A 274,608-nucleotide genomic window follows, 5' to 3' on the forward strand; every position below is an offset into this window, starting at 1 on the left:
CCCAACTGAATAAATTAATTTTTGCACATTGGTAAACAGTTTGGTTTGATAGGACTGTAAATTAAACGTCAAAATACAGAACTTATTTAGTACCCTTATAAAAACTATAACTGCTCTACATTTCTACATTAATGTACAGTGTTCTTGATTTTTTTCAGGTTGAATGATATTTCAAATTGGTTGGTGCAATTTTCTGCATTGTGTTTTCCTATAACAATATCTTTCAAAAAATGTTCTCAGTCTGATTTTGTTTAAAAGTAATGTGGTGTGATTTTTTTTTTTATTTATCCAGTTTTTCAATTGAAATAACATTGCAGACAAAAGACAGTGATACACACAAATTATATTAAATATTTTACTTTATTTATATCTGTTAGGCTCACATATATCTCTTTTTTAAAACTTTATTTCTACAGAAAGAATTCATAGTTCTGTCATGCACAATTCCCATTTGGCTCATACGGGAAGCAAGTACGTGGGATCTAGGCACTTTTTAAAAAAAAGCAATGGTCGACATTTCATTTTTTAGAAACAAATTGACAGACATTAAGGTCAAAAACACTCTTAACGTTACTTAGTAGATTTCGTTTTTATACGTTTTACATGAAAAAAATGGTTAGAAATAGTTGGTCTTTAACCACCAAAATTCTGGAACTAGTTTAAAAGCTATTCTAACTCAAGCCCTAGGGTATGAGGGACTGGAGTATTAATCACTGATTTGATACAAAATACCTTTCACCAACCTAGCCTTCTTCTCAGAAAATCTTACAATTACAAGTGACGTTTGTTTTTCTACTACCAATACAAAACTACATGTTATACACCTAAATTTTAAGTTACAATATTATTTGTGTAACTAATACTGCGGTGGCGTATTACACTTTACTAAAAAGTGTTAACTATAGAAAAGTTCCAGTTCCATTGTTTTTTAACCTAATATTTTCAATCAGCTTGATTTTGTACCAGTAGTTTTCAACAAAGATACCCAAGATGAGTATATGTGTAACCTTCAAGGCTGCACAAAGATTGGCAGCTCTGTTCAGAATGTACTACCACTTTCGTGTTTATGCCTGTTTTTCATACAGCATGAAAAATAAATACGTTCACACTTTTTCATAAATAAAGAGAGAAATTTAAAGAGATGATGTTGAAAAAGGTAAAGGTTCTTCAGAATGCAGTTCAACTGATAAAATATATTTGCTTTCAAATTATAGATGCCTGGGGAAGTTACATGACACTACTGAGAGAAAAAAAGAACACAGTTTATTTATTAAAAGTTGTAGTCCAGTGCTTAATTTGAGCCGGAGCTTTCCGGTGCTGAGCACCGGCACTTAATTGGTTTCCGGTGCTCGGCACCGGCACCTAATTGTCAACACCACACTTAGGGCAGTCTGCCACAAGGTGGCGCTGCTCATGTAATTTAGAGATGAGCAGTATAATAGTTGTTTAGGGAAACCATATGCATTAAAAAAATTACTTATACCTGCTTCCCCAGCCATTCCTTTAACTTTGGGGACCTGGAATAATCTGAACTGTCGCATTTAAATGCGAGAGAGATGGTTAGTAGTAGTTTTGGCAGAGATGACAGGGGGGATGGGTGGTGCAAGCTGCAGTGGCCTCCTGGTCAGAGCCCTAGCAATTAATATTTTACAAATTAAGCACTGTTGTAGTCCAATCAGATCAGATGAGCAATTGTGTTTTATATTGTACAATTGTCAGCAGTCGTCTGAGCAGAGTTCAGTTGTAGGATCTCAGATAGTCTGGACCTGTGTACACCCAATGATCTTCCCAGTTTCATTTCTGTGAAAGATTGTTGTTTAGTCAGATTGGTGGGCATTGAGCGGAAGCCCAAGTGAGGGGAACATTTATGCAGGTAGTTGGGGCATTTGCCCCAGTAAGGGTTATGAATGGTGCAAAAACTTTACATGTAATCCTACCATCTACTAGTAGCCAATGGAGTGTTTTAAGGGTGGGTTTATTGTGGTCCCTCTTACTAAGGTTAAAGCAAATTCAAGCTCCTGATTGTGAACTCTTTGGAGCCTGTTTTTCAAAGCAGTTGGAGTAATAATACAGCAGTCAATGCAAGCATTGGCAAGGTTTCTTGTCATCTTCCTTCGGTGATTGGTTGTGGAGAAATTGGAGAGTTTTTAGCTGCATGTTTATCTACTTTATCACTATGCCCACTTAGGGAGCACCAGTGAGTTTGGCATTCAAAAGAATATCCAGAGCCCTACATTTGCAGTGTAATAAACCATTTTATGGAAGTGGAATGAAGGGACAACATTAATGAAAAAATTTGGTACGTCGTGCATACTACATTAGAATCTATATTTTTTTTTGATAGGCAAGCAGTGTAGTAAGGAAGTCCATCATTTAGGTTGGGCCGTTCGTCTTAGGACGGACAAATTGACAAGCGCATTTAGCATTACTCCAATCTGAGCTGTGTTGCATAGTCGGGTGGAGAACACACAGGCTCCAAGCCCCTGTCTGAGTGGCAAACCAAGCCTCTCAGGCCAATCCCAGCCCTTCTCTCATACTGGGTAATAGCATTCCCAGCATCAGAGCAGCGTCGGCATTGGCATCAGGGAGCCGGCGCAGTGTGCACCCGTCGAGGATCAGGAGAGGAGCAAGTCGGCAGATGCAGCTTTAGGTAAGTGGTAATTTTTATTGTTTTAATGTTTTTGGCTGTGTTTGTCCTTTTGTATTCTCACCCTACCACGTTGCATTGGGAGCAACCGCCACTTACCATATCTCAGCTTTTAACGGGGGCCCAAAAGCTTTTACCAAGGCCAAAGTGTCTAGAAAAATTGCCTTTTATGTGCTTTGACACAGGATCCTGCAACTGCTTTTATGCTACACACGCTTAACAGGCATACACTGAATACACTACCGGAGGCAGTCAGGTAAGTTTTGTGGATTTAAAACGATAGGAACTATAGTTTGGTGAGCCCCTGGTAAAGCAATGGCTGCCCTATTACCAGATCCTCGTCTGCTTGATCAAGTGGTCGTGTGGCACACTGGCTCCCAGATGTAGGACTTCAACCTGCCAATTCATGAGGTTGAAGCGTCTTCCTTTTTTGGCACATGCTTTGCATTTGTCAATCACCTAATTTGCTTCTAAGCCATTATTCATACTGCAGTGTTTATAGGAAACTTTTGTAATCCTTTTCTTTAATTTGGCACAATAAAATTTCACTTTCTCTGAATTTGAAAAATGCCTAATTTAATTTGGCACTAATGTACGCTAGTGTGGCTCAAATACCTCAGCAGGCCTATTTTCCTCTTTAACAGGCAAAGGCAAAGGAAAATGTGTATGAAATATACAGAACAAAGCCAACTAACAGATTTTTTTGACTGCGAAAGAGTGAGTCTCTTACCCAAGAGGTAAGTAAAGTAAGCATCAAGGCATGCATTATCACACATCTCAACAGTAGAATGACTGCCTATTCCGCCTTTATAAGGAGGATGCCGGCCACATTTAAAATATCTATGGCATTGTTGTATCATCGGGGCTTTTTACCCTAAAATGTAGTGATGCAAAACATTGAACTATAACCAATATTCAAATGGAGACAGTAAACAGAATCATTAATAATCAAATGATAACATTGCCTCCACAACATCAACCAAGATATACCTCCTAGTTGGTTCAGAATTCAATGTTGGGTATTGTCAAAGATGGATCAGTAAAGGAGTACATGATTTTGTGCTCCATCATTCATTAATTATTCATTTAGCATGCATTTAGCACACACTACATCTAAAATGTTTCTTGGTGTTCTGAGCCTTGCTAAGATTACACACAGTGTTCATATTATTTTCAACACCGCGCATGAAGATAATCAAAAGCAAGCTGAGATGTTGTATGCCTCACTCAACCTATTTGCATCTCTGCTACACTTTGAAACTAAATTTGGTTTTCTGATGCTGTGTGTGATGATGAATGGTCTCTAGAATTTTGGAACCATAGACTATCAAACAAGCAGGCCTGGCCTAGAAGATGCATCTTACCTGGCCTGAAAAGTATGCATGGAATATAAACCAAGAAAAGAAGGGAGGGGAGTTGGCTGAATAAATCTCGCGCATTAATGTGACAATGCTCAGATCCTTGCTGGTCCGTCTGTGCCATTCACAGGGAAACAGGGATTTTAATGACTTGACAAAAACTTTGAAACACTAATTTGAAAAAGCATTGCATATTTCTTAGAATAACTTTAAAATGTCAATTATTTCAGTGTTTTTTTCCCCAAACCAACAAAAATGATACTGGCCTGCTATAGGGAGACACTCTGAGAAGAACTTTGTTTGGAATCATAGAACGCATAAGGATGCTGAGATCCCTGCATATATATCTATCCGCAGTATCCAGTTCCAAGAGCGACCCCCATGTCTGAATTGTTATGGTGATAAATGTCGTAAAGTCAGAATGATTCCACAAGTAGCCATTGTTCCTTCGACAGTCCTCAGTAAAGGATCTAGTCAACTTGACAGATGTCTCCACTTTCCAAAGACATATCCTCTAAACAAATGAGCGGGCTGTAATTAGAAAGCTGGTGGGGGAACGTGGTGATTAAATTAACCAATGATAACCCACAACCAACTCAGTAAAGTTGAAAATTGGGGGGGGGGGGGGTCATGAACTAGCCATACATTCGTTAAGAAAGGGAAAACTGAGTTAGGATGATGCAATACTGTTATACTGAACTATAAATATAGATTAGAGTACCATTATGCAATCCGTATATGTACTTTAAGCACGGTCTGGCTTTTTGGTGCTCAGTTTAACCTTCTAGTTGGCTAGCAGGAAAATGAGGGTGCTTTTAAGACTGGACAGCATGGTACATACTCAACCCACCCATGCTTGAGTGCTGCTGTGAAGAAGTAGCAAGGTTCCACCTTCCTTGGAAAAATAATGGGACCAGAGACTGTGATGGGCCCTAACATTTGGCAATATGTCACCACGTTCTCTGTAGAGGCAACTGTAAAATCACTGGTACAGCGAAAGCCAATGGCGCTCATGCTTTCATTCACAGATCCTCAAAAGTACTCCTCAAAAATTACAAATGCGATGTTAATTCCCATGACATGGTTTCTCAAAATGTTCTGATGAAATGTGATTAATTTCTCTTCAGATTATAGAAATCCTACCATTTTAACAGTCTCCACTGAGCATATTTAACGAAAATTTACAGCAAAGAAATTCTCCACTGATACAAGTCCTTCGTTCACATGTGAATATTGTATCAACATTTGCAATCTCCAATCAGTAATTAGTAAGCAGCAAAAACAATGAACAAGTGCTCCGCCCTTTACCACTGCACTACATTTAGAAAACGGTAGCTTTGTGTGATCTGCTAGTCACGATGGCGGGATGCGATGTACATTCTCAACATCGAATGTCATGGCTCAGAAGCAAGAGTTTGGGTAAGTAAATGAATAAAAGCGTAGAATTTTTTATATGTCTGCCAAACACACTGGATACCCTTTGCATAGACGTGAAGTACCGCAGACTCACTTGTGCCCATCTTAAGTAACAAAAGTACCAGTAACGCTTCCTTTTCACTGATGGTGCATAAACGACTAACTACAGGCACCCACCAAATAAAGAACTAATTACAGTAGTAATAATTCCGACTTCACATGACTATTTTATGAATGAACGCGCAATGCAGCCACACCTGTCAGAGCCATTTCCGAAAAACAATCCTGCAAATGCGTACCGATGCAAAAAAACTATTTGGAGAAGAGCAGAAAACATGGCAGCTAACATTGACATTCAAGTATTTCGTGATACACTGACTATACTATCAACATACAACATAGAGCTTACTGCTATTGTTAAAATCGACCAACACAAATCAAAAGTGTAAAACGCGATCCATTATCCTTAGAGATAAAATCCAAATGTGGACAAAGTTCGTCAAAGAGTTGAATCCGTTTCTGCTACTACGGATTTAACTTAGATAGCTATCATTCCTGCAAATTAATGTTCAAATAGTTCAGAGACAGGCTTGTCCCGTCAGCATTGTCTGTGTTTCCAAGTAATATACATTTCCTCCACCGCTAGGTTTCCTTTTCGTCATCTGTTCTCCAAGTGAATGTCAACTGGTGTAGATGATACACTGGTCGGATGACTTCCCACGCTGTTTTTCCCTGTTGCACTTGGCGTTTTTCGGCTTTTGGTGGTTGTGTTTTGGGATCCAAATTCACGTTCCGTCCTCAAATTTCTGTTTAGAAGATACAATTACATTATTACTGTATGATTTGGGCATTTTTCCAGAATTTGAACATTCACTTTCTCTGCACAGACTGTAGAATTCTATTCTTTGACCTTAGCAAGGATATATAGCCAAGAACATACATCCTCACAGGGAATTAGACTATTCTGAGGAAAGGCAACTCCTATAGAACTACTGTTGAAAAATCCTTGTTTGAGTAGACACCATGAGAATTCCTATACAATATTACCATGAAGGACTCCTAACCACTCTACATTTTGGTTGCGTTGCGTGCAGTTATAGAATACTAGTAAGAATGATCCCTAACCGCTCTGTAGTTTGGTGTGTTGCCCTACTAGTTGGAGCTACAAGGACAGAACAGCTTGGAAAAAATACAGGTTCAAGTACAAAATTCAGAGCAGCAAGTATGAGTTAACTAAAAGAGGAAATTGGATTCGGAGTACGTTATGAACATCTGTAACTTCATATTTGACAGGGTGTAGACAAATTATGGATAGCACTGATCTGTATCAGGAACATGGCATTGGTGCAATCCATTGGGGGGGGGGGGTGCATCAACCACACAGGTGGCATGGACTCATTGCTACAGAGCAGTACACATAGACAACTGATTAGGAACATTGGCATTCCATTGAGGTCACCCATAAAAGATTTTTTCAAACATGGCATTCATCTTTTTACCTAGAGGTAGCCTTTCAGAGTCCCCAATCTTTTAGAGTTGTTGCCAAATGCCACCTGCTACACAACACACTTTTGTGATCACCCATAGGCTATTTTCATGTGGCAGGAGAGCTTGGGTAAAATAAAATAATTTGAAATAGTACACACTCAAACAGTTGGCTAGCATGCACTGTTTCTCTTAATAATAAGAACCCTAAAATTGTTAACAGGCATTGTGCCTTAAGAACATAACACATCTTTAACAATTGGCCAGGATGGAAATGAAAGGGAAAGGAGGTGTAGAAATATCTGCAAATAATCTAAGTGACAGTAGAAGAGCAAAAAGGCAATGACTACGAAGGATCTCCCCCAGTTGAATAAAAAACACGTTTCTACCCCAGAGTGAAAAATACAAGAAACACTGAACGTCCATCAACTCACCAAATGCTCAATGAATTAGGATTTTCTATACTTTTTTAAAGATAAGTAACAGTATATTCAAACTAAGCTATCATCTATTTTATGCTACTGTAACACACATTTAAGTCAATAGATGTTGAAAAATCCAATGGTAACCATAGAGTTTGATCTGGACAATGATCTTGACAACCAGTCTAGGAATACCACATCTACAACAATGTTGAAGCTGCATGTCTTTACCAATTTCTGGCATTCGTTAGAGGATTAAGGAAACAGCTCTTGGTAAAGTTTCAAGTTTATAATTCCTGCTAATTTATTAATGAATAAATGGCATTCTAAAAAGACAGTGTTACGTTTCTTATACAATTATTTTTAGCATAATTGAGTGTGGTGAAAATATATAGGAAATAAAAGACTCTGAAGTAGAATTGGTGTGTGGGCAAAATTAAACATGTCTTAGTAGTGGCAATGCATTGTTTGTTATTATCAGGACTGTTCGGGGGGACACCCTTTATTAACAAGAGAGGATGCATAAGAAAAGAGATTTCTTTATCTTAGAGTGACCCGTAAAGTAACACAGGTACACCGGATACTGTGACATTCAGAACATACCTCTGCTATAGGACACTACCCATGCAAACTAGAATTAATGGAGATGGCAGCTGCAGTATTTGCTTCGCTTTGCCTGGTATTAACTTGGGTTTAGTTTACTTTAGCAATTTATAGAGCGCGCAAATACCCTGGGGTGTCTCGGCGCTGCGGACTAGGTAGAGGTTGGGCCAGAGTTTCCTAAATGACTACTTCCGTGGATGTGTTAAAGGAGCCTACCTGAAAGCTATGCCAGAATCACAAATCAACATTTAAATTGAGAGATAAGTTGGGGGAATTTAGAACTGCATCAGTTACAAGTATATCTTTCAAACACTGCCTAATTGTGGATATAAAGTCATTGGTCTGCTCGAATTCCACCTCTTATCTTTGTCTCATGAACAGAGCACACTAGGGAACTCCCAGGACACTCAGACGATGTACCCAAGTTTAAGATACAAAATGAACTGTCAGTAGGCGGACAGATAACATGACTTATTATATGATGAGCCTTGTACCCGTCAAAGTATGTGCTTTCCATAAAAGACCTGACTGGCTTTGCCGCTTACTGTTTCTGACCTGTGTTTTACATCTCTTTGCTGTGCCTCTACTCACACCCATTTCAACTGCATGCAACTTATCAGCAATTGTGCACTGTTATCAGTAGGGTTTGTAGTACCACCACTCAACCAGTGTTTGCCTGCTATTATCATGCTTAGCAGTTTTTCAAGTTCATAATTTGTTCCCGCCTTCTAAGATTTCTTGTTATGCCTATATCACAAATATGTCCCATGATTCCTTTACATGTTGACTTCTGAAAACAGTAGAGGCTTGAATGGCCCTCTACACCTGCCCAGAAAACATTGCATGTGTAAGGTGGTGCTTGAACTGTCAAGATGCTTGTTGGGGTTTTATATTCCCCTTTGCATATGGACTAACTGAACCTCATTAGAAATCTGTAGCGTGCACAAGGACAGGCTTCCTCATCATCTTCCTTTGTTAAAGCTCTTCTCTCTAGATACCTCCTGTCCACGGGAAGTGGTCACGAGTGGTATTGCACAGCAAGTTATTTACTGGTATAGTACAGCACTATTATATGAAACATCACAAGGAATGTGTGTTGAATATACATGCTGCATCTTGTTTAATTGTAGTCTTTGCACCAGCAACCAATGTGCAGACACCTTTTCAAGGTGGCCCACAAATATATTAACAGTACTAAATGCATAAAAGATAGTTTTTTAAATACCCTGAACCAAGCTAATTGGCAGATTCAGAATCGGGGTAGTCATATCCCCCTAGGGCATTTTACCTACCAAAGAGTGAATTCCATTTTGTTACATACAATGTATAACACTGTATATGTTTAAATTTAAACTGTATTCTAATTATTTCAACTACGGCAACTGAATAAGTCCATGGATTAATCATTACATTATTCTATAGTTCTGTTCAGAGCATTTGACCATATATTTCCAATAAAGCCAAACTTATTCATTTAACGTTCTCAGTCGCTGGATAATAAACGCATCTGTTTGTACCTACCTTTGTTTTAAGCAGGTAATGCTAGTTTTATGTTTTGGTATTATCGGAAAGAACATTTATTTATTCATTTGCACATCTGATCAAGAGTAGTCTTTATAGTTAAGATCGATTAATTGTTCAGAAAGAGTTGAATCTTTTAGTTATAGACTCTTTTCTTGGCTTGTTGGACTGTTTTAACAAAATGCCCCCTGGTGTGTATGCTTTGTTGATCTTGAGAAACGATTGCCCTTACTGAATATTACACCGACATATCTCAATCAAATTATTCAGTGATGGCTACCTCTTGGTTTAGAAGATTCTGAAGTTATGTCAGCTTCATCACACAATGTAGAAAGTCAAACACCCAAAAAAGCCTGCAAGTCTTGTATTTTTGTAGAGATTGTTGTTGGCCAAATAATTTGTGAAACCAGTGGCATTAACATGAGATTTTATAGGAACTATAGAAGCAAGAAAGTTGAAGTTGATGTGAGCTTTAGCAAATTTACTTTTCTGCATCTGCCTGGATTCTCAGATACAAACACTATGCCATTGGATACCTTTCATTAGGGTACCTGGAAATTAGATACCAATGTGTTACAGTACTTTATATTTAAAGAATGGACAAATCTCTTCTTTGGTGATATTAAAAATATCCTACAAGCAGTTAAGTAGTAAAAATCATCTGAAGAAGAGTCATGTGGAATCTCGAAAGCTCACGATACTAAATTTTCTGCTAATCCAATAAAAGGTATCAATAACAGGAGTATTTGAATTTTTAGTGTGAACTACCACTTCATGTGAATTTTTAGTGTGAACTACCACTTCATACAACCCATCTTCGGATTCTAAGGTGAGAGCCTTGCAATGTAAACTATCTTGGAAACATCTTCTAATCAGCTGTACATCACACATCCTTGTTTTTTAAACAGCTGATTGCTTTGAAATTGGCTGATGGGGTCTACCACAGCTTCAAAATATGAACAAGGAAAATTGGTATGTCTTTTGATTAACAACAGAATGTTTACAATGAAACTGTCTTGAGATCATCATAATGTTTTACACTGCTACTTGCAATCAAATCTCGGTGAGTATCGGCACATCTGTTTTCTGGTTGTGCCTAGATTATTATATGTCAGAGATAGATATGGACTATGTTTAGGAGATATTTACAGGGATATTTTTGTTCTCAAACATCAAAGTGGAAGGTGTTGGAAGAAGTAAATGGTTATTGATGTACAGGTGGGGAGATTAAAGTTTAGGGAAGTTACCATAGTAGAAATAAGGACCTATATGTGTGTTAGTTGCAGCTGTAGGCTGTTGTGTATGCATACAGACTGCCTTTTACAGGCTATGCTGCCAGTACTGGAATCAACAGAGAATGCTCAACAAGTTGCTAAGCAACCGTACGCAGTCTCTGTGCCTCTACAATCTTCAAGTTAGAAGGACTCTGCTGTTGCACAGATGTGACAGTGCTTTCTTTGTCCAGTGTAATTCCTTGCCTTACATGGATCTCACCAGGAGTACAACTAAAGGAAAATCGCCTCAGTGCAGGGCCATATCTTATTATACTAACCACAGTCACCTTATTTAACAAAGCTCCTATTTCAATGCACCTAAATGCATTTTGGTGCATTGAGTAGTGGCGTCTGGTATTTAAAGGAGGTAGGGGGGCAGGTGGGAATGAAGAAAAAAAATAATAAACACTTACCCATCTGCTGTCTGCCGCCTCCTCCTCCTCTCCCACTTTGCCCGCTTCCAGGGCAGGAAGCACCCGGCTCCCAGCCTCCGATAGCCAATCACAACGCTGCAATGCAGCGTAGTGATTGGTCTGAGTACCATGGATCAGCACTCAGCCAGAGAATGGGAGGCTGGGCATGTTCTCCATGCAGGCTGTAATGCAGCCTGCATAGAGAACATACAAAGTGCACATGATGGTTTGACTGGCCCGAGATAGCTGGCAAAAGCGTCCTGCACACTTGGAGGGGGCAAACCACTGTGAGCAGAGCTGCCCTGCCCCTACCCAGCTGAGCAACGGGAAAAATAAAATGATAATAACAATGAGTTATTATTATTTTATTCAGTAGGGCGACGCTCCTCCGCCTTAGCGAAGGAGCCGCCACTGGCATTGAGATAGTATCTGGCTGCACAAAGTTAACTCCTTCCTCTAAGGTTTAGCTATCTCTTAAGTAGCCTTTCCTAATTTAGGTCATAATAACAACAGAATAATGTAAGCAATAGTTAACTGGTGGTGAAGAGGCATCATATCAAAAGAAATAAAGGTAACTATACCACAGCTGATGGTGCAGCAATATTAAGCTGCCTCCAATAGGTCTTGGGTTTATCTTGCTGAAGGCACAAAAAACAGAACTTTCTTCATTCTCAAATGGCCTTCTCTACTTCGGTAGGATTCTCTGCAGCCGCCATTGTTAGTATACACAGTACAGCTGAATAAACGTGCACTCCCAGACAGGATTGACATTGCAATCTAAGAACTTTTTCACTGGGCCTACCAGCAGCCATGCTCAGCAACTTACACTGTATCATGACTCAAATGGCGCACACCAATATGAACCAAGCAAACATTACCTGTTGTACATTTTCAATGCGACCAGGACCAGTGTGAAAATGATTATCACTCCAACAACAATAGCCGCTACTATCGCTCCCGAGCCTGAGAAAACAGAGCAGTTTGGAAAAAGTACATTACAAATGAGATGGTTACAAATATCACATCCTGGATTAAATAAACAGCGGCAAGAAGATTAGTTGAAGAAACAATTAACATTGCGTGGGTCTTTAATAGACTGGACAGACTGTAAAATACATATGCAATGAAAAAGCCTACAAGATGGTCATACCTAGTGTGGTTTGCTACTGAGATGCTTGCCGAATGGGAAATGCGACTTTCTTAAAATTTTTACTCTTAACTCATTTAAGTTCGAATATCGGTCTTCTGGTGCAGTCAAAGTTTAAGTCAATTTGAGTTTGAACCAGTTGCCCCAATTTACCTCAATATTGTCGGCTGTCAGAACCTTTCACATGCTTAGAAAAGGAAAACAAAATCAGTGAAGACTGCAAAAAATGCGACTAGGGACTCTGTGAACATGTGCTCACCTAACACCTCCTGGGGTCACTCGGGACATCTGCTCACAAAGCAGCTCATGGGGACACTGGCCACATGGGCTCACCCAGCAGCTCAGGGGGTCTTGAGGACTTGCACTCACCTACCAGCTGAAAGGTGCCAAAGTACTTCAAGCATGTGCACTGATTACACAAGGCAATGGAGGGATTTCTCACCATAGATCTCAGAGGCAAATGAAAATATTACTGGTCAAAACGACAGGAAAGAAATGTCTAGCATGCGCGGTGCAAGCATTACAGCTCAATATAAAGGGGATTCAACTGTAAAACCATTAACCTTCCAGTAACTCAGGAGTTTGAAAGAGACTTTGTACTTCATATCAGAGGGTCTCACACAAAAGCACAACGCTGGCAGAGGCTCAAAAAGGTTCATATCACTAAATCAGGAGAGGCATTACATTAAAGCATTAAGGGGTATAAATACAATTGACTGATGCTGAAAGCAAACCAATATCCTCAGGAGGGAACATGTGACTGGATCTGTTATAGTAGCTTGTGGGAACATAAACAAAGATGACAAATACTTGCGTCAGTGATGGTGAAGTACAGGGAAGAACCAATACATTTCAGTAGGGTTTGGGTTGTGCAAGAAAATGGGGTTCTGTTGCATTACCCCCACCACACTTTTTGCATAGCATCTGGTGACTGAAAGTTACTGGTTTCCTTCTAACCAGGTCCCCAGCACCCATGTTCTTTCCCTAAAACTAGACCTTGTTTGGCACCACTTCAGCCACCCCTGTAAGTCCATAGTAAATGGTACCCCTGGTACCTATGGCATTGGTACTGAAGAGGGTACTCTAGGGCTGCAGCATCAGTAGTGCCACCCTATGGACCCCTCACCCAGGCCATGCAAACTGCATGCCTGGTTAAAGAGAAAAACGCCAAAATTGACATGGCACACTACCCTGTGTTTAGCATTTTTCGAATACATAATCGCGTTAATGCTGACACCAGGAAGTTGTGTCTCATTTTAGACAGACGAACGATATACGCTCACGCTACACGGCAGACCTCGGGACCTGCTGCTTGTATATCTTGGTAAGCAGTATTCACGTTGTATTTTTTTGGCGGAATAATTTCGTTCATATTGTGACGCTATGTCCTGTGCATATAGCTTCTAACCAAGCGCTCACGTTTGGCAGGTGATACGGAGCATCCTGATTTCTTGAAGGGGCTCTCAGCCAGTTCTGAAACGTCCTGAATCCCATTCGTACGGTCGCATATACATATAGTTCGTCTAATTTCAAGGTGAGCCATGTTCAAAGGTTCTTGTCTATAGTGTTGGCAATTTACAGAGTCAAGACAGTAAGTGTCGTGAGAGTCAGGTATCCTATTTATTTGTTCAATCACCGTGGTGAGGGGAGCACGATGCATTCACATACCATACTAGTGTTTAACACCCTATCTGATCCCAGGTGTGCATCCTTTGAAATTGGTCTCCTTTTCTTCTTACAGAATACCCCTGACGAAGGGACCCAGCGTCCCGAAATGCATTGGGTGTCGCAATAATTTCGTTTTGTACAGAGAAAATGCAATTCTGATAATCTTGGCTTGTTAATGGAAACAATTGAAAAGCATTAAATTGTATAGATTTTCAAATGTATATTATGTTTATATCTCATTGGAAATTGTTCTGATTAAAAATTGAATTGAATGTATGAACGTCTATCTGCTGTGCAGGTTGCAGTCCTAGTCGCCTATCAGGGTCTAGGCCACCTAGTTGGTTTCTATAACATATGCTTCGCAGGCATATTTGCAACACAGCACGCGCACCGTAACACACCGATTCAGGTTTTACAATAGTGTGCGCTCCTCACCTACATTGTTACACTACCCTGTGTGCCATGCCAAACAGCACTGCCTCAGGTATAGGTAGGTCACCCCTCTAGCAGGCCTTACAAGCCCGTAGGCAGGCTGCGGTATATCTTAGGTGTGGGCATATCTGCATGAGCAGCAATGTCCCTACAGTATACAAGTCTATTTTTATATATTGTAAGTGCCAGGGAGCCATAGAAAAGACATGGACTAGGAACTCGACAACTCGAGTCCCCCAGCACCATGATGGCTTACCTGTACCCAGGAGGGTTTAGTATCAAACAACTCCTTTTAATAAACCCCCACTGATGCCATTGTTGGATTTATTAAACCATGTACTCAGAGGGCACCTTAGGGGTGTCCCCTGAAAACTTACCAATGCTGCTGTGGTCACTGACCAGTGGTTCTCGTCAGTCTGCCACAACCAGACATGTTTCTGGACCAGTGAGGTGAGAGCAGCTGATGGCAGCCCCCGGTTTAGACCCCCACTTTGGGCGGGAAAACCAGCGGGAAAATCTAGGAAGAATAGGAGGTGTGCCCCCTCTGCCATCTCCACTGCTAAGGTGCAGGAGGCTAGGTGAATCATTTTTAATGCCCACCATCTTGATGATGGTGGGACTCCTCCAATCAGGGCTAGGACTATGCCCCCCCCTCCCACAGGAGGGTGGCATAATTGAGGGTGTAGGCACCCCAGGTAAGGTGCCATTGGCCCTACCTGTTACTCCCTTAAAACACCCCTAAATCTAGTATTTAGGTGGCCCCCCAGACCCTGAAACCTGTTCTTCCCCCGATGGGGGCCAAGAACCCCTATTGTTGCCACAAGTAGGTCCTCCACAGTGGCATTGCTCAGGCTCGGAGGCCCCACTCCCTTTCTCAACCACTCTGCAAAGGGGCCTTCTGACACACTAATGGTTGGGGGATGAAGTCCCCTTGGATGCTGAGTATCGTTGGGGGCCAAAAACCTCTATTGTTGCCACAAGACCCCCACAGAAGGATTGCTGAGATCTCATCGGAAGCCCTGTCCCTTTTCTCAACCACTCTGCAAAGCTGCCTCCTGGAGCACTACTGGTTGGGGGATGAAGTCTAGGGGTGAGCACGCTGGTAAACTCTGCTCCGCCAGCGGTTGGTGGAGTTTTTGATGAAATCCATGTTCAAAGCAGAGTGTGGAGTGGCAAAACTCCACAAACTCCACCGGAGGAGCGCAGTTTACCATTCAAACCCTACAAGAGACTCACACACCCACTCACAGACCCACTCAGACACTCATATATCCATTTACAACCCCACTCATACTCTATCACACCCTTTTACAAACCTACTCATGCACCTCACTCACACACTCAGTGTGAAAGGTTAGTGGTTACAGTTAGTAAATATCATTAAAAAAAAACCTTACAAACTCACTGAAAAAACCCAAAGGTTACAGGGACGTTATAGTTAGAGAATAGAATTTAAAAAACATAGAAATTCACTGACAAAAATAAAGGTTACAGGGATGTTATAGTTAAGCTCAGATTTCACTCATACCAAACCAGTGAAATTCAGCAGTTGTAGTTACCTGAGCAAACTATAACTTACACCCGCAATGCATCACTGATGACATCATCCACAGACCCACTCACAACCCATACAACCTCTCATATGCCCCCCACACAACCACCCACATACCCATTAACAGACCCCTACAAGTACTTATACATCCACTCACTTATCCAGAGAATCTCACACACCCACTCACAGAATCTGATCATGCAACCACACACCTACCCAAATAACCACTCACACAGCCACACTAACCCATACAGCATCTGACACACATTTATTCACATTTACAGCCACTCACACACCCCCTTGCTCATCCATAGAGCCTCTCAGAGCCACTCACCCATACAACCACTCACATGCCCAAACCACCACTTACATGCCCATTCACACATCCATAAAACCACTCACACAGCCACTCACTCACCCATACATCCAATTCCACAGACACTCACTCTTCCATACAGCCACTCACAAACTACCTCACTTAACCAAACACTCAAACTGCCACTCACTCACCCACACAACCACTGACACCCACTCATCCACCCATACAGCCACTCACTCAGCCACTCACTCACCCATACAGCCACTCACACAACCACTAAGTCACCCACAGAGCTACTCAGACACCCACTCACCTGTGCAGTCACTCAGACACCCACTCACATACGGATACACACAGCAACTCAGATAAACTATGTCAAAAAAGGAATCAATCATTAGTAGTATACTAATTTAACTTTTGTGGTATCTTCGTATATACGTTTAACACAAAAACATTAAGAAAACGCTCTCAATCACTGGATGATGTAACCAGTGACGTAATTCGAGAAGTCATCCATGATGTCATGAGTGATGTCACTGACCATGTCATGAGTGATGTAATGTGTGAGGTCATTCCGGGGGGGAAATATGTTGTAGCTAGCTTAGGTAACTAAAACTGTTGAATTTCACTGGTTTTGTATGAGTGAAATCTGAGCCAAACTAGAAAGTCCCTGTAACCTTTGTTTTTTTCAGTGAATTTCAAAGGATATATATTCACTGAAAAAAACATAGGTTTCAGGGGCATTCTAGTTAGCTGAACATTTCCCTCGTACAAAACCCTAGAAATTCCCCCGTTATAGTTAGTTCAGCTAACTATAACTCGCGCCCCCGCAATGCACTGCTGATAACGTCACATATTACATCACTCAGTGACATCACTGATGACATCTCAAATGACATCAATGATGACATCACTGATGACGTCATCCAGTGAGTGTGTGTTTCTGTCAAGTTTAAATATGTTTAATATATATAGGGAAAGGCCTATAGAAGAATGAGTGGGTGTATAAGTGTGTGAATGGAGGATTTAGTAGGTGCGTGACTGACTCTATAAGTGAGTCATTAAACGTATCTCACTGCAGACTAGTGACTAAACTGTGTGAATGTCTGTATCTGTCTGTCTATTGGTGTATAAGTGGCTGCATGGTTTTGTGAATAGCTATATGAGTGTCTATATGGGTTATTGATTGGTTGTCTGAGTATCTGTATGGGTGCCTGAGTGTTTGTGTGGGTGTGGTGTGTGTGACTGTGCATAGATGTGTGAGTGGGTGATTCTATGGGTGCATGGTTTTAAGAGTGCATCTGTGATGGACTGTATGGTTGGGTGAGTATGTATGGGTGTGTTAGTGAGTGAATGTATATCTCAGTGGTACATGTTTAACTACATATGTGAAAGGCTATATGTGAGAGTGTGTGATAGTGAGAGTGGCTGTATGGATGAGTGTGTGCTTGTATCAGTAATTGTATAAGAGCGCAAGAATGTGGTAGTATTTTTATGAGTAAGTGAACTTGTGTGTGTATAACTGTATAGGTGAGTAAATGGGAGTGTGATTAATTATTTGCATGACTGACTAGGTGTGTGAGTACCTCTATGGATGATTGGCGGTGTGTGAGTGTCTATATAGGTGTATAAATGCATATGATAGTCCTGTACTGAGTGACTAAGTATGAGTGACTGTACAGGTGAGTGAGTGGATGTGTGTGTAGACCTTAGAGTCAGTAAGTGGGTATGTAGTTATTGGTATTGGAGTATCTATGGTTTTGAGAATGGCCGTGGGTGGGTGTATCAAAGGTTATATTTGGGTGTGAGAAGATGCACTAATTTATCACATGGATGATGTCATCAGTGATGTCATCAGTGATGTCATTTGAGATGTCATGAGTGATGTCACTGACCATGTCATGAGTGATGTAATATGTGATGTCATCAGCAGTGCATTGCGGGGGCGCGAGTTATAGTTAGCTGAACTAACTATAACAGGGGAATTTCTAGGGTTTTGTACGAGAGAAATGTCCAGCTAACTATAACGCCCCTAAAACCTATGGGTTTTTCAGTGAATTTCTAAGGTTTTTTAAATGCCAATTCCTAACTATAACATGCATGAAACCTATGGTTTTTTCAGTGAATTTCAAAGGTTTTTTAAATGCTAATTCCTATCTATAACTTATCTCTAAAGCTTTGATGTTTAATGATTTTCATTGGATTTCTAAATTTTTCTATTTCAGTGTGTCAATTCCTTTAATTATGTTTTTTTTTAAATACTTTTTTATCACCATTTTTTTAACTTATATTTTCAATTAATTCTTTTAAAAATTAAAAAATATTATTTGTTTTTAATGTTTTTTTTTTTTAAATTGTAATTTTTTTTAAAAATATTTTTTTATATTCTTAAAAATATTTTTTAAAGTATATTTTCAATCCTTTATATTTTTTCCCCATTTTTGGGGGTTTCGCGCACCCTATGCGCACCGTTCTTGATCCCTACGCGAAAGCATCCGCATACGGTATGCGTTGGGTTTTTCAGTTTTTTTTCCTTGGGTTCGCGCACCCAACACGTTAAGAACCGTGCACCCAACGCGAGAGAAACCGTGCACCCAACGCGATAGGATGCACGTTAGGATGCACGACTCCTAATAAATAGCCCCTATCACTAATTTTTATTATGCCCGGGGACCCCATCCCCCGGGGTTTATTAAAAAACGTTGGGGACCATGGGGGGAGCCCCAACGCCCCCACGGTCCCAGCTGGCTCCCCGCGACCTTCGGAAGCCGGCATTGCTTTTCCACATGGGGAGCTGCTAACATGCAGCTCCCTGTGTGGAAAAGCAGTATTGTTTAGATTTTGAAAGAGGGAGCAGGTTTCCCTGCTCTCTCTTTCAAAATCCAAATGAAGTTTGCTATGGGAGGGCGGGAGACTCCCGCCCTCTCATAGCAAACAGGGTCCTGGGGGTGGTCACCCCAGGACACTGTAGGAGCCGGCCCTGGGGGGTGGCAGTCCCCAGGGCCTTCAAGGGCTCCAGGAGGGGGGCCACGCAGCCGCCCTCCCCCATTCATTTTTAAAGATTTTGCCCTCGGGATTTGGCCCCCCCAGGGGCTAATTATTAACGAAGCGCGGAAGCCCGCACTTCGTTTTTTTGGTTTTTTTTCGGCCGGATCCGCGCACCCTGCGCGCATTTCACCGTTTAAAAAAAAAATAAAAAGGAAAAGGGGGCCCCAGGGGGTCCTTCTGGGACCCCCTAAGCAACACTAGAGGGTCAGAGTATTTCTACCCTGCCCCCTTTACATCTTTCACACACTTATTTCCCTTACTTAATCAACCTCGCTTCTCCGAGGCACAAAATGGCTGCCAACAGTTCCTGGTTTCGAATGTAGACAGACACTTGACAGCCAATTAGCATTCAGCGCGTGATCGGGAGGGTGCGCGCTCGGTTTGCAGAGGGTGCGCTTAGGGTGCGCATAGGGTGTGCGGATCCTCCGAGGCCATAGATTATTTATCTTTTTCCTCTAATTTTCTCAGGAACTACTGAACGGATTTACACCATTTATGCAAAAGGCTTGAGTCTGAACTGAGGACTACCTCTTTGTCAAATTTGGTGTAATTCCGTTCAACAGTTCGGGCTGTATCTGCGTCAACAGGTCCGATGGGAAATTGCATGGGGAAAACGCGTTTTGGGACCCCCCTTTTTCTCGGCCCCTGCTTGACGAATCACCACAAAACTTTCAGGATAGGAGCGGACCGGAGCTGGCCAAACGTTTGGAGAATTTCGCGAAGATTCGTCAACCGGCGCCAGACTTATTGGAAATAGAATGTTGCGGATTTCCTATGGAAAATAGGTCCTAACTATAACTACCTACTGGCGACCGCCAGTAGGTAATTATATATATATATATATATATATATATATATATATATATATATATATATATATATATATATATATATATATATACACACACACACATACACACACACACACACACACGCTAATTAATCTTATTGAATGTGTTAATTTTTTTAGATTAATTAAAAAACTATAAAGTCATTTAATTTAAATTGCATTAAAAGGTCTAAGGTGTTCCATAGGCATGATAACTGAAATGCAATGTTTTCTGTTACTTGAAGAAATTGCATTCTTCTAACCTCAAGGATAGCTAAATGAATACAACAAGATAGATATTCAGGTGCAATTCCAAGAAAAACATACATTCATGCATTGATTTTAGGATTAGGATGAAAAATCCCTAGGTATACAGACATTGTCAATGCGTCACATTTAAAGTGGCTTGCTTGTGGTACTTTGTACATTGAGAATGTCCCACCACAACTGAACTCCTTAAAAAAACACAAACAAATAAAAAAAAACATCTTTAAGGTTGTTTGGGATCCCTTGACATTATGGTTCTTCTGCAGCACTGTTTCTCCTTGGAGCTGTAGGAGAAAGTCCCCAGAACAATCAACAGCATTCAATCACTAATGGCTATATGAGGGTGTTGAAACAGTGTAAGTGATATGTGACCGACCCCCAGCCCACTATCTGTGCCCTTCTAACATTTGACTGTGAAGGTGAAAACGTCAGGATTGTGCCATGGCAGGGGCCCTCGTGCAGCCCCTAGGTGGAAGGCGTGTTTGTTAGGGTGACAGAGATGGAGGGATTTAAGCAACCTTTCCACAAAGTCAACGTTCTTTTTGGAAGGGTCAGAGGATGGATGTGGTGGGGGCGATTTAAGGATAACCTTACAGGCCAAAAAAGAGCAGAAGACTGTCCATGTAAAAACCAAACATTTGCTACTAATACAAAGTATTTCTACAAATATCAACTTAGCTGCTCTGGGTAGTAGTGTAACCCAGAACCGAAGTTTGTGGGCTGAAGGATGCAGTATCAGGAACAGATTAAATCTGGATAAATGTAACTGGTCTCATCATATGTAATCTTGAGCCTCTCCAAGCACCTTTTCAAATCTACAACCTAACCCGAGTTCCCAAGACCGCCAGGGATGACAGCAAAGAACTTTTTTCAGTAAGAGCACCCTGGTGCCCTAAGGGCTGCTCCTTTCTCCTAAGTAACCTCAATGTCCTCTGTTCTGACGTCAGCACAGCAGTGGCCTTCAGCAAGACATCTGGCAGGCTGTGTTCCGTGCACAGAGCTCTAATGGTTGCCGACACCTGGGGTTGGAGTTGAGTGATTGCAGGAAGTGGGCGGAGCCTCTCACACTGTAGCAGTCCATTCAAAATGGCTGCTCACCACAACCCACTTCAAGAGGTGTGAACTCTTCTATTTTACAGCCATGGATGGTAACTCTATGCCAGAACCCAACTACCATGACAGAGAAAACAAACATGCGGGTACCAAACTATGCACAGATACCAAAGGTTTGCCAGTCTGAAGCAATTCCACATGTGCCCCCTGCAGGAGCGTGCCAATATCAAGCCCACTTAAAGCAAACAGCTGAAGATCTGCAGGGGTTCTTCATTGCTAAAGCACATGTCTGATCCATTATCAACAAAGATGGCAGCAGAAGATGAAAAACTGAAGAACGCAATACTTCAAGGCCGAAGACCAGCATTTCTGAGAGCGACCACAGAAAGCACATTCCATGTAGGCAAGGTATGGTCAGTCCTGGATTTGAAACGACATGGATAGGCATGTTGGCATACCACTGGGTTAGACATCCAATGGAGATTCCAGAAGGTGCTCTGCAGTTATGGAGCCATGCCCTCAGAGGTCTTTTTGTGATAGGAAAGATCAAAACATCTCACCTCAGAGTTTTCAAAAGTGAAAATCACCATAATCGAAGAAGGTGATTTTAAGCTAACCAATGAAAATACATGCGCCTGTACTGAACTGGGCGTAAATGTATAGCTGCTCATCATCATCAAAAATACTTTATTCGGCCCGCAACAGACCATAAAAGTCACAGCAAAGATAAAATATCGTGATCAAAGTTGTTACAAAGGAGATAGCATAACATCTTTTAGTCAAGAGGACATTCTCACACCCAAGAACACACTTGCGCAAAGATGCATTGGGTACAGCTTTGCATTAACTGCCCATGTCTACCCTTATATTGACAAACCGGGCTACAAAAACAAATCCAGAATCTAAGGTTTAAAACGGGGGGGGGGGGGGGAGGGGGGCAGGGGATATGCCTAACCTCTCTCAATTATCTCTCTGATGTAAAAATGATTCTGTTTAAAGTGCAAACAGGGCTAAGATGCATACGGCCAGATAGCATTTTGTGATTCCTTCTATGCGAATCACAAGGATTCGCAATTATGGAATTGTAAAATGCAATGAATGAAGGTGTATAGTACACCTTTTGCAATTCCTACGGGGTCGCAAATGACCTACCTCCTAAATATTAAGGAGGTAGGTCGCAATTTGCAACCCCCTAGGAATCGCAAAAATCACGGGGAAGGTGGCCTGCTGAGATCAGCAGACCAAATATGTCAGTGGCTGCTTTTAAATAATGCAATCTTTTTTTTGTAAAGCAGCCCGTTTTCCTTAAAGGAAAACGAGATGCTTTCCAAAAATAAAAATGAAAAGTTTTCTTTTCATTTTTTTAAGAGCAGTCAGTGGTCCGTGAGACCACTGCCTGCTCTTAAAAATGGTATTACAACCATTCACAAAGGGGAAGAGGTCCCTTGGGGGCCCCTTCCCATTTGCAAATGGGTTACCACCTACTTGAAATAGGTGGTAAAATGTGAATGTTTCGCGACCGCAATTGCGGTCACAAAACATTTTTACATACCGCTGCGATTCGGTATTAGGAAGGGACACCCTGAGCACGCCCCTTCCTAATACCAAATCGCAAACCCATTTTGCAGTTCAGTAAACTGTTACCGAATTGCAAAATGGGTTAGCTACATCGGAAAAGCAATTTGCCCGTTTGCGAACGCAAAAAGCCTTGATACATCTGGCCCATAGTTTACAGGTTACTCATCAGAATCACAGGAAATTGTGAAGAATATATCTAGTCTTTCCCTGCTGGCTCTCATAAAAGTGAAAATCATGCTAAAAGTGTATATATATATATTTTTTAAAGGAATTTTACAGTAAAATCATATCCAATCAAGCTAACGCTTTGGGCCCTATTACCATGGCGGGTGGATCGCCACCGCCGGGCCGGCGGTGGCGATCCGCCTGCCAAATGTCCCTAGTTCTCCTGCTGCCATATTAGTATGGCGGGGGCACTGTGGCAGATGGGAAAACAGTCCGCCGATTTTCCGCTGGTCGACTTGTCGACCGGGCGGAAAAGAGACATAATATGGTGGCGGTGTCTGCAAGACACCGCCATCCATATTATGATGCATGCGGTTATTGGCCTTTCCATGGCGGCGTTGCCGCCAAGGAAAGGCATGCGGTGTTTGATATTGGGGGCCTGTTGCTGGCCCCCAGGGTGTTGGCGGGTGCACATGGGGGGTACCATAAAATGCACTACATGGCAGGCACCACATGGTGCCTGCCATGTAGTGCATTGCAATGATGTGCGCACTCCTTTTACACTGCGGGCCGTGCTGAACCCAGCCGATCCACCCGCAATGTAAAAGGCCCAGGATGTGCGCACCAGTGTGGCGGGCGCATCATAATTTGCATTGCGGGACCGCCGCAACATTGGCGGTCGGTCCCATGCTGCGTTGCAGTGGCAGGCGGACTTTGTCCGCCTGCCATCGTAATGGACCCCTTTGTATTCTCTCCTTTAAGGGGTAGAAGTGTCAGAGAATCTTTGGCCATTTGCAGGACACAACACATACTTTTTCCTTAACTTCAAGGCTTGTGTAATGAAATTCAGGACAGAACATATTAGGGGGAACTCGAGATGCTGTAGAAAAAACATTCCCTCCTGGTGGTTCACAAAAAATCTTCTTGTGAGTAACCATTATCGGACGGCAGTATACAAGGTGCAAAATAACGCGAAATGTTTGGTTGACTGGTGTGACCTCCCATCACATGGGCAACATGGTAATGAAAGAAACCAGGTGCCTGTGACTGTGAAGGCCACTAAATGATGATTATTGTTTAACCTCAGTAAGGTAAAGAAAATATATGCTCCAGTGTCTTTGCCTAGGTTAAATAAGGCTCCATACCTTGAACGGTGGAAAGTGGCACCTGAGCTTGAACCTTTACTGAGTCGAGCACTTTTGTAAACCTGGCCTCCTCTTTCTTTACAGAATACTTTTCCTTGACCTGGACAATAGAATATGAATTGATCTTTTCCAGCAGATCAAAAAGGTTACTCATTCCCAGATTGAAAATAATATTTTCAACATATTTTAGCCAAGGAATATCTTAAGAGTTCCTTTGCACAAGACAGTCCTCCACTAATTTTTGAGTAAAACCCAGCCCTGGAGTTAACCAAATCTTGATCCAAATCTACCTTATCCTCCGGAAAGTTCATCCCTAGTACAATATGAGTTATAAACCTTGGGGTGAATTTTGGAACCCCTAGCATCCTTTTTTTAAATATGTGTTCTCCGCCACCTGTAAAGCTTTTGCTGATGTGTGCCCCTTAACACCTGCGCCGTATGTGCTAGTATTGGGACTTTCTTTTATAGAGTTCAAACATTTCTTTTGAGGGTTTTTGGCCTAACTTCTTAGCAACCTGAGGATTGCTTCACATAGGGCCTCCTTCATGTGAGATCTCTGGGCAATTAATCTATCCCAGAGCATATTGTAATTGAAAAGGATGCCTAAGTAGCTCAGTTTCTTTATCTTTAGGATTGGAGCATTCCCCCCCCCCCCAAAAAAATGGTAGCTTTTTTTTTGTGCCACAAGTCAACACATAGGATTTTGAAAGATTCACCTTAAGCTTCAGCCCCTGCATAAAATATTAAAACCATCTAAAAGCAATTGTAACCCATTTGCTGTACGAGCTATTAAAACTGTGTCTTCCACGTACAAAAGCACAGGGACTAGGCAGTAACCCATTTTCGGGAAATTGTGTGTGCAACAGAATAAAAAGGAGTCCAATGCATTAATATAAGCTAAACAAAAGGAAGGGGGCCAATAAACAGCCTTGCCTAACGCCTCAGATAACTTGAATGGGAGAGGTAAGGTCTCCACTTTGAGATTAAAGTACCCTCATATGGAGGTCTCTGCGAAGGGATTTTAAAATATACAATAGTGGGGGTTGGTAAATCCCTGCCTGCTCCAAGCTATCCCAGAGTATGTATCTGTCTACTAACTCGAGGGCACAGGAGAGGTTCATTAACGCCACCTATATGACCACTCTCCTGGTTTGACATATTTACCCAAGATCAGAGACAAATCAAGGGATTGCTCGGTGGTACACAGTCCTCAACGGAACCCATATTGTGTTCCTTCCACTCTTCCAATTTTACTAAAATAACCCTTCCAAATATTTTAACTTAAGCGTTGAGTAACGAGAGGGGGCGGTAGTTAGATAGATGCGCTCTATCTCCTTTCTTGTATATAGGAACTGTTATCGATTCCCTCCAAGACTCTATAGGTTCCTCCTTAACTATAGCTCTAAAGGCATCAGTAAGCAAAGGGGCCCAGAACTCCAGATTGGCTTTAAAGAGCTCCGCTGGGATCCAATCGGGACCCGTTACTTTTCCTGTTGCAGAATCCACAGTAGCATTATGGAAGTCCCCTACCATGATGCAATTACCAAATTCTAGAAGGCCTATGGGTAAAACAGGTGAGTCTACCAACACCGGGGCCTTGGTATTACCGCATACTGGGTTAAAAATGTGTGAGGCATGATTGACGCAATTCTCTTCCAAAATACGGCAATCTCTATCTGCAGATGTTTTATTGGAAAAGAAAGGTCTATTAACAATTTCCAAAAACGCCTATAGCTTCTCATTTATGAGAGCCTTAAAAGATACTTCACAAATTACACCTGCACGGTTTTCTGGAGATATTGTACTAGTTCATCCACTCATTCCAAAAAAGAAGACTATCATGAACCCTGGGCGTAGTCTGCGTAGTAGCGCTATGCGTAGCTACGCGAAGTGCACTTCACACTACACGAGCTACACGTAGCTACGCGAACTGCGTAGTGCACTGTGCAAAATGCTGTTCGCCCAGATTGCACAGTGCCGGATGCATGTCCGCACTGTGCAATTATTGCAAACCGCATCTTGCACAGTGCAAGCGGTCGTTTTCTGCCGCTCGAGTAGATTTGTACTCGAGCGGCAGCTTTCTCAATGCGGACTGGTAGTTTCTCATCGCGAGCAGTCGCGAGCATATGCGACCACTCGCAATGAGAAACTTGACCTCCCCGCGTTGAGAATCTCGCTGGGAGGTTTATTTTCCACGCTCACGATCGGCAACTTGATGTTGCTAATTGCGAACGAGGAAAAAGTCTCGCCGGGATGTTATTTTGCTCGCTCGCGGTCGCCAACTTGACGTTGAGGACCGCGAACAAGCAAAAAATACCCTCTACGCTATGCGTTTTTGCACTGTACTATGTGCAATTTGCGTAGCACGTAGTTGCGTAAACTACGCAAACTACGTGAGCGTAGCATAGTCCTACGTCCAGGGTTATCTATCATATGAACAAATATGCCAAATTCCAGTACCAAAAACTCAGCGGTCATACTGATAAAGTACCAGCTACTTCATGACTGTGCTGCTGACAGCGCCACCCACAAATCATAGTGTCATGATCTAATATCCACCAGCTTGGAAAATTAATGACAAATTGCACTGTGTTCACAACTGATAAAGCACCCATGAGAAACTAACTTACTTCCTAATATGGACGCTATTTGGAGCATGTGTTCTAAATCACCCTTTAGATAATCGCCAATGACACTGTAAAAATGAACTCATGGAATTTAATTGGAAATCATTTGCATGTTACAGTTGACACATTTGTGGATTAGATGTTCACACGCAGTCATTATGCAATATTTTCCAAATATCTGTAGAACACCGGTAAACCTCTCTCAGCGGTATAAGTGAGTATCTCGGACCTTGATGTACCAAGTCTCATTGAGGAGTTGGTTAATAATACTAGTTATTTGACCTCATCTAGCTTATGACCAGAGCCATAGACAAGTGCACTTAAGGAGGGAGAAGGCTAATAAATTGCACTAATTACAAGGTAAGAAATAGACTATGCTCTGGAAATACGCTGTGGAAATATTTTGTCATTTTATCACAGAGTTATGAACAGTATAATTCTTTTGAACCAATTCTTGAATGTCCCTCCGGTCAGGTTATATTCATTTTTTTAAAATGTTTTTATTCGTTTTTTACTTATACAACAAAAGATTTCACAGTGGAGTACTAAATACGAAGCAGTGTATATTAGTGTTTCACACACTGGAGTACAGTGTATAGAATAGATATTCGATAGCAATGCATACTCGTATGGCGGAGGATGATCCCACTCCAAATAATTAGAACTAGGCCAGAACACTTTGTTTGCCACATAATCCAATATAGTTATTAACAATTGCCCATCTGCTAGTAGCATTGTTATAAGTTTGTCAGATACATGAGTCAGCCACTTCTAGATACTTTTGATTGGTATTCAGCCAAGAAGTAGGGAGCGAGAGCCTGTCTGGGGGGGGGGGGGGGAGAGGGGGGAGTAGTTTAGGAGAGTGTCCCTATGGGAATCATGGTACAAAGCATGATGGAGGTATTCAGCCGTCTACCTACATGGGGGCAATAAGGATTTCCATCCAAAGATGTGTGATGGATATCCTGTGGACCCACCTCAGTCGAGCACTTTTGTAAACCTGGCCTCCTCTTTCTTTACAGAATACTTTTCCTTGACCTGGACAATAGAATATGAATTGATCTTTTCCAGCAGATCAAAAAGGTTACTCATTCCCAGATTGAAAATAATATTTTCAACATATTTTAGCCAAGGAATATCTTAAGAGTTCCTTTGCACAAGACAGTCCTCCACTAATTTTTGAGTAAAACCCAGCCCTGGAGTTAACCAAATCTTGATCCAAATCTACCTTATCCTCCGGAAAGTTCATCCCTAGTACAATATGAGTTATAAACCTTGGGGTGAATTTTGGAACCCCTAGCATCCTTTTTTTAAATATGTGTTCTCCGCCACCTGTAAAGCTTTTGCTGATGTGTGCCCCTTAACACCTGCGCCGTATGTGCTAGTATTGGGACTTTCTTTTATAGAGTTCAAACATTTCTTTTGAGGGTTTTTGGCCTAACTTCTTAGCAACCTGAGGATTGCTTCACATAGGGCCTCCTTCATGTGAGATCTCTGGGCAATTAATCTATCCCAGAGCATATTGTAATTGAAAAGGATGCCTAAGTAGCTCAGTTTCTTTATCTTTAGGATTGGAGCATTCCCCCCCCAAAAAAAAATGGTAGCTTTTTTTTTTGTGCCACAAGTCAACACATAGGATTTTGAAAGATTCACCTTAAGCTTCAGCCCCTGCATAAAATATTAAAACCATCTAAAAGCAATTGTAACCCATTTGCTGTACGAGCTATTAAAACTGTGTCTTCCACGTACAAAAGCACAGGGACTAGGCAGTAACCCATTTTCGGGAAATTGTGTGTGCAACAGAATAAAAAGGAGTCCAATGCATTAATATAAGCTAAACAAAAGGAAGGGGGCCAATAAACAGCCTTGCCTAACGCCTCAGATAACTTGAATGGGAGAGGTAAGGTCTCCACTTTGAGATTAAAGTACCCTCATATGGAGGTCTCTGCGAAGGGATTTTAAAATATACAATAGTGGGGGTTGGTAAATCCCTGCCTGCTCCAAGCTATCCCAGAGTATGTATCTGTCTACTAACTCGAGGGCACAGGAGAGGTTCATTAACGCCACCTATATGACCACTCTCCTGGTTTGACATATTTACCCAAGATCAGAGACAAATCAAGGGATTGCTCGGTGGTACACAGTCCTCAACGGAACCCATATTGTGTTCCTTCCACTCTTCCAATTTTACTAAAATAACCCTTCCAAATATTTTAACTTAAGCGTTGAGTAACGAGAGGGGGCGGTAGTTAGATAGATGCGCTCTATCTCCTTTCTTGTATATAGGAACTGTTATCGATTCCCTCCAAGACTCTATAGGTTCCTCCTTAACTATAGCTCTAAAGGCATCAGTAAGCAAAGGGGCCCAGAACTCCAGATTGGCTTTAAAGAGCTCTGCTGGGACCCAATCGGGACCCGTTACTTTTCCTGTTGCAGAATCCACAGTAGCATTATGGAAGTCCCCTACCATGATGCAATTACCAAATTCTAGAAGGCCTATGGGTAAAACAGGTGAGTCTACCAACACCGGGGCCTTGGTATTACCGCATACTGGGTTAAAAATGTGTGAGGCATGATTGACGCAATCCTCTTCCAAAATACGGCAATCTCTATCTGCAGATGTTTTATTGGAAAAGAAAGGTCTATTAACAATTTCCAAAAACGCCTATAGCTTCTCATTTATGAGAGCCTTAAAAGATACTTCACAAATTACACCTGCACGGTTTTCTGGAGATATTGTACTAGTTCATCCACTCATTCCAAAAAAGAAGACTATCATGAACCCTGGGCGTAGTCTGCGTAGTAGCGCTATGCGTAGCTACGCAAAGTGCACTTCACACTACACGAGCTACACGTAGCTATGCGAACTGCGTAGTGCACTGTGCAAAATGATGTTCGCCCAGATTGCACAGTGCCGGATGCATGTCTGCACTGTGCAATCATTGCAAACCGCATCTTGCACAGTGCAAGCGGTCGTTTTCTGCCGCTCGAGTAGATTTGTACTCGAGCGGCAGCTTTCTCAACGCGGACTGGTAGTTTCTCATCGCGAGCAGTCGCGAGCATATGTGACCACTCGCAATGAGAAACTTGACCTCCCCGCGTTGAGAATCTCGCTGGGAGGTTTATTTTCCACGCTCACGATCGGCAACTTGATATTGCTAATTGCGAACGAGGAAAAAGTCTCGCCGGGATGTTATTTTGCTCGCTCGCGGTCGCCAACTTGACGTTGAGGACCGCGAACAAGCAAAAAATACCCGCTGCGCTGTGCGTTTTTGCACTGTGCTACGTGCAATTTGCGTAGCACGTAGTTGCGTAAACTACGCAAACTACGTGAGCGTAGCATAGTCCTACGTCCAGGGTTATCTATCATATGAACAAATATGCCAAATTCCAGTACCAAAAACTCAGCGGTCATACCGATAAAGTACCAGCTACTTCATGACTGTGCTGCTGACAGCGCCGCCCACAAATCATAGTGTCATGATCTAATATCCACCAGCTTGGAAAATTAATGACAAATTGCACTGTGTTCACAACTGATAAAGCACCCATGAGAAACTAACTTACTTCCTAATATGGACGCTATTTGGAGCATGTGTTCTAAATCACCCTTTAGATAATCGCCAATGACACTGTAAAAATGAACTCATGGAATTTAATTGGAAATCATTTGCATGTTACAGTTGACACATTTGTGGATTAGATGTTCACACGCAGTCATTATGCAATATTTTCCAAGTATCTGTAGAACACCGGTAAACCTCTCTCAGCGGTATAAGTGAGTATCTCGGACCTTGATGTACCATGTCTCATTGAGGAGTTGGTTAATAATACTAGTTATTTGACCTCATCTAGCTTATGACCAGAGCCACAAACAAGTGCACTTAAGGAGGGAGAAGGCTAATAAATTGCACTAATTACAAGGTAAGAAATAGACTATGCTCTTGAAATACGCTGTGGAAATATTTTGTCATTTTATCACAGAGTTATGAACAGTATAATTCTTTTGAACCGATTCTTGAATATCCCTCCGGTCAGGTTATATTCATTTTTAAAAATGTTTGTATTAGTTTTTTACTTAAACAAAAGATTTCACAGTGGAGTACTAGATACGAAGCAGTGTATATTAGTGTTTCACACACTGGAGTACAGTGTATAGACTAGATATTCGATAGCAATGCATACTCGTATGGCGGAGGATGATCCCACTCCAAATAATTAGAACTAGGCCAGAACACTTTGTTTGCCACATAATCCAATATAGTTATTAACAATTGCCCATCCGCTAGCAGCATTGTTATAAGTTTGTCAGATACAAGAGTCAGCCATTCCTATATACTTTTGATTGGTATTCAGCCAAGAAGTATGGAGCGAGAGCCTGTCTTGGGGGGGTAGTTTAGGAGAGTGTCCCTATGGGAATCATGGTACAAAGCATGATGGAGGTATTCAGCCGTCTACCTACATGGGGGCAATAAGGATTTCCATCCAAAGATGTGTGATGGATATCCTGTGGACCCACCTCAGTACTTCAGCTTGTAAGGTGGCCCCCTCAACCATAGTCCAGTTCTCCACCTCATGATTCCTCCTATGTCGGGTGGTAGACTGCCAATGTCATGCTATGTTCCTACTGGTAATGACCTGGGCCAAATCCTTTGCCCACTTTTTTGCTCCTCTGCAGTGTGTAAATGCCTAGACAGACTGTAAATCTCTAGAGTTTGCAGGCCACCTATGTTCAATGTGTGCTCCATATTTCCTACCACCTTGTTCCAGAATCTCACCACTATAGGACAACTCCATACCATGTGGATAAAGTTTGTGTCTATCTGGGCGCAGTGTCTACAGCGCATGGCGTCCGATTGCATTATGATGTTTAACCGATATGGAGTGAGCTAGGTACAGTGAAAGAAGTTGAATTGTGTGTATTTTCAGAGCGTGTTCCGTGGCACCCTGCGGACTCTCTCCATGGCCTGCTCAGAGTGCTTTCCTCCGGACAGTCTGCCCAGATTAGTTTCCACATCAGGTCTGTAGTGCAGGTCAGTTGTACGTTACCATGGACAAGGTAGTTGCCAAAAAGAGGAAGGGGTAATGATCTAAAGAGTCTATGCCACCTAAGACAGGAGTTAAAATTATAGTGCCAATGGACTAACCTATAGGTGGATTGTAGCTCTAGAATCCAAACTGCAATCAATATCAGCAACATTCAATGTTAGATTCCAATTGAATTATAATGAATACAGAAGTCCATGAAACATCAAGTTCTGATGTAATAATTTACGAATCTTGTGGTGCTTTAATAATCTCCAAGTCTGATTACAATACTTGGGAAGAAGTGAAAAATAATGACTAGCCAACACATGTTTCTTCCCATGTGGCACGTAGGCCTGGGGCTGTTTCAAGGTGTTTTATATATTTTCATAGAACCTAGAAACACAAAAATGAGATAAAATAATATGACATATAGAAAAAATGCATGAACATTAATAACAATTTACATAGTAGGGAGATATTCAAGATTAAGTGCACCCACAGGGTAATATGAATTACGCTTACTATTACTGAATTTTTCGTAATACAAGACAAACATATAGACAAACAAATACATAGAAACAGACAAAAATAATAATCTGAGCAAATTATCACATCAGAATGTGATGACTCGTGGGCTAATTCATTCTAATTCAATTGGAATCTTAACATTGGAATTATTGAACAACCATGGACAAGGTAGCTGGATACATCAACAAGGCAAGTCTGCATCCTCTGCAGAAAGTCAGCAGAGTCTGCAACAGGTCATGGGTTGTCGGCTCCGCTGTACCCGCCTTCTAAAGATGGCTCATTACCACAGTAGTGTGAGGTATGTCAGGGTCCGATTATATTAATGGATTTTTAAATACTGACTTGGACCAAAAATGTATTAGTTACTATTTTATTGTCAACATATTAAACATAAGTATGACATGGTGATATCCCTATAATATTGAAAACTTTATTTAAAAGGAAAATAAAAAATGCTTTTAGCACATGAATGTGTTATCACCGTCACCCGCATCACCTCTATTCTCCGATTCAGTCAATGATCTGTTGAGAGCTCCAGTTCATGGTGTGTACTGGCATTTCCATAGTGCCTCTTGAGAAGCCCGCAAGTCTCATTTATGGGACTGGTGGCAGAAACTACCATGTCAATTCTCTAACAGACAAGGTTTTTTTTTTTTTATAAAGAAAAGTCTAAAGCAAGATCCAAAGCTTTATTTGGTTAGGTATAAAAACAAGATTGTGTTACCTTTGTTTACCAACACAACAGGTTGCACTAGGTCAATACCATTTACTTCACTCCTGCGCTAGTCACACATCAGACTTGGAATACAATACCAAATATAGACCATTCTTTTGATAATAGCTAATATGGGCAATCGAATCTCGCAGTAACCCTTTTGAATATTTACAAATGTCAAATGCATTAAGTTACCTACCATTGAACAAAATATCCCTGACAACTGACATAATAGAAAAATGATTTGCTCAAATAAAGCAGCTCAAAAGGGATAGATGAATGGTGCAGATATTCTATCAGTAAATTGTCCCCCATCCTTAGACAGAATTTCTCAAAAATAAAAAAGGCACTAGGATCAATGTTGTGTAAAATGTGGTCTGTGGTATGACACATTTGTGCTTCCTACATTAGAGAAGCAAACTAGCATTGGATGCAACTCTACACCAGCTGTATGCCTTACTTTAGACCTGTTCTACTACATAAATTCAATATTTCGGTCTTTAATAAATGCCCTAATTTATTCAATGAAAACATGGCTGATTATCCCCATATAGTATGGGGCTGTTAGTATTGGTAAGTATATTGGTAGGAAATATCTTCATATATTGTTAGATGTCTGGGAAGAACTCTAGCACCACAGCATACGATTAGCCTTTTGGTCTACACATGGCATAATTGAGGCCTACATGTATTCTGATGCAAATTAATGTTTATATATCAATGTTGCGTGCTTCCTCTATTATTACTTACCACTGGAAATTGGTAAACTCTTTTCAGCTTTTGGAATAGTGAAATAAAATGAGTAGGATGGGTAATCATGAGTAGTTATACGCATTAAAAATGGAGCGGCAAAATTATTTAACAAGATATGGTCTAGACGGACTGTTTTTCTAATGGAAGCTAAATGGAAGACATTGCACAAGCGTCTTAGGAGCCCGGCACTGTGAGCGCTCAATACCACTGCTGCAAACTCTTGATTACAGCTGATTTTTCTCCACCCCCATCCCCAAGCTACACTCCCAGTCTGTTTACCACGCCCTGCAGGTTCTTCTTCCTTTTGTCCGTTTGGCTCTCCTTCTCTCCCTCCACGGCCTTTCTGTCTCTTGCACGGAGTTGGAGTCAGATGATGAAAAGTAAATCCCTGTCTCCAAAACTGAGTGCTTCTGTCCACCACACTGCTCCAGTAGGTGTAACACAGCCTTGAGTCCTCATACTACATTGGATCAACAGTTACCCAAGTGTGCACTCTCAATAATCTGTATTCTGATGCATTTCGTATTTTTGGGATCATCTTAACTTTTCAAAAACAAATATTCCTTGAACTAGATATTGAAGCACCACAGGGTTTACACAGATGCTTGAGAGCCTCCTTACTTTGATACAGAATTTGTTCTCTGGAGAGTGTTGTCACAGGCCCTGTTGTGAAGGTTGCATTCACTGACTGAGTCGAAGCTGCCATGTTGATGGTGATCTAGAACAAAGAAAGAAGAAATAGGATGAAACTTTTGTTGCATTTGGAGTTAACATACACCTACTTCTACTCTTTGCGAGCAAGAGAGGACCTATTGTTTTTTTAGTAGAATCAGTATTAAACATTCTTCGAAACAAACTGCATCATTTACAAAGCCATGATGACCAGCACCACCCCTTTTCTTGCAAATAAGCTCCCCATCTCTGGTGGTTCTTTGCAATCCAACAGCCAGTGCATCACCACACCGCAGACTAAGATGCGCAAAAAAACAAGACAGCGGGCCTTTTCCATCTATGACATCATTGTATTCATCAACACTGCCCCAATTTAATAAAGAGTTGAAGATGCACCGCTTTATCACAATGCATTAACTATACACAACCCAGCTACCTCTCCTATCCCTGGTCTGTATGCTCGTCTTTGTCCCTGTACAGGTATCTACTGCCTTTTTGGCTAGGTGTACACAATACAAATAAATGCACCCGTACATACATATTGACAAAAAACTGATGCAGACCTGCTTCTTGAAATTAAAGATTGAGGTCCTGAAGGGGCACTCACTACATTGTAGACCTACATTTGTGTAGCCTTCAACCAGACTTCTTTTTTGACATAGAAAGACTGGCAGCTACTTCAGGCACAGTAGAAGAGGGTTCTATTAGGTTGCCTACACAAATCAGACAGTTTTTTTTTGTATTTCTTTGTGCAACGCTTCACTGCATGATTGAATGACTAGAAAGTATATAGCCCTAGAGAAGGCGTCCTGGCGATACCCAAAAATCAAAGCTATATTACCTAGAAAAATCTGATTTTCATGATTAGGATGATTTTTAAAAGCTTTAATAAATGTGACACTTTAAATGTGATATTTAACTGACATATTGGTCGAGTTTTAAAGTACCAGAATTGTAAATTATAATGTGTGTTTCATTTTATGACAATGTGGGTTTTAAAAACAAAAAGCATTTGTGTTATTGTATTTTTTAATAAACTATAATCTGAATAAACCTATTTATGAGTGACAAAAAATGCTTCACCGAAGTTAGATTTCATTTTAATGCATACATCCAAGGCTCAATACATCATTTGACAGAGTGGTTTAACTGGATTATTTTTTCTAGTTTTCTTATGCCCATCCGCAGTATTTGTTATGACCAACCACTGAATTCTCATTGTCATCTTGAGATCTTGTATGAGTTTCTAAAGCTGCAATATAGCCTGGTGGCCTTCACTCCTGGAATTTTAATTATTAACTGGTGAAAATAGGACTTTAACAACCAACCTTATTACACCACACAAGGGTCATTCGTAGCAACTATGTTTTTCAGTCTGTACATCGTTCCGCAATGCTTTGTTTGGTGTAGATGCACCTCAGCTACACCCAGGTGTATGCTCCGGCTGCGACAAAAAGCATCTAAGAACCACTTCGAATAATTGAAACCTGGATAGCTAGTCACTTCCTTAGGTCAAATTCACAGAAAACTAAACTCCTGTAGTCTACAAGACACTGCCAATTGGGTGAGTAATAGGCACTTTCATATCAACTATAACTCCACAGGCTTCTTCTAACATGCACATGACTGTGCCACAGCTATGACCGCTTTTCAGAGGCACCCTTCTGTTATGGATTCTATACATTTATCCATAGACCAACCCTTTTCTGTGGACAATGTCTGCCATCATTCTCTGGTGCACTTACAGCTCGCTAAGTCAAAGGTTGGCCATGCCAACAATTGGCATCATAGCTGGAGCTACATTTCTCAGGCAGAGCAGATTCCAAAATAGAAAGCAAATTCTTGTAAAAAAAAAAAAATCTCATTTAGTTAAGCACACTCATGCTGAGCTAAAGGCAAGAGGGGGAACCGAGCTGGAGGCATTCCTTCAGTTGTTTGGAATGCAACATTTACTGTAGCGTGTTGCGGAGACATGTTGAGAAGCACGTACACCACTCTCTTGAAAAAACCTACAAATGTTTCAAACTGCTTTCTCTAATAAAATTTGATACCACTTAGCTTCATTGTTTTACGGTGCAAAATTCAAAGCCAGGTGTTTTAAGTACTTAAGACCTATTTATGGATTTTCCATAGCACAGGTACCTTGTGTGGCTGGATAACCAACTAAACGTAGCGATAGAGATGCAACTGTCATGATTCTAAAACACCTTCAATTTATTTTGAAAACCATGGAAAAACAAGTGACCCTTTAACAAATACACCAGAATATTTGAACTTCAATAACTGAAAGCACTTTAGATTATCACTGTGTCTCGATTTCAAAGGAAGAGAATAATCTTTGACAAGGGTAAAAAAAGGCCTATTAGGTTTTTGCCTCAATGACTAATAATGTAATCGCAAATATGCATTTTCTTGTTATTCAAACATATACAGGTTTGTCGGTATATTTCGCTACCTGAAAGAATGCTAGTGCCACCTGACCGATAACATGACCAATGGACATATGCGTACTAGAATGTTCTTTCCAGCCTCTAGCTCTCCTCCAGCTGATCAGAAACGAAATATCCACGATCCGAATATATTTTTTTTAAGTGCTGCCAATAAACTCTACAGTATTGTTATGACAAAGTGAAATTATATGACATTTATGTGGAGCAGGCCATAATCGCAATTATTCATTGGCAGATAACTGTAGAGCTTCAACTAAAGTGATTGCCCTCTTTTGAATTATGTTAGAAGCATGAATGGGTACAGAACATTCATTTATAGAATGAGCATTTAATTCTTTGGCAATGGCTTGAAACTACATTGTAATGAACTTAATAGAAAGTAATCCGCCTGCTGTCTTATCACACCGGTGCAGGGACCGACCATGTGAAATTTGAAATCTGGATGCCCCAGTTCAAGATGGCGACCTCACTCAGCCATTCTCATGTAGACTTAGTGATATTAATACAGTGTATCTGAATTGGGTGCAGCAACCTTGAAGGCAACTACAAATACCCCCCCCCCCAATATAAAATCCTTTATAACTGAAACATTTCTATAAGGGATACGTATCTTAGTTTCCTTCCAAGCGATGACTAGACAGAAATTTGACTGCATTCCCCCTGGTGCTCTACTTAATTCACTTTTTCATAGTAGTGTCAAAATAGTTGATTAGCATTTTATTTTGTGTAGCTTGATCATTATTTAATATCATTTCATTAGCACTGCCAATAGCGGCTTACTTTGTGTGCATCTATGCACTGACCTTCATGAAATTCAGACTGGAAGTAAACACTTATTGCTTCAGAGAACACTGCTTCCCTACATCACAAGACCCCTTAACCCCTGAATGATCTGCTTCATTGCAAACCATCAAGAACTCATACTGAAGAAACATACATTTCAATTTAACTATGTGACCTTTTCATTTTTGAAGTTGCTGATGTGTGTCAAACAGTCCCAACTAATAGTAAACATAAAATAAACATCATACTAAAACTTTTTTTCAGTGCTCACCGAAAACCGATATAGGGATACATCCAGTATGGCTACTGGGAGTGCTCTTACTGTGCAGACATTAGTAGGTTTCCAATCCTTTCAAAGCATAGGCACCATTACTTCTCAGTAGACAATCGGGCACTGTCTGCATCTTTTTCACTTTCAGATTAAAGTTCTGGCTATATGCAATGCTCTAGTCCTTTCAACTTGGAAGGCCAGACTAGGACATACCACCTTAGTTCAAATCCTTTACTGCATCAAATTTTAAAACTCAAAGCTCTCCAGTCTGCCTTCTGAAAGAATTCTTTTTCAAGGTCTCTCCCTCACAAAGCGTTGTATGTTGAATCTGAAGTGGGGCTTTCTGTATGAGATGAAAAGACAGCCCTGGGTAGAAGCCATTTGGCTATTCTGAGTCTCAGATGCCATGGGACCTAGTAATGTAGCACCCAGGGGTGGGGAATAGCATGATCTTGTTTTGCTTACTATATTTTCAGCACCCTAAAATCCCACCTCTGGGTTTATTTTGGCATCTCCCAACGTTGCTTTCAGATTTCTCACATCCCAATGATTCATCCCATTCTACCAGGGCACCTTCCCCCTCACTTTTGGCCACCTCTTACCACAAAGCATACTTCATCCACAAGAAGTTTCTCAAAATAGTTGCCACCCAGGTCTCCCCCTCTTGCAATGGAACTTTGAATGGAATACTGTGGAAGACCAAACAGAATTCCTGAAAACTCAGTGCACTCGCTGTAGAGACCTCTGCACAACATTAAGGTCCCAAGTTCAAAGTCCAGGAGGGTAGTGTCAGGCTTTCAATCTGAGAATAATAAAAGGAGTGCGGTGGAGTTGGGTGAGAATACGTTATTATAGACAACTCTGTTGAAGCTAGCACACTAACTCAATGGGATTTCTCTGGTGCGGTGCTTCCCTGTATAACACATTCTGGAGTGGAATTTTTGTAAATCTTTCTATTGAGTTTTGATTGATTGATTGATTGATGTGGAACTTTTATAGCGCAGCTATCGCCCTACGGGCATCTTGGCGCTTTTGACTGAAAGACAACATCAAATGGTGACAGAGAGTCAAGAAAAGAATCTGCCAAAATTAGGCTGTAGGATATAGCCAGGTCTTAGGTCCCTTGCGAAATTCAAGAAGGGAGTTACACTGTCGCAAGTTCACGGGGAGCTTGTTCCACAAGCCTGATGCTACTATGCTGAAAGATCTTCCGCCTACCCTAGTACGCTTGAATCTCGGAATCACCAAGAGACCGGCTGAGGAGGAGCGAAGTTGCCTGTTTGGTAGATAGCGAGCAAACTTGTCCTGAAGAGGGGCTGGGCCAAGTCCATGTATTGCTTTAAAAGTTATGCATAAGGACTTAAAAACGACCCTTTCCCTCACGGGAAGCCAGTGTAAGTCCTTTAGTGCTCTGGCCGACGAAGATCGGCGACGCCGATCAAGCACTAGCTTGGCTGCGGCTGACTGAATCCTCAGCAAACCTTGAAAGATATACTGCGGAGCCCCCAGATAGAGGGAGTTGCAGTAATCGAGTCTGCTTAATACCGTGCTGCGTACCACCGTAGCACGCGACTCCCTGGGGAGCAGAGGAAGAATGCTCCGAAGTACCCGCAGCAAGGCAAAGCAGACATTAGCAGTCTTACTAGCCTGGGACACCATCTGAAGGTCGTCATCGATGATCACCCCAAGGTTGCGAACCTTCCTAACTGGTGTGAGGGGTCCTTCCTCCGGTGTGAGACAGAAATCGGGAGGTAGATATTTGGGAATCCTAAATGGCGAACAGAAGACCACCTCAGTTTTACCGCTATTAAACTGAAGAGAGTTCCTTCTGAGCCAGTTCGTAGTCTGGTTCATGCACTGATGGAAGCGATCCATGGATAGTGCATCATCCCCCTCTAAAGAGAAGGCCAGTTACGTATCGTCAGCGTAGTTCACCACGCTGACTCCAAAAGATTTAATTAACGGGAACAGGGGCCGCAGGTAGATGTTAAAAAGGATGGGACTAATAGCGGACCCCTGCGGCACCCCGTACGCAACTGGAGACCTGCTGGAGGAAAACGGTGGCAGAGTAACAACCTGCTGTCTGTCTTCTAGATAGGAGTGAAACCATTGCAGTGCTCTACCCTTTACGCCTAGCTGCCTCAGCCTCTCTAGCAGGACTGGATGGCTCACCGTATCGAATGCTGCCGACATGTCAAGAAGCACCAAGATCATGGCATTCCCGCTGTCGGCACGCATTCGAAGGTGGTCCAGCATGGTAGTTAGTGCTGTTTCGGTTCCGTGGCCAGGACGGAAACCAAACTGGTCTCTATCTAGCAAAGAATTCTCCTCCAGAAATTGAGACAGAGTCTTACTTACAGACTTTTCCAGTATTTTCACTGGATAAGGCAGGAGAGAAATGGGCTTGAAGTTAGCTGGCACCAGAGGGTCCAGGTTCGGCTTTTTTATCAATGGGGTTACTACTGCAAGTTTCCAGCAGACGGGAACAAATCCGGCCAGCAAGGATTGGTTGCAGATCATCCTTAACCAGGGGAAGGTGTTACGTCCATACAGCTTCCACATTTTATGAGGAAGAGGATCTAAGGGAGAACTAGACGACACACTTTCAGTCAGGATGTCAAAGACTTCCTGAGAAAGAGATTGAAAACTGTCTAGGACAGCAGTTGGTTCTTGATCTCCGTCAACCAGGCTGGTTACTTCCTCCGGACTGTTCTGGGTATTGTTCTGCAGATTGTTCACAATGTTAGAAATCTTCTCCTGAAAAAAGGAGGCGATTTCGCTACACAGAGTTTGTGAAGGGGTGACTATTATTCGTGCAGTCTGGGTTGGAGAGGTCCCTGACGATCTTAAAGAGGGCCTTGGACCCGTTAGAAGCCTGTGTAATAGAGTTGGCGTAAAAGTCTGCCTTAGATCTCAGAATGAGAGTTTTATATTGCAATTGTACTAGTCTCAGATCTTTTTTATCTTCTTCAGAGTAATTTCTTCTCCATTTCCTCTCTGCTTGTCTGCGAGAGAGTCTAAGATGATGTAATTTCTCATTGTACCAGGGCGCTGATCTTTTCCTTGCCCTCTTTAAAGATTTTATAGGGACACAATGGTCTAGGAGCTTAGTGATGTGTTCCGTGAAGGACCTATAGTTATCCTCCATGGACTTATCGGAGTAGAAGAGATTAACATCAAAGGATGAAGTTATAGAATCAACCCTTGCCAATTTGGCCCATTCTCTGTCCATCCTGTGGAGGTACCGCTGGCTAGACAGATTCCTATGACAGGGCAGCATCATACTTAGGAGGACAAGAAAATGATCAGTCCAGTTCAAGGGCAATATGTTAGAGACTTTTGTTGTGGCTGGATTGGCAAAGACCAAATCCAGCATACGTCCCTTCTGATGGGTAGGGCTGGACACCAATTGACAGAGGTTCAAGGTGGAGCACGTATACAGGAGGTCTCTCAGCTGACTACGATGGCCTCCGTCTTCACTAAGATTAAAATCCCCAAGAATGACCATGTTGGTATGGGTAAGTTTTAAATTAGTGATGGTTTCAGCGAGAAGATGAAATTGTGTGGACGCGCCCGGTGGTCTGTAGCAGAGCATCCCCGTGAGTAGGTTTCCGCTAGGGGCCTGAAGTGAAAAGCCCAGGATTTCAATGCCCCCAACCTCGTCGATCTGACATGGTCTAAAGTCCAAAGTATCCTTAAAGATCAGACCCACTCCTCCCCCTCTGCCCGAGCTGCGAAGCTTGTGAAGGATTTTATATCCGCTGGGACATGCCTCACTCAGGCCAACGACAGACTCCGTGGTAGCCCAGGTTTCTGTTACGAATAGAGCATCCAGTTCCATATCTTCCAATAAACTGAACACTTCAGTAGAGTGCTTGACAAGCGAGCGGCTGTTAATTAGACCACAGGAGAGGCCAGCACTAGCTGACTTATGACCTTTTGATGGATTTAGATATAAAAGTTGTGCTCTGCTGTATGTCACTCTTTCTGACTGGCAGGTAGCATTGCTGGCGCTGGAAGCGTCCGGGACGCGGACGGGCGCAGACGGGCTTGCCTCTGGCGCGCCTCGGGCGCGCCATCGGCGCACCCGCTGCACGTGCGCTGCGCGCTTGCATCGGGTGGGTTTAAATAGGTTCTCCACAGAATTCCCAGCTGCTAGAGCGCCTCACAAAATGGCGACGAATAATGGCACAGTGGAGAAAAAGCACACCAAGATGGCGGCAATGAAAGAAGCAGAGGACTGTCACGCAAAAATAGCGTGTGCAAGTTGATTTTAAAGTGCGGGTAAGTGAAATGCCATAGAACAACAGATATTACGATGCACTTACAGAGTTTAAAAACACAATTTTAGACACGAGTAAAAAGAGTAAAAAACAGCACCACACGGCGCCCTGACTAAACTATGTTTAAAACAACAGTCGCTCGTTCTACCACTCGATAAGAGCCTCAGTCAATTTGAAAAGAACATACATCACAAGCAGTGTATCATAAACATGAGCCCCCAAGGGGTATTGCAGAAATAGGACAATTACGTAATTAATGCAAGATCCAGGCAAAGGGCACATTCACAGCCCTCAAGCTTTATTTGGTGTCCTACCATTCGGGGCTTCACCCCCCCCCCCACCTCCCACCCCTGGCTTCAGAATTCCCCAGGGTGTCTTATATGATCTCCATGGAGACCAACTATTTTCCCTTTTTCGGGGGCATCCCTGGCCTTGGTAAATGGTTCTTTCAGCGGACGTCTGTAGTGGATTTGATCACTCAATGGCAACAAGTAGTTCAAGATCCATTGCTTGGTGGGGAGTTGATTAACTACCTCTCACCGCCTGATTTAGGTGACAAGTTTGCATTGGTCGTCTCCTGTGAACATAAAGAGCTCTCCACCATGCCCATCTCTGCAGGTGTCCATTCTCAACAAGGAAAAATATTTTTAGAATCATCACGATAAAGGGACTTTAATTTGTTTTCTTACACATCGTCACAAACATCGATTCACCAAAATGCCAGGATAGCAGAAGTGACATCACAAACACCCTTTGACAAGTTCTAAGGGCTTGTTGTGGAAAATACATGAGAAGCAGAGGCCTCAGAGCTCAAATTCTTTTTTATCCCTTTAAACCGGGAGATCAGGGCTAGTAAATGCAGGCAAGTCAGCGGCAACAGCTACCCCTACCTACTTCTAATTGCATTTGTTTTTTCAGCGCCCACTTTTCATGGTATGCGTTCTAATGGTCAGCGGTGAAAGTGGGCATGTATCCACATCCCAACATCATGCTTAGGAAGGTATGGTAGACTTTTCATACGATGTTAAGGCTTAGGTCAGGTCTAGACTTTAATTTGGAGGACCTCAGTGGCATCATAGTGCACAACCTAGAATTTTACGGAAAGATTGACGCAATATTGCACGACTATCCTTTGTCTATTAATGCTTCTAATCATACCAATTGGATTTCTTATATATATATATTTTTTTTAAAGCAGATTTTGCCTTTTGGCCTCTTTCCTTCCCATTGTAATCACCAGTTTAATCTTCTATTTTGTAGTGCCTATTGTACAATCATTTTTCTTTTGACCATCTCATTATAGGAGTTTGGCTTGCGTAATTATATTTTCTACCCAAAAAGAATTTGAGATGTTTGTCTCAGATATGGGATTAGACGCATAACAAAGGAGAATGGGAATGGAGGATGCATGTTTATTTCACTGGCGATGGTTCTGCTAATTTACAGAAATAACTAATATAGTTTTCATAAGCACTCAAAGAGATAACAACTTGAGAGATACAAAAGAAACTGACATTTCATACACAGGAACCAACATATTGTAAAACTGCAAATTAATTTACAGGCAGTGAAAATAAAAATAAGTAAAGATTGTGTGGAAAGCCTAATTAGTGGTGAAAAATTGAATTGAGAATGTGTAACCAAACATTCAGCTTAAAAATCTAGAATAAAGGGATTTTTTTTTTTTATTACGAACGAAGTGGCCAGGCCTACAGGAAAAGAATTCCATACTCTAAAAGTTAAAGGGAGAACTTCATCCATTTCTGTAGCGAACAAGAGAGGTGCCTGTGTCAGAGAGGAGAGAGAGGAGAGAGGGTGAATGGAGCCCATGAGAAGGAGCGAGAATGGAAGAGAAAAGTCAAAGAAGAAATAAGAGCTCCAAATTAAAAAATAACTTAGAAAACAGGACCCTACCGAATTTCATAACCTCCCAAAAATGTATTTTGGAGAACAGGTTTAATTTACTATTTTAGGTCCTTGTATTTTCGGAGCCAAGTGCCTGGCTGTGGGATGAGGGGTGTTATAAAATGTTTGACGGGAGCTCATTCTGTTTAGCGGTCTGTCTATACCTTTGTGGGCTGGCTCTTTTCCCTAAGTTTATGTCGTCGAACTCTGACAAGATAGGTGAATGAGGAAAAGGGACTGGAGGGAGAGCACAGCAGAGAAAGTGGGGTGCGTGAGAAGAGGAAGGTGCTGTTGCAGAGACCGCCATAAGGTAATGATGTGATCTGTTCATGAGGTGGAAAGCAGCAGCAGGAAACATACTTATCTCAAGACCTGGCTCTTCGACTGAAGCTCCACGCCCCGACGGATCAGCAGCCCCTCCCCCCTCCCCCCAGCACCTTGAGACCCTCATGGGTGAGTAGCCGCACTTTACAAACCCCTTATTGTTCGATTGATTGACTTATGACCAAGGCAAATTATTTAGAATGCGTTTGTGTGAAAATTGTGCGGTCTGCAAAGAGCACACGGATAGCTTGCTACCCATGGTCCAACCCTTACCATAATCAAGTCGTTAGTGTACCTACCAAAAGTTGCTCTTTTACAAATATGGGTGCCAGAAAATGCTGTATTTGGACATTAGTAATTGCCTTACATCTGATGAGCAGGTAAAATAGTATTCTAAGGTGGTGTAGGAAGCTGTCTCTGTATATACTATACCAGAGTAAAGTATAGTGTTCACAGAGTCCAGTGGAACCCCAAAAAGGCTTATGGAGTTAAAGTAGATAATGCCTTACTCTCTATTTATAGTAGTGTGGGCAAGCAGTAAGGCTTTATCAGAGGGCTGTGTTAAGCATTTATTGTACACACTCAGGCAAGAAATGATTTCACACACTCAAAGATTGAATTTTGACCAATTTGTTTTGTATAAAAATATTATTTGGTTGTATTTTAGTTCTAGAACCCAGCAGGACCGGATACAGGTAAGTGTAATAATACTTTGCCAGAATAATGCAGTTGAATACAGTTGGTTACAGGTAGGTCAAATGTTCAGAAACAGTTGAAATTAGTATACAGTTACTTTATAATTACTTTGCGAGTATTTGAGTAAAGAAAGTAATCTGAAAAGTAATATAACAGTGTGGTGTGCCTAGAAACCACACTGGACCATTTACTAGATAAAGGTAAGTAATGCAATTTGTTATTGAAACACACTTGTTTGATTTTTCATATAATTTCCAACTCCACGTTTAGAACTTTTTTTTCACAGAAAAGCAGTCAATGCAATCCTATGGGAGAAAATGAAGTTATCGGTTTAAACGCAAGTACTTGGTTTTGGGAGTTGGGGTTAGAACAAGGGTTCCCCCAGGATCGAGGATGCACTCAAAGAGCACCCTCAGCTGCACTAGGGCGGCCTGGTGCAGAGTGCTGATGCCCAATGTTATCCAATGGGGGATAAGAGGCCTCCGGTTGGTGGCTACTCACAGGCACGCCATGTGGGAGAAAAGCTCCTAGGGTTAAGCTAAAGGGCAAAGGGGGGTTCAAGTTAGCACACAAGGTACACCCACAGCGGTACTGGGGCAGCAGGGTGCAGGGTGCTGTTTTGGCATCAAGTGCCCTGTTGGTTTCAATGGGGATTCTCCGGGTACAACAAACACTGCAGGCTCAGGCACAAAGACTTTCTGGAGGCGACCACCGGTTGGAGAGGTAATTTGGGATACTAGGGGTTGCCTGAAGACCATCAGATGGGCCACTCAAGGCTGTAGGACGTCGGGTACAAGGGTGTCTTTTGGCAACGGGTTTCCTTACCAGCTCCTGGTCGGGGGGGGGTCCTCCAGATAGAGGCTGCAGGAGTCATCTGGAGGCTTGAGGTAGGTCAGGGGTCACTAGATCCCAGGTAAGGATCACCAGGGAGACCTCCTTTTGGTGTTTGGCCAGTCGAACTAGGGTCGTGGGTGTCGGGGCAGAAATGTGGATCCGGCTGGAACCAGAGTCTGTTGGTTAGCAAATCCGGTGCTCATGGGAGACAGAGTCTTAGTAGGGAAGGCAGGGCAGGTCCTCCAGGTTCAGGGTGGCTGCTGGATACGCTGGGATTTCGTTGGATCAGGTTGAGTTTGGGATAGGCCGGTAGGACTCGGGTCAAGTCAATTGGTGTCCTCCTCTTCGTCCTTCAGCACGGCTCTTAGGTCCTTCTTCTCTTCTTCTTGCTTGCCTACAGAGGCAAGGTTCGGAGTTGCCCCTAAATACTAAATATAGGGGCGTTTCAGGTAGGTACAGGTTGAGACCAATGGGTCCCTTCCTTGGGGTGGATATACCACTTATTATGCCACCTCCCAATGGGAGGGGGTCATGAGCCTCACTCTGGTTGGCTGGGTCCCCCCATCCTCAAGATTGCAGGGACTGAGAGTTGTGTTTCGCCTCGCCCACCTGAGTGGTGGAGTTTGCAAAGGTGAGCACACCTCTCCTCCTATCTTGGTTTTCCCGAGGATTCTCCCACCCAAAGGGGAGTCAGAACCGGTGGGGCCAGTTGTTGGGAGCAGCAAATGGCTAGGTCAGCTCACAAAGGCAGCAAGCCTTTGAATCTCCCCTTTCATGGACCCTGCCCATCCTGGGGGAGGAGGCTTGGCACCTCATCCCAGAATGTGCATTGTTTCAGGAACCAGAGAGCGGCAGGCTCTCGACCCAGGGTCCAGAATCATGTCTGGTGGTGGCAGCTGGCGAGCAGCCACTCGGCCATGTCCTTAAAGTTAGGTTGTTTTTCAGGGGGCATGTCTAAGATGCCCTCTGAGTGCATTTTGCATTAAATCTCACACTGGCAGTAGTGTGGGTTTAATGTGCTGAGAAGTTTTATATCAAACTTTCCAGATTTCAGTAAAGCTATTATGGTGCTGTGTAGTTCATATTGACAAACTCCCAGACCATATATTCTTTATGACTTTACTGCACTTACAATGTCTAAGAATGGACTTAGACACTGTATGGGGTACAGGGCTCAAGCACCTGTAGCCTCACCAGTGGTATAGTGCACCCAGCTAGAGGGGTTGCTTACTTATGCCATAGGTAGTGGATCGTAGGCATGGCACACAGGGATGTGTGCTAGGTCATTCTTCACTTTGCTCTGCACCAAAACACACAGCCTACATTGGCAGTGTGTGTGTTTTGAGGTACAGGGCCTCTAAGGGTGGCACAATGTGTGCTGCAGTCCTTAGAGGCCTTCCCTGGTCACTGTGCCCTTGGTACCCAAGGTACCTTTTACAAGGGACTTGCATTTGGCCAGAGAGTTGCCAATTGGGTGTGCAACAGTATAGTTTTAGAGAAAGAACATAGGCCCTGAGTACCTGGTTGGAAGCAACCGCGGGCACACTTAGTCAAAGAGTATCAAGATCAGACAAAACGTGGGGGGGGGGGCAAAAATGCAAAAAAAAGGGGCACTTTACTACAGGTAGCCCTTCATCAACTAATAAATAGGACGATTTTAGGCCTGTCCACGTTATTTGACGCCCCTTTACCGTGCTTTTTGGTCCCCCCTACAGGCAGTAATTTGACTCTGTAGATCGTTGGTGCATAGTGCAGAGGTAAACGCTGAAAACAGATGACCATGATAAACTATTAGAAACTGAAAGTAACATTATAAACACAGGCACTGGACAGATGACGCACACAACTCTAGCGTCAGGAACAGCCAGGCCACCTTTTGCAGCTTCCCGCCTATGACGTATAGTGTAGATATACTCGGCAGTGGCGTAGCTAGGGGGGGGGGGGCGGTGGGGGTGGTCCGCCCCAGGCGGCACTATTTTGGGGCGGACAAAGGCATTCCGATAAGGCTTTGCTTGCTTTCGTGGATTTTCAGGGACGGGCAGAGAAGGAATAGGACTCGGGCAATGTCCTCTTCTTTTTTGTGCTGGCAGCTGTCCCCACCATTCCCTCTCATTCTGTCTTGCTCCTCACTTACTGAAAACCGTAAATTAAAGAAACAGTTCACAGCCTCTTTCCTTCTTTCATTTAGTTGCTTCCCTGTGAAATGGATCCAAAAAAGAAAAACACTCATGCGGGAAATGCCCTTTTTCTGACATTTTTCTATTCCAAAGTGCAGCGGGATGGAGAGAAATATATGGTTTTAAATATGAAAAATACATACATAACTAAATAAAGCAAGACAGAGTGGTTGCAAAGTGGCCAGATTGGTTATATTCACATCCAAACATATCAGCCTCACTTTACAGACTTTGCAGTGAAGCGTTACTTTTGTTTTCTCGTCTTTCTTTGAACAGCATTGTTGTCCCCAGGTGGGGAAGTGCATCATTTCTGGAGGTACTCCAATACCTGGTTGATGGATGGATTGGAGAACAAAATGTGTACCATGGCTATGTTTACGGATGTAGTCTTTTTAAACCATACTGCTTACGTTTATTAAGGATATAAGCAATGGACATTGAAACGGTTCCCTTCAGGGCCCTGTAGTCATGTCCTTAACTTTTCAAGTAAAACCACTCGCTGATTACTGAATAGCGAGTGAGAGATCGTTAAGGTAACCGTGTTGTTTCTGCTTACATTTCACATGCTTTACTTAATCTTGCATTCCCTATGAGTGTTTGCTTTTACTTTTTTTTTTTTTTTTTTAGGCAGCCACATTCAAGTGTTTATAGCGGGTACAATTAGGTTGTAGCTGAAGGCAGGGCAGTATGGTGTTCAGTGGGGGAAAGGATGTGGCACTATGGCCAGAGCTGTCGAATTTGGAACTGGGGAACTGGGTTCAGCCTTCATGACCAGTCCACCAGATCACTCTACTGAGGGAGCATATTCCCATGCTAGACCTTACAAGGCCCCACTAGACCTTAGAAGGCTTGATGTCTTAGCACAAGCAGGTGTACCCTAGTGGTGTCAATTGTGAGTTACCCTTGAAGGCCTGTCCACCACAATCCATACTGGAGTTAATCTCCAGTCTTGTGGGCAGGCCTACGAAGCAGCACACCCTAGAGCAACAGTGATCCAGTCACTGTGACTCTGTCACTGAGGTCACATGAACCTTGAGCAGGTTAGGGCGGTGCAAACGATGTGACCGCACTGGGTACCTATTTCGGGTGGGTGCGTAGTGTTTGCAAGTATATTATGGCCTCCAGCAATTTTCAGAAACAATAAAAATGTAATGATAACTTCGGTGATTAATGTTCTTCCTAGAGAGAGATCCAAGTTTTGTCTAGTGGAAGGATTGACTCCTGGAAAGGTAGCACAGAGGGTTAATGTGCCTGCTACAAAGAACATGTACCATGCAGATCACAAAGTGCACTGCTTTAATGGGGGGACCATGATGAATGGTCATTTAATGTCCGCTGTAGATGATGGATTCCTGAACAGTGTCATGTATGTGCATGTTTGCATTGTGCTGAGGGGATTACCAGGTAATTGTTCACGCAGCTCTCTGATGGATGTCACATGCGGTTTTTCTGAGTCCCCAGATAGATCATGCAGTCTGTGTGTTCTCTTTTGTACTGCCAGTCACCGGTGTATTCAACTGTGTAGCCTTGGACCGTGTCATGTATGTGCATGTAACTTGCATGATCGAGGTAACTATTAGTGGCGATACTACGTGTCTCTCGGTCCTCTATCAAGTGCTTGCCGTCCTTTTTCCCCAGCAAACCCCCCTCCCAGGGGCGGCAATCTGAGGGATAGCCACAAGCTCTAGCTACGCCTCTGATACTCGGCAGTGTACAGAGGGGAGAACGGTGCAGCTCCCAGGCCCTGTGGTAGCAGACCAGAGTTGGCTTTACTCTATCCACACCCCTCGCGATAATCGTTGTTCCATTGCATCACTACTCACACTAAAGTGCGCACAAACACATTTACTTCCACTTGCACGTGCCTATCATTGCTAAACTCCACCTCTATTTAAAATGATCTAGGTGCAGCACCAAACAGACACTTTCTTTAAGCGGATGTCGTCTGCGCCTAGCGGCATATTGACACGTGGTGTTTATCCAGAAGGTTCTGTATGTACGTGGCAATCAGGAGAGATGTGCGTACAGGAGTTGCAAAGGGATATTACCCATCTAATAGCTCCATGGCAATGGGTTTCTCTGTTTGAGTAAACAATCAAAGAGAAGAGCCATTCCCTCCGGTCCTACTTAAAGCATCAACGATTTGCAAGCTTAAAGTGTTGGATAGATAGTTTTTAAATTGTCAAGTTGAAATATATTAATTCTTGCGAGAAAACAACATCATATCGTCCCAGAGATTTGTGAAAACAAAAACAAACAAGCATTGGCATAGCCAATAGGTCGCGCCTTTGGGACCTTATAAGTGTTTAGCCATGCAACAGTTGCATAACTAAATACTTATAAGGTCCCAAAAGCGAGACCTATTGGCTATGCAAAGCGGCCGTGCGGCTGCGAAAGTGAAAGTGATCGCGATCAAACATCAAAGCGGACGTGCGGCCGCGAAAGTGAAAGTAATCGCGGTAAAGCACGGCGCGCGCGCCGGCGCACATGCACTGTAGCTCTAGGCTGGCCTGGTAGCACTTTTTGGAGCCCTCTCAATAAGTCTCGCCAGACCAGCGCATGCGCTGGGTCAGGCGAGACCTAAAAACAAGGAAATATGGTATAGAAGCATTTAAATAATTGAAGAACTGCCGGTTGTGTTAAGTTGCTCTCTTGTGAGTTAATCATCTAAAACCTAACGTCAAAAGCTTGAACGGCAGTGGGTTGACTCCACCTTTCCACCTTTTATCCTCCAAAGGTTGTTAAAAATAGGATCAAGGCATGGCAATGATAATACTGGCTATCAGTGCCTAGGAACAATTTGGTTTATAGACTGAGCAGCACAGACGTTTGCTATTAATATTATTGTTCTATCCAAAAGAAATGTAACAAGAATACATTAAAGAGGAAATCCCCAACAACAGTGATTAATGAATTCCTTGCTTTCATTAACTAGGGCTGTATCATTTTAGATTTGGCTTGGCAGAGCAGTTGTCCGCAAGAACAAGTATTACCAGTTCTTTAAAAGTCACATTGAGTAGATGTTCGCTCAGCCAAGAGGAGCATATCTATAAACTCTCTCACTCCATGCTATTGGGAGTCTAGTGTATCTTTCCACCTTCTATGGAGTGATGAACTGCAAAGAATAAGGAACTATTTTACACTTCGAAAATAATCGGACTCATCACTCGTTCAATTATTGATCTCATAGATGCATGGTATAGTGAAAGCTGGTATTGTTGTGGTGTTTTTTTTCACTGCCGCTGGCTTTTTAAATGTTTTAGTTAGGACTGAAAACACAAGACCGATCTATTGATTTTACCAACGCTTGGTCCTTCTTCTACCTCAAAACCAAGAATGTACAACAGAGAAGAATTACAGCTAGCGCACTTAACTGAGTTTAAAAGCAAACCCCCATTATATGTTTCTCTAGGTGGTGCTTTGTCGTCACTGAGCAATTTGTGCATGTCACTTCACCAAAATGCCAGGTGTAGCGGAAGTGACATCACATACCCCTTGCCCTTCACTTTCACTTACAAATGCACATACTTATATATATACACGCATTCACACAAACACACAGACATAGACATAGACACACTCACACCCACACTGCTTACACATGCACACACAGTTACACACTGTTACATAAACACTCAAAAGTGCAAGCACGCACCCAACATACATACATTTAAAAGCAATTGGTATACTTACTTCAACTGCCAGTCATATTCCAGCTATTTGTGCTCCGTTTTTTATTAAACAAAAAGCGAATAATGTAATATTCAGTATTAGTATATCACAAGATTGACAAAACACGAGAGGAGTGAAGCCCCCGCCGACGTCCATAAGGACGAGCTGCTTCTGTTCCTGGCACTTATTTTGCCACTGCTGCCGCGAGGGGTCGCAAAGGCAGTGCAGGGGTCACAAATGACGCCCATGATGATGTGATGTTTAACGACAACACCCAGTGGATAAAAGAGGCTAGCACTACACCGAGTTAGCAATGGTAGGAACATGGCAGAGTATTACTCGAATAATGGCTCTTTGATGTGCTTTTTAGAACCATATTAATGTGATGAAACCAGGGTTTGGGGGGGAGGGGGAGGTTCGTGTTCTCTTAACAGCCCCACGCGTGCTCAGTGTGGGGCCATCTATGGGTCTTGTAACATAAAGGACTGCTCTGCCCCCAGGCCATGCAGTTAGAAGACTGTCATTCTGTTTGAATTGTTTCACAATCTTCTTAAATCCACCTTCACGCTTGGGCCCATTAATTCACTTTAAGTGCTACCATGTGTAGGCTCAAAAGGGACCGTTTTATCTAAAGTCATGCCTGCATATTTGTACAGACCAGCACACAAATCTCTGAGAAAGCATTGTTTTGTTATAGTTCGAAATTGTTACCTTGTTTTTTCCAGTATAAGTGTACAGCCTGTGCATCTAATCTATGTTCGAGCCAACAGCATGTCCTCTTATTTTATTTGTTTATGCTATCCTCCAGGGGCACACTCTAATAAACAAGCACAGATGGAATTAGACGCACAGTTGCTAACATCCCAGCACGTTGGAAAGGATCACACGAGCACATGGGGTTTCAGTGGTTATAGGAATCTCAGCCAGTTTGGGGTAGTTCTGTTTTCCTGCTAGAACCCTTCCTCAGTTGGTTACTCTCACAGTTCAGCCCGCCCTATAGCTTCCCCCCAAGATGTTCTTCAATTAACCCTTCAGTTGACTTCTTTGTTGATCGGGCAGACTCGGGGGGGGGGGGGGGGGGGGGGGGGGTGGTATTGCTTTTTGGCTGACTTGACTTCTGCTATTGACACTCTTGATTAGCGATGCGCTAGTGAATTACTACAGTAAACTACCGTTTTCCCAATAATTGACCTTATTATCAGATTACTGATCATAGTTTTGTATATTTGTATTTTGTGGATTTCTTTTCGTATGTATATGGTTTTTAAAGCATTTTACCGTCACTCCAAAATGATTCGGTAATCTAAGTAGAACATTAGTCGGTGGAAGGGTCTGTTGCCAGCTCGTGTTATCTTTATAAATCTCATTACATGTTTGAGCGCATCAAACCAGGTGTGCCACTTTTTAAAATGGAAGCTGCAGTTTGTTCCTACCAATAGTGCCTGGTGCTTGGGGGATTTATTTTGCTTGGGGGGAGGGGGTGGAAGCATTCTATTATCCTGCCTGATCCTGCATGTCATCTTTAGCAGGGGTTTTCAGGCACCTCTCAAAAAACACATTATCCCAGAGGGCAGAGTCTCGTATTAAAGAAAAATGTAAAGTTTGAGTGGCATCGACAATTATTGTAAGGAGGGCTATGCCAAGGAAGTACATATTTGCCCAAATGTACATCGATGTAGGTAAAATCCCCATTTCTCCTTTTGGTAGTCAGTTCTGCAGCAAAAAACACAACTGGGCTAAAACTCAGATTCTATAGACTTGCATGGTGCAGTATTCTTGTGTGACAGCCTGCATTCGGGGGGAGGGGGGAGACTATCAAAAGTGCTGCAGGTGTATTGTCATCGGAGCCCGGGGGGCCATGACAATTATAGTGGTTTGTCACTTGCATTTGGGGCCAGGGCAATTCCTGGCATCCAATTCCTGCATGTCACCAACATTTTTTTCAGAAATCTTGTACAGGAGCACAGCTGCTGTCACCATGGTTAAAAGTAAAAAGACAAAAAACCTATGGCTGTGATGCAGCCTGAGCCGACCGTGGTATATCACTTTTTTTTTCATGGGAGGGGGTGGGGAGGCCGGGTGCAAGCAATGACGAGAGAGAGATGCGGGCGGGAGAGGTATTAAACTTAACTGACATTTAGTCGAGGAAACTTCACGAGGGGGTAGCAAAACGACAACAGTGGGAGGGGACAGCAAGATAATGGACAGCTTGAGGGGGCAGCAAGACAACAGACAGCAGGAGGGGTTAGCAAGATGATGGACAGCAGGACAAGGGCAGAGGGGGATGGGCCAAGAAATGGCACAAACCAGGGTAAACGGACTTAAAACCTCTGCATTATTTTGGAGTGCTACACCTAAAGTAAACAAGCATTTGCAATGGAATAGGTCTCGCATTTATACGAGTTTGAGCTATTGGCATTGTAAATGACAGTGCCTTTTATTTAAGTTTAAAAAAAAAAAACTTAAATAAAAAGCATTGTCATGTACAATGCCAATAGCTCAAACTCGTATAAATGCGAGACCTATTGCATTGCAAAAGCTTGTGTTCATTGAAACCGCAGCCTGAAAAGTGCAATTAATTTCCGCCACCCCCCATTTTCCTTGGTCACAAGATAGTTCCTGACGCCAGAAAGTCTGGGGGTCATACGGGCAGCAAATTGAGGAACAAGGCGGCACTAATTCCTTACAAGATCCCAACTGCATAGCCCCCTTCTCCCCCTGCTCTCTGTCGAAGTTTTCAAAATCCTACAGTATTTGGGGGCGGGGCGTGGGGAGCGCTTCGCTGGGCTGTGAAACTATGTGAAAGACTGCAGACCTGCACCGAGGCTGCAGGAATGTGCACTTTTACAGGATATATGTGTGTGGATTATTTTTGTACTTTCGGGTGGGTGGGGGCCACAGAATGCAGGGCTGCAGTGCAAATAATTTCCTAAAAACGTGCAATATACAAATTCAGACTGGGAAACGAAGTGCTCGAAGTTCTGTGGTTCGTATGAGTGTGAATTCTGTGTGTTTAAAATCGCAGATTAGGGTTCTAACAGGTAAAGTATTGCCTCGCTGGTGTGAGTTCGTTATAGGCAGCGGGAACATGTGTAGGGTTCCACCCTGGTTTCATGCGTCTGGTAAAGGACCTCTCTGAATGTTGCTCACTTGTAAGGTCTTACATCCCTGTGCATCTACTTGGGTGGTGGTGGCAACGAAAGGCTGGCTGCTTGTTACTGCCTGCGGCATGCTGTGATGCTGCTATGCGGTTCGCCTACGGGACAAGGGGCTTCACAGGTGACTACAAGTTGCGGATCAGGTAATTAGAGGGATTTTAGCTTTTTAAAGGCAGCAAGATAAGCGGTCATATGTAGGTAGTCAGTGGAATAAAGGGTGCCCCCATTCATTTACCAGTTGCTTTAGATGAAAATTCGGAAGAGAGTAGTGCGCGGGGGGGGGGGGGGGGGGAGGTGTTTTCTGTAAAACTTGTAAAAGAGAGGGGGTGGCAAGGTGTTTTCTGTCCCCAACCTCCACTTGTAACAAGCTGTCGCCATTGTGAAACAAGCAGGAAGTGGGAGGCAAATGGTGAGCACTTTCGCGGCGGCTTTGGTGTTCTCAGTGGCCGCGCGGCTCACTGAGAACATCAAAGCGGCCGCGAAATGAGCTTTTGTAAACGGGGGATTTGAAAGTGCAAACTAGTGCTTTCAGGCTGCCAAATGGTGCGCGCGACCGGCACACATGCACTGTATTTGGAGGCCTGAAAAGCACTAGTTTGCACTTCCAGATCCCCCTTTTACAAAAGCTCTCGCGAGAGCAGCGCTAAAGCGCTGGCTCAGGCGAGACCTAAAAAGCAAACAAAAAAAGGTACCTCTAAAATGGGCAGTGGAAGGACACTCGACAAGGAAGTGATATGTGGTCCATGCTCCAGGAAAAGCACAAACCAGGAGGAGAAAATTAAACTGGCAAGCAGTGACCAAGGAGAAGCAAAGATATGAGTGAAGATGAAGCCAACCAATGGTAATTAATGTGAGCTTTTACCCTTTTAAAGTTTTTCGGTTAACAACAGATGATGCAATCGACAATGCATGGGCTGTCACAGGCGAGACTTAAAAGGGAAAATTAGTTGAAGTAGCTAGTGCTGGAGCCAAGTCCCCAAAACCTACAAAGGATTTCCTAAACTTGAATTTGATTTTGTAACCAGAAAAACACATGGATCCCCCAAATATGAAAACTGTTTGGTCTATTCGAATAGATGACTGAACTTCTTGACATTCACATTCAGTAGGGACAGTCAAATTATCCATGAGGCAGCAGACCTGAGAGTGAAAGTAAGTTTTATAGCATCTCATATCAAGTCACCAAGTCAATCTGTCACACACCCAAAATAAATTGTTCATAAACATTGTAATCATGCACTAAGCCAGATGGTATGCACCCTCAATATTGACATAGATACTATCAAAGTCTTAACAATATGTATATAAGAGGAAGGAACATAAGCTGTGCAGCCACAGAAATATTCGACGGACACGGTCATCTTACACGTGTACTTCTGATGCAGAAGACAAGATAGCTTGATCACAGAATCCTGCTCCCAGAATGCTCCTCTTATCACTTGTTGCCACTTAACTTGACCCCTGTGTATACCGTCAAATACTTTCCAATGTTCTGAATTTGTCGATAAAATGCAACACCATTCCGGTGCTTCTTAGAGCTTCATAAATAATATAAATTGGTTATATAAATCATACAATTCAGAACAATACACATTTGTGGAGTACTTGAAGCAAATATTACATTACCAACTTTTGTGAAGCAAAACAGCGTTCTAATGCGACACTGCAAATCCTCAGAAGATAAACATTTATGGAGTCTCATACAGCGTTTTATAAAGATCAAATAGGGCTTAGCATCTTGTGGAGTGCTAAGAATGGGTTTTTGGAATGGTAGACACTGAACAAATATGTTTCTTTAAACTTTAAGTCCGCTCTTACTGTTAGGGTCTTAGAGTTGTCTGCATTCTTTCCCTGTATCCCGTCATGCGTTGGCATAATGTAATTTTCTACACCTCTGCGCTCAAGACGTGTGTGAGCAATCATGTTTTTCCCTTTTAATTGTGGAATATTTTCTTATATTTCAATTTACAGAAAATAACCAACAGGCATATGATCCACGATTACATTACTTTGCCGGACGTTTTTGTAATCTTTGGCTAGCTTATTTAAAAAATGTTACATATATTGAATTTGCTGATAAGTTTATTTAAAATGACTAGTTAATGGGGTTGAGTAAAGAACGGTCCAAAATGGAATTTACATTATAAAATATAATACGAATTATAATTACAAAATGTTGTCACTTAACTACTTCTATTATCTAAGAAGAGCACATTTGTTATCCATGTACCTTGAGATTTGACCTTCCTCACTTCCCTAAATGTGGTATTTTGCCAACTTAATGCCTGCTTTGAGGTCAAATTTTTTCGTGAGATCTACTGGGTCCTTCTTATTGCCTATTTGAGGCCCTTAGCCAGCAATTATCACAGTCCATCACAACATGAAAATTATAAGAATAAATTGATGTTGTGCCCTAATTCTCTGGAACCAGTCAATTGCGTCACAGATGATCAGCACATTATCCATTAGTAAGTACTAAGATCTGATGTACAGGGTTTTGCTTTAATTTTGATTTCCTTATTTTTTTCTCTGACGATTTGCTGCCTTCCTGGTCAAAACGCAAACTCTCCACCGTGCAGTGCACTCTACAGCATCAACATCCTTTACGCCCACATGTTTCCTTTATTAGTTTTTTCAGACTCGCAATTTACTCTGGTGACATCTAGATTCTGGTCAGGAGGGACAGAAATTCAAACATCTTTCACAAGATTTTGCACCACAGTAACAAAACTGAATGTACACCAATTACCGGAAACTTACTGAAGATGAAACTGAGGGTATTAGACAAACGCAAACCTACAGCACTGACCAGCAATCATTAATGAAAACTCCGCACCCTCCACCTTAGTTTTAGACTTTGCCATCTACCAGAATGCAAACCTCTATTTGGTTTCCTTGATTACCTCTTGTTATGTTATGCTATGCTAGCTGCATTTGATTATAGCGCAAAGCGAATCATCCCTGTAGGAATATCTTGGCACTAGGCTGGATAAAGACAAGCAACAACAACTGAGCTAAACTAATCAACAAGAATGGCCATGTTTTTAAAAGCTTTTGGAACAGTGCAAATTCCAAGCATTATCGAATATGCAGAGGCAGTTTATTCCAGTGAAAGGGAGCGAGATAAGAGAAGGATCTCCTGCCATATCTGACAGTGAAATTCATAGAATTTGCAAAAAACTTTGTCTTTAGATCTTAGCAGGCTGGTAGGGTTAAGCTGTCTGAACCCGTTTTGCAGGTAAGATGGAGGATTCCTATTCAATGACTTATGTGTAAGACAACATAACTTAACAAGCATTGACATAGCCAATAGGTCTCGCCTTTGGGACCTTATAAGTGTTTAGCCATGCAACAGTTGATGTTGTTGCACCAAGGATATTGTGCTGCATAACTAAATACTTCTAAGGTCCCAAAAGCGGACCTATTGGCTATGCCAATGCTTGTTATATTTAGTAGAGCGCAGCGGTCACCATAATAGGGTTTCTTGGCACGGGTGTCAGCTTTTTAACATTTTACGAAATGAAATCAGGTTATCTAGACTAAGAGAGGACAGAAAATGGCAGAATATTCCAGTGCCTGGCTGCATGTCAGTCATGAGGTGGGCCTTTGGTAAATTAAATGTAAACCTGATTTATGGCATTAAAATTGTGGATTGCATTATAACCCACCTAGGAGGCACCTTGACTAACCACTGGGTAGTCTAAGCTGAAATTACAAGCTGTTGACTGAATATCACGATGAGGACTAGAGAGGTATGACTGACGTAAGGATGTCTGGGGTGCCATAGCTAGAAAGCAAGTTTACAAACCGTCACAAAGCTCACCCCTGTGTTGTCTAATTTTAACTGTTCATGTCATGCAGAATGCCTCAAGGAAGGTCTTGTCGTCTTCACTGCCTCCAGCTCCTAATTCCCTGCATATGTACCGGCAGGTCCCAACCCCCAGCTCGTCGCCATGGAAATGAACACAGTAACCACCAGATGACATGGAGTTGTACTAATGACATGTGATTGATAAATTAGCAGTCCGTAAATGTAAGCAGAACCCCTAAGGTAGAATCATAGGTAGCTGTTTAAATCCGCCTCTGGGGTTCTAATGTCTCAGGAAGTCGCTGAACGTCGTGAATCAATCAGGATGAAGATTAATAACGTCTTATTAACTTTAAAAACAGCACAGAAGAAATGAAATAGTCGTGAGGTCCTTGGGACAGAGACGGCGAGAATAAGGGACAATGGCAGCTTAGCTACAAGGATTTCGGGTAGAAGCACAGAAAAATACAGTTGCGCTTACAGGACAGAAAGAATTGGAAAACGTGAAAAGTTCCACTGCACTCCTGAATTAGGCTCCCTGACCTCCTAAATCGCCCCATGTACGTCCATGATTAATACATCTTAAACAGCTGAAACACAAAGGAGAGGGTATATCGCCTTACAGCATATGAAGTATCGCCTACTTATATATCCACAATTGGTTACCTTATCAAGTAGCTAACTTAAAAATCTCACAACACTAGACAGCTATGGGGGCGAATACATTTATCACCATGCTACTGCTGTTACAGAAAACGGGGTCATAGTTTTGTAATATTTCTGTGGCTAGCAGGTACAATGGAAGGAAGGTGGGCGTGCAACTTGCTCTGATATGCTCAGCTGAATGAATATTCCCCTCAATGTATTCAGATTACTAGCATTTTAACATGGGCTGTGATGTGGATAAAATGCGTTTTGAGGTGCATTTATTCGGTCTCCAGGATAGCCGCCAACACACCTCGCTTAAAAACAAGTATTGACAAGGTCAATCGATCTGGTATTGGTTGTAAGCCGCTTTACTTTGTCAATGCTTGTTTTTTCACGCAGTCCAATTGAAAGACTGATCTTTCACTTGGAGTGCACGACAACACAAGCATTGACATTCACTTACAGTGAAGGTAGCCAATAGCATTTTCCTTTAACCCCTAGTGCTGCACGTTATAAAATGAAAATACATAGCCAACAGATTTTAATTCCCAACGTTACGTAGGACCATAGAATGTCCTCCGTGCTTTTGGTGTAGATTTAAGAGGTTTAAGAAATGTAACATTATTTGTGAGTAGGGCAAATGTGCGTTTTATTACGGGCGTGCGAATACGTGTTTATTTTACGATTTGCTATGATGTATGACTAAGGCTGGGGATCTTCCCAAACTAGTATACACGTACATCCCAAGCTCGGAAAATAGTTTTTGAAAGTTTTGTAAGATTGAGCCTCATAATGGGTTTGGTTGCAGCACAGCCCTGCTGTAGTAAATACACAAGCAGGTAAAGCAGCTCAGACAGGAATGCTAAAAAGACCACCCCTTCATCACACTATTCTAACTCTGCATGACCAAGCAAGGAAGACGCGTCAACCCGGGGCTTTTTATCCCCTCACGAATAATGCATTTCACATATCACAGCTACCTTCACCATAGGTGACTGTATTTTGGTCTTTCACTTTGCCTAAAAAAAAAAAAAGAGGACTGACAACGCAGAGAGGCTGACCGCAAAGCCAGATGGGCTGACTTTGCCAATGCTTGTTTTTAAGGTGAGGTGCGCGAGCTGATGTCTTGGAGTTTTAAGTCCACATGACGGCCACAGCCAATGTTAAACTACCAGTACTTAGCATCGCATTTTTAAGGGATAATATGCCATGGGGCCAAGTTCTACTGCACGCAGCACAATTCAAGGACGAGACAGTCCAACAGCTTCTCCCCACTAAAGTATAGTTCCAAATATTTGGTAGGCTCTATCCATTTAGATTAAACCAACAATTCAAATAGCGAAATAAGGCGAAACATGAATGAGTCAAATACAGTACCTTAATATTTCCTCTTTTATTATATAAATATCAGTGTATCCTTTACTGTAAGAATATAAAATGTTTTAAGAGGATCTTTTTTGTACAAATTCACAAACAAGTATAATTCGCCTGTAGGGATTTGATGTGGGGAAACTTTCAATGGTTTGTGCCGTTACGGTTTACGAACACAAGTGGTGCGCACGCAGCAGCGCTCCAAGTGAAAGTAATCAGAAAGCTGGCAGCTGTGCACGTTCACGCGCGCGTGAACTCAAGCATTAGGCCAGCAAAAGACGGTGGGAAGCACTTTTAAAATCCCACTTACAAAAGATCGAGCAACAGCGCATGCGCTGCTGTAGGCTCGACTTAAAAAGGAGCCTTTTCCTAGTAGGTAGCCAGTGCAAGGAGTTCAGGACTGGAGCAAAAGAGGATCTGGATGGAAGATAGCAAACTAGTCTGGCTGCCGTATTCTGCACCGCTTGTAGTTTGGGCAGCAAAGTCTTGTTTGCAGCCACCAATAAGGCATTAAAGTAGTCCAAACAACTTGTGATCAAGGCTTGCACAAGATACATACTTTTATGGATAGTTTCCTAAACCTTCAAGGTGGGTCCCATATTAGCATAATATTGCATGTGACGACACCTCTTTCTACTGTAGGACTGACTACATTAAATTCATATCACGAGTTTTTGCATCGCGATTCACGGGTGTTGATCCCAACACCACATTCAAATCTTGACATTAGTAAATTAACATTAAAACAGACTGCGTTCAAATCACAGATAGCTCACACTCCATGAATCCTAAAGTAGAGTTTTTCTTCACGGAAAGAGGTGCAACATTATTGACGATTAATTTGAGACTATTAAATTGAGATTGCTTGCCACATAATGTGGTCGACCTTGTAACATACGTTGGTCCGGCACTGTCGCATAATTCCAGTAGCCATGTGCGGTTGCAGTAAGCGAAACGCAGGGGGACATGAAATATTCAATTTCTAAAACATTAGAAAACAGCGACAGATACGGAAACTGAAATGTGAATGTTTACATGATAGCTTTCTGGCTTAACACTTTTTTTGCTTTGATGTTGAGGGTTTCCACCAATTTCTAACAAAACTCGAAAATGGACAACTTTCCATCAGAAATTATATTAAAAGTTTCTTTTTTCGTCTTACTCGTTTTATCTCTTGAAGGTGGAAATAAAGTTGGTAACAAAAGGGGAACAGTATGTGAATATTACAATTTTGTTTGAAATAAATTTTGGTTTTGGCACTATTTATGTATGAGAGCAGATTTGAATGTTTTGTCAAATGTAAAAATCAGATAAAAAGTCACTTCGTAAAAAGTCAGGTGAGCTCGCCCTTGGTCACTTCTACTCTTGAAAGAAATAAAGGTTGCACACAACATTTTAAGAGGATTACTATCAGGAGAAAACTGGTGATGCTCGTGTATGTTCGCTTTTTGGTGTTCGAAATATTTTTTTTTGAGTACTCGCCTGTAGACAGCTTCTGTTTCTGTTTTCAGCGGTCTATTTCGAAGACCTGTTGGGTGAAAACTAATACTTGGAGGGGGCTGTAGGTCAGTCCATCGCTTACCATTGGTGAGATTTCTTGGTGCATCTGAGAGCAATTTACTCACAAGCTGGCAGGGCGCATAATTGAAGTAATAATTCACTGGAAGAGCCGGAAGCCTTGCGAAGGCCGCACTAGGGGGCTTGTGGCAACATTTTAGATCAAAAACTGCAGGGTTGAAAGAAGAGTCGGCAATAGTTCAATGCAATGTCCTTTTTTCTGCAGCCCTAAAATGCAAAGATATGCCTAAATCTTGTAGGCACGGATATATCAAATGTAATTAAATCATCGCAGGTTCAAGTAATCAATGCCGGTTGTCATGGAAATTGTCAACCAAAAGTCGATTTTGGAAGGGTCTATATCGATCAGTATAGCGGACTGCTGGTTAAATTAGAATGTAACTTTTTTTTATTAAAAACTTTCAGGGTGTGCATGTTATAAGCCCTATGTAAAGGTAACATTTTTGCATTTTCCTCTTGTAGACAAGAATTAAGCAACTTGCCGAAAATAAAGGGCTACCTGTACAAAGAGTTTTTGGTATTGTAAAGCCTGTACTGCACAAATTGGCTGACTTTGAGATAAAAAAAACTCCAATTCACATTATAACTAATGTGAGATTGCGAGTCGCGCGAATATCCTTATAACCCTCTGACTCGCAAATTCAACATTCTGACTGCTTGCAAGCTGCATAAAGGACTGCATCATTGGTTTGCTGCTGTACATAAGGTTGCCTCATTATCAGCGGTTACTGATGTCAGAGAGCACTTTAATCACGGGTCCACTCTTAGTTAGAAGTGCCTCCCTGACTCCAGGTGAAGGCCCGCTCTCCATCGAACCGGGTTTTTGGAGAGCCCGGGTTGTCCTTTGATGAAGCATGACACCTGGTGGTGTGCGAGGACAACCTGTAATATTTTTATGTATGTCCAATACTTCTATTGAGTAGTATTCTGAGGGATGCATTCTTACTATTATTTCAGGTAGCTCTATTTGTGTGCATATGTTGTGTTGAGAGGCCAGCTTACCTATTAGACCCTATAGCCTCTAATTCCCTACTCTGGGTACAATCCAGGGGTGTGTGTTTTCGAGAGCAATAGCCACCCATTTGCAAAGTCCCATGTGAATGGCAGCTGTGGGAATCAGAGGGAGCACACATCAGTCCTCGAGCTGCTGCATGCTTCCCATTACGTCTGCTTCAGAATGTGTCAGAATTGTGTTGTTATTGTTGCTGCTGTGACTTTACAGACATGGATTGTAATAACAGCACCTTGCATCTGGAGACATGGAGGTCTGCAGTACCTTGTGGGCCTCTCACTCTACACTCACAGGCTTTTGAAAGGATTTGCAAAGGAAATCCATCCTCATTAATATTAATGGCGCTGGATTTCTCTGAATCTTAGTGAATGGCCTCTTTGTACTGTGCCAGACTGAGACATCCAGCACAGAGCAAGGAACAGACCACTTGCATTGCAGATACTATGCAAACACAATATTTAAGATGCAACCGGCTATTCGTATACCTAGCTCAGGTCCGATAAAGCCAGAGAATTTGGATAAAGCGCTTGAGCACCATACAGTGGCTGCTACTTGCTGATGTAGGCCATCAAGAAAGGCCACTGGCTGTGGCATGTAGATTGGTTGAAAGCAGGTTTGAGGGGTGTGTACTGTCAGAAAGTAAGTTTAGACTGCTGGTGGTGTCTAAAAACTACAAATTGCCCACAAAATTACTTTTTTTCTCAGTGAATGGGTAGCACTCTAGCGAACAAAATACAATTTTGTCTAGAGCGTTAAAAATCCTAAATCCATCCCTGAAAGTATAACCCTCCTTAGGTGGCTGGATAGGTCACCTAGCATTCTGCAGAGGACTTTTGTTGATAAGTTCCTTTGGGAGACAGAATTGATGCTGCTTTGATTATTTATTTGTTATGGTCTCAGAAAACCCAGTTCTTTCTTGGTGGGGTATCCTACCTTTCCCACAAGGTCTGGATCGATGTCAGATTGGCAGAATATACGCATAGGATGCGTTTACATACAATTAGCTAAACGAGAATGCCCAGTGTTTATCCTGATTCTCAGCTATGAATCCAACCATTGTAAACGCACCATTGGACACCTCTATGACAAGCCATTCCAAAGACCTCGACGCAGAGATGAGCAGTTTCCCTTACTAGCCACTGCAACAACAATGGGTTGCCCCCATGGACAAGCAAGATGGTGCATCTGTGATCTCACAACAGGGACATCCCCTTTTAACCTAGCCTACGCCAAGCCTCGGTGACATAGACTTTTGGTTTTGTCTAGTCTACCCTGCACCATGCTGTCTTTCCCTATCTGAGGTCAGGTTCAGAGTTTATTTCCCCTTCACGGGGTGGAATTTAGGGCCATAAGGATAGGGGCAGTTAGTACCAATAGTTCCTCCATGTTCTAAAAGTTCCCGTTTATTACATAAATAAATACACTTATGTCTTGAAATCAGTTGGCAGCACAGACTCTCATTGGACTAGGACCCTTGCTGGCTGAACTATATTGAAGGGGAGTCACTTTTTCCTCTACCCTTTTTTGGTGACCCATTATCAGGGAAATTCACACAGTAGGATTACCCCAAAACTCACAAATAAAGAGCTCCTCCCCATTAAGGAATGGAGTGTGGCTCTTCTCGTGGCATTATGTAGCATCAAGAGCAACCAGAAGGACAGGGGAGTTAATCACTACAAGAACACAATTTGTTATTTCTATTTTTCAGTGGATAAAAATGTAGGAAGTTATGTTATTTGAGGATTTGGGCAGCCAACTCAACAGAATGTAGAAATCTGCCCTTACTTGCTACCTACAAGCTTGGAGTCTGAATTACTGGTCCAGTACTGGTCCGACAATAGTTTCCCAGCTCATAATCAACGTAAAATTCTCATTACGCTACACAGTGACCAAGAAACATTTAATAATGTCTGTGAAAGAAAGGATTGAAGTCTAGGACACATACAACGAAGCATTCAAATTAAAGTTTGACTTCTCCCTTACATGTTGCAGACACATTTTGTTAAATATTAAGATGGTGACAAACGGGCTAGTGACGAAGAGGCGGGAACTCCTTTATTCTGTGTTGTATGGACCATTTGCTAAAACACTGGTTCCTTTTTTTGAGGTTTTGCTGGGTTTGTTCAGCGGTCTATGATGCATGCATTTAGAGTCTGCTTTATAAGATGTTTCTCAAGAAGAGATTAGGTAATTTTAGTTGTGGAGACTCATCTTTAGAATATACATCCTATATTTACTCCACCTTCTATCCATCGGTCCATTCTTTCGTATTTTTTTAATATACATTTATATTCAGGAATTCTAAAAGGTCCAGCACTGTTAATCAAAGTTGTTTGCACTTTCCAGTCACATTTAAAACACGAGCAATTATGAATGCAGTGAAAGTTTCAGTAACAAAATTCTAAGGCCTAACATAGTAGAAGGTAATTGAATAAAAATAACATTAAAGTGAAGTGCTTCAATTCAAAGTTTAACAGCAGCCAAGGACTTGCAAAATGTGAGTTCAGAAATAAAACTAGTCTGAATTAGCAGCTCTCTCAGGTTAGCAGAGCGTTAACAAATTAAAGGGAAACATGAGTTTTTTGGTTTGACAAACTTTGATAGAGCTATTCGAAAGTAGTATGACAGTGCATAGCAGTAACAGGGAATCTGACAGAAAAGAAAGACTCAAAGGTTAAGGGGGTGGGAGAATGGGCAAGGGGCATGGGTGGCTTTCAAAACAAGCATTTGCAATGCAATAGGTCTCTCATTTACGCGAGTTTGAGCTTTTGGCATTGTAAATGGAAATGTTTTTTATTTACGTGTTGTTTTTAAAACAGATAAATAAAAGGCAGTGCCATTTACAATGGCAATAGCTTAAATTCTCGCAAATGCGAGACTTATTGCATTACAAATGCGTTCAGCGCCCGTGCTATAAAGATTTTTTTTGAATCATTAGGAGAGAGCATGTCCTCCCTGCAAAAGCAGGCAGGACAAAGCCATTTGAGAAAATCGTGCTCGGAGGATGTAATTAAAACCTACAGAGTAACAATACACGTAACAGGGGGTGTGTCCTCATGGGAGGTTACAAAATAAGACAAGGCGGTACTAAGGATGGACTAAAAACCTATCGACCAATGAAAAGCCACAGTTTACAGTGGACATTAACACAAGCCAATGAGAAATATGGTCGTGGATTGGGCAGAGCTGCCTTCAACTCCATACATGAACACAGCGTGCCTCGCAGCGCAGCGTATGCACTGCTCAGGCTCGACCTACAAAATGGATCCAGGGGTAATTCACATGCACAGAGAGATTTCAAAGTGTTTGGGACAGTGAACAAGCAGTGAGTAGAAATTCGGACAACAGAGCACAACACAAACGAAGTTCCAACTGACCAGCAATAGTCAGTAAAGCATTGAATTTAAAAAAAGAGCAGTAACTAAAACTGTCAGTATAGCAAGAGCTTGATTATAGGTGAATCAGTGTTCCCAAATGTTGACACACAGTTGTGGCAAGTAAACAGCCGACACGTGTTTCGTCGATAAACGACTTTCTCAAGGCTTGGTTCAAAATCAGTATATGGAAGAATCAACGCAAGCACCCTTATGTTCTTCCAATACGTAGTTCAAAAAAGTGCAGTAAAAACAATCCCAAATCCGTGAATCGTAATGAACTTGTATGTTCACTAGTTGAGTTGAGTAAGCTAAAGGAACCAGTTATGGCGGACAGGTAGAAGCCAAGATAAAACGCTTCTAAAAGAGTATCGATCTTCAGTTGAGGTCCTAAGAGCGAAGTTCGCTGTTTTCTTTGAGACCACTGCCATCATCTGTATATTACATGCAGTGAGTGTTGGCGGTGTTGAGAGGATCATGCTGGTTTATGTTTTAAAACCAATAATGTCTGCATACATTTCCATCAGGGTTCGTTTTAGTTTAACATGTTCCATTAAATACATGGGACATATTAAATGGTGGGGTTAATATCTATCCATATTACTAGATAAAACAGATTATTTTATTTGATTGCAATTTCATGATCTACATCCTCATATGCTTGAGAGGTCTTTCAATACTCTTCAGGGCCGAAATACAGAGACGGTAAGTAGAATTGTGTCAAAGTGGTCAAATTAGAGAGAGAAGTTGGCTATTTTACTTCTATCAGTAGATTCAAAGACAGCTTTGAACACCATAACAAATGATTAATTATTCATGAACATAAAATACTTTTTCTGATCATCAGCGGGCATAACAGAACAATAGTGGTGCATGGGAACAAGGCCTGTAAAAATGGATGAAAGGATATTTCTCACTATTGTTCAGGTCCAGTTTTAGTAGAATGATTGGATCTGCAGAGCAGAGAAAGTTTTCCCACATTCAAAACTGTGGCCGTTTTACTCATCTGAATTGTATCTACCCCACTATACTGGCTCAAAACACACATTCGAGCGTACTGTAGGTGGTATTTTCTTGAATGTTGTGAGCAATGATCATGTGAGTAAGGGTACAAGTGCAAGTCCATTGAAACTGGGACACGTGCTTTAGGACAAACAAAACAGTACTCCGTCTAGTTGAGTGGTTCTTAACTGTTGGCTTCTGTGGGCCACCAATGAATCACTACTAGAAGTCGGGGGCCCATGCCCAAACAATTTGAACCTCAAACAATATACAGAAACAAGTAGCCATCAAACCAGTACACAAATTTTGAAATATTTTAGTTAGTTCACCCACCCCAAATAATCGAAATTTGAATGGGAAGGTTGAAGCTTTTCAAAAATTACTTTATTTCTAAGACATGAAGTGATACGTTAGACTCTAGCAAGTAACTGTCTTTTTTGCTCCTAATGTATATCCTCTTTTTCTCAGTGCATGCAGGGCTTCCGTGGAGACCACAAATCGTCCAAACTAGATTCTGTTTGCGGCAATTTACTTCTGTTGCTCCCAAAAATCAAGATAAGGTTTCCGACTTACTTTTTAGCGTCCAGTTTCAAATGACTTCCTATTTACAGAGCTTTTTAAAATGTTCAATTTTTCTTTTTTGGGTGTCTCTGTATGTACGTACGTATATATATATATATATATTCACTGAAAAAACCATAGGTTTCACACATGTTATAGTTAGCGGAAATTTTACTGATAAAAAACCAATGAAATTGCCCCGTTATAGTTAGTGCTGGCAACTATAACTCACGCGACCGCAATCCTCTGCTGATGCTAATACTGTATTTAGACACTTATTTGCCCATGTCTTCTTCCATACATTTTTAGCTATACATATATTACAAATATTTTTTTTTCATAAAGACACATATGTCATCAGCAGAAGATTGCGGTCGCGTGAGTTATAGTTGCCAGCACCAACTATAACGGGGCAATTTCATTGGTTTTTTATCAGTAAAATTTCCGCTAACTATAACGTGTGAAACCTATGGTTTTTTCAGTGAATTTGCAAGGTTTTTTAAATGCTAATTCCTAACTATAACGTGTGTGAAACCTATGGTTTTTTCAGTGAATTTGTACGTTTTTTTAAATGCTAAGTGACTTTACGCCATTCGTGGCGTGCGCGCCCACTTAACGCAGTTCGTTCCGTGCGCGCACGGTGCGCTTCGCGCACCGTGCGCGCACAGTGAGCACGCGGTGCGCTTCGCGCACCGCGCACCCACTTTACGCAGTTAGTGCCGTGCCCACGTTACGCTAGATGGGCCATGTACGCACGATGCGCTTCGCGCACCGTGCGCACATGGAGGACATATTATGCGCTTCCTTGTGATAGGTAATCTGTTGAAATTTTTTGGGAAATTTCTGTGCTCTGATAAGCCATGCACAAATGGTGGCCTTCGGCCACCATTTACACAAGGTGTGGAGAAAGTGTGGATAGTGTTTTTTTTATTTTTATTTTTTTACCGTACGCTTACGGTAAGCATACGGTAAGCGTACCCCGCGAAATTGCCGAAAAAAAAATAATGCCGTTTTTGCTCTTGGGGGATGTTTGGGGACTCCCTCAACATGACTATGTGAGAGGGAGTTGTCAAAACATCCCCATAACATGTTTTTGGCCATCATGTTTGATACATAACACTCAGTGCGGTAGACAAAATGGCGGACGCCGCTTCCTGGTTTCTGCCGATTCGAATGTTTACTAAGATCTAAGAGCCAATCAGAATCGCGCTCGCGCACGCCACCGTACGCTTACCGTAAGCGTACGGTAAGCGTACCGTAAGCGGGCTCAGATATATATATTGATTTAAAGGCTATTTTCTCAGAATCTACTGAACAGATTTACACCAAACCTACAAAAGGCACTTCCTTGACCTAGGGACTACCTCTCTGCCAAATTTCTAGTAATTCTGTTCAGCCGTTCGGGCTGTAGCTCGTTCTAAAGGTCCTATGGAAAAATGCATGGGAAAAACGCGTTTTGGGACCCCCCTTTTATCTCAGCCCCCGCTTGACGAATCCCCCCGAGACTTTCAGGGTAGGAGCGGAGCGTAGCGCCCCACCTATTTTGAGAAATTCGCGAGGATTCGTCGACCGGCGCCAAAGTTATTCAAAATAGAATGTTGAGGTTTTCCTATGGAAACGTGGTCCTAACTATAACTACCTACTGGCGACCGCCAGTAGGTAATATACACACACATATATATACACACACACACACTTTAATATGCGAATCTGTTAATATTATTTAATTTTAGAAGCATTCACAAACACCCTGCGTAGGTGTCACAGATCCCCACGGGTGCACACATGCACACATTGCAAGTTAACAACCAGTGGTCTAGAGGGTTAACCGTTTTGCTCAGTAATGTACATGCAAAGCATTATATTAGAATAAATGAAAGTGACTATGTAGGAAAACATAATATGTTAAATAAAAACTGATATACAGGTAATCACAGTATATTTTCATTAGTAAAAATCAAACTATAGACAAACATTGCACATTGCGGGTAATTAAGTTGGATATGCATCTGTCACTGTGCAACCACCAAAATAACACTGCCCACTGCTAAGTACAAGTTTCAAGCCTCAGCAGACACAAATTAAACTTATAAGAAAAAAATTGATGGTTTAAATGGAAAAGAACTTGAAAAGTAAATATTTTTTTGCAGCAAGCGGGTGGCTATGTTTGCTCAAGTTCAATTAAAACTCCACTTTAAATGCTGTTCCTGCATTTCAGGAGAGTTTGGCTTCCTGATCATACTCCGTTTTTTTCATTTTCACCTAATATGCCAACGTCGGAGGTTATTTCAAGTCACACTGAGCAGACGTATTGGCCAAAGAAAAGAAGAGTGTTGGGCCTACAAATGGGCTTCCCAGGACCAGGCTCGATGAAACAAGGCACACCATTGGATTTAAGATTATCTCTGTATCTCTAAAGATGCTACTGGAGGGAGAAGTCCCAAGAGGCATCACCGCAGACTTGTTTCTCGACAATCTAGGACCTTCTTTCATGCCCAAAAGCACAACAAGTTAAAAAGCAGCCTAGCCGAGGAAACTTATTGTAACCCGATCGGTCTAAGTAATATCAAGATTTCTGAACTTCAGTCTGGAAGATTTAAGAATGTTACTTTTTTTGCATTTTAAAAGTAAAAAATAGCAGAGAGATCTGATGAATTATACATATTAACAGAACACTGTAGCTACATCTGTGAAACATACCCAATATTTAAGATATTATTAGACTGGACACATTGGGGTTTCTCAAGAGTCTGCCCCTCTGCAGAGGTTGTCCAACAAAGGCCCAGGAGGGTTTGATATATGCAAGAGGTGAGATAAGTATACATTCACTGAATTTAAATGAACAAGACTATCATGAGAAAAAAGAGAAATATAGAAAGTTATAGTTTCAGACAAAATAGGAACCGTGCGTTGGTGAAACTCACTACAAAAACCCTTAGAAATGTATAAAAAATTCTTACAAAGGTTTGCCACGCAATAAAATAAGGAAGCATATCCATTACCCTCGGCTGCATTTTTAATGAAAAATGTCTCTTCTGTCATAGAAACAGCAAACTTCGTATCTGGTTAGGGCCAAACAAAAAGAGCAGTAGCACATAATTTTTAAATATTTTTAAAAATTGGTTCCCAATGATGAGGCTCGTTGGAAAGGCATATACTTTTTAAATGAACTGTCAGAGGAAATTAATAAAAGGCTTATGATATACAACATACCCATTATAACATTTTAAATTTGTCTGAATGAGCATCAATGGATTTAAGATTCATAATGTACTACGATTCTGGATTTCTAGCCGAATCCTGAATTTGGGAACTATTTTGTGAATTATTTCCTTTACTACTGAGGTCTGAATGCACAATAGGTTCTTTATGTACCCATCTTTTAAAGTGTCATGGATCACCAATCTGCTGGGTTTTTTTATTTCTGAATTTGCATATCTTCATAAAATGAAAGACTTCCCAGTTGGAAATGCCTTAGATTAGATGCTTTGAGACTGGAGACCGAAGTTCTAATTTAGCGTTTGTATTTCAGTAAAAAAAAAGATATTGCAGTTCTTGAGAATCAACTGGTCTTGCTTTGCTTCAAAATGTAAATAAGGAAAATGCAAAGACATGATATTTGTACACCTTTTAAAAACACTTAGTCTAATGTTGTTCTCCAATCAACTGCAGAATGTTTTCAACTGGCTTGGCAGTTCGGATTGTACTGTTCCCATAAAGAACAGGGTCAAGACTGATTTGCATAGGTCTGGGTCCAAACGGGGGTGGCTTAGTAATTAAAAGTATGATGGATTAAACCCAGTGAATGTTTGCATTGTTAAGCATTCTGTCCATCAATTGTTCCTTTTGCATTTGTCGCCCTAAGTGGGAAGGTATTGCTCAGACGTGGGTGCCGTGCTCACTGTGCCACTGGATTCAAGGGAGCCGGGGTGATGCACCAAAACCGGTCCCAGGATGCTTGTTTCCGCTCCAGGGCGGACCTGGCTTGGCAGTTCAAGCTGGATTGTTCGCATAAGGAACAGGAACAAGACTGATTTACATATGGCTGGGTCGAAACTAGGGTGGCGTGTTTGGTGACCAAAAGAACAATGGATTAAACCCAGATCTTTGTGGCTGGGGGTGAATGTTTGCATTGTTCAGCATTCCATCCATCATTTGCTCCTTTTGCACAAAAATATCAAAGTCAAAATGTCGAGTACCTCAATATTGTTAAGGTTAGAACATACCAGCGGTGGCTCTTCCTCAAGAGTGGAGGAGTATTGCCCTCGCAGCAGGCAAACACAAAGACCCCCCCACAGACGGACGCTCCCCTCCACCGCTCTGCTGACCTACCTGCCTCCGCTGCCTGACGCCTGTTTGCCGCATCCTTCACTTACCTGCCTCCGCTGCCTGACGCCTGACTGCCGCCGCCGCATTTTTTTAATTATTTAATTTTTTCTCCTCACTTACCTGACGCCGCTGCCTGCCTCCTGCTCCCAGGTAACGCCTGCTGCCTCCTGGCCGCTCCCCACGCCGCTGCCTGTACTCCTCTCACTAGCTGACCCCCGCTGCTCACCTGGTCACTCCTGTGTCCGCCGCTTCCTGCCGTTTTCCCGCCGCCGCTGCCCCAGGCGCACCCTCCCAGTCCCGCCTCCACCTACAGTCCCGCCCCCCCTCCCTGCCCATTGGCCACCCCGCTCCCGCCTCCCGCTGACCCTCCCTCCCGGCTCCTTATTTAAGGGGACCCTGCGGGCTGGTCAGTGCGACCCCTGTGCCCCCCACAGACGGACGCTCCCCTCCACCGCTCTGCTGACCTACCTGCCTCCGCTGCCTGACGCCTGTTTGCCGCATCCTTCACTTACCTGCCTCCGCTGCCTGACGCCTGACTGCCGCCGCCGCATTTTTTTAAATTATTTATTTTTTTCTCCTCACTTACCTGACGCCGCTGCCTGCCTCCTGCTCCCAGGTAACGCCTGCTGCCTCCTGGCCGCTCCCCACGCCTCTGCCTGTACTCCTCTCGCTAGCTGACCCCCGCTGCTCACCTGGTCACTCCTGGTGTCCGCCGCTTCCCGCCGTTTTCCCGCCGCCACTGCCCCAGGCGCACCCTCCCAGTCCCGCCTCCACCTACAGTCCCGCCCCCCCTCCCTGCCCATTGGCCACCCCGCTCCCGCCTCCCGCTGACCCTCCCTCCCGGCTCCTTATTTATGACGCCCCTTCAGCGACCGCACAGCGGACGCGCGCAGCGGGAGCGCCAAAGGTGCGCCAAAGGTAAGCCCGTCTGCGCCTGTCCGCGCCTGGACCGCGCCCAGCGCCAGACCCCCTGGTCCCCGCGCCCGCCAGCCCCCCCCACAGGATCTACGACTTCGCTACGCTCATCGCACTCAAAACCGCCCGAGCCCCCGGATGCTACCGAGCGTCCCCGCGACGCACCCATGGACCCTTCGCCTGCCGATCCTGCAACTTCTCTTGCCTCCAAACAAGCACCACGCCCACCAAGACGGACAACAGCAACCACCTCAAGTGCATCCTGCTCAACACCCGCTCCGTCCACAGACACGCCGTGGAACTCTGGAACCTCCTCGACACCACATCTCCAGACGTCGCCTTCTTCACGGAAACCTGGATGAACGACTCTTCAGCCCCCGACATCGCCATAGCCATCCCGGACGGCTACAAGATCATCAGGAAGGATCGCGTCAACTAGACCGGAGGAGGCATCGCCATCGTACACAAGAGCACCATTCGCATCTCGACTGACTCCATCGACGTATTCAACGCCGCCGAATACCTGCACTTCCAGATCCACACCGACCCCAAGACTACCCTCAGAGGCACCCTTGTCTACAGACCCCCGGGACCACGCACACAATTCTGCGAAGACATCGCCGACTTCATCAGCCCTCACGCCCTCCCCTCCGCCGACTACATCCTCCTCTGGGACCTCAACTTCCACCTGGAGAACAACAATGACCGCAACACCACCGCCCTGCTGGATAACCTCGCCAACCTCGGACTTCAGCAACTGGTCAACACCCCCACCCACTTCGCCGGCCACACGCTCGACCCACTCTTCTCGTCCAGCAAGCACGTCACCTTCAGCCACTCCACCGGACTTCACTGGACCGACCACAGCTGCGTCCATTTCAGCTTCAGAAAGAACACGGTCCACCATCACCCGAAGCAGGCTCCCCACAGAAACTGGAGCAAGATCACCGCCGACCAGCTCGCCACCTCCCTCAGCCAGAGCCCACCTGTCAGGACCACGGACCCTAACACAGCTGCCCTCGACCTCACGCAGTGGCTGACCTCCTGTGCCGACGACCTCGCCCCACTGAAGAACCCCCTCACCAGGCCCAGAAGCAAGAAGGCCCCCTGGTTCACCGACGAACTTAAGGACTCCAAGAAGGCCTGCCGCACCCTCGAGAAGGCCTGGCTCCTCAACAAGACCGCCAACAACAGAACAGCACTCAAACTCGCCACTCGCAGACATCACCATCTCATCCGCACCACCAAGAAGAAATCTCTGCGGGAACGACTGGACAAGAACGCCCATGACAGCAAGGAGCTCTTCAACATCGTCAAGGAGTTCTCCAACCCCAGCACCGGCAACAACGACATCACTCCCTCACAGGACCTCTGCGACTCCCTCGCCTCGTACTTCCACCGCAAGATCGCCGACATCCACAACAGCTTCGACATTTCACCCCCGCACCCATCGGTCGTACCTTCGCACCCCGCCGCCACCCTCCAGACATGGACCGAGGTGACCCCCGAAGACACGTCACGCATGATGAACACCATCCACTCCGGATCTCCGACCGACCCGTGCCCCCATCATGTCTTCAACAAGGCAGCCTCTACCATCGCACCCCACCTCCGAGACATCATCAACACCTCCTTCAACACAGCAACCTTCCCGGAGAGCTGGAAGCACGCCGAACTCAGCGCTCTGCTGAAGAAACCAACAGCGGACCCGACCGACCTCAAGAACTTCCGCCCCATCTCGCTCCTTCCTTTCCCCGCCAAAGTCGTCGAGAAGGTCGTCAACAAGCAACTGGCAGCCTTCCTCGAGACGAACGGATCCCTCGACCCATCACAGTCCGGATTCAGAGCCAACCACAGCACCGAGACCGCCCTCATCGCAGCCACCGACGACATCCGAGCCCTGCTCGACAACGGCGAAACAGCGGCACTCATCCTCCTAGACCTCTCCGCAGCATTTGACACTGTCTGCCACCGCACACTAGTCCAACGCCTCAACGACACCGGCATCCAAGGGAAGGCTCTGGAATGGATCATCTCATACCTCTCCGGCAGAACACAGAGAGTACGCCTCCCTCCGTTCCGCTCCGAGGCCACCGAAGTCATCTGCGGCGTCCCGCAAGGATCGTCGCTCAGCCCCACTCTCTTCAACATCTACATGAAACCCCTCGCTGCCATCGCACGCCAACACAACCTCAACATCATTTCCTTCGCCGATGACACCCAGCTAATTCTCTCCCTCTCCAGAGACCCCGACACCGCCAAAGCCAGCCTGCACGAAGGGATGACAGACGTCGCTGAATGGATGAACATCAGCCGCCTGAAACTGAACACGGACAAGACAGAAGTCCTCATCCTGGGACCATCACCCTCCGCATGGGACGACTCCTGGTGGCCCCCGGCACTAGGCACCGCACCTGAACCGACGGACCACGCACGCAACTTGGGCATCATACTGGACTCCTCCCTATCGATGACCAGACAAGTCAACGCCGTCTCCTCAGCTTGCTTCCACAACCTCCGCATGCTCCGAAAGATCTTCCGATGGATCCCGACCGAGACCAGGAAGTCGGTCACCCACGCTCTTGTCACCAGCAGACTAGACTACGGAAACACCCTCTACGCCGGTACTACAGCCAAGCTTCAGAAAAGACTTCAGCGTATCCAGAACGCCTCCGCCCGACTCATCCTGGACGTCCCTCGACGCAGCCACATCTCGTGCCACCTGAGAGACCTGCACTGGCTCCCTGTCAACAAGAGGATCACGTTCAGACTCCTCACCCACGCACACAAGTCCCTCCATGACCTAGGCCCAGGGTACCTCAACAGCCGCCTCACCTTCTACACGCCCACCCGCCGGCTACGTTCCGCTAACCTCGCCCTCGCCGTCGTCCCTCGCATCCAGAGAGCCACCGCTGGAGGAAGGTCATTCTCCTACCTGGCAGCTAAGACTTGGAACTCCCTACCCGTCCACCTGCGGATGACCCAGGACCACCTGGCCTTCAGGAAACAGCTCAAGACCTGGCTGTTCGAGCAGTAGCAGACCCCATTCCCCAAGCGCCTTGAGACCCTTACGGGTGAGTAGTGCGCGATATAAGTTCCATGATTGATTGATTGATTGATTGAAAGAAAATGGCATAATGATGCCATTTTATTTTGCCACCAGCTCACACTGTGTACAGCACGAGCATGAGGCAGGGGGTGGGGCAGAAGCCTGCCCCTGCAGTATTATTGCTTCCCCTTTCTGCGCGTATGTCGGGTTGGCCAGCCGGCTGGCTACCTACAGCCAAGCCCGGCATGCGGAATGTAGACCTAGAAATCCCCTGGCTGTTAAACAGCCAGGTGATTGCTGGCACAAGCCCTCAGCCTCAAAATGAGTGCTTCCTGCAACTAATCCTGGAGCTGCTCTCACGCTGATGAGAGCAGCTCCATGAATGGTTGGATTCATGTTCCACTGAGCAGGAAGAAAGTCCTTCCATTCCTGCTCGTGGAACGCCAGGGAGAAGGGCAGCGTTTATGGTGAGTTTGGCGCCATCGCATCTTACCATAATTTTTTAAAGGGTAGCCGCCACAGGAATATTCAGGTAAATGTTGACTTACTATACTTAATTCCACATATATGTACTTTGATTATATAGCTCCAAGGTAGTAGATGTGGAGTTACAAATAGTATATCTAAATCTACCTACATAATCTTAACATCATAATATATTATGGTAGTTGATTTTTAATTTGTGATATTTTTGTAGCACAAGATTGTTTCTTGATATTTTGACTTGAAGTGACTTTGCATCTCAGGGACATAGGCTGGAGAATGCACTTCTTGTAAACAGATCACACTGACACAGACCACCTTTCCATCAGAATACTCCGACATATATTGTCTAAAAACTCAATGAACTTGTTATATGGGCATGTCAATTATTAGGTTATATGTTCGACAGGGCGATAGTACTGCCTTGGTGGTAGCGCTGCCTTTTAGTACTGCAGGGTAAATATATGTGGCATTCATAGTGTGCAAACCTAGCTAAAAGGCAGTGGAGTGTTGTTCAGAGTCAAAAGCAAGCACACAGCCAACGGGTGATAATAGAGGAAGCTCGGTTCTGGGAGAAAAAGGGCAAGGTTACTGAACTGTGAGTTATGTTCCTGAAAGAGGTGAGCCTTCAATTGATTCCAAAATTGTGGTAGCGTTGGGACAGCCTTCATGGACACAGGGAACAGTCCTAGATCCTGAGTACATAGATGGAAAAGGATGTAGAAGACCAGAGGTAGACAAGATTAGTGGCATACTTTACCACCAAACTGAGCATTTCAGATGCAGTGCTATGTGGAAGTTCCACCTCATTTTGTCAAAATCAGCAGCCATGTAGGGGGGGATAGGAGTCGCCAGTGGTTAGATAATAGCACCATGGCCTGTCTCTCCTAGTATAATTGGTGTCTCACCTCCAGCCAGGTGGTACTACACCCTGGAAGCATGATAACTATAGCAAAACTGTAGTACTGACCCCTCCAATGATGTGGTCCGTGCCGCCAAGTGAAAACAGGGCTACCTGATTCAGGAAGCACAGTGTAAATGCATTCAATTATTCATTCATTTCAGAATGGTGCAAGGCTTATGAATATTTTTGGTGGAATAATTTCTTTCCCCAATGGCTCCTGGGCTGGCCAGACTGGTTAGGCCTCCCCCCCCCTGCCCCCAAAACGTCAATAAAAAGTCTGGGGGTAGGGATGAACTCAACTATTGATTAAGATCCAAGCCACCAAACTTTTGGCCCATTGCTTTGGAATTCTTTGAATGTTGTGAACATTACTTCATCTGCTCCCCATGACATACAGGAGACTAGTAGCCCAGGCACTGATCCTCTATCACCTGGACTACAGCAACTCTCTCTATCTGGGAGTGCCCAAAGCAGTCATCAGCAAACTACGTCATGCACAATGCAACTGCACGTACCTCGCTACAAATACTGAGACATACCTCAGTGAGGAAAGGTCTCATGGCCCTTAACTGGTTACCTGTTGCCTAGAGAATCAAATTCAAGGCGCTGTGTATTGCTTACAGAGAGCTTCGAGGTCAGGCACCCCCCATCTCCCGTCAGCTCAAAGCCCTTTACACCATGAAGGGGGCCTTTCGGTCCTCAAATGCTCACAGGGCCATTGTTTCTTTCATACGAAGAACTAGAAGTGGATGAAGGCCATTGGGTTACATTGCCACCACCTTATGGAAATTCCTGCCTCTGGCCCTGCAGTCCGCAAGCAATGAACTTGTATTCCGGGAAAAAACTCAAAAAACATGGTTATTCGACAACTAAATCCTACACAGCGAACTCCTCATGTAGTGTCGCCTCATCCAGCACTGGGATGCCAACGGGTCGCCATGCACTTTCATAAATCTACCTAGTATAGTATTAAAGTAAACACAAGATTTAAATTATTTAGAACAAATACTTGCAGCTTTTTTAGAAATACCATGCTACGTCAGGTACTTGGAGAAGGCACTACATCCACAACATATATGCTAGACAGACTTTAAAGTATAAATATGTATGTATTTATGTAACAAGCTTTACTACAAAGCAAGAGACTACTGTAGCAAGAAAGGAGGGGAGTACAGATAGGATCAAATTTGGCGCTCGGTCCATCAGATGTGTCACTTTTTAATTACATCGGACATTAGAAATTGAATTACGCTTTATCACAGATAGTAGGTGCGGTTATAACCCATCCCATTGGTACTTATTTTATCACTTTCAGAAGCATGGAAATATGGATCATCCATGCCAAGATTGGAACTGGTGAGATGCAGGTTACAAAGCCATCATGACAGCGAGACCTAAATTCACAGAGTTGTAATACCTTATTACAGAATGCAAGCAGGATGTAATGCAACTTCCTAGAAGCAGGAGGCTTACAACTTTTACAAGGTGTTCAGAGTTGGCTGGGTGAATAGTACCCCAGTGTCGAGCATTTGCTTATGTAAATGCTGGAGGAAGTGGGATAAATTCTGGAGCAGACACGAGTTACGTCAAAGGCAACACTGATAGATCATACGGAACCAAAACTGAGTTCACTTACGAACAGGGGAACATCCACATTCAGCCAATTCCTTTTGAGAGCGCCGTGCTCAGATCCGGAGTGATCATCAGTGCCGGATTAAACCCTGTGGAGGCCCCAAGGCAGCCTAAATTGAGGTGTACCCCTCGCAAATTATCTCCTAATATCCAATGCACCAGATTGTTTTTTTTACAAACTGACAGCTGCCAGAAGATAATCCTTTTAAGAGACAAACTGTAATGTGAATCTGATGTCTCTGGTTTATGTACTTTAAGTTGTTAATGGGTAAATTATATTAATGCAGTGTTTTCTCTTTAAAGTCTTTAATGTAAAGTTTTCGTTTCTTAGAGTTGATTAATTTTTTCCTATCTTTTGGAAACAATATTTAAGAAAGTTTGATTGTAATTTTCTTACAAGATCAAATCAATATTATTTTGATACGTTGACGCGGGGCCCCTAAAAGGAGTGGGGCCCATAAACCGGTGCCTACTTTGCCTATTTGGAAATCCGGAACTGGTGATCGTACCTACATGTCCCAGAGGCATGAGCTGTGAACTGGTTAAAAGCAGTCACTGGTCTAATAAATTCCATTCGAAGGGTGAAAATATTCCATGTAGGAGCATCTGTGGAACATTGGTTGATTACCCTTTTTGGCATAGGAGGTCAGGAGATTCATATATTGGTACTGGTAATTTATTAAACACAGTATTCCATTATTTGGCTCTATCTATATCTGGAGCGTCTGACATCGGGACCCAGGTCCATCACATATTTGGCTATCTACAGGACATAAATTCAGCTGAAGTAAAGCTAAATAGGAGTCATCGGTATAATTAGATTTAGCCTGGAAATATGCTAAGACTCCTGCTTTTCTGAACCAACATTGAACACCCCTGTGTAAAATAAACAAAATAGTTTTGTCTTGTGGATTTGCACTGTGAGTTCTAGTTGCTCCACCTAATTAAGTGTTTCATTATCAGGATAAGCGTTCGAGATGCCAGGTTCAGATTGTAAATGCTCTCAACATGCCATCTTATGAGTTGCTGCCTATTCTTTCAAGGAAGACAGCAATAAAGACAATGTAATTATTTAATTTTACAAGACTTCATATACCAACTTCAGAATGCATGTGGCACTTTGTGGTCTGGGGATTGTCAGGCATCATTGAGGGCAATATACCTAATATACAATATACCCATTTATTCATTTAGCATTTTGCATTTTTATAAAAGGCATCTCAGCCAATGAGTTGTCCGCGCGCTGCGCATCAAAATGACATAGAGAAGCATGGAAACATATCACGAAGACCCATCATGACACTTTAGTGAACAAATGAACATGAAACTCATTTAAAGATTGAACACCAGTATCTGAGGTACTGGGGGCGGGATAGAACTAGGGATGGGCGGAACTCATGTTGCTGCAGAGATACGTAAAAAATCAGCAAGATTCCGCTAAGTTCAGCCAACGGGCAGAAAATATTCATGTAGGGGTGCAATTTAGCACAAGTCGCGCATTAAAAATCATCCCGAACGGCACCATGCGGTGCGCACAAGCACATGACCATTTGAGTTGATTTTTCTGCTTTTCTACTCAAGCGGCAACCAAATCTACTCGAGAAGCAGCATCTGGCCGCAAGTACCCATTTTAGAAAATGGGGCTAGAAGACAACAAATCTCACTCGCATTTCTGGAGCCGCGCTGGAAAAAATCCCGCCACGCAGTGATCAGCAGAATTTGGCCAGAACTCCAGGTTATAAGAGTAATGTGGAGTCGTCAAATTCTATGAACGGAATGAACCATTCTGCCCAACCCTAGATAGAACTCAGAGAATAATATGCAAAGAACCGACTGTGCGCAGCAAGGGGATAAAAAGAGGTGAGAAGTTTGTTATCAGAGGAAAGATACAAAATGCGAGGCGGGAGGAAGGTCAGTGGAGAGGGGGAAGACCAGGAATAATTGACAAGGGGAGCAAGAGGAAGCCTTGACAAAGGTGAGGCAGGGTGAGAAACTTTGGTAATTGGGGGAAATCTGCTTTGTTTGCCCATCTGTATTTGGAAAAGAGGATTACTCATCTCTATACTTCAATTCAAGGTCCTTCAAGCCTGTAACAACAACTTTGCAAAAGCAGATGATGAACAATCCAGAGGTCCCATCACTGTACAGGCCAGGACCAGCTCAAGTGCAGGATCAAGCTTATGGAACTGGAGGGGGTTAGTGATGAAGTACAGGCAGGTCACAGGAGGATGCTCCAGGCACCTCGAGAAGTTAAGAAGGTTTAGCAAAGATGTGGTGAGTGGTGGGGACATAGCTAAGAGATGGGGTTAGTAAATTTGAGAAGAAGCTGTGCATGCATGGCTTGCTGCAACAACAGTCTGTATGCAATATTTACAACTGGTGTGAACTACCGGGTCAAGGTATGCGTTAAAAAGTCTACAGCAGGAAACCTTTAAGTAACCCTGAGACATAAGTTGGGAATTCTTTGAAAGCCAAACCCCACACTCCCCCAAATGACAGAAATTTACTCCAAATGTAGGAGTAAATCTACTGGAGTAAATGTTGGACTTTAGCAACCCCTACTGTAGGAATCGACCCACATGGCCACTATCCTGTGATGCAAAAAAAAGGCAGATCATGCTAAGGGTAGTAGAGAGTAGAGAGAAATACTGCGAGAGAGAGAGAGAGAGTAGGTGTGTGTGCAAGGCAGGAAGAAGGAAAGAAGACAGAGGGCGAGACACGGGGAGAAAAGGAAGAGGGAAACTCTTCCCAGCTGTGGCCTCGGTGGCTGCACACACACCCAGCAGCGGGCCCTGGCTCGCCACCAGACTAAATATTCGAAGCGTACAGTGGGGCAGTTGTTTGGCGTTCGGTGAAATGGCGCGTTCAAATCCCGTTTCAGATGGATGGGCGAGAGTGGCACGTGTGTAGACAAACTCAAGTCTCATTAAACAAACTTCACCTCGGATCCCGCAAGTTAAAGCCCCGTGTCCGCGGCGTTCAAACACATGGAGGCTCCGACGTTTGCTGAGCACTTCCTGCACTCTGACCATTCCACCGGCCGGATACCTTTGTTGTTTATGCAACGAGCAATCTTGAAACTATTTCAGATTCAAAGAAATCTTACGGCGTGCTTGCATAATGAATCTGTGAACAGGCACCTGGGGGAGAGGGGAGGAACGGGGAGGAACCTGTGGCAAGGGACTAGGGCAGTGACATACATACATACATACATACATACAGAAAGACATACAACCTGTTCCTCATAAATTTAAGTTGCGAACTAGAAAGTTTTAATTTGAAACACATACGGGTTGATTAAGCAAACAATGCAAACATTTTGGTTCGATAGTCTACAGCATCTATGGAAAAAGCCATTTGAAAAACAAATAGTTTGAAAGGGTCACAAGTTTAAAATCAAAGTAGATTATTTTTCGTAAATAACACGCTTTGTTAAGCAAAATCACAGTTAGGAGGAGATAAAACAATCCACTCTCTACAATTTCACAATAAACCATATCAATTAAATTGCCCATAAACCTCAGTATTGGAGGCAATGCTATGTTGGAAACCTTCTGTTCCAGCCGAAAAAAACTTTAAAGAATCCCAATTCCCGAGGTGGCTCCATCTCAAAGAAGCAAGCAGGGAGGCAAAGTCACTGAACACACAATATCACAACTCTGCAGGCAGCCAACACCCCATTCATCCATGCTTGCTTCTCCTAGTAGGCAAAACCTTATCGTCCTAAATACGTCAGCCAGGCCACCACCACAATCATGAACCCCCAGTACAATCAAATCGAGGCAGCAACATGTGACATCACTAATTTAATCAACTTGGTCAGGACATGTTTAACTGAGTTGGTGTAAACATGATTTTTCCCATCTCAAAATCATCCTTCAGTTTCAATGGGTGATCCAGTGTCACCATCACCTGAATGTCAGTCTGCTCAGTTGTTATCCTCATAAGCATCCCAATTTCCTTTCAGGTCTCAGGGCAGGAAACAACAGCAAAAGGTACCGCCCCGCCCAATCTAAACCCAGTTCTTCTTAATCTCATTCCACAAGTCATGGACCCCAATTCGGCCATTATTGTATCTCTGCCTCAGATTAGGACACTCTTAAAAAGAGAGTAAACTCATCTAAGATCCAGGCAAGATCCCTCTGCTGTCTGGTCGCACACAGGCAACCATATCCCCAACGTCGTTCAAGAGCTCCTCTGGAGGGATAGAAATTGGGATAGTCATGATGTACAAGTAGTTGTTTTCCTTGAATTATCGAGTCTACTACCTCACTTCTATCCTCCGTGCGCCGCACAGTTCCTAAAATCACTAGTCTCAGCCCAGGTTGTGTTGCTGCTCCAGTACACAGTCTGCGACCCAGTGGATGTCAATGCCTGCTTCACAGCTTGGACTCTGCCAGTCAATTTCTTCATAGCCGACTCAATGGCCTCTACCGAGGTTCTGCAATCTCCTCTGCCCCGGGGACTTCAGGGAAGAGATCACTCACTGACACTTTTCGGTCTCCTCTGGCCTCACAGCATCAAAAACAGCCCTGGTACAGCAGCAGTGTTGTAGAATGTGATCGTTGCCCCACTTCTACTGCCTTGTGGAGCGCCAACTCCATCCGCGAGCCCTTGATGCATCCCCTCAAGCCTCAGTTCACTGCGCTGAAAAATGGATGAAGGAGCGGAGTGAGCTAGTTTGTTTCTACCCCGTCACTCCACAACCACACTGCACATGGTAGGGCCATGTCTCCTTAGATAATCAGCCCAGGGAATGTCCTGCTAATCACTGCCTCAGCCATAGCGCGTGAAAACGTGGAGCCAAACGTGGGAGCTCCATGGATCTGTGGCCATCTTGGAGGCTGTACGCCCCCCTTCCTCAAATTTAAATTAACAAAGATTACAGTACTTTCCTTATTTTTCGGTTTATCAAGCATCAAAATGTTTAAAATCCATTTATCAAAAGTTTGAAAACGGTTCATACAACTGCTTCCTATTACAGCCTCATTGTGGCCAGAACTTTAACTTTGCTGTTCCCATTCTTATTACTTTGAGAAAAGCAGGTTTACAGATATTACTCCAATCCTAGCCAGTTTGGGCCCTATTGCCAAGTACGCTGTATGAATCATAACAACCTGTTTTTTTTTACCAACTGGTTTTTTTTTTCAATAAAATCTTCAAGCTACATTTTCAACCTATGTGCTACCACACTTCCCCAGACAGCAAATCACTACTCAAACTCAATACGACAAATCAAAAAAGACACCTAAAACTGTAAATAATTTGCCTCTGGTGGTAATTATTTGACTACATATAGAAATAACTTTGCTGATTCAATATTATATTTATGATGGGCAAAGATCTTCAAAAGGCACTGTTACGCTTGCAAACTCCTTCAGCCTCTGAAAGACGCTTTCAAGGAGGGCTCGGCCTGGGAACCTAAGATTACTAATAGAAGTGGATCCTAGAGAAGATGAGCAATAGGGAGGAGCAAAGAGGAAGCTGTACGGATGCTGGCGGGACGTGAAGCTCCTCCCCCTCTTTGCGCACCTGCTTCCTTTTCTCACCTTCTTGGTGTGCCTATAGCATGACTCAGGGGCCAACTTGGATTTTTTTCATTGGAGTCAGATCAGTATATGTACATTTTCTGGAGGGTCTCTTTTATGGGTCTATTAGGGAAGATCAAGGTAGTTGTTCAGGGATTGGAAAGGGAGGAGTTAAGTCACAGAACCGTGTTTAAGGTATGAGAACATCACAGAAGTTTAATGCAGCGTGGATTCTGGTGGACTAGACAGGAGGACCACAACCAGGCTAGGCAGAAGAGACCAAAGGCCAAAGAAGATTCAGAATGGATGAGTAAGTGGATAACTCTACTCAAATTCTCAATAAGAACACAACCCTGAATCAAGAGTTAAACACCCATAGCGGAAACATGTTTGCTGGGCTTTACCTCTTGATTTAGAAATATGATAGACTAATTTAGTCCTAATGTATAGTTACACTGGTACCCTGAGCAGTTGAACTTTGGTAATGACAACCAGTTTTTCCAAACTCACTGCATCATCAATGAGGTATAACTGCGTTACACATAGTGGCTTTACTGCTAACCTTAAAATGCACCCAAAGAGTGTGGGGAGGAATGGAGTGAGGGAAAGGAGTAAGATATGCACCTGACATATTTATGGTTTCATTGGAAATCTGAATGAGTCTCTGTGCCGGAGGGCGCAATCGAGAAGTTTTTTGCATTAAAATGGAAAACATATTTTTTGGAGGTGCCCTCCTTTTATCCAACAAACATCCCACTCTGTGCAGCAACACTATAGTCTGCTATGTTAAAATCAGGTCAGACACAGCCTCTTTCACAATAAGCATTTCTGTGATTTACTGGGAGATGCAACTGAGCACAAACAGGAAGGTGCCCTGCCAGCCATGGCTGTGTAGATGGAACATCACCAGAAGTTTATATACTTCTAGAAGCAGACTGTTTGTGTAGCAGAGTTGTTTAAAGAGTAGTCACAGTTTCTCAAAATGTGGCTATTGATTAAGGTGTTGATGAGCATTTTTTTCAGAAAATAACTAGTGTGGTCTAGTGTTGTTTTTGGCCAGTAATGGACTAGAGGCAAAACTGTATACTGACATCAAGCAATTCATCAGCTTTTTGCAGACCTCAGTAAGACGTGCACTCTGGCTGCTCAACCTTAAAACGCATGAAAGTGGACTTCTGTTTTTTGACTATGCGCGCGGACGGAACTATGACTGGTACAGTCAGTGCTTGATTTGTAAAAAATTAAGTACCGTGGCACTTCTCAGAGGCCACTGCAGTCTGCACCATCCATACCCTGACAGCACTGCCAATGGCAGTACCAACATAAAACCTAACCATCACGCTCCTACAAGTGGCTATACCGGCACTAGCCTTCCCCGCTGGATATGTAATATGCAGCCTGAATAGAACAGAGGGGAGAGGGGGGTATTGCAATTATTCATAAAGCAGTTCACACTTGCAGCCTTATCCCCCAAGACACACCGGACTGTGAGAGTGCGCTCTTTAAAATCACTCTGAGTGCAAATTTCACTTTCTCTGGGCTACTTATCTACCACCCACCTGGTCCATCTAAAACTTTTAGAGAAGCTCCTGGCGAACACTATTTCTGTACTAGCACTCCAGACAGCCAATTTTAATGTTATAGGTGACCTGAACCTACATCTAGAGTTGCTGGAGTTCCCGGACATTTTTTGCTTTCTCGGGGATATGGCAGCCTGCCAACTAACTCAATTGGTCCCAGGCTCTACCCACATTGCTGGGCATCTCTTCGACCCGATTTTTTCAAACCTCCAGTCACTGGAAGTTCAAGCACTCCTCCCTATGATCTGGACAGATCACTTTCTCATTTCAATGTGAATATCGCTAGCCGGTCCAGCACCCCTCACTGAAACACCCCTGGCATAAACTTGACCAGGTGGCTTTCTTCACGGCCTTGAGCACACAACCGCTAGGCAAATCCTTAAATATGGAAGAGGCTGATGTGCTCTTTCAAGGGTGGGTAACCCGAGCTTTGAAAATCTGTATCCCATTCAAGCTCACACACTCTAAAGGTGCTCGGGCTAACGCTTGGTTCAATGAGGCTCTGACTCTAGACAGGAAGAACTGCAAGGTTCTGGAAAGAGCCTGGAGGCGTTCCTATGATCCTCAGGCTAAATTGCAGTATAGATCTGCTATTAAGGCATATCATAAACTGGTGTGTAAAACTAGGGCAGATCACTATTCTAACCTGATTACTACTAGTAACAATCGCAGTAAAACCATATTCTCTCTTCTGAAGGACTTGGTCACATCTCCCTCGGCCTCAGGCAGCACTATATCATCTAGCCTATAATATGAAGGGTTGGCGAATTTCTTTTTGGAGAAGGTGGAATGCATTTATCATAAGTTCCACCTAGGCGTAACCCCCAATGTTATGGGGAGGAATGAGTCCGCAATCCCTAAGATCTTCTCTCTCACTTCACTTCCTCCTATTTCTCCTAAAGATATGGAAGCACTGGTTGTCAAAATAAAATCAGGATCTCCAGATGACCCTTTAAGACCTAACGCTTTTTGAAAATTTCAACAGTGCTTCCTGCCTGAGTGCTTGGAGCTGATTAATCTATCCCTTGCCTCGGCGGTGGTTCCAAAAGCATGGAAGCACGCCAAAGTGGTCCCTCTACTGAAGAAGCAAACACTGGACGTATCCAAGTCGGAAAACTTTCGTCCAATCTCGTTACTTCTGTTCCTATCCAAAATCTTGGAAGCTCATGTGAACTCGACTCTAACACATTACTTGGAAGCTAATTCAATACTAGACATATCCCAGAATGGGTTCCGACCCAGATACAGTACTGAGTCTGCTTTGCTTTCGGACTGCCACGGATGCAGGCAGAACTTCAGTATTGGTTCTGGTGGATCTGAATGCGGCCTTTGACACGGTCTCCCATGAAATCCTGCTTCTTTGCCTGGAGGAGATCGTGGTCAATAACAAAGCCTTGTCTTGGTTCTCGTCCTTTTTGGCCGATCGAACTTTCCAAGTAATCACTCCCTTTTTGCCTCCCAGGTTCACCCACTTCGGTGTGGGGTTCCGCAGGGGCCGGCATTGAGCCCCACGCTATTTAATGTTTATATGAGCCCATTGGCGCGGATGGCCAAAGCGCGGGGCATCTCCCTGGTGTCATATGCAGATGACACCCAATTGGTGATTACCTTCGTAAACAATCCTAGCCAGGATAGGGCGAAATTCAAAGAAGATTTATTGGCCATCTAAGATTCTGCTGGTAGGCAAAGATTCCCATCTCTGGGATAATGAATGGTGGCCTCCTGCCCTTGGAGCCTACTCTGCCCCTAAACCGGAGGTAAAGAAGCTGGGAATTATGTTGGATAAGGATCTTAATTTTGAGGTGCATTCTAAATCAGTGGCTGGGAAATGTTTCAGGCTTCTACGTGGCCTTAAGCCAATACTTGGTCTGTTTGACCCTCAAACGTGTCAGCTGATCATCCAAGCCTCCATCCTGGCCAGACTGGACTATTGTAACGCGCTTCTTCTGGGTTCCAATAAGTCTGTGATTAACCGATTGCAGCGGGTCCGGAATGCTGCAGCCCGTGCCATCTTTGCCCTGCCCAAACACTGTCATGTTTCCAACCTCCTCTATCGTCTGCACTGGCTGCCCCTTGAACAACGAGTTTGCTTCAAAGCGCTTTGTAACACGCATAAGATTTTGCCAGGCATCGGCCCAGGAATCCTGAGCGACCTATGCGCCCATTACGTACCTTCACGAGCGCTGCACTCAGCGGATCTGCTCCTTGCAAGAATTCCACAAATACGAAGGACCAGATCAGGTGGTCGATCTTTTAAGCGGCTGGCCCCCGCTTTATGGAACTCCCTTCCTCTACACTTCCGCAGCAATTCTGATCACCAGGCCTTTAGAAGGCTGGTAAAGACCTGGCTTCTCTCACTGCTAATCTTCTGCTTGTCCCCTTACTCTGTGTCTTGCTTCAGCGCAGGGATGCCTCATTGCTGGTGCAGCCATGCGCTCTACAAGTATTCTAATCCAATCTAATCTACAAGTGGGACAAAACAGAGCAGCTGTTTAAAAGCTGCACCATGTTTCTCTGTGCAGGGAGCAACCCGTCTGCAATTTCAAAAGGGATTAGAAAGCCCCTGGCATGCGGGTGTAGTGAGTGATTGCACCCACCTGTAGGTGGTTGTCTGGAGGTCAATGGGACCCACCCCTTTCATCCCTTGAGAGGGCTGCCATCAAGGGGTGCATGGTCAGTGCACCATCTTTTTGTGGCACACTTTCAGTGTACGTCACAAGGGCAAGTTTGCCTCCATCTACACTTTGGTAATACGGCCTAGGCGCAGAGGCAAAGTGATTCCCTCATGAGCATGGGGCCACGCCCCATGCAAATGAGGTAATTCCCTCTCTCGATAGCGCTGGTGCTACATGTGTGCCAGCGCTATCTATATTACCGGGCATTTATCTATATTACAAGCATCTGCGGCCCCTTCTAGAATACCAAAGTGGCCCGGGGGCCCGCAAAGTAGGTGCAAATGCCTGTTGCAACCCTGTGGCACTTTCTGAAATATGGGCCCTGATGAATACACAAGGACTTGTGAATGGTAAGAGATACAACACCAGATTTCACCAAAAAAGAAAAACTTATGAGAACATGAATTCATATATGTAATTTACATTAAGGATTTCTTGTATACTAGGAGAATGCATTTCCACGTATGGGTCTTAACACATGCTGATATGTTTTATTAATCAATTACGATTTTATTTACGCCCCTGCTCAAAGCACACTTAAGCCTTAGCATTTTTGCACTCTTACATGTATTAAAAAAAAGTTTCCATTTTGTTAACTTGTGTTGTACAGTGCACATTTTCACTAAGCCATTCTAGTAAGCGTACCCTTGTTCTGATGTTGGCACACTGAAGAGAGGATTTCAGAAAGCGGTAGCCAGCTTTTTGCTTCTGCATCTTCCTCTCAAGGAATCTCACATTCTTCCCCTGGGAAGTCCCAGGCACCTGCTTTTAGGTGCCTTGTACGTTTTTGTTCATCACAAGGTCCTTCTTCCATTCGCTTTCATTAAGAACAAGCATTTACAATGCAATGGTCTCGGCATTGGTAAAGTTAGAGCTATTGGCATTGCTCATGACATTATTTTTGTTTATGTTTTTGTTTTTAAAACATTTAAAGAAACGGCATTGTCATGAGCAAAGCCAATAGCTCTAACTTTAACAATGCCGAGACCGTTGCATTGTAAATGCTTGTTTATTAATGTTTATGTTTTCACTGCTTTAAAAAATAAATTTTATAAAAGCAACCTCACCGAATCGGCGCATTTCACTGAAGAAAAAACGTTTATTGGATTGTTCTATTCATGCATCAAGTGATGTAATAAATTCAACCAACTTGGGAACAATAACAGAGTTCAAAATGACTGTTAAGTACCTCCATAAAGAAACTCTTGTGCATTTAACTATTCACACCCCCGAGGGGAAGGGATGTATCGACGAAGCACGAACAAAAGCCCTGATTGCTGCCTATTGCAATGTTATTGTGATTTGCAAATTAATGTTCTTTTCTATGTTTGTTGTAGGGGAAACAATCAATACTTAGCCATTTGGAACTAAGACAGGAGATCAACAAGAATTTTTATAGTGTATTTATTTTACCATATATATAGCAGCCCTGGACCACAACAGTGTTACTGTGAATACGCTGAATATTTTAAAAGAGATTAGGATACACGTGCTAGGAAGTAGGAGAAAAACAAAACATAGCAGAATACAGTTAAGAGTAGTACACAAACGCCACCTCAAAATGTCAAATAGGCTATCGTGTGGCCAGAGTCGGGTACTTCTAGTGTCATAGAACCTTCACTAGAATCTATAGGGCAAGAAATAGTTACAAACTAGAGACCCTATCAGTTGTGCTTTCAATCAGCCATTTTTCCTTGCACTGGTGGATTGGCCTATGGGCTCCCTTGTTTCACTGATAGCTTCCTAGGCGCCTCGGTTATAGGAATGATGTAGAATCCTCTCATGTGATTATGTTCTCATAAACACATCACTCATCAGAGGCAGAAATGTTAATTCTAAGTGAAGGTGGGGGGGTGGTCTGCCTGGCTGGCTCGAAGATGGCAGCAGTCTGAGCGTGCTCCGGCAGCCGCCCACATTATCCTCTCAAAATTCGCACCACCGAGACAACATAGGTGGTAATCGTAGCCGTCAGTGACGACTGGTTGTCTGCTGCATCCCTGGTGAATGTTTGAGCCGGAGCCGTGCACGCTGTGCGGAGGTCTGCCTTCCGCTGAAATTGGGCCTGTAGCCGCCACTCACACCGGTTGGCGCTGCTGCGTCCCTCCATCCGCGAGATCGGTGGATGACAGGGCGGCTGCGGGGAGTGGCACATCCACGCTTCAGCGACAGAAGGTGTGGATGGCGGCAAGGTGTCCCGAGCACTCAGGCGGCTTTGGGCACGGAGCGGAGGTGAGGCCAGGCGCCTGCACGGGAGTCCCCGCCCACCTTGACCCGCTCTGGTTGGGACACCGCCATTGCTACCTATATGAGGTGAGGCTGTGCTGAGGATCGCGCAGTGTGCGCTGCGAATGTACGTGGCCATCAGAGGGCCCTGGGAGCCATTACGACCTGTTGGGGGTGCCTGAGAATATCGGCAGAGCGGGTGTCTTTCACTGGCATCTGCGGAGGGCCCAAGGGGGAATCTACATACGAGGGGGCAGTGAGAAGCAGTGCGAGAGGTGTAGCGGTAGGAGACATCCTGCTAACAAACACACCACCGCCTTTCTCCGAGGCAGAGCAGAAATGCCTCGGAGAAACGCAGCGTCCTTTTCGGATTCGGGGGCGTGTTTGTCTTTTCTCTCCTCCAGCCATTGGCTGGAGGAGAGAATGAGACTTCTTGAAAAAAACACGCCCCCGATCCGAAAAGGACGGGGCCTGATCGGAATGACTGACCTCTTCTCCAATGGCTGGCCAGCATTCAAGCCCCTCTTCTCCAAGTCATTAAATCTCTCGACTCCCGGTTCTGCCTTCGGCAGACCGGATGGTCCCGAGACCTAAAAAGTATATAAATGTAGCACTAAAACGTAAGGAGTTTAGCATTACATGTTCCTACTGATCTGAGGTGATCTCTAATCCATTGATTTGGCAATTATCTCGCTTATTTTGAATGCTTGCTTACTATTTTTGCATTGACCACATTAGACTTCTATGCACTATCTTTAGTTGTCTGTTTTCGTTTTACACTTCGAATTTTTGAACATCTACTGTTTTTGATATGGACCAAGTTTAGTTAATCAAAACGCTGTAAAGCTTAGCTCACATAAAAGCACATTAAGCTTTTGGTGAATGCAAGCTCTCATCGATATACACATGAAGATTCTTTACTGTTGGCTTAAGACATGTTAAGTTGATTGCACAGTGCACAAATCTGCCACGAGGGTATCCGGACACTTGACCAGGGGTGTAGAGGTGTGGCCCCCCTGCATGATTCGCAGAGCCAGGTCTTCAACTTGCAAAATTCAAGTAGCGAGGAGGAGGTTCTAATGTGTTGTGGGGGTTGTTCCATATTTTGGGTCATAAGTAATCGAATGAGCGACCTCCTTTTCTTAATTTGTGAATGCAGGGGATTTGTACAAAGGAGTGGGAGGCTGAGCATAGGTTTCTCGATGGATTGTGAAAGTGTTTGCGGCTGTTGAGGTAAGCAGGTCCAATATTATGTCGGGTTTTGTAGGAGTGTGTGAAGAGTTTGAATTGGCTGGGTTCTCGAATTGGGAGCCAGTGGAGTTCCTGGAGTTGAGGTGAGATGTGGGTGCGGTGAAGGAGGTTGAGTGAGAGTCTTGCGTGGCATTCAGGACACGATCAGCACAAGGAGTGTGTGTTGAAAACTTGATGGCCATTTTGACTAAAGCTCAGGGCTTAAAGGGTTATTCTGGGAACTAAATAGTGATCCTTTAATTTCTCCTGCTTCTTCATAAACTGAAAAATAAGATCTTACAAGCGAGTGAGAGCTGTATTCTGTTCTGAACTAGTTAGTTGCAAGTTACAAACTTAAAACAGATCCAAAAAATAATTGTGTAAACTCAGACATAATGCAAAAGGCCAAGAATTCCCAAGCCCAAACCATGTATCAGAGAGATTATTCAGATTCTTAGACAAATCTTATGTTTGATCGAAACGTGGTTCGTCCAGCCTTTGTTTGAATGGTCTACAGTTGACTTGTTTTCTATCAAAGAAATAGCTGTGGTAACTGTGAGAAGAAGGTTTATAAACTAGAGCTGGTGTTTCTAACATAGGTCCAGAAGGCTCACATTCATCCCAGGAACCGGTAGGAAGCTGGCTCTGTAAATACTATACCAAAGTGAGGTATAGTGTGCACAGTGTCCAGTGGATCCCCAAAGGTAGGCAGAGGTAAAGTTAGATAGCACCTCACTCTCTATTTGTGATAGTGTGGTAGAGCAGTAAGGCAGTATCAGAGGACAGTGTTAATCATTTATTGTACACACTCAGTCAGCAAAAGAATTCACACACTCAAAGGCTGAACTTCAGATCAATTGTTTTTGTATAAAAATATTCTTTTAGTTATTTTATTTTCTATAACCAAGCAAGCCTGGCACTGGTAAGCAATAAATACTTTACAGTAGTAATGCAATTGAAATACAGTTTGAATGATAATTGTATATGCACTTTGGTTTGATTTACAGTATGGATGCAGAGAAATGCAATACTTAGTAAAGGCAGTACATAGACTTGAATAGGCTTGTCCGTAAAATAGCAGGTAAGTGACTTTTATGATTACTAGGCTTATACATTATAGCTAGATACTACTCTGGGACATTTCCTGAAAACAGGAAAGTAAAATCGTTTTTGTTAGATTATGCAATTTTTTTTTTTTTTTTTTAAACCGTTTATTACAAAATTAAAAAAATATACAAAGATGGGCCTACAACCTTCAGGCCGGCCGCTAGCAAGCAAGAGGAGCATGTGATACAAACAATAGCGCGCATGCCGCGGCAAAGGGAAATGCACAGGAGTTAGAAGCGGTGGTAGCCACACCATCCGGGCCCACATAACGGTTTCATTTTAATATAAATAACAACAAAAGAACAAATCCACAAGGCAACCCACAATCGGAAACAGCAGCATGTGCTCCCCTAGCGGGGGGGACCCTACCAATCCATAGGAGTAGCAAGGGGGGGAAAAAGGTCAAGACTGGGATTAGGTGGACTCAGTGTCCGGGACCGGGGAGATAAACTGGCTAAGGGGATGGGGCCGGTGACGGATCGGGCAATAACGGCGGGGTACAGATTCCCCCGCGGTAGGCGTTCCAGGGGCCCCATACGTTCACCCATGTCCCAGGCTTACCTCTCGCAACATACACCACCTTTTCCCGAAACATGCACCAATCCATGTTATCCTTCCATGCCGAGACAGTCGGCGACCTCTGGGAACCCCACAGTTGAGCAATGTCGCGTTTGGCCACCATATATCCCAGAGTCACCCACCGCGTCTGCGGCACCGAGTAGTCGGTTGGCTCCAACACATTCAACAGGCATCTCCTCGCTTCGGGCAGCAGCGACACGCGTAACCACCCGCAGGACCTCATGCACACCACGCCAGAATCGCTCCACCTCCGGGCATTCCCACAAAATATGGAGAAAGGTCCCCAAAGAACCACACCCACGCTTACACAACCCGTCCACAGCATATCCCATACGCAGTAGCCTTGGCCCCGTAACATGGACCCTATGGAGTATCTTGAGCTGGACGAAGCGAAGGCGGGCCGGTATGGCCACCTCTTTCGGGGAGGCCACCGCCGATACCCAGTCCTCGTCATCCAGCTCCAATCCATCGGCCACCCATGCCTCACGAAGGTTAGTCAGCAGTCCCGAGCGGTCATTGATAAGTTTGTTATAGATTAATGAAATCGTGCTGTCCGGTACATGTTCATCTAGCACTCTATCCTCCAGAGGGGAATACTCCGGGATGGAGGCAACGTCCGGGAATACGGAGCATAGCGCATGACGGATCTGCATATACCGAAAGTACTCCCTGTCCTGCAACTGGAATTCTGTCCGTAGCATCTCGAACGTTTTGAATCCCCCCCTCGTCCAGAGATCACCCACCCTGCTGATGCCTATCATGTCCCACTTTTCAAAGCCCTTCGAGGTCCACAGGGAGCCCAACTGCTCAGATGCGTATAGTGGCGACGCCCGGGTCAAACGACCTTTCCACCCCATCGCCACATTAGCCGCGTGCCACACTCGTACCATGACACGCGTGGGGCCCGTCAGACGTGCGTCAAGCGAGCTGGAGTAAAGCGCTCGGTTATAATCACCACCCGGCAGTAACATCTTATCCATTTCAAAGGCCGGGTTTAGAGCGGGCCCGTACAGGCCGTGATTAATCGCAGCCAGCTGGGAGGCCCAATAATACCGTTTGATATCCGGGAGGGCGATCCCCCCCGTCATACCACGGGAGCGTCAGCTTCGCCAGGGCGATACGCGGTCTACCTTCCCAGAACAGTCGGCGCTGCAAACTCTCCACCTCGCGAAAGTAGCGCGCCGGGACGACGTCCATTGTGTTCTGCAAAGCGTACAGGAAACGCGGCAGCGACATCATCTTAAACAATGCCGCCCGGCCGAGCGGCGAGAGCGGCAAGCGCCTCCAACGCGCAACATCCTCCTTCAGGCGCTGGAGGGGGGGAAGCAAGTTCTGACTATATCGGGCCTCCGCGTCCAGGGTAATGAAGACACCCAGGTACCGGAATCCCCGCGGGGCGATCTGGATAGGACAGCCCCGCGGAAGGATAGGGTCCTCCCCAGAGAGAACATAGACGCACGATTTAGCCCAGTTGATGACAAGGCCGGAGTTAAGACCAAATGAATGCAATACATCAACCAGCACTATCAGTGATTTACGTGGGGAAGCCAGGTACAGGAGAATATCGTCAGCGTATAGAGATACTCGGTCCTCATACTCGGGGGTCCAGCGGAGACCACGAATAGAAGGTTCCCACCGCAGCCACTCCGCCAGGGGCTCCAAGGCGAGCGCGAAAAGGAGCAGCGATAACGGGCAGCCCTGCCGCGTGCCCCTGCCCAGCTCGAACGAAGCCGACACTCTACCGTTCACCACGACCTGCGCCAGCGGGCCAGAGTACAACAATTTTACCCAACTGATGAATCCTGGGCCAAACCCAAACTTCGCGAGCGTCGCCCAAATATAAGGCCATTCAAGCGTGTCAAACGCCATAGTGGCGTCCAAGGACGCCAAAATGGCCGGCTCTCGTATGAACGGGACACGTGCGAGCACCCCATGCAAACGCCGCAGGTTAAGCGCTGTATTGCGATGAGGGATGAAGCCGGACTGATCCTGGTGAATCAAGTCACACACTACGCCGACCAGCCGATTGGCCAACACCTTGGCGAGGATTTTGGGCTCTGCATTCAATAACGAAATAGGCCGATAGGATGTGACCCGGTCCCGTGGCCTCCCCTCCTTATGGATAACCACGATAGTAGCTAGACGCTGGTCTAGCGGGAGGGAACCCGCCGAGTGGGCCGCGAGGAACATAGCACGGAGATGCGGTGCCAGCGTATCCGGTCGCAGTTTATACAACTCGATGGGAAGACCATTAGGGCCCATGGCCTTGCCGGAAGCGTCCGAACGTATGGTGAGGGCAATATCTTCGGAAGTTGGAGCAGCGTCCAACGACACTCTGTCCTCCTCCGAAAGGGAAGGCAGCGCGATATCCCTGAGCAGGGCGTGGGAATCCTCTTCAGAGCGGGAGGACACCGGGGAATACACCCCACGGAAATAGTCTGCAAAGCAGGAGACAATTTCTTCTGGTTCAGTGACACACACACCATTCTGTTTCTCAATCGACGGGACAACTCGACTCGCTCTCTCCTTTTTGTCCAGCCATGCAATCAATTTACCAGCCTTATCACCCACATCATACAGTCTCCCCTGTTGCTCTCTACTGAGGCCCCTGGCCGCCTCCGTGACGAGGGCCTTATAAGCCGCTTGCTTGAGTCGGAGAACATGTAATTTGTCATCCGTCACCCCACATTCTAGATCACCCTCCAACTCGGTTATCTCAGCTTCAACACGAGTCACCTCCTCCCGCTCGCGCCTCCGGGAATGGGAAATAAGGGACAAGGCCTCTCCCCTGAGTACAGTCTTGAACGCCTCCCACAATGAGATTGCCGATGACACAGACCCCACATTCTCGTCAAAGTAGCGCTTAAGGGATTTAACCAGCTCTGCGCGAATGGTGGGGTCACGCAGGTACCAGGGATTAATCGGGACCACCCTACCCTCTCCCCTCGGAAGAATATCAAAGTGCAACAAGAGTGGGGAGTGGTCCGAAATACCCCGTGCCAAATGGCGCACCTCCCCTATCCTCCCAACGTGCGCCGCCGGAACCAGGACATAATCTAGCCGTGAGAGACTACCATGAGCCCCTGAATGGAAGGTGTACTGCAGCTGCGTGGGATGTTTCAAGCGCCAACAATCCACCAGCCCCAAGGTATCCAAGAGGCCAGACAACCATGCCTGGGCACGGGGGAGATCCCTAGGGGGGTGACGATCCACAGTTCCGGAAACCACAGCATTAAAATCCCCCCCCACCACTAGAATCCCCTCCGGAAGGCCAAGGAGGAGGCGCCCCAGATCCGCAAAGGTGGTCGTCTGCAGCCCCGGCGGGACATAAACAGACACGAAAACGACCACTCTGCCCTCCATTCTACCCACCAAAACCGTGTAGCGTCCCCTGTCGTCATGGTGCACCTCATCAATCTCCAACGGGAGCGAGTTCTTAACCATAATGCCCACACCCCTTGAACCAGACGTGAAGCCCGAATGGGCCACAAGGCGGTAGCCCCGTCGATTCATGGCACAAAAGGAGTTGCCAATGAGGTGTGTCTCCTGCAGAAAAACTATATCGGGCGAAATTCGCTTCAAGAACTGCAGGACCACACCTCGTTTTATCCTGTCCCCCAATCCATTAACATTCCAGGACAACAGACTCAGTCCCCTACCCCCCATTATAAACAGAAGCCATCACTCGTCCCCCAGAGAGCACTTTAGAAATGATACAACGATGCTTTTGCCTTGTGGTAGAAACGAACAACACCCCACCCCAACCCACCCACCCCAACAAAACTCCCCCCTCCCTGCACCCCTGCATGAGCCCAGACAGCCCCCCCAACTTGCAGTGTGCCTGTCGCCCCTATATAGTGAAACTAGCTAGACCCCCTAGAGGAGGAAAGAGTACCCCTTCTAGACCCCACACAACCTCCAAGGGAGGGGAAAGAACAAAGACAGAAGCTTGGTCGAAAGTGGCATCATAGTCGTCCAGAGTGAGGCCCAATATCAACCCCTCAGTCCCGATCCAGTGGGCCGTCTCCTCCCGCCGCCCCCCCCCACCATCTCGAGCACTACCCCCAGACAGAGTGTCCAGCCAGTCCCCGGCCGCTTCGGGACGATCAAAAAAGTGCGTGCGACCATCCACCTCTACCCGCAGCTTGACCGGGAAGAGCATGGCGTATTTTAAGTTCATGTCCCGGAGCCGGCGCTTAACACCCAGGAAACTCAGTCTCTGTTTCTGGACCGCTTGAGTGAAATCGGGATAAAAGTTCACCTCCATATTTTCCAGCTTAATCGGCCCTTGCAGTCTGGAGGCTTGCAAGATCGCATCCCTGTCCCGAAAGTTAAAAATCCGGGCAATGAGAGGCCGCGGAGGGGCTCCGACCTTCGGCCTTCCCCCGGGAACTCTGTGGGCCCTCTCCACGGCAAAGAATTTACTCAGTCCCCGAGGCTGGAGATGGGTAGCGATCAGGTCCTCTACAAAAAGATCCGCCGCCGCTTCCTCCCGTCCCTCGGGTACTCCGATGATGCGGATGTTATTCCTCCGGGCCCGACTCTCGGAATCTTCCAGGCGCCGATCCATAAGCGCACTCGCCTGACGAAGTCGGTGCACCTCCGTTTGGAGGGCCGCCACCTCAGTCGTGAGGCCCGACGCGGTGTGGGCCAAAGAATCGACCCGGTCGTTGGTCTTGGAGAGATCAGCCCTCACCAGGTTGACATCAACTAGGACCGCGTCGATTTTATGGGCTAAGGTGTCAAACCGCTGGCCCACCGAGGCCTTCATCTCAGCAATGGCGCCCATGACGTCTTGCAGAGTCAACTCTGTGGGCAAATCCGGGGCATCCGGGGGGCACTCAGAGGACTTGTGCGGTCCACCGGGAGATCCTTTCGGGAGGGTGTAGCGGTCCATGATGTTGGCCTGATGTGCGGCGCCACGCCGGGTCGACTTGGCCTTCAACCGATCGCCATCTTGTTTCGTGGCCATCGTCGCGGGTCTCACACCCTCACCAGCCACGCAGTAAAAGGCTAGCAATCAAGGCCACGGGCTCCGGGGGGTCACCCCAGGACGGCGGAGCGGGCCACAGCAGGCAGGCAGGCTGGGTCACCCAGCGAGGCCACCCCAACACAAAGAGCGCCGCGATCCCACTTGCAAAGACGGCAAGGGGGCGCGAAAGTGAAAGTGAAAGTGCGGGGTACGCGACTCGCCAGGCCCAGCCCGCCGTTGTTGTTCACTTTGCCACCGGGTCGCCCCCAAACGCGAGTCCGGGGTCAGGAGCGAAGGAGGCCGCAAACTTCAATCGGTGCTCACTCCGGCACCCGAGGTCCGATTCGAAAACGGGAAGCGGGTACCACCTCGGCTCAGGCTCGCCGACACAGTCCCCTCAACGGATGCAGGATGAAGACAGGATAAACGTAGGAGGTCGCGGAGGTCCTCGGGAGCCTCGCACCTACGCGGCCATCTTGGTTGCGCGCTAGGCTCCTTCTCCGATTATGCAATTTTAAAGAATTTCTTTAGTTTCTCAAACTCCACAGAACTTTTCACAGAAAAACAGTCAATGTTATCCTATGGAGGAAGATAGTGTTATCGGTTTTGAGGTAAGTATTTGGTAGTGGGAATTGAGGTTCTGGGGGTAGACTCAGGGGTCCCCCAGGGTCAAGGATGCACTCTAGTTACACCCTCAGCGGCACTAGGGCGGCCAGGTGCAGAGTGCTGAGGCCCAATGTTATCCCATGGGGATAGGGGGCCTCCGGTTGGGGGCTGCTGGCAAGTAGGCCACTTGGTTGTGGGAGCAAAGCTCCTGGACTGTAGCTCAGGGCAAAGGGGAAACAAAGTAGCACCAAAGGTGCACCCTCAGTGGCACTAGGGTGTCCGGGTGCAGGGTGCTGTTTCGACGTCGGGCACCCTGTTGTTTTCAATTTGGAACCTCTGGTTTGCAAAGGCACTGCAGGCTTGGGGATGAAGGTCTCGTGGGTGCGACCACCACATCGATAGGTAAGTTGGGAAGTTAGGGGTTGGTTGGGCACCGTTGGTTTGGGCACCCAAGGCTGTGGGGCATCGGGTGCAGGGGTGCCTTTAGGGGTCGGATCTTCTTACCCGCTGCTGGTTGCGGTTGGGTGGACCTTCCGGATTTAGGCTACAGGCATCAGCTTGAGGCGGGTCAGGATCGCCGGGGTGATTTCCTCGTGGTGTTTGCCCATTCGAGCTCGGGCTGTGGACGGTAAGTGCAGAGGGGGCGGATTCGCGGTGTCCGGCTGGAGCCAGAGGATGCAGATTAACAATTCCGGGGTTCACAGGAGACAAAGTCTTTGGGGTTGAAGGCAGGCAGGTCCTTCGGGGTTTTTGAGGTTGCTGGCTGATGGACACATCAGGATTTCACAGGAGCAGGTTTGAGGTGGAGACAGGCTGGTAGGGCTGGGGCCAAGTCAGTGGGCATCTTCCTCTTGTTAGCTGCTGTACAGGTGTTCGGTCCTTCTTTTTCTTCTCCTTGTAGTTCCTTCTTGTCTGAGGAAGAAAGGTTCAGGGGTGCCCCTAAATACTAGATTTGGGGGCATTACAGGTAGGTAAATGGCAGGGACCAATGGGTCCCTTCCCTGGGGTGGGTACACCCCCTATTATGCCACCCTCCAGTGGGAGGGGGGCGTGAGCCTGTCCCCGGTTGGCTGAGTCCCCCCATATGCAAGATGGCTGGGACTGGGAGTTGTGCTTCCCCTCGCCTCCCCCACCTGAGGGGTGGAGTTGGCAGAGGTGGGCACACCTCTTTTCCTCACTTATTTTTCACGCCGGTTCTCCCTCCCAAAGTGGGGGTCAGAACCAGTGGGGACCAGTTGCTGAAAGCAGCAAGGGGCCTGGGGAAGCTCACAAAGGCGGCAAGCCTTTGAAGCTTCCCCTTCGTGAACTCTGCCCATCCTGGGGGAGGAGGCTTGGCACCTCGTCCCAGGATGTGCATTGTTTCAGGCCCCAGAGAGCAGCAGGCTCTCGGCCCAGGGGTCCAGAAACATGTTTGTTGGTGGCAACTGAAAGCAGTCACTCAGCCTGGACACTAGTGGTAGGTTAGTTTTCAAGGGGCATCTCTAAGATGCCCTCTGTGGGCATTTTTCATTAAATCCCACACTGGCATCAATGTGGGTTTAATGTGCTGAGAAGTCTGATACCAAACTTCTCAGTTTTCAGTGTAGCCATTATGGTGCTGTGGAGTTCGTAATGACAAGCTCCCAGCACCATATACTCTTAATGGCAGCACTGCACTTACAATGTCTAAGAATGGACTTAGACACTGTAGGGGTACAGGGCTCATGCACCAGTACCCTCACCAACGGCATTAGGCACCCAGCTAGAGGGGTGACTGATCTATGCCAGGGCAATGGATTGTAGGCATGGCACACAGGGATGTGTGCCATGTCGACTCTTCACTTTGTTCTGCACCAAAACACGCAGCCTGCAAATGCAGTGTGTGTGTATGTAAAGGTACAGGGCCTCTAAGGGTGGCACAATAAGTGCTGCAGCCATTAGAGGTCGTCCCTGGTCACAGTGCCCTGGGTACCTGTGGGACCATTTACCAGGGGCTGACCTGTGGCCAGAGATGCCAATTGGGTTAGTTTTGGGGGAAAAACACAGTCCCTGGGAACCCGATTGGCATGGGCCCAGGGCACATCAAGTGAAAGTGCATCGGTAGTCAGGCAAAAAGTGGGGGGGTTACTGCAATAGAAACCCACTTTCCTACAGGACCGCCACATAACACATTTACATTCAAAGAACCTAAAGAGAATGTGTTTACATAGTTAGTGGAAATCCTGGAAAGTTGGCATGGTTCTAGTCCTGCTTATGGTAGATACTGCTACATAAGATGATGAAAGCAGATAAGGTCCTATCTCTGCTACTGGAGAGGCTGGGCACCAACTGTAAAAAGATCTGTCTGCAGAACTTCTTGGGTCTTTGGAAGGATATCATTTATCCAATCAAGATAGTAATGTAACAAAGTGATAATAGGGCACTAAAATGAAGAAAAAAAACATGTAATTTAAGAGTATCAACCAGAGAGAAGGCTGCAACCTTGACTGGGGTGAATGATTTTAAGAGGTGTTTGACTATCACTGCACATGTCAAACTTTCGTCTGAATGTAGAGAAGACTTACACCAAACTCCACATTGCCTGAATTCTGTCTTCTATTCTTAACTTTCCTCTTGACTGGAAGGAAGCAGGGTTTGCCATTTGATCATCTAGCAGGCTCCTCTTCTGTCAATAGTCGTCCAAATGTTTTGGTTCACAGTCTCCTGGTTACTCATGGTGAGTAAAGTCTTTATATTGTGAAATTTTAATCTTTTAGTTGAGGATGTAGATTTTAATTATGGTCAAGATCGTGTCCATTTACTAGGCTTTTTACTGAAACAATGGTAGTACTCTTATTTTTCTGTTCTTTCTCATCACAGTACTTACTACAGGAGGGGGAGACACTGTGATGAATACATTAAACAGTCTAAAACATTTTTTTTACCCCTCCCCTTGACAAAAGGCATACATTTATGATTATTCTTTGGAAATCCAGATTGTCTACTTCACTAACTCAGATCTGCACTAAAAGCTGCTCTGCGTGCCTCATTACCTTAACTGCAAAAGATTCTGCTCTGAAAGCGGCTCTGCATCTTACTGAGTTACCTCTATTCTTGGCATGGTTTATGTGAAGGACAGAGGCTTGAAGTGGGGTTCAGGTTCATTGATGCATGTGGAGGCAGTCTCTTTGGGTTTGTCATCTCTGAGGTCTGGAGAAATGAAAGGCTGCCTGAGTGGCACTACTTGGGTGGTGAGATTCAGTGCAAACAAAGTCTAAGTGCTGGGTTTGAAGTTGTTGGAGTGGTTTCTGTCCCTGAGGATCTGATCAAGAGGACATCCAACTAGCCTTTGGAGTCATTCTGGTGGTCCTGGGCTCAAGATGCAGGTCCAGTCCTTCCCGCTCAGGCAGAAAGGCAGCAGTCCTTCTCGCAGCAGAGCAGCAAAGCAGTCATTCTGAGTCTTCTATAGTCTTCCACGGGTCCAAAGATGTACTGAAGAGTTGGGTTTGAGAATCCATTATTTATCCTTGGTTCCAGCTTTGAAGTAAGAGAAGTCTCTAGAGGGTTACACCCCCAGAGGTTTCTTGCCCTGCTGCCCTGGCCCTAGCTTGTCTGGGGGCACAAAAGACTAGTGTCATACCCTTTGTGTCATACCCTTTGTGAGTGTGCTAAGACAGAGTCTTTGTGATGTGAAAGTTGGTTAAATGATAGCTGTCCCCTATCAAGCCAAAGATGTCCCATCCCGCCAACACCTATTCCCCTTATTTTTCACTGTCTGGAAGTAATACACAAAGACCAACTGCTAGCTACACCTAGCCATGTGACCCAGGATACAGGCTGCAGGTACCAAATGGTTAGGATAAACATTCTGCAACTCCATCCCCAACCTCATCGACCTCCTAGCAATCTACTCTCACCACTATGTCCTACTCAGTAACCTAAACTTCCACATAGGTGACCTCAACGACGCCAACTCCATCACCTGGAAAACCTGAACAACATTGGCCTCACTCAATTGGTCACTGAACCCACATACAAAGCCGGACACACACTTGACCCCATTTTAAGCTACAGAGACAGAATCGAATTCAGCCACACCACAGAACTCCCCTGGACTGACCACACCATTATCCACTTCACCATCACCATCACTGATGCCCAGCACATCCTCACCAGGCATCAGGTTTCCTCCACCACAGTTGGATCAAGGTCACAAACTCGGTAGTCACAGGCCCTGACCACCTCCCAACCAGAGGCCTCAACAGACCTTGACCAGGCCATCCAGAACTTTGCACCTGGATCACCAACAGCGCCGACCGAGTCACCCCACTGAAACCTATAAAATCCAATAAGGCCTTTAAACATGCCAGCTGGTACACTCCGGAGAACTCAGGACACCGAGCGCAACTGCCACCAACTGGAGAAACGATTGCGTGCCACCAAGAACCCAGCTCACAAAGGAGCCCATATCAACTATCACCGGCACATTAAAGAAGCCAGGAAAGCGCCCTTCACCACCGCCTCGACTCAGCGGCCAACCACACAAAGGAAATCTTCTTAAGAGTCAAAGAATTCTCCAACCTGATAGCCATAGAGAACATCCATCCCTCCCAAGAACTCTGTAACACCCTCTCAGACTAGTTCCACAGCACGATCACCAACATCCATACAATTTCATCTTCCAACCCGCCACCCTCAATCTCAATGAACTCAACCAACCAGCGGACATCAGCCAAAACAATACCACCTGGTCTCCGCTCACCGCCCTGACCACCTCAGCCATAATGTCTTCCACTCACTCCATGGCACCCACCAACCCCTGCCCCTAGCACCTCCACAACCTAGCAATAAACCCAATCAGCACACCACTCACCAGCATCCTCAACATCTCCATCCCTATAGCAACCTTCCCAGGCAGATGGAAACGTGCAAACGTCAGACCCTTCCTAAAGAAAGCGTCCGCCAACCCTAGCAATCTAAAATTTAGGGTCTGCATTCCCTGCTTCCCTATCCAGCCAAAGTACCTATGAAATCCATCTGCTCACCAATTCCTGGAACAAAACCACCTACTGGACACATCACAATCAGGATTCCGTGCCAACCACAGCACTGAGACTGTGCTGATTGCCGCCACAGACTGCATCAGAACACTCCTCGACCATGGATTAACTGTGGCACTCATCATCCTCGACCTCTCTGCGGTATTACATAGATTGGTGAGTTTCCCAATTACTAATGATTGGTCAAAAACATTAGGTGCCTGCCCATGTGACACTATATCAACAATCCACATTACATGTTACCCTATTTTGTCATTTGTATTTGTACCCAAGAAAAAGATTTTTTAAAACCAGTTTTAAAAACGATGGGGCTGAGACAATGTTGTATAGCGTTTTTAGCGATGCAAATTTTAGATGATGAACTGACTATTTTAGCCGTTGTCTCTTTCTTGCAAAATGTTAGGACCTTTAGAAAAACTTTATGAAAATAGCTGATGTATGATTATTTTTAATTATTATGAAATGATTTCCTTGTAAAAATTTGTTTTTAGAATGAATGTTTAGCTTAGTGCTTTTATGATTTAGAAACTAAATGGAATAAAGCTATTTTTGATTTGATACAGTCTCCCACTCTTCAACTTAGACATACACCAAGACACCCAGAAGTGGATCGCCTCTTTCCCTACAAGACGTACACAGAGCATCTGACTGCCTCACTTCACCTCAGCACCCAAAGACATACCACAAGGATCATCCCTCAGCCCCACCCTGTTAAACATATGAATGAACACCCTCGCAGACGTCGTCAGATTCCATGGACTCAACAATCTCCTACGTAGACATCTCATTCACTGAGGACCCCTCCAACGCCAAATCCAACTTCTGCGATGCCATGAACAAGGTAGCCAAATGGATGAGAGACAACTGCCTCCCACTCAATTACCAAGTACTGATCTTTGGGAAGAACACCTCCACATGGGGCCACAGCTGGTGGCCTGCAGAACTCGAACCTACACCCACACCGTCAGACCATGCACGCAACCTTGGCATCATCCTCAACAGCTAACTGATCATGAAATGACAAGTCAATGCAGTCACCTCCTCCTGCTTCCACACACTTCTCATGCTCAGCAGAATCTTCAAATTGATCCCAACCAACACCAGAAAGCTGGTCACTCTGGCCCTAGTCACCAGCTGCCTCGACTAAGGCAATGCCCTCTATGCCGGCATCTCCAACCAGCTCCTCAGAAGACTACAGACCTTAAGAACGCTGCAGCCAGACACATCCTGGACCTTCCCAAATGAACGAACAACACCCCCCACCCGAGAGATCTCCAATGGCTGCCCATCCAGAAGAGATGTTAGTTCAAGATCCTCATGCACACCTATAGAGCCCTGCATGACCTAGGACCTGCCTACATCAACCATCAACTGCATATCCACAACTCCTCTTGACACCTGCGCTCCTCTTCACTTACCATTGCACACATACCCCATCTGTCGCAGCGGTAGCCTCTTCTTCTCCTCCATCGCTGCCAAGACCCGGAATGACCTTACCCTCTAACTCCGTACAGCCCCCTCGCTGGCAGACTTCAGACAGAGACTAAAGACCTGGCTCTTCAAAGGAGAATCAGCACCCAGATACCCCTAGGTGTAACAGTGTTGTGCTTTACAAATGCCGTTTGATTTACTAACAAAATGCCAACTTTCTAAAAGTGTAAACCAAACAAAGGCTCTAGCTGCATGATTTGTGATGATTCCGAAAAACGAACCAATAATTTGATTCTCATTAGCCTTTGTGTTTTATTCACATGCTCGTCATCGTTCATTGCAACTTTTAAAACACTTAAGCATGTCATCAACGAGCCACCTTTTGCATTTTAAACATACACACAGAATTGATATAACCATATAACATATTGTATAATAGCAAGTTTACAGAAAGAAAAAAGACATCGAACAACAATAAAGTTGAGTACGCAAACTAAATCACTACATAAATAAGAAGACCCTTTTGACCAACCATTTGTTAAAAAACATCATAACTCGATGGAGATTACAAATAACTCATTTAGAAAGTCCTCTCCTGCTGATGTACACTCTTGGAAGCCGCTCGTTGTAACTATGTTGTTTAGTGTAATGGGCAATCTGCAAGTGTTTCCACTGCCTAGTTGCTTTCTTGAGGATTTATTTCCCAAGAGGCTATGCCAAAGCATCCTGTAGCCCCTTGACAATATTGTGGTTCTCCTCAGGACAAAGACTGGGTGAGTTCTTGGTTTGTTTGTTGCTCACTGCATCGCTGTTTTTGTTCAAGACCATTTCATTGCGCCCATACGGCTATTTTTTTTATTTTTCATATTTGCATTTGTAGCCTATTTAAAGGAAAGAGCACAAGCATTTTAGCACTGGTTAGCTGTGGTAAATTGCACAGAGTCCTAAAGCCAACAAAACGAATTCAGCAAAAACAGTGGATGAAGACAAAATGCTTGGGTGAAGACCACCCTAAGGTTGACACATCTAATACTATGTAATTGTTTTGCTCCGAAAGCATGCCCTTCATTGAGATGCCTATGCGGTTGGTCCCTGGGCTTGTTTAGACATTGTCTCTGAGGTTGGATGGCAAATTGCCAGCTGTTGTACCCTTGTGTCCCTGCAGTTGTTCATTTGGACTCTGAGCCCCTATTCACCTATTGGTAACATAGCCTGGTGTGAGTGGATGTTTTCAGGATCTCAGCATATGGGCCAACAATCAAGGATTTCTTTATCCACAGATTTGATAGTTCATCAGATATTCACAAAGCTGGCAAGATGGCCCAGTGGGTTTATACTCACTTTTGACTTTGGTTGTCATTGGCAGGTCATGAGTTTTAATCGGAGTAGGGTCAATCTAGCCCTTCTCCTTCTGAGACCAATTAAGTACCATAGAATTGGGTAATAAAAACACCTCTTTGATAATGCTTAGCAAAAGTAGTAGTACAGCATAAAGAGCTGCATAGAACAAGTAAATAACATGTATGTTATACCCAGGTGCAGTTGGTGTATAACACACATGATGGTCATAAACTGGGCATGACATGTGGGTTATTTCAAAGGACTACTGGTCAAATGCTTTTCACATCTGGGTAAATCCTCATTATGCAAAGACTGAGAAGGGGACAAAGTGGTAATGCCATGATTACAAAGCAGGATTATTCAACACACGGAATCCTCGTTTTCCTCATCACTGCCCCAGGTTTGCTGCCTGCCTCCTCCCTCGTGTGTGATAGGTCTATGACAGTGACTGTAGTGCTTCCTTAGTATTGCTTGTTACAAACAGAATTTCCGTGGGAACTGTCAGACATTTATATCCAGATGGCATGCAGAATGGGCTTAAAAGTCTTTAAATGTGATTGGCTAGCATGCTGCCTGTTTTCTGGACCCGACTTATCCTTGTAATGCAAAGAAACATCGAGGAAGTGTAGGATTACCATTGAAGATCGAGTCAGTCTTCAATTGTTCTCCTAAATATGAGTCATTGCTGGAAGAAACATGTCAGCGGAAACACACCTGCTACTGGTTTGGTCAGATAAGACTTGTTAGTATTGTGAGCAAGTGAAGATAAGACAAGTATGCTGTCTCCATTCTTCTTAATCTTTCAGGCTCATAAGATACAGGGAACCACAGCATTCTTTTCAAAAGACTGGGAGTGGGCAGGAGATGCCAACACTGCCTTGAGAAGGATGCCCTCCTTCCTCGTTGACTGCAGTCACCAGGCACCGATTGGCTGTATAGTTTCATTGACATGCAAAGTGACGTGCGGTACGCCATGAAGGTTGGTAGTTTAATCACCAGTGCTAAACGTCTGCATTCTTCCATTGACAGAAGAGCTGGAGAGCCACAGGCTCCTACTGGAAATGTATGCAGATGACACCCAGATCCTCATCCAATGGGAGAATGACTCAGGAAGTAGGCAAGCAAATATTACCAAATGGCTGAAACACACACACTCCTAGATGGATGAAAACTCTGCTTGAAAGTAAGTAACCCTGAAATCCTAACAGTAGTAAGGATCACACCTCATTATACTTGTCTTAGGCACCTTAAACAAAACTCTGAGGAAGAAAGGACATAGACCCCTATGATGTTGATGATGACCTCTCCTTTGCTTCCCCAGACAAATGTGGTAGACAAAGGTATCAACTGCCAGCAAGCCGTACTGTGGACATCACACCACTCCTTCAATTCAAATGCACCCTGGGTAGAGTAATGGGGCCTTGGTAATTCTATAACATAAGGTGCACTGTCCTTTCCAAAGAAGTTGCAGACCACAGAGAGTTAAAAACGTACATTGAATTGGTATGCACTAATCTCAAGGGTACTGGGGCAAAAACCCAGAATATTTACAAACATTGCTCCGAAACCTTACCACAGCTAGAAAACTTGAACCAGCCATCTACAACAAGATTCAATCTAGAGGATTGAATAGTTAAAAGTGTTTGACAAGAAAAACACAGCATGCACTTGTCTGCATTGCTGAAACAAACTCCCGCATGGTTTGCTTTTACCCCTTCTCCATATGTCTACAAACAATAATCAAGGATGATTTCCTCAAACCTAGAGTCTATAACAGAACTGCATTGAAAAGGCGGGCTGCCTAATGCCTCACTCTCTTGAATGACAGCGGTTTTAACGATGACGCAAACAACGAAGGGCTGAGGGGGTGTTTCTTAGTTCCTCTAACTAAGGCCAACTTTTTTCTTTGTTTTTCAAGTACTAATAACGTAACATCTCCACTAAGCAGCATGTCAACACTGGGCAGAGAAACGGGTACACATTTAGAGTCGATTAGCATTAAGAGCTGCTCAGCAGACATTCTACGTTTTGCAAGTGCCAAATAATATCAGCAAACATCAGGACGCGAGGTCAAGGGACCCAGTCTACAGTGAGCAATGTAATCTGTTTGTGGACAATCTAGGACAGTATAGTATTCTCTCTAGCATCACGCACCAGTCGTTATTTGTACACCAAGAGTCAAAATTGGAAATTGCCTTGCTGCCCACATGCTGGGGATATCTTGTCTTCCCAACCATAAGCCAGATTTTGCAGAAGAATTGATTGGATTTCGATGTTGGGTTGTCATCCTACATATCTGTTTGCATTGCCCATATGGGTAATTCTATGGGGTCCATAGAACTGCAGAAACACGGTCCTTGAGCTTACTCCAAGCCTGTGCCACGGGGGTGATGTCATCTAAACTAAGTCTAACAATCATTCTTTTACAATCGATTCAGCAACAAATCATTAATCGTCCACAGTTTATTACACTTGAAGGATTTAATTACCGATGGCAGTTTTACGTCACGGGATAGATTGCGGAATATTCCTCATTCCAGAGTAGAACTGTTCCAATCTTTTCGGTGCTGAAACGGGAAGTGTTCAAAACTCAGTAGCATTGGGGGAGTTGGGAGTCAGATTTAGCTCTTGATCAGATCTGCTCTTTTCCCTCTCATGCTTTAGGCAGGAGTGTGCACCATTCCACCAGGCTGACTATGCAAAAAGTTTCTAACGCAAAAGTCCTGAAAATCAGGCATGGACTGTGCTGCATGGACCAGTGCTCAAACCCATACCCTGAGGGGTTAGGCCTGCAAATGTATGAAGAGCGGTTGTGATAGAGCTGTGCTGGGGAGAGGGGGACAATACTGTGCAGGGGCAAGGCTGCAGACATGCCTTCTTCCTGAAGCTGATAGGGTGCTATTGCCATAGATTCAGCGAATAGCCAACACCTGGGTCAAGTACGCAATGCCTGCTGAGCACAGGTGCATAAGGCTCACAACACGTTATGTCATCTGTGCCAAAGAGCATGGTTGAAGGCCATGTGCCTAACATATTGAGGGTACGGCTGAAGGCCATGTGCCTAACATATTGAGGGTACGGCTGAAGGCTATGTGCCTAACAGATTGAGGGTACGGCTGAAGGCCATGTGCCTAACAGATTGAGGGTACGGCTGAAGGCCATGCTCTCCACACTGTGGGGTCATGAGCAGTGTGCTGGAGAAGCAGTGCTCCACAGTCCCCGCATCAGAAGCATTCAGCTGTCTTCTGTGGTTCTTCACCATAGCCATAGCATACTTTCAACACAAGATGTTTCAGGAAATGTCATTTTTTAGGTCTCGCCTGACCCAGCGCATGCGCTGGTCTGGCGAGACTTATTGAGAGTGCTCCAAAAAGTGCTACCAGGCCAGCCTAGAGCTACAGTGCATGTGCGCGGCGCGCGCGCCGCGCTTGACCGCGATTACTTTCACTTTCACGGCCGCTTGGCATAGCCAATAGGTCTCTCTTTTGGGACCTTATAATTATTTAGTTATGCAACTGTTGCATGGCTAAACACTTATAAGATCCCAAAGGCGAGACCTAATGGCTATGCCGATGCTTGTTATAACATATGTTACTATGCCGTCTTAAGCAAGGATATTGTCAAGACTTGTCGGTAAATAATACAAACACATGCGTCAAACAGAGATTTAACCTTTGACCCTGAAGATCGATATTAAAACATGTTGAGTGTAGAGAGACTCATGGTGTCCAGTCTTGAGTACAGTAACCTCTTCCTTACAGGGCTACCGACCTTCAACTAGCCATACACAAGTACAGGGACTGGGGTATGGGAGATTACCTAAATTTTAATTTCTGTTACAATCTCCAAAAACTATGCTATTGTCAGCTTCACAATCAGTGTTGTCAGACACATGATGCCACCAATGTCATTTTCATTGAGGCTTTTAAGTGATTCTATTTTATTGTACTTAATTTCTTCGCGGTTTCTAGATTCACAGCAGTTTTAATTATGCAAATAAACACACAAAGCTTGAAACGTACTATTCAAAATCTAGTCTTGGCATACTAGAGGTCAGCAACCCGAAAGGCATCTTATGATAACATTGATATTTTGACGGTCAATAATTTTTAATTTTTTTATTAGAGTTTTAAGTTATCAGTCTAGGTGTTCATATGCAATCAGGTTAAGAGAAATCAACATCCTGAAATGTCAGATAAGCAATAAAAAAAAGGTCGACCAGCAATTAAAAGTTATACTTATTCTGGACCCTTCACATGATACTCGGCACACTTTAAAGCAGGCAAGCAACGTTTAAAAGTCACTTAGAGCAACAGAGTATGATTATTTGACATAGAAGTGCATGACTTTAGTAGGCAAACAGATCCTGCATCTGGCAGGGCCCCAGCAGCGGGCTTCAGACTGTAAGGGACCTGCACAGTCTCAAGCCTGAGACTTTTGAGCGACAGCTGTGGTCCTACAGTCCAGGCATCATTCAAAATGGCTTAGCATTTATGAAGGTTCATTTTCAGCTATCAATCAGATTTGTTGAGGATATCGAATACATAAATCGACAGTGAAAGGAGGTTATCCTTTGAAGGCAATGCCAATCGGTATCTAGTAGACTTTTTCTGCAATTTCTTGAGAGATGCTAAGAATGAACTATAAACTCGACTCCTCAATATATGTACCTATATATGTGTATTGCTTTGTATAAACGTGTAGAATACCTATGTTTAAAAAAAGTATTATATATAGATATTGATTAGCTCTGCTTAACAAATGTATATATTCATGGACGGACTGGGACCCAAAACTGGCCCTAGCAAAGTGCTTGGCCAGCCCCCCAGGGGTATGGGGGTGCGGCTGAGCTGTTTCCCAGGGCCGGGTTCTCCCAATTTCGTTACAGTGGCCGATATTGCAGCTATGCTCCAAAAACGGCCCTGTAACAAAATCGGCACCCAGGGGTCCAAAACCGGCCCCCAACCCTGATGGCCCACCGGGGAAATGCCCGGTGCCTGATATGGCCAGTCCGACCCTGTACATATTACCGTTAGTTATATTATTCTATGTTTTTAACATGTATATAAGCGACTGCATAAATAACTAAGGGCCAGATGTATGTAGATAGAATTTTGCGATTCCCTAATTGCGAATCACACGGATTCGCAATTAGAAATTCGCAAAATGCAATGTATGAAGGTGTATAGTACACATTTAGCGATTTCTAGGGGGTTGCAAATTACCTACCTCATGAATATTATTGAGGTAGGTCGCAATTTACGACCCCCCCCCCTAGGAATCTCAAAAATCACGGGGATGGTGGCCTGTTGAGGTCAGCAAACTACCATGTCCGTTATTGCTTTTCAATAACGTAATTTTTCTTTTTTTTGTAAAGCAGCCTGTTTTCCTTAAAGGAAAACAAGATGCTTTTACCAAACGAAAAATCAAAAGTTTTCTTTTCATTTTTTTGTAAGAGCAGGCAGTTGTCCATGGGACCACTGCCTGCTCTTAAAAATGGTTTTACAAACATTCACAAAGGGTAAGAGGTCTCTTGGCGACCCCTTCTCATTTGCAAATGGGTTACCACCAACTTGAAGTAGGTGGTAAAATGCGAATGTTTTGCAACCGCAATTGCGGTCACAAAACATTCCTACATACCGATGTGATTCGGTATTGGGAAGGGACGCCCTAAACACGCCCCTTCCTAAAACCGAATCACAAACCCATTTTGCGATTCGGTAACAGGTTACCGAATCTCAAAATTAGGTTTGCTGCATCGGAAAAGCAATATTTGCGTTTGCAAACTCACAGATTCTGCGAACGCAAAAATGCTTGATACATTTGCCCCTAAATCTTTTTATCATACCTATATATCTACAATTGCTTCACAATTGATCTACAAAACAAATATATATGTATATAAAAATAAATAAAACTAATTTTAAGTACAACACTTGAAAGCCAGAATTTGATTCATCTTTAATCTACATATACTACCCTCCTTTATTCATCTATTTACTTTCCATGTACTTTTGGATCTATATATTTATTACTTTTACTTATTTATTACTGTTCTTCTAACTCAGCATATCCAATGCACTACCCTATTTCACCCTATACCGCTCTTAATATATCCTCCAACTCAACTCTCTGACTCATCTCAAACCTCCGTCTACTACTCTTTCCAATGCACTAGCCTATTTCTCGCCCTATACCTCTAACAACCTATCCTTGACCTCCAAGCTCTCATTCATCCCAAACCCCCTACCACGACTATTATCACCAAAATAACCCTTTTGAGACTCCTCTACTCCACCCCTACTGGCATCATCTAATACCTCTTTTTACTATTCCGATCCCACAAAACAAGCCTTTCTAAAAACCTCCCTCTGACTCATCGCCCTCCACCTCCTTTTCACTCATCCCAAGCCTCCTCCTACGGCTCTGAGCTCCAATAAAAATAAATACTAAATCCTTCCCCTCTATTCCTGCACTATCCTTTTCAATCCAAATAACAGACTAACACGCCCACCACTCAAATTAATGACATATTTCACTATACTAATTCACCATGAATCCTTTATGGGCTCCGGAGTAGCGTGCTTCTCGCCAAAAACGCACTTCAACACCTCATCAGGGGTAGCAAGCGCTATACAAATGCAAATCTTTTTACCTCTTCTACCCTTTTGCTATCCTTCTCAATCGAAATAACTGACTAACATATCCACCACTCAAAATGCTTTCATATTTCACTATACTAATTTACCACTAACACTGTATGGGTTCCAGAGTAGCATGCTACTAGCCGTAAACAAAACCACTTCAACCCCCATCAGGGGTAGCAAGCGATATATAAATACAAACCCTTTTCCCCTTCTCTTTCTCTCTCCACTATTCTTCTCAATCCAAATAATTGACTAACATAAATACTTTCATATTTTCACTATACTAATTCAGCACTAATCCTTTCTGGGTCCCAAAGTAGGGTGCCACTCGACCGAAAAAAGCGCTTTGATGCCTCGTCAGAGGTAGTAAGCGCTATATAGATCAAATTACAATACAATACAATAATGCTGCTCTCTTGGGCGTGGGTGAGGCGTCTTGGTCAGGTGATGAAGTGGATTTTGATACCACCACTGCCTGTAATGTACCTGGTCTGTGTATAAACCTGCCCTTTACCCCCGTCTCTTCCATCATAAATTCAGTATGCTTTATGCTCTAACAGACACATAAGAAAAGATATATGATGTTTATGACTCTTAATTTGACCTTTACGTCTATCACTCTTGACTTTAATCTTTTCGAGGGCTTTAAGAGTAGGATTTTAGATCTACTGAAAGTTCAGTATCAGAGACAGGGGCGCTTTAGATGCTCCGATCAACTGGGTTAAAATAGAGATACACACAAAATGGAAAATCCAGGAAAAAAAGAAGACAAGCATGGCCATTCTATTCAATGCCTGAAACTAATCACTGCACTATATATTCAATGAACAAACACCCAGTTAAAAAGTGTTATAATTCTGGCTCAAAAGTGTAAAAACACTAGGTTCACCCAGTCATGCATCACTGTGCACACAGCACAGATCATAACTAACATTGCCCGCCATCTTTTAGTCTTGCTACACAAGCTTTGTTGTTTTGAGCATGTGGACAACATTAGTGATGGTGTGCTTTCTGCAGACTGTGAACCACAACTAGAGAATTTCTGTGATTTTACACGTTTGAGCCAGAATAGTAAAGAATTATTTAACAGTGTTTTTGCAGTGAATTTCATAATTTTCTTTTTATGATTTACTTAATTTACTTATGATCCTTTGGCAAGAACAAATTAGCACGTATGCTGATTTACTACCTCGCTCTACCCAACCCCGTGATCTCTGGGGCCCGCTTTAGTCATATCTGCTGGCACATCCTCTCACTGCTGATTCCTAAGCCTGTATGCCTGACACATTATCCAGGGATACTTTCGCTATTCTTGTGATGTCTGGAGGGGCAACATGATAATGTATTGTTACATCTGCCATCATACCCTGGGCGTTATAGCCGGTTTTCCTTATTGTCATCAAATGCCTAATATGTGTCCTGTAGATCTGTTGTTGTCTTTGCACTTCATATGCTGTGCTTCTTCATGTGTACTATTCCTTGCAAGATAATAGTGTGATTTGCTGTACCAGATGATGGCATTCTTTGTACTCTTCTGACGGTTGTTTAATAAAGGAAATTAGAAAAAAAAAAAAAATGTAGATCTTGATCCAGAAAGCGTGCTTTTTGTAGTTTGGTGTCAAACCTTTCAGTAGTCTCTGAGCAACTGTTGCTCAAAAACTGCGGAGCAGACAGATCTCATGCTGAGATCCGATTGACTACGATCACATCAGCAAGGATGTGGCGGCAGCCATCTTTGGACTCGAGGCTCAGTCCTGAGTCTTAAAAAAAAAAAGTAACAAAAAAGACATAATGAGGCAGGGTGGGGATACCTCACCCCCAAGTCCTGGTGTGGGCCAGGTCCCTGGGTGGTTGTGGGGGTAGTGGATACCTTTTAGGGGGAGGAGGCGTGTCCCTCCTTCCCAAAGCCTCTAAGAGGCCCAAAGAACCCCATCCTTTGGGCCAACATCTTAAAAAGGGGAAAGGGGATGCACGCCCCCCTCCCAGAGCCTATAAAGGCACCAATGGTCAGCTACTTGGAGGTGCACAGACAGCCAGTGTCAGATCCTGGCTTAGGTGTACCCGAAATCGCATGATTTCTGGGTATGCACCTATGTGCCTTTAGGCACCTCAAATTGTACATATGTGCAATGTGATAAGAAGCAATATAAAAATAAAGCTTACAGAAAGACATCTACTACTGTCAATTATAATTGCTATCCTCACTCGCCTTATATTCAGATTTTTTAATTTCAATTGAACTATAATAGATCTACAAAACTCACGTTTGAAACCCTTCTACTGACATGTCTTTTGCATTTCTTATCAGAAAAAAACAGTCATTTTCAGTAGATTGAAAGATGTATGATAAGTAAAGTGATATTAAACAGTGTCATCTGTAAAATCCAATCTCTGTGACCAATGAAGTAAAGCATAACATCTTTTCTGTGGCATTTCTATTCCTTAGTGATTTATCTGGGAACATCAAATGTAACAAACATTGGCCATGCCGATAGGTTTAGCTTTAAAGGAATGTTGTATGTGAAGCATTATAAGTAAATAGCATTGATATTGATAATGTTTATAAAGACCGTGATTGCCCAAAGGCGTCTTGGCGCTATTGAACATGGCAACAGATATGTGCATGTGTGGAAGTAGAAAGCTTTAGAATAATATTGTTGTAGGTTAAATAGTCATGTGACAGTGGCACTTTAAAGCCAAACGTAAACATCCCTCTACGTTAATGACTGACTCATCCCATCTGTGTTGCTGTCAGAGAAAAACACCATAAATTATCAAGTTACCTAAAACACTTTAATAGCCTTGCAAAGTCTAATGTGTGCTCCTAAAAGTTCAAGCTCAGGCAGCTGGATAAATAAACATAATGACCACAGCCGTGTGTAGGGCAATCACTTTGTTGTAGAAGCACGCAACTATTGCCCAATCGAAACATGTACTCCTGGCTCCCAACATGTGGGCAGAGCCAAAGCCTCTCTCTAGTGATGCTCCATAATAAAAATAATGTTTATGTTTCGGCAGACCATGGGCTGACTTGGTTGTCTGTCTCCACCACTCCTGCTGCCACCATGCCATACAATTTGTGGTTTCCAGGACCACAGTTTTTCCATTTCTAGTACTGGGGCAAATACATTTGGGACAATAAAGTTTACCTGAAAATGGCATTACCCGAGAAGGACACCATGTGGGAAGAGAGCGGGGAGATGAAAGAAAGAAAATGTGGAGTGCCTGGAAGAAGCTAAGCAACTTGCTTCATGTAGCTTATGTGAGTAGTTTAGACTAATTAAACGGAGTCATTTATGAAATGTTCTTGGATCCACTGCCTTCTCAATATCACTATCTCACACCTGCTGCCAAGGCCCACTGCTCCCATGTAACTACACCCACAGCGGCTTGATAAAAGCCGGACCCGCTGATGCGCTCGAGGGATCTGGTATTCACGTTTCTATTGGTTTTTACTTATTCACATCCTCTATTACTTTATACTCCCTTCAAGTAGATATTACTTAACCTACTACTACACAATATGCAGTTTTCCTTGTTCCTTTTGAATATTTTTTTGTCTTACTGCTTTCTCCTTTTCCATAAAGACAGGTTTTAGCAAAGTACTGTACACAATGTAGATAGTCAAATGCCCATGTTCTTTTATTTTGTTTTTATCAAATACAATTATGCAGGAATGGAGGAACCAGATTATGTGGTAGACTGGATGCATATTCTGTGACAATATTTTGTCGCTATTTTTTTATTTTAACATATATTAAATGCTGTCTTGAAAAAGGATGCACCTTGTTCGTACCAGTTTAACAAGGCAATCAGCAGCTGAAAGTTGACTAGTAAACCTTTACAAATTGTCTGGATTGGTGCAGCACAGCGTGTAGCGCTTATGCTTAAAAACCTCTGATGCGTTTGGGCCAAAAAAAAAAAATCCATGTTAAAATCTACAAGTTATTAATCAAATGGTGGATAATGTGGCGAAAGCACAAGATCCATAATTATTCGGAAAATGCCGCAACCGCAGACTCGCATAATACCAGTGGTTCTGGAAATAGGTTAATCGCATACTAAGAATATCGCACACTTTGGACCACAGTGCACTTATGAAAGGAAACCTAGAATGAAAATATATTTAAAAAAAGCGAAAAAGTACACACAAACTAAAACCTTTTTTTCCCCTGAACCAGTAGTCTTGTAAATAAGACTAACGGAACTGGGAAAGAGCAATCTGACTACTTTGAAAAGATGTTCGTCGGTTCCATAACAGATGACATCACAATGCCATTTCTATTCCCACCCCCATTATCTCAGATCTCCAAACGTTGTACAACAATTTTAGTGTAAAAAACAGAATTAGGTGCAAATTCCTAAATTACATAAGATTGTTTTATCAGTAAGGTGGAACAAATTTAGGTCTTGACCCTGAAATTCTCACCGAACTCTTTCAGCACGCTTCTGGTTGCAAATAAGTGCATATGGACTGGAGTCTCACAGTAATCATTGTCATAACAGTACATTATATATTTTCCAGTACAAAGCTTCTCACCGAGCATCTGTGATGACAACCTGGGTGCTTCAAAATAATAATTCACCATATTAAGAAGTTGATCAAGAATAGAACAGCGGGCATTCTTACATGTATTCATCAAGTTGGACCGAATCACTTGTAGTTCCCATTTAAATGCGCTAAGGAAAATTGGTGGCTCCCATCTTAAGAAGTAGAAAAAAAGTATAAAGTCTGTTAGACTTGGCATCTTTTGGCTTGCTTTCATCTGTCTTTTTTGCCTCTGACCTCCTGCTTTTGACTATGTGTTGCATTTCTTTTTTGCTGGTGTTAGGATGCTGGTCACTTTACGACTGCTGACCAGTGCTAAAGTGCAAGTGGATCTATGTCTAAAAGGTAATGGTAATTGGTTTTGCCATCATTGGCATATTTAATTTACTAGTAAGACCCTAGTACAGTGCACTGTGTGTGCCCAGGGCCTGTAAATCAAATGCTGCTAGTGGGCCTGCAGCACTGAGTGAGCCACCCACATGAGTAGCCCTGCAAACATGCCTCAGGCCTTTTGAAAATCTACTGTAAAGGTGACTGCACTTCAAAAGTGTAATGACAGGCTAAACATTTGACAAAGAGGTCAGTAAACTGGATCTACATTTAGGAAATGAAGATTATATCATAATTTACTACTCCAGGTGGCACAGAACAGTGAGGACAATAGGAATTCACAAGTAAAAAATGACCTTGCTATTTACACTTAATGTAGTTATTCTAACCTCCAGGTAAAGAGAGCGTTAATTAAGCAGGGATGGGATGAAGGTTTGGAAACAAGGACAACCAGGTTTCATAACTGTAATTGCAACTACTGCACAATCTCTACCTCTTAGATACAATAATCGCATTTGCAACCGGAGCAATACAAGAGTCAAACTTAGGAATGTGACAACCTGGTATAATCAACATTGAAGGGCCTTCAAATGTACCTTGTGCAAAACAGCAACTAGGTGGAATTGTATGAAAAGCACGACTGACACTGTTAGCTTCACATGTCAACAGTGTTCTAACTGTACACCTATGTTTTCTAACATCCTTTCCTGATGACCTGATCACTGATTCTGCCTGTAAGGACGTGTGTACAGTAAGGTCAGGAAGTACCTTGGAACATCCAACTAAACTTTGTTTGAAAAAAAGATTGGAAAATTAGTTATAAGAATCTTGAATTCAGCTTGTTAAATTATGGCGATGATCTCTCAGGTGTTGTATGAATTGCTTTAGTTTCTGCTGTTGTGCCAACTTGCCTCTTTATTATATGGAGCATGTGCAAAGGTAGATCATAGTCCAGATAAGTTTGGGCTTTATGGGTAGGGTCCTGAAGACAACCAAGTAAAAGCTCCTGCATATTATGCTTGGTTATGAAACCCATACCTTCCTATACTCAGCCTACGCTTCATGTTGTACTGGCTTTTCGATTATCTAGCGAAGCACCAGTTTTCAGAATGGCAGTCTGAAACCAGACCTCGAGTTAGCACTTTCACACTTTCACATGCCTGCTACAAGGAGTAATGCTTGCACAAGTTCCTCTAGACAACTTCATAGTTTGCCACTGATGAACTATGCATGTGGCTAATGTGCCAATGCAAAGCAAATACCCTAGCGGCTGGGGCTGCGTGACCCAACCCTCAAAATGTAATTGTTACTGTTTGAGGCTACAACACACATGATGTACACAGTGTGTGTAAATAGAATTCCCATACCAGCAGGTCAAGGTTTAATTGCTAAACAATATACATGTTCTTGTTTTTATTTGATTTGTTTATTATATGAGTGCACAAGAAATAATTATCAATATCAGAACTAATATCTAAAGAAAGATTTAGAAAGATGGAGAAGGAAAGGGAAAAAAACATTTGCATCCAAAGGAGACCATGCATACAATACATTTAGATGTGCAGTATTGCATATGGTTTACAGAAAGTGTTCCTGACCATTACTGAAATATTCAACATTGACTTTTATCATATAAGACAATCGTTCCAGTGGAGCAAACAAAGCAGTTCCTGCAACCGCCCCATCTCTTCGAGCTGAAAGGTATTATCCCATTATTTTTTTTTAAACACTTTTTTCCAATCATAAGGGCTTTTTGCAATCAACGTTTTTAATGTCAAGTAAATGTCCTTCAGTTGGTATCAATCTACCTTTATCGTAAGGCCCTCCAAAATCAGTCCACACTGGTAAGGGTTTGGTTTATTTTTTCTAAAAGAGGTCCTCCTTTACATTAGTTTCATTAGACCATCAAAATTCCTTTTTTCTGTAAACGCTCTTTATTCATATAGACCCAGTATCCAAATAGTCTTGCATTATTTGCAAATTCCTTTATGTGTGTCCTATTCGAAACTACACAACCTTTCAAGGCTGTATATAATAAGACAATACATAGAAAATAATTACAAAAACACCATTGTGTTCGTGTTTAAAATTATACAATACAATTGCAGGGTCTCCATATGATCTTCTGTCATTCCTTGTTTTGTTAGGGGATAACAAGTGACAAAAAGGCAAGCGTTGATCATTAAATACATCCTTTCACATCTACTAAATAAAAGAAGAATTGTCTTTTAATTATGCTATAGTTTCACCAATTATACTGAAGATCAAGAAAAAAGAGAAGGATGAAAAGAAAAAAAGGAATAAAAACAAAACAGAAAAGATGAAAAAGTAACTGAAAAATAGAGAAAAATGAAAAATTATTGGTTTAATTTGTAATGTTTAGTTAGCACTGTTACTTTTCATATTGACAGAAATTTAAGTAAAATTCCTGTTCAATCCGTTTTAATTTCAATATTCGAATGTAATAGTTATTTTCGGGGACTTTTGATTTGTTGAATCTGTTGGTTTGAAAAAAAAGGTTCACATTTTTATGTTCAATTTCAATACAATCGAGCTCTACCACACATTTATATAGCTGTGATATTATTCAATACTTCGTTCTTGTGTCTCACAGTAACAATTTATTTTATGCTTTTATCGCATAAAATAGTTTGTCTCACCTTTCTCCATCACTCTGATGCACATGATCCCCTTATGTGCAAAAATTAATTTCTCCCATTTTAATTATCACACATTATAGGTTCATAGCTTTCTGATGATGCAGTTTACATGTCCTTCTCTTTTCTAGTTTCTTAGAGACGTTCTAGATTTATTTCGCCAATTGCCCCATTATTGGTATGCACAATTGAGTGCACAATTTATTAGTAGGTCTTATCAGTATCTAGTTCTAAACATAATCAAATAGACCTAACAGTGGAACCATGTAGCTGCCAGCACCTAACCTATTATCACTCCATCAATCTTGTCCCTTCTATACTAGCTGTGATCTGTGTGCACACTGAATGGCACTCACCATCACAGAGCTTGTTCCTTCAGGAACCTAACAATTCAGAACAAAAGCACAGGTGCACCACACAACGGAACTTGATCAATAAGGACAGTTATAAAGTCCATATCCAGAAAAGCGTGTTCTTCAATTTTTTCTTTTTATTCCATTTTCATTTCACGTAGATAAAACACAGAGTCCAGTTCTAATGACTCAACACACAGTACAGCCGACGCGTTTCGTCCTAGTGCAGGACTTCTTCAGGGCACTAGATGATGGTGGAGTCAAACACTTCCATGAGCTGAAAGGTCATAAGATTCCCTGCTAGTGAGCTGTTTCCCATCCGGTATGTTATTATATCAAGAATTAGAGGCGTCTATATAAAGGCCACGACCAAATAATGACTAAAAGGCACGTCCCACAATGGTGATGTCCAACACCGCCAGGTTATGTTGCGATGGTGTTCAAAGCAAATCCTGTAGGAGTTTATCTTCAGTTTATCATGTGAAAGCAAAGTAACTCCGACTCTCTGTTGCTGATATGTTCCCAGCGCTCCCGTTGACCGCAACAGTCTTATTTCGGCTGTTGGTTTCCTGCCTATTTGGTTTGCAACTTAAGAGTTGCTTTGCGATGGGACGTCCCCTCTGCTCGGATGTATTATAGGTCTAGCGGTGGTACTTATTGCACAAGCCTATCCCTCATCAAGTGGTGTTACCTCTCTTACTTCTAGGCTTTCGCGTGATAAACTGAAGATAAACTCCTACAGGATTTGCTTTGAACACCATCGCAACATAACCTGGTGGTGTTGGACATCACCATTGTGGGACGTGCCTTTTAGTCATTATTTGGTCGTGGCCTTTGTATAGACGGCTCTAATTCTTGATATAACAACATACCGGACGGGAAACAGCTCACTAGCAGGGAATCTTATGACCTTTCAGCTCATGGAAGTGTTTGACTCCACCATCATCTAGTGCCCTGAAGTCCTGCACTAGGACGAAACACGTGATCATTTTTTAGCAACCCGACCCCCCATAGACATGATCTCTAACAATTCTTTTGTCCCCCGTTTGCTCGCTGATCATGCTCCCATTTCACTGACAATCTGACTTCCCCTTTCTCCATCCTGGTGCTCCCATTGGGGACTGTGGAATGCGATGCTTCAAGACCCAGACCATAGGTGACGTGATTCAAAAGGTGATCACGTCAAATCTTCCAACTAACGATACTGGAGAGACGTCCCTAGCTTATTTTTGTAAAGTCTTAAAGCTGGTAGTTCGGGGCGAGTTTACCAACATCTCTGCAGATGAGAACCGTCGTCGCAGAGACAAACGGCAAAGTCTTGAGAGAACGGTCACCGAACAAGAAGCAATACATAAAAGGGTGGGGGCCCCAAGAGTGTGGCGGGAGTTAGAGAAAGCACAGCTCCTGCTTAAGCATATTGACTTGGATAGGGCAGAATATGCAATGGTACACCTCAAACATACATTGTATCTAGGAAGCAATCGCTGGTAGCGTATGCCGGCACACCAATCAGTGAAGACTAACCTAACTAGACCCTCCACAGAGACCAGCAATGATCAGGAAATTGCATCACCATTTCAGGCCTTCTACGCTTCTCTCTATGCTACTGCGGATGGCCCCGGTGGAGAATCCTTGGGTTATCTCCATGATATTGCTCTTGCCTCTCTGCCTGATGCAGAGGCTTTGGACCTAGATTAGCCTATTCGCATAGAAGCGGTTATATTGGTCACAGCATGTCTGAAGCCACTAAAGTCCCCTGGGCCAGATGGCTTTAGCTCTCAATTCTATAAGACTTTTTGTCAGGAGTTAGCCCCATTGCTCACTCGGCTATATAATTATTTTCCCAAATCGGGCACCCTTACCAACGCTATACTGGAATCCGTTATTTAGGTAAATCCCATACCCAAAAAGTACTCAGCCCTTTCTGGGTAATATAGACCTATCTCTCTCAAACGCAGACACAAAGTTATGCACTAGTATACTTGCGCATAGTCTTAACCCATTAATGCCAGAACTCAACCCAGACTAATCCGTGTTTATCCCCCTTACCAGTGTTGTGACAGCACCAAACGCCTTCTCCACCTCATGGATAAGATACACCGGTCATGCAGAGAGGCTTTGCTTCTATTGATGCCAAAAAGGCTTTGATCGCGTCCACTGACCTTACCTCTTGGAAACACTGCAGACATTCGGCATTGGTGAAAGCTTTTGCAACTGGGTGCGGAGCATCTACAGCGTCTCCAGTGCCTCGGCGGGGTTAATGTCATATCGCTCCCTCCAGTCTTCATCCAGCTGGGCTTGCACCAGGGCTGGCCCTGGTTCCCACTTCTGTTTGCTCTATAAATGAAGTCCATGGAGTAATTGGCGCAGAGGTTGAGGGACAATCTGGGCATCACAGGGATTCCTTTTAGTGGCAGCAAACATCTGATCAGCTTATATGCTGACAACATCATTTTATCCATCACAGAGCCCCTGGCCTCCCTTCCGGCCCTAGTCACCGAACTTCAGGCCTTTGGGATAGATTCAGGATTAAAAGCATACCTGCAAACGTCCCAGAACCTGAACCTCTGTTACGCCTGCGCAAGAGGTCACTCTACGCTCCCAATTTGTCTTTGAATGGGCAGCCCAAGCCATTCCATATGTAGGCATTTCACTGACCAGGTCTATCCTTAATACATTAGCCACTAACTATGCAACGCTTGCCACTCAAACACACAAGGACCTGTCGACTTGGAGCCGCTTTCGCCTCTCAGGGTTAGGAGGAATCGTGGCAGTTAAGATGACTTTTCTGCCACGCATATTATATCTATTTCAGACTTCAGCCCTGTCCCCACCGCCTAATGCTATCCGCTACCTTCAATTGGACATCAATAAAGGTATCTGGGGCAGGAAGAAACACCACCTTCACAAGTACCTTATGTATCGCTCGAAATGAGATGGAGGTCTGGCGGTACACCAACGACTTCGTTATTACCAGGCCGCTCAACTTCAATGTTTAGTAGAATGGAACCGTCAGTTCTCTGAGAAGCACTGGTCCTGTATTGATCAGTCTGTTGCGAGCACTAATATATGGAAGGAAGTTTGGCTTCCCAGCAACCACAGAGACTAGGACCTCTATTGCTCCCTGGTCACAAGTGCTATACTCAAAGTCTGGGACTCTGCGGTGGTTAGAGCAGGCCTGACCGCCTTCCCTTCTCAGATGATGCCAGTCTTCGCTAATCCTGGTTTTTCTCCTGGATTGAGTGCGGAGCCGGACAGTAGTTAGATGGGGTTGCAAAGAAGTGGCATGCCATTTTTGAAACACACAGGTTTATTTGTTTTGACCAACTCCAATCTTATTACTCCTTCACTGACTCAGACTGTGTATCAATCTTACAACTGCAACATTGGGTAACAGGTTCTGAGATGCAACAGGGTGCAGGTCGACTGATGACCCCCTTTGAGAAGTGGCTGCTTCTTAAGGTGGATGACAGATGTCCAATAATGGAGCTTTATGCCTTATTGGGAGGTGGGAAGCCCCAGATTAAATCCAGGGGCAGCTCTGACGGGAGACCGAATTGGGCAGATCACTCTCTACTAAGGAATGGGAAGGCATTTTATAGGGTACATCACACATTCAGATGACTTGGCCAGTACTGAAACTGCATTTTAAATTACTTCCTACGGTATTCCATTTCTGAAGTCTTATTGAAGTGTAACACTGGGTACTCTAAGGATTGTTGGCGGGGTTGTGGCGGCACGGGGAACCTAGTCCATCTTCTATGGCACCGCCTGAAGCTCACTCAATACTGGAACCAAGTTTTAGATTATATTGATTCTGCATTCAACACTTCCATCCTGAGGTTTCCCACCTATTCCATTCTGGGACTTTCGAACCCCCTGACTGACCCATTGCCACAGGAAGGCAAATGACCTTCACCTTGTGAGCAGCCCCTCGGGTTATACTCTCTCTCTGGGGCACAGGCAGGACTCCTGACCACATTTTGTGGTTTCTCCTGGGGATGGAGAAGCTCTCCTTAGCAACAATCCCAGGTCACACCTCCTACTAAGATATGTGGGCCCCATTTATCCAAATTCTTCCCTCTGAATTCTGGGAGTTAACCTGGCCGGCCTATTTATAGTTACTATGACTGATCCCAGATGCAGCCCCACCCATGGCCTGGACTATCCCTTGCAGTTCTGACACCTGCTGTAAACGCATCCGCCTAGTATTTTGCCCTTATAACTAATCCTTCCACTACTTTACTGAAGGAGAATTAGGAGGGTGGGGGCAGGGGGGTTCTTTACTTCCATGCTTGTTTTTTTTTTTTTCTTAATGCCTGAACCACGCTGCCAGCCTCAGGGTTGTAGACGAAAGCTGTGTCATAATCTACTCTGGTTGTTTTTTATCTGAGCATGGCTAGCACCCTGGGGTTGTAGGTGACATGCTGTGTATTCACTGGAGAAGGCAGTATTAATAAACAGAATTGATCCATAACCATAGTTCTCTATTAGCAGTTAATTTCGGAGATGTCATTTTAGGTAATTTAGATAATGTTTTCTATTAAAATTTTAGACAATGGAAAAGTACATTAAAACAAAATAATACTTAAAAAACGTATCAAAGTCTTTAGGGTTAACTAGATTCTGATATGGCAATCTTCAAAGAAGTGCTAGAAATTGTTCACTCAATTGCAGATCTCGATAATGGGGCAACTGATTAAATAAATACATAAGGTGTCAAACTAAGAAACTACACAAATGGAGAACATTTAAACTGCATCACCGGAACGGTATGAGCCTATAATGTTCATCTGAGATCATTAAAATGGGTGAAAGTAATGTATCCATACATGGGAATCACCTGCATCAGAGTGATGGAGGAAGATGTGATTTAAGTGATATAAACATTAAACATAAGATACAGTGTTACAATGAGACACAATAGAAAGAACTATAGAATAATTTCACAGGGCTGTAAGAATGTGTGGTAAAGCAAGATTATATTAAAACTATACATAGAAATGCCAACATTTGTTTTTAACAAAAAGATTCAACAAATCACAGGTTCATGAAAATAACTGTTACATGCAAGTATTGAAATTTAAACGGATTAAATAGGAATTCTACTCAAACGTTTCTGACAAATTAAAAAAGTAATAACAGTTATTAATAAGCATTAAAAATAAAACGTTTTCTTTTTTATCAATTTCTCTTTTTTTCATTCTTTTTGCTTTTCATCCATCCCTTTTCTCTTTTTCACTTTTCTTTCTTTGGTTTTTGTATTCTTTTTATGTTTTTCTCGCCTTTTCTATCTTTTGTTTTCATTATTATTTTTTGTACTACATTTTTTTTTTACACTTCTGGTTTCTTTTCATTTCATCTCTTGCTCTTATTTTGGGTCTCTTTTTTCATGATCTTCAGGATAATTGCCAATACTATAAAATAACTTAAAAAACGAGTTTTTTGTGGTTTATTATATACACATGAAAGGATTTTGTTATCCCCTGTATAAACAATACAGAGAATGATAGAACGTCATATGGGGACCTTGTTTAAAAAACATATTGTTTAATTTTAACATGAACACGATTAAGTATTTTAATTATTTTTTTTACATATTCTTTGTGTAAATTACAACCTTGAAAGGCTATGTCAGTTTGGGCATTGTTTCTATATGAATAAAACGTGATTAGAAAGAAAAGGAATTTCAGTGGTTTAATGAAACAGATGTAAAAAAGGTCCTCTTTGTAGAAAAATACTTCTATCTTATTCTTGCTTGGAAGCAAAGTTTTTGCAGCTTTAATGGTAAATAAGGCAGTAAAAAGCATTTCTTCGACTCTAATGCAAGATCTGCCAGTGGGAATTTGTATGGGCATTAGGTACCATACATTTTTTTGGAACAATGTATGATACAATGCAGGGGTGTACCTTCAATCAAACTACTCATATCTATCACTTCCTGTGTCTGCCTGTATCTGATTTGTGTTCAACAAGTCAAACAGTCGCTCTCACAACTCTATCAGCAATCAAAAGCCTGAATATGAACGTCAATATTTGAGAGAATGTAAATTATGAATCTCAAATGTGTACAGAATCTGCTGTCTAGACGGAGGGAGACAAATGTAGATAAAATTAACAATCATATGTTGCTGGAAGGTTGATCCCCGGACTTCTCTGTCACGAACATCGACTCGCACTCATCGCAACACAAAATATAAAATTTATATTTTCAGAAGTCTGTCTTCCAAGCTGCTTTTGTGTATGGAGACAGGCAAGATATTTTTGGGATTCATCAGTTAAGCCTTTTGAATGCAACAAAGCCATCTGGTAAATTGCAACCTGGTTCCCAATACAAGAGCTAGCTTCGAATCGCCATGGGTTACATCTGAGACCGCCCCAGAACTTCGAGCTGAAAGGAAGTATCTTGAACTTTAGCTTTCTGGGCCGACATATGGACAGATGCCAAGGTACCTGAAAGCATCATGGGCTCATACATTCACAGTGCGGATCAATTTCTGCTCTTAGAAATCGGGCTGTAGATCGTATTCATTGGTTGAATGATGGCTGGCATAGGATTCTAGAAAATCACCTGCACGCTGGTACATTTTGGCAATCTCTTCTACCACCTCCGTTTTCTCTATTTCCCCCTTTTTAGGTCTCGCCTGACCCAGCGCATGCGCTGGTCTGGCGAGACTTATTGAGAGGGCTCCAAAAAGTGCTACCAGGCCAGCCTAGAGCTACAGTGCATGTGCGCGGGCGCGCGCCGCGCTTGACCGCGATTACTTTCGCTTTCGCGGCCTCACGGCTGCTTGGCATAGCCAATAGGTCTCGCTTTTGGGACCTTATAAGTATTTAGTTATGCAACTGTTGCATGGCTAAACACTTATAAGGTCCCAAAGGCGAGACCTATTGGCTATGCCAATGCTTGTTTAGTCTGGCCATTGAGACAGATTTAGCTACTATTTTGTTTAGGTATACATGCTTATAAGAGCTACAACTTAGAGGATTTTGAAGAAGCACATGAGGTGGGGCAATTGCCCTTCACTCTAAGGGAGGCACTAATTACCTTAATTCCTAAATACGGCAGAGGACCAAAGCTGTTGACATCATATCTCCCAATGTCAATATGTTGGCACTGAAGTGACAGTGCTCTGTAAGGCCTTAGCGAATAGAATAATCACATTATCCGTACAGGCCAGCTAAGTTGTATTCCAGTGGAGGCACTATGCATAATGTTAGAAGACTGAAATGTCATGGTCTCACTAATGGCTGCAAAAATGGATTACACTCTGTGAGTGTTGGATGTGGAAGAGGCCTTTGATGCACTTTCATGGCAGTGTATCTGTTATGAATGAAAAATCTAAGATTTGGGCCTAACTTTCTAAAGTAGGTCAGGTTATTTTATGAAGGCCCCACGAAGAGGGTGGCTGCTGAGAGGTGGGTATTGGATGACTGGACACGACAAGGTTGTCTGTTGTCTCATGTGCTGTTTGCTATTTCTGTGGACCCCTTAGGATGTAAACTGTGTCCAGCCATGACACACTGAAGTATACAAATTGGACTAACCAACCATATTGTGTCGCTTAATGCAGATTACACTGTGGTCTACTTTAAATGTAAAAAAATATTTTTAAACATAAGCATGGTGCCAACTCTCATTACTTAAACTTAACAAAGTTGGTAGGTTTCAGGATTTAAAACTAATTAGAGCAAGTTAAAGCTCTTCCCACTTCAATGGTTTGAAAAGTATAGAAGCTGGTGCTCTCCCATACTCGGGTGTTTAGACACTTACAATATTTGGCAATACAAGTTATGAATGAGGTGGCAGGTCAATTAAACCATAATATGGGGAAAGTACCTGACAAGCCTCATACTCTCTGTAGACTTTTGGATTACAATGACAAATTCGATTGTGGGAAGTATTTCACTAGTGAATATTGGCATTTCTTCTACGATGGCTCTATATGCGGCAAAATTCGATGTATCCTTTGCCAATTAACCTGTTTTGCAACCTTGACAGATTGATGGGTTCATTGGTTTGGGCTGGTACACGTAATCAAGTTAAATTGGAAAGCAAACTCCCTTGTTTATATGGGGGGCTTGGTCTCCCAGGCTGATTCCAATATCATGCGGCAGCACAATTACAACACACAGTGGACTGGTTCGGTACTGCCAATAACTGGGAGAATAATTTATTAGCTGTGACTCACTCACCTGATGCTGTACCGAGGCCTTCATGATGGGAAGCAACATGTCACAAAACATCTCAAACAGGTGGGAAAAGTTAGGGAGAGGGTGATACCCCCATGTGATCCTGATGCTCCCCTTTGGTCAATTAAGCCATTCAGAGACATCAAGAAGAACATGTTAATGGAGAGATGTCTGCAGGGGAGAACAGAACAGTGGGACACTTCAGGGATATCTTAAGGATTTATAGGGCCCTGGACAAAACGTATTCTTGGGGCCCCTGTTCAGAACATCTTTGAATTTATGATTCAATTTCATCTCTTTTGTGCCCTCCTTGGCCAGGCCACTGACAATGTGCAGGTATACAGGTCCAAATTCTAAATGTGTTTATATCTACTATTCAGGGATAGTGATGTGTTTTTCAATATTATAATACAGCAACAGCTCACTAATATTATTGCAAATAACCTTTTACCCCCCCCCAACCTATTCTTCATAAGTGAAGTCATGCCTTGATCTAGAAGACCCTTTCTAAGGATGATGCATGGTGCTTAAAATCATAAGCATTTCTCTGCAGAATGTCTGCTATAGACTCCCATACATCACTCACATTAAGAATAAGTTAAAGGAAAACTGTAATTAAAATAATCTGTTTGAGAATTATTCAAATTCATCAGGGCAAGATTCTCTGAACAACAGAACTGGCTCAATTAGGGGGCTCCTTAAAGGCTGGCGCCCTGGGCAAGGGCACACTTTTCCCATGCCTTAAAACGTCTCTGGGACACTTATTCCTAAACAAATGGTTCCCACATTCAACGAAGTACAAGCAACTTTCAGACTAAGCCCCTGTCAAATTTTACACCATGCACGATTAGCGCAGGTAGTCAAGAGAGATCTGGACTACGTACACTGAAGCACCACTTGAGACAGAAATATTGACAAGTATCATTAACATGGAAGGTATTAGAAACACAATCACTAACCTATACGCAGTGTTGATACAAGACAGGGGTGGGGTCACTGGCATGAGGGAAATTGGTATAAGAATATCCAGAACCCTTGACTGTTTCAAACTGGTTAGAAAACCTGGGAACAAGTCAAATGTTTCTCATCAAATGAGCATTTCACACTAATCTAATTTCATTATCTGCACAAAGCATATTTTACCCTTTAAAAAAGGATGAAAAAAAATAATCTTGCCAGAATTTAGCAGGGCCAAACGCACTCGCACCTGCCGTCAATTGAAATTATAAGGCCGGCGCGAGGGGGAGGGGAGGAATGAAGAAAAAGAATCACTTGCCTGCCGCGTGGCTACCAGCCGCCTCGTTGCTTCCACTACTCGCCTCCTCCGGAAGTGGATAAGCCTGACAGCACCAGCTCCCCACCCAATCCAGATGTTGCTCTCATAGCATGAGATCAGTGCTAGGATTGGTCTGAGCAGCCTTGTTTGCTGCTCAGACAATGCCTGGGAGCCTGTGGCGTTTCTCCAACCTGGCTGTGTAACACAGACGGGTTGGAGAAACATAAGCACACGTCAGTTTGGCCGGTGCACCTATAAGCGCACCCTACTCCTCTCTGCAATGGCCCAGCCCCTCCCACTCCCAAGTAAGCAGCGCAGACAGAAATAAATAAAACGATAATAACAATGTTTTATTATTGTTTTATTTATCATCTGCTGGCAGTAGGGCAATGCTCCTCTGCCATTAAGGAGGAGCCGCCCCTGGTAGAATGTCAGTATGTAATAGGTGCAGAACTCGTGGGCAAACTTCCTTCACATGGTTTGGAGTTCCCCCTGGGTGGTCAATTCCTGGGTAAAGTAGGGGAGAGCTTACAGGCAATAATTGGGGCACTGTCATCAAAATCCATCAAAAGATTGTTGATTAGGGATATTTCCTTACAATATGTAAGCGAGGTTAGCCTCTATGAGTACCATCCTTTCTAAAAGGTGCATGTAGATGCTTGTAAAACTGACAGACCCCCCCCCCCCCCCCCCGCCCCCAACAATAGACTGTTTAGAACCACGCAGGCTATAATACGAATTTAAGTAAACAAACGAAATTTGAAAATATCCACTTATTTATAGGTTTACAAAGAGGTTATGTGAGAAGTGAATAAAACAAACCGCGCTATAGAAGACAAACAAAGGCAAGATTATCTGAATGATAAAGCACACTATTACTGAGAATCAAAGTTTATTATTAAAACAAATACATATTTGAACTTTTGATCAGCAGTCACTATCCAGGAGGCTGTAAAATAGTCATTCACGCATTGCCGTCGGCCATCACAGCATGCGCACGAGACAATGGACAGTGCACATCAGGCAAAGCTCTCCTCTTTGTGAATGATGGCATTTTGCTGGTGCACAAGCAAATATGTCAACATCTGGATGGAGGAAAGAGAGAGATTTTGTAAAATAAAAGAGGAAAGCATTTTTTCCCTATCAACTTCCGTTGAAGAGGAGGGAAAAGATCTAAAATAAAGACATTTTTGGCCTTAAAAATTAGAAGACACTCACTCGACTCGATAGTTGGTATATAAATATGCATCTGCCATAAAAGTAGTGTACTTCGGTGCCAGGGCTTGTTGGGGCAGGGGAGAAAGCAATGCAAGCTTAAAAAAGTGAATTCCTTTTTAGCCACTGCTAGTCCACCCAGTGGTTAATTTGTTTTTGTTTTTTAAAAGTGCTGGGGCTCTCGTTAGGAGGCAGCTTGCACAAGCCCATTTCTCCTGTTAGCACCGCCTAAAACAGAACCAACCACTAACCATAAAAGTGGAGAGAGGATGTAGCGTAATGGCCAGAGCTGCCAACTTAGATGCTGGGGAACTAGGTTCGGCCTCCCAGTAAATGAATGTATCCTTAACTGGTGATCATGAAAAGTGCCGGAGTTTATGACTAAGTGCCCGTGCTGAGCAACGGAAACCACTGGCTCAAATTAAACACTGAGTCCACCCTACCCTTACCCACTGTGTTGGTCTCACCCAGTCTTAACCCTTCAGCTCTGCCTCCTCCCCTCTCTGCCCCGTTCTCAACACCTTGCCACATGCTTAAACAAACTGGAGCAGTTTTGTGGACTCTCTCCTGGTAATTGGCCACTTGCAGTCATGTGGTCCACTGATTGCCCAGTGCCCAGATCAATTTCCTTCACCCAGAAATGACCAGCCATCATAGAATGGTGGCCAGAGCACGAGGTTAGTAACCCTGCAACTGAAGAGGAGGCAGCTTGCTTTCAGAGGTCCCCCTTGCAGTTTAATTTTACTTTGTTGTGTTTCTTTTTACCCTGTTTCAATTGTTTAAATTGTGTGCTGTGTCAGGCAGCACTGCCTGATGTTTAATTTATGCTTTATTGCCTGTCTCAATATGGTGACTTCTGCAATCAGTGCTTAATTTGTGCAGGTGGTTTTTAGTGCTCGTCACCAGCACTTAATTGTCAAAACTGGTACTTATGGCAGTCTGCCACAGGGTGGCACAGTTAGTCTGGTTTAGAGAGCATCTCAAAAACAGCTATTTATTCATTCAAAATAAGTAAAAAATGACTTGATAACTACAGCACATGCCATTCTTATAGCTTTGGGGTCCTGGAATAGTCTGGAATCTCACACTTGTTGATCCTGATGGTTAGTAGTTATGTTGGTACCGTCATTGGCAGAACTGGCTGGGGAAATGGGTAGTGCGAGCTATGGTAGCCCCCTGACGAGGGCCCTGGCACACACTGTTTTACAAATTAAGCACTAACATTTCCACTTCTTTTTGAAGGCTCTGGGAAGCAAACGTAGCCTTGGCAAAAATGGTTTAATCAGCACGCTCCCTTAGCCTCCTGGCACTCTACTTGCATGGTCAGTTCACAGCCCTCATCATCACTTCTTACATCCAATCATCCTTCCTCAGGCAGTATGAACCAGCCTAGTTAAAATGGCGTCCAAAGCATCAGGTTGGTGGCTGCAGGTTTTCTTTGTATAGCAATTTTATTTTAATCCTTTATGTTTTTACCCTCTGAAAGGGAAAATTGTCTCCTGATTTAGGAACAAACACTTGTCAATTATTTTGAAACGGCATTTTTTAACTGTCACTACAGAGCTGGTGCCGGTTTATTCCACCTGTATTTTAGAGGTCATAGAACAAGAATCATCTATTGCTCAGTAAATCCCTTTTCTCGCCCTCTTGTCCAACTGCCTTCTACTGTAGAAGCTAGGTGCACATTTAAAGGTAAGCTTTAAACTTCATTTGACAACAGAAGGGCACGTTTTTGGTGGTGAGTGAAAAGTCAGTTTTTCTATTTGGGTGCATTATTTCCTACAAAACTCTACATTTTGCTTTTCTGATCAAACCAATTGCAGTAAAATAAGAGTAACATTTCACTTGGAACTGCAGGACAACGACCAAATGTAGTTGGGAGATTTCTTGCATATTATGGGTTCTCCACTTTTTGAAAATGTTAAAGGGGTGTTTTTAGTTCTCGCCTGAGACATGTAGTACTGTGGCTTGCGAGACCTTTTGTTTACCTATAGGGGGCTTGGAGTCCACCCATTGCTTATCCTTGGTTCATCATAACTCTCATTCCCTTGCTTCTGTTTGGTCAGTGCATGCCGGCTTCACTTCCTCTTTGTGTGTTGGTCCGTCCCCGGAGCATGGTCCAAATACTGCTTCCTTGCCCAGTGTCCTTCCACTGCTTGCGCTTTGGGAGCTACTTTTTAGGCCGCAGCCTACCAGACAGCACAGATGTCTCGTTTGCTAAAGACATCTTGGGGACTTTTAGAAAGTTGACCTAGGCATGAATTCTGCCCGTTGATTACCACTGGCTTTGAGGTTTGTAACTCACATTTTCTGGATTTCTATTTACTAGCTTTATTTGCTTTAGGCTCTCCAGGTTCAATTTGTCCCTCCTTTTGCCTAAAGCATATTTACTATGTTCTTCCACAGATTCCTTTTTTGTAAACGGCCTTTAAATCTTGTTCTTACTGTGAGAAGTTGGCCTGATATGTAGTGCTCACTATTCTAGTGATCACTGTGTATCATTCCAAACGACCCTTATTGATGATTGGTTGTAAGTCAACCTTATAGACCAGCTATCCTAGTAGCGTGGATACGAGCAGTCTTAGGCTAAACTCTAGAGGGCGTGTTAAGCCAGCTGTTTACCATCACATATACCCCTTGAACACCAAGTGAAAGGGCACCACACAAGTTGTTATGAAAATAAAGGATATTTATTTATAACAAGACTACCCTGACTCTTTATGAGTCAGGGAGCTAAGCACAATACAAAACTCTTAGGAAAATACTTCTGGTTGCACAATTTACACAAATGCCCGAGGGCACGAAACCACTACACTGCAAGTGGAAGGGGTGAAGTTAGAAAGTCTAAAGTTACTGATTCCGGAGTGATCCGATCAGTGGGACTAAACGAAAAAGGAACTGGACACTTGTAAAGCGAACCTGCGATGGAGCACCGAAATGCTCGAGTTACCTAGCCCAGAGGCTGCGGCTGTGGAAGGTTCGGCAAGATGTCGGAAGTCCTCGTTGTAGTCTCAGGAGCCTGAAAGAAGAGTTGCTGGCAGGCGACCAGTGTCGATGTTCAGCGAGATCCAAGCCTGGATCGGTGATGAAGGAAACCTGAAAGCAGAGGGGACTCAGTTCTCAACCGCTAGCCAGCGATCGTGTGGGCACCAGGAGGGTACCGGCTGAAGTCACCTCGACCAGGTGAGTGGATGACGTCGGACTCGGCTGTTCCTCGGACCAGGAGGCGCGGCGGCGACCCGGATGGAGGGCGAGCTGTCCCACGAAGGTGTCTGCTGTCGATGATGCTGGGCCCAGGAATGGGGCAGCGGATCTTGGCAGTGGCAAGCCCACGCGGTGGAGTCAAGATGGCGTCTGGAGTGGACCAGGAGGGTCCGTGGTACTCCTCTGTTGAAGGGGAGCAGGAGCCAGTCTGGAGCAACCAGACTAGTGATGAAGCAATCGTGGTGCGTCTTGAAGAGGGCCACAAGCCGGTCGGCAAGTGGTCGCACAACGCGGTGAACAGCAAGGAGCGGAAGGGCCCCCACGCAGATCTCGTGGATGCTGGGGAGGCAGACTTCGGTGCTGGAGCTGCTCAGGGTTAGGGCTTCTCAACCCTAGGTGCACTCACTCGAGGGTCCCTCGGTGGGCGTGCTAGATAAGCGTCGTGCAGGTTCTGAAGATGGCCGGTCCCGCAGGTCTCGTCACACCTACGACTCTCAGCTGGGCTGATGAGGTAGGTAAAAGGTCAGAGATGGCAGGGACTCGGGTCTCGTCGAGCTGGGCAGTCTTGATCCGTAGGAGAGACTTACAGCAAACCGCAAGCGCTTAGGTGGTGCCTGCTGGTGCGGGGTGGCTACTCCTTAGCCACAAGGGAGAGTCTTCAGAAAAAGTCAAGAGTTTCTTTCGTGGAAAGTAGTTCAAGATTCAGAATTATCCAATTTGGGAAGGGGACTCGCTCCTACCTTTATTCTAAGAAAAGGGGCTGGCCCGTGACTAGGTACTACCTATGGGTGGAGCCAGGAGGGGGGTGGTTACACCCCTATCCTTTGTCCGGCTTCGCCCCAGCTCAGGGGCTGGTGTGCCCCCGAAACTGGTTTGAGCAGGGCTATGCACAGTGAGCACCGGGGTGCCACTGGCAATCACCTTCCTTTCAGCCCTGCCTACCTGGGATACACAAACCCTGTCTGGGATGGTGCTAACACCGCCCTCGACAGGAAACCCTTTGTCCAAGCTCCCCTCGCTGGAAGGTCTCCCAGCAGCAGGAGGTCAGACTTGTGTCTGGTGGCAGCATCCATTTTGTGATGCTGAGGCTTGAGTCAACTTTAACCGGGGTTCAAGGTTACTTCCATGTCGTGCCCCTCTAAAAGGGGGGAATGCTAACCCCGTCGCCAGAACTGGCGAGGGGTTCGTATTCCAATTCGTATGACACCTTACTCGACATGTGTAGGTGATGCGATGCCAAAGTTAGCAAATAACCGCGAGGATTATAATGCATTTAAAAGTAGTTGGCCCGCGTCACCATGGAACGGCTATTAGGACTTGGTTCCGCAAGCAGTCGACGGGCCCAGCTCGCGCCAGAGCACCGTCCCACATGATTCCCTGCACTCCGCCTTCAGGATTGATAAGGCCTGCCATAGGAGTGACTGATAGGAATCCATGTGTCCATTTTAGGGTTAGGTGTAGGAATACTACACCTACAGCAACGGGTGATTACACCACGTTGCCCCAGCTGTCGTGCAGCCAGTTGTGTCAGATTTGGGCGGCCATTCCAGGGGTGGCATAATACATGCTGCAGCCCCTGGTAGGCCCTGGGTACACCGATGCCCTGGATACCTGTGGTATGCTGAGACAGGGACTGACAAGGCGGCCCAGTTCCAATTGGTGGATGCACCTAATGTACATGTGTTTAATTTCGAGAGAGAACAGCTAGGCTGTGGGTCTGATTGGCAGGCCCACAGCCGGGGAAAGTCATAAACCAATGAAGCAAAAGCAAAAAAACGGGGTGATCATAGGATTGCAGACCCTACTCTCCTACACTTACCTTGCCACTTTTGCTGTGCTTCAAAGAAACAAGTCAAATGTCAGGCGCTGTCTTCCGAGGGAGCTAGTTAGCTTTTTCTTTCTTGGACTTATAAGTGAGAGGATTTATGTGACAATCTTGATGGATACTGGGGTAGGAAAGAGTTTCTTTCTAGCACACAACAGCATTTAGAGGAAATGTGTAAATATTTCAGAATATATCAGAATTAGGAAAACTAATGAAGCACATTCTTTGTTATTTCTGAAGTGTGTTGCAAACAAATACTTTTACATGATCAAAACAAATTGTTACACTAAGTGATGCAATTTCCAAACATTTTCGTTTGTGCACTCTACAGTGTATATATATATATATATATATAATATATATATATATATATATATATATATATATATAAAAACTAAAACTGCATGCCTGTGCAAATGTAACAGCCATTTCAGTTGAAAATGTGTTGTCTGTAATGGCAGTACGCTACCATTCCATACATACTCTGCTCTACGCCACTCTGCACCAATGCACTCTACTCTGCACTACTCCACCTCATGCAACTGCACTCTGCACCACAGCACACTATGCCACTTAACTATATGCTTCTCTACTCTACCCTGCACCACTCTACTCTTTACCAATGCACTCCGCACCCCTCCAGTCTAGGCCACGCCAATCTACTCTGCGCAACTCTACTCACTCCATGCCTCTCTGCAACACTGCTCTCTATACCACTGCCCTCTATGCCAATACACTGTACACCAATGCACTCTACTTTGTAACAGTCAACTCTATGCTCCTGTACTGTAAGCCGATTCATTATATACCACTCTAATCTACACTGCACCACTGCACTCTACACCCTTTTAGTCTACTCCAATACACTATGCCACTCTATGCAACTGCACTTTACCATGCATCACTCCACATTACTTCACTCTACTCTAAAACAATCTACTCTACTCCACTCCACTCTGCGCCACTGAACTCCGTCATCCTACTCTTAACCACTGCACTCTGTGCCACTATATGCTACTCTACACCACTGCCCTTTATGCTTTTCGACTCTACTCCATTCTATGCTGCTGCACTCTATGCCACATGACTATGCACCACTCTACTCCACTACACTCTATGCCACTCGAGTCTACTCTGCTTCATTTCCCTCTGCGCCACTCCACTTTACTATGCACTACTACATTCTAGGACGCTGCAATGTGTGCCGCAGAATCCAATGACACTGCACTCTGTCTCTGCACTTTATGCCACTATTCTCTGCATCACTATGCCAATGCACTCTACACCACTCCACTCTATTCTACGCGATACCACACTATACCACTCCAATACACGACACTCTCTGCCCACCACAACACTCTATTCCACTATTCACCATTTCACTCGAAGACATGCCATACAACTTTCCTTTACATCACTAACTTTTAGCCATGCTGAACAGCAGCCACGCTGGTGTACAACATGGCTAAAACGCATTGGCAAAGCCAATACCTCTTGCATAAGTGAGACCTATTGGCTTTGCCAATGCTGGTTTATTTTATTTGCAGTATTTCATAATAGTGCTTGTGTGTGCAGGCTGTCTCCCACCCCTCTTGTCCTGCTCTGCTCTTTCCCCCTCCCCCTTCTCGCACACAAGAAAATGTAGATGTCTGTAAATGAACTGCGCTGACGATCAAATCAATATATTTAATGATGACATTTCCACACATTATCATTGGTTTGCTATATACTTTTATCAGTAAAAATGTATGCCTGTGCAAATGTTATGGTCAGTTCATTTAAAGAGGTGTTGTCTGTAATGGCAGTATGTTACCACAATATGCATACTTCACTTGACCCCACTCCACTGCACTCTACTCTTCACCATTCCACACCACTACACTCTACTCTTCACCATTTCACACCCCTCCACTCCACTCTGCACCTCTCTACTCTACTGCACACTACTCTATGCATATGCAATGTACCCCACACTACTCTACGCGCCACTCCACGATGCAACACTCCACTCTACGATGCAACACTCCACTCTACGATGCAACACTCCACTCTACGATGCAACACTCCACTCTACGATGCAACACTCCACTCTACGATGCAACACTCCACTCTACTGTACCATGGACCACTCAACTCTGAAACAATGTACTGGACACCACTCCACTTGGCGCTACTACATTAATCAGCACTACTGCACTCTACAGCCTACTCTATGCCACAACACTTCATGCCAATGCACTCTGCATCACTCTACGCCAATGCACTGTAGCCACTATACTGCACTCTGAAACAATCTACTGTACGCCAGTGCACTCTAATGCACTCTATTTCACTCTGTACGATTCCATCCATTGTCATTGCAATCAAAGACAATGCACTCTACACCACTTTACCCAAACCAATATAGTCTATGCCACTGCACTCTACGCCAATCTACTCTTCACCACTCCTCTAATTTACTCTGCATGCCATTGCACCCTACACCACTCTAACCACTGAACTCTGCCCCACTATACTCTGCAACATTCTATGCCACTGCATGCTGCGCCACTCAACACAATTGAGCCCTACGTCACTGCACTCAACACAGCTGTATTCTACTCTGCGCCTCTTTGCGCCACTCCACTCTGCGCCACTCCACTCTGCATTCCTCAACTGCACTTTAAGCCCCTACACAATGCCACTACACTCTGCATCACTCCTCACCAATCGGTTTTGCACCACTGCACTCCACACCACTGCACTTTACGCCACTCTACACCTCTGCACTATACCCTGCAGCACTATACTGCACTCTATGCCACTGCACTCTACGCTAATCTAATGTACACCACTGTACTTTACCCCACTTCACTCTAGGCTGCTGTACTCCACTCCATCACACTATGCCACTCCGCTCTATGACACACTACTCTGACACTCTATTCAATTCTACGCCTTTTCACTCTACTCCCTCAATGACACTGAACTCTACTACACACCACTGTGCCACTCCATAACACTCTCCTCTACTTCACTTTATTTTGACATTTCACTCCATGCACTCTCCTTTACCTCACTAATTTTAGCCATGCCGAACAGCAGCTGTGCTGGTGTACAACATGGCTAAAACATATTGACAAAGCCAATAGCTCTTGCATAGACAAGACCTACTGGCTTTGCCAATGCTTGTTAAATACCAGCTATAGCTGATTTTAGCACAGGTGAAAAACGAACATACCACAGAACCCGGCTATTTTTTATCAATTTTTTTTGTAAATATTATTTTACTTTTAGCATAGTTAATGAAAATAAAATACACACCATTTCGCTTCTTGGACACAAACTGTTTACAATGAAATTAGTTAGGACGGAGCATCAGACATGGCGAGCAATGCACACAAGCACCACAATACAACATCAGCTTGCAGAGCCTATAAAGGAATGACTGCACCACACAAAATAGCACCATACTGTTATTTAAGTGCATCGATCGTGGGCAGCGGCTGACTCTTTATGGGACACTAGTAGCGGCTTCTTTATGCAGAGGAGACACATGGATCAGTTTTGCTACCATACATTGTAGATCAGAACTACTTTGTGTAGTCCAGCCCCACTAGCGACCAACTTCGTGATGGAACAGTGCGCCATACAGGAGCAATTGTGCTTCATAGTGGGCCACCAATGGTTTCAAGACAAGTTTCCAACATTGGTGCAGGAGGGTCTGGTCCAAGGCAGGTTTTCGAAGTGACCGTTGACTGTATCATTACATCTAATTCTTTCCTATGTTGAGATCCTGAAAATCTGGCAAGAGTCCCGATCTTCAGAACCTACGTAGCCAGTGCTTAATTTGTGGAAAAAACCCACAGAGGTGCCTGGGCCCTTGTCAGGAGGTTACCTCAGCTCGCAGCACCCATTGCCCCAACCTGCGCTAACAATAACAACGGCTATCTATGACACTTCTACAAGGGTGACAATTTGGACTATTCCAGACAGCCCAAAGCAATAAGAATGGTTTGTATTAGCATCTTTACTGTATAAATATTTTATTACACAACTACTGTTGTGCTCATTTAAAAATTAAACAGACAGCGCCACAACGTGGTCGACTGTCCTAAGTTATCACTCACACAGGTGGTCAAGTGGAAGTTTGTAACACATGAAAAGCAGAACCGGTGTTACCTATCCTATAATGCTTCCAAAACAATATAACTCACACAAAATATAGGATACTGAACTAACTATGAAATAAGTAAAAGTCAAGAGAGCAGTGTATGTGTGTGTAGGTGGGCATAACCTGTTAATGGACTTGGTGAGCACCACACAGGGTAGACATCTATAAGCCTGTATCTTGTTACTTTTTAACTCTATCCAGTGGGAATGTCGAATAAAGTTTATTAGTACCCTCTGAGATAGTTTTAGATTCACAAATTAAATTTTTTCTTTTGAGCACCCTGCCCCTTATTCACCCCGTAGAGGTGTAGACATTCACATGCTAGGTTAAAACACTCCTGCTCCTTCCCTAAGGGGAAGTTGAAGCCCACACTGGGTACCTTGCGGTCCCAGTGCGCTTGGAGGAACCCAATGATGAAGCATGTCACCCTAGGGTGAGTGAGGGTTTACGTCCATTAACAGGTTATACTCACCTACACACACACACTGCTCTCTTGACTTGTTACTTATTTCATAGTTAGTTCAGTATCGTATATTTAGTGTGAGTTACGACTGTTCTAAGTGCCAGGGTTTAGCACTAGAAACCACTGGCTCAAATTAAGCACTGCACATAGCACACCTTTGGTTTAGAACTGGCAGCGTTTTTATCTTTCCAGCATAAGTAATAATGTGCATTCTGCCTGTAAACAAACTATCGGACATTTAAAAAAAAAAAAAAAAAGAAAACTAGAAAAAACTAGACTGAGCTTTTAAATAAATAGGCAATTTGACCCTTCTGTACGCTTCAATATGTGAACTATCAAGTTCAAATAACTTTATTCGATTCGGTCGAATCATAAAAGCTTACAGACATTCATTAGGCAATAAGATAAAAAATATACTTGGGACAATTTTGTACACAAGGGAAGAGGCTCATACCATTCTTGAACACATTTATACAAAATATTAAAAACTTCTAACTAACTGTGAACTATCACACTCACCTGCTGAATCCAACTAACACCCAGTGGCATATCTTGAGGGGAATGTGTTTGGGGTGATACACCACCCTAATAAATGTATTATCCAATATATAGTTGGTTACAGGTGCTTTCAATCTGATATGGTGAGATGACTGTCAGATTTCACATGGGACTTTTACAAACACACTCAGACAAAAATAAAAACAAACACAAATACTTTAGTATCTCTTTTGAAGGTCTTAAAACATGGTTGTTTTACAAAACATTGCGTTTTAAGTACCCCTAACAATCCACACTCGTATCCCTTTCCACTGCCCTTAAGCCACCCTCACACACTACTTCTCATATAATGTATTTTAACATGATATGCCAGCGTGATTGTTGGAAAATCTAAAGCATCAAAGCCCTCTCTAACCCCCAGTCTCACTGACCAAGCAACACTCCTACTAAGGCTTTCTGGTGCCCACTATCTAGTGAAACAGTGACACAAACAAGACGTAAATTGACCAAACAAACGTGTAACTATCGCTATGCAATGGTCTGGGGCCAACAATCATGGAGATTGGTCAGGATGGATTGTGGGGGGGAGTAAATCAATCATTTGCTTTACACCCATGGCACATGGCCAGCCGGTGGGTCATCTAGCGTGGTTCCATAAACCAGGGGCGGACTGGGTACGCAAATCAGCCCTGGCACCTGCGTTCGACCGGTGGAGAGGTGGGGGGGGGGGGCGCAAGGGGCGGTTTGCTTTTGGAAAACACTGTTCTTGCTTTTGTAGCTCTGCTGCAAAACCGGCCCTCAGTATCAAAAACTGCCCCCACCATTCCAAAACCAGTCTACTGCCCCTCCCCCACCCCCTTCCGGCCCACCGGGTAAACACCCGGTACCCGCTACGGCCAGTCCGGCCCTGCCCTTCACGTTGGGGAGGGTCATCAGATGCAGATATTGCAGTGGCTCTTGCAGTGGACATATAAAGTACATAATTGCGTGAGGAGAAATTTTCGTTAAGTGAATTTGACAAAGATGGACTGCCTCAATTTTGGTTCTGAGCACAGTTTTGCTAATTTTAAAAGCAATCTCTCCGGCCCAAATTACAACTAAGGCCAAACACGTGGATGTGATTTCTGCATCCATCTCCCCCCCAGTTCCCCAGATTATTCCTTTTATCTAAGAATCAGTACAAACATCTGTGGCTTATTATCCAAAGAGCATCTAATGCGGGGGGTTAGAGTTGTTGCTTTGTACAGGCTGAATAAATGGAATGCTCCTTGGCTGTCTTTTACGCAATGTGCTAAGAAAAGAGTGGTTGCAGGGTTCGGACATGTCAGAAAGTAGAATCACGTGACCTGATCTTCTGAGCAGTTCATTGGTTGCTGGTTAGAGATGAGGTCAAGTTAAGACGCTGACCAAGGTGCACAGAGACGAGCATGGACATGACGCCCACACCTTTAAGAAAAAAGTGTCTTTGCACATTTAAAAAAATGTCATGTTGCCATGAGTTGTCGGAAAACTTGTTTTTTTGAATATATGAAGTGGGCCACGTGTACCACTGGAAAACAAAGTTTTGTGAGATTCTATGTTCGTTTACTAAGGGAGAGATGCATTTCTACCCGTTACATCAGAATTATAGTGATCTTTTTAGAGCCCATGGCCCCTTGTTAAGGTTTCATGACAGTAGTACAACCGAAACAAAGAGTAACATCCTGTGGTCCGAATTCATTGTTGGGCACTTGATGGATGTCAAGGAATGCTCTGTAACAGTCTTTCAACCTATTGATAGAATTGGGATCTACTTCTAAGAGTATCAATAAAAGTAAAAAAGCCTCAACATATGGACGTTGACGTATACCCAGACATGTAGCAACACATGCAACATACGTGACCTCCATTATTTTAAGTTTTAAATTACTGCTTCAAGATGGTGGATACCAATCTTGAAAAATAAATGCGATAGACCATCCAGGATAAAGAAGCAGCCCGGTAGCAAACTGCAGTCGCTAAGCCAGGGAGGGCCTGGGAGCAATGCAACAACTAGTGGTGCGGGTGAAAAAACATAATACTGTTTGGGGATGCAATGTGTGGTTGCAGGATGCAACGGATGAGTTAGTGGGCTAGGATGGAGGCAGGGAAGCAACACAGAGTATGGGGTAGGGATACAAGAGGAAGCTGTACATGGACCTGAAAGCAAGGGAACGCATGCACTCATGGCGTGCTGAACACAAAAGAATAAAGTAGTTCATGGTGTAAAGCCTGGAAGGATTCAAGTCATCTAAACAAAAGGATGACAAAAAAGCCATGTTCCAGGAGAGAGAAACAAACGCATGAAGAGGCATGAAAGCCAGCGAATAAGATCCAAGCAAACGAAATTGACAAGACAGACAAGCAACAGCTGACACAAAGCAGATCTCCAACAGCAGACAGCTGAAGGGTGCCTGTAGGTGAGACCAGGGTTGGATTGGCCGTAGCGGGCATTGGGCGTTTTCCCGATGGGCCGGAAGGGTGGGTGCCAGTTTTGGAACGGTGGATGTTTTGGTTACAGTGCTGCAATATTGCAATATCGGCCGCCTGTAACAAGAGCAGTGTCAGTGTTTATCATCAGCACCCCCCTTTTTCATCTCCCCCTCCCCCGTCCAATTCCTAGAACAAAAACATTCACAGAGCAAAAAACCTCCTCACCTACTACACAAGATGGCAGCTTTGTTGGACTCCTCCTCAGAGAGGCGAGGGAGTAGCCAAGCAGAGAGTCTGAAGCGGACTTACAAGTAGTGAGCCATCCTCAGGCACCAGTGAGGCTTGAACAGCCGTGAGATGCCCTTTCATACCGTTCTTCATTCGGCTGCTAACACAAGCAGAACTCTGAAGCATAGAAAAGCTTCATGCATCCAGAATGGGATACGTTTTCTTGTCCATCACACACTTTGATTCTCAAGTGAAATCTTTTTTTATATCTCTAAAATCATTGACATCAGAAAAAAGATGAAAATGTTCAGTTTAAAAGAATGCAAGCAAGATTTAGAAAGTATACATACAGACCTACACATAAAAAGGCATCTACAACCATTTTGCTTATCATTAAAACACAAAGTCATATTTTCAGCTAAAGCTACTCTATGTAACCACGTTACTGTGTTTTTAGTAAGCAACCTGTTCCAAATGAAGAAGTACATGTAATCCATTCATTTTAAGATGCTCCGCTATGGCGGTTTTCACGATTTTTTTGGAAAGCAGAATGCCAAAGAGAAAATACATTTTTTTTAAAAGAGAGCGGAGAGAGAGACAGAAGGATGATGGACTGAGAGGAGACACGAAATAGAGAACAGGAGAGATAAAAGAGGGAGAGAGAAGCAGAGAGAGCTAGAAAGAGAGGACACAACTGCATACATCTGACCCACATGCATAAGGAGTGACCAGGGACATATATACAGCATAGAGAGACCAAAGCATCAGCCGAAAAGCTGGCATGCCTCAAGGCAGAGCTCTGCATCATATCTTATCTGCCGGAGTCATAACTAGAAGGTCATTGCACAGGTGATCATATACCATGGACACCTTTTGTTCCTGCCATAAATCATTATAGATGCCACTGTGTTATGCAACAGACTTTCCAAGGTGTGTTTCAAACTAATGTAATATTTCCCCAGTAGTGCCACAAAACGCACACACGCCATGTAGGACGAAGCAAAACAACAGCTGGCTGAGTTAAAAAGCATATCAATCTGATTTTAAGCAGATTGTGACCAGTAGCTGCTGGTGTGCTGGACAAGCAGTGGGGCGGGCGGGGTAGGTGGAGGGCATAGAGGTCGCAGGGGGGAAATAAAAAACGTAAGAAGAAAAAAAAAAAAAACTTACCGGCAGCCCGCCATGCTGTGCTTTTCTGCTCCTCTTCTCTAGGTGGCACAGGCTCCCAGAATGCCCAGCAGCCAAGCCTGCAGCTGCGCTCACGCATGAGAGCAGCTTCAGGATTGGCCCGAGTGCCCTCGATTGGAGCCCCAGGACAGACAGAGTCTGTGCCTGCTCTCTCCAACCCAGCTGAGTTGGAGAGAGCTTTCATTGAGCATGACTGTTTGGCCGGCCTAAGACGGCTGGCCAAACTGTCATGCACAGTGAAGGGAATGCACCTACCTCTCCCCTCAGTGCCTTTCACCCCCAAGGCTCGGCAGGAAAGGAAAAATAAAACAAGTGTTTATTCTCGTTTTATTTTTCCTTACCTGCTGTTTTTGGGGGGGGTGGGGGGGGGGGAGGGGCGACGCTCCTCTGCCATAGCATAGGAGCTGTTCCTGAGTGGGACTCCTGTGGCAATAGTTGTGCTCCTTCCAGTACACGAAGAAGAACTATACCTTTAAGTGGCCCGGTGTCGCGTATGACTCCTTCACTCTGTCCTTTGTTCACAGCTCTGCGCCGAGATATACCTCTGTGTTTGTTATAATAACACTTATTTGCCAAGACTTATGCTGCAATTTAAACTACGAGACCCATAACGCAATGCTTATTTTATCTATCTATCTCTATATATATATATCTATCTATCTATCTATCTATCTATCTATATCTCTATATCTATATCTATATCTATATATATATTCACTGAAAAAACCATAGGTTTCACACACGTTATAGTTAGCTGGACATTTCACTTGTAAAAAACCAATGAAATTCCCCCGTTATAGTTAGTGCAGGCAACTATAACACACGCGACCGCAATCCTCACGTTACGCTAGATGGGCCATGAACGCACGATGCGCTTCGCGCACCGTGCGCACATGGAGGACATATGATGAGCATCGTTGTGACAGGTAAAATATATGTTCTGTTTAGCTCTAATTAGCCATGCACAAAAGGTGCCCTTCGGGCACCTTTTGCACACGGGGTGGGGAGAATGTGGATATTTTTTTTTTTTATTATTATTTCTTACCGTACACGTACGGTAAGCGTAATCGGCGAAATTTTCGAAAAAATTAAAATTGCCTTTTTCCACTTGGGGGATCGTTGGGGACTCTCTCGACATGGCTAGGTGCTTGGGAGCTGTGTAAACAGCCACTTTACATGTTTTTGCACTTGGTTTTTTAACCCCCTGTCAGAGTGCGAGAGAGAAAATGGCGGCCGCCGCTTCCTGGTTTCGACCGATTCGAATGTTTACTAAGATCTAAGGGCCAATCAGAATCGCGCTCGCGCACGCCACCGTACGCGTATGGTAAGCGCACCGTAAGCGCACCGTAAGCTGGCTCAGATATATATATTGATTTAAAGGCTATTTTCTCAGAATCTACTGAACAGATTTACACCAAACCTACAAAAGGCACTTCCTTGACCTGAGGACTACCTCTCTGCCAAATTTCAAGTAATTCTGTTCAGCCGTTCGGGCTGTAGCTGTGTCTAAAGGTCCTATGGAAAAATGCATGGGAAAACGCGTTTTGGGACCCCCCTTTTATCTCAGCCCCCGCTTGACGAATCCCCCCGAGACTTTCAGGGTAGGAGCGGAGCGTAGCGCCCCACCTATTTTGAAATATTCGCGAGGATTCGTCAACCGGCGCCAAAGTTATTCAAAATAGAATGTTGCGGATTTCCTATGGAAACGTGGTCCTAACTATAACTACCTACTGGCGACTGCCAGTAGGTAATATATATATATTCACTGAAAAAACCATAGGTTTCACACACGTTATAGTTAGGAATTAGCATTTAAAAAACCTTGCAAATTCACTGAAAAAACCATAGGTTTCACACATGTTATAGTTAGCGGAAATTTTACTGATAAAAAACCAATGAAATTCCCCCGTTATAGTTAGTGCAGGCAACTATAACTCACGCGACCGCAATCCTCTGCTGATGCTAATACTGTATTTAGACACTTATTTGCCCATGTCTTCTTCCATACATTTTTAGCTATACATATATTACAAATATTTTTTTTTCATAAAGACACATATGTCATCAGCAGAAGATTGCGGTCGCGTGAGTTACAGTTGCCTGCACTAACTATAACGGGGGAATTTCATTGGTTTTTTATCAGTAAAACTGGGCTACGCGCACCGCGTGCCCACGTTACGCTAGATGGGCCATGTACGCACGATGCGCTTCGCGCACCGTGCGCACATGGAGGACATATGATGCACTTCGTTTTGAAAGGTAATATTTTAATTTTTCGTATATGTTATAAGCCATGCACAAATGGTGCCCTTCGGGCACCATTTGCACACGGGGTGGAGAGAGTGTGGATAATTTTTTTTTATTATTTTTTTTTTTAAATATTTTAGTTTAACTCAGCTTTAATAAGCCATGCACAATTGGTGCGCACATGGAGGACATATGATGCACTTCGTTTTGAAAGGTAATATTTTAATTTTTCGTATATGTTATAAGCCATGCACAAATGGTGCCCTTCGGGCACCAATTGCACACGGGGTGGGGAGAGTGTGGATAATTTTTTTTTTTTTATAATTTTTTACCGTACGCGTACAGCCCCTTTACATGTTTTTGTGCTTTATATTTTAAACATCACTCTCAGTGCGAGAGAGAAAATGGCGGCCGCCGCTTCCTGGTTTCGGCCGATTCGAATGTTTACTAAGATCTAAGAGCCAATCAGAATCGCGCTCGCGCACACCACCGTACGCGTACGGTAAGCGTACCGTAAGCGCACCGTAAGCTGGCTCAGATATATATATTGATTTAAAGGCTATTTTCTCAGAATCTACTGAACAGATGTACACCAAACCTACAAAAGGCACTTCCTTGACCTGAGGACTACCTCTCTGCCAAATTTCTAGTAATTCTGTTCAGCCGTTCGGGCTGTAGCCCTGTCTAAAGGTCCTATGGAAAAATGCATGGGAAAAACGCGTTTTGGGACCCCCCTTTTATCTCAGCCCCCGCTTGACAAATCCCCCCGAGACTTTCAGGGTAGGAGCAGAGCGTAGCGCCCCACCTATTTTGAAAAAGTCGCGAGGATTCGTCGACCGGCGCCAAAGTTATTCAAAATAGAATGTTGCGGATTTCCTATGGAAACGTGGTCCTAACTATAACTACCTACTGGCGACCGCCAGTAGGTAATATATATATATATATTTAAAAAATCAGGACTGGTTCGAGGGGACACTTGGCCGCTATACACGAAGGACTAAGTTGTCCAGAGTTCTTGGTCTTCAAAGATTAAATGAGAATCCCGCTCCCTAAGTAGAATTAAAGTAAAATTGGGAGGTTTCATTCATAGATGTGGCCGAGCCAACAAATTAACAGGGCGAGCTGAGCCAGGCCCGAGCCAAGGGTCGGCTTTTACTCCATGAGTCAGCCCTAAATATATATGCAGCACTGAAACCGCTATACTGAGCATTACGGATGACATTCACAACTCCCTTGATTCCAACAGATGCTGCCTACTTGTACTCCTCGACCTCTCAGCTGCTTTTGACACGGTTGATCACAAACTTCTCCTAGATGCCCTACAAAAACGTGTCGGAGCAGATGGCACTGTCCTACAATGGTTCTCCTCATTTCTACATAACCGCTCCCAACTCACAAAAATCAAAAACTCAATGTCTGACACCTCCCCCTCAACTCGAGGTGTCCCTCAAGGCTCAGTCCTCTCCCCCACACTCTTCAACATTAACATGGAACCGCTCACTGCCATTCTAAAACAAGCTAGCATTGCCTACCACCTCTATGCTGATGACACCCAGCTCTACCTCGAGATCTCCTCCCTCAATGACATCCTCCGCCTCAACTCCACCCTTTCAAAAGTAGAAAATTGGCTAACTATTAATCACCTCAAACTCAACCAAGACAAAACCGAAATCCTGGTCTTCTCCAATCACGAACAACCCCCCCAGATCCAAGAATGGATAAACAACCTTGACTCCCTAAACTGTAAACTCACTCCAGCAAACACAGTCAAATCACTAGGAATCTCTCTGGACTCAATCCTCAACATGAGCTCGCACATCAAATCCACAGCAAAAGGCACCCTATACAACCTAAAACTCCTCAACAAAATCACACCTTTCATACCCCCCAATGACCCAAAAACTGCAGTCCAATCCCTAGTTCTGTCCAGACTGGACTATGGCAATGCCACACTAACGGGGACAGCAAAAACACATACAGCCCCCTTGAGAGCCACCCTAAACGCAGCAGCAAGAATGGTCGTAGGTACCAAGAAACACGACCACATCACCCCTGCACTACAGGCCCTAAAATGGCCACACATAAAAGCACGATGCGCCTTCAAAACTGCCTGTCTCACCCATAAAGCCCTGCACACAGGCAAACCGGACTACCTAGCTGCCAAACTCACAAAAGCTGGACAATCAAGAAACCTAAGACGCTCCAACTCGCTCCTCATAATCCCCCCCCCCAAGAGACACAAACAAAAAGCCCTCTCCCGCTCTTTCTCTGGGAATACCCAAAAATCTGGAACTCTCTCCCTGTCCACATCAGGACAAATCTCTCCTTCACGATCTTCAAGAGACAACTAAAAGAACTTCTCCTCAACCGCCATTTGCCAATGACCTAGATCTTCTTGGCCACCAAATCACAAATGATACTCGTTGTACTGTTTTTGTCTTGGTTTAGGTTTTTCTATTCATTTATGTTGTAAAGCGCTCTGATACCCCCGGGTCTTGTAAGCGCTATATAAAACTCAGAAATAAATAAATATGGCATGTAGACCATGCAACAAACGTCATGTTGGAATATGATCTGGTGTATTAAATTTCAAAAAGTGTATTTCTTGAACACCTGCAAGCGTTTTTACATCAGATTATATCTCTGCATTGAGAAATGTTTAATAAAAAGAGAGCTTTTAAACACAAACTAAAACATTCCTGCACCTGCCCTGATGCCAATGCTTTTAGTGAGCTAAGAGGCAAGCAGGTGTCATGTGTACCCAACAAGCGGCCTAGATTTATTATAGATGGAGCAATGTTCTAGGCTATTAAGTCAAACACAAGGGAGGTTTTTGTACAGAGAACATCCTGAACTCACATATTTGAAAGTGCTCTCATATGCTATAAATGAACAAAAAGGAGTTTTTGCCCACGATCACAAGAAGTGGTGAAACAGTGAAGCTGGACTGATCTCAGAATTTCCAATTTGGCACTGTGCAATTCATCCAGTAGACAGGCATCTCTTTCCAACATCACAGTTTAATTAAGGATTGTCCTCAATTCTTGGGAGGATGAGATTAGAACATGGGTGATTGGGAGAGTCAACATTTTATTTTTTGCAATTTTACATAGCACAAACCTGACCCAAGGACATAACAGTGCTTCACAACAGGCTAGGTTACGCACTTGTATGGGGATAGTGAGATCAGGATGCTGAACTGAGGGCAGGACTGAACCTGGTTCCCCATGTTACACATGGTGGCAGCTCTGTAGCCACTAGACTACATTGCCTTCCGTAAAAGCGTGGCTCGTTTTAGGCTTGAGTATCAAAGAGGCCCTCACCTGAGCCTCAACACGGCATCTGACTTGAGCTTTCACTGCTTGCCAACCTCCAGAGCTTCATCTAAGGTTTGGAAAAAAGTAGCCGTAACAGGTGCCCTCTATCAGGGTAAGCTTATGGTAGATGAGTAGTTGGCATTGCCAACCCCTCTGGACTCTGGGCGTTAGTAGAGAAATAGGATATTGTCAAGTTCGAGTGGTAGAACTGCCCTCTTACAAGAAGGGCCAAACTGCAGATATGATATGAACATAGCAGATAGTACGCTATAACTATGGAACAACATCTCAATATCCATCGGGACTCCCTAAACACTGCCTCAATTTAGTAAATAGTTGAAGATCCATCCCTTACATCACAGTGCATTAATAGTTCACAACCCAGCTACTTCTCCCTCACTCTTCATGCTTATTTTTGACTCTGTACAGTGCGCCGGTGCCTTTTGACTAGGTTCGCATTGTAGAAATACTTCATACATGACACAATTGTCACTCAGCAAAATCTTTTAGGCTAACACTTATAAACTAGAATTCCTAACTCTACTGAACCAAATGTAACTTGTGTTTTTTAAACCGTCCCTGCCTAAAGGGAAAGTGAAAAAGAACACACTTGTAAGAACTATTTTATTTAAGGTATAGATTGACAGAGGATTGATGATGTGTAGAGGGAAGATATTTAAAGACAGAAGCAAATCAATCCTGCTTATGCCTTGGAAACCAATGTTTTTGTAGTGTTGAAATGTATCAAGTGATGCTTTTAACTTTGAAAAGAAAGTTAAAATGTGACATTTGCATAAATAGTATAATGCATGAAAATATACAGGGACAACGTTTGAGTCACTTTGTATCAAAGTATAAAACAGACACTTTGGCTACAATAGTTTCAAACAAAAGTCATTAGACTGGGCTTGGGTTGCACTGAAAAGGGAGGCACTATACAGTATCACGAACAAAAAATAATGTACAATTAAGGAAGCAGAATCGATGAGAAAAATTATAGTCACTAACGTTATATTAAATCCCAATAGCAATATTATTGTACAATTTATACACATAATTAACAAACAAATATACTTTATCTCAAAACATTATTTACACTGAAGTGACATTGAAATACTTTATAACTGATACTATTGTTGTGGAGAAGTAGGGAAACCGCTCCAGGGAAGCACTGGCAAAGCCAATTAGTTGCACCCATTGGCTGCAAATGCAGACCAATTGACTTTGCCAATGCTGTGCCGCATCAGCAAAAAAAAAAAAACACAAAAAAAACAACATAAAAAATAACCATAATGTATAACTGTGAATGAGTTACCTTACAAGGGCCTGTATGCCCATAATGCTGATATGGCCCAGTGTGAGGACTTATACACGCCACTACATATACACATAATTTTAGAACGGCTCAGCTGCAATTTTGTTTTCTTTTTATTTACCATTTCCATATGACAAATGCCAATTGTGGGGCGGTGAATACAGATATTATTTGAATGTGTGATTAAGAACATTTTGGGAAAAAAAAGAGTGGTCCAGCAGCAAATTGCAGTGCCAGGGTCTCCAAATAAGTGAATAAAAATAAACTAGGGAGAGGTAAAAAAAACACATCTATTCACTTAAAACAAAAATACAAATGTAGTTCCTTGAATGCAAGCATTGGAAGGACTGAAGTCATCCATCAGAATGCAGTACAGAAGAAAACCTCCAGGCAATAAAAGCAGTCTGTAGGAGAGACCAAATAAAAAAAAAACCACAAGCCACAAACCAAACTGTTCTTCAGGAGCTTATTGTAATTTTGGGGGCATCTTGCTGCCTTCTTTGAATGATCAGTCAGAATTAGTGCAGGACCGGATAATTGATAAAAGGGAGACAAATATGTGAGCTACGTTTAATCCTTGTCCTGGTACTACCAGTTACATGGAGCAATATTCTTCCAGAGGTCGTTCTTGCACCATCAGTTAATGTTTTAAAACCTTGGTTGGATGAGTTCTTGAAGAACGAAGGCACTGAAGGGATTTGTTTTTCAAAAAAATTATAATTACAAATAAAGGAGTTATGAGAATTTCATAATTAGGTAGTGGAACAAATGCCTGCATTCCTTTTTGGGGCAAGAGGAGTAAATCATTCTAGTAAAATTAGCCAAGCAGTTGTCAATTGGAAAAAATAATATAAAGCGTACGATGTTCACCCTACTCCGGTCCAGGCTATTAAGGACATCGTCTCAAGTCCTGAACTTTCCACCAACAAATCCTTCATTTGAGCAGTGTATGTCTAATTAAATCAAATGGAAGCAGAACAAGACTACAACACCCAGAATGCATGAGTGTAGGACACAAATACCCAGGACTGGAAACAATGCTTCTAATGACTTTGTGGAAGGTGGTCACACCTTGAAAGGAACATAAGAAGAACTGACATTGACAAAGCCAAAAGGTCTCACCTATTAGAGCTATTGGTGCTGTCAATTTTCTTTAGCCATGTTGTGCAGCATCGCGGCTGCTGTGCAACATGGCTGAAAGTAATTTTAATGGGTTTTTTTTACGGTGCAGGAAGACACTGGGCGGGTCCTAGTGCTCCAGTGGATTTCAGTGGCTCGGTGGTGTGTACTTAATTTGTTTGTTTTGCACATACGTACTCACAGAACATCTGAGCTATTTTAATCCTACAGTATATTAAACAGCCTTAGTGTAGTACTCCATATCATATCAATTTTCATCTCACCTTTCGTTTTAGAACGATTTGCCTTTATTCGATGCTCAGAAAACAGTAGCTGGTAAAATCCGATGACTGTATGTCAACCTTTGACTCGGCAGTATGCTGTTATATGAATTCTGGCAAACACACTACATCATTGTTTCACTACTGAGAAACTACAGCTATCCTTTTACAATTTAGCTGTTTTATATTTCTTTACTATACTACACTTTACATAGTATTCTTTAGTATATAAATAGCACTGAAAAAACTGTCAGGGTATTCTGCCAAATAATTATATAACTACTTACACAATTTTTAAAGAAGGAAGCACACAGACTTCTGCAAATCAAGAACCACCACAACATTCTGCTTGTACAGCTGGAGGGGAGTGGGAGGGATGGTGCAAGCAATAAAGAAGAAAGGGAATTGGGAGCAATGGGGCGAGCAGCAATGCGGAAGGAGCGGGTGCAAGTAAAATAAAAAGTACATCAGAAAGCGCAACCAGTGGAAGGGCACACATGTGGCAAGGAAAAGAGAGCTTTTTTTCACGTGTGGAGAGTGAGAGAATGAAACTACCAGTTGCGTTCTCCCAATACAACTTGTTTTCACCATGGACAACTGTAGTCTGAGACTGTATTCCCCATCCGGGGGTACAGACTGTTCGAGATGGTCCTACTGTATTGCCGTCAGTTGGAATATCAAAGATATTGACGGAAACGCCTCACTCACATAATAGTGACATGCTTCATCATCGGCGTTACCTCCACACCCAGATAAGGTGGTACTATCTGGGCGGACTCAACCATAGATATACCGGGAGTTCTGATAAGTAGGTCACTGGTTTATGAGGCGAACCAGATTTTTTGGTTAAAAATACCTACAAGTGTACCTCCTCTTGATCCTTTATTCTGAGGCACTTGTGATATAGATAAAAGCCTAATGTTGGGGTTTTTTTTGAACCTTCGTGTGTTCAATTATACCCTCTGTTCGATGCCAACATGTTTCGGCCCTCCCTAAATAGCCCAGTCGGGTCTGGGGCCTTCGTCAGGGCGTGGTGTTTATAAAGCCTACTTATGAGTCCTTATTTGGGCTTCTTACATGTGTTCCATGCACACCAAATGTGAGGCCTAATGCACTCACCTGTATGTCTTTTGTTCGAACTCCAGTAGTTTTTCTATAAGGAGTAAAAAGATCATTTTTAAAAAAACTCGCATTTCTCTTTCATGTATTTCATGTATTTCATGACCATTGTGCAACTCTAGTGCTCATAAAATTTTCAATGCTCTTGAGTGATTTGGTGCCAACTGACTACGTGCTCACTATTCAATTGTATGTGAGACTATTTGTTCGTGATGCATATTTTTATGCCGTCTCCATTACATTTGCAACCTCAGAAAAAACTCTCACCACCTCAAGTGATGTTCTAATCCATAATTGTGGGGTTTATCGAAAAAATACGGAATTCTTCATTAGACTATAGGGGATATATCAATCCGGACATTCAGTGTATAATCAATACCTGCGCTGTTCAGGTGTGTTCACAAGTGACCTATTTGTGGGTGGTCTATACGTGCTCTTATCCATAAGTTTTGGCAGCGTGTTGAGTGCTCATAACTTTATTTGTGTGTAAACCCTAAAACTTCATTAGAAATTTAGCACCCTGCTCGGTGCAGTGCTCACCTACTGGTGGATGCTACTTAAGCATCATGCAGGCTGGAGTGTGTCAAAGGTGGCGTCCTGTAGTCACACACTGTATTAAATAATAAAGGTTTAGTTGTTTTAAACATCATGTCTTATACGATCGTTTGGACGTTTGTCTCCAACTATCAACCTCACATTAGGTTTCATTGTGTATTCTTTTCACCCCCTTGTGTTTGTGCACGCCGGGTGAAGGATAGGGAATTAATGTGGACAGTATTCCCATAGTCCGCTCGCTTCTATTCTCCCCCACTCTCTCGTGGTTGTACCTCTGCTCTTCTGGCTAAGTACCTACTTTCATTGTGGCTAAGTGCATACAATTCGTTTCCCGTATTTCCCAATGGTATCCCTGTATTTACCGTTTTACATACAGCGGAAAATAGTGGGCGTGTGACTCGTATTACCTTTTAAAACATCCCGCACCCATTCGCGTTTTATTTTTGCACTAAACGATTTTAGTTTAAGCATTGTATTCGCCGTCCCTCTGTGATCTACGTTAAAGGATAAGTCTCATGCAGCCGGAATTACCCCACTTACTTCGTCAAGGATCCGCCACCGCCGATCTACCTAGTACACCACTCGCCTGCCGTCGAATGGTAGTGGCACATCCTTGATTCGTTTTTAAACCTTCCTCTTGATTGGTTTGGTTGACACTCATTCCTCTTTAGTGTGTCCTCTATCGTCCCTCGGAGGTTTACACAACTCGCGATAGGTGTGGGATCATGGGTACTGTAGTTTTATGAGCTTTTTCACGATTTTCAAGAAACACCTTTCCTACGATTCCCTCTCTCGCGTGTATACGCGTTTCTGTTCGTGTTCGGAGCCTGAAACGCAGTTGTACGTGCTAAGTGCATTCGTGGTGTTTATGGTTGCTGACCATCTGTTTAAATTTTGTATGTCCCAAAAAGACACATTATACTCCCGCTTGGTGGAAATATACTCAGAGACCGACTGAATCTATATATAATATGTTTAGTCCAGTTCTGTGGATTTTTTGTTTTCTACTGTTTGTAATAGGTCTACGTTTGTATCTCTATTATTTCTTTTCTCACTCTTCGTATTGTGTAGTTGTTCTTCTTGTAATGTATGATGGCCAGCCTGCTCAATGTCCTGCATTACGTTATAAGCATTTCGATGGTACATATCAACACCCAGTTTTTTGCCCATTGGTTTTTAGCCCCTGTCCTCAGTTATTTTGTAATTATTTTGGCCTAACTGAGGGTCGTCCATGGTATTTCTTCATTCAATCCCTGTGTTGTACTAGACATGCGATAGATCCATCGTTGTTCTAGTTTAAATAGTTGTTTTTCAGTGCTGTTGTTAGGTAGCTTCTCGATTACTGTCCATGTAAAGTCATTTTCATTGTGTTTAGTGGTCAGGAAATGACGCATCATTTTTGTTATCGTCTTCCCACATCTGAATGTGCTCCGATGTTCATTAATTCGCACCTTGACTTTTCTTGTCGTCATTCCTACATATTTCTGATTACAGATGCAGGTCATTACATACACCACATTCTTGCTGTTGCAATTGCTGAAAGAGCGTTGCTCCCACGGGGTTTGTAAGCCAACATCGATCGTCTTGCTGGCTTGTGTCAGCCGACACACATTACATGATCCACATGGGAAGTGACCCACCACCTCTGGTAAGTTCCACAATGTGTTTTGTTGTCCTTGTCTTGTTGGTACCTTCGGGCGGGTATGTACGACAGAGTCTTTTATGGATTTGCCTCTTTTAAAAGCAAATAGTGGTTTTTCCAGTTTCAAGCCCCCTGAGTTCAAGGTTTTCCAATGTCGTAGGACGATTTTCTTGATTATGTTTGAGTCTGTTCCAAAAGTGGTGACACACACAATTCTTTTTTGTTCTGGTCTTACTACTGGTTCAAGAAGTCCTTCTCGGTTGTTATTTTTGGCCCTTCTATATGCTTGTTTAACTAGTTTCTCTGGGTATGTTTTGGTCTTTAATTTCTTGGATAGTTCTTTAGCATGGGTTTCGTACTTGGCTTTCTCTGAGCAGTTTCTTCGCAACCTGAGGAACTGCCCTACCGGCAGATTGTCTTTCAATGCCTTCGGGTGGAAACTATCATATCTTAATAGGTTGTTTACATCAGTTGGTTTGTAGAATACTTCAGTTTCCAATGTTCCTTCCTTAGCCCAGATTTTCAGGTCCAGGAATGTGATTGAGTCTCCATTCAACGTCATGGTGAATTTCAGATATTCATCCCTGGTGTTCAACCATGTAAGGAAATTTTTTGCTTCATTCTCGTCTCCTCTCCAGATTATGAAAATATCATCAATGAATCTCTTCCAGACATTCAGATTCATCTGATACGGGTTAGTCTCATTGAAGATGTATGTGGTCTCAAAATCATGGACGTACAGGCAGGCAATGCTTGGGGCACAGGTCATGCCCATGGAAGTTCCGTGGGTTTGGAGAAAGTATTCACCCTCAAATTCGAAATAGTTCTTCGTTAGGGCTAATCTCGCACAATCCACCACGAACTGAATCGGTGTTATAGCCGTCCACACTTCTTGCCTTAGTAATTTCTCAATCATTCTTAAAGAAGCCTCTTGTGGAATGCTGGTATACAGCGCTTCTACATCCAGTGTGATTAGGAAGTCTGTCGTAGGTTGGAAACTTAGAGACTGGAGTTTTCGCAAGATGTCTTGGGTGTCTTTCAGGTAGGATGGCATTTTCTCTACCAGTGGTCTCAAGAAGAAATCAGTAAATTTGGACAGAGGTTCCAGAATGGAACCAATGCCAGAGACTATTGGTCGGCCTGGGGGAGGATTTTTGTTTTTGTGCACCTTTGGGAGTATATAAAAGTAAGGAATTCTGGGATCCACTTCTTTCAAAAAGTTCTCCTCTGTTTTAGTGATCCACCCTTCCTCCCCTGCTTTTGTTACCATCTCACATATTTCTTTTTTCAAGTCTGTGGTCGGATCTCTCAGTAACCTTCGGTAATTCCGGGGTTCGTTCAGCAGTTTTAGGCATTCACCTCTGTAAACTTCGATTGGTAAAATTACCGTTGCTCCCCCCTTGTCCGCAGGTTTTATGATCACATCCGGCATCTTGTCGAATTCTGCAAGGGTTTCCCTTTCCTTCGAAGAGAGGTTGTTAAACACTCTTCTATCCTGATTTTTTAGTTGGTCAATTTCCCGAGTCACTGCTGTTTCAAATGCTAGTAAAGCCGGTGGCATTGTATGATTTGGAGGGGTAAATCTAGATTTTCTTCTCAGGCCCGTGTTTGTCTCCTCTTCTTCTTGTTCAGTAGCCTCTTTGCTGTGTTCAAAAAAGACCGATAGTCGTAGTCTTCTGAAAAATTCAGCCACTTCAATCCTTACGTTGAAAATATTGGTTCTGTTCGTTGGGACAAAACCCAGTCCTTTATTTAAAACCTCCTCTTGGGTTTTCGTGAGTACTCTAGTACTAAGGTACTAGAGTATGTAGAAGCGCTGTATACCAGCATTCCACAAGAGGCTTCTTTAAGAATGATTGAGAAATTACTAAGGCAAGAAGTGTGGACGGCTATAACACCGATTCAGTTCGTGGTGGATTGTGCGAGATTAGCCCTAACGAAGAACTATTTCGAATTTGAGGGTGAATACTTTCTCCAAACCCACGGAACTTCCATGGGCATGACCTGTGCCCCAAGCATTGCCTGCCTGTACGTCCATGATTTTGAGACCACATACATCTTCAATGAGACTAACCCGTATCAGATGAATCTGAATGTCTGGAAGAGATTCATTGATGATATTTTCATAATCTGGAGAGGAGACGAGAATGAAGCAAAAAATTTCCTTACATGGTTGAACACCAGGGATGAATATCTGAAATTCACCATGACGTTGAATGGAGACTCAATCACATTCCTGGACCTGAAAATCTGGGCTAAGGAAGGAACATTGGAAACTGAAGTATTCTACAAACCAACTGATGTAAACAACCTATTAAGATATGATAGTTTCCACCCGAAGGCATTGAAAGACAATCTGCCGGTAGGGCAGTTCCTCAGGTTGCGAAGAAACTGCTCAGAGAAAGCCAAGTACGAAACCCATGCTAAAGAACTATCCAAGAAATTAAAGACCAAAACATACCCAGAGAAACTAGTTAAACAAGCATATAGAAGGGCCAAAAATAACAACCGAGAAGGACTTCTTGAACCAGTAGTAAGACCAGAACAAAAAAGAATTGTGTGTGTCACCACTTTTGGAACAGACTCAAACATAATCAAGAAAATCGTCCTACGACATTGGAAAACCTTGAACTCAGGGGGCTTGAAACTGGAAAAACCACTATTTGCTTTTAAAAGAGGCAAATCCATAAAAGACTCTGTCGTACATACCCGCCCGAAGGTACCAACAAGACAAGGACAACAAAACACATTGTGGAACTTACCAGAGGTGGTGGGTCACTTCCCATGTGGATCATGTAATGTGTGTCGGCTGACACAAGCCAGCAAGACGATCGATGTTGGCTTACAAACCCCGTGGGAGCAACGCTCTTTCAGCAATTGCAACAGCAAGAATGTGGTGTATGTAATGACCTGCATCTGTAATCAGAAATATGTAGGAATGACGACAAGAAAAGTCAAGGTGCGAATTAATGAACATCGGAGCACATTCAGATGTGGGAAGACGATAACAAAAATGATGCGTCATTTCCTGACCACTAAACACAATGAAAATGACTTTACATGGACAGTAATCGAGAAGCTACCTAACAACAGCACTGAAAAACAACTATTTAAACTAGAACAACGATGGATCTATCGCATGTCTAGTACAACACAGGGATTGAATGAAGAAATACCATGGACGACCCTCAGTTAGGCCAAAATAATTACAAAATAACTGAGGACAGGGGCTAAAAACCAATGGGCAAAAAACTGGGTGTTGATATGTACCATCGAAATGCTTATAACGTAATGCAGGACATTGAGCAGGCTGGCCATCATACATTACAAGAAGAACAACTACACAATACGAAGAGTGAGAAAAGAAATAATAGAGATACAAACGTAGACCTATTACAAACAGTAGAAAACAAAAAATCCACAGAACTGGACTAAACATATTATATATAGATTCAGTCGGTCTCTGAGTATATTTCCACCAAGCGGGAGTATAATGTGTCTTTTTGGGACATACAAAATTTAAACAGATGGTCAGCAACCATAAACACCACGAATGCACTTAGCACGTACAACTGCGTTTCAGGCTCCGAACACGAACAGAAACGCGTATACACGCGAGAGAGGGAATCGTAGGAAAGGTGTTTCTTGAAAATCGTGAAAAAGCTCATAAAACTACAGTACCCATGATCCCACACCTATCGCGAGTTGTGTAAACCTCCGAGGGACGATAGAGGACACACTAAAGAGGAATGAGTGTCAACCAAACCAATCAAGAGGAAGGTTTAAAAACGAATCAAGGATGTGCCACTACCATTCGACGGCAGGCGAGTGGTGTACTAGGTAGATCGGCGGTGGCGGATCCTTGACGAAGTAAGTGGGGTAATTCCGGCTGCATGAGACTTATCCTTTAACGTAGATCACAGAGGGACGGCGAATACAATGCTTAAACTAAAATCGTTTAGTGCAAAAATAAAACGCGAATGGGTGCGGGATGTTTTAAAAGGTAATACGAGTCACACGCCCACTATTTTCCGCTGTATGTAAAACGGTAAATACAGGGATACCATTGGGAAATACGGGAAACGAATTGTATGCACTTAGCCACAATGAAAGTAGGTACTTAGCCAGAAGAGCAGAGGTACAACCACGAGAGAGTGGGGGAGAATAGAAGCGAGCGGACTATGGGAATACTGTCCACATTAATTCCCTATCCTTCACCCGGCGTGCACAAACACAAGGGGGTGAAAAGAATACACAATGAAACCTAATGTGAGGTTGATAGTTGGAGACAAACGTCCAAACGATCGTATAAGACATGATGTTTAAAACAACTAAACCTTTATTATTTAATACAGTGTGTGACTACAGGACGCCACCTTTGACACACTCCAGCCTGCATGATGCTTAAGTAGCATCCACCAGTAGGTGAGCACTGCACCGAGCAGGGTGCTAAATTTCTAATGAAGTTTTAGGGTTTACACACAAATAAAGTTATGAGCACTCAACACGCTGCCAAAACTTATGGATAAGAGCACGTATAGACCACCCACAAATAGGTCACTTGTGAACACACCTGAACAGCGCAGGTATTGATTATACACTGAATGTCCGGATTGATATATCCCCTATAGTCTAATGAAGAATTCCGTATTTTTTCGATAAACCCCACAATTATGGATTAGAACATCACTTGAGGTGGTGAGAGTTTTTTCTGAGGTTGCAAATGTAATGGAGACGGCATAAAAATATGCATCACGAACAAATAGTCTCACATACAATTGAATAGTGAGCACGTAGTCAGTTGGCACCAAATCACTCAAGAGCATTGAAAATTTTATGAGCACTAGAGTTGCACAATGGTCATGAAATACATGAAATACATGAAAGAGAAATGCGAGTTTTTTTAAAAATGATCTTTTTACTCCTTATAGAAAAACTACTGGAGTTCGAACAAAAGACATACAGGTGAGTGCATTAGGCCTCACATTTGGTGTGCATGGAACACATGTAAGAAGCCCAAATAAGGACTCATAAGTAGGCTTTATAAACACCACGCCCTGACGAAGGCCCCAGACCCGACTGGGCTATTTAGGGAGGGCCGAAACATGTTGGCATCGAACAGAGGGTATAATTGAACACACGAAGGTTCAAAAAAAACCCCAACATTAGGCTTTTATCTATATCACAAGTGCCTCAGAATAAAGGATCAAGAGGAGGTACACTTGTAGGTATTTTTAACCAAAAAATCTGGTTCGCCTCATAAACCAGTGACCTACTTATCAGAACTCCCGGTATATCTATGGTTGAGTCCGCCCAGATAGTACCACCTTATCTGGGTGTGGAGGTAACGCCGATGATGAAGCATGTCACTATTATGTGAGTGAGGCGTTTCCGTCAATATCTTTGATATTCCAACTGACGGCAATACAGTAGGACCATCTCGAACAGTCTGTACCCCCGGATGGGGAATACAGTCTCAGACTACAGTTGTCCATGGTGAAAACAAGTTGTATTGGGAGAACGCAACTGGTAGTTTCATTCTCTCACTCTCCACACGTGAAAAAGAGTTTAGAGGGGCCTCCACAGCCCTGAGAGCTAATATCACGACCCTTAAAGAAAGGGTAAGGGCCCCCCACAAAAAATTTCTTTGTTAAGGGGAACCCCTGCAGGTAGAACTTAGGCAACCCCCATATAGTGATCAACAAAAGGCTTGGGAATATGGCTGAGGGATTAGCCTACGATGATGATGAAATATCATCCATTCTAGCGCAACCATCATTAATTTCCGACACCACACTGACACAGGTAATCCAAAACAATGGGGATTGGGATTCATTAACTGAATTAAAAAGGACCCAATTAAAAACCCTACTACACGGAGCAATTATGACCGAGTATTTAAGGGGTAACATCGCGCCAAACGGTCTGATTGTAGCAAACTCTCCACGAATCTTTCTCAATGACCCAGAATTTAGACGCTGTTGGGCACTGATCGCTTGGAAATGTACCAGAGATTGGTTGGTTTTAATTATTAAGACAGCGAAGAGACTTTCTGACGCCCTCCTCATAGAAATTAAGACATTGGAAAATGGATTAAAAACTCAGATAACGATCGCACAATTCAAAAAGAAACTGGAAGAGAACAACAAAATTATAAATGAGTATAAAGAATACCTAACCCAAGCTAAAATCACGAAATTCCAAAAGGACCTAAAAAGGTTCCAATTTGAAAAAACCTTCCCATACTCCAAGGAAGATTACAACCCTACAGAGAAAGAAAGATCAGATCTTTCAGATACAGAAAGCACAGGATCGGAAAAATATTCCAGTGACTCATCCTTTGAAGAACGGAAGGGAAAGAATTGGAGAAGAGGAAACAGGTCCAGAAGAAATCGGGGAGTATACCAACAAATGGGACAGTATCAACAGGCGCCCCCATTTGGATGGAATCCATACATGCAGCAACCTTTTCAACCTCCCCAGTTTGGATACAATTGGCAACCGTACCAACAACCTTTTTTAGGGAGAGGCCCCAGGAGAGGCGGAAACAACCGGCGGGGACAAAGGGTACAATGGGAAACAAACCGAGAAGACCCCACACTACAAGAACCCAGGCCCAGCACGAGCAAAGCCCCTCGGGAATATTAAACCTTAGTACTAGAGTACTCACGAAAACCCAAGAGGAGGTTTTAAATAAAGGACTGGGTTTTGTCCCAACGAACAGAACCAATATTTTCAACGTAAGGATTGAAGTGGCTGAATTTTTCAGAAGACTACGACTATCGGTCTTTTTTGAACACAGCAAAGAGGCTACTGAACAAGAAGAAGAGGAGACAAACACGGGCCTGAGAAGAAAATCTAGATTTACCCCTCCAAATCATACAATGCCACCGGCTTTACTAGCATTTGAAACAGCAGTGACTCGGGAAATTGACCAACTAAAAAATCAGGATAGAAGAGTGTTTAACAACCTCTCTTCGAAGGAAAGGGAAACCCTTGCAGAATTCGACAAGATGCCGGATGTGATCATAAAACCTGCGGACAAGGGGGGAGCAACGGTAATTTTACCAATCGAAGTTTACAGAGGTGAATGCCTAAAACTGCTGAACGAACCCCGGAATTACCGAAGGTTACTGAGAGATCCGACCACAGACTTGAAAAAAGAAATATGTGAGATGGTAACAAAAGCAGGGGAGGAAGGGTGGATCACTAAAACAGAGGAGAACTTTTTGAAAGAAGTGGATCCCAGAATTCCTTACTTTTATATACTCCCAAAGGTGCACAAAAACAAAAATCCTCCCCCAGGCCGACCAATAGTCTCTGGCATTGGTTCCATTCTGGAACCTCTGTCCAAATTTACTGATTTCTTCTTGAGACCACTGGTAGAGAAAATGCCATCCTACCTGAAAGACACCCAAGACATCTTGCGAAAACTCCAGTCTCTAAGTTTCCAACCTACGACAGACTTCCTAATCACACTGGATGTAGAAGCGCTGTATACCAGCATTCCACAAGAGGCTTCTTTAAGAATGATTGAGAAATTACTAAGGCAAGAAGTGTGGACGGCTATAACACCGATTCAGTTCGTGGTGGATTGTGCGAGATTAGCCCTAACGAAGAACTATTTCGAATTTGAGGGTGAATACTTTCTCCAAACCCACGGAACTTCCATGGGCATGACCTGTGCCCCAAGCATTGCCTGCCTGTACGTCCATGATTTTGAGACCACATACATCTTCAATGAGACTAACCCGTATCAGATGAATCTGAATGTCTGGAAGAGATTCATTGATGATATTTTCATAATCTGGAGAGGAGACGAGAATGAAGCAAAAAATTTCCTTACATGGTTGAACACCAGGGATGAATATCTGAAATTCACCATGACGTTGAATGGAGACTCAATCACATTCCTGGACCTGAAAATCTGGGCTAAGGAAGGAACATTGGAAACTGAAGTATTCTACAAACCAACTGATGTAAACAACCTATTAAGATATGATAGTTTCCACCCGAAGGCATTGAAAGACAATCTGCCGGTAGGGCAGTTCCTCAGGTTGCGAAGAAACTGCTCAGAGAAAGCCAAGTACGAAACCCATGCTAAAGAACTATCCAAGAAATTAAAGACCAAAACATACCCAGAGAAACTAGTTAAACAAGCATATAGAAGGGCCAAAAATAACAACCGAGAAGGACTTCTTGAACCAGTAGTAAGACCAGAACAAAAAAGAATTGTGTGTGTCACCACTTTTGGAACAGACTCAAACATAATCAAGAAAATCGTCCTACGACATTGGAAAACCTTGAACTCAGGGGGCTTGAAACTGGAAAAACCACTATTTGCTTTTAAAAGAGGCAAATCCATAAAAGACTCTGTCGTACATACCCGCCCGAAGGTACCAACAAGACAAGGACAACAAAACACATTGTGGAACTTACCAGAGGTGGTGGGTCACTTCCCATGTGGATCATGTAATGTGTGTCGGCTGACACAAGCCAGCAAGACGATCGATGTTGGCTTACAAACCCCGTGGGAGCAACGCTCTTTCAGCAATTGCAACAGCAAGAATGTGGTGTATGTAATGACCTGCATCTGTAATCAGAAATATGTAGGAATGACGACAAGAAAAGTCAAGGTGCGAATTAATGAACATCGGAGCACATTCAGATGTGGGAAGACGATAACAAAAATGATGCGTCATTTCCTGACCACTAAACACAATGAAAATGACTTTACATGGACAGTAATCGAGAAGCTACCTAACAACAGCACTGAAAAACAACTATTTAAACTAGAACAACGATGGATCTATCGCATGTCTAGTACAACACAGGGATTGAATGAAGAAATACCATGGACGACCCTCAGTTAGGCCAAAATAATTACAAAATAACTGAGGACAGGGGCTAAAAACCAATGGGCAAAAAACTGGGTGTTGATATGTACCATCGAAATGCTTATAACGTAATGCAGGACATTGAGCAGGCTGGCCATCATACATTACAAGAAGAACAACTACACAATACGAAGAGTGAGAAAAGAAATAATAGAGATACAAACGTAGACCTATTACAAACAGTAGAAAACAAAAAATCCACAGAACTGGACTAAACATATTATATATAGATTCAGTCGGTCTCTGAGTATATTTCCACCAAGCGGGAGTATAATGTGTCTTTTTGGGACATACAAAATTTAAACAGATGGTCAGCAACCATAAACACCACGAATGCACTTAGCACGTACAACTGCGTTTCAGGCTCCGAACACGAACAGAAACGCGTATACACGCGAGAGAGGGAATCGTAGGAAAGGTGTTTCTTGAAAATCGTGAAAAAGCTCATAAAACTACAGTACCCATGATCCCACACCTATCGCGAGTTGTGTAAACCTCCGAGGGACGATAGAGGACACACTAAAGAGGAATGAGTGTCAACCAAACCAATCAAGAGGAAGGTTTAAAAACGAATCAAGGATGTGCCACTACCATTCGACGGCAGGCGAGTGGTGTACTAGGTAGATCGGCGGTGGCGGATCCTTGACGAAGTAAGTGGGGTAATTCCGGCTGCATGAGACTTATCCTTTAACGTAGATCACAGAGGGACGGCGAATACAATGCTTAAACTAAAATCGTTTAGTGCAAAAATAAAACGCGAATGGGTGCGGGATGTTTTAAAAGGTAATACGAGTCACACGCCCACTATTTTCCGCTGTATGTAAAACGGTAAATACAGGGATACCATTGGGAAATACGGGAAACGAATTGTATGCACTTAGCCACAATGAAAGTAGGTACTTAGCCAGAAGAGCAGAGGTACAACCACGAGAGAGTGGGGGAGAATAGAAGCGAGCGGACTATGGGAATACTGTCCACATTAATTCCCTATCCTTCACCCGGCGTGCACAAACACAAGGGGGTGAAAAGAATACACAATGAAACCTAATGTGAGGTTGATAGTTGGAGACAAACGTCCAAACGATCGTATAAGACATGATGTTTAAAACAACTAAACCTTTATTATTTAATACAGTGTGTGACTACAGGACGCCACCTTTGACACACTCCAGCCTGCATGATGCTTAAGTAGCATCCACCAGTAGGTGAGCACTGCACCGAGCAGGGTGCTAAATTTCTAATGAAGTTTTAGGGTTTACACACAAATAAAGTTATGAGCACTCAACACGCTGCCAAAACTTATGGATAAGAGCACGTATAGACCACCCACAAATAGGTCACTTGTGAACACACCTGAACAGCGCAGGTATTGATTATACACTGAATGTCCGGATTGATATATCCCCTATAGTCTAATGAAGAATTCCGTATTTTTTCGATAAACCCCACAATTATGGATTAGAACATCACTTGAGGTGGTGAGAGTTTTTTCTGAGGTTGCAAATGTAATGGAGACGGCATAAAAATATGCATCACGAACAAATAGTCTCACATACAATTGAATAGTGAGCACGTAGTCAGTTGGCACCAAATCACTCAAGAGCATTGAAAATTTTATGAGCACTAGAGTTGCACAATGGTCATGAAATACATGAAATACATGAAAGAGAAATGCGAGTTTTTTTAAAAATGATCTTTTTACTCCTTATAGAAAAACTACTGGAGTTCGAACAAAAGACATACAGGTGAGTGCATTAGGCCTCACATTTGGTGTGCATGGAACACATGTAAGAAGCCCAAATAAGGACTCATAAGTAGGCTTTATAAACACCACGCCCTGACGAAGGCCCCAGACCCGACTGGGCTATTTAGGGAGGGCCGAAACATGTTGGCATCGAACAGAGGGTATAATTGAACACACGAAGGTTCAAAAAAAACCCCAACATTAGGCTTTTATCTATATCACAAGTGCCTCAGAATAAAGGATCAAGAGGAGGTACACTTGTAGGTATTTTTAACCAAAAAATCTGGTTCGCCTCATAAACCAGTGACCTACTTATCAGAACTCCCGGTATATCTATGGTTGAGTCCGCCCAGATAGTACCACCTTATCTGGGTGTGGAGGTAACGCCGATGATGAAGCATGTCACTATTATGTGAGTGAGGCGTTTCCGTCAATATCTTTGATATTCCAACTGACGGCAATACAGTAGGACCATCTCGAACAGTCTGTACCCCCGGATGGGGAATACAGTCTCAGACTACAGTTGTCCATGGTGAAAACAAGGAAAAGAGAGCGACATGCATGCAAAGTGAAGCCGCAAAAACAGACCAAAGAGAAGCAAGAAATGAGAGTGATGGTGAAGCTAACCAATGGGAAACAATAGGTAAGCCCTCTGTAAGTAAACAAAATGTCTTGCAAGAGATGGCACATGAGCTGTCTCAGGAGAGCCCTAAGAAGTATTCAACTAGAAGAACAAATGATTCCACTGGTTGTACTCTAGACCTGCAGCTTAAATGTAAGTAGAATTGACGGATGAAGATTAGCCGGTGGTTTCCTGCGTTCAGCACCGACACTGGCCCTTAATTGCCGGAACCTGCCCTTGTGACAACTGCCACATGGTGGTGCAGTTTGTGCAATTTAAAGATGAGCAGAAAAAGAGTGCTTTGCTAATTCAATACACATTAAAACCACTAATACCTGCCACCTCAGTCATTCTTAAAGCTTTGGCGGCCTCAAACAGTCCGAATTGTCACACTTGTAGCAGTGTGATGGTTCATAGTTGTGCAAGTACAGTGGCATTCTGTGGTGTAAACTGCTGTGGCCTCCTGATGAGCACCAGGCATTTGTTTTAAACAAATTAAGTGCTGAATAAGTGATAGTGATGATATTCCATAATCTGTAACTAGCAGAGTCCATGGAAAAGGGAGGTCAGAACAAACCTAGGATTAAAGGCACAATTTGGCAGTGCCTCTATTCACCAAACATGCAGAAAAGTTGAGTGGTCTCTACTGAGCTAATTTGATCGCCAAAACCTTTGTTGAGCCATGCAGTTGAATTTGGAGGATTTCTAGGAATTCCATAAAATGGTCAAGGGACCGATTTCATGAAATTCTGCTCAATTGTATTAAAGACTGTAATCAAAGACTGCAGTAACTGCAATAGCAACAAAATGTTGAGAAATTGACAAATATTGTTAAATACCTGTGGGAAATAGCCCTTTTTTGCAGGGTTACCCCAGATGTTTTGCCTTCCTCCAACTCCTCTTTTACTGACCTTGTTTATGTTTGCTCTAGGACTCTGAGGACTTTACCACTGCTGACAAGTGCTAAAGTGCATGTGCTTTGCTACTAAACATGTTATAATTGGTGTATACCCGATTGGCATATTTGTTGTATTGGTAAGTCCCTTGCAAAGTGGTATACCATATACCAAGGGCCTGCTCAAATGCTACTAGTGGGCCTGCAGCACTCAGTGTGCCACCCACATAAGTAGCCTTTCAAGCCGGTCTCAGGCCTGCCACTGCAGTGCCGGTGTGTGCAGGTTACTGCCACTTCGACTTTCCTGGTAGTGACAAACAGCCTATTTCGTTTTTTCACTACTGTGAAGCCTACCCCTCTCATAGGCCAGCATTGGGAATTCCTTAATATACTTTAAAGCTGTAATTCCTGACCAGAGAGGAGTAGCCTTTTCATGTTTGATATGTGTGGAATGGTAATGATAAATCCTCCTCACTGGTGAAGTTGGATTTAACATTACTGTTTTAGAAATGCCACTTTTAGAAAGTGGACAATTCTCTGTACGGACTGCTCTTTTTGCATGGCAGCCTTTTCTCCAATACACATCTGGGCTGGGTGACAGCTGCACTGTGTGGCGGTCTAGAGGGAATGCACAAACACAGGAAGGGCTGGGTGTGTAAGAGGCCCCATCTGCACATCTGAATTCTGATAGCCTTCCTGGGAAGGAAGGGGGAGAGGTGGTTCACATTTACATCTGAATAAGCTGTGTCCTGTCATCACATGCACCAAAGCACAGGGTTAGCCTGGCAGACAGGATCCTTGTACACTTCAGAGAGTTCCTTTGAAGTTACATCCACATCAAAGGCACTTTTAGGCTGATTTTAGGGTATCAGAGACCCATTACTGCTGACACTTTTTGGACTTGTAACCAGATATTGCTAGCTCTACATCTGCACATTGCCAGAAGGAGCTACTGTAATGCTAGGAGGGACTGTCACTTTGCTAATTGCTCTGGTGTGTTGGCCAGCTGCTTGTTCAGCTGCAGGAGGGACTGCCACATTGCTACCTGCCTTGCTGTGCAGCCTGCTCCTTGCTACTTCTGCGCTGTGACGGACTCCAGGTGTTCTCCAAGGGCTTGTTGGCTTTGTCCATGTTTTGAAATCTCAGGGCTAACAAACATTTCCCCAATGCACCACTGCTGTAGGAATTCGGTCACTCGCGAGTCCGGCAGGGGTGTCCTTACAGGGAGCTGTTGTCGATCTCTCCCTCACTCTGCAATTTATCAAGATCAGCACATGTTGAGTGCAAAGGCCAGCGTGTGTGGGAAACTTTGAGTTTCATTAGCGTGTGTTGAGAGCTTAACATTTCTCCCAAGATCAATGCGTGCCGAGCACTTTGTGCCGAACCCCAAAATCGAAGCCACAGAGCTGAAGGGAAGCCCTTTCAGCACGGCCCTGTGTTGCAATAGTAACCAGAGCTGTCCTCTAGTGACAACATCAGCCAACCACGTGAACAGAGTCAATGCGGCATTCTGACCTCGTCAACCTGCTGATGCCCTGTGGGAAAATCGCTGCAACTACCACAGACCGACTCACCCGGCCTATTGCCCCACTACCTTCTTGACTGGGGAGCCCTAGTGACTAGGTTCCAACACCTGAGGCCGTCATCCCTGTGGCTTCTACTGAACCATGTGCTGCACAGTAAGCCAATCCCTGTGCTCCCACCGGATGCGGATATCCCTTTAACATGAGCCGCACACTCGCGGCAGAAACTGGTTTAATTCTTCGGTCCTAAAGGCCCCATTGAGATCTTACTACAAGCACCACTTAAACATCACTGTTGTTGGGCACCTATCTACCGGAAGGGTTCCAAAACGTTCCTCCCCCACTTGAACTGGGTTTGTGCTACTTTCCTCTACGTGCCAGCCAGTGTTAAGCAATCGTGAGTGCCAGTGAAGCACTAAACATATTGTATACTTTTAAATGCTCATATTTGATTTGTACATATTGGATATTTGTAATTTTGGTCTCGTTTTTATAAAATCAGTGTGGAGTCTTCTTGTGGTGTTTTCACGGAGTGTGTGTGCACACAAATACTTTACACATTGCCTCTTATGTTTAGCCTGCACCAAGCTACCAGAGGTTGAGCACAGGCTTATTATAAGTGTGTAAACACTTACCCGGACTACAATTGCAGTCACTACTTGAACAGAACGCAATACCTCTACCAACTGGAGACTCAATTTCGAACAACACCTCTTCAGGATAAATACACATTTTGACACAATTTGGAACATCTCTTGAAGTTAGGATGTGTACATTATGGAATGACACATGAATAAATTACATCATTAGACTTACTCTGCCATCTTCTTTATGAGAAGAGTTCACAAATTTGGTTTCGGTTATAATCATTTAGAATAAACAGGTTCTCTGAAACTGTAATATTGCCAGATGACCTCTCTGCTAAGGTTCACAAGTCTTAAAGCGACATTGCCTTTTAGGTAGGGGTGCAAAAAAAAAGTGAACATTTGATAACACCAGGATGTTTTTCTTCCACCTTTGTGCATGAGTTGAAGGGCTATTTGGACACCAATACTCCAGTAGCCTTTATTCTTTTGGATTTTCTCATCCGCCTTTGACACTGTTCACCATTAAATCCTGCTATATGGGCTGCAAGATTTCATACTTGATAACCTTTAGCATGGATGTGTACATCTAGTCCAGATTTATGCAATGTACCACAGGGATCCATTTGATCTCTTCTTTGATGTAATCTTTATATTGCCCCATTAACCTACTCTATTTAAACCCATAGTCTATACGCAGATGACACTCAGATCATTGTGTAGATTACCGGCGATAGACACAGTTCTGCTGCTGAACCTCAAGAGTGCGTCACTAACCTGTTTCACTGGATGAGCCCAAGTCCGTTCAAACTGAATGGAGAGAAAATTGATATTTTGAGCCCCCTCATCCCTTCCTCATTTTGGGAGACACCTTTAAGACCTGATGTATTAGAACCCAAGCCAAACCCGGTTCACTATGTCAGAAACCTCAGTGTTACTGACAGAAATAGGCCTATCAGAGCAAACTTCCATGGTATTGCAGCCCTGTTTTTTTCCAGATTCATTTTTTAAAGTACATCCTAGGTCTGTTGACTTGTTTGCACATATTGAATGCCTTTATATCCTCTAGACTGGATTATTGCAATTCAATATACTTGGACCTTCCTGGAAGACTGATTGAGATTGCAATTAATCCAGAACTATGCCATTAGGATTTTATGTGGGTCAAAGCACGAGATCACAAAGCATTGGCTACCTGTGAAGGAGAGAATCCAGTTTAAATCAATGTGTCTGATTCTCAAGGCAATCCATACCTGAATGTTTTACCATTTTCTTCCAGATAACATCCCCTGCCAGTTATTAAGGTACGAAAACTGCAAACAAATGGCAAAGTATCACAGCAAAATTGTCAAAAGCAGAACTTTCTTAACTTTCTCTGTGGCAGCTGTCAGACTTTGGAACTCTCTGCTTTGTCATTACATTTTGAACCCAATTTCCTTCTAGTTTGAGACAGTAATTTGTCTTCCGTATTGCGACCTGTCTTGATCTGTGCACCGAAATACACTGGTCATTAACTTTGCATACAGTGACATGGTTTTTAATGTGTAGGTCAGGATTATTGATCCACAAAGTAGATTTTTTGCAGCAATATTCTCCTGCAAACTTTTTTTTATAAAAAAAAATTTTGCCCGGTGAAATTAGTTAAAGAGCATGGCGTTTGCAACATGCTAAAGCGTAAAAATTGTGCTATGCACTGGTAAAATTGGGATTTCACACTTTTGGACCTTTTTCAATGCAATTGCCAGACAGATCCTTTGCATTACGGTTAGATACATAACGTGAAGTTTTCTCCAAGTCACCCACAAATCTAATCTCATATTAATCTAGTTTTTTAAGATAGTACATATTTGCCTTTAGACCCAATAATATAAGTGGGCGAGCTTAACACAGTTCTCATGACATGCCTTTTCAGTACTTGGGGGGCCGGTTATGCTTCAAAGTTGATATACCACTTAAGGGAGAACGTAAGGAGAGTACAAATAGGTCACAATTTAATACAAGGTGACAGATTATTCCTAGGATTTGAGATGCTCCACAGACCAAGAGCAAAGAGCAGGAAAACTTGTGGATGAATGCTAGCATGAACTTGTTTCAGGCGACACGCCATACTGCCAGAGGACACTGATTCAATTTCTACAGATTTAGCTCTTGGTTCAGCTAACAGATCAAGAAAGGCTCAAACAAAAATCTCTGAAGCAAGCAAACAGGACATGGCTGCAAGATAGAACCTGAAAGAATAAACAGAGTTTATGAATCTGGAAGACCAAAGACTGCTCTGATGGTAGAATTCAAAAGTCCACAGAACCCAACCAGAAAGGTTGATGGCACGCTACAAAATCTAACGCATGTGGCTGTAACAGAGGTCAAGTGGAAAACCGCTACAATGTTCTATTCTTCAGCCAATGGTATAGAAATAGGATTCTATATGTAAGGATTCTGCCATCTGGGATTAAGGAGAGATGATTGTATTGCTATTAGATAAAGTGACAAGCAGCACATTAACCATAGTAGAATATTTAAAATTCTATTTTGCCTGTACGGTGAGGTCTGTATTGTTTGAACGAAGCATTATTTTTGCGACAAGCTATACTGTGACTGAATCCATAATCTTACATCAGTGACTATTTGATAGGTGCTTCGGTTTACAGATATGCCATTTGGCGCGGTCCTGATGAGACCTGTGGATTAGTTCCATTGTGGGTGGAAATGCCAACATTCCCATGGGGATATCTCATTTACAGTACTTAAAATTTAGATACGTTCATGTTGAAGTTGGGACTAGCTGTGGATACCTCATGTTTTTCAAATGTATATATATATATATATATATATATATATATATATATATATATATCAAACACAAAGGTTGCCCCATTGGAAGGCCTCACTCAAGGGGGTTTCACACTCGTTTGCCGCCGGCAGTGGCACCGCAGCCCGTCATGCTTTCCTCCATCTCGTGCCAAACGCGTTTCGGGCGTACCTCCCGCCCTTGATCACTGGCTGAAACAACAGGAGACAGAGGCTGATTACTTGCACGTAATTTATTTGGAAATTCAGTCCCGCCCAAATAGGCGTCATTGTTAAAAATGTCAAGCCCCAGTGGGCAAACGAGTGTGAAACCCCCTTGAGTGAGGCCTTCAGATGGGGCAACCTTTGTGTTTGATGTAATATGCGGCTAGTCCGGTCGCGGAAGGCCCCGCCGCTTTAAGAGGAGCGGATCTACATTGCCCGTGATTTTGAGCAGTGAATTGAACGAGGGGGGCCTGAGCCGCAGGTATATATTGGTGTCATTGCGGCTCTCACCACGCTGTACTCTGCCCACTGGGGCTTGACATTTTTTAACAATGGGAAATACTGGCAACCACTGGGTAGTTGCACTTTGTCCAACAAGGAACTGCAAAGACCATAATGCTCCCTGATGACGCCTATTTGGGCGGGACTGAATTTCCAAATAAATTACGTGCAAGTAATCAGCCTCTGTCTCCTGTTGTTTCAGCCAGTGATCAAGGGCGGGAGGTACGCCCGAAACGCGTTTGGCACGAGATGGAGTAAAGCATGACGGGCTGCGGTGCCACTGCCGGCGGCAAACGAGTGTGAACCCCCCTTGAGTGAGGCCTTCCAATGGGGCAACCTTTGTGTTTGATGTAATATGCGGCTGGTCCGGTCGCGGAAGGCCCCGCCGCTTTAAGAGGAGCAGATCTACATTGCCCGTGATTTTGAGCAGTGAATTGAACGAGGGGGGCCTGAGCCGCAGGTATATATTGGTGTCATTGCGGCTCTCACCACGCTGTACTCTGCCCACTGGGGCTTGACATTTTTAACAATGGGAAATACTGGCAACCACTGGGTAGTTGCACTTTGTCCAACAAGGAACTGCAAAGACCATAATGCTCCCTGATGACGCCTATTTGGGCGGGACTGAATTTCCAAATAAATTACGTGCAAGTAATCAGCCTCTGTCTCCTGTTGTTTCAGCCAGTGATCAAGGGCGGGAGGTACGCCCGAAACGCGTTTGGCACGAGATGGAGTAAAGCATGACGAGCTGCGGTGCCACTGCCGGCGGCAAACGAGTGTGAAACCCCCTTGAGTGAGGCCTTCCAATGGGGCAACCTTTGTGTTTGATGTAATATGCGGCTAGTCCGGTCGCGGAAGGCCCCGCCGCTTTAAGAGGAGCGGATCTACATTGCCCGTGATTTTGAGGAGTGAATTGAACGAGGGGGGCCTGAGCCGCAGGTATATATTGGGGTCATTGCGGCTCTCACCACGCTGTACTCTGCCCACTGGGGCTTGACATTTTTAACAATGGGAAATACTGGCAACCACTGGGTAGTTGCACTTTGTCCAACAAGGAACTGCAAAGACCATAATGCTCCCTGATGACGCCTATTTGGGCGGGACTGAATTTCCAAATAAAGTACGTGCAAGTAATCAGTCTCTGTCTCCTGTTGTTTCAGCCAGTGATCAAGGGCGGGAGGTACGCCCGAAACGCGTTTGGCACGAGATGGAGTAAAGCATGACGGGCTGCGGTGCCACTGCCGGCGGCAAACGAGTGTGAACCCCCCTTGAGTGAGGCCTTCCAATGGGGCAACCTTTGTGTTTGATGTAATATGCGGCTGGTCCGGTCGCGGAAGGCCCCGCCGCTTTAAGAGGAGCAGATCTACATTGCCCGTGATTTTGAGCAGTGAATTGAACGAGGGGGGCCTGAGCCGCAGGTATATATTGGTGTCATTGCGGCTCTCACCACGCTGTACTCTGCCCACTGGGGCTTGACATTTTTAACAATGGGAAATACTGGCAACCACTGGGTAGTTGCACTTTGTCCAACAAGGAACTGCAAAGACCATAATGCTCCCTGATGACGCCTATTTGGGCGGGACTGAATTTCCAAATAAATTACGTGCAAGTAATCAGCCTCTGTCTCCTGTTGTTTCAGCCAGTGATCAAGGGCGGGAGGTACGCCCGAAACGCGTTTGGCACGAGATGGAGTAAAGCATGACGGGCTGCGGTGCCACTGCCGGCGGCAAACGAGTGTGAAACCCCCTTGAGTGAGGCCTTCCAATGGGGCAACCTTTGTGTTTGATGTAATATGCGGCTGGTCCGGTCGCGGAAGGCCCCACCGCTTTAAGAGGAGCAGATCTACATTGCCCGTGATTTTGAGCAGTGAATTGAACGAGGGGGGCCTGAGCCGCAGGTATATATTGGTGTCATTGCGGCTCTCACCACGCTGTACTCTGCCCACTCGGGCTTGACATTTTTAACAATGGGAAATACTGGCAACCACTGGGTAGTTGCACTTTGTCCAACAAGGAACTGCAAAGACCATAATGCTCCCTGATGACGCCTATTTGGGCGGGACTGAATTTCCAAATAAATTACGTGCAAGTAATCAGCCTCTGTCTCCTGTTGTTTCAGCCAGTGATCAAGGGCGGGAGGTACGCCCGAAACGCGTTTGGCACGAGATGGAGTAAAGCATGACGGGCTGCGGTGCCACTGCCGGCGGCAAACGAGTGTGAAACCCCCTTGAGTGAGGCCTTCCAATGGGGCAACCTTTGTGTTTGATGTAATATGCGGCTAGTCCGGTCGCGGAAGGCCCCGCCGCTTTAAGAGGAGCGGATCTACATTGCCCGTGATTTTGAGCAGTGAATTGAACGAGGGGGGCCTGAGCCGCAGGTATATATTGGTGTCATTGCGGCTCTCACCACGCTGTACTCTGCCCACTGGGGCTTGACATTTTTAACAATGGGAAATACTGGCAACCACTGGGTAGTTGCACTTTGTCCAACAAGGAACTGCAAAGACCATAATGCTCCCTGATGACGCCTATTTGGGCGGGACTGAATTTCCAAATAAATTACGTGCAAGTAATCAGTCTCTGTCTCCTGTTGTTTCAGCCAGTGATCAAGGGCGGGAGGTACGCCCGAAACGCGTTTGGCACGAGATGGAGTAAAGCATGACGGGCTGCGGTGCCACTGCCGGCGGCAAACGAGTGTGAAACCCCCTTGAGTGAGGCCTTCCAATGGGGCAACCTTTGTGTTTGATATATATATTTATTATTATTTATTATTAGATAGTTATAGTTAGGACCGTGTTTCCATAGGAAATCTAAAAATTCTATTTTGAATAACTTTGGCGCCGGTTGACGAATCCTCGCGAAATGTTCAAAACTAATGGGGCGCTCCGTTCAGCTCCTACCCTGAAAGTCTCGGGGTGATTCGTCAAGCGGGGGCCGAGAAAAAAGGGGGTCCCAAAACGCGTTTTCCCCATGCATTTTCCATAGGACCTTTAGTCGCAGCTACAGCCCGAACGGCTGAACAGAATTACTTGAAATTTGGCAGAGAGGTAGCCATAAGGTCAAGGAAGTGCCTTTTGCAGGTCTGGTGTAAATCTGTTCAGTATTTCCGGAGAAAATAGCATTTAAAAGCATATATATATCTATACGTGTGCAGGGTGCGTGCACCGTGCGAGCACCATGCGAGCACCCTAACGTGCGCGAGCGTAATTCTGATTGGTGGTTACATGTTAGTCAACGTTCGAATCGGTCGAAATCAGGAAGTGTCGGCCGCCATTTTGTTTGTTTTCAGTGCGAGAGTGAAAAAGGAAGGTGGCGAACGTGAAAAGGGGGCAGGGTAGAGAGTTCCTGACCCCCTAGCCTTTGTCAGGGGGTCCCTGAAGGACCCCGAAGGCAAATTATTATTTTTTTTTTAAATCGCGGGGGTGCGCGCACCCTGAAAAACCCAGATATTACATCACAGTATTTAGACACTTATTTACCCATGTCTTCTTCCATTAATTTTTAGCTATACATATATTACAAATATTTTTTTTTCAGAAAAACACATATGTCGTCAGTGATGTAATATCTGACATCATCAGCAGAGGATTGCGGTCGCGTGAGTTATAGTTGCCTGCACTAACTATAACGGGGGAATTTCATTGGTTTTTCACGAGTGAAATGTCCTGCTAACTATAACATGTGTGAAACCTATGGTTTTTTCAGTGAATTTGCAAGTTTTTTAAATGCTAATTCCTAACTTTAACGTGTGTGAAACCTATGGTTTTTTCAGTGAATTTCAAAGGTTTTTTTAAATGCAAATTTTTTTTTGTTGAGATTTTTGTTAAAAAATAATATCCAAACTATGTATAAAATAATATATGTACTATATCCTGCATTATGGAATGGTTAATTTAAAAAAGAATTAATGTTTACATACAGATGTACATCACAGTTATCTTCTACAACCCTTGAAACTTTTTTTTTTTATTGATTTTTTTGCCGTGCGCGTACGGTAAGATGACGCTACGCGCTCCGTACGTCATAAGTACGGTGCGCTTACGTGATACGTACGTGACGTACGCGTACACGCATGCGCATTGCGCAGAACCAACGTCGCGGTTACGCGGGTGCGTGTAATGCGCATGTGCGAGTGCGTCCTACGTACGCGCTCCGTAAGCGCTCCGTAAGCGCATGTTTATGTCACGTTTGCGCATGCGTACTTGTTTACGAGCGCGTACCGTAAGCTTACGGAGCGCGCACGGTAGGTCATGTGATACACAAAGAACGCTTTTCATTGGTTGAAACTACTTTCAGTTCCAGAAACTTCCAACACCACACCCATTCCCCTCATTACTGCTTGAGATCCCCTAGGAGAAGGAGCTGAATTGACATTGAGATACAATGGCAGAGCAGCAGTCCTCTTCTGAGAGTGAGCCTAGCAGCACCATCATCAGACAGAGAAGGAGGAAAAGGATTCTTTTGTGTGGGAGTATTTTACTTTTCCAGAGGGGCAGAAAAAGGTCAATGCTCCATTGGTCACTTGCAGACTTTGTGACCGTGTTTTATCTAGAGGAAATCCAAGGAAGAAGTATTCCTTTGGAAATCACTCTATGATGAGACACATTAGGGATAAACATCCCAGGACCTTTGCTCGACATACTGAAGAAAACTCTTCAGTAAGTCACCGGAGCCCAACCTCAGAAGCTCAGCCGAGTACATCATCGGCAGCTCAGCTGAGCCCTTCCTCTGAGGTGGGAGCATCACCTTCTTCAGCTCCTCTGGACATTAACCCTCAATTTCGGAGGGTTTCAATGAGGTGTACAACGTGTTGTGGTCTTATTGTTTTTGGGGAGACCAGTGTTTCCCTTATTAACAATAAGATAGACCAGCACGTTTGTAGACGTTCATAATATTCCCATTCTTTCTTTCCTCTATCCCTGTATTAACACAACGGCTCTTTTAAGAGCCAACCTTACCTCACAATTTGTTTTATTTTTTTTTAATCTTTCCTTTTTGAAAAAAAATGTTTGCCGTGCGTGCACGGTACGCGTAGTCGCGGAATCGTTACGCGAAGTTCGCGGAATTTTTCCGTTTACGCCATGCGCGTACGGTACGCGCATTCCGCGATTTTTTGAAAAAAAATTACAATTAATTTTTGCCCTTGGGGGTCCTTCTGGGACCCCCTGACAAAGGCTAGGGGGTCAGGAACTGTCCACCCTGCCCCCTTTTCACGTTCTCCATCTTTGTTTTTTCACCCCCTCAGACTGCGAGAGACAAAATGGCGGCCGACACTTCCTGGTTTCGACCGATTCGAATGTTTACTAAGATCTAACAACCAATCAGAATCGCACTCGCGCACGGCGGTGTGCGCGTACGGTAAGCTTACGGTACGCGCCTATAGATATATATATTGATTTAAATGCTATTTTCTCAGGAAATACTGAACAGATTTACACGAGACCTTCAAAAGGCACATCCCTGACCTGAGGGCTACCTCTCTGCCAAATTTCAAGTAATTCTGTTCAGCCGTTCGGGCTGTAGCTCGGACTAAAGGTCCTATGGAAAAATGCATGGGGAAAACGTGTTTTGGGACCCCCCCTTTTTCTCAGCCCCCGCTTGACAAATCCCCCCGAGACTTTCAGGGAAGGAGCGGAGCGCCCCACCTATTTTGAGAATTTCGCGAGGATTCGTCAATCGGCGCCAAAGTTATTCCAAATAGAATGTTGCAGATTTCCTATGGAAACACGGTCCTAACTATAACTATCTACTGGCGACCGCCAGTAGAATATATATATATATATATATATATATATATAAATATAAATATGCTCCTTTGCACTGAGCACTTTCTGCAACTAACGCAGCATGCAGTTTTGCAACATTGACGCCACGACACTGTGAAAATAATCCATCAAACTGGCATTGTACTTTGGGCCTAATGTTGCATTTACTGATACACTACTACACCCAAAGTGGATCAGGTATTTATTTATTTGCAGTTTTAGATAGCGCGGACATGGCCCGAAGGCATCAGAGAGCTTTACAATACACAGAATACAGGGTTGCAGCAGGTTACTGCAATAGTAATTAAACTCAGGCGTTTACATCAGTGGATATGAATTAAAGTTACCACAAGAGACAGTTACACCAACTGGGCAGAGGACATACACAGTTTCACAAAATCAGATCAGGGCATATTGGAGAAAGTGCTCAAGTCTGGCCAGGGGTGAATCAACCAAGATGTCTGTCAAATAGGAGGACCTGGAGGTCCTTTTTGAAGGTTGCCAAGGAGGTGGTTAGACGGAGTGATGGAGGCAGAGGTATGAGTAAGGGAGGCAGAACCTTCGACAAACGTTTGACCCACTGGACCATTGTGTATTTGTTTGATAGAATGGACTGGGTTCTAATCTGGGTGTATGGATAAATCCTTGTGTTTGTTGTACAATAAAGATGCAAGCACTATACCCAAGTGGTGTCCTTTGCAATGGGTAACATTGCACCTCACCTCCTTCTTTAACTCTGTTCTACTTCCCTCTGTGCAGTGCACCGCGTGCCCCCGGGGCACGGCCTGCTTCCCGTACATGTGAAAAACAAACAAAACATAGTGTGTTTTGCTCTACATCCTTAATAGCGTATTTCCAGTTCTCTGTGACTCAGAGCAGGGCTGACTGACTGAAAGACATAGATATCTGGGGCTCAAGACTGTACCAACAGGCAGAGGCCGCTGTGGACTCCAATGACCCAAAGACACTTGCATTGTCAAATTAATAGCAGGCCTGAGCTCCTCCCAACATGTTGCTTGCCAAGTTTCTTTGTCCTCATTTAATCAACCTCAGTGCTCTGATTTCAGCCATTGTTCCTCCCGCTTGGAGTTTCTGCTTGAATGCTGCTAGTGTCTTATATAACTACTGCTATCCCCGCCAGCTGCTCCTGGGAGCTTTATGAAGAGATTTCAAAGCTTTCTTTTCTGTCCTCTGTCTTTGTTCTCTCTTCTCCTCTTACACACTTGAAGCCAATTTTATGTCATGCGTTCAACGCTATTTATTACAGTTATCATTGATGTGTTTCAAACAAGAATCAGCCGTGGTGTCCGGTGACACTGGGAGCGCTGCAGAGGCTCAAAATATACACTTCAAGCACATTTAAACCGACTCCATACTCTGCTTTGAGAACTGCAATCAATCTGTTGAATATTAGCTGCAGGGCTTTAAGTGGGCCGGGTCTGTCCGGGACTGAGCACCGGCAGTCATTTTCAGGGGGCCTCGAAACAGATATCTATCGGGCTCAATTTTCGGGCCTCGCAAAGGTAGTCCGTTTTTCTTTCTTTTTTTTAATTGGACTGCAGTGAGAGCATGCACATCGCTTACTACTGAGAAGTAGAGAGGTCATGCCAGGTGAGCCCCGTTGTAGGGGGAAGGGAAATCCTTTAAAGAGAGCCATTTTCTCTCAGGATTTCCCTTCTCTTTTTGCAGCGCAGGAGCAACATCATCGTGGGATGATTAGGAGAGAGACGACCAGGCGCGCAACGCCCATTGCCCCGGGCTGAGACAGCTTTCAGGGCGCACACACAGCCGCACCCGAGTACTTCACAGGTATTTAAAAGACCATTTGCTTGTAAATGAGGCTCTGTTGTTTTTCACCCCTTTTTAGAGCCCTTGCATCCTCACTCTGCCTATTGCTGAAAGAATTAGCCTCCCCCGAAATTTGGCTCTAGTTGGGCCTCTGGAGACGGAGATGACCACAGGCAGCCAACTTCAGCACAACCCTGCTCTGACATTTCACAGTGTCTTGTTTTAGTGCTATGAAAACATACGCTTTGCCTGGCTCACTTAGTTCTCACACCCCCTCTTTAATATGAAGATAGTAGCGTTGAAATTACCTTTATATTCCTATACTGTGCTTCACATGGAAATACAGAAGGGCAGGTTCTCACCACCCCAAATTAGCTGTTTGGTATACTCTCTCAAATGTAAGAACTACAGGTATTAAGTATCTGTCAGTCACAGCCAATTTAAAGCAGTGTTCCTATATAGAAATGGACAAAAGGTGGACAAAAGGTTATGTTTCTGAATTAGCGTCTTACACTGAAAATATGGTTTACATTTCTTTCACTGGAACAACCTTTGTTTAAAACACCACCAGAGAAGGGTGGTGAACTATGGTCCACAAAGAGCAACTGAAAGCTTTCTTGTTCTTTATCAGAAACATCTGCCTGTCAATGCTTATCACCAGCCTTTTCGTCCCCCCATTAAGAGGCTGGGCGGATGAGCATAATACGGGGTGTTAAGGATCGGGGGAGGGTGCACGGAAAGAAGGACGGATAGGTGAATAAAGGGCAAGTGGATGGATGGCCAGATGGATGAATGGATAGCTAGATGGATGTATGGAAGGATGAATGGATGCATGGACCATTACTTAGGATAGGTGGTGGGCTGATAGATGCTTAGGATAGGTTCTGGGACAGATTTATGTATGGATGTATGGGCGTATGGATGGATGGATGGGACAGTGCTTAGGATAGGCGGGTGGGCTGATAGATGCTTAGGATAGGTCCAGGGACACATGTATGGATGGATGGATGACTGGATGGATGAATGAATGTATTTCTGGCTGGATGAATGGGTGGGTGGATGGATGGATGAATGGATGAATGGACCAGTACTTAGGATAGGCGGGTGGGCTGATAGATGCTTAGGATAGGTGCAGGGACAGATGTATGTATGTATGTAGGTAGGAACGTATGGATGGATTGAAAGGTGGTTGGATGGCGAAGTGCTTAGGATGGATGGATGCAGGGCTTTAAGTGGGCCGGGTCTGAGCACCGGCAGTTCTTTTCAGGGGCCCTCGAAAACGGGTCTCTATCGGGCTCTATTTTCGAGCCTCGCAAAGGTAGTTTGTTTTCTTTTTTTTGTTTTATTGGACTGCAGTGAGAGCATGCACATTGATGTGCGCATGCTCATTTTGCTCACTACTGAGAAGTGGAGACGTCATGCTAGGTGAGCCGCGTTGTAGGAGGAAGGCAAATCCTTTAAAGAGAGTGTTTTCCAAAGGTAGGATAATTGGAGGGGATTGTGATCATCATTTCAGTCCAAGAAAAAATGCTGTGCACTAGATCGTTAAAGTGTAACTGGACTGTACATCGTCCAAAAGGCCTTGATGGTAATGTGTGGGTAAGTCACTCTCACAAATGACGCAGAAGGGTCAGATCCCACCCTCGGTACTTGGAGGAGCGTGCGCACACTCCTGCTCCAAGGTTCTGCACTTGTGCTCCTGGATGTCAGTTATGCCTTAGTCTGAGCAAAGGGCAGTGCTTTCAATGGGAAGGTACTGTCCGGCAGGATCGGATTGGTAAGGCGAGCACTCGGGCAATGGGCGAGGGGCCGGTATCCGAGTTCCAGCTGTGGGCCACTTTTTTTGTGCAGCCTGGGGTCGGTTTGGGCTGTGTCTGTGCTGTTTGGATGCCGCCAGCGGCTCAATGGGTGCCTGAGTGGCCTTCCTGGAGGCAGATGGCCTCTGTTATGTCCGTTTTACCAACGGGGTGGAGGTAGTGTCACTTCCTTTCTCTTGCGGGGCCAGCCCATTAATATAAGCTTATCGAGCAGGAGCAGGGGGCCTGAGCAGAAGTGGTCTCACTTGTATTCATGTGTGGTTCACCAGTGTGAACTCATCCATGCATTTAAAAAAATAAAAATCTAAGTGAAGTTACGAAAACATTCCTGTGCCAGGGACCCCCGCCCCCCTTCTTTTCATAAATCTATGCTGAAGTAGTGTTTCGTGGAAAGAAAATCTGCAAATGTGGGCCACTTTTTTTTTTTATCCCAATCCAACCCTGCTGTCCGGTATGGAGTACCTGCAATTCTTAGCAGTGCTGTAGTACATTTAAATGGTAGAGTATCACCACTTCTCGGGAGCAAACAGGCAGTGCTTAATTTGTAATAAAACAAGTGCCGGGCTCTCACCAGGAGGTCACTAGAGCGGACACCACCCATTGTCCCTGCCAGCTCTGCCAAAACAAAACTACTAGCCATCACACTTCTAAAAGTGTGACAAGTCAGACTATACAAGACCCCCAAAGCTGTGAGAATCTCTTGGGCAGCAGGTATTACTCATTTTTAATGTAGAATTATTAATAAACATCATCTGTTTTGCTCATCTCTAAATTAGACACCATGTGTCAGACTGTCATATGTACCGGTGTTGACAATTAAGTGGCGGTACAGAGCACTAGAAACCACAGCTCAAATTAAGCACTGCAAACAGGTACCCTAAATAGTGAGAATCCGAACTTCTAGATTTCCATTTAAAGCACTTATCATAGACGTTCTCTATTTTGCATATACTGGAAGGGTGGAGAAGAATTCTGCCTTAAGTGTTGGGCTTCTCTCCTTCACTTGGTCTCCTTTTGTAAACATTCTATTGAAAGGTTCTCCCTTTAAGGTTTTGAATAGTGGGCGGATGGGGGGGGGGGGTGGAGGAGTTGGGGGCAATGTTTTCTGGAGGGCTCCTCCATCTCACTGACTCTGCCTATCACTGTGCCAGACTTGCCAAGCTAACAATACTTTTCGGAGAAAAGGTGGCTCGGCCATGGTGAGTGGGGCTTCCCCTCCTCTGACTAAACAGCCACAGCTAGCCTCCCTTATCACTAAAGAACGCACCCGACACCATCCCCAGTATCCTGGGGAAGTATTAATTGGGGCCTAGCTAAGTAGATAGTTTGCTACTGAGCTGGATACCCCTTCTGTGCAAGGGGTTCCAGATCACCTGTGATTGTGCCTCTTCACCGTGTGACGAGGCATGAAACCGTGTGTCACATGGTGGCTCTATGTGAGTTGACAGGCATGTCGCAATATCCCATCCAGTGGCTCTCTCAGTTCAGTAGTTTAGCTGAAGAACAACTGAAAAACGAAAGAAGGACAGGCAAAGTGCACCTTATTTGGATTTTAAACAGGGTTAAAATCATTTTTTGATGTGAGCTTGAGCCTGAGCTTAAGGGATGGTTGACCTGCAGGGAGCCCTTGCTTCTAGCTCCCCCCTAGGAATGCTCAGATCATGATGTCTTGCTTTGCTGGTGAAATTGCCAATTGGGCTTGGTCATCAATAGATCCACCGTCCTTTGTCAACACAGTGTAAATGCATGTTTGTGTCACAGAATTTCTATCATACCGTAAACTATGTTTATCAATTGTCACGCGTCAGTTGAATGCACCCCAGTTCAATGTGCTCTAGGTAAAGTGATCAATAACTTCCCCATAGTTGTCAAGTAGAAGTTTTATAACTCAACAATGGTCTAGTCCTCATAACGGTTATGTTAGGTACCTGCTTGCACCACCCAATGTATTCAAAGTTTAGGTAAGAAAGGCGCCTTAGCACCCCATAGGCTGACAAAGCCTAAAGGAAGACATTTTAGCCGCCTTGGACCTACCAAGCACATGCTGTGTCTTAAAGAGAGAAAATCAGGAGTTGTGTGCAAGTCAAACTTTACTTATACAGATTGATCGCAAATAAGTGCATGCTAGTCTCAGGCTCCAATTTGCTTGGAGGCTGACTACATAAAGAAAGTTAATCCTCTTCTTGATCTAGCCGATATTATAATTATTTCCTTGGCAAAAATGTACCAATATGCTAGAATTTGGAAATTTAGATTGTAGCAGAAGGAATAACATTGTTCAAGCCAAAACCTGAATGAAGCTTGAAACAGCGTGGCTCTAAACACGGTTGCTCACTCTAAGCTACAATAACTAAGTGTATCCTCACCGAAATCTGCATTAAATCTTTGAGGAAGGAGATGGGTCTTGTTATAGTTGGCCCTGGGAGGCATCATGTTTTGAAAATACCTCAAATGGAATATTCTGAAGAATTAGAAATAGGTTTCTCGCTGCATGTAAGACTTACAAACAGCATCTGCATAAAGATATGTGGCATGAATGCACATACCTATGGAAAAACATGGGCGCAAAAATGAAAACGATCTGTTAGCCACATGGTGGCTTTTATCATGGTGAACTGTTTATGCAGACAAACCCAACTGTGATAAAAATATGCTTTAAGGGTGACACTGTGAACTCAATAGAATCATAGTTAGTACAATGAGAGTTGGTGCGATCACACCTCACTGTCCACTCAATAAATCAAAATGGAAGTCAATGACTCATAATATACTGCCTACTTATTGAGCGGGTACACAATGGCATTCAATGAACCATACAATGTGGTCCGCAGTCACTAATTGCATATATAACAGGAATCAGTAAACACCACACACACCCACACACACCCACCCACCCACACACACACACGTCTGAAATCACTGAATGGTGCTATCATGAGTCAATGAATCACTGCAGAAGAGTTGTAGTCACAAAAACATGACACAATGAGAGTCATGTAGGTATGACACATGGTCTACTGTCACCAAATGCTGACACAATGGAAGCGGAGGATTAAAATAAATACTGTCTGTAGTCGATTGATGACACATCTGGGAGGTAAAACATTGCATTAAATTGTGTAGAGTCAACTTAAATGACAGCCAAAACTGCACTGAAGTGATGCAATGGGAACGGAATGGAATTGCAGCGGACTGGAGGCGCTCAAGGACTTTTAAATTCTTTTGAAACTCAATGAATTCATACCAAATTCTCGTCATCCACAAAATTGGGAGGCAAACCATGCCCTCAGAGGAACAACACTAAATAAGGTCAATATAATTATCACACGCAGCCTACTCTCAGTGAAGAGAGGCTCATGGCAGACAATCCTGTCTTTACGGATTGACCGGCTCCGAAAGATGATAACTTCTTATATTGTACTCTCACCGATTGGTAGCACACCTGATGAGCAGTCATCTGCTCTGCGGGCTTTTTGTCTATAAAGATTTACAAATTAGAATTGATAACGGTTTTATATTGTCTCTGAATTTAAACAAGCAGAGAATCCAAGTAGATTTCCTTATGTAACAATACATACATTTACTGTCGACTCAGCCATATTACGTTTAGTTTTTCTAATTTACCCTGCTTATAAAAAGCAATACACCTACAACAAAATAAAAAACTATTTTATTGCATACAGAACATTTAGTATCCCAAAAAACTGTCCTATATAGTGTAAATAAATATTTCACTCAATGGTAAGATGACTTTGCCTTTACTGCACCACAAATCGTCTAGGAAACATGGTCTAGCTTAACACTAGTTTTGGATACTTATTGATCTAAATTGCTCTTTATCATTTATTTGTATTTTTGCTCAAAACTGCCAGACACCTTCACACTATTTTACTATGATTATGGGCTTTTGACAGTCATCAGCTTGACCTCCCCTATTCCTTGCTCTTTCATTCCACTTCTCAATTATACCAGATCTAATAAAATGTTTTTGAACAAAGATCAATAAAATGTATGATTCTAAGGTATTATTTATGATGTAGAAGTTTCCATTAGTTATGGGTCTGTCTTACTAAGTTTATTGGTCACATATTATATACTTCATTTACTCTAAAATGAGTACAAGAACATGATTTACTACAGAAATTTAAAATATGTAATTTTAAAGTCAGCAAATATAGTTTGAAAGTGTGCAGTTGTTGATTTGACTAAAATGTGTCATGTGGGGAGTGTAAACTAATGCTAAGATTACTTACCCGTAATTCCCATTACTCTTAGTCCTACTCATCCTCGACCCAGTCATCACAAATGAGGTATTCCAATGACAGGAAATAAAACAGGAAACGCTTTTAGGCTCCACCCACCCTCCTGCCAGGGGCTATAATTACATAGCCAACAGAAAGCACTTCCTGACATACCAAGCAACAAAGGCCCGAATAGGGAGGGTGGGTGGCTCGAGGACGAGCCTGGGTCGAGGACGAGTAGGACTAAGAATAATGGGGATTACTGGTAAGTAATCATAGCATTCCCTCTACGTCCCTCGTCCTCGACCCAGTCATCACTAATGAGATATACCAAAGCAACCACACAACAGGCGTTTGGCACACAACACATAGAACACAGACCAAACACAAAAGCGGAGTGCAGCAAGTGAAAAAACACTTTAATAAACACACAGAATCAGGTGAGGGGAACATGCCCCACAGCACGCAACCCACAACCAAAACTGCTCCGGTCAGACTGAGCACAATTCAGACGATAATGCTTCACAAAAGTAGATTCAGAAGCCCAAGTCCCAGCCCAACAGATCTCATCAAGGCAAACCCCATGAAAAGCAGCCCAGGAAGCAAAAACACCCCTAGTGGAACAGGCCTGAACCCCAGAAGGGCAAGGCAAACCAGAGCCCTGATATGCCAGAGAAATAACAGTCTTGATCCAGCGACCCAGAGTAAGACGGGAATCAGCCTTACCTCGACCAGCCAGACCAAAAGGTCACAAAGAGAGAGTAGGAAGAATGAAACACCGCAGAGCGGGCAACATAAATAGACAACGCACGCTTCACATCAAGAGTGGGCAGCAGGAGAGGAAGGAGAAGGACAGAAAGAAGGAAGGATCAACTCCTGAGAGGAATGAAACTGAGAACGAATCTTCAGAACAAACCCAGGATCCAAAGAAAGGACCATTGCGTCATCCAAGAAATGCAAAAAGGGAGGAGAACAACACAAGGCAGTGAGCTCACCCAACCGCCGAGCAGAAGTAACAGCAACCAGAAAAGCCATCCTTAAAAGAGAGGAACTTAAGTTCAACTGACTCCAACAGCTCAAAGGGAAAGGACTGTAGAGCACCCAGGACCAAGGAAAGATCCCAAGGAGGAACCGAAGAACGAGCAGAAGGAGAGGAGACAGAAAAACTCCGGAACAACTGAGAAACCAACAACCCATCCGAAGACTGGAGCGAAGCCCGATGCCGGAAGGCCCGAACAGCAGCCCACTGACCTCTTAGAGTAGACAAGGCATATCGCTTCTGAAACCCAGCCAGAAAAAACTGAAGAATAGAAGTGATAGGGCAGGTGGTAGGAGACAGACGAAGCCCAGAACACCAGGAGGAGAGGGAAGCCCAATGTTTAGAGTAGGAGGACAAAGTGGACTTCCTACGGGAGGCCTGCATCACTCTGATGAGGTGGTCAGGCAAACCCCGGACCCCAAGAGACAGCCGGTCAACCTCCAGACCATCAGAGTGAGAGGGCGATCTCAGGGGAGACGGGCAGCGAGGCAGAATCTAAGGAGGACCCACTGCCAGACTCAACAACAACGGGAACCAGGACCTCCGAGGCCAGGGAGGCAAGACAGCCACCACCTGGGCACCCACCCGCTGCACCTTCAGCAAGAAGGCCGGAATCAGAGGAAAGGGGGGGGGGGGGGAGGAAGGCGTACAGCAACCAAGGGGCCACTGGAGAGACAATGCCTCAACCCCCAAGCTCCCAACTCCAGAGTCCGGGAATAAAAGAGAGGAAGCAGTGCATTGGTCCTGGAGGCAAACAAGTCCAGTTTGGGAGTTGCGAACCTCCGACAGAGCAGCCGGAAAATCCTGGGGGAGAGACACAGGGTCAGAGATGACGGAAACCTGCGACTCAAGGTATCCGCCACCACATTGTCCACACCCCTGATATGCTGAGCAGCGATGGCCAGAAGATGATGCTCCGCCCAACCAGCAATCGCACAGGCCATCAGATTCAAGGAAGGACTGCGAGTACAGGGTCAGACTGATTTGCATATGGCCATGTCTGTACTGGGGTGGCAGAGTGGGCTAAAGAACGGTGATGGATCAAACCCAGATCTGTTGACTGGGTGTGAGTGTTTGATTGGTTCTGATGCTCCGTCCATCACCACCCCCTTTTGTATCGCTTTGTTCGCCATAAGTTGGCAGGGTATGCTCAGACGTGAGTCCCTTGCTCACTTTGCCACTGGATTCAAGCAAGCCTGGCTGAAGACGGCTGAAATGCCAGAAACCGGTCCTAGGAAGCTTGTTTCCGGTCCAGGGAAGACATGGCTTGGCATTTCAGGCTGGACTGTTCCCATGAGGCACAGGGTCAGACTGATTTGCATATGGCCATGTATGAACTGGGGTGGCAGAGTGGGCTAAAGAACGGTGATGGATTAAACCCAGATCAGTTGACTGGGGGTGAGTGTTTGCAATGTTCAACACTCCGTCCATCATTTCCTTTGGTTTTTGCTTTGTTCGCCATAAGTTGGCAGGGTATGCTCAGACGTGAGTCCCTTGCTCACTTTGCCACTGGATTCAAGCAAGCCTGGCTGAAGATGGCTGAAATGCCAGAAACCGGTCCTAGGAAGCTTGTTTCCGGTCCAGGGAAGACATGGCTTGGCAGTTCGGGCTGGACTGTTCCCATGAGGCACAGGGTCAGACCGATTTGCATATGGCCATGTCTGAACTGGGGTGGCAGAATGGGCTAAAGAACGGTGATGGATTAAACCTAGATCAGTTGACTGGGGGTGAGTGTTTGCAATGTTCAACACTCCGTCCATCATTTCCTTTGGTTTTTGCTCTGCCACAGAAGCAAGAATCACGACTGCTCAATATTCACAGAAAGGGATCAAGGGGGCGCTCATTTTCAGTCCAAGTGGCTAAGAAGCGGAATGTCCCACCATTCTCATTGAGCCTCCAGGAACCTCCTGAACACTCTACGTATCGCAGCAAGGTATCATCAGCCGCTTATGGGATCATCAATTGTTCATAATCCAACTTTAGAGCCAGGACACTCTTTGAGTAATAGCTGCATTTTGTTAATAAACATAACAATAAGAATGGCCCCTTTTTTTGCAACATTGAAATTCTTCCATGATTTGTTCATCAGTTACCAACAACCAAACTTACGGTTAGGGCGCAATAGCGATCTGGTAATGACTGCTAATTACAAGCATACCTACCTGGGTCTTGACACGCTTCACGCCACCAAACAAGCTGATCTTGAATCTGACTTGGAAGCCGCTGTTATAATCAAATATCTACGATTTCGGCTTTCGTATATTCAAATTGCTAAGATTGAGGACTCAGAACAAGCTGCGACCTCACACCGGTTGCTGACTCTGTGGCTACAGATTTGAAACTTTAGAGCATACTATGTGAATTTCCCTGTATTTACGGGACTTGAGAAGGAAATACTTACGACAAACCTTTAATAATAAAGTATGAGCAATTAACACAGCAACGAGCTGCACTATTTGCTAAAAACAAACTCCTTCATCAGCAAACTGGTGAAATTCCTTGATCAATCTTAACATGGCAGGGCTCCTAAATCTCACGGCACACTTTAACTTGATAGTGAGAGCACCTAAATATGTCCAGACTTATGCTTTGACTGTATGGGCTGTTTTGCACTTTCCGAGTTCATGTGTCAAAATGAGATAAAATTATTTTTAATATTGTACCATGATGGATTTTGTAATTGATGGATTTGAATATAATAAGTATTTTACGTATAACAGCTAGTACTCCTTAAAATGCCTACCGACCTTTTTGAAAGTATCCAGGCTCTAAATTAGAAAGCAATGACCCAGTCACAATAAAACTGGAAGCTCTTCCCACCAGCTTACAAAGAGAAGGCAAAGTACCTTTTCCCACTAACACTGTTTAGCATTTATACCAATGGTATGTAGGGATCAGTGGTTCATAACACATCCCAGAGAAAGAAACTTACAAGTCCCTTTCTGCCCTACCTGGAAGAGTCTGTCTTAGAAGCCAGGAAACCATGAGCCCTGCAAGGCCACTAGAAGGCAATAGAGGAGCATTGTGGAGCACATCACTCATTCAAGTTCTACTTACATTCAGGAATTCCAATACATCCCAGTGTAAAGAATGGATATTGCCAACCAGATTGATATGGAGGAAAGACTATGGACCTATAAAACTACCATACAGAACTCTCAGTTAACTTAATAAAATATATTGTTACTTTTCCTCACTAAAGGCTCTTAAAGTGAGTGGTGGTTGGTGGTTGGGTTCACCCTGCATTGTATTGAAAAAAAAAAAAGATGCAGGCCACGATGCGGTGTGGCTGAAGATTATGGTCACTGGAGGTCTGCGAGGTTGGGGCTACTTGGAGGCCGAAGATCTTCTTACAAAGAAGCCAACAAGCCTTGGCAACTGCAAGTTGGACACAGTGCACACGGGTTCGATTTTTGCAACCCCCATGAGGGATAATGGCCTCAAACTTGCTGAGAGGGTAGAGCAGGCCTCGGGAGCTGTGGAAAACCACCACCTGTGTTGCAGAGCCCACAGAGTCTGGAGGAGCTCAGGATCTGCAGACTGGTCAACTTAGTTGCGGTGCCTGCAAATGCAGGGGAGTAACTCCTTCACTCCAAGGGAGATTACTTCAGGTGTCTTTGATGCTTCAAAGGCCTTGGAAGGTTCCTGTATGATGCACAGGCCCAGACGATGCAATGCAGCAGATGGAAGGGAGATGAAGTCAGGCCCAAACAGAGTCCAGCAAAGTCCAGAGTGCCCAGATGTTAGAAGTGCAGTGGTGTCTGATCTGAATCTTATCCCACAAAGAATCTAGGGACCTACAGTCAGGTAAGTCCTTAAGTAGCATAGGGAAAGGGTAGGAAAGATTCAGGGGACCTTCCCAGGGGAGGGTCTGGACAGGGGGGAGGCTACTTCCATGTCCTTTGTCCAGTTTCGCGCCAGAGCAGGGGCGAACGGTTCCCAGAACTGGTTTGCACTGGACTATGCAGAGACACCAAGTGTGCCCCTCATGCAGACTTTGACACTGGCAAGCGCACCCACTTGGTCCCAGTACACTAAATCCTGTCTGGGAGGTGAACACACCTGTCTGGGAGGTGACAGGATGCCTATTGTTCCACCTTCCCCTGCTTGAGCTTGGCTCAGCAGCAGGAGGGCAGAAATGTCTCTGGTCGGTAGCAACCATTTTGTGCTGTCCAGGTCTAGAAGACTGGTACCGGGAACACTGAGAACCTAACGGAGGGTTGTTCCAGTGCTTGGAATCATACCTTCCACACCGTTTACGGTGTGGGAGTATGATTCCGACATCTTTGATAACAAACATGATAGGATTCATTGCAGCCGTTTTCAAGATGGTCATCACGTAATTACGCTGTGCCCCTCTGTACATTATATGGCTACTTAACTGACAACCCGGGAGAATGGACTCCGTAGGCTGCAGGGGTGTGCTGCTCATGCAGGGGCACCCTCTCACTTAGAACCAACCATGCTGCCTTCAGGATTGCAAAGGCCTGCTATAGGGGTGACTTATAGGTTTTAAGTGCAGTGACCCTTAGATATAGTAAACCTATATCTTAAGTAAGTGGTGGAAGCACCAACTTACACAGGCTGCAATGGCACGCCTGTAGATCCACTTTGCATGGTTTCCTATGGGTGGTATAATGCATGCTTCAACCCATGGGAGACCTCTGGGGTACCTATGTCCTGGGTACCTTAGTAGCATATACTGGGGACTGATAAGGGCACCCCAGTATCCAATCTGGAGTGTACCAAAGTACTCAACACAACAGTTTAGGGAGGAAGCAGATAGACTGGGGTCCTGATTAGCAGGATCCCAGTAAGACTAGTCATAATACAGCTTAGCACCAGGCAACAAGTGGGGGTACCCATAGAAGCAGATCCTACTTGCCTACAGACACCACATGGTGTTGCATTGAAGTCATGGTTTCTGATAATGATTGAACGATGGACTAAATCAAAGTTGTCCGCTGCTGAAAGATTGCACAGAGAACATGCCTTTACCAAGCAGCTGCCTTTATCATACATGATTGGCATTCGAAAAAAGTAAAAACATATATATATATATATATTCACTGAAAAAACCATAGGTTTAACACATGTTATAGTTAGCGGAAATTTTACTGATAAAAAACCAATGAAATTGCCCCGTTATAGTTAGTGCTGGCAACTATAACTCACGCGACCGCAATCCTCTGCTGATGCTAATACTGTATTTAGACACTTATTTGCCCATGTCTTCTTCCATACATTTTTAGCTATACATATATTACAAATATTTTTTTTTAAAAAGACACATATGTCATCAGCAGAAGATTGCGGTCGCGTGAGTTATAGTTGCCAGCACTAACTATAACGGGGCAATTTCATTGGTTTTTTATCAGTAAAATTTCCGCTAACTATAACATGTGTGAAACCTATGGTTTTTTCAGTGAATTTGCAAGGTTTTTTAAATGCTAATTCCTAACTATAACGTGTGTGAAACCTATGGTTTTTTCAGTGAATTTGTACGGTTTTTTAAATGCTAAGTTACTTTACGCCATTCGAGGCGTGCGCGCCCACTTAACGCAGTGCGTTCCGTGCACGGTTTTTATCAACTTTAATAAGCCCTGTACATTTGGTGGCCTTCGGCCACCAAAAGCACAGGGGGTGGGGTCAATGTGGATAGTGTTTTTTTTATTTCGATTTTATAATTTCATGTTGCCAAAATATAGTATTTTACTGTTGTAATAAGCCCTGTACATTTGCTGGCCTACGGCCACCAAAAGCACAGGGGGTGGGGTAAGTGTGGATAGTGTTTTTTTTATTTCTATTTTTTACCGTACGCTTACGGTAAGCGTACGGTAAGCGTACTCGGCGAAATTGCCGAAAAAAAAATAAAACCGTTTTTGCTCTTGGGGGATGTTTGGGGACTCCCTCAACATGACTATGTGGGAGGGAGTTGTCAAAACAGCCCCGTAACATGTTTTTGGGCATCATGTTTGATAAATAACACTCAGTGCGAGAGACAAAATGGCGGACGCCGCTTCCTGGTTTCGGCCGATTCGAATGTTTACTAAGATCTAAGAGCCAATCAGAATCGCGCTCGCCACCGTACGCGTACGGTAAGCGTACGGTAAGCGTACCGTAAGCGGGCTCAGATATATATATTGATTTAAAGGCTATTTTCTCAGAATCTACTGAACAGATTTACACCAAACCTACAAAAGGCACTTCCTTGACATAGGGACTACCTCTCTGCCAAATTTCTAGTAATTCTGTTCAGCCGTTCGGGCTGTAGCTCTGTCTAAAGGTCCTATGGAAAAATGCATGGGAAAAACGCGTTTTGGGACCTCCCTTTTATCTCAGCCCCCGCTTGACGAATCCCCCCGAGACTTTCAGGGTAGGAGCGGAGCGTAGCGCCCCACCTATTTTGAGAAATTCGCGAGGATTCATCGACCGGCGCCAAAGTTATTCAAAATAGAATGTTGCGGATTTCCTATGGAAAAGGGGTCCTAACTATAACTACCTACTGGCGACCGCCAGTAGGTTATATATATATATATATATATATATATATATATATATATATATATATATATATATATATATATTAACGCTCCAAATTCTTAACTTGTAAAGAATATAAGCACTCACGGATAGCGTGGCAACAGGTCTTTTATTCCCGGAACAGACGCGTTTCGGCGGTCTGCCTTCCTCGGTGTTATCAACACACCGGGAAGCGCCATATTTTATACATTACATCTCCGCGTGGCATGGTATAATAGACATAGACATAGGACAGCGTAAAGTGTTGGTGGAATCACCAGCGCCATCTTGTAATGTGTCAATATACATAAATACAGTGCAAATCAACAGTATATACATTATATACAAATTCATGCATAGCGTTCCATGTGTTATTCACTGGAAATATACGCCGACATCAAATATAAATCAAACATCAAATTAATGCATCACTGAAAGATGGCTGCCATTCCACCTCTATTCATGATTGAGCCGTGTATCGGCAATGCTCGTGATGATGCCGTGTATCGGCTTACACTGGCTGTCAAGAACTCCATAATTTATTGTATAATACAATTAATCTAGTCTTGACACAAATAGCAAATTGGTAATCAAAGCGGCCACAACAGCAGCAGGTCGCCGCAGCCAGAGGACAAAATCCATCACACTTACATTAGATATCCTGATAAACATATTATTCTAGATAACATATTAATTTCCCAAATGTACTGACAGCTCTTCATTACTGTTAAGACCTGACGGAAATTTTGACTGAAGGTCAATAATGTAACGTGATTCTAACCTCCGCAGTTTCTGCAGGCGGTCGCCGCCTCTGATATTTTCTGGGACAGAATCTAGACTGAAAAACTGTAGAACATTCTTGCTACTTGGATGTTTTTCTTGATAATGTCTCGCTACAGGGTAAGAAGCATCCCCTTTCAATATTGCCCTCCTGTGTTCTAGTATTCTGATTTTCAACGAGTGAATAGTGCTGCCTATGTACAATAGGCCGCATGGGCAAACGAGACAGTAGACAGCATAGGGGGTACTGCAAGTCAAAAACTTTCTAATGGGCTTTTTTAAATTCACATTAGGTATTGTGTAGTTAAGTACTCTATGGCTGTTAGAACACGCCTTACACTTGCCACATGGAAAAAACCCTTGCATATCTTTCAGGGTGCCCTGTTGTAATGTTGGTTTGGTTAAATGACTGCTAACCAATCTATCTTTTAAAGATCTTGCCTTTTTATAGGTAATCATCGGATGATCAGGAATATCATCCCCTATGATGGCATCACTTTTCAAAATATGCCAATTTTTTATTAACATCCTCTTCAAGAAATTAGACTCTGCAGAGTATGTCGTAATCATTCTGAATTTGCCTTCATGAGTATCGACCAAATCTTTCCTTGTAACTGTCTTCTCTTCTAGCAGATGTTGTCTAGGAATACCTCTAACTTTATTGAGTGTTGTCTCCAGTAATGTCTGTCCATATCCTCTGATACGAAATCTATTTACACATTGATTAGCTGCCAATTCAAAATCACAGGTTCTGGAGCTATTGCGTTTTAATCGTAATAGCTCCCCATATGGTATACTCTGTATCAGTTTGGGGGGATGATTACTAGTTGCAAAGAGGATCGAATTCCCCGCTGTGGCCTTACGGTACAAGGATGTTTCTAATTTCCCCTCAGAGATAAATACCTTTAGGTCCAGATAGTCCACTGCCACTGGACTTACTGTACCTGAAAAGTGTAAATTAAGGTTATTGGTGTTAAGATCCTCAATGTATCCTTCCGCTGATTCCATAGTACCCTCCCAAACAATGAACAGGTCATCGATATAACGATACCATGCTTTTACCTGGCCTGTCACTTCTCCTTTTACAAAGGTTCGGGACACTTGCTCCTCCCACCAGCCCACCAACAAGTTGGCGTAGCTGGGGGCGAAACAAGTGCCCATCGCAGTCCCTGAGATTTGTTTATAGTACTGGTCACCAAATAAAAAAAATATTATTTGAAAGGCAAAACCTTGTAAATTCAATCAACATGGAATTATGTTCCGCAAATCTCAATTGTCGTCTATTGAGGAAAAACTGTACAGCTTTAATCCCATCTTCATGTTTTATACATGTGTACAGACTAGTAATGTCCAATACCATTAAAACATACTTGGAGTCCCAGTTTAGACTATTCACTTTCCTCAAAAAGTCTTTCGTGTCTCTCACATAAGATTTTAATTGTGACACGAATGGGAACAAAAAATGGTCGATAAACATGGACATATGTTCTGTTAAACTCCCTTGTGAGGAGACTATGGGTCTACCTGGTGGATTAACATTATCCTTATGAATTTTAGGAATATGATAAAATGTTGCCACCAGTGGAGTAGTTTTTCTCAAAAATAGATACTCATCAGTCCCCAACATGGATTTATCATACCATTTTTTAATTAACAGGTCATAACTCTGGACACTGGTTAGATAGAGTTCACGAGAGGATTTGATGTAATAGTTGAATGAATGTTTACTAAGATCTAAGAGCCAATCAGAATCGCGCTCGCCACCGTACGCGTACGGTAAGCGTACGGTAAGCGTACCGTAAGCGGGCTCAGATATATATATTGATTTAAAGGCTATTTTCTCAGAATCTACTGAACAGATTTACACCAAACCTACAAAAGGCACTTCCTTGACATAGGGACTACCTCTCTGCCAAATTTCTAGTAATTCTGTTCAGCCGTTCGGGCTGTAGCTCTGTCTAAAGGTCCTATGGAAAAATGCATGGGAAAAACGCGTTTTGGGACCCCCCTTTTATCTCAGCCCCCGCTTGACGAATCCCCCCGAGACTTTCAGGGTAGGAGCGGAGCGTAGCGCCCCACCTATTTTGAGAAATTCGCGAGGATTCATCGACCGGCGCCAAAGTTATTCAAAATAGAATGTTGCGGATTTCCTATGGAAAAGGGGTCCTAACTATAACTACCTACTGGCGACCGCCAGTAGGTAAAATATATATATATATATATATATATATATATATATACGGTCGTGAGCAAGGTAGCGTCAAGCTATCGAAACGCATAGATAGGTGTCTCGTCAGAATAAAGGAGACCCGTTTGGAAGAATCCCTTGGTGTGCTGCGTGATTATTTGGAAGAAATAATCGGATAACTGAGATATATATATATATATATATATATATATATACATATATATATATACACACACACACACACACACACACACACACACACATATTTCCACAATTAGCCTCCCCTTTAGCTGGATATCGTTGGCGCTACTGCGGCGATGCGAGCCAGTCAAACGGCAGAGCCACGGCGTACAATTTTTTTCCAACAACTTCCAAGAAGTCTGGCCGCACTCACCAGTAAGGTTCAGCAAAAGATTTTTATTACACAATCCACATAGATCATGTTAACAGAGACCAGGCAACTGGCCTACATGTTTCCGTCTAACCAAGACCTTTGTCATGGGTAAATTACACAGTTTCAAACTTTGATGTTAAATACCAAAACTGCTGACATCACTTCCTGTTACATTGCCCCATGGCATTGTGGTATTTGCAGTGCTTAAATATAAGTATAAAGTGCAAAATGCGGTACGAATTCATAATATGGGAGGTGGTGATTGTATATATAAATAAGTATTCTGAATTTTATAGCAAAAAAACTCCGGTCAAGCATTACTTAAAAATTGTTTTGCAAATTGTAATATAAAATCATTGAAGCAATTTATACATTTCTGAATTGGCCGCCGGGTTTTGTGTGTCGCATACTTGCCTTACTTTTATAATAAATGTGATTGACATTATAGATAATACCTACTCCTAATCAGACATACTTCCGGCTATTACCCTTCTCCTCTTACGATCGGAAAAATACTGTATATTACTGAAATTTTCAAAACCAATTTGCAATAAATAATTTCCCTAATTCCTGCTCAAAAACAACCTTCTTGTTATCATGGTTCATATACCCATCATCTCTTATCCGATGGCTAGTCGGCCTTGTGGAGCTCTTTGTGGCAAGAGCCTTCTAGTTTGCCCCGCTAAGGATTTTTGCTTCCATTTCAGAGACTAAGTCAGAAGGTAAAACTTCCCATCAAGATTAACTTTGTTTCTGTATCCAACCCATGCTCCATCGTGGTCAAGCTCAAATCGTGCATATATCCTGGTTAAATGGAGCCAGATGACCACTGTTGGCGTTACTTTTATTTGATACTTTAAAAATGTATATTCCAGTTGCCCTTATTGGATCTTTGTTGTTTTGGGGTCATTTTATTCATTAAATTATTCTCTATTTTTATAAATTGAGGTGGAATTTTTTTGCTTTGTGTTTTTGACTTAACTCTTTTGGGATTGCTAACAGTTAACATAAATTCCTTAAGTTAAGCCTGCTCTGTGCCAAAGCTAACAAGGGATGAGCTCTCGTTACTGAAACCTTTACTGGGCCTAACTAGAACCGTGAGATTATTACTTGTGGTGAGCTACCCTCCACTCTAACTAATAGTCTACTGTAGGATTCAAAGTGATCATGTATGTAAAGAAAGTGACACAGTAAAGCACTAGCATTCACTTGAAATGGAGCAAGAGAGCTCTTGCTGTTCAGTCCAAGCTCAAACAATAAATCCTAGCAGAAAAATGTAAACCAGAACGATTCTGGAGGACGTGAAGTTAAATTGTAGCACGCAAGGCATGGAGCAAGACAATGAAAATTAAAAATGTTTGTAAAGCAGGTGTGTATTGTTTGCATATCTAGTGTCACTTTCTCGAAGACAACTGCTCACATTTGTATATGAAACAGAGTCACAGATTCATATCCATTAGGCACTTAAGGTCATTTCTTTTTTTCCCCCAATCGTAGCAAATTTCTAAAGAACGATTAGCAGAATTGCACTATTTGTGAAGTGTTTAGCTTTGGGACAAAGTCCTCAATTGTGCAACGTATTTTTTGTGTTCATATTTGACTACAAAATGGCTCACCAGAGATAGGCGTCACAGAAAACAGTATCTTTTCCTTCACAAAGCCATTCTGCATGGAGAAGCGCCACGAAATGTAAACTTGCTGAAAACAGTTTTGCATTCTTTCCAACCTGGAATTACTTTGCAGATAGCACAAATCATGCACAGCAGGTCGAGTCTGGCTTGGTGTGAAAACTTGAAAAGAAAGCACGCACATAGTATTTGAAATGATGATCTACAAATCAAGGTAGATCTTGATACTTTTAAAATACCCTTTTTATTGGAAGAGAGGGAGACCTCCAGCGGCAAAATGCTATTTTGCCTGGACTGACAAAAACCTTGGATTATCCAGAAGCTGAACTTGTCTTTTGCTACTGCTAGCTCTACCCCCTTTTTTTTAGCAGACGCAGCAACACTAGCCTGTTTCTTTCTCTGCATTTTTCACTACACACCCTTCACGATTGGACAAAATAGGAACACTGTGTCAACCCTGTGTTCCGTGTGTGTCAAAAGCTATGTAAAGTCACTTCCTTTATGTTTAGAGCTGTATTATTTCAGAGAGGAGGTTGGCCAACATATATGATAGTCAAGAACTTGATTTTCAAATGAGAGTAAACATTTATTTTTTATTTTTCCCCGGTCCCATAGATTAAATAAACAGGGAATTATTGGGTTTAAATTGGCTCTTCCTTGCAATAATTACACCTTCAATTTATATTGTGTCCCTCACACTAATTTGTCACTTTTCTTTCAGGGTCTGGCCCTAATGTTCGTTTGTGATCACCGGTCCCCACCCTGGCGGCCCACCGGGGAAACGCTCGGTGCCCGCTACTGCCAGTCCGGCCCTGGTTGCAGCCTTCGATTGAATCACCACTGCCTGTGTACACATATTCGAGAACATTCTGTAACTTCTGTCCATAAAGAAACGGACAAGCACCCAACCTACATCCGCTTCAGGATTTATAAAAAAAAAAAAAAAACTCTTAAGTAATTTTCTGTATGCTTCCAAACATTCCCTGATTGGATTACCCTGGACACTTTATCTGGGTGGGCGAGAGGGGGAGTCTGGAAAACTTTCTCCAATCAGGAAATTTTCCTGCAAAATTTCTTTTACAGAAAAAGTATTCTGCAAAAAAAAAAAAAAATGCAGGTACTTTCCCAAATAAGCAAATTTGAGTTAAGTACCTAAACTTAATAGAAATATAAAAGATGTGTACTTTGTGAAACTTCGCTATAGAGCTACAATTCTGCAATCCCTTAATTGCAACAAAGTTTTTATTACTATTTTATAACCGGTGTACAACACTGTGACAGACAGAAGTTATACCTTCACATCTGATAACAGAATTATGCCAAATTAATATTTACTGATACTGGTCTCTTTTGTTCAGTCGTACCGGTGACCCTTCCTCTTGAACACATTACCTTTGAAGAGGTTTACCGCCCTCCCTTCCACAGCCTATCAAACCAGGACACGTAACCAGATACGTTCCTTCACTGTCCAAGGCAGTGAATGGAGACATTGTTCACTGAAGGTGTTACAAGACGGTTTACATTCCCAGGCGGATCCCAGGAGACCGCCTCATTTCAGTGACCTGATCTCCTGGAGAAGGCCCCGCTCTCCATCTGAGTGATAATATAAGCCTCGTATTGAAACTAGTTCGAGGCTCATCTCACTTTTAAATGTGTTCTGGGGTGTGATGTGTCGCTGTGCAGGCCCAGGACACACAACCTGATATCCAGATCACTACAGTACAACGCAGTGAATGAGGCATTGTGGGTCCGGAGGAAAAACCCACATTCCCGGCCTGGTCCCGGGAGACAGGGCCGTTTCCTCGCACAGTTTCTCGGCGTTTTTAAAGGCTATAGAATAACACAGGTAGATGTTAATAGGGCCTCCTGGCAGAACAGCCTGTCGGTTCTTGGTATAAATGCTGTGTTTGAAGTCTTCAACGCTCGAGTTTGGAGAAAATAACCAGAAATTTGAAGCGTAAATAAAAACGAATGTCCGATTCAAATAGATACAGCACTTACCTACTCTTGTAGTGTAAATGGCTTACTCTTAAATTCCAAGAGTAAGCCAGGAGTACCAGAAGTGAGTCACACCTACTCACACCAAACTATTTGCGACTCAGGCCCAACGTGTCTCTCTTCCAGATTAACCTTGACAATGTTCTGTACATTTGCATGTGGATTACATATTTTACCCCAAAAAAACAAGCATTAGCAAAGCCAATAGAGCTGGTGTCGGCCACCAGCTTTATGACAATTCATATTTGGTTATGGTTTTTGCAAAACTTTTTTCATTGGGAACCTGCCAGGGGTGTAGTTTGGGGGCCATTGGGGGTTTGAGATGTTACACTCCCCAATAATTATATTATTTAATAAATAGTCCAGTACATGAGGAGGTTTCTGTCTGGGATTTTGAAATACTCACTCATAAAAAAAACACACACACTTGCGTCTCTGTTTTGAAGGTCTTAAAACATGGTCATTTTACATAATACTATGTTTTAAGTATTCCTCACAATCCACACTCTTTTTTCTTTCAACTGGCCTTAAGCCAAACTCACGCGCTGCTTCCCATATCATGATTACCATATAATGATTATCCAGGAGGATTGTCGAAAAATCTGAAGCTTACACCCCTCCAGACTTACAAACCAAGCTACACCCCTGGCTGGGCCCTTGTCAATCTAAACAAAAACATTGGCTAAAGGCAAAAATTTAGTTTGTCTCAAAAATGTACGCCCAGGCAATGAAGGGAACTACATTGTGTGTTGATGTTATCCTTGTGAAGGAACAGCAAGCCGTAACTCACAGTGAAGTCAGCCAATGGCTGAAGTGGGCTGACACATTGTCCTTTGATGCATGCTGGAGTGGGGGAAAGACAAAACTGAAAATAGACTAATGGATGAAGTCTGGTTGAATACTCCTACAGTTAACTAATTTATACACATAATTTTAGTCAAATCAAAAGGTCTGGGCTAACGCAGACTTTAAAAAGTCAGCCTGTCATTGGCTGCCAGCCTTAGGAAGAAAGTAAAGACCGAGAGAAAAGAGGGCGAGAAAGAGGAGAGAGAAACAAAGAAAGAAGAAGGCGAGAAAGAAAGGAGGAAGGCAAGAAAAAGATGAAGGCAGGAAAGAAGGAAGTTACGAGGGAAGAAAGAGAAAGTAAGGAATGAAAGAGGAACAAAAAGAAAGAAGCAAAGAAATAAGACAAAGAATGAAGGAAAGAATGAATGACAGACAGGCAGGGTTGCAAAGATAGACAGCCTCTTGAGCTTATATTCAAAGTTCATGTGAGCTGCTGGTATGGTGTGAAAAAGCAGCAGTCGGGTAAACAAAGGTCTTTAAAAGGGAATTAACAACAGCAGGAGAGAGGAACTGATAAACGGGTTCCCTGTGCTCTCATCTGCTAGAAAGCATCCTGCTATCACATCTGGCTCTACAAACAAAGGCAATACTAAAGTAATAATGAAGTAAAAACTAAAACACTGGCACTGAAGGGCACTACCTTGTGTGCAGATGTTCTCCGTGTGCAAAGGCTAAATGCAGTCACTCAGAGTGAAGCTAACCAGTGGCTGGAGTAGCCTGACCCATTGCCCATGCGGTCTGCTGTAGCGGGAGGAAGCAAAATGTGAATGGCACAAGAGCAGACCAATGGATGAAGAAAGGTGAGTGAAAGCCCATTTATAGAAGTATACCATACATATAATTTTAGTAACATCAAAAGATCTTGGCTAACACCAGACCTAAAGATTCAGCATATATTGCAAATTAACTGTGGTCCATGAAAAAACTTGCCCCCACATGCCCAAAGTATGGGCTTTAGCCAAAGGAGGGGCAAGGGGGGGGGGGGTCATTGCATTTGTGGATTTAAGCACCAATTGAGGGCGACCCCTGCTGGACTGCATGGACAGGATTTCTATTCCTCCAGCAATATGTCAACTTAATACTGCAGCGCTACGGGGAAGGGTGCCTTAATGCAGGGCGTGATGAAGAGAGTCAGTTTAACCAATCATTTTGGGTAAGGACACTGTGCATATGGAGAATAAATTAAAACAGACTCATTTCACTGCTGAGAATAAACATGGTCAGGTGCGTCAAAATCCAGCCTAGCCATGGTTTGGGCATTAATAAGGTCATGCTACAGCTGGTAACGTAAAGGTTATATGTACACCTAGTAATGGTTTTTGATCCGAAAGTGTTGAGGGGTAGAAGATGGGGGTACTGTGCGAGTTGAAATGTCTGGTTACCTAAAATCGAAATATTGCATGACCTGTATTAGCCTAGAGCAGGGGTCTCCAACCTTTTCTGTAATAAGGGCTACTTGTGTTCAATAAAAATCCCCTGAGCAACTAACATTATAAGAGATGAAGTAGTAACCACATCATACAAGATTACATCAGTGACCACCGTATGTATGATTACTAGCAATGACCACCTTCGTGCATCAGGCATGGCTGCCAGCGGTAAAGTAAATAAGCATTGGCATAGCCAATAGGTCTCGCCTTTGGGACCTTATAAGTGTTTAGCCATGCAACAGTTGCATAAGTAAATACTTATAAGGTTCCAAAGGCGAGACCTATTGGCTATGCCAAGTGGCCGTGCAGCCGCGAAAGTGATTGCGATCACGATCAAACATCAAAGCGGCCGAAAGTGAAAGTAATCGCGGTAAAGCGCGGCGCGCGCGCACATGCACTGTAGCTCTAGGCTGGCCTGGTAGCACTTTTTGGAGCCCTCTCAATAAGTCTCGCCAGACCAGCGCATGCGCTGGGTCAGGTGAGACCTAAAAAAAAGGCTTTGTCAATATGGGATGCCTCTACATGGGGAACAGACATAGATGCAATGCTCCTACCCGGGATATTTATTACTCAAATATCAGCTTTAAATGTATTTCGGAAATTCACTTGTTTTTCTCCAAACATCAGATTACTTCTGAAAATACAGATATGTCAGTTTAAAACACATACTTTTCAATTTTGGTGTATGTATATTAATACAGCCAAGCAAAACCTTCACATTTAGTTTACTGGCCTGCACATAGGAGAGCTACTTACAGGTAACTCGCGAGCTACTCGTTGGAGAAGCCTGGTCTAGAGTAAAAACGATGGGTGCTAATCGGAATCCATCTTTCACACAGTAAGTAAATAAACACCAAATATTGCAGTTATTAGTTAACTCCCCTATATGTTGCCGCCATTAATTCATGAAAGAGTAAGCACAATCCTGAAATGAACAGTCTGTGATGTGCACATTGACTCACTGGCCTAACAAACAAAGTCCTACCACAGGTCACTAGTGTTGTGCAAACTACACTGGCTAACAATTCATGAGTGCAATGTGTTTAGGGTGGATGAGAAAATGACTTCCGGCCAAAAGCACCTGCCCGAGAACTGCCACAGCGAGTAAAGGCCTCCGAGTATTGCTAAATTCAGAGAGCTCACCGACTGGGATGGATGGCCCTGGGAGGGAGGCGTGGCCAGAGATGCATACATTCTGACCACCTAAATATGACCTCACCTACGAGGGGCATCAGACAGTCCTGAGAAGTGTTGAAAAGGCCCTATTTCCAGGGGGAGCAGCAACAAATCTTTTTGCTCAAGGGACGAAAAATGTTGCTATTAACCTTGACGAGTACAACATTTCGAAACATGAACTTAAGAAAGTTAGAATCAAACCTATGGCATTTCAGGAAGAAATGTAAAATATATTCTTATGATAAGTTACATAAGTTCTATAAAACGGGTTTCCGTGCCACAGACCACAAGAGCATACGATTGCATAAGAACTTTCTGTGAGAGACAGGAAGTGCTGATTACAACAGTAAGACAATATTATGAAAGGAAATAAAATCTAGCAAACAGTCAATGGTATCAGAAGGCCTCCCATAGCACGAAGATAGTGCATCGTGTTTGTCCCACGCAACAAAGTCTTGTTTGCCGTACACTATAAAGTGTCTGGTCCGAAGCATCCAACTAAACTCGAGTCCATGCATAGCGGACAAATGAACCCACATCTTTTATGAGACCAACATTTTAGCCAAGGTCAACTTGTCGTTTTATTTTCCCCACTGTCGGTGGCCATACAAGTTCACTTGTCATAACAATACTGCTAGTTAAAAAAAAAGCAAGAGTAAGCTGAAGGGGTTATGGGGCTCCTTTGCCGCTCAAACATTAGCAATGTTGAGAGGTAAGAGTCCTGCAGAGCTGGGCTTTGGGGTTTGGCATGTTCTCTATGCAGAGCCTCTTTGCAGATGTCTTGCAAGTTGGCCTTGTTTCCCATTGTGCTCACTTGAGCGCCCCACACGTAGAATTGTAGCTCGGTAGCTATCCAAAAGAGGAGTGTTGTTAATCGAGAAATTGAAAGACTTAAGGAAAGCTATAGTTGTCTGATGTCACTCAGAACTCAGTGGTGAATATCGTTTTCATTGTGATAAGCACCCACCCCGTATAAATGCCCTCAACACACCCCAAGCATCAGTTGTAGAGATGACGAGTCGGGTCGAAGGAGAAGCGGGTGATGGCGGGGAAATGTTGCAAAAAAAATGCACTTCCAACTCTGTCTAAGGTTTAAAATATAAAACAAGTTCCATGCCTCCTGTGACCCTCCCCCACTCGTGTGATACTTTGCTTGTCCCATATTTCCAAGCGCCGCGATCCCACTATTCCAGAGTAATCTGCTGTCTCCGTTCTATCCGGTCCTGGCCGGGGGAGGCGGGGCGATGGCTAGCACATTAATGAGGTAATGCTAAAACTAACCTAAAAGCTGGTCAATAACACAAATTTGTTCTTATCTTTCGCGTGCAGCCCCGCCTGTACCTTATGCTGAAACCCATATATTGGCCAATAACTAGTACCGGTGACTATGTTAGTTATGCAGATTTGCCGAGCGCACTGTCACCCGGGACTAAGGGTATCCTGGCACTGAGCACGTGTGAGTCTAGGCACACCTAGGGCCTAGTAGGACTAACCCTATCCCTCTGGTCAATACATCTATGTTAAATTTCTTTACTGGAATTTATAGGCGGATCACGGAGAAAAACGCAGCTATTGCTGTAATCATTTTGCCACTTTTACGTCATCGGGTTTGTATTGATTTTATTCTGTTGCCGGAATACTACTCTTACAGCATTGTGTGCAGCTTTGTGAAAAAACACACACGTCCATTTCAGAAGCGTATGGTCCAGTGAGAGGCCATTTGGCTCACAGCGCCTTCACGGACGGTTAACTTTCATGAGGTGCAGCCGATTATTGCTGCGTGCTGCGGAGGGGGGGGGGGGGGGGGGAGGAGAGCGGGTCACAGTCCAGTAATCAAAGGCCACGGGGGGGGGGGGGGGGGCTGAGCACAGACTGTACCATTCTAAGTATGTGTAGCTGTAATGGGGTTGCATTTACTGGAAGTAGAGGCCTGTAGAACTTGAAGGCGCGCTCTCCCGTGAAAAGAAATACTTATATAAAGTAGTGCACACACTGAGCTAACTCTACCAAAAGAATGTAGGCTGTGATAAGGCGTGGTTGGCCTTCCAAGGTTGAGCTGCTGAGTGGACCCATCTAGATTGTGACGTTCGGCGTTCTGGTTGCCTTAGCGCCTCTGCAGTGCATGCATTCACCTACCCAGCTATCTTTCCCACTGGACCAGGGAGTTCCCAGCAAAATTTACATTTACATCGAAGTGTAACTCGTTAACATAGTCAACGGTTATCGGCTCGTCTCGGGACTTTTTTTTTTATAAACACAGTGAGTAAGACGAGCAGACAAGGCCCCTTCACAGAAGATTTTCTGTAAATTGATGCGAATTGCTCCCATAGTTCCAACAGGGCTCGTAGGTAAGGCAGCAGCCTTAGAACGCAACCTAGTGGGGCGGAATTACTGAAATGGGTCCGGATGAGGACTTTTCCCCCTCAGAGTGCAGGGAACGTTCTAGCAAGCAAAATAATAGTTATCTGGATCACTCTAACTCCTTGCACCAGTCCAGGAAAAGCAACTCCCAAACATCTTGGGTAAAAAAAAAATGTACGTCTCGAGCCCACACTGATCTTGAGAAAGGGTGGTTCCAAGTTTTTGTTTTGATAAAAATCTACTTTTGGAGACCTAACGCATCAGAAATCTAAAAAGATCTTAAGGTGGCATATGGCTTCATAAGGTAGCGTACCACTCCCAGCATCGGAATGCTAAGCAGGTCTTTCAACACCTAAAGAGGTCCAGGCTCTTCCTTATATGTGTGATGCAAGGAACAATGGAAACGGACATGCCCGGGCCTCAGACAAGGGTTCCTCATAGCTCTCACGTGGCCTTGTCACTCATGACACCTTCCACCAGTCTTGGCTTTTTTTGCTGTATTTGCGGTTAGCAAACTAGGGCCCGTAGTTTCACATTTAACATTGCAAGTAGGTTCTAAAAATATCTCTTACATGCTGCTGGCTAAAATGTTAGACACATGAGCCACTTATCTAAGTATCATGTACAAAAACGTACGTGTGCTTTAAAGGTTATTATAAAACTCTGTATATTCACCTTGGTGACTGGACATATAACTTCAGTTATGTAGACAAACTTTTACTAATTAGAAATAATGGCTAATTTAGTCATGGTTCAGTTATCCTGGCTAGGCCTCAGCTGGCTTGCACCGACAGCTAATTGAACAACATTTTCTCTCCCCATCTCGCTCTCTGCCATCTTGTGCGTTTTTCCATTTCACTAAAATCATTGAAAAGAAGTCTCAACAGGGGGGTCTGCAATGTAACTTTTCAGGGTTTCCTGCTGATGGTTTGCTGGATATCATTTATTAGCTGGAAACCCCAGTGTGTTATCGCATTACATAAAATTGTCAATTCTTTTCCTTAATTTTCAGCTCATTAAGCTTTACTCGACAATAAGTTATAAAAGCAAATAAAATCTAACAATACAACAATAAATATCAAGATATAAATCATTTATAATCATGTATGAGAGCCGAAGCATCGCAGCATACAAGAATAACATTTCTTACACATAAAAACAGCAGGTTTAGTCCTCTCCAAGGATGAAAAATAAAAATTATGGGTGCATACACGAGTTAGGGAAACCCACAAGAGGGGTGCTAGATGACATCTTGTAAAAAACACATCCATATAAAAATGTTGAAATGACAGAACCAATTGCCAATATTCATGATTGCACGCACTAGCAATATAGAAATAACACATGATCTTTCACTTAAAGTTACAAAAGAATAGCATAGAGAAACAATTAGGCCTTTTGCTGAAAGGCTCTCACAATAGAAAAGTAGCTCTTGTCAAGAGGTAACTATCATGGCGAAGAGCAAAGGACCAACGGCCCATTAACACCTCTCCAAACATGAACTAGCATCTTTTGCACAAACGCATTTGGAGAGCCAGATCCAGGCTGCCTGGAGATACCTGGCGACTGCATATACCACCAGCCTCGAGGTGTCAGTTCTTAGAATCCTAGCACCCACAAGTTAGCTCTTAGCACCCAAAGTCCTACACAGAGGCAACAGCCATCTTTCCTGTGTGAAACATACACTGGGCAGGAGAATAAGAAATGGGGTATATCCTCAAGGGGGCCCTTGCATGCCAGGCATTCACTACCCTTATATTTCACATTTGCCCACTTCTCACAAAAGGCAATAATAGGTAAGAACTGATATCTTAATTGCAGAAACAGGTTCCTGGCTAAGGGTTAAGTAATCTTGTCAATCATACCCTCGTAGCTAGGGCTGAACTTGAACTCCAAGAAGTCAAGGCCCAAGGTACCTCTACTGCTACCAATAGCTTCTCCGTACACGCCCGCCAATAGCACGATTTAATTACCATATTGGTACCTGGGGTGAGATTCTCTGGTGCTACCCAAAAACTTTCCAGACCTAGCTTCCTAAACACAGACCTGATATGCTTGGACCAAGGTATAGACTGAATAGAAGGTTGGGCTAATAGATCTTAAAGGCAAATTCTATAGTGTTGTATGGCAGTTAAGGTCCAACTTCTAGGCCAGTGGAGTAGGGGTCTAAGCTCAGCTTTCCAAGCAACTTTCTTGAGTGCCAAATCAAAATACAATGGGATCAGGGTGCAAATAGCTGCCTAATGAAATTGTGCTCTGCATGCGATAAAATGTTACCCTTAACATGGCCCCATATCTCTGCTCTATATAGTGCTGCCCCTGGAGCCTTTATAATATGGATCTGAATCTCTGGGGCAACTTTTTGGGAAAAAGTTTTGTTAAAGAGCATTAACAAATCAACACTAGTGGGGCATTAACGGGCAATCAGTTTTATGAACCTATCTAGGCTAGGTGTAAGCCTCAGCCCCAAATAATGAAAATGGAGTACCGGCTTGATTAGATCCATATTCATAGCTAGTTTACATTTCCTTAATTAGTTATGCATAATCTAACTAATGAGATGCAGTAGGTAGTGGGGGTCTCACAAAGTATCTCATTTACTAGAATAAGGATTGGTCTACAAGCTTCCAACCTTGTGTTTCAACTCTGTTATGCCATAACAATGAAATGTGTGTGGCTTCTGTGCTCTTAAACTTTAAAACAACTATTGCATTTTGGAGATGTGCCAGTCCTTAGGGATTTTCTTAGATGGCAGACTCTGCACTCGTCTGTTTATGTCCTTAATTCTTAATCCTTTAGCTTATTTCTATGTCAGTCTATCCATTTGCTTTATAATGGGTTCGGGCTTTCTTCAGACACATTAGTTTAGCCCTCTCGCAGAATAGAACTATTTTGATTAAAGGAATTAACTAACTAATTACTTTTTGTTTTCTATAATGACCATAATTTTTAATAAAACCATGAAATGTAACCTGGAACCCTAGCTAGTTGTGTTCAGTAGCCTTACAGTAAGTTTTACAAGGACTTACGAAGACTCAGGCAGTCCTGATCTTTCGCATCGACCCTCTATATTAGCCAATGAGAGCACCAACAGACCCAAGGCAGAGGCTAGGTCTGTGTCAGTGGCCATCTTCTGCAGGAGCACAGTTGGATGAAAATCGCCTGCCTTTTTAGCTCCGAGATTTGACTTTTAGCAAAAAAACACAAGCCTCATATTTCTGTTTTGGGGTTAACATAAATACCAATGTTGAATTTTTGGAAAATATATTTGCTGTCATCCAAAAATTGCTGTCAAGGGAAAACTGCTACCTTTTTTTAAGGTTCGGCCTGGAGATAGCGTCATGCTGTCTGAAAAAACAAAACAAAAGCAAAACACAAAAGGGAAATAAAAATGCAATAAAAATACCTACAAAAATAAGCTTCCATTCTTTCTTCGTTCACTGATTTGTTTGAGTGCCGTTCTCATTTTGCATTCGACCACAGCAGCTTACAGCATAGGGCAATAGGTAGGGCCACTTCTGTCACGTACTGTGAATAACAACATGTTCCCTCATCACATGTACAGCCACTAGAAAAAAAATAGTGCATCTCGATGCCAGGGCTTGAGAGCCTGCGCACTCTTGCACTTGTCATTTTTTTGCAGATTTCTTATGTTTGCAAAAAAAAAAAAAAGGAAAAGAAACAACCTATTTGAGACCCGGCTTATTGGGTGTGCCAATGCTAGTTTCGACAGGGCTACCTTCTGCCTCAACTATGAACAAAACAGGTCTGAAAGACAAAATCATAATGAGTATTAGAACAATGACATAAGGTTCCATTCAAGTCTAGGTAGTGGCAGAAGGAGAGTAAAGGATGGTTATCGGCATCCTTCTTCAACATTAGTCTGTCTTTGTTTTCTACCCATTTAATTTAGTACATTGTATATTCAGCAGGGGAAAGAAAAGGAGTACAAAGGGGGGAAACTATTTGAATAACAGGACTTGCTCCTTTGCAATATTCTGGACCCCTAGCAGGTCAGCACATCGCTAATCTGGGTCTTCCATTAACCAAATCAGTGTATGCCAAGAGTTGTAGCCTTAAGTCCAATTCACAAACATGTTTGCTCTTGCAAATTTAGCTTACATGCCCAAATAGCCTATTTTTGCTCTTATGGTCGTAAAAGGATTTATAAGCACACAGACTTTTTCTGAGTAAATCTAGTCCCACTGGCAGTGGGCATACCAGGGATGGGATTACCTAAACAATTGTGCACACATACACACACACAAACCAGTGGCATAACGAAACTTGGAGGGACTCCCCTGCACAGTACATTGAGGACCCCCCCAAACGCTCCGGACCCAGTCAGGAGCTTTGAGACCAGGGGCCTGCTGCCAGTGTACAGTGTCGGAGGGCTCCACCCTCCCCCACACCGTGGGGGCTATTGTTATGCCACTGGCACAAACACGTTTCCGATTTACTCCCACTTTGGAAGGGGTTATGTTCTGTTATGCTAAAAGCATTTATTAAGCGCGCATACACCAACGGTTTCATGGCGCTCAGGTAACGGTCGAGGCAGTGGCAGGGAGATCGCTTAGTTGTCATATGCTTGAGTGAACAACTAGGTCTTCAGCTGTTGTCTAAACTGATCTAGAGAGGTCAAAAGATCTTATCTCGACTGGGAGGGAGTTCCAGAATTGAGGGGCCAAAACTGCAAACCTTAGACCGCCATACTTCTTACGTTTAGACGGGGGAATTGCCAACAGGTTCAAGTGGGAGGATCTAAGGTCTCGAGAAGGAGTGCAGCGATGAAGTCTAGCTGAAATGAAAGCCGGAATATTGCCATGAAGTGCTTTAAAAATGGTACAACCGATCTTAAACGCACAGCGCTTGATCACTGGAAGCCAGTGAAGGCTTTTCATAAGTGGACTAACATGATGCCACTTTGGTTGGTGAAAAATCAGCCTAGCAGCTTGGTTCTGAAACAATTGGAGGCGTCTCAATTGGTACGCGGGGATGCCAACATACAGTGAGTTGGCATAATCCAGGCGGGAGATTACCAAGGCTAAAGTGACCAGAATCATGGCTTCCCTACTCAGGAATCTGCTGATCTTCTTTATTCTCTGAAAGAAACCAGCAGAGACAACTGAACTGATCTGGGCATTCATGGACAAATCATTACTGATGATAATCTCCAAGCTTTTGGAGGAAGCAGCTGGCACAGGGGGATTGCCCAGTTGGGGGGGGCAAAAGTTGGAGTGCCATGGATTTGCTGACCCACCCGTAAGAATCAGATCAGTTTTGTCAGGATTCAGCTTCAATTGAGAGATTTATTACTACCAAGGGCAGAAGCAAACCCTTTTCCGGGGTATGGAAAGAATCACCCACCCCCAACATTGCTGGGGATATGCTGGAGTTAGTTTCTCCACAGTGAAAAAAAATCTCCTGTGAAGAAGAAGAAAAAAAAGAAAATGCTTGCTTGCCCCTTCCCTCTTAGTGTTTCCAGCCACTAATCAACAAGTTTTTCATCTTGCAAACTTTGGCTCATCTGTTGTAGTGTTGTTAGAAACATGTTCATGTATGCTTTTATTATTAAGCCCAACAATTGTGGTGGTTGAAGTGCATAAAGCAAAGTATGGGAACTGTGAGCCTGAGTACAGTGTCTGCGGGGTCATCGAGTGTGGTGGGCGATGTCAGCAATGTGGGTAAAAACAGCCAAATATTCTCAATCATGTTGGCCTTTTCATCTACATATGACTGCATATAAAATATAATGCACACACCTTAATTGAACAATAAATGCCACTTAAATTAATCTGTGGTTAATGCATTTTTTTCTGGTAAGAAAGCTTGGTTTGTTAATGTGCTCACTTCAGATGTCTGTGAGTGATACCAGGCAGTCACAGAATTGAACCCTAGTTGGTGCACTGGGGAAACAGTGCCTTGTATTTATTGTGCTAAGAGGTCTAAGCCTGTGGCAGAAAGCACTGTGAATATGTGTCAGTTTCCGAAAATAGATTACACACAGAATAAGGTTGTACACTGTATAAACAAGCTGTCACGAGATATGCAAAAATATATATTTTAAATGTTTACAGTCCTTTCAAAAAAGTTATGTTTTAGTAAGAAAATGATTGTACCTAGTGTAAACTTCTTTTTTAGGTTTCCATTGAAAGGACAGATTCATTTCATTAAAGCCTTTACTGGCACCCACGCAGCCTTTAGATTTGCTGATTAACCAATTGCACACATTTACATTTCATTCATGTATCATGCACCCTGGAGACAAAGGTTTGTTCCTTCTTCCGCTGCCTCTCACGTCACAATAAAGGAGACCCTTATCTCCTTCCAGCCTGCATGAACTGGTGTTTTTATTAAAAAAAAAAAAAAAAAAAAAAAAAAAGTGGGAACTGCTCTGACCAAATAAATAAAGATTGGGAACCTCTGAGCAATTCACGATGTTACGTTTTATCTTTCAATAAATGTGCTTTAAAATGGATGTTTACAGAGTCTACTGGTATTACAGAAGCGCATGAAGTTTTTTTTCTGCATTTACAGAAACGACATGGATAAGAAATGCTGGTGCACTGCGTGTGTTTTTTTCTTTTACACAATGACTAACAATTGCGCGTTGCACTTCCCCCTTCATTGCACAACGAGCGTTCATGCTCGTCATTGCACTAGAACTTATGCACGAAGATTTCGCGGTTCCGCGCGCTCATTTCCTCTCAGACGCGTGTCGTACAGAGACATATGGAAGCTACCCAAGTGACCGGAGCTTCAGAAGAGCCAGAGACATGTACACGACATGCCACCGGCTTTAGACCCCAGCGCTACCGCCCGTCGTGCCGTCAAGAGATTACTCGAAGGTCAGTCCCACATATGATCACAGGCGGGTGAAGTCAAGGCCAGTGTGGAGGGGAGAAAGAGTCATTCGCCTATCTGATCCGGACACCAGCCTTTGAGACTGTAAAACACTCAGAGCACCGGATGTGAAGGACACGCACTGGTGGACATGTTTAACGTTCCCTGGCCTGACATCATGGAAGATTCTGGAAGAGATGGGAGAGCATCCGCGCCAAAGCATGAGGTGTCCAGAAGGGAGGCTCAGTGAACTGACCGCTAGTTGCTGACAGTACCGGTATCCTGGATGTCAAGAGTTTAAACCCCACCAAGGCAGATACAGCCGCCCATTCTTCGTAGATGTGTAAATTAAAAACCATGACTTGGGTAATAGTAACATTTATTTACAGGGCACGGAAATAGCAGCAATGTAACAGATTGAGCTGTATAAAAAAAAGTTGTTAGAAACATCTGCCTGTGAAGTCTAGAAGAATCCATGGAAGGGTCCGCGTGAGCACGGGTGCTCAGAGCACGTGCATGTCTCTTCTGTGGATCCAGGGACGTCACAGCAGCCAGCTGTGTTACAGGTCCGCTGCCAGCCTCTTCCTAGTCACTCAAAATGGGGTTTTCTGTTAAGGCTATTTATGAGCTCTGGACATTGCAACCTCAGAGCAGTTTAGGGTTTAGTGGATGCTGAAAGGTAAATTTACTATTCTCACTCCGTACCAGATTATTTAGAGAAGGTGCATTTTACCCCCAAAATAATCCAGGGGACCCATTTACCATTCTAATTCCAGTCCAGAAATATTTTGAAAAAGTTAAAAATTCCCGAAGTGTTTTTTTTTTTTTTTTTTTTTTAAAGAGGATTGCATTGTAGGGAAGCACTCCTCTGAAGGTGCCACTTGTTGCAAAAATCTAGGAACATAGCTGTGGAAGTAGGGCTCCATCGAGCCAGCACACGATCAAATTGTGCTATCCTGAGCAAATGAATTCACCTCCATGTGTCTCGGTTCCATTACATATCAAGATTTGAAACACAGATGAAAAAAACAAGCTCTTTTGTTAGCTAATCACCTATAAGAAATTTGGGAATTTGCATTAAAGTATTTTCCTGCCCGTAACAGAAGGTATCTGACCTATTGAAACTTCCACATCAAACACCAAGAACATCGCACAGGCACATCAAACACACATATGTAAAGCACAGCTAAAAGATGCCATAAAGCTGCATCACCACGTTGAATACCATTTATACCAGCCAGGAAGGTCACCCACCTAAGAGATGCTGAAGCAGCAGTAAAGACCTGCCGATGCACTGTTCAGACATCATCATACACCCACAATTCATTGGCAGACACTGCCAGCCAGTGGTTAATTCGTACAAACAAAAAAAATAAGTAGTAGTGCCGGGGCTCTCGTCAGGTAGCAGCTTCGACCAGCCCATTTCTCCTGTTAGCGCTGCCTAACACAGAACCACCAAACTCTACGTGTGGGGAAGGGATGTGGCATAATGCCCATTGCTACCGACTTCGGAGCCAGTGTACCAGGTTCGAGTCTGGGCATCAGCTTAACATCCTGTGAATCTGGGCGAATAACATACTCTCCATGTGCCCAGCAAAAATTAAAGTGTCCTTAACTGGTACTCAAGCGCCGGTGTGGATGATTAAGTGCCGGTGTTGAGCACCAGAAACCACAGGCTAAAATTAAGTACTGCTGCCAACCGACCTAGAGAGAGAGAGAGAGAGAGAGACTAGAACACATAATCACAGAACTACTCCGGTGTGCCATGGAAAACTCAGCAAGACCATCACGAAGCCGGCCAATACCAAAAGAAGGACGCACGCTATACAAATGACACTACCATAACAAACACACTAACATCCATTTTGGGTTTGCCAATGTGTTACAGAAAGTATTCCAAGTTACTTTGGATACTGAGTGTATGTATGATAAAAAGGCACTGTCTGAGCCATCAAGTTCATAATTAAGAGATTTCAACTACAGACTTGGAGTCTTCTTTCAGCAGCTCACCAGTCACATTTACTCTACTTTGTGAACAGATCATTTTAGTTTGGCATGGACATAAACAACAACTTTGATGGTGCAGGAAGAAAAGAAAGAGTAGACTTTCTCCACACAGAACTAAGGGCTGAGAATGTACACCAATATCTGCTCCCTTGTGGGAACTGCACTCCTTCAAGGTTGGAACCTGGGAGAGATATTTGGTAGTAAAAAATAAGTAAATAGCTCAGTGGGTTCAGTCCTTGATGCTGAGATTTGTATGCAACTGGTAGTTAACAGGGGGAAGGAATGAAATGCTTACACAGGTCAGCTCTGGGAACTGAATCACCCCGGTCTGGCTTTAGTGGCAGGTTTGACTCAAAGTAGCACAGAGGGTTCATTGATACGCCTGCCGAAAAGAACGTGTACAGTGCAGATCATGGTATTGTATTTTAAGTCAATAGCTCAGTGGGTTAATACTTGTCTCTAAGAGATTGTTTTGCTGTTTGCAGTTCATAAGTTAAAATCCTAATATATCAGAGTGAGCTATGAACTGTCATCAAAGAGCTGCATGTAAATTGCAAGGTATAGGTTAGAATGGTATGTTTTTCCTCAGCGTTTCATTATCCTAATGTTGCTAAAAAGGGTTTGTTTGGATAGAAATACATTATTATTAGTAAAGCCAACTCCAACCACTGTGGTACGTCTTAAATCCTGAGTTTGTGCTTCTCCTGTCTAACCACGTTTAAAATGTACCGCCTGCTTGCATGAATGACATGCGACTCCTGCACCTTGTAGCCCTCACGGTCTTACCTTTCGTTTCCTATTCACCGATTTACACACTTGTATGATTGTCAAAGTGCTCTGACACCTTACACTGGCATGAGTAGCGCTTTCAAATAAATGAAATACATGTGAGAGAAGGGCTAGGGAGAGATGAGGGGCACGGTTGGAGGGTGGTGGTGAGAGAATCTGCGAAGGAAGTCAGTCATTGGGGGCACCAAAAACGATTGTGGCACCATCAGCACTAAAGCTTTCCCTGGAATCACCTCAACCCTTTCTGATCTGGAGGAGTGATTGCAGGAACCATTCAGAATAGGTTTTAGGTAGACATCCTTGTGAAGGAAGGTGCTCAATATCTGTTTAGTCCAGAGCTCTCCCCACCCCAATCAGAAACAGCTCAGTAATCATTCTCCAGAGGGGGGTATTTGGGGTGCAAGCTATTTGGGTAAAGTTAAGCAAGCCCTTCCATTTACTAGGGGTGTACAAATGTGGGTTTGTCTTGTGCAAACTTCTGGTAATTTCACAGAATACAACAATTCCTTTACTTGGCCGGGACAGCTTTATGCACAGGATATGTCGAAATAAGAAGCTTTACACCCCTTTCAGGTTGTTGAAATCAAACAAACAAACAAACAAACAAACAAAACAACAAAAAAAACACATCGGCAACATTCCTCCAGTTCCAAATTCAAATGAATGGTGCATCTATTTTCAGCACCAACTACTACTCATAGTGAAATATTGTGCATCTGCAAAGAAAAAAACTGCATCAGGGCTGAAAAGCAAGAAGAGCCGTGAGCTACAGACAAGGCAATTAAAGGGTTCCGCGCAACAGTTCACTCACATAAGAAAAACTTAGCACACTTCTGAAAGGAACGACAATACAAAATTGCACTGTTTTACAGCAACACTTCTGAACTCCTCAAGAAAATACCGCACATCAACTTGGAAGGGTTCAATACTGAGCTGTATATAGGATAGGGTCATAAAAAGTTGTTTTTGGCTTCTGTCCCTAAACAACACTGCTTGCAAGTCATCATATTATGTAATGATGAACACTTGTAACTTAGGGTTGGCATTCAACCCCAAAGCATTGTTTGCGGAAGACACCACAATGACAGTGCGCTGTGGGCAGGATGCTCAGATTGACACATGCGTGTAAAATGAGACAATTGCGGAAATACAATTGTTTCCACCAACTGACATGACAGGACTACAACTCCCAGAATGCACTAGATTGATTAATCAAAAGCCCAGGGTCGAACACCGTGTCCCCAGTGGTGCAGAGTGGTACACTAATGCGAGGCTCTTCATTTTTTGCTTCAATCTATGCCATTTCTTACCTTTCTCCCACCGTCCCATGAACTGTGCTGCATCTTTAACCAACCGCATCTTTTTAGCTAAACATAACAAATTGCTTCTGGGACTTATAGTCCCTCCTCTAGAAAAAGCCTTAAAATGCCTAGCATGCAAAGTGCATTGGCTAAAAGCTAGACATAACTAAACGTTTCATAAATTACAGATGACACCGAATGGCTAGCAATGTGCATTTTTTGCCAGCTTCCTATCTAAAGTATCACTCGCTTCAGTTCAGTTGCTGACTGATCATTTTTGGATGTCAGACTTCCTGCCCTGCTATTATGGGCTCAGACTAGAACCATCAAGGGCCCCAGGTCTCAGAGTACGTCATCATTTGAGGTTGTATTTGCATTCTGTCACATGTAATCCACTTTATCCTACACAAATACCAGGTCTACAAGTGCCAGAATACAAAGAGAAAAATAACTGAGTTGGATAAAATATTAATGCGCGCGGTCAGTCACCTGCAAGCTCCGATTTGGACAGAGTAGAACCCATTTGTAAGTGGTCAGCTGGGATATACAGCCCGGTTGGAGTATGTGGCATTTGTTCACCCATCCCACGGTGACGCGCGACTTTTTTTCTTACCTGAGCTTCACCTGTACCGTGGACTTTCTGCTTTTAACTTTTCTCCGTCGGTGCTTCACGCAAAAGCGTTCCTTGGCGCGGCATTACTTCGACCCTTCATGCGACGGTATGAGCTTCCCCATTCTCGCTCTCAGTCCGCCTCTGAAAAGACTCCCAGGGTCGAGAAGCAGTACTGCGGGACGTCCCTGCGCGCTCCCCGCTCTCTTCCCTCACAAGGCTCGCCTGTTCTCCATGGCCAGGCTGCTGCTGATGCGTGAGCCTGTTTTTCAGGCTCGGCCACTCCCTCGCGGCCAGGTGAACCGGGCTGGCAGCAGTTTCTGCCGCTGCAGCGGGACCTCCCCTTCTGGGCAGAGCTGGGCTGGCCTGCCTCCCCGTGCCCAGCGAGGGGAGGGAGGAACTACGGGCGGGGGTGGAAAGGCCGGTGCTGTTTAATTCCTTAACAACCCCCCCACCCATACCTTCGGATTTCTTCTAGTCGCAACAGACCCCAAACATGTGACTACTTGTGAATGTGTGTGACAGAAGACGTGGAGGGTGTACCGAGCTGGTGACAGCCCATGTCACCGGCGCACCTCCGGCCATGTCTGTTATATTTTTCACCAACGTGAAGCATGCTGGGACTTGTAGGTTTTTATTCAGAATGAGCAAAGCTAAGTACTAGAAGCTAGTGCACTATCAATTGCACAGGGTCGTTTGGCCACACAGGAATATGGGCACAAGAGGCCGCTATGAGCCCCTCCTGTAGAAACAGGAGAAGCACAGGAACATAAGCACACATCCGCCAGGGTTATCCATTCATCCAATCCTGTTTGTTTTAGCTACCAATACTTTTCATTCTGGGACTTGTCCTTCCGTTTTTAACACTAGTTATAGTCTCAAAAATCTATCATGCCAAGCATAGTTGATTTAAAACCCTGGACCGACTGAAGATGTCATGATTTATCCTTCCAGCCTCAGTAATCTGTGTAATCAGTTTGTAATTTCACATTTTCTGGGATTCAAAAAACCGAAGATCTAGCTTCTTTTTAAGTCTAGTATGCCATGAGTTACACAAAACCGAATATGCATGGTACAGTTAAAAGACCTGCTCTCTGCAGGGCTCTCAGGTTACCCTAACCCATGTGTAACTCATTCAGTCCAGGTGTTTTTCTTTGCGTTCATGGACTGGTTGTCCTGTTTCTAACATTATTAATCCAGGACTGTTAGTGCTCGAATGTAAAGCAAAAACATGAGCTGACTGATGTACTCATGGATGGGCCTGGAAAACGTGAACGTTCTGCTTCTGCATCCCCACACTGTGTGATCTTGGGCATAACCACTGCATACTCCTGTGCCTGAAGTCATTAGACGATGTCATGCTAGAGAGGATACAGTGCCAATCTCTGGGTTTCCAGTTTACAACCAAGTGCGTCTTGTAATTTGCCCAATTGGTCCAGTCATGCGCAGCTGCAGGATTCGAGACCGTGGAAGGCCATGAAGCGGCCTCGGTGGGCTATGAAGATGGGTGGGGGTTCCTAGCATCTCTCTGGTATCTAAGAGCTGGGTCTGAGCATGCAGCATGGTCTTGTAGGGGATGAGCTTCATACTCTACCTGCTGCCCAGGTTCTAGCTTTACTCTGCATCTCTGGAGGTTTGTACCTATGTGCTTTATCTCTTCTGCTCTCTCCGGCTCATCCTCCTTTCTCTCTCTCCCTCACAAGCCAGCTCGCCACTTCACCCTGCTCTCCTGTCCACTTCACCCTCTGCTTCCTCCCACCTCATCCTTTTCTCTCTCTCCACCTCACCCTCCTTTTTGGCTGCCTTACCCTCCTTATCTCTGCCTCATCCTCCTCTCTCCCTCAACCCCCCTCTCCCTCTCCACCTCACTCTTTGATTTCCACGTCACCTTCCTCTGCCACTCCACCTCATCAGCATTTTATTGTGCATCAACCTCCTCTCACTCCTCCACCTCACCCTTCTGTCTCTCCCTCACCCTTCTGTCTCCCCCTGGCCCTTCTCGCTCGCCCTCCCCCCACCCACTCTCTACTCCATCCTCCTCTGTCTTTCTGATTTACCCATTTTGTTCCCTTCAGTTCACTGCCTTCCCTCTCTTCCTTCTCTCTGCTTCAGCCTCCTCCGTCTCCCCTACCTTCTGCCCATCACATTCAGCTTTCTCTGCTTTACCTTCTCCTCTCTCCACCTCACTCCCCTCTCTCTCCACCTCATCTACTTCTGTCAGCATCACTGTCACTGCTGCTGCATGTGGGGCATCAATTTAGCATCACAGTCGTGAAAACTGCGGCTCTGTGTGTCAGGACTTTTAATGAAAGGACACAAACAACTCCACAGCTGCTAGTTATTCAATAGCCATTCACATTTAGCTGTGCAGGTGAGTTATACACTCTACCGTTCAAAATATCCCAAACATGACAATTGTCTGAAGCGCAAATGAGTGTGTTTTTCCAGATCAGGGACACCTGGCAGCTCAAACTTGTTATGTTGGAGACAGGACAAACATGCATTGGCCTAGCCAATAGGTCTCGCCTTTGGGACCTTATAAGTGGTTAGCCAGAGATATTAACTTTGCCTATGTCTTTAAGCTCTGCTGTAAAGAAGTCTGCAGCATGCTGAAAAGTTATAATAAAGAAGTGTCAGAAGCCTTTTTGTTACTGTGTATATGACCAAGAAAGCATTATGTACAACTGAACAACCATATTAAAAATGTATTAACAATAAATAAAGTCTTGAGTTTTTTTGTCCTTTCAATGCTGGCAACTTCTATCTGCCTGTCCCAATGGTTGCTTGTTATCGTGTTTTTTGTTATGGGGGTGGGGGGGCATAAATAACAGGAGGGTGAAGGTTGGGAAATAATACCTGTATAACAGTCTGTGAGAGAGTCAGGCAGTTGGTCAGTCAGTCAGTGAGAGAGCCAGTCAGTCACTGAGAGAGAGAGTGGGAGAGTCAGTCAGTCAGTCAGTGAGAGAGCCAGTCAGTGAGAGAGAGTGAGAGAGTGTGAGAGAGTTAGTCAGTGAGAGAGAGTGAGAGAGTCAGTCAGTGAGAGAGAGAGTCAGTCAGTGAGAGAGAGAGAGAGAGTCAGAGAGTCAGTCAGTGAGAGAGAGAGTCAGAGAGTCGGTCAATAAGAAAGAGAGAGTCAGAGAGTCAGTTAGTGAGAGAGAGAGAGTCAGACAGTGTGAGAGTGAGCGAGTCAGTCAGTGAGAGTGAGCGAGTCAGTCAGTGAGAGAGTCAGTCAGTCAATCAGTTAGTGAGAGAGTGAGCAAGTCAGTCAGTGAGCCAGTCAGTCAGCGAGTCAGACAGTCAGTGAGAGAGTCAGTCAGTTAGAGAGTCAATCAGTCAGTGAGAGAGAGTGCGAGAGTCAGTCAGTGAGAGTCAGTCAGCCAGTGAGAGTGGGAGAATTAGTCAGTCAGTGAGAGAGAGATTGAGTGAGTGAGTTAGTCAGTCAGTCAATGAGAGAGAGTCAGTCAGTCAGTGAGAGAGTCAGTCAGTCAGTGAGACAGAGTGAGAGAGTCAGTCAGTGAGAGAGAGAGTCAGTCAATGAGAGAGAGTGAGCGAGTCAGTAAGTGAGAGAGAAAGTTAGTCAGTGAGAGAGTGAGAGAGAGTCAGTCAGGTAGTCAGTTAGTCAGTTAGTGAGAGAGAGAGAATCAGTCAGTCAGTGAGCCAGTCACTCAGCGAGAGAGTCAGTCAGTCAGTGAGAGAGTCAGTCAGTCAGTGGGAGAGTCGTCAGTGAGTAAGTGAGAGAGAGAGAGAGAGAGAGTGAGAGAGTCAGTCAGTCAGTTAGTGAGAGTCAGTCAGTGAAAGAGAGAGAGTGAGAGAGTCAGTGAGTCAATCAGTGAGAAAGAGAGAGTGAGCAAGTCAGTCAGTCAGTGAGAGAGTCAGTCAGTCAGTCAGTGAGAGAGTCACTCAATCAGTCAGTGGGAGAGTCAGTCAGTCAGTGAGAGAGAGAGTGAGAGTGAGTCAGTCAGTGAGAGAGTGAGTCAGTCAGTCAGTGAGAGAGAGATTGAGAGAGTCAAGCAGTCAGTCAGACAGTAAGTGAGAGAGATGGTGAGAGAGTCAGTCAGTCAGTGAGAGAGTCAGTCAGTCATTTAGTCAGTCAGTGAGAGTCAGTCAGTCAGTGAGTCAGTCAGTCAGTGAGAGAGTCAGTCAGTCAGAGAGCGAAAGATAGAAACAGTCAGAGAGTCAGTGAGAGAGTCAGTCAGTCAATGAAAGAGTGATAGAGTCAGTCAGTGAGAGAGAGACTGAGAGAGTGAGTTAGTCAGTCAGTGAGAGAGCCAGTCAGTCAGTGAGAGAGTCAGTTAGTCAGTCAGTGAGACAGAGAGAGAGAGTTAGTCAGTGAGAGAGTCAGTCAGTGAGTCAATCAGTCAGTGAGAGAGTCAGTCAGTGAGATAGTGAGTCAGTCAGTTAGTGAGAGTCAGTCAGTGAGAGAGTCAGTCAGTCAGTGAGAGGGATTGAGAGAGTCAGTCAGTCAGTAAGAGAGAGAGAGTGAGAGAGTCAGTCAGTCAGTCAGTGATAGAGTGAGAGAGTCAGTCAGTCAGTGAGAGAGAGTCAGTGTAGGAGAGTGGGGTCTGCTATCCTATGGTCACCCCAAATTTTTGCTTTTTGCTTCACTGGTTTTTGACATATTGAGGCTGTGGGCCTGCCAATCAGACCCCCAGCCTGCTGTTCTCTCTACTAAATTTACACTATGCACCCTAGGTGCATAACCAATCGGAAGTGGATCACCCTGTGAGCCCCTGTACCAGTGTACACTAGGTACCCAGGGCATTGGTGTATCTAAGGCCTGCCAGGGGCTGAAGCATGTATTATGCCACCCCAGGCTTGGCCTAACAAATTTGACACAACTGGCTGATCATTCAGCTGGGGTAAGTTGGTGTAACCACCTCTTACTTAGGTGTAGTATACCTATACCTAACCTTAAATGGGACACATGTTAACCTATAAGTCACTCCTATGGCAGGCCTTAACAATCCTGAAGGCAGAGTGCTTGGTTCCATGTGAGATGGTGCTCTGGCATGAGCTGGGCCTGTCTGCAGTGGTCGGAACAACTTCCTTCTACTGTTTCCAGATATCGTCATACCATATACTCTTAAGTGCATTATGAACCTCGCGGTTAAATGCTAACTTTGGTTTGGCTTTATCAAAACATGTCGAGTAAGGTGTCATACGAATTGGAATACTAACCCCTCGCCAATTCTGGCGACGGGGTTAGCATTCCACCCTTCTAGAGGGACACGACATGTACAGTACCTGAAACCCGGGTAAAATCAGACATAGCCTCAGCTCCACAAAATGGATGCTGCCACCACAGACACAAGTCTGCCCTCCTGCTGCTGGGAGTCCTTCCAGCTTGGGAGGTGTGGACAAAGGGTTTCCTGCCAGGGGAGGTGCGTGCACCACCCCAGACAGGATTTTGTGTATTGGTCAGGTAGGGCTTGAAAGAAACCAGACATGCCTGAGGCTCACAAGGAGCCTCGGTGCATATGCCAGTTCAATCCGGTCCTGGGGCACACCAGTCCCGGGCCTGGGGCGAGCTGGACAAAGGATTGGGGGTGTAACCACCCCCCTTCCCGGTCCCACCCTTAGGGAGGGACCTAGCAGGTAGTCCGGCCCCTAGAATCCGCTTAAAGGTAGGAGCTGTGTCCTAAGACTTCAGACATCCTGGAATCAACTTGAAACTAAGAAGAAGACGGGAACTTCGACGCTCTGCCGCACAGAGGACTGAAGCCAATCTCCCCTGTGGTCAGGGAGTGACCACCTTGCTAACGCAAGCACCATCCAGCGAATCAACGTCTGCTTTGCCGCCGCCTCCCGCCGGAGCCCGAGCCCAGAGACTGACAAGACCTGGACCTCCAGACCTCTCACCGCCCGATCCACAGTCCCTGAAAAGAGGAGACCCGTGGAGGCACCGAGACACGTGGAGCCAGCCATCTTAACAAGACCACGACAAGCTGCAAGCGCAACAACCGAGGCTCCCTCCAAGTTGTGCTTTGGGATCTGAGAAGCCCAATCCCCGAGCAGCATCTGCACCAAAGGTGAGCCCTCCAGCATCTCCACGATCTGCGTGGGGCCCTTCTGCATTTTGCCACTCGACGCGCCTAACCGGTTGCTGGCCCGCTGGCTAGTGGCCATCTTGGCGACGAACTTCAAGAAACACACCACTGGTCTGGTTGCTCCAGACTGGCCCTTGCTCCCCTCCAAAGGAGCAGTCCCTCTGACCTTGCTGGTCAGAACCATCAGCTTATTTCGTTTTCCACAACACTTGCTTTTGCCAAGGCTTGTTTGCTTCGATCAAGTCGCCGACACCGCCGACAGCGAGAGCCTGCGTGGGACAGCTCGTGAACCGACTCCTGGACGTCGTCAACCTTCAGGGACCACGTGGCTGCAGAGACAAGCTACACCTTCCTTCCTGTTTGCACCCAACATCGCCTGGTACCCACCTGGTGCCACGCTGGTCACTGGCTAGTGACTGTGAACACTGTCCCCTCTGCTTACAGGTCTTCTACAACGCCGATCCACTCTTGGATCCACCGCATCTCTTCCGGACCGACCGCCTGCAGCATCTTTGTCCACAGGCTCCATTGAACAGATAGAAGAAACCCGACGCACTTCGACACCTACGCACCCGCTTCCTGTGGGTGAGGTAAAGCTGGCACTCCGGTGCCCAAGTGTAGAGTATCATCTCTAGTGTCTGTGTTTCGAATCTTGAGTTCATAGTCCATCCGAAGATCCTTTTTGCAGTAACTTTGTACTTTTTACGCACCCATTGAAAACCTATGGGAGCTCGTGTGTGACTATTTGCTCTGCACACGCAACCCGTGGACCTCCTGGTCACTAACTGAAGTTAGCTCCTTGTAGGCCCAGCGATTCTAGAGGCCCTAGGCCTTTTCCCTTTCCTGTTCGTGGTACTTATACCACTATTTTAGTATATGGTTTGAGCGGCCACCAGGGCCTATCCATATAAAGTGCAACTTCTGTGTATTCTACTGTAATCTTGTTTGACGATTTGTGCTCCTGTGCTCATAAAGAGACTAGGGGTTACTTTGAGAAATAAATACATATATATTTTGAATATATATCTGTGTGGTGTCCTTTCATTGGTATAAAAGGGGGTTGCATTTGGTAAAACAGCTTGCTTAACACGCTTCACGAGTTTAGCCTCAAAGACTGCTTAGCCTACGCTACCACTAGGGCAGCTAGTCCGAAAAGGTTGACTTACAACCACACCATAAGGGTTGCTTGGCATGGTACAAGGTGGTCACTTTAACTAGTGAACATCATATACCAGGCCAACTTCTCACAGTCAGTCAGTCAGTGAGTCAGTCAGTCATTGAGAGAGTCACCCAGTCAGTCAGTGAGAGAGTCAGTCAGTCAGTCAGTGAGAGAGAGAGTGAGAGAGTCAGTCAGTCAGTGAGAGAGAGAGTGATAAAGCCAGTCAGTCAGTGAGAGAGTCAGTCAGGCAGTTAGTGAGACAGTCAGTCAGTGAGCCAGTCAGTCATTGAGAGAGTCAGTCAGTCAGAGAGAGAGAGTGAGAGAGTCAGTCAATCAGAGAGTCAGTGAGAGTCAGTCAGTCAGTGAGAGTGTGAGAGAGTCAGTCAGTCAGTGAGAGAGAGATTGAGAGAGTGAGTTAGTTATTCAGTGAGAGAGAGAGTCAGTCAGTCAGTCAGTCAGTGAGAGAGTGAGAGTCAGCCAGTGAGTCAGCCAGTCAGTGAGAGAGTCAGTCTGTCAGAGAGCGAGAGATAGAAACAGTCAGAGAGTCAGTGAGAGAGTCAGTCAGTCAATGAAAGAGTTATAGAGTCAGTCAGTGAGAGAGAGACTGAGAGAGTGAGTTAGTCAGTCAGTGAGAGAGAGAGTGAGAGAGCCAGTCAGTCAGTGAGAGAGTCATTTAGTCAGTCAGTGAGACAGAGAGAGAGAGTTAGTCAGTGAGAGAGTCAGTCAGTGAGTCAATCAGTCAGTGAGAGAGTCAGTCAGTGAGATAGTGAGTCAGTCAGTTAGTGAGAGTCAGTCAGTGAGAGAGTCAGTCAGTCAGTCAGTGAGAGGGATTGAGAGAGTCAGTCAGTCAGTAAGAGAGAGAGAGTTAGAGAGTCAGTCAGTCAGTCAGTGATAGAGTGAGAGAGTCAGTCAGTCAGTGAGAGAGAGTCAGTCAGTCAGTGAGTCAGTCAGTCATTGAGAGAGTCACCCAGGCAGTCAGTGAAAGAGTCAGTCAGTCAGTGAGAGAGAGAGAGAGAGTCAGTCAGTGAGTCAATCAGTCAGTGAGAGAGTCAGTCCATGAGATAGTGAGTCAGTCAGTTAGTGAGAGTCAGTCAGTGAGAGAGTCAGTCAGTCAGTCAGTGAGAGGGATTGAGAGAGTCAGTCAGTCAGTAAGAGAGAGAGAGTGAGAGAGTCAGTCAGTCAGTCAGTGATAGAGTGAGTCAGTCAGTCAGTGAGAGAGAGAGAGTCAGTCAGTCAGTGAGTCAGTCAGTCATTGAGAGAGTCACCCAGTCAGTCAGTGAGAGAGTCAGTCAGTCAGTCAGTGAGAGAGAGAGTGAGAGAGTCAGTCAGTCAGTGAGAGAGAGAGTGATAAAGCCAGTCAGTCAGTGAGAGAGTCAGTCAGGCAGTTAGTGAGACAGTCAGTCAGTGAGCCAGTCAGTCATTGAGAGAGTCAGTCAGTCAGAGAGAGAGAGTGAGAGAGTCAGTCAGTCAGAGAGTCAGTGAGAGTCAGTCAGTCAGTGAGAGTGTGAGAGAGTCAGTCAGTCAGTGAGAGAGAGATTGAGAGAGTAAGTTAGTTATTCAGTGAGAGAGTCAGTCAGTCAGTCAGTCAGTGAGAGAGTGAGAGTCAGCCAGTGAGTCAGCCAGTCAGTGAGAGAGTCAGTCTGTCAGTGAGAGAGTCAGAAAGTCAGTGAGTGAGAGAGTGAGAGAGAGAGAGTGAGAGAGCTAGTCAGTTAGTCAGTCAGAGAGTCAGTCAGAGAGTCAGTGAGAGTCAGTCAGAGAGTGAGAGAGTCAATCTGTCAGTCAGTGAGAAAAAGAATGAGAGTCAGTCAGTGAGAGAGAGAGTGAGAGTCAATCAGTCAATCAGTGCGAAAGAGAGTGATAGAGTCAGTGAGTCAGTGAGAGAGTCAGTCAGTGAGTGAGTCAGTCAGTGAGAGAGAGAGGGTCAGAAAGTCAGTCAATTAGTCAATCGGTGAGAGAGAGTCAGTCAGTCAGTGAGAGAGTCAGTCAGTCAGTTAGTGAGACAGTCAGCCAGTGAGTCAGTCAGCCAGTGAGAGAGTCAGTCAGTCAGAGAGTGAGTGAGAGAGTCAGTCAGAGAGTCAGTGAGAGTCAGTCAGTGAGAGAGTGAGAGTCAATCAATCAGTGAGAGAGAGATTGAAAGAGTGAGTTAGTCAGTGAGAGAGAGAGAGAGTCAGTCAGTTAGTCAGTCAGTCAGTCAGTGAGAGACAGTCAGTGAGTCAGTTAGTTAGTGAGAGTCAGTCAGTGAGCGAGTGAGAGAGAGAGTGACAGAGTCAGTGAGTCAGTCAGTCAGCCAGTGAGAGAGTCAGTCAGTCAGTGAGAGTGTCAGTCAGTCAGTTAGAGAGAGTCAGTCAGTGTGAGAGTGAGAGAGTCAGTCAGTCAGTGAGAGAGAGAGAGTGAGAGAGTCAGTGAGTCAGTCAGAGAGAGAGAGTCAGTCAGTCAGTCAAAGAGTCAGTCAGTCAGTGAACCAGTCAGTTAGTGAGAGAGTCACTCAGTCAGTCAGTGAGAGAGTCAGTCAGTCAGTGAGAGAGAAAGTCAGCCAGTCAGTCAGTGAGCGAGAGATTGAGAGAGTCAGGCAGTCAGTCAGTCGGTACGTCAGTGAGAGAGAGGGTGAGAGAGTCAGTCAGTCAGTAAGAGAGTCAGTCAGTCAGTCAGTGAGAGAGAGAGTCAGTTATTTAGTCAGTCAGTCAGTGAGAGAGTCAGTCAGTCAGTTAGTGAGAGTCAGTCATTGAGTCAGTCAGTCAGTGAGAGAGTCAGTCAGTCAGAGAGAGAGTGAGAGAGTCAGTGAGAGAGTCAGGGAGAGAGTCTGTCAGTCAGTGAGAGAGTGATAGAGTCAGTCAGTCAGTCAGTGAGAGAGAGAGATTGAAAGAGTGAGGTAGTCAGTCAGTGAGAGAGTCAGTCAGTCAGTCAGTGAGAGAGTCAGTCAGTGAGATAGTGAGTCAGTCAGTTAGTGAGAGTCAGTCAGTGAGAGAGTCAGTCAGTGAGAGGGATTGAGAGAGTCAGTCAGTCAGTGAGAGAGAGAGTGAGAGAGTCAGTCAGTGATAGAGTGAGAGAGTCAGTCAGTCAGTGAGAGAGAGTCAGTCAGTGAGTCAGTCAGTCATTGAGAGAGTCACCCAGGCAGTCAGTGAAAGAGTCAGTCAGTCAGTGAGAGAGAGAGAGAGAGTCAGTCAGTGAGTCAATCAGTCAGTGAGAGAGTCAGTCCATGAGATAGTGAGTCAGTCAGTTAGTGAGAGTCAGTCAGTGAGAGAGTCAGTCAGTCAGTCAGTGAGAGGGATTAAGAGAGTCAGTCAGTCAGTAAGAGAGAGAGAGAGTGAGAGAGTCAGTCAGTCAGTCAGTGATAGAGTGAGAGAGTCAGTCAGTCAGTGCGAGAGAGTCAGTCAGTCAGTGAGTCAGTCAGTCATTGAGAGAGTCACCCAGTCAGTCAGTGAGAGAGTCAGTCAGTCAGTCAGTGAGAGAGAGAGTGAGAGAGTCAGTCAGTCAGTGAGAGAGAGAGAGTGATAAAGCCAGTCAGTCAGTGAGAGAGTCAGTCAGGCAGTTAGTGAGACAGTCAGTCAGTGAGCCAGTCAGTCATTGAGAAAGTCAGTCAGTCAGTCAGAGAGAGAGAGTGAGAGAGTCAGCCAGTCAGAGAGACAGTGAGAGTCAGTCAGTCAGTTAGAGTGTGAGAGAGTCAGTCAGACAGTGAGAGATAGATTGAGTTAGTTATTCAGTGAGAGAGAGAGAGTCATTCAGTCAGTGAGAGAGTGAGAGTCAGCCAGTGAGTCAGCCAGTCAGTGAGAGAGTCAGTCTGTCAGTGAGAGAGTCAGTCAGTGAGTGAGAGAGAGAGAGAGTGAGAAAGTCAGTCAGTTAGTCAGTCAGAGAGTCAGTCAGAGAGTCAGTGAGAGTCAGCCAGAGAGTGAGAGAGTCAATCCGTCAGTCAGTGAGAGAAAGAATGAGAGTCAGTCAGTCAGTGAGAAAGAGAGTGATAGAGTCAGTGAGTCAGTGAGAGAGTCAGTCAGTGAGTGAGTCAGTCAGTGAGAGAGAGAGGGTCAGAAAGTCAGTCAATTAGTCAGTCAGTGAGAAAGAGAGTCAGTCAGTCAGTGAGAGAATCAGTCAGTCAGTTAGTGAGACAGTCAGTCAGTGAGTCAGTCAGCCAGTGAGAGAGTCATTCAGTCAGAGAGTGAGTGAGAGAGTCAGTCAGAGTCAGTGAGAGTCAGTCGGTGAGAGAGTGAGAGTCAGTCAATCAGTGAGAGAGAGATTGAGAGAGAGAGTCAGTCAGTTAGTCAGTCAGTCAGTGAGAGACAGTCAGTGAGTCAGTTAGTTAGTGAGAGAGTCAGTCAGTGAGCGAGTGAGAGAGAGAGTGACAGAGTCAGTCAGTCAGTAAGAGAGAGAGTGAGTCAGCCAGTTAGTCAGTCAGTCAGTCAGTCAGTTAGTGAGAGAGTGAGAGAGTCAGTGAGTCAGTGAGTCAGTCAGCCAGTCAGTGAGAGAGTCAGTCAGTCAGTGAGAGTGTCATTCAGTCAGTTAGTGAGAGTCAGTCAGTGTGATAGTGAGAGAGTCAGTCAGTCAGTGAGAGAGAGAGAGTGAGAGAGTCAGTCAGTCAGTCAGTGAGAGAGAGAGAGTCAGTCAGTCAGTCAAAGAGTCAGTCAGTGAGAGAGTCAGTCAGTCAGTGAGAGAGAAAGTCAGCCAGTCAGTCAGTGAGAGAGAGATTGAGAGAGTCAGGCAGTCAGTCAGTCGGTACGTCAGTGAGAGAGAGGGTGAGAGAGTCAGTCAGTCAGTGAGAGAGTCAGTCAGTCAGTGAGAGAGAGAGTCAGTCATTTAGTCAGTCAGTCAGTCAGTTAGTGAGAGTCAGTCATTGAGTCAGTCAGTCAGTGAGAGAGTCAGTCAGTCAGTCAGAGAGAGAGTGAGAGAGTCAGTCAGAGAGTCAGGGAGAGAGTCAGTCAGTCAGTGAGAGAGTGATAGAATCAGTCAGTCAGTCAGTGAGAGAGAGAGATTGCAAGAGTGAGGTGGTCAGTCAGTGAGAGTCAGTCAGTCGGTCAGTCAGTGAGAGAGTCAGTCAGTCAGTCAGTGAGACAGAGTGAGAGAGTCAGTCAGTGAGAGAGTTCAGTGAGAGAGAGTTAGTCAGTAAGAGAGCGAGTCAGAGAGTCAGTCAGCGAGAGAGACAGTCAGAGTCAGTCAGTGAGGGAAAGAGTCAGTCAGTCAGTGAGTCAGTCAGTTAGTGAGAGAGTCAGTCAGTCAGTCAGTCGGTGATAGAGTCAGTCAATGAGAGAGAGAGTGACTCAGTCAGTCAGTCAGTTAGTGAGAGTCAGTCAGTCAGTGAGAGATAGAGTCAGTCAGTGAGTCAGTCAGTCATTGAGAGAGTCAGTCAGTCAGTCATTGAGTATGTCAGTCAGTCAGTGAGAGATAGAGTGAGAGAGTCAGTCAGAGAGTCAGTGAGAGCCAGCCAGTCAGTGGGAGAGAGAGTGAGAGAGTCAGTCAATCAGTGAGAGAGAGATTGAGAGAGTTAGGCAGTCAGTCAGTCGGTCAGTCAGTGAGAGAGAGAGTCAGTCAGTCAGCGAGAGAGGGAGTGAGAGAGTCAGTCAGTCAGTGAGAGAGAGTGAGAGAGTCAGTCATTTAGTCAGTCTGTCAGTCAGTGAGAGAGTCAGTCAGTCAGTTAGTGAGACAGTCAGTCAGTGAGCCAGTCAGTCAGTGAGAGAGTCAGTCAGTCAGAGAGAGAGTGAGAGAGTCAGTCAACCAGTGAGAGATTGAGAGAGTCAGCCAGTCAGTTAGCGAGACAGTCAGTCAGTGAGCCAGTCAGTCAGTGAGAGAGAGATTGAGAGAGTGAGTTAGTCAGCCAGTCAGTGAGAGAGAGAGTCTGTCAGTCAGTCAGTCAGCGAGAGAGTCAGTCAGTCAGTCGGTGATAGAGTCAGTCAGTGAGAGAGAGAGTGAGTCAGTCAGTCAGTCAGTGAGTGAGAGTCAGTGAGAGATAGAGTCAGTCAGTGAGTCAGTCAGTCATTGAGAGAGTCAGTCAGTCAGTGAGTGAGAGAGAGAGTGAGAGAGTCAGTCAGGGAGTCAGTCAGAGAGTCAGTGAGAGTCAATCATTCAGTCAGTGAGAGAGTCAGTCAGTGAGAGAGAGATTGAGAGAGTGAGTTAGTCAGTCAGTTAGCGAGACAGTTAGTCAGTGAGCCAGTCAGTCAGTGAGAGAGAGATTGAGAGAGTGAGTTAGTCAGTCAGTCAGTGAGAGAGAGAGTCTGTCAGTCAGTCAGTCAGCGAGAGAGTCAGTCAGTCAGTCAGTGAGAGAGTCAGCCAGTGAGTCAGTCAGTCAGTGACAGAGTCAGTCAGTCAGAGAGAGCGAGAGAGTCAGTCAGTCAATCAGAGAGTCAGTCAGAGAGTCAGCCAGTCAGTGAGAGAGTCATTCAGTCAGTCAGTGAGAGAGAGATTAAGAGAGTGAGTGAGTGAGTCAGTCAGTGAGAGAGAGGGAGAGAGTTAGTCAGTGAGTTAGTCAGTCGGTGAGAGAGTCAGTTAGTCAGTTAGTCAGTCAGTGAGCCCAGGTGGTGGAGGGCACAGAGAGAGGGGGTGTTGGGGAGCACAGAGAGAGGCGGTAGTAGAGGGCACAAAGAGAGGAGGTGGAGGGCACAAAGAGTGCAGGTGGTGGAGGGCACAGAGAGCGCAGGTGGTGGAGGGCACAGAGAGCGCAGGTGGTGGAGGGCACAGTGAGCGCAGGTGGTGGAGGGCACAGAGAGAGGAGGTGGTGGAGGGTACAGAGAGCGCAGGTGGTGGAGGGCACAGAGAGAGGAGGTGGTGGAGGGCAGAGAGAGGAGGTGGTGGAGGGCAGAGAGAGATGAGGTGGAGGGCACTAAGAGAGGTGGTGGAGGGCACAGAGAGAGGAGGTGGAGGGCAGAGAGAGATGAGGTGGAGGGCACTAAGAGAGGTGGTGGAGGGCACAGAGAGAGGAGGTGGAGGGAAGAGAGAGGAGGTGGAGGGAAGAGAAAGAGGAGGTGGAGGGCATAGAGAGCACAGGTGGTGGAGGGCACAGAGAGCGCAGGTGGTGGAGGGCACAGTGAGCGCAGGTGGTGGAGGGCACAGAGAGAGGAGGTGGTGGAGGGCACAGAGAGCGCAGGTGGGGGAGGGCACAGAGAGAGGAGGTGGTGGAGGGCAGAGAGAGGAGGTGGTGGAGGGCAGAGCGAGATGAGGTGGAGGGCACTAAGAGAAGTGGTGGAGGGCACAGAGAGAGGAGATGGAGGGCAGAGAGAGATGAGGTGGAGGGCATTAAGAGAGGTGGTGGAGGGCACAGAGAGAGGAGGTGGAGGGCAGAGAGAGAGGAGGTGGAGGGAAGAGAGGAGGAGATGGAGGGAAGAGAGAGAGGAGGTGGAGGGCATAGAGAGCACAGGTGGTGGAAGGCACAGAGAGAGGAGGTGGTGGAGGGCACAGAAAGAGGAGAGCACAGAGAGAGTAGGTAGAGGGCACAGAGAGGGCAGGTGGTGGAGGGCACAGTGAGAGCAGGTGGTGGAGGGCACAGAGAGCGCAGGTGGTGGAGGGCACAAAGAGAGGAGGTGGCAGAGGGCACAGAGAAAGAAGGTGGTGGAGGGCAATGAGAGAGGAGGTGGTGGAGGGCACAGAGAGAGGAGGTGGTGGAGGACACAGGGAGAGGAGGTGGAAGGCACTGAGAGAGGAGGTGGTGAAGGGCACAGAGAGAGGAGGTGGAGGGCACAGAGAGCGCAGGTGGTGGAGGGCACAGAGAGCGCAGGTGGTGGAGGCCACAGAGAGAGGAGGTGGTGGAGGGCACAGAGAGAGGAGGTGGTGGAGGGCACAGAGAGAGGAGGTGGTGGTGGACACAGAGAGAGGAGGTGGTGGAGGGCAGAGAGAGATGAGGTGGAGGGCACTAAGAGAGGTGGTGGAGGGCACAGAGAGAGGAGGTGGAGGGCAGAGGGAGAGGAGGTGGAGGAAAGAGAGAGAGGAGGTGGAGGGAAGAGAGAGAGGAGGTGGAGGGCATAGAGAGCACAGGTGGTGGAAGGCACAGAGAGAGGAGGTGGTGGAGGGCACAGAAAGAGGAGAGCACAGAGAGAGTAGGTGGAGGGCACAGAGAGCGCAGGTGGTGGAGGGCACAAAGGGAGGAGGTGGTAGAGGGGATAGAGAGAGAAGGTGGTGGAGGGCACAGAGAGAGGAGGTGATGGAGGGCACAGGGAGAGGAGGTGGAAGGCACTGAGAGAGAAGGTGGTGAAGAGCACAGAGAGAGGAGGTAGAGGGCACAGAGAGAGGAGGTGGTGGAGGGCACAGAAAAAGGAGAGCACAGAGAGAGTAGGTGGAGGGCACAGAGAGCACAGGTGGTGGAGGACACAGTGAGAGCAGGTGGTGGAGGGCACAGAAAGTGCAGGTGGTGGAGGGCACAAAGAGAAGAGGTGGTAGAGGGCACAAAGAGAGAAGGTGGTGGAGGGCAATTAGAGAGGAGGTGGTGGAGGGCACAGAGAGAGTAGGTGGTGGAGGGCACAGGGAGAGGAGGTGGAAGGCACTGAGAGAGGAGGTGGTGAAGGGCACAGAGAGAGGAGGTGGAGGGCACAGAGAGCGCAGGAGGTGGAGGGCACAGAGAGCGCAGGTGGTGGAGGCCACAGAGAGAGGAGGTGGTGGAGGGCACAGAGAGAGGAGGTGGTGGAGGGCACAGAGAGAGGAGGTGGAGGGCACAGAGAGCACAGGTGGTGGAGGACACAGAGAGAGGAGGTGGAGGGCAGAGAGAGTGCAGGTGGTGGAGGGCAAAGAGAGCGCAGGTGGTGGAGGGCACAGTCAGAGCAGGTGCTGGAGGGCACAGAGAGCGCAGGTGGTGGAGGGCACATAGAGAGGAGGTGGTAGAGGGCACAGAGAGAGAAGGTGGAGGAGGGCAATGAGAGAGGAGGTGGTGGAGGGCACAGAGAGAGGAGGTGGTGGAGGGCACAGGGAGAGGAGGTGGAAGGCACTGAGAGAGGAGGTGGTGAAGGGCACAGAGAGAGGAGGTGGAGGGCACAGTGAGCGCAGGAGGTGGAGAGCACAGAGAGCACAGGTGGTGGAGGCCACAGAGAGAGTTGGTGGTGGAGGCCACAGAGAGAGTTGGTAGGTGGTGGAGGGCAGAGAGAGATGAGGTGGAGGGCACTAAGAGAGGTGGTGGAGGGCACAGAGAGAGGAGGTGGAGGGCAGAGAGAGAGGAGGTGGAAGGAAGAGAGAGAGGAGGTGGAGGGAAGAGAGAGAGGAGGTGGAGGGCATAGAGAGCACAGGTGGTGGAGGGCACAGAGAGTGCAGGTGGTGGAGGGCACAAAGAGAGGAGGTGGAAGGCACTGAGAGAGGAGGTGGTGAAGGGCACAGAGAGAGGAGGTGGAGGGCACAGAGAGCGCAGGTGGTGGAGGGCACAGAGAGCGCAGGTGGTGGAGGCCACAGAGAGAGGAGGTGGTGGAGGGCACAGAGAGAGGAGGTGGTGGAGGGCACAGGGAGAGGAGGTGAAGGCACAGAGAGCGCAGGTGGTGGAGGACACAGAGAGAGGAGGTGGAGGGCAGAGAGAGTGCAGGTGGTGGAGGGCAAAGAGAGCTCATGTGCTGGAGGGCACAGAGAGCGCAGGTGGCCCTCCAGTAATATTAAGTATCTATTTTGCATCTTCTAAAAGGAAGAGGGTCAATCTTTCCCAGATGAAATGTGTTAAAGGTTAGAGGTCAGTGGAAGCAAGCAGTATGGAACTGGGTTTAAAAGGGAAACATTATTTCAAGAGATGCTGCCCATCAAACATCTGATTTTTAAAAACATACGTGTAGAACGAAGTTAAACAGTCCTTTGCGTATTGTAGTAGTTTCAAATGTATTTATTCATATTAAAAAGCTTGCATTTTCAAACATATTATTCAAAATTAAAGTTTTTCTCACTCTTGCGTTCAGATTATGGCAGTGTTTCTTCCTGGGCGTCCTTTGCCCACATCTCTGTTTACTGAAGACTTACTTTCTTAGACGTGTGACCTTGCGCATCCTTGTGTTTTTGCAGTTTTTCTGTTCCAGCAGCGTCTGGCTTGTTGGGAAATGTCACTTGACACTGTTGATATTTGCGCAACTTTGCAGGTGGAAAACAGTATTCCCGAAAGTTCATAAATCACCCAGCACAATGAAAACAAGATCCCCACAAGGCGCGGGAATTCCTCAGGGCGCTGTTCGTCTACCCTGACCCATGAGGAGAGGAAGGCAGCTGCCAGCCTGCGCGCCCCTGCTCGCTCCCGCAAGCAAAATGCTGTGGGTGAACATTTGGCAAAAAGGTGGGACATGCGCCCGCCTTTAGCCATTTGCAGGCTACAATAAGAAAAGGACACAGGCAACAGCCAACCCAGTGCGTGGGGGGAGTCTGACCCACACATAGAAGTTTTAAGTGCTTACAAGAAGCCTTGCAGAGCAGTGCATGCTCGCTGGCTCAGGCTCGACCTAAAAAGCTACTTACAGCACTTGCTGTCCCTCTCTAGTGCTGGAAATGAAAGGCTGAGTACCAAGGTTTGAATTTGTGAAGCCCAGGATTGTAGAAACATCTTAGTAGGAAGTGCGTTATGTGAGAAAGTGCCATCTTTCTTGCATGGTATGCCCCCACTTTTTGCTGAATTGCTGAATGTACTTTGACTGAGTGTGCCCTGGGCTCCTGCCAATCAGGTGCCCAGGGCCTATGTTCCTTCCCTAAAACCTAAAACCCAAATTGGCAAACCCTGGCCACATGTCAGCCCCTGGTAAGTGGTACCCTAGGTACCCAGGGCCTTGTGACCAGGGAAGGCCTCTAAGGGCTGCAGCACTTATTGTGCCACCCTTAGAGGCCCTGTACCCTAACACAAATACACTGCCCTTGCAGGCTGAGTGTCTGGGTACAGGACAAAACAGAGAGTCGACATGACACACATCCCTGTGTACCATGCCCACCACATACACTGCCCTGGCATACATCAGTCACTCCTCTAGCTGGGTGCCCTATGCCAGTGGTGTGGGCACAGGAGCATGAGCCCTGTGCCCCTACAGTACCCAGGTCCATTCCTGGGCACTGTAAGTGCAGTGCTGCCATTTAAGAATATATGGTGCTGGGAGATCATCAACACGAACTCCACAGCACCATAATGGCTTCACTGAAGACTGAGGAGTTTGGTATCAAACTCCTCAGCACATTAAAACCTCACTGATGCCAGTGCAGGATTTAATGTACAATGCATCTTAGAGATGCCCCCGAACCTAACCTACAATCCACGTCTGGTCTGAGGGGATGCCCTGGCTGCCACACAGCAGACATGTTGCTGGACCCTGGGTAGAGAGCCATCCGCTCTCCTGGGCCTGCAACAATGCACATCCTGGGCGAGGTGCTAGGTCTCCTCCCCCAGGATGGGCAAGGGGAAGCTTCAAAGGCATGCCGCCTTTGTGAGCTTCTCCAGGCCACTTGCTGTACCCAGCAACTGGCCTCTACCGGTTCTCAACCCCCACTCTGGTGGGAAGACTGGCCGGAAACCCCAAGGAAGGTCAGGGGGTGTGTCAGCCTCTGCCAACCCCACCCCTCAGATGGGGGAGGAGAGGTGAAGCACGTCCCCGGGCTCTCGCCATCTTGAAGATGGGGAGCCCTGCCCAATCAGGACTAGGCCACTGCCCCCCTCCCACAGGAGAGTGGCAGGATAGGGGTGTACCCACCCCAGGGCAGAGACTTACCTGTAACACCCCTAAATTTAGTATTGAGGGGCACCCTGAACCTTTCTTCCTTAGATTCCAGATTCCAAGACAGCAAAGAAGAGCAAGAAGAAAGAAGACCTGCCATGTAGCTGCTAAGAAGAGGAAGACACCAACTGCTTTGGCCCCAGCCCTACCGGCCTGTCTACCCTCGAACCTGCACCTGCTCAATCCCGGCACCTCTTGTGGCCAGCAACCTTACAAACCCCAGAGGACCTGGCTACCTTGTGACTCTGAGCACCTGGGTCTCCCACGAGCAGTGGCTCTGCTCAAAGCAAGTATCTAACCCCTGGCATCAGCCCGGTACCGCGAACCCTGCACACTCTGCACCCGCCAAGCCTGGCCTGTGCTGGAGTGGACAAAAACCCTGAGGACGTCCCCCCGGCGACTGTGATCCCGAATCCGGCACCCAAGGACCCACCTCGACGCTCCTGATGCCTGCAGCCTCAGAACCAGAGACCCCCCAACTGCGATCAATAGAGGGTAGGATTTCTTGACACCAAAAGGCACCCCTGCACCCGGCGCCCTACGGCCCCCTGTGCCCGACTCCTGGGTACCTCTCGAAGTGGTGGTCACACTGAAAAATCTTCGTCCCCGAGCTTGCAGCCTTTGTTCATCCTTGAGCTTTTCCATTACAATCCATTGAGCGCCCGATTGCTCAAAAGCACCCTGCACCCAGCCGCCCAGCTCCCACAGCCGCGTGGCCTGCTAGTCAGCAGCCACCAACCAAGGGCCCCCTGCCTCCCATAGGATAACATTGGGCCTAACTCACTCTGCACCCGGCTGCCCCTGTTCCGCTGAGGGTGTAACAACTGTACTTACCTGACCCTGGGAGACCCCTGAGTCTATGCTCAGAACCTTAACTCTGCCAGTACTTACCCAAATGCCAATAACTCACTTTTTCTCCATAGGATAACATTGACTGGTTTCTCTTGAAATTTCTTCTCAGTGTGGAGTTTCTAAACTTTAAAATATTCACCTAAAATCCACAGAGTAACGAAAATAGAAATACTCACCTGCTATTAGGAGAAATCCCAGTCCTGGATCTTGGTGCCCAGCACTGACCCTGAAAAGTACTTACGACCGTACTTACCACTAACTCAATTTTCTCCCATAGGAAACCATTCACTGTTTTTCAGTGAAATTTCTTCTGCGTCAATTTTTGCAAACTACAAATATTCTTTAAAAATCGTACCAACTGTGAAAACGTAATTACTTACCTGTTTTAGATAGATGTCCCAGTACTGAGCCTAGGAGCCCAGCACTGGATTACAAAAGTAACGAGAACATACTTTACCCGTAACTCAAATTTTCTTCCATAGGAAACGATTGACTGTTTTTCTGTGAAATTTCTTCCAAGTGTCGATTTTGCAAACTTATAAATATTCCTTAAAAATCACCTGCATAACTTTAACGCAGTTTCTCAACTGCTTACAGGTGGTTCACTAGTGCTGGATCCAGGATCCAACACTGACCTAGAAAAAGTAACCATAACCCCACTTACCAGCTCAGTGAATTTTCTTCCATAGGATAACATTGGTAATTTGATCAGAAATAGTTTCTAAGTGGCAACTTTTAAAATAGCAAAATATTGCTTAAAAATCACAACAGTAACTAAAACGTATTTACTCACTTGTTTCCAAGAACTGTCCCAGGACTGAATCTAGGATCCAGTCCTGGAGTTAGAAAAGTAATCCTGAAAGTAATCAATTGCATATAACTTAAAATTCCCATTGAGCTCAATGTATTATTGTGTTTAATATTGTATTGCCTATTGCAACAAACTGTAACTATTGCATTTCAAGTCAATTGCCTCTTGCAAAGTATTTAACTAAAGCATCTCATTCTGAGAAAGTATATTTTGATACCTTTTGTTGGTTTTGAAATAAAACAACCATATATTTTTATATACAAACCATTGGCCTAGAGATCAGTTCTTGAGTGTGTGAGACCATTTGCTGACTGAGTGTGTACAACAAATGCTTTACACTGTCCTCTGATACTGCCTTACTGCTCGACCAAGCTACCACTTTAGAGAGTAAGGTTATATCTAACTTTAGCCTCTGCCAAACCTCTGTGGACTGTGGGCTCTGTACACACTGTACCTATTTGGGAACAGTATATACAGAGCCACTTTCCCACATTGGTGGATCAGCGGTGGGATACAAACTTGCATTTGTTGGACTACTTGGTTACCATCTGATCACACAACAGAACTCTTAAAATTACCTTTAGAATTCTGATTGGTCTTTTCCAAAATACTAAAAGTCTTGTCAGGGCCTTGCTTAAGTCCCATTAGAATTTTAGAAAAATAAAAGTCACTATAGTCAGGGTAGAGGATTAGAACTGTCAGGTTAGAATGACTCCAATAAACCCAGCTATTAGTGAAAATAATACCATGCAGGACCTGGTGGAGGAGCTCGACCTCACACCTTACTTACACTTGTCTTTCAACTAATTGAGGTCCCAATGCAAACTGAAAAATTTACCAATGGGCCTGCATCCAACCAAACTAGGGCTCCAGGAGCTCTGGCTGAGTATGCTAAGGACCACCCATCTGAACATGGTGATGGCCAGTCAGATGAGGAAAGGGAAGAGGAGGAGGAGGATAATAACCTCCCTCCATTAATCCCTAGGGAGGAAAGGGCCCCCATAACCTTGAATCCAAGAATCAGCATCTGGGAACCTAGAGATAACACAGGTGAACCAGGTACCAGAGAGCTCACTGGGGGACCCACCAGTGAAGAAGACAGCTTTTTAGAAAAGCTGGCCAAAAGGTTGAATCTAGAGTCCAGGCTCCTTGCTCTAGAAAAAGAAAGGAGAGAGATGGGTTTAGCACCCATCAATGGTGGCAGCAATAATAAAAACAAGGATAGGGAGGATACTTCTGATCCTAAAATCCCCAAAGGGATTGTCCCTAAATTTGAGGAAGGTGCTGACATCACCAAATCGTTCACAGCCTTTGAGAGGGCTTGTGAAATAAGAAGAGTAAAGAAACCTCTCTGAGGGGCACTCCTGTGGGAACTGTTCTCTGGTAACTGCAGAGACAGGCTTCTGACCTTCTCTGGGGCAGATGCAGGGTCCTATGACCTCATGAGGAAGACTCTGATTGAGGGATTTGGATTCACTACTGAGGAGTATAGAATTAGATTCAGGGGGGCTCACAAAACCCAGACCCAGTCCTGGATTGACTTTGTGTACTGCTCAGTAAAGACACTGGATGCTTGGTTAGCTGGCCATGGTGTGCATGATTTTACTGGATTGGTCAATTTGTTCATGAAGGAACATATATTACGTAATTGCATCAAATGAAATGTTGCATCAGCATTTGGAAGACCTAGGTATAATTTCTCCCCAAGAATTGGGAAAGAAGGCAGACCACTAGGTCAAGACTAGGGTGACAAGGACAGCCACTGGGGGTGACCAGAAGCAGGTGGTCACAAAACCTCCCCAAGGGAAAGGTGGTGAGAGTCCCCAAGATAAAAACTCTAAGTCTTCCAAAGGGCCCCAAAAACCGGTTCAGGGGGGTGTGGCCCACACTACACCCTATGTGCTTCAACCCTGTAGGGGGAAGAACTTTGATCCCTTAAAGGCCTGGTGTAATAACTGTAAGAGGTCAGGACACGTAATTGTAGATAAATCTTGCCCCCACAACAAAGCCCCTAAGGCACCCAGTACAGCTACTCCTGGGGCAGCAAGTTTACAGATGGGATCAGAAGTGTACCCTGAGCAAATCTGGGAACACACTGAGGCAAGTCTAGTCTCACTGGGGGAAGTGGAGTTTGCCACTGTAGCTGTGTGGCCACCCAACTTAAAGAAATATCTGCAGTACGCCTGGGTGAATGGAACTAAGGTAGAAGCTCTGAGGGATACAGGTGCCAGTGTCACTATGGTGAAAGCCACACTGGTTTCCCCTGAGCAATATTTAATTGGGAAAACTTACCCAGTCACCAATGGTGACAGTGTCACCACTAGTCATCCCATGGCCATGGTGACATTAGGCTAGCGGGGGGGGGGGAGGTTACTGGCCTGAAACAGGTAGTGGTCTCTCCAAATTTACCAGCTGCATGTCTGCTAGGAAATGATCTGGAAACCTCAGCCTGGGCTGAGGTTGAGTTAGAGGCCCATGCAGCCATACTGGGCATTCCTGAATTGGTGTATGTGCAAACCAGAGCACAGAGCAGGAGGAAGGGTGAAAAAGTAGGTCTGGAGCCTGAAATAATGGCCCAGCCAACCAAGAGAAAAGGTAAGATGACTGGGGAACTAGCTTCTGTACAGCAGAACACTCAGGACCCCTCTCCACAGGGAGAGGACTTGGATACCCCTGAGGGAACTGAGCCCACGGAGCTTGACCCTTACCAGGTTGAACTCTTGGGCCCAGGGGGACCCTCTAGGGAAGAGCTGTGCCAGGGTCAGCAAGACTGCCCAACTCTTGCAAGCCTGAGGCAGCAAGCTGTTTCAGAAGCCAAGGGAGATGTCAGTGTTACCCACAGAGCTTATTGGGAAGAGGGATTACTGTATGCGGAGGCAAGAGACCCCACTTCTGGAACCACCAGGAGGGTGGTATTGCCACAGAAGTACAGGGAGTTCCTCCTAACATTGCCTCATGGCATCCCCCTAGCTAGACATCTGGGGCAAACCAAACTTGGGAAAGGCTAGTTAATCAATTTTACTGGCCCCAGATGCACCAAAAGGTAAAGGAGTTTGTCAGCTCCTGTGTTACCTGTCAAGCCAGTGGCAAGACAGGTGGCCACCCAAAGGCCCTCCCTAATCCCACTACCAGTGGTGGGGGTGCCCTTTGAAAGGGTAGGTGTGGACATTGTGCGTCCACTTGAACCTCCCACAGCCTCAGGGAACAAATTCATTCTAGTGGTAGTGGATCATGCTATTAGGTACCCTGAAGCAATTCCACTTAGAACTACTACAGCTCCTGCAGTAGCCAATGTCCTCCTGGGTGTCTTCACCAGGGTAGGGATTCTTAAGGAGGTGGTTTCAGACAGAGGTTCCAACTTCATGTCTGCTTAACTGACACACATGTGGAAGGAGCGTGGAGTGCAGTACAAGTTTACTACACCCTACCATCCACAAACTAATGACCTTGTTGAGAGATTCAACAAGACATTGAAAGGCATGATCATGGGGCTCCCTGAAAAACTCAAAAGGAGATGGGATGTCCTGTTGCCATGCCTGCTTTTCGCTTACAGAGAAGTGCCACAGAAGGGAGTAGGTTTCTCAAACTTTGAACTTCTGTTTGGTCATCCTGTGAGGGGACCACTTTGTCTGGTAAAAGAGGGCTCGGAGAGGCCTCTCCAAGAGCCCAAACAAGACATAGTGGACTATGTGCTTGTCCTAAGGTCCAGAATGGCTGAGTACATGGAAAAGGCATCCAAGACTCTGGAGGCCAGCCAGGAGCTTCAGAAGCACTGGTATGACCAAAAAGCTGTACTGGTTGAATTTCAACCTGGGCAACAGGTGTGGGTTTTGAAGCCAGTGGCACCAAGGGCCCTCCAAGATAGATGAAGTGACCCTTACCCTATCCTAGAGAAAAAGAGTGAGGTCACCTACTTAGTTGACCTGGGCACTAGCAGGACACCCAAAAGGGTTATCCATGTGAACTGCCTTAAACTCTACAATGACAGGGCTGACATCACCATGCTAATGGTGACTGATGAGGAACAGGAAGCAGAGAGTGAGCCTCTCCCTGATCTCCTCTCCTACAGCCCACAAGATGGATCAGTAGATGGTGTAGTCTTTTCAGACACCCTCTCTGCCCAACAGCAGGCTGACTGCAAGCAAGTCTTGCAATAGTATGCTAGCCTCTTTTCCCTAACCCCTGGTCTGACAAACTGGTGTACCCATGATGTGGATACTGGTGACAGTGTGCCTGTCAAAAACAAAATCTATCGTCAGTCAGACCAAGTTAAGGAGAACATCAAAGCTGAAGTCAGCAAGATGCTGGAGTTAGAGATTATTGAACCCTCTGAGAGCCTCTGGGCTAGCCCAGTGGTTCTGTTCCCCAAGCCTCATCAACAGGGTGGAAAGAGAGAGAGATGAGGTTCTGTGTGGACTATAGAGGGCTCAACTCTGTCACCAAGACAGATGCTCACCCTATTCCAAGAGCAGATGAACTGAAAGATAAATTGGGGGCAGCCAAATTCCTCAGTACCTTTGACTTAACTGCAGGGTACTGGCAGATTGGCATGGCCCCAGGAGCAAAAGAGAAAACAGCATTCTCCACACCTGATGGGCATTATCAGTTTACTGTGATGCCATTTGGGTTAAAGAATGCCCCTGCCACCTTCCAGAGGTTGGTGAACCATGTCCTGGCTGGGTTGGAATCCTTTAGTGCAGTTTATCTTGATGATATTGCTGTCTTTAGCTCCACCTGGCAGGATCACCTGATCCACCTTGGGAAGGCTTTATTGGCTCTGCAAAATGCAGGCCTCACTATCAAGGCATCCAAATGCCAGATAGGGCAAGGCACTGTGGTATACTTGGGCCACCTTGTGGGTGGAGGCCAGGTACAACCCTTGCAACCCAAGATCCAGGCCATCCTGGACTGGGTAGCTCCAACAACCCAGACCCAAGTCAGGGCATTCCTTGGCTTGACTGGGTACTACAGGAGGTTTGTGATGGGATATGGCTCCATTGTAACTCCCCTCACAGAACTCACCTCCAAGAAGATGCCCAAGAAGATTAACTGGACAGTTAGTTGCCAAAAGGCTTTTGACACCCTGAAAGAAGCAATGTGCTCAGCACCAATTCTAAAAGCTCCAGATTATGCCAAGCAGTTCATAGTGCAGACTGATGCCTCTGAGCTAGGGATAGGAGCAGCCCTATCCCAGATCAATGATGAAGGCCAAGACCACCCTGTAGCTTTTATAAGCAGGAGGCTACTCCCCAGAGAGCAGATTTGGAGTGCCATTGAGAGGGAGGCCTTTGCTGTGGTTTGGTCCCTGAAGAAGTTGAGGCCATACTTGTTTGGTACTCACTTCCTGGTTCAAACTGACCACAGACCTCTCAGATGGCTAATGCAGATGAAAGGGGAAAATCCAAAACTACTAAGGTGGTCCATCTCCCTACAGGGAATGGACTTTGAGGTGGAACACAGACCAGGGACTGCCCACGCCAACGCAGATGGACTTTCCAGGTTCTTCCACTTAGACAATGAAGACTCCATAGGGCAAGGTTAGTCTCATCACCTTTCGTTTGGGGGGGAGGAGGGGCTGTGTGAGAAAGTGCCATCTTTCTTGCATGGTATGCCCCCACTTTTTGCTGAATTGCTGAATGTACTTTGACTGAGTGTGCCCTGGGCTCCTGCCAATCAGGTGCCCAGGGCCTATGTTCCTTCCCTAAAACCTAAAACCCAAATTGGCAAACCCTGGCCACATGTCAGCCCATGGTAAATGGTGCCCTAGGTACCCAAGGCCTTGTGACCAGGGAAGGCTCTAAGGGCTGCAGCACTTATTGTGCCACCCTTAGAGGCCCTGTACCCTAACACAAACACACTGCCCTTGCAGGCTGTGTGTCTGGGTACAGGATAAAACAGAGAGTCGACATGGCACACATCCCTGTGTGCCAGGCCCACAACATACACTGCCCTGGCATACATCAGCCACCCCTCTAGCTGGGTGCCCTATGCCAGCGGTGTGGGCACGGTGGCATGAGCCCTGTGCCCCTACAGTACCCAGGTCCATTCCTGGGCACTGTAAGTGCAGTGCTGCCATTTACGAGTATATGGTGCTGGGAGATCGTCAACACGAACTCCACAGCACCATGATGGCTTCACATGAAGACTGAGGAGTTTGGTATCAAACTCCTCAGCACATTAAACCCGCTCTGATGCCAGTGTAGGATTTAATGTACAATGCGTGACAGAGAGCATCTTAGAGATGCCCCCTGAACCTAACCTACAATCCACGTCTGGTCTGCGGGGCTGCCTAGGCCAGGGACATCTTAAGGATCTTGGGGGCCCTGGGCCAAACGAATTTTGGGGGCCCCTGTTCAGAACAACTTTTAATTTAAGATCCAATTTCAGATTTTTCATGATCTCTTTAGCCAGGTCACTGACAGCGCAGAAGCACACTCGTCCAAGTTTTCGAATGTATTTGCATCTAATATTTAGGATAGTGACTTGTGTTTTCAATATTTAACACAGCAGCAGCTCACTAATATAACTGCTAATAATCTATGTGACGCCCTCCCAATTCGAATATGTGAGGTCATGTTTTCAGCTAAAATAACCTTTTTATGGATGTTGCACAAAAGGTAAACACAGCATTTCTCTTCAAAATGCCCCTTATACACTCTCTCACATCACCCACATTAAAAATAAGTTAAAGTAAAACAGTATTTGAAAGAATTTGTTTAAAAATTACCCATGGTCACCAGGGTAATGCTCTCTGCAGAACATAGCTGGCTCCATAAGGGGGCCCCCTTGAAAGTCTGGGGCCTGGGGCCAGAGCCCACTTTGCCCATGCCTTAAAACGTCTCTGGCCTAGGCTGCCACACAGCAGACATGTTGCTGGACCCCTGGGTAGAGAGCCATCCGCTCTCCTGGGCCTGCAACAATGCACGTCCTGGGTGAGGTGCTAGGTCTCCTCCCTCAGGATGGGCAAGGGGAAGCTTCAAAGGCATGCCGCCTTGTGAGCTTCTCCAGGCCACTTGCTGTACCAAGCAACTGGCCCCTACCGGTTCTCAACCCCCACTCTGTCGGGAAGACTGGCGGGAAACCCCAAGGAAGGATGGGGGTGTGCCAGCCTCTGCCAACCCCACCCCTTAGGTTGGGGGGGCATCTTGAAGTACGTCCCCGGGCTCTCGCCATCTTGAAGATGGGGAGCCCTGCCCAATCAAGACTAGGCCACTGCCCCCCTCCCACAGGAGAGTGGCAGGATAGGGGGTGTACCCACCCCAGGGCAGGGACCCAGTGGTCCCTGCCCTTTACCTACCTGTAACGCCCCTAAATTTAGTATTTAGGGGCACCCTGAACCTTCCTTGCTTAGATTCCAGATTCCAAGACAGCAAAGAAGAGCAAGAAGAAAGAAGACCTGCCGTGCAGCTGCTAAGAAGAGGAAGACACCAACTGCTTTGGCCCCAGCCCTACCGGCCTGTCGACCCTCGAACCTGCTCCTGCTCAATCCCGGCACCTCTTGTGGCCAGCAACCTCACAAACCCCGGAGGACCTGGCTACCTTGTGACTCTGAGCACATGGGACTCCCACGAGCAGTGGCTCTGCTCAAAGCAAGTATCTATCCCCTGCATCAGCCCGGAACTGCGAACCCTGCACACTCTGCACCTGCCAAGCCTGGCCTGTGCTGGAGTGGACAAAGACCCCGAGGACGTCCCCCTGGCGACTGTGACCCCGAATCCGGCAACCAAGGACCCACCTCGACGCTCCTGACGACGCCTGCAGCCTCAGAACCAGAGACCCCCAACCGCGATCAACAGAGGGTAAGATTTCCCGACACCAAAAGGCACCCCTGCACCCGGCGCCCTGCGGCCACCTGTGCCCGACTCCTGGGTACCTACCTATCCTCCAACTACCCAACTGACCTCTCGAAGTGGTGGTCACACCTGAAGAATCTTCGTCCCCGAGCTTGCAGCCTTTGTTCGTCCTTAAGCTTTTCCATTGCAATCCATTGAGCGCCCGAAGGCTCAAAAGCACCCTGCACCCAGCCGCCCAAGTGGCCCTGGCAGTGCAACTTCTACTCCTACCTACTTCCCCATTTGCCCTGAGCAAGTGACCAGGAGCCCAGCTCCCACAGCCGCGTGGCCTGCTAGTCAGCAGCCACCAACCAAGGGCCCCCTGCCTCCCATAGGATAACATTGGGCCTAACTCACTCTGCACCCGGCTTCCCCTGTGCCGATGAGGGTGTAACAACTGTACTTACCTGACCCTGGGAGACCCCTGAGTCTATGCCCAGAACCTTAACTCTGCCAGTCGAGTACTTACCCAAAAGCCGGAAACTCACTTTTTCTCCATAGGGTAACACTGACTGGTTTCTCTTGAAATTTCTTCTAAGTGTGGCGTTTCTAAACTTTAAAATATTCACCTAAAATCAACCGAGTAACGAAAATGCTATTAGGAGAGATCCCAGTGCTGGATCTTGGTGCCCAGCACTGACCCTGAAAAGTACTTACGACCGTACTTACCACTAACTCAATTTTCTCCCATAGGAAACCATCAACTGTTTTCTGTGAAATTTCTTGTGTGGCGATTTTTGCAAACTACAAATATTCTTTAAAAATCGTACCAAGTGTGAAAACGTAATTACTTAAATGTTTTAGATAGATGTCCCAGTACTGAGCCTAGGAGCCCAGCACTGGATTACAAAAGTAACAAGGACATACTTTACCCGTAACTCGAATTGTCTTCCATAGGAAACCATTGACTGTTTTTCTGTGAAATTTCTTCTGTGTCGATTGTGAAAACTTATAAATATTCCTTAAAAATCACCTGTATCACTTAAACACAGTTTCTCAACTGCTTACGGGTGGTACACTAGTGCTGGATCCAGGATCCAACACTGACCTAGAAAAAGTAACCATAACCCCACTTACCTGCTAAGTGAATTTCCTTCCATAGGAAAACATTGGTAATTTGATCGGAAAAAGTTTCTGTGTCAACTTTTAAAATAGTAAAATATTGCTTAAAAATCACAACAGTAACTAAAACGTATTTACTCACTTGTTTCCAAGAACTGTCCCAGGACTGAATCTAGGATCCAGTCCTGGAGTTAGAAAAGTAATCAAAATGCATATAACTTAAAAATCCCATTGAGCTCAATGTATTATTGTGTTTGAAATTGTATTGCCTATTGCAACAAATTGTAACAATTGCATTTCAAGCCAATTGCCTCTTGCAAAGTATTTAACTAAAGCATCTCATTCTGAGAAAGTATATTTTGATACCGATTGTTGGTTCTAAAATAAAACAACCATACATTTTTATATACAAACCATTGGACTAGAGTTCAGTGCTTGAGTGTGTGTGACCATTTGCTGACTGAGTGTGTACAACAAATGTTACACTGTCCTCTGATACTGCCTTACTGCTCGACCAAGCTACCACTTTAGAGAATAAGGTTATATCTAACTTTAGCCTCTGCCAACCCTCCGGGGACTGTGGACTCTGTACACACTGTACCTATTTGGGAACAGTATATACAGAGCCATTTTCCTACTATACTATCTTAAATGTTTAGGACCTGTTACAGCAGCACTATAATCCATTTCTAGCTACCTATATATCCAAAATGAGCTTTTTGGGGGGGACATTATTTGGAAACAATAAACACAAAGTGACCCACAGCCCAAAGACTGGTGTCTGTGCCTTAAGTTCCTTCAAATTGTATTAGCAGGCTTGGGATTTTGGGAGTAGGGAGGGCAGCAGCTGCATATGTTGCCAATCCTGCCACATGAGAGTCACTAGTTCTGTTCAGTGAAACTTTGCTAAAATCTTTACACTTCAGAAAAATCAAAGCATGTGACACTGGCAGTGTCTTGCTTATATATAATGCTGCAGGTTAAGCATAGAATCAGGGTAGGCAGAAAAAAGAAACATTATATATGTGTATGTATGTATGTACTTAAATATATACATAGATTACATTATATAAAATATATATCTATATATATATGCAGCTCTTCACGGAAAACCCAAAGGTTAAATTAACGTTATAGTTAGGTGAACATTTCTGTGAAAACGTAATGTTTTAAAATAAAAAAACATTGTTATTCGTAAAATAAAAAAAACACATTGTAATTCGCAAGTTCTACTAATCTCAAGTTCATATAACTCGAAAGTAACTATAACTTGCTCCCCGCCATGCACAGTGTTATCAGCACGTCTCTAATTTCAGACGTTGCAGTGATGTTATCGGTGGTGTCATAGAACATGTTGTGAGTGATGTAATTAGCAGTACATGGTGAGGACCCCAGTTATAGTTGCCTTAGGGCACGAGTTATAGGCTCTTGAGATAACTATAAATGGTGAAGTTCAGTGTTTACTTTTTTTTTGTTTAAGATGTTACGTTTTCTCCTAACTATAACGTTACTTTAAACTCATTTTTGTCAGTAAATTTCTAATGTTTTTTAAATGTAAAGTATGATATAACTACAATTCTTAACTATACCATCACATTACTTTTATTGAGATGGCAAATTCCTCTCAGATCCTGCTATGTGGTGTTTCTTAAGTAGTGTGTGATGGGAGCTTGGGTCGGTCTTTTGTGGTGTTGTGCGAGTGTCACAGGTAACCTGCTGTTCACACATGAATGAAAACACCCACCATGTTGAATGACGTTACACCTGTCCCTGGTGCGTCAAGTAGTCCAGGACATTGGTGTTATTCATGAAAGCTACAGAATTATGTTGATTAAGCGAGGCTTTGGGTCTTCTGGGTGATAGGTGCACCCTACAACTAATAATTTTAGAACATCATAACATGACACACTCTAAAAAGCTTCTCAAAAGGGAGGAACTGAGAGCTTTTCTACCCAGGTCCTGCACATGTGCTCCCAACTAAGGTATGAAAAATGTATGAATGTGCAGTTCCTAAAGTGAAGAAGTATTCAGGTCTCTTACGGATTGCCCTCACACACACCAGAGGATGTCATGCTTCATCATAGGGCTTTTGGTCCTCGTCGGGCCGGCGCTGCAATGACCGACGGGCACTCGCAAAGGGGCTCTTTACTGGAGATCTTTTATTGATGAAGCTGTTGGGTGTGTGAGGGTATGTGGTCAGGGTAGAATAAATATTATTACATAGGACAGGACTAGACCTATTTTAAATCACATCACTCACTCACCACACTACCTTGACCACATACCCTCACACACACAACGGCTTCATCAATAAAAGATCTCCGGCAAAGAGCCCCTTCAAGGGTGCCCGTCGGGCATTGCAGCGCAGGCCCAATGAGGAGCAAAAGCCCCATGATGAAGCATGACATCCTCTGGGGTGTGTGAGGGCAATCCGTAAGAGACCTGAATACTCCTTCACTTTAGGAACTGAACATTCATACATTTTTAACAAAGCATCAGACATTGGTTTAGGGGTTGCACAGCTACATAATTGATGGGCATCCTTAAGTAATAAAACAAAACAACAAGCTGTACCTTTGGAGTGTTGGGCTAAAATAATGAAAAATTCGAGTAAAAAGTGTTTGGTTATGCTGCCCGGAAGCAAGATGCATTCAGTTTACAAACAGAAATGATGTCTGTAGAAAATAAGCATTTGCACTGCAATAGGTCTTGCATTTATGAGAGTTTGAGCTATTGGCAATGCAATAGGTTTAAGTCTAGCAAATGCGAGACCTATTGCATTGGAAATATTTGTTTTTTACTAGCACCCATGTGGCGCTTTCACATTTATCGAGGCTGTGCCCCTTTCTTTAGACAAGCCGTGTCTAAAGAAAGGGGCGTGGCTGACATTAAAGAGAAACAGCGGCATGGGGCGCTTTGACCCAAAAAAGCATCTGTTTGTCAAGTTGACAAACATATTTTTTTTTTGTCAAAGCACCCATGCCGCGCTTTCACTTTCATAGCGGCCGCGCACCCTTCTTTAGGAACGGCTTGTCTAAGGAAAGCTGCGTGGCCTCCATGAATGTGAAAGCCCTTCATGGGCGCTATTAAAAAAAAAAAGTCATCGCGCCCGCTCTACTGAAAGTGGACCACACTGCTAACATACAGAAAGAAAGAAACGCAGCTGCTATAGTTAAAGCGGACCGCCATTAGTAAGTAAAATAAAAGCGGGCGGTGTGCTGCGACCTAGTGGCTGGAATATGGCCAAATCATTAAACAAAATAGGGCTCACAGCCATGATAAAGGAGACCATGTAAAAGGTCCAGTCGTTATGGAAGGTAACAAATGAAGACAAGGCAGTTCTTAGGAGGGACTAACAAGCCTAACAAAAGACTCGGAAGCCAACGTTTACGAAGGACAATAACACAAGCCAATTAAAAATATGGCAGAGGGTAGGCGGGGTTCCAAAGCTATACTTAAATACTGCATGCCTCGCAGCAGAGTGCGCTGCCCAGGCTCGACCTAAATAATAAATCATTAGGCCTTTTCTGTCCAGTGGGCGTTTTCTGTCCTTAAACATGGGATCACGCTGTACATTCCTGGCATTGGTACTCAGCCGTTGTTGAAGTCAGCTTCCCTCTCGATGGTTTCGTTGCCAATAATGCCTCACAGAGTATGCAACACCTGAAAACAAGCAGTGCGTCCTAGACAATATTTGCTTATTGTGTATACTGAGAAGAATACGTAACTTCTAGGTATTGAAAGAAAATCTACAGGTACATTGTGTAAAGCCTGCTTCAATTATTTGGAGCTGCTCCAGATTTTCCTTCCCGTCACCTCGTGCAGGAAGATATGGAAGGGAATATGGCCTGGTGTTCAGAACAGCACCCAAAGCTCTTGCACCCTATTGTATTGTATTGTCATTGCATTTATATAGCGCTTACTACCCCTGACGAGGTGTCAAAGCGCTTTTTCGGTATATGTGCTGCACCCATCTATTAATCAATCAATCAATCAATCATGGCATTTGTAAAGCGCACAACATACCCGTGAGGGTCTCAAGGCGCTAAGGAAGGGGGTGGGGGGGGGTGGAAGCTGCTACTGTTTGAAGAGCCAGGTCTTGAGAAGTCTTCTGAAGGTCAGAAGGTCTTCGGTCTGCCGTAGGCAGATGGGGAGGGTGTTCCATGTCTTGGCGGCGAGGTGGGAGAATGATTTGCCGCCGGCGGTCATTCTTCGGATGTGGGCGACAGTGGCGAGGGCACGATCTGCGGAGCGGAGCTGGCGGGTGGGGGTGTAGAGCATGAGTCGGCTGTTGAGGTATGTTGGTCCGGTGTTGTGGAGGGCCTTGTGTGCATGGGTGAGGAGTTTGAAGGTTATCCTCTTGTTGACAGGGAGCCAGTGCAGGTGGGGTGTGATGTGGCTGTGGCGAGGGATGTTGAGGATCAGGCATGTGGAGGCGTTCTTCATGCGTTGAAGCCGTTTCAGGAGTTTGGTCGGGGCTCCTGCGTAGAGTGCATTTCCGTATTCCAGTCTACTGCTGACGAGGGCCTGGGTAACCGTCCTTCTTGTTTCGGTGGGGATCCACTTGAAGATTCTGCGAAACATGCGGAGGGTGTTGAAGCAGGAGGAGGAGACGGCGTTGACCTGCTTCGTCATGGAGAGGGTGGAGTCGAGGATGACCCCTAGGTTGCGTGCGTGGTCGGTGGGTGTTGGGGGTGTCCCTAGTGCAGTCGGCCACCAGGAGTCGTCGCAGGCCGAGGGGGTGGATCCGAGGATGAGGACCTCCGTCTTGTCCGAGTTCAGCTTCAGTCAGCTGTTCCTCATCCAGTCAGTGACGGCCTTCATTCCTTTGTGGAGGTTGGTTTTGGCGGCGTGGGGGTCCTTGGTGACGGAGAGGATCAGCTGGGTGTCATCGGCGTAGGAAATTATGTTTAGGTCGTGCCGTCGTGCGATGTGGGTGAGCGGTGCCATGTAGACGTTGAACAACATTGGGCTGAGGGATGGGCTTTGGGCTATCGAATTTTTAGTCCAAAATACCTTTTGTTATTATAGACATAACCACTATACATTGTCCGGTTTCTGAAATGCTCTAGTCCGACTTAAAAAAACTGAACAAAATACATGAATAGATAATTAATGAAAAAACCACACAAAAATCTTGATGTCGCCGATGAGAAATCAAGGAAGCGATCTCATTACTGCTGGGTGTTATTTCCATAGTAAAAGCCTTTTTGGTTAAAAAGCCTATCCCTTTTGGAATATTAGGCATTTTGCTCTTGGCAAAATGTTATCCGTTTTTTCCCCATACAAATCTGACTTGTTTAAGGCAATGTGCTTGTTTCCCTTGCTAAGAAAGCAACTCTTTTATGACACAAAACAGTCTTTCCTCCTTGTTAAAAGATGATTTTTTTTTGTACGAAGTATATCATTTTCCCCCATTTTTAATAAACAGTGGGCCTGTTTTGGTTGTTGGACTTTTCCCCATTCTTTCTGAGAAACAACATTCCGTTTTTCAATACAATGTGTTTCCATTTTCTTCCCAAAACTCTTTTCATTTCGGTGGCAATTTCCAAAATTATCTTTCTATGCCCTGCAATGCTTAATGCAGCTAAACAATGCCAGTGCTGATATGACGAAGTCACTAGTTTTGATGCTTAAATAAATGTTACACAGTGTATTGTTCAATGATTTTATACCTTTGTACTGTATGTCCTTTAGTTCTTTAATGTTCCCTATTTTTGACATGTTTAGCGAAAGTAAAGATTTAATATGTTCTCCTTGGTGTGGGCATGTCGACTGCTTGTCCATGTTTATTTATGACTAATTTATCTAAGAAGTATTTTATGGCAGGCAAATTTATAGTCATCGATGCTCATGACCTGATTTGCCGGATGTATGTTTATGGAGAACCTTTAGGAGAAATGTTTTTTTTTTAGTTAGCAGCAGCATCATACTGACCCCTTCAAGTTCATAGAGAAAGTCGCTGTTGTGGAAACCTAAATCCTGTTTGTGTCATGCACATAGGCTCCTATGCATTACAGTATTTATATTTACGAATATGACCAAGAATATATCAATGTTTTAGAATCAGATATGGATGTTGTTTTAAAATGGTTTGAAGCTTACAGTAGATTTGGATATGTTTTCTCATTTTCATGGTTCAAGTAAGCCTGGAATCATGTGACACAAAGTTGTACAGTTGCACATTTCCAAGAAGTGTAACACCCCTTTCAAAGTAAGGCAGTATTGTAGGAGAATATTGAGCCCACCGTTTTATTCTTGAGTGATGTCTTCTCCCCATGGATATTCTGTCCTTCATCGGTAAGAAGTTCCTGCTACATGCTCATCAGATACGTTATTTGCTCAAGGAGCAGGTTTCTTTTACGCGATTAAGCGCCATTGACTTGATTGAGAAAAAAGCACACGTATAGTCAAAAATTCAATTAATTTTAGCTTATAAGCTCCAACTGACCTTTTTTTAGTGCAATACCTGGTTAGTTGAAATGATGATTGTTTTTGATTCCTTTGTTGTGCTGTCTTCTATTTTGCATTAAACGCTAGTTGGGTTTTAGGCATCCCAATGAATGTGTTTTATTTTTAACACAGTAAAGTAGTATCACCTAATGTATGCAAAGGTAGAAAACAAATGTGTGATCCATAATAAACCAGTAAGCACTACCATCATTATACAGGATAGTGCAGTTTCTTCAAATGCACCCTTAAAGACAACTATGCTGAGCCTATGTTTTAACCAAATCACAGGCGTGGCAGAGAAACCTGAGCAAACCTATACATGCTTGACTTTTTCTGATTTATCCTGTGGTTTTTCTCAAGCTGATTCTACAAATTTCAGTCCACAAGAGGTGATCTGTATTATCTTCATCAGCAAGGCCAATGCTTTGTGGTCACTGTAGCTCTACAGCTAAATAAGGATGGCTATTGCCTTCTCATGCCAGTCTTGAAGAGCCTGAACTGTTGGTGGAGACTGGATAAGGCAAATGCGTTTTTAAGTCTGCCTACAGACAGCTTTATCTACCCTGCAAGGCTCATGTAATCCTAAAAAATACATACATATAGGAGTTTTGGGTCAGCCCCTTCATCCACTTGTGTGCTCAAAAGTCACATTGTGCTTCTGCCCACAACAGGATATATCATAGGCAATGGGTCAGGACACTTCAGCAATTAGCTATCTTGCACTGTGAGTGACAATATTTTGCCTGATCAAATGTGCTCATCTGCCTAAAAAAAGTTCATTTCATTGCCAGGGCTGGTGGGGTAAAACATGACTTTGCAAATGTATTTTTCTTTACATTCGTTATCTATTTTTGTAATCATCCGTCTGTGTTTAAGGCAAGGAGCCAAATCACAAAGGTAAATGTACAGGTGGAGATGACCTCACACAAAATTTTCAACCTAAGCCAGGATATAACACTCTGGCCAGTTGCAATTTAATAACTCTAGCCAGAGATTGTATGGAAGTGTTTTAGGTATGCACCAGACAAGTCTTGTTCTACTTAGACTAGGTGAAGAGTTATGCCTAAGCTAAGTAGAACTACAGATTATGCAGGGGCAAGATTGCCGCTGATTGACCTCTGTGAGAGCCGCTGTTTGTGCTCTCTCTCCTTGATCAGCCTGATGGATTGACTTAAGCCGGTAAACCCTGAGGACATGCCGCTGAGCACCTACCTGATAGAGCGGCTGTTCACCTGGCTGCGGAGACGAGGTTCGAGTCGGGGGCTGAGGATACTTTTGACGGATTTGGAGACACGGCGGGAGTTTGGAGTTGCCTCAGGGTGCCCAATCTGCGGGGGTCTGATGGTGCCTAAAATAACTAGATCCTCAAAAGACGGAGCTGAGAAGGACCCGCCGAAGGGGATCAGCTTCGCGGGGAAGGGACCGGGGCAAAATTGCTGTGGTGCGCTATCAAAGAATACGGAGACCGAGGAAAACACGGAAAAGCCTTGGGAGGGCAGAGCTGATGGTCAGACCGGGCGGCGTGCAGTGTGTGGTGAGAATGCGATGCGTCAGGTTACGATGGCGGAGGCTGGAAACAATAACGTACATGCTCAGAAGAGCCCAGCATGTGTGAAATAGCCCCCCCAGGCTCCGACCCATCTGAAGAAGTAGTTCAATGACCCGGACTGGAGCGGGAGACGCCGGAGGGGGAGGAGCGATCTGAGCCTGCCCTGGGACCGTGTGTGCAACCGGAACTAGTATTGCAGGTACTGCAGGTATCACCGGTAACACAGAGTATTTTATAAGGTAACCAAAGTAACTCTGTGGGGAATGTGTGGGTATCTCCTAACAATGAAGCAGTAGTAATTGCACAGTCGATTGGCACTGAAGGTGGTGAGTCTGATGGGAGCGGGACTGGCTCAGCGGCTCAGGCTCCGGCTTGTGCAGAAAATAACTTAAAAATCGACCTGGTGGAACTCGGTGAACTTGCTTTGAATGAGGCTAGAGGGGGAAGAGGGGTTGTAGGCTTAAATTCAATTGCCTTGCGGTCTCCAGAGGTGGATAAATAATTTTCTTTAAATGATGATACAGACATCTCTTCTACAAGCGATGTGAATATATCTCTAGGGTCTGAATCAGATGACTCCTTTGGGGACTCCTCTACTACTCAAAAGATCCAACGCTTGAGGTCCCTATCCCAGAAACGGAGATCTAAGTCTAAATCTAGAACCAGCCCTCCTAAGAGCCCTTCACAGAATGATACTGCAAGGAAACTTAAATGGGACTACTCGGCAACAACTCAAATGTATGTGGAGGAAGGGGAATTGGTTATACCGGAGAAGATGGGATACCCAGAGGCTCCTCCTGCCCTCCCTGCCTCATCATCATTAGAATTAGTGTATTCCACCTTAAAGCAGATGAAGGGGGAGGCGAGATTAGAAAGTCGGAGGGCACACCAAGCAACCAAGAAGTTGCAGGGATCACTTCGGTAAGTTAATAAACTGTGCTATGATATGGCTGAAAGGGTCACTCATGTTGAAGAAAGAACTGTCACTTTGGAAGAGGAAATGGTAAAACTACAAAGCTTTAAGGAGACACAAGAGAGACAGTCCGAGGATGTGATGTGGAAACTCGAAGATTTCGAGAACCGTCAGCGCAGGAACAATGTGAGACTGCTGGGCATTGCGGAAAAAACAGAAGGCGAGAACATTATGTCCTTTGTAGTCAAACTTCTGAAGGGAGCATTCCCGGACCTGGCCCACTGGAACTGGGACATTGAGGTTCAGCAAGCCCATCGCTTTCCTTTTAATCAAAGAAAAAGTAATGATGGGAGACAGCGGGAGCACCCGAGAGCCATTCTTGTTTATATCGGCAACTTTCTCCTTCGGCAGGCAATTCTGGATAGAGCATGACCAGAAGCAAAACGAACATACGAGGACCATACATTTTTTGCTCGTCCGGACTTTTGCTGTACAACTGTTGAGAGGAGATGGAGGCTTCGACAGCTGATAACCCCCTTTCAAGGGATAGGGTGTGAAGCCTATTTGTTATTCCCCGCTTGGCTCAAGGTTTTTGTAAAAGGGAGGGTGCGCATGTTCTTTTCTGAGATTAAGGCACAGGAATACTTGTCTGAGCTGAAGGGAACAAAGGGGGCAGCGGGGGAGGGTGTAATTTGTTTTGCGGAAGGATTTAAAATGAGGTTACTTTAAGGAACTGGCTTTTGCATGCTGTATGTCTGATATTTCTATCTCTATCTCTACTACAGGGGACGATCAGCTAGCCTCCTTATTTGTTTAACTTGTGGTTGAGCCTTCCTTCCTCCTTAAATTTTTTTTTCTCTTCTTCTTTTGTTAGGATTAAAAGGCACAAATGAGGCACAGGGGGTGTATCGGGAGTGTGTTCGAAGTTTATTTGGAGTTTGGGTGATCGGGGGGGGAGCCAGCAGCGGCTCGAGTTGGGACCTACAGTGGTAACGCATAGGTCATGCTTGACCTATTTGCCTGTGTGGGGATTGGGGGGACAAGCAGTGCAGTTTGGGAGGGAGGTCACGGTACTGCACAGTACGGCACATTACTTGATGATGAATATAGTGAATACACGGAATCAATACAGGGTGCATTTAAAAATGAAGGATCAAAGTGCTGAAATCAAAGAGTTAAAACAAAAGAGCGAAAGACATAATAATGTAGGGATCGCGAAGGGCAAGATGGCTAATATTAAGCAATGAGTCTGCGGATAGTATCAATTAATATATGCGGCCTTAATGATCTGACTAAGCGACAAAGGGCGGCAGTGATTTTGAAAGCTATGCGGGTAGACATTTTATGCGTCCAAGAGACCTATATTGAGGATAGCAGGGCTAATCTCATGAAACAGTCGGGCTTTAAATTCATTATTAACACTAAACAGGGCACTAGGACAAGAGGGGTTGCCATCCTATCCCGCCGAAATGACGTTGTCTTTAAAAGGAAAATAGCTGATAAATGGGGCTGCTGGGTGCTGGCTGAATGTAAGTGGCAAGAGGAAACGTTCACATTATGTTCTATCTATGGCTCTACTGGGGATGAGCCCGAAGTTCTTGAATGCCTGGATGTTGAACTAGCATCTTGGCCCTCCCCAGTCATTATCTGTGGGGTTTTAATATCAACGGTTTGGGGGGAGGGGGAAGTAGCTATTCAGGTAGAAAGAAAAGAGTTTATGGGGCACTTACCAATCTGGTTCAAAATAACGTGCTTATAGACATTTGGGCTCAGCTAAATCCCACTGACCCTGGCTGTACATTCTTTTCTGCACCCCATAAGAATGTTACCAGATTAGACTATTTCTTTGTGTCTTACTCCTTAAAATCAAGATGTAGGATAGAAAGGTACCCCCGGATAATTTCAGATCATAATCCCCTAGTTTTACCAATCATCTGGGGAGGGGCGGAAAGACAAGAGAAGGGCTGGACCTTTGAGCGAGGTCTTTTAAAAGATCCAGAATACGTGACTCATATGAATGAATGGATCAAGGGGTTCTGAGAGATTAATAGAGGGAGTGCCAGACCTGGGATTGTCTGGGATGCGTTCAAAGCTGGGGTGAGGGGGGAGTAACTGAGTTATAGCTTGGGTCGGCAGAAGAGGGAGGGTAAACGAAAGAAAGCATCATGTAAGGTATTGACGGATGCGGAGGAGGAGCTTGCTAGTGCGATACGAATGAGTAAACCACTGGAAGATATAATTATGAAGCTGGTAATAGCAAAGGCGGAAATAGGGGATTTCGCTGCAAATAAGGCTGATGAAAAATGTCTGGCAAGAAGGGAACTGTGCTACGAGTTTAGCAAAAGGGTGGGGCACACTCTGGCAGTACGACTTAGGCAAAAAACTACGGCTGGAGAGATTAGGGATATTATGTGCAGAGGCGGAAAGCTAATAGAGGGCTCATTAGGTATCCGGGAAGTTTTTCGGCAATTTTATGAAGATCTGTACAAGGAAGAACAATGATGGAAACAGAGATTAAATCAAGAATATCTACAGAGAATCTCGAAGCGTAGTATTGACTCCGAAGATGGAGAGGCACTTGATATAGTACTGACCCAGGATGAGATATATGGAGCATTAAGGACTCTCCCGGCCGGGAAAGCTGCTGAACCGGATCTAATCCCCTTAGAGTTTTATAAAACATTTCTTGAGGCTATTGGACCAGATCTGGTGGCTATAATTGGTCAAACCCAGCAAGGCGATCCAATTCTGATTCATGGGCTGGGGCGGATATGATTGTGTTCTTAAAGACGTGTAAACCACCTAGAGAACCGGGCTCATACAGGCCAATAACGTTGATGAACAGCGAAGGTAAAATTTATTCAAAGGCCTTGGCAACCCATCTGAATCAAATAATAGGGAAAATTGTCCATCCCTGCCAACATGGCTTTATTCCCAGAAGGGGCACTATAGAACATGCTCGAAGAGTTATAACCCTATTTGATGCAGCGGCGGTCTCAGGTAAACCTATGGCTTTAATACTCATGGATGTTGAAAAAGCGTTCGATAGGGTCTCCTGGGATTACCTTTGGGATGTGATTAAATGGTTTGGGATTGGGAGCAATTACATTAAGGCTATTTAGGCTTTATACAAAGCTCCAAAGGCTCGGATCAGAGTGAATGAGGGGTATACGGCACCGGTGATAATTAAGCAAGGTATAAGGCAGGGGTGCCCCTGCTCGCCCCTTCTATTCGCACTTTACATTGATCCCCTGTTAAGGAAGCTGGATGCCTCAATTAGTATTAGTCCTATGCGGTATCATGGGTGGGAGACCAAAATATTGGCGTACATGGATGATGTCGCTGTGGTCACCCCTAACCCCCAAGACACAATGGTCGCAATAGAAGAAGAGACTCAAGTTTTTTGAGCAATTTCCGGGTATGCACTAAATAGCCAGAAGACGCTGATAGACCAAAATAAATGGACTAAATTAGAAGATCTGAGGGTTTTTGACTCAGCTGTTTACCTGGGTATTGAAATAACTCCAGATCTGGGAAAATTAGTGAAAAAGAATATTGAACCAATTATAGGGAAAGCCAAAAAAGATTTTGATAGATTGAATAATCTTCATATGAGACTGGTCGTCCGCTGCAATGTGGTAAAGATGGTTTTCCTCCCCAAAATACTCTAACTCTTTAGGGCCATACCGCTAGAGATTGAGAAGCACTTGTTTAGTATGCTTGAGCACATTGTGAATAGGTTTATATGGGCCCATGGAAAAACCAGGCGGGCTATAAGATATATGTCATTGCCTAGGGAGAGAGGAGGGTGGGCAGTCCCAGATTTTACGATGTACTATTGGGCTTCGGCTTTTCAATATATGTTTGGTTTGTTTGGGAGGGCTGTGTGAGACCCCTGGGATAATTTAGGCACTCCAGATGTTTACGAACTGCTATTAGGGGAGGACACAATTAATTGCTTTATGAAATTTACTGAACCAGGCTAGTATAAAAAAACGAAATTTAAGACTCTGTTGGCCGCACATAAGATCTGGGCTGCATTCAAAAAGAAAATCGGTCTTGGCAGGTTTAATTACTATACACAGCTATATAGAAATCCAACGCTCCCGGATATTTTCTCTGATACAATTATGTTAGAGTGGGAGGGGAAGGGGCTGCAGGTGTTGGGGGGATCTGATGGGCCCTGACGGTGTGCGGATGTTTAGTGATATCCAGCAGGAGCATGGGGTTAATATAAGAATTGTTTTTGAATATCTGCAGCTGCAGAGCTTTTTTAAAGGAAAAATGGGGGAGGCTTGTGGCTTTCAGAGATCGGTAATTATAGATGTTATAAGAGCGGGAGAGAACTGCACTATTAGGAAAATTTATGCCGAACTGCAAATATCTAAGCCAGATGACCTGGATAAATACGAGAAAAAGTGGGCGGATAAACTGGGCATAGATCAGAATTGCTTTTCTGAGTCTTTAGAAATGGGTCAAAGTATCTTATGCTCAGCGGGATTGCAGGCTCAGCATTTCAAAACTATTTATTGTTTGAACCATACGTCGGCAAGGATAGCGCAGTGGGGTGGACAGGAGGGCATTAGGTGCCTCCGTTGTGATAGCTCCGAAGCTGATTTAATTCATATGTTTTCGACTTGCCCCCTGCTGGTAAATTTAATAAAAGCTTTAGAAAAATGTTTGGATCAAACTTTGAATATACAAGTAATTCTAGATCCAGCTTTAATACTCTTGGAGATTCAATCGGGCGGAAGGCAAAATTTATTTGATTATTTTCTGTTTCTTGCTATGGCTGCATTATGTATTATTATCGTCTCTGCCTGGCTGGATCAATCAGCCCCATTCTTTCAGCAATGGCTAGCTAAATTGTTAGCTATATATAATTTGGAGAAAGGGACTTATGAAAGAAAGGGCAGGAGAGGGAAAAAACTTGGCAGGCGTATATGGGAACCTATTTATAGATGGAAGGAAGCTGTGAATGATAGCCGAAGCTGACCTAAATTAATTTCATACTGATGTGTAAATTTTAAATAGGCCCTTTTGATTTAATTACAAAGATGAATTGATGCTCTATTGGTTTTTAAAATGCATCGGATATTATGAAATTGTATTGTATTTTGATGGAAAATGTGATCCTCAAGTATTAATTGTATGTTTATTTTTGTACTGTACCTCTTGGACAAAATAATAATAAATCTTTTTGAAAAAACTACAAATTGAACAAAATAGGAACACAGATATCATCTATGAATAAGCACTCAGGCCCGGCAAGCATTAACCTTGGAAACACATAAATGCATGCCACACCCTGGGCTCCGCCCTCTCCCCTTGTGCTGTGAGATGACATGGAGCCACACCCCACATAAAACCACCAAGGTACAGACCACTCAGGGCCATCAAGTAAGTTGAAAAATAAAACAGTTCTCATGAACCAGTCCAGCACCACTAACAATCATCAACAATATTCATTGTAGGATATTGCTTAGTTGGGTGATGTGTGCTGGGATTTTGAGAACTATTATGATGTCATTCATTGGGCGCCCGCTTTAACTTTGTAATGAATCACTACTGGGACCTACATGATCTGCCTTCCTCCATACACCCTCAGATGAGCGAACAAGTCAGCCATAAGGCAGGAGCTCGGACAATGTGAACGCATTTGGGGTGGATTATATACACACATTTTGGAAATCTCAAAAGATTTGAGAGGATGAGAAGGGGCAGGTGGAGGATGTTTGCCAGGATAGAAATGGTAAAGGCTCTGGCTGGTGGCAATCCAAGATGCCACCTCCAATATGATAGTCAGCCCATCTGCCCATCGTGATTGCTGCTGCATGACCTGCGTAACCATGTGGAATGGCCTTAGCTTCCAGATAGATGAAAGGGCCTGGTAAGTCAACTTCCATATCTTCTAGTCTATCGCTCCCCCTGCATATGTGTGTGGGCAATAAACCCCAGTTTCAGCATGCCTCACCAACAGGTGTAATGCTTGAAGTTACAGGTCTGATGTCTGTGTCTTTAGTGTACAATATATGTGTCTCATTTTTGATGTTGCATTGGTAAACACATGTAAATCTCCTGTTACTCGCCCAATTTCCCCATGACCCCATTGCAGCCACAGATAGAGTGATATACCTTTAGTCCCAGTACCCACTGTTCTCTCTTTGCCACATAAATGCCAGCCTCTAACTGCTCATTCTTCTGCGGGTTCTCGGACATTTACAATCCACTCAGCCTTTAGCTTTGTGGTTTTAGACGTCTATTACATGGTTACCTATTAAGTTTCATATAATCATACCTATATGTATAGATATTTGACTATAAATCTATAATATATATATTTATTTATAACTGTATATTAACTATATACATATATATATATATATCTTTTTTACCCACCTTTCTATCTTCCTTCCTTCCTGGAAAGTCTCCTCAAGTCGGGAGACAAGAGCGATGGGGGGAGGGGAGTGAGCGGGTGTGGGGGCCCCAAAATGCTTTTTTTCTTACGTAATTTCCATTGGGAAAATTGAACAGTGATTCAGAGAAAATGGCTGAACAGAATGAGACTATATGTGGCAGAAAGTGTGCTTTTTGTGATTTAGTGTAAATCTGTTCAGCCGTTTTTGAGCAACAAAGGTTAAAAAAAATTGTGATATCTTTACCTGCTAGACTCCTGTAGGAAAAAAACAGCAAATATGAATTCTAATTGGCTGGTTCTGTGGGAGTCCTGTGAGATGGAGTGATGTGATTGGTGGCCGCAAAATGAAGAACTATTTTGCAGCTGCTATTACAGGACTCAGGAATTTTGTCTCTGAGTCCTGTAAAACAAAAAAGCAAATAAGGGGCGAGGGTAGGGACACCCTGACCCCCCCTACCCATCCGAGGTGCAGGCATCCCATTGGGACCCCTGCTGGAGCCAGTGTGGCCCACAGTGTGATCCCGTGAGCTCTTGCGGAACCAAAAAAAAAAGAAAGTGTGTGGCGGGGAAAGAATTTGGAGATGGATATTTACTTGGCAATGTTTAACATATTTACATAGGTATATGCTGAACATGGTCATCCATTTAAAAACATTTTTTTTAACTTTACCATTGTAGGAGACAGTGCTTATGGTTTGTGCTCCTGGATTTTACCACAGTGTCTTTATATTGCAACACAAAGTGACCAACACTACAATATAGCCCATACATCTACAAGAAGTGTGATTGAGTGTACATTTAGGCTGCTCTAAAGTGATTTCCGCTGTCTCCACAAAAGGGGTAAGCCACTCCAGTATCCACCTGAGACAAACTGCAAGATAGTACCAACATGTGCAATATTAAACAACATAGCAACACAAAGAGGAATATCCATTATCTTCTCAGAGCCCAGGTCGGATGAAAATGATCTGCTAATACCACAGCATTACGCTCTGGATGGCTCGAGGGCAGGAGAAGGAAGAGTTGACATACAGAGGTCACTAGATATTATTTTTAAAGTATCACAGTAAAATTAATAAAAGTCCACACAACAATGTTGCTTTTACCTTAACCTTTTCTTACCTTTCCTTCAAATTAAGTTATGTTGTAAAGAATTATTATCATCAAATAAAAATCAAATGTTTCAGAAAGCAACTTTCTCTTTTTGAACAATGCAATTTGCAACTAATGGAAAGGAAATAACAAGTAATAGGTGAAACATTGTAGTAATGCTTCTTTCTCCCACTCACTATACTTGCCCTTTCTGTGGTCTCAACTTTATGAGTTCCTGATACATCATTCCCTATAGTTTGTCTGTGAGAGCGAAGCAAACTGATAGCTTCTGGTCCAGAGATGCTACTGAGACTTGAAGCCTCTTCTCTTTCACCCCCACCCAATTCACCAGTCACAGAGAAGTGTGAGGTTTGTATATTTTCTACAACACTGGTGACTTCAAAAAGGCTAAGTGCAACATCGCTACTGTAGTGACCCATCTCTACCTGCATGTTGACTGTGCACTATTGATAAAGTGACAGTAGCATGTGTCAGCTGGTGCACCGCCCTTGTGAACTCATCTAATTGGTACATAAGCTGATGATGGCGGAAACTATAGTGTATATACATTCTTGCTGTAAAACTGTACATACATTTGTTCTAGCCTCTGTTAGTTGCTTAAAATTATCAGTAATCACTTTTTGCTGTTATTTTTGGTGTTATTTAGCTTTCCTGAGCCATCTTTGATGTTGCCAATGTTTTAATCCATGGACACTTACTGTTTATCAAACAATTTTATGCTCTTATTTTGAGGACGTTGCAATGCCAACATTGAGGCCTAAAATAGACATTGTGTCACCATCATCATTTGTAGACCTAACAACATCTGAACCTCGCACTCTGGAAGCATTACATTGGAGCATAACTAACCTCCTATGCATGTGTTTACCACTTCTAGCAGGTTGTGTTGTCTCCATGCCTGTTTTTCGGTCCTCTATGTCCTGAGGGAATCAGGCAGTGGAGAGAGTGATGTCTTGAATCTGGATGTCATAGGTGGTGTTGGTGTGGTTGCGTAATGTTCCTCCCTGTGTGAGGAAGTGTCTTGAGGTGACTCCTGCTCTAAATCTTCATATCTTGAATATAGGATATCTGTGATAGACTCAAAAAGTTTATAGTATGCTGAATGTATAAGATAATTTCATTTTGAAGTTGATAAAATTAGAATTGATTTCTTTCAAACATTTGTTCTTTAAATTTCTTTTTATTAGTTAATAAACTTATTACACACCTATAAAAACAAGTCAGACATTGGCAAAAGAAGTCAAAAGAGTATGTGTTACATATCCCAGAATGCACCAGCGTGGTAAAAATATGCATTGATCAGGATTTATTTCAAATGTTACTGACGTAAAGATATTTTAGGATTATTACACCTCATAAGAAATAACGTCATAATTTCCCACTTAACTTTGGATGTAGTGGGTGGGCAAAGGTATTGATTTCTGAATGCCCAACTATACTCTCAGGCATAGAAGTGTTTTCTATCAGGTCTTCCAGAGATGTTGAAGGTGCCTGGGTTGAGTGATCACCATTTGTTCCATGGGCCTCAGCAAGTACGTTTGCCAGCTTTTCTTTTGCGCATGAACGGAGATAGTATCATCTCTTTCTTATCTCCTTGATGGTACACTGCATCACTCTCCTGGCATTTATTTTGACTCGAATTTCCTTCCTTTTTTTTCTCTCAGGATCCTGCAATGAGTTTCCCAAAAAGCTCATCGTGATGACTAACACATTCTTCAGTGAGCACCTCCAGCTCCTCAATGAATTACAGCAGTGTCCTTTTCAGTCTCCTCTTGGGACATGATGTTACTGATGTTATAGTGAGGTATGCTAATAAAACCTTAGCTTTTGTTAAAAAACAATGAGAAATTAACTGAAAAAAAGAAAGGTTGAAGCGATGTTATTGTTAGTTATGCTAATAAGATCTTATGTTAAAGAAATCCTATAAATTCACTGAAAAAAACAAAAGTTAGTGATACTGTAGGTAAGTATGCTAATACAATTAGCTTTTATAAAAATAAACATGATACATTCACTGATAAAAACAAAAGTTAAAGTAAGGTTTTAAAATAAGGTCAAAACAAACTTTTAAAGACAAAAAATTCTGAAATTTACCAATTTTAGTTGATGGAGCGAACACTAAATGTGTCTGCACAATCAACTGCTTGTGATCACCCATTAGGTCACATATTACTTCACTCATGACATGTTAAATGACATCATTAATAACATCATAGGTGACTAGACAAATTACATTAATGACATATTGATGACATCAGGGATAACACTATAGTCATATACAACATAGAGTTATTGATTGTACACGTGTGGATTGAGAGCATGGAAATAGCGTAAGCCCTGATGATGCGCAATTGTGCATTTTAAAAGTTATGTTGTGCATGGTTTACAAATCACAAAGGTTTGGCATGGAAGAAGTATTCCATGTTCAACTTGGTAAAGGTATAGGAGGGTATCACTGTGAGTGTATGATGTCATAAGTGATGTCACCAATGATGTCATCATTGATGTCAAGTCAAGTCAAGTCAAATTCCACTTTATTCGATTAATTAAAATCATAAAAGCATTCTACAGCAAATATCAAAAGTTCATCTATAAAACAGTTGATAAATTTAATACAGTATTAAACAGTTGATAAATTTAAAAAGCAGGTTAAAAGGGCGATAATTGCATAAAATACATTAAAAAAGCACTCAAATGAGCAATATAGATGGATCCAAATTTCTATTGTTCTTCCAATCTTAGCCTTATTCTCTTGCATCTCACAGATGCGGCTAGAAAACTAGCAGTGCAGTACATAATTAGAGGAGAGAGCAACATCTGTAAATAAAACAGTGCAGGCTTATACTGGATAAAGCCCAGGTCCTTCAAAATAGATTTTAAGTATCTTGTGCGCGGTTCATGATAGAAGGAACAAAAGAACAAAAAATGGGCATTATCCTGAATAGAGAAACCATCACATTTGCATGGGGCCGATTCCTCCAGCTTGCACCAGTCTTTCACATCCCACAGCACCGTATAAATTTGATTAAACCGAAATTTGGATAAAAGCCATCTATGAAAAGGGTTGGTTACCGTTATTAAATAAGGGGCCAGCACACAGGATGGAGATATCAGAACATGAGCCCTCACAGAGGGTTTACATAAATCGTGGGCTTCGTGCTCGGCCATGCGAATTCTCAGAAAATTTATTTTCACCCACGACAGGTCAGCTCTACACAAGGCTTCAGGTCTACTAAAGATTTCAGGGCGTCCCAAAAGTGCTGTCACAGTTTCAATGTAAGTCAGCCACTGGATGTCCCTTCTGTGATCAAGTTGGAGACAATCTTTGATGATCCGATGATTAAGGCTAAGATTTGGGTTAAGCCAAAGCTTTATCCACATCAATAGTGGGGCTAGATTTATTACGTCTAGGATGTAACCCATTCCCAGCTCTAGGTGTACTGAGAAGGTAGCAGTTGACTGGGGTAAACCCAGCAGTGAGCGAAAAAATTTGTTTTCCTCAGTCTGGATATCTTTAGAATTAACGTAACCCCAGACTGCTGCACCATATCTAGCAATTGCAATTGTCTTGGCTTTATAGATGGCCATAATAGCCTCCAAAGGTTTCCCCCCCAATCTCTTAGCAAAACCCAGAATTGCAGCATATGAGCTTCTTACCGCATTCATTTTAGATGTTACCTGCGGTGTCCAGGTTCCCCTCTGATCAAAAATCACACCCAAATAGGTAAAGACCTTGACACTAGTAATCACCTCTCCGTCACAGAAAAAGGATTTTTCTTTACGCATACCACATCCTACAGACATGGTATGTGATTTACTTTTGTTGATCACCAGGTCGAGACTAGTCATAAAATTACAAAAGGCATCAAGTAACTTTTGTAGGGCAACTGGGGTCCTAGCTATGAGTACCGCGTCATCGGCGTAGAGGAGCACCGGAATTGGTGCACCCCCCATGCTCGGGAAATCTTTTGTGGCAGACGTTAGGTAACCCTCCAAAGAGTTCACGTAGAGCGTGAACAACATTGGCGCCAGGATACATCCCTGGCGGACCCCTCTAGTGGATCTAAAGCTCTTGGTACACTTTCCGTCGGTGGTCATTCTAATTCGGGCCCTCAGATCTTTGTGGAGCTCCGCCAGAAAGTGTACCAAGGAACTGTCGAGGCCCATCTCCAGCAACATTGCCCACAGCTTAGATCTATTAACAAGATCAAAAGCTGTGGACAGGTCCATGAAACCAAGGAATAAGCTGCCCCCTTTTGCTTTGGTGTATTTGGACAGTATGAGGTGGAGGTTGAGGCATTGGTCCTCAGTACTCCTCCCTGACCTAAAGCCGAATAGTGCCTCGGATAGGATGTTATTTCCCTTGGCCCACGCGGAGATCCTCGCCAGGACAACCTTGCCTAAAATTTTTACCGAGGAGTCCAGAAGCGATATAGGTCGATAGCATTTTGGATCTCCTCTCTGCCCTTTTTTAAATATTGGGACGATTGTAGCTAGAGACCAGGACTCAGGGAAACCCACTATTGCGGCAGCGTTAAAAACTCTGGTTAAAATGTTTGCCCAAAACAGTGGATTTGCCCTGTACATGTCCGCTGGCACTCCGTCGGGGCCAGGGGCCTTGTGCCCTGCTGTCTCCTCTATGGCTCTAAGTACCTCACAGGTTTCAAAACTCACAGACTCCATGGGGCTACCATTTACGGGGGTTATAAAAGGGTCCGGCTCCCTGTGACTATCATAAATGTTTTCAAAATGGGATAGCCAATCGACCTCAGAGATGTTTAATTCCTGTGCTGAGTTTTGAGCGCCTGTAAGAAATGGAGAATTTATTATTGTCCAAAACTCAGCACTATTTTTTAGAGTAGCTTTATCCCTTAAATTCTCCCAAGCTTTACTTTTTAATTCATTTTTGCGCAGAGTGATGGCCGTGTTATAATCCTTTCTCAATCGTGCCACAAGCTCCTTATCCCTTGGGCGGATGTTGAGGGCTTTTTTAAGGCGGTTATGAGCTTTACTGCAATTTTTATCAAACCAGCCTTTCGCCGGGTATTGTTTAACCCCCTGCCCTTTGGCTAAAAGACTGCTAGACACAAACCGGCAAAATCTTCAAAGGAAGATATAATATCATTGTGCCCAGCTGATGGGGTGGCACACACCATTAACTCTTCCGCGACTGAGTTGGATAAAGTAATAAAAAAAAATTCCGGTACAACCGACTCCCATTTAAGTCTTCTCCCCTGATCCTTTTCTTTTACAGGCAATATAGTCCGCTGGAGAACAACAGATTTTGACAAGAAGGCACTATTTGTTAACACCAAACCTACCGGATTATGATCACTCATGGGCATAGCAATTGCATTATATGTAATCACATAATTAAGAAAATATCTCGAGATAAAAATAAAGTCAATTATCGAATCGCTAGCCCTTCCCGTGTAGGTGGCAACCCGTGTAGTATTGTCATAAAATTCAGGTTCAAATAACTCATTTTCCTGCAGTACATGTTCAAGTGCTCGACCCTTCTGTGTGTGTTCTAGATGGGGGGGTGACACACTGCCTGGCCCCTCCGATTCCACCATAACACGTTTTAAACATAAATGAACATTAAAATCACCCATTAAAATAAATCGAAACAAAGTGGTTTGCTTGTCTCCGTTGAGAATTAAAAAATCTGATAACCAATTAAAATGCGAGGATTCTGGATTACTATTGGGAGCATTGTAACAGTTAACCAACAATAATTTACCACCATCCTCTAAGGTTAACTCCAGAATGATAACATTTTTGGAAGCGCAGTCTAACATAATCAATTTGCCTTTTAAATTCACCGAAACCAACATCATGAGACCGCCTTTGTTCCGTCCAGCTGGGGAAGGCAAGGCAGGGACAAAAAAGGATGTAAAGCCATCTATCCAGTAGTCACACTCCAAATCCCAGGTCTCTTGCAAGGCAATAACGTCATAACTCTTTACAAAGTTTTCCCAATTGGGGTCTCCCTTCTTAGCCCGCAACCCAGCAATGTTCCAAGATAACAGCCTAACCGTGTCCCCGTTGACACTAGTAATACTCTCTGGTGAGTTGTTCTTAACCGCCTCAGAAGAAGGTACGTGGACCATTGATGTTGAGGCCGCTGCAGCCGCGTCCTCTGTACCCTCTCCCTCTCCCCGTCAATCACAGAGGTCGAGGCCTGAGAGCACATTAAACCTGTTATACGTTGTAATTGGGGGACCCAATAAACTAGAATTATCATGGCCCTGCAAAAAACATTGCTGAGCCCGACTGGGCCCTACCGGAGTAAATGGATAAGGTCTTGGTCTGGACAAGGAGGGAAAATTGGCCTTGTTGTAAAAATACCCCAGTGGGCGAACACGGATACTATTACTGTCCTCCAACAGGGATGCTGCCCGCAGGAGGACAGTGGCCACATGTTGTGGGTATTTAAAATTCACAACCACGCAATCCCCTCTACAAGATTTCCTTGATGGGCCAATCCAATTCACTCTCCTCGTCGTAATAATATCTCCAGCATGTTTGGAAGGGAAACCGCATTTAGCGCCTAACCAGGCCACCACTTTGTTTTTAAAAGAATCATGCGCTTCCACTTGCAGCTCAGTATTACCTGAGCAAAACGGCGGAACATTTGCAAGTACGATGACATAAGGAGCGCATTCTGGGGGCAAATTAATAGTATTGGCGCATCTA

General features: G+C 44.3%; 1 protein-coding gene across 1 annotated transcript; it reads right to left on the reverse strand.

Moving 5' to 3' along the window:
• Window positions 1-341: 341 nt before the first annotated feature.
• NCMAP (non-compact myelin associated protein) lies at window positions 342-222,582 on the reverse strand. The gene is made up of 4 exons (XM_085647833.1): window positions 222,083-222,582; window positions 34,615-34,711; window positions 12,018-12,102; window positions 342-6,227 (listed from the first exon to the last, which is right to left on the reverse strand). The coding sequence occupies exons 2-4, from the start codon at window positions 34,697-34,699 to the stop codon at window positions 6,080-6,082; spliced, it is 318 nt and encodes a 105-aa protein (XP_085503959.1). The 5' UTR covers window positions 34,700-34,711; window positions 222,083-222,582; the 3' UTR covers window positions 342-6,079.
• Window positions 222,583-274,608: the final 52,026 nt, after the last annotated feature.

Source organism: Triturus cristatus, chromosome 3_2, assembly GCF_964204655.1.
Source record: "Triturus cristatus chromosome 3_2, aTriCri1.1, whole genome shotgun sequence".
Lineage (NCBI taxonomy): Eukaryota > Metazoa > Chordata > Amphibia > Caudata > Salamandridae > Triturus > Triturus cristatus.

Coding starts and splice junctions, on each gene's coding strand:
- NCMAP (XM_085647833.1), bottom strand. CDS start 34,699: ATGGCAGCTTCGACTCAGTCAGTGAATGCAACCTTCACAACAGGGCCT. Junction 12,103..34,614: donor AGAACAAATTCTGTATCAAA/GTAAGGAGGCTC, acceptor CTGTTTTCTCAG/GCTCGGGAGCGATAGTAGCG. Junction 6,228..12,017: donor GCATTGAAAATGTACAACAG/GTAATGTTTGCT, acceptor TCTTCTAAACAG/AAATTTGAGGACGGAACGTG.